This window comes from Chelonia mydas, chromosome 6 (assembly GCF_015237465.2).
Source record: "Chelonia mydas isolate rCheMyd1 chromosome 6, rCheMyd1.pri.v2, whole genome shotgun sequence".
Taxonomy (NCBI): domain Eukaryota; kingdom Metazoa; phylum Chordata; order Testudines; family Cheloniidae; genus Chelonia; species Chelonia mydas.
The window spans coordinates 83,596,963-83,885,320 of record NC_051246.2 but is presented as its reverse complement, the minus strand read 5'-3'; the positions used below and the strand labels follow the sequence as shown (position 1 = coordinate 83,885,320).

Sequence of the window (288,358 nt, the reverse complement as noted above, 5' to 3'; positions counted from 1 at the left end):
TAACTTTAAGGTTTTGTCCAGCAGGGGATCCTCTATCTTTTGAATCTGAATACCCTGTAAAGTATTTTCCATCCTGATTTTACAGAGATGATTTTTTACCTTTTTTTAATAAAATCCTTCTTTTAAGAACCTGACTGATTTTTCCATTGTTCCAAGATCCAGGGGTTTGGATCTTTGATGATTTTGTAACAAATTGGTTAGGATATTATTCTCAATCCTCCCCAGGAAAGGGTGTGTGTAGGGCTTGGGAGGATATTTTGGGGGAAGATGTCTCCAAGTGGTTTCTTTCCCTGTTCTTTGTTTAAAACACTTGGTGGTGGCAGCATACTGTTCAAAGATAAGGCAAAGTTTGTACCTTGTAAGTTTTTAACCTAAGCTGGTAAGAATAAGCTTAGGGGGTCTTTCATGTGGGTCCCCACATCTGTACCCTAGAGTTCAGAGTGGGGAAGGAATCTTGACACAAGGTATACACGAATCCTTTAGATTTTGTATCTCCAAGTCTGCCTGTCACTAATTCATTTGACATGCTTTGTGCTTTCACCAGTAATTTTTGTGGCTATCTACTCATCCTAGAGCTGATGTCCCTTGCTAGAGTATTTTATGTGAAAGAGAATCACTGCTTCTATTCTCCTGACTTTGGCAATTACTGTAGCATCCTCCTAAAAACAACAACAAAACACTTTTTTGCTCAGTGTCCTGGAAAGAATGTTCTTGTTCGTTTTTTTATTTTCATAAATAAAATAAATATTTCATTCTATTCATTCATTCTTGACTTGTATATTAATTACTTGAAAATTCTTCGTTACTCAAAGAGCTCCCAGTCCTGACATCAATGAGAGTTTTGAGTGAGTAAAGTCTATAGGATGGGTCCCAAGGCTTTTCTGAGCAGGCAATAGGACTGTTTAATATAAATGGATTCATCTACATTTAACATCTGTAGGGCCCAATTTTCCTCTTTTTCAGTAGCCAGTGGCAGGCTCAGCAATCTTACATTTTCCCCATGGATTTGGATTTCTAAAGGCATTAGCCTTTATTAACAGTTGATCTCATTGTAATGATGTGACCCCAGCTACAGTTTTGTCAAATTTCTTCCCAGGAGTAATACTTCATGTTCAAATTTGCTGTTTATGTCACAGAATACTCCTGCAGAATCTGTGTGACCCACTCTTGATTTCTTGCAGGTGCCTCCTGCCAGGAAGACTTGTTATATTTTGTAAATACTCATTTCTTTCTGATCTTTATAAATGAAACCATTTTTAATAAAAGTTTAAGAACATTTGCACTGCACCACTTTGACCAGAAATAGGAATATTGTGGATAAGATAGAAGTTCACTGGTCAATAACAAAATGTATTCCAGGAAACCACAGTGTTAAAAGATCAAAACTGCTAAAGAATTTTTTTTTAATGCAAAAGTATAAACCTGTTAAAAAGATCATACTGAATGCAATTTCTTAAATGGCCATTATTGGGCTAGCGGTGCTACAGATTTTTTTTAGACAAAAGTCCCATTATAAACAATGAGAGCTGTACTCAAGTGAGGGCTGTAAAATCTGACGTAAGGTCAATGTTGACCAATACCAGGGGTCTGGTGGTAAGCTTTTGTAGAACTAAAGGCATCCATGAAATATTTTTTAAAATACCAGGGGAAGCTCTCTTTAAAAGACCACCGACAAATACATCGCAAACAAACATTCCCTTGTAACACAAATGTTGCAGCATTGTGCTAGTTAATAAGAACCAACAGGTAACTTATTTTTTTTAAATCCAGATTTCAAAATCAAAAGTATATTAATAACATAGCCAAGGGGATTCGGTTTTTAAAAATGTTTCTTTTTAACATGACAGTGTCACTTTAAATACAACCAAGATAGAGAGCATATTCCCCCAAGAAGCATTTAACCAAATGTGCTGTAAAAAGTTTGCTAGGCTAAACATACAAGTAGATTTAAGCTGCTACCAGTGAATATTGTATTACAGAATAAGGTTTTAATAATGCATTAGGGGCTTTGAAATGTATTCCAATGATATGAAAAACACACATTAGATCTCAAATATTAGTTTTAATAAATGAAGTGGTTATTAGGATTACAGACTCTGGCCCTTTTGCTTACTCACATTGAGTAGCATTAATGATGTGGGTCATCTCACCGCTTGTGTGAGCAAGTGCTACTCAGTGTGAGTAACGCTTGCAGGATCTGGCTCTAAATTAGGATGCATATTGCATCCTTGCCTCCAAAAGAGAAATGTCCTATTGATGCCAGCACTTATTGATAGGTCAGCACAGCTTAGAGACAGTGAATACTTGCTCTTGGAAATAACATAACGCTAAGTGAAGCAGCCCTTTGGCCAAGAGGGGATTGATTGCCATCACAGCTGGAATGTACAGAGCTATATCTAACTCTTGTTTTTCCTTCATTTTCCAGAGGAAAAAGTGCCTGATAGTGGGCAAAAAAACAAAACAAAAAAAGCAACCCCCAAAACACAACACCCCCCCCCCCCCCGTCACAGTAAACATTTATTGTGCTACAGCTGTCTCTTGTCCAGGGTTCCCTTTCCCCCTCAAGTATTAACCTTTTATTTCTCTATTGTTAAAGAATTTTTCATAGGGATCAAAATATGTATTCTAGTTTAAAACATTCCTCACTGTAGCTTTCAGACCCTATAGATCTCTTTTCTGACCTTGCTCATTCAAGGGCATTGGAGTTCAACGAATGACATGGGACTTTGCAAATGAGAGCAGGAGTGGCTAGGAACATGTGTAAGGTAAGGCTATGCAGAACAGTGGTTTTTTTTTCTTTAGGAAACACAAGTAACAGTGGCTGTGTCACAATATTTAGAACAGAATACCGTGTAGTGTCATTAACATAATAGGTATCCCAAAGTTTCAGAAGCAACAAGTAAACCCCCAGCGATCCCATGGCTGGGTAGGGAAACATGATAAGCTGTGATACACTCAAAAACAAATGCATATGCATGTGTTAACTGGGGGTTGGGCTCCTCAGGAAGGCCAGGGCTTTAAAAAGTCTGCTCCTAAGTGACCAGAGGAGCTAGGGAACAGGAGCAGCTAACGGGAGTTTTGCAAGGGAGTTTAGAGTGTGTGTGTGTTTGTGTGTGCGTTTATGTGTGCGGGGGGTCGGGGGGGCTAGATACACTTAACATTCTTTAAACTTAAAGCCAAAACCACCCCATGATAAAAACAAAACATCAACAAAGAAACCAGCTGCAGGAGTAAAAAGAGAATGCCGGCAGAAGCCCAGCAACAGAGTGGGGGCTATCCAGTTTATTGCCCCCAATGCAGCATGTCTGATTACCTGCCCTATGGGCAGGTGGCATATGTGTGCATTCGATGCAAGGAGCTCCTGGCCCTCAGAAACCCTGTAGGGGCTTTGGATACCAGAGTAGCTGAACTGGAGGAGCTTAGGGAGACACACAGATAAGACTTTCTGGGACACAGTAGAATGGTCCCACCCTGGTCTCACAGCTTCTGTGCTGTTGAGGAGGATGAAAGTCTCAGGGAAGAAGAACATTCAACTGTAGCAGAGGAAAATGATCTCATAGTTGGGACCCTCCTTCCAGATGATGGTGTGGTATCCTCTTACACTGAGGATACCTCTCCGGGGGAGGGAACCCCAGTTATCAGGAAGAGACAGGTACTAGTAATGGGCAATTCAATCATTAGAAACCTAGCTGGGTTTGCAATGACAGGGAGAACTGCATGGTGACTTGCCTGCCTGGCGCAAAGGTTGTGGATCTCTCGAGACGTCTAGATAGACTTGAGTAAGTGCTGGGGAGCAGTCAGTGGTCATGGTACATGTAGGTACCACTGACCTAGGGAAGGATAGGAGAGAGGTCCTGGAGGCCAAATTTAGGCTTCTCTGTAAGAGATTGAAGTGCAGTGAATGTGTATATGCCTGGTGGGGAGAAAGGGCCAGTTGGAATTGGGAGCACCAGAAAGGAGTGGCTTGGGGTAAATCAGGAAGGGACAGAAGGAGAAAAGAATAGATGGAAGAAGGAGGCAGAGTGTGAGGGAGCCAAGAAAGATGGCAGAGAGAGGAGGACAGAATGAGGGGATAATGTTTGGGTTTAAGACTGCTGCTAAGTCCTATGCCAAATAAGATTTCATCCTTTGAGGCCCCTGCCTTACTCTTCTCAAAAGTGTTACGGGATCCAGTGCTGTCCAGCCAGAAGTTACCAGCAGAGGTGGGCAGACAGAACCTCGGTTTCATTACTTAACTGATCATAGAATCATAGCAAAATGTCAGGACTGGGCATAATCCCAAATCCTGGTACAGGTAATGGTCAACAACATTTAAATCCAACGTGCCACATTCGAAGAGTATAAAGCGTTGCAAAATCCAGTAGCTAACATTGATACTTTTTCTGTGTGTGGAAGCTCCCACAGTAAAATCCTTGCTCTTTCAGCAGACACGCTGTCTGCATGGGGTGTTTGGCCAACAGCTGAAAAAAAAAGAAAAGAAAATATGTAGAATAGATCTCTTGCCTTTCAGCATTATGGTCACTCAACACATCCCTTCAGCGCAAGCTCTTTTGGGTGTGTATATATATGTTTTCTTTTATCTCAAATGTACTGACATTTCCTCTCTATAATTCACACTCTACTGTTGAGTGATACCATCCCTGGACACGTGGGCACTTGCACTGGCAGTCACTCAATTATTGACATTGGAACCAAGTACGTTTGGTATCATTATCTGGCATGTTTCAGAGTAACAGCCGTGTTAGTCTGTATTCGCAAAAAGAAAAGGAGTACTTGTGGCACCTTAGACTAACCAATTTATTTGAGCATAAGCTTTCGTGAGCTACAGCTCACTTCATCAGAACAGCATGTAAAGATTGGAAGAAATTGCTCCAATGAATGTCATCACTACCCAGTTGTCTTTGTGTTCAGAGTCTGCTGACTGCAGTCAGAAAAAACATAATGTAAACTGCTTTTTAATCATGTTAGTACTGCAGAGCCAACATAGGTATGGGAGAATGAGCTGTATTCTCGCGGTCTGATAGATCTTAAATAGAATAGTTAACTGTATTAAATTTTAACACAAGGGAGGGTGTTAGAATATAGATATTCAGGCCTGCCTGTAAAGGCCTATACTTTAAGAACTTAAGTGTATTTTTATCACTTAGCTAATTATAATGGTATAAAACAAAGAATCAAAATCACAGTCTGCCTGTATATGGGCCTTCTCTCACTAGGATAGTCTGAGGCCTTGTTCTTAGGCTAAGGCCTTTGGCTAAATAGCAGAGGCAGCCTTAAACTAGGAAGTGTATGGTCACATCTTCACATCCCAAACCAGCCACACTGAAATAAGGTAGTACTGGGCTGTTAGGAAGATGATCCTGTCCTGATAGTGCCCATGATCCCTCATTCTCACAGACCTCGGGAGACAGGCCAGTCCTCACTTACAGACAGCCCCCCAACCTGAAGCAAATACTCACCAGCAACTACACACCACGCCACAGAAACACTAACCCAGGAACCAATCCCTGTAGCAAACGTCGTTGCCTACTCTGTCCCCATATCTACTCTAGCAACACCATCAGCGGACCCAACCGCATCAGCCACACCATCAGAGGCTCATTCACCTGCATGTCTACTAATGTTATATATGCCATCATGTGCCAGCAATGCCCCTCTGCCATGTACATTGGCCAAACCGGACAGTCCCTACTTAAAAGAATAAATGGACACAAATGGGACATCAGGAATGGTAACACACACGAGCCAGTGGGAGAACACTTCAATCTCCCTGGACATTCTATAACGGATTTGAAAGTAGCTATACTTGAACAAAAAAACTTCAGAAACAGACTTCAAAGAGAGAGCAGAACTAAAACTCATTTGCAAATTTAACACCATTAATTTGGGCTTGAATAGGGACTGGGAGTGGCTGGCTCATTACAGAAGCAGCTTTGACTCTCCTGGAATTGACACCTCCTCATCTATTGTTGGGAGTGGACTACGTCCACCCTGGTCGTATTGGCCCTGTCAGCACTGGTTCTCCACTTGTGAGGTAACTCCCTTCTCTTCATGTGTCAGTATATTTATGTCTGCATCTGTAACTTTCACTCCATGCATCTGAAGAAGTGAGGTTTTTACCCATGAAAGCTTATGCTCAAATAAATCTGTTAGTCTTTAAGGTGCCACCAGACTCCTTGTTATATTGATAGACACCTATATACATAGTTCAATAATAGTTTTATTTTTTTCCCTGAAGCGCAAAGTTAACTTAGCACAAGGGAAATTCTCTGTGAAGAGCTCTGTTCACTTAGATCCAGTGTTTTATTTGTTTTTGTTTTTAAATTAACAAACCCAAACTGAATGGGCTTTGAAATAATTCTGCTCTTACGTTAAAAATCTCTGCCTCTCATCTCACTGAAGTATCACAAGACAGAGCATCTTTATAGTATTGGAATTGATGATCCTACTGCAATGTTTTCTCTCATCATATGTCACAGATATGCAGCTTGGGAACAGAAAGCTTGCAAGGGTATGTGAGGACATGAAACCCTAACGCACTCAGCTTACTATGGACGCACAAAATAACAAAACAATGCCCACCGCCCCAACCCTGGCTGTCTCAGAACAAAAGTGCAGCCAGAGAGATTTAGAAACTGAAGTATGAATACAAACTGTTAGACAAAAACACAAAACAGAAGCATAAGCATCTTATTTAAATGCACATATTAAACAAAGCCAGATTGCAATCTGTGTCCTTCTCTACTGACTCATTTAACCTGAAGTATTCAGGCAGACTAAATTACCATAAACAGAATACTGATTGCAAACATCTGTTACAAACATCTGTTATAAATGAAAAGCTGTAATAACTAACAATAGGGATTAAAAATTAGACTTGGTGCATAGTCCTAGTGCTGGCCTACTCCAGGGGGAATTTCACACCTTCTGAGCTCCTGTAGCTCCCACCACTGCAAGCAGAGTTGTGGGTACTTAGAATGTAGCTGAGAATGGTGCAAGCTAACAGAGTAGCTATATGTCTAACTACTGAGTTTACACGTGCAAATGATTGCACACGAAACCCAGCACAGGAAAGGCTGTTTTTGAAAATGTGGCCCTTACTGTGAAAACCTTAAGCATGCAGAATTCATGCGGGGTTAATGTGGGTGTCAAGACCACTTCAACAGAATTTCCATTGTAATTCAGCAGTTATTAATCAGATCGTTATTTTTTAGTGTTATCAAAAGTAAATAAAGACTAGCATTTCCAGTACTTTTAGTAAAGCTCTTATTTTATTTTTATGTATCCCAAATTAACTGTGTCCAATCCTCAGCTTGTGTAAATTGGGGTAGCTCCATTGACTTCAATGGCATTCTGCTGATCTACACCAGCTGAAGATCTGGCCTTGTGTGTTTAAATTCCTTTCTATATGGCTTGGGCTTTGTTCTGTTGGCATCCATGCTCAATGGGGTTGAAATCAATGGAACTACACCAGTGTAACTGAGGGTAGAATTTGGATTCTATCTCTAGTAAATATGGATTTTACAGAATATATTATAATCATAACTTGAGGATGCTTCCTCTGTGCAAAGCAATAACCAGATCCAGGGCTGAATAAACTTGGAGGCTGGAGGATGAGATACTTGTAATAAAGCGTGATTTGTAAAAGACTGATTTTTATTTCCTGGTCACTCATATGACAAGGGTTACAAAAGGTTATATTCCTGCCATTTGGCTACTATTACAGTATATATTGGAAGAAAATGCCAAGGCTGATGGCGAATACTTTTAATCCCACTTAATATAGTTAGTTTTTGAATCAACAGGAGGTACCCTCACATTATTTATATTTTACTGACATTTTTAGTATTGAAATTCAGCTGAATAGAGTGGGAAACTGAGGTGGCAACTGTGTCAAGCAGTGTCACAATTCTGAGTCGAGGACCCAATCGGAGCAGAGAAATTACAATAACCAGAGTGAATACAGGCACTTGTGCGTTCACTATATAGTTATTAAGAAGCAACTGAACAGTTATGCAAATACTTTTATTGGCCAGTCAAAATACTGGGAGTCATATACTCTGTACAATTACTGAGAATAACTATAGAAAGCTGATGCAAATCACAACCAGAGTGCAGGTAACTGAATAGCTGGTGTGTGTGTGTGTGTGTGTGTGTGAGAAACTGTATAGTCATGCATCCATAGCTGTATAATACACCTGCACTATGAAGCCTTGTCTACTCTGCTGATTTTCTGAAAACCTTCCACAGTCACTCGGGTGCAGCCCCACAAGTGCTACCAATGGAGTGACTTCTAGCCTAGATCTGCTGGTGTTTTTATTATAGGTCACTTAGACCTGCTCTAAGCAGTGTTAGCTGATTCTGTGGTAAAAACGCTGCTGACAGGTCTACCATAGCACAACTGTTATGTTCATGGCCTACATACAGAGAAGTTAGAGAAATACTCTTGCTGGAAGATTGCAATGTAACAATACTTTATTTCTTAGAATTCACAATGATAACACATAAGAATCCCAAAGCAGAGAGAGAGAAAGCAGGCTGCTTCATAAAAACAGAAAGGTCCAGTGCACCCTACCTTTCTCTAGGCTGGCTCAGATGACTCAGATCACACAAATTCCTCAGAGCTCCCTGCCACTTGCAAGCAGAACCAGAAAATCCTTCACACTTAACATGATCACTTGTCATTTTAAATACCATTTCGAATACACCACAGCACAGCTACAGCTGCTAGAGCAATGCTGGGGAATTTTTCTAATTTTTTTCAAGGCAAATGCAAGCTAACTGCTGAAATCCAATTGTTTTACCCAGGCTTTTAGGTAGAAAATAATAGAAACGTTTCAAATAATGTTTGAACAGAGGAAAAAGCCAGTGAAAAGTGGTGAGTTAAGAGAATTATCAGCATGATCAAAAAGAAATAGTTCTATGATATTGCCGTTATGACACAGCTGCAGTGCAAATTATCTCTGCAAAAATAATCTGTCAACACATATACAAAAATGAATAGCCAGCAACCACAGTTATAAAACACTGCAGCTTACAAACAGATATCTTTTAACAGTGTATTTTTCTGTTCAAACCAGCACCAGACACTGAGTCCAACTAAAATAGTCTGATTTCAACCTTGCAAATTACTTCGGAGAAACTCTGAACTTCAGAAAACCTTCCATAAAGAGCAAGTTTAATAACAGTATTTATTGTAAAAAGGGATCCCTATTATGTGGTATGGGAATAGCTTTTTTGCTACACTTAATTAGATCCTGTTTTTCTTCTTTTTTAAAAATTTGTCATAGATACATTTTAATTTGAGCCTTTATTTAGCTTTATTTACACTGATTTTAAAAATATGGGATTAAAGTGTCCTTTTCTTTATTTTTTTATACATCAGAAAAACACATGGGCAGCAGAAGCAGCATATATATATAAAAGCACTATTCTTAGGGGTAATATGAGTTCCCCTTTGGCAGAACATTTTTCTACCATATAAACAAAATCTCTCTTGTTTGCAGTTCACTGGGATTGAAAGGTTATGGTTACATCCCAGGGGTTGTGATATAGGCAACTTGTAGTAATCAAAAAGAGAGAAGATTTTGGATTTTTTTTAGACTAGAAGGCCCTTAATACCATGACAATTAAGCATATACAGTATACTGATGCTGTTCTCACTGCAGGGGACCTGATGACCACTCCCTCCATCCCCTTTCTCAGACATATGCTTTTCTGTTCAACCCTGCTTCTCCTCATTCCAATATATTTAATCTAGAAGCTTAATTATATAATGCTACAGCATAACTTCACAGAAGTCAATGGATATTTTGCCCTACACTTTTTTCTATCATTTGTCTTTCATTTCTCTCTAACGAGAGCTTGTTATATGAACTGCATTTTCTTGTCCCTCCTCCGAGGACTTCTGTAGTGGAATGTTGATAGCACATCTGGGTTCAGCAGTTGGTCTGCTGTTGAAAGAACAAGTCTCCACGGTAGCATTTGCTTTTGTTAAGGCTACATGTAGATTTCTTTCTGTCTCCTCCCTTGGCTTCATATATACTTATATCTATCTCAAAACATTCTCCTTTTGATTTGAAACTTTCTATATTTGAATGCTGGAAATCTGGAAGGATAATTTTTTTAAATGAATGAATGAAATTCATGTGGGTGTTTTAAAGTTATCCAGGTGTGAGATTAATATGGCTTTAAAAGCAGCTGAAGGTGCGCCCCTCCCCATTTGTACATAGATAGCCTAAACTATGAACTTTAAAAGATGGAAATATCTGCTGGTTCTCAATGAGAGAGGATCTCTTGCCTATTTAGGGAAAAAAATTGCCACTAAGAGTTATTGTTTAGTTAAAATATCACTGTTTTGCATGTGCAGTATGGAATTAAGTTTAGCTATAAAACACAATAGGATTGGCTATAAACATATAACATGCCCTGCTCAATAGTTTTACAAAATTTTAATTTATATTTCCTTTTAGATTTAAATTTTAATTTCTGTACCCTTATCATTACCTTATGGTTTGGGTTAGGGACTGGGAAACTGCCTGTTATCAGAGACGGCAAACAGCTAACCAGAGCAGTTTAGATGACACATTGTGTCCCAATAGCTGGGATGTCATGTCGGGTAAATCCAAAGTCATGCGAAGATCCTATCTACTTTCCCAAAGGGTCCATCTGCAGAGGGGGAACAACTCAGTAGGAGAGCCAAAACTGAAGGAGGGCCTCCAGGACCAAATCTGGGGTGGGTGTGGGGTATTCATAGATCAAAATACAGTGATACCAACCCTTTAGAACACTAGAAAGCCAGAAACTGGAAAAGTCGTCATCCTCTCATTAACTATTTATATTACAATTTTGTAGTTTAAAGTACACATTTAGGTCTTGATCACAATCCCATCAGGACTTCTATTAATAATCCAGTAAATTACATTGGCCTGATCCTGAGCGATTCTGTTCCCGGGGTCTTTCCCAGTTAAGACTGCTGCCAGAGTTTCTTACAACAATTTCAGCTCTGGCACAGTTTTGATTCACCCAGGACAGTGTGGAAGTTTTCTTAAGAGTAGTGTTTTGTATCTGTTACGGGATCCTCACTACTCTGAAACTCTGATCCTCTCTTTTCTAGAGATCATTACTGAATCTTGATGGTTGCATGCTGTTAAAAACATCAAGGAATTGTTCCGTTAAGTTGGTTAATATCACCCATCAATGTTCCCCTTTTCATTTCTGACCAGATCAAATGTTGGTTAAGGCATTATTGCAATTTGTAAATATAGCCAGAAATAGTCATTAAGGCTCTGATTCTACAAAGCCCGTAAGCACATGCCTAACTTTAAGCACAGGAGTAGTCCCATTGACTTCAATAGGACTATGCTCTGGCTTCAAGTTAGCATGTGCTTAAGCATTTTGCTAAATCACGGAGGAAAGGCAAGAAATGTGAGGTGAAGAACGAGGCTTAATGTAGTGACACATATCTAGCCTTCTGTGTGCATTTGCTGCAAAGTTTATTATGCAGGGGCCTGACAGTCTGGCCCATTAGCTTAGCATGTTGATTATAAGTTCCCCGCACTTCTTGTTTCATGTGTCTTAAAAACAGCAGTGTTAGATGTACAGGTCTAGGTTGGTGATCCATTTGACTGCTACAGGTGATGCGGAGTGGATGGCAGAGATTCCTCCAGGATATGATCATTTGGGACATTGATTGATGAGAAGTCCATTACTGAAGTTACACATAGGATTGTGTCTCAATCCCCATTTATGAAGTAGGGGCATCTACCATGTAAGGTGCGGATGTGGTTCAAAATGGACCATATTTTCCATGAGAGTGAAAAGTCATTGTGGTCTTCAGCGGGGTCTTTAAGGAGCTATTTATTCAGGACTTTGGCATCCTTCCACCTTGCTTGTCATTGATATTATGGGGGATATCCCAAGTCTGAGTACTTGTGCTGCAAGCCAGAAAGGTTTCCGGGATTTGAGTCCGAGTCTTGGTATGTTATTTAGGTCTTCATGTATTGGAAGATCCTTGTTCCCTTGAATACAATGGAACTCCCAAGGGATTTGCATGTTTTGAAGAGTTTGGGTGGCTGTGCACCAGTATGGTTGTGGGGTTGATTTTACTGTGTTTGTAATGATCTGCACACTGTTATTAAGTTGAGAAATGACAAGTGTTGTATGGGAGCTATGTGTCCAGACAGGTGATCCTGTAGTATTCTGAGGTGTATTCTGTAATAGAGTATACTGGGGCCACTGGAATAGGGGGAGACTAGGGGGCCATGGCCCCATCACTTTTTACTCGCCGTAAGGGCGAGTGACAACGGGGAGGGAGTGGAGAGGGGGGAGTGGGGCTTTGGGGAAAGATGTGGTGTGGGAGCAGGGCTTCGGGGGGAATGGGAGGTCTGAGGGCAGGACCTCGGGGAGAAGGGGCAGTGCAGAGGGGCAGGGCCACTGTTCAGTCCCCGGTGGGGGCCCCCCCCCCACTTTTAGGGGCTTCCACCACTCCTGGAGTATACAAGGGCCAGTGGAGAGGTCTGTAGAGTTTTTACAGCAGCTCCCCAAGTCATTCCTTTGAGTTTCTGAATGAGATTTACATGCATCTTTATTCTGTCATGGGTATTTTTCAGGTGATGGTGGTATGTGATGTAAAGTCACACCAAGATATTTCAGGGTGGGATCGTGTCTTAACTGCTGACCACAGAAATTCACATGCAGTTAGTCCTACTATGCTGACTTTACAGATGCTTACTTTCAACTTTAACTCCAGTTACTGAAGGTACATCCACATGCATGTAGCCATGCCACAAATAATTAGTACAGTCAAGCTAAAATCTACAGTACGTTTGAAAGCATGCACATAAATAGCTATGGGCGAGTTTCCCATACACTCGTCCTTGATATGTGGTACCTTAACTTCACAAGTGACCCCCACTGATTTCTAGTGATGTAAGGGACTATTCCTCCTGAGCAAGGGTATAAAAAAAATCTGGTTCTATATATAAACCAACCCTCTGCTAACCTGAACCCAGAAAGGTTCTGGGCAGTGAATAGGAAAATGTGTATTCAAGATTTCTGAATAAATATGTGAACGAATAGCACATTCATATATTACCATTGTTTTGTATTGGCCACAAAACTAAACTTCATAGATGAATCTTCTGAATAGCAGCACTCCTTCCTGTAGAAGCTTCCTTGAAATGACAGGGTATCCTACCTTTCTTTCACCAGTGTGTCCTTTGTACTCATCCATTAGCCCGCTCACTGTTATTGCTATTATTGTACACAAAACACAGTATAAGATGGGTGGCACCTGAAGACACAACAGTTACAGTGCAGCTGCTTGGTATTTTATGAATGAGCATAAAACAAAGCCTCCAGTACCGTTAGAATCGCCATTTCTCATGTTAGTATTTAACTCCAGTGACCATTAGATTCAAGTCACTCATTTTTGCTATGTCAGTCATGACTGTAGAGTGAGGGACTTGAAGGAGAGGGGTCATTTGCAAACAAGGAAAGGGAGAATGTTTCAAACATAAGGGGCAGCATGAAGGTACAACACCAAGACTGGAAGAAAGAGATGGTGTAAAAGGACTGGGAGGAATTAAGGGACTGAGAGAGGGAGAAAGCTCAGATGAGGGAGGGGGAATACTATTTAGCGCCTTGGAGGTAATGTTGAGGAGCTTGAATTGCATGCAGTAAATACGAATCCAGTAAGAGGTTTAAGAGCAAAGAATGAAGAAAATGATGTTAGTTTCAGTGTTTCGGATACACTGGAAGATGGAGAGGAAAAGGTGAGAGATGACCAAGAGCTTTAGCAGTGAAGATAGTGAGTAAAGGACAGATTCTGGTGATTTTAGAGAGGAAAAAGGGACTCATGAATATCCATGTCTTGCTTAAGATGTCACCAGAATGTGATAAGACCTACCCCAAGAAGGAGTCCTTGTGACCAGGAATGGTTACAAGCCAGGGACATGTTTTGCATTCAGTTGGAGTCTACTATAAAGATGCATTCAAAACACATGGAAATCTTGGTTCCTGTGAGCAGCTTAGAAGAAAGCTACACTGTAATGTAGGAATAGCTCAGCTGAGGGGTAGGCTTTCTGGTCACACAAGACAAACTTGTTGAAATGCCGTTCAAATATGAATAGTTGGTGGTTTGTTTTAAATGCTAATATGAGGCTTCTGAAAAGATTCTGCCTGTTTGTTTAAATAAGGTAATGCATAATTAACTAGGAAGAGGAAGAGCAGCTGGAAAGTGTTTACAGTTGGGTTGAGCTCTTCTTCTCCCAGCCTGTAAATGGAATAATTTTGTCTTTAAAACAGACTTTTTGTCTGATGAAAGAGTTCTTGTTCTCTTTAAAGAGATCTTACCTAATCACATTATATAATTTATTGATTTATATAGCATTAGTCGCATGCATTAAATACACTTTACAGTAATGCTGTTGGGTGCCCAAGAACTCAACTTTAAATTGTTTAAGCAGCTTTCTGAGTTCCTCGTAGACCAGCCTTTCAAAACAATATGGGGCAGAGACCTAAAGTTTACAGTCTCATACACTCTATGAACTGTTTGGTTTTACTATTAAAAGATCCCCCCCTGGACTTTATACAACAGAAAATACCATCTCCTTTGGCCTCCAACAAGAAAGTTTAAGACCATTAAAGACACCAGTGCCAGCTGTTACTGTCAGATTCCAGGAGACACACTGATGAATGTGCTGTGGAAATACTGCATACCTAAAGGATTTTGGGAAATGTTTTCTAGGATTTCCCTCATTTTCCAAGTGTCTCATTCACTCCACAGTTATTGATATGGTGGGCAACCCTCTAGATCTCAAGGACTATCAAGAACACTGGCTTCTCCATGCCTCCCTGGAGCCTACAGAGATGGAAGACTTCAATATCCCTACCCATAGTGTACTGGATGTGTGAATTTTGTGATTTGGCTTCCTTGGAAAGGAGTGCATCCTAAATATTTAACTGATTCTATTTGAAAGCAGATTTTCTTTATTCCTCACTATGGATGGTAATGATTCATTATATTGTAAACCCCAGCATCACACTTCAACCTTATGTGCTCTTCTGTCACTAAATCCTCTCGCCGACCTTTCGTCTTTGCATCTTCCTTTCTTTCCCCCTTCAGTTCATTTTTTGGAAGAGCTACATATGCGCTTCATTGGCTTGCTTATATAAAATCCAATAAAAACTTAAAATAAAAAAAATTACTTCAGTTTCTCAACTTCTTTGAAAATTTTTGCATCCTGTTTTCAATTAAAAAAAAATCCATGAGCACTTCTCCTCTGAGTCTTGATAAATGGAGACAGATTCATACACAGTTGCCCTCTCATTATTAATCTGACCTTTGTTTGCCAAAATGCCAGCGCTTCACCCTAGAGGGAAAGACTTGGCAGAGCAATGCTACATTTAAGTGAAATTCTCCCATCATGTTGCCTGGGACCTGGAAAGAAATAATGCTTGAAAGTTTGTAGTATGCTACTAAGAGGCTGTTCAACCACAGTATAGACATATTCTACTACAAAAATTAGACACAATTCGGAAAACATATCATGCAACATCAGCTGCCACATATGTGGTGGTTTGGTGATAGATACAACCAAGAGCTTAAATGATTGATTTGCCAGAATTGAAAAAGTCTGGGTTTCATCATATTCATATCACAACCAGGGCAAACGTTGATATTTATACAGAGGAGTGAGGAAGCTAAACTACACAACTGAGGCTCAGAATATCAGGGTTCTGTTTCCAGCTATGAAATTATACAAGAGATGAGCTGCAGCTGGTGGGGGTCTGCACAGAAGCTTCTCTAGGTTGCTTAGCAAGGACAGGGCAGATCCTCAGCTGCTGTAAATTGACTTCAGTGGCATGCAGAGTATTTTAACTTTTTGTTAATGTAGTGAATCCCAACACAAAGGGTTAATGTAGCTTTTTGCATGGAATATTCGTTTATACAAAACCTAATTTCTAGCAGTGGTTTAGAGCTCCGTGTGACCATTAGCTGGAAGCAGCAGCTGAGGAATGTATCATTCTCCCTGAAAGAAAAAAAGGCTGCATAATTTAGCTCAGGTTTCTCAGCAAGAACAAGTCCAAGGAATGGTGAAATGAAGCTGAATACAGATCATTGTTGGAAAGAGCGAGACACTGAAAATGGGCTCTTTCCACTTGTGGACAGGAGCCGTGGAAGGATCCAAGAAACAGTCCTATGTTATTCTGAAGATTAAAGGACTTTTATTAACTGGGACAATTCTGGAAAATCTACCTAGCACACAATCTGTGCCTTCCTTGTTAAGTTTCCCAGACCAGCAAAATTTATCTAAAGTTAGTGGAGAATTTCAAGTGTGTTTGGGGAGAGGTGAGGGGGGGAATTTAAGACAACAGTAAATAAATTAGGGCTAGATTATAGCCCCCTGTAACCAGCTGTGCAGTTAAGATGGGGCAGGAGAAAGGGAGGGAGCAAGGGGTATCCCACCCTTCTTGTGTGGCTCATATACTTGTGATCCAGAATTGCGGCGCCAGCACTCAAGTCAGCACAAGACCGACTACGCACAAGAAAGGGAGCAGGGAGAAGGCAGAGCCATGGCTACACCTCCATGCACTTTGATGAGTGTGTTGCATCTTTTAAAGCGATGTCATAGATTACCCTCCCCCCTCCCACTGCTCCAGGGAGATGTGGAGGGCGTTCTATCTCTCTGGACTATGATGCTTCCCAATACGGCAGTACAGCTCTGCACTACACCCAACACAGGTGCTGTGACTAAGAGGAACAATCTAGCCCTTCTTAGTTATACAACTAGTACTACAACTAGCCAAATTTTTTCAAACTGCCCAAAGCAAATGCTACTCATTATAGACAAGGGTTAGTCATTTTGTATGATTCCTACTCCCATGCCATTTAAAAATAAAAAGAACAATTCATTTGCTATGAAATAAATTCAGTTTACATCCTTTCACAATGAACATATAGCTGAAGAGATTTCACTGAGCCTTTCCAAAAATATTAACTTCTGAATAGAGATAAAGTGTAGGAAATTTCAGCCCGGTTGGTGAACTTTTCAGAAAGTTGGCAGTTTGAAACAGAAGGTGATAATGGAAGCTGATTTGCAACCTTAACTAATGTGATGCCTGTTGGCAACCATTGTAATAACCAGCCAGGCACACCAGGAAGTACAATTATTGCTGACAGGGCAAGAGCCCATAGATGGATTTTGTGATTAGGAGGATTGTGTCATCAAGGAGAGGTTTGAAGTATTGGGAATTTATTGTTGCTGGAGGGAACTGATAGGGATTTAATAACTTGAAAAGTGCCAGCTAGTATCACTGTCTGTACAGCTGAACCTGGTCACCCAAGCCACCTTTTATTGTACTCCAATGTATTAAACTTGTGATGAAGTACAGCTTGTTGCTAAAACTGACTTGGTTAGCAGGATGTGAGTGTGTGTGGGAGAGTGTATTAGAGGTGGTTGGTTTTTTATAAAGGGATTTGGAACAGGGGAAAATACTGGAAGCACAGGTGATAATGGTATAGTATACAGCTCCTTGGAAACCCTCTAAGTTTGACTTGAAGTTTTCTGGGGTTTATGTAGTTCCAAGGTCTCTGCTTTCTCTTCTGAAAAACCCCTGAGTGGACTGCCGATACCTAAACACTAATAAGGTGTGCGTCTATATTACTGAGTGACATCCCAGGCTGCTGTATACTCTTATGATCTGCCAAGAAAAGCAATAAAGAATTCAACATTTATTAAGATTTAGGAGCTGCTGGTTGGCTGAGCCTATTCAGAGTCAGCATGTACATATTTCAGGCAGGCCCCCCTGCTGATTCTTCTTTTTCCAGATTCAATGTCTGCACAAGTTAATCTAAAATAACTTTTAAAAATTATATTTTTATTCATTTTCTTCACCCTTGTTGTTGTTGTCCTGATTATTGTTGTCCATTTATGAAGTTAAATCAATCTGGAAAAGCCAGACTGAAGCAGCTACCAGGAACCAGGGGGAAGAGGACAGTGCTTTACCTGGTGATGCTGGAAGATAGTAGTAGCACAGTCTATTTGGAAAAAAAAAATGGGGAAATTCTGGATTATATTCTGCCCTCATTTATGTCCATGAAGCCACCTTGAAAGCAATGAAATTGCACTGGTCTAAGTCTGGACAGAATTTGGCCCTTAAAATTAACAACCTCACAAATAGCAAATGAAAAAAAGTTAGTATAACTTTCTTTAAATCTCACCTATCAGTCCGAGATCCTACAAACACTTATGCGTTAAGTAGTCCCATTGACTTCAGTAGTGCTGCTCGAGCAGGCAAAGTTAAGCATACAGGTAGGTGTTTGCTGGATCAGAAAAATGGTTACCTAGCTGTAACCATTGGTCTTCGAGATGTGATTGTAGAAGTGTATTATGTGTACACGCATGCAGTGCGCTGGAGCCAGAGAACTTTACCTAGCAGTACCCGTGGGGTGGCACTCACACCTTGCAGCCCTAGCCCTTCCCCTGCCCATATAAGGGCAGCACCACACTGAACCCCTCCCACCACAAATCAGAACTACAGACCTCACTGCAAAGGGGATGGAAGGTGGGTCCGGCATACACATCTGCATCACATCTCAAAGAACAGCAGTTAGAGGTAGGCAACCGTTTTTTCTTCTTCAGGTAGATGCAGCTGTGTATTCTACTGAGAGGACTCACAGACATTATTCAGAGGAGGTGGGATTTGGAGTCCATTTAAACAAAGACTGCAGATTGCCTTCCGAAAGTTTGCATCTGACCTGGATGCAGCAGTAATGGCACAGTGGTTTGTAAGGACCAAGTGGCAGCCCTGCAAATGTCCAATATAGGAATGTCACTTAGAAATGCCATCAGCATCACCTGGGCTCTCATGGAATTAGCTTGCACCCTTTGAGGAGGTGTAGCCAGGGCTACTTTATATGCTGTCATGATACAGATGCTATCCATCTGGAGACAGTTGGTGAAGAGACTGCGTGTCCCTTCATTTGGTCCGCATATGAAACAAACAAACAAGATGAGGAATGGAAAGGTTTGGTCCTATCCAGAATAAAACTAAACATCACCTGACATCCAACTTGTGAAGAGATTTACCCTCTAGGGTTGAATGCAGCAGATAGTTTGGTTCAAGAGAAACTGGGAAACCACTTTGGAGAAAAACCTAGAGTTTGGTGGCAAGGTTACTTTGTCTTTAGAAAATTGCATGTAAGTATCATTGCATCATTAAAGCCTGCAACTTATCCCTCTCCTTGCAGATGTTATTGCCTCAGGAAGGAAGTTTTCTGTCAGAGAAGCAAGAAAAAAGAAGTTGACAGAGGCCCTCAAAGAGCCACTAAGACACTATTAAGGTCCCCACAAAGGAATTGGCTCTTTAACTTTCTTGAAAGTGACTCCTTTCAAAAACCTCAGTGCTTCAGAGTTTGAAAACACTGGATGGACAGTTGAAATATCAAAATCGCTGCCAAGTGGACTCTCAATGAACTAAGTGCAAGACCAGAAGACTGAAGGTGTAACAGGTACTCCAAGATGTCTTGAATGAAAGCTAGTTTTGGTTGGACTCCCCAGGCTAATGACCATATCGCGAACCACTTCCACTTGGCTGTGAAAGACAGCATGGAGTCCAACGCAGTAAAAATCTTAAATGAATCAAACTACCATAGAATCTCTATGGATAGAAATTCCATCCTCAAATAATAAGAGTATAACAATAAGAATATACTACCTACCAGGATGGTGATGGTGGTTGTGAAATGCTCAAGGAGATTAGAGAGGCTACAAAAAAAGAAAACTCAATAATGGTGGATTTCAGCTATTCCCATATTGACTGGGTACATGTCACCTCAGGACAGGATGCAGAGATAAAATTTTTTGACACCATTAATGACTGCTTGTTGGAGTGGCCAGTCCCGGAACCCACAAGGGGAGAGGCAATTCTTGATTTAGTCCTAAGTGGCGCACAGAATCTGGTTCAAGAGGTGAATATAGCTGAACCACTCTGTAATAATGTAATTAAACTTAACATCCTTGTGCAAGGCTGGGGGAGGGGAAAAATCAAAGAAGCCCATCCCAATAGCATTCAACTTCAAAAAGGGGAACTACACAAAAATGAGGAAGCTAGTTAAATGGAAATTAAAAGGAACAGTCACAAGAATGAAATGCCTGCAGGCTGCATGGAAACTTTTAAAAAACACCATAGCAGAAGCTCAAATTAAATGTATGCCCCAAATAAAAAAACAGTAAGAGGACCAAAAAAAAAAAAAAGCCACCATGACTAAACAACAGAATTAAAGAGGTGGTTAGAGGCAAAAAGGTATAATTTAAAATTTGATGGCAAATCCTACCAAGAAAAATAGAAAGGAACACAAACTGGCAAATCAAGTGTAAAAGTATAATTAGGCAGGCCAAAAAAGAATTTGAAGAGCAATTAGCAAAAGACAAAAAAACTAAGGGAAACATTTTTTTAAAGAGGATCAGAAGCAGGATGTCTGCCAAGCAATCAGTGGGGCCACTGGATGATCGAGGTACTAAAGGAGCACTCAAGTAAGACAAGCCATTGTGTTGAAACTAAATAAATTCTTTGCATCAGTCTTTACTACAGAGGACATGAGGGAGATTCTCTCACCAGCGCCATTCTTTTTAGGTGACAATTCTGAGGAACTGTCTCTGCTTGAGGGTCTATAGAGGAGGTTTTGGAACAAATCAATAAAATTAAACAGTAATAAGTCACCAGGACCACATGGTAATCAACCAAGAGTTCTGAAGGAGCTCAGATATGAAATTGTAGATGAATAATTGTGGCATGTAACCTATCACTTAAATTAGTCTCTGTACCAGATGACTGGGGAGATACCTAATGTCAATTTAAAAAAAAAAAAAAAAGGCTCCAGACGCAATCAGGTAAGCTTAACTTCAATACTAGCAAACAGGTGCAGTGCTAACACTCAGAGCATCGCTGCCCCAGGGCTGACAGTTCTGGCTGTCATCCCCAGGGCGGCGGGCTCTGGCTGTCAGTGATCCACTTAAATCAGCGCAAGTGCTTCTGCTGAGAATGTGCACCGCCGACAGAAAGAGCCGAGTGTTGACAAAAAGAGCTGATTTAATTATTTTGGTGGTTGTAGATCGACTAACTTAAGTCAACTTAATTTTGTAGTGTAGACGTTGTCTGAGTAAATTCAAAGCAAAGTCTCTCTTACCACATGTTTCAGCAATCTTACTGGCTGAATTCCTTTCAGTCAGGAGCCCTCTCCCAGTCCAATACTTCCTTTGTTGGGTCTGTTCAGCTTGGGAAAGAGATGACTAAGGAGGGATATGATAGAGGTCACTTGAAAATTATTGGTCAATGAGCCCAGTCTATGATCCTAGCTGGCATTTCTTGTTATCTCTCATGGTGAACAGGTCAATCATCAGGATGCCTCAAAGACTGCAAAAATGATCTATAGGATGCTGGGTTTCACAGACCACTTGTGATTAATGGAGGAGTTTCTTCTGGGGTGATCCACCATGTGATTATGGATCCCAGGTAAGTTATCAGCCACAGGGATAATGTTTTCCCCAAAGCAAAACTGCCAGAGCCTGATTACGCCTGACACAGCAAGTTGGAATGTGCTCTCCATGGCATAGTCAGTGAGTATGAGAACTGCTGGTCCCTGATGTGCTCTTCAAAGGTCTGACAGGCATTGTAGATGTCAGGAAGCGCCAAGACATTGATATGCAGAAAAGCTTGCTGTTCTGATCACAGGTCTTGAGCTTTCATTGATCCCAGATGAGCTCCCCAAACCCATCGGTGACTATAGTCCCGGTCAGTGGGGATTGAGTGAAAGGAACTTCCTGGCACACATTGTCCTGAATTGTCTACCACCAGAATGCATCCAGAATTAGTGGGGGGAGTTGGCCAACCTGTCCTAAGGATGAATTGAACAATAGATTAACTTCAGCCACCTCTGAAGAAGACACAGGAGCAGCCTGGCATACTGGACTACCTGTGTGGATGCAGCCATATGGCCTCACAGCCTCAGGCTGTGGTTGAAAGTTGAAACCGCAGTTCCAGACAGAGGTGGCGAACCACCTGGAATTACTCGGTCAGCAGAAATGCTCTCAAACTTGCAGAGTTTAGCAGGACTCCAGTGAACTGAATTCTTTGAGTTGGAACCAACATTGACTTTCTGCTGTTTAGAATGAGACCTAGATGATTGAGTAGGTGTAGTGTGAAGCAAACATGAGAGAAGACTTCCTTTCTGGACTTGTCGCTCAATAACCAATCATCCAGATATGGTAAGATATCAATTCCCTTCTTCCTGAGGTACGCTGTTACCACAGTCATACACGTGGTAAAAAATTCAGGAAGTGGAAGACAGGCCAAAAGGTACGGGCCAGCTGCAACAAACCAGAGGAACCTCCTATGGTTCATAAAGATTGCTATCTGGACACAAGCATTCTGAAGGTTCAGGGCAGCAAAGCAGTCACTGTGACTTAAAGCAGGGAGGATGGTTGCTCTGGTGACCATAGAGAATCTCACATATCTGATGTATTTGTTGAGATCATGGAGGTCAAAGTTAGGTCTCATCCCTCCCTTAGGTTTGGGGATCAGGAAATACAGGGAGTAGAACCCCTGTCTTCAGTGCTTTGGTGGGGACCTTCTCTGTAGCCCATAGAGCCAGCGGAGATTCAACCCGCTCAGGGAGCAGTGTCTTGTGAGAGGGGTCCCTGGAGAGGGACGAGGTTGGGGGTTTGAAGATTAAGGTTCTAATTACTGTTTTATGCAAACTAACGTGTTCCAAGGCTGTCAACACTCTTTTTATGTCCAATTAAGAGAATTGTAATGTTACAATATTTAAACCTGTTCCAAGGTTTTTCTGAAGACTTCAGTCAGGATGCTGCTGGGTATCCTAGATAGAAGTACCACCTTAAACCTTAGTTCCTCCTGTACTGCTGACATATCAGGCACTGCAGGTCCTCCACTGAGCATGGTCACTCTGGTGGTACTTTCCAGTTGATGCCAGCACATTCAATGTTCTGTGTCGCTATCTTCTGCCAGGTCTTCCTTGGCCTGCCTCAATTTCTCTGTCCTCTCTTGGGTACCCAATTCAATGCCTGCTTCCATACAGTGTACATGTCCCAACTACCTGAGCAGTCTTTCTTTGATGATATTTTATAAAATATCCTGTTCTGTTAGATCCCTTACTCTCACATTTATTATTTAGCCTTTCTATGAAATATCGTCTATCACCATCTGTGGTGGGCAGCTTCCAGTCTTCGTTATCAACTGTCATTGGCCAAGTCGCTTCTCCAAACAGGAGTGTGCTCAGTACAATTGAGTGGTATAATCTGACCTTTATTTTGGCATGGAAACCTCTGTTTGATCAGATGTTGTACATCCTGCCAAAAGTGATGTTTGCTTTTCCTAAGCTTTAGCTTAGCCATCTTCAAATGTCATCACCCTCCCCAGATAGCTGAACTCTTCTGGCTGTTCAATTTCTTTTCCATCCATGTACATCTTTGCATCTGTTGTTCAGTTTCCAACCTTCATCATATTGGTGTTCTCTGCATTTACTTTCAATCCAGTATATCCCACTTCCTGTTCTACCTCTGATGTAAGGGCAGTCATTTCACACGTCATATTTAGTAAAAGAATGTCATTGACAAAGTCCAGGTTGCGTGACTTGTCTCCACTAACCCATTGTAAGCCACCCATAATGTATTTTTGTTGAGAGAGACCTGGTGGAATATTGCTATAAGCTACTTGATACCAGACAAGCTAATCAACGTAATTTTATATAATGGAAGTAGAAGCACAGTAAGATTAGAGATAGGCTTGTGTGAGTGGCTCAATATTGTGAGTGGAGTTAGAAAAAAGTGTGTGTTATCACTAATCCTCTTTTCATTAGCAATTGATTGCGTGATGGAGTGGGCAACAAAAGACACCAGGGATGGTGTAAAATGGGTTAACAGCGATGAGTTACAGTGTTGAAGTATGATGAATGCTCTAAAATAATATTTTAGAATGCTACTTTTAAAATATGCTTTTCTTTTTCTCCTCACTTTCTATGGTAAGATAGATGCTCATTTATCCAGAATTACAGGTGATTTTCACCCTTTACAGCTACCAAAACTAAAATATTTCATCTGATATTTCACCTTCTGCCAGGGCAGGCTTATTCTGGAAAATAGGCATCAAATTAAAAAACTCTTTTGGGAGAACTTAGAGCTCCAGAAAAAATGATGTGATCTCACTGCTTGAACATTTCCTAACTTTTTTGGCTCACCATAACTCCAAAACAGCCCTGCATAGAAGCTCCAAATTGATACATTGATTTATTCTGTTGGTCTTGGCAAGTACTGGTGATTTTGACTGGGCAATAGTTAAGCTGTTGGTGGAATTATTGAGTTGCTAAAAGCAGTTTCCATGTACTTATGGGCTATAAGAGCTCACAAACAAGGTCAGTATATCCATTGATTATATAGTGATGGCTCCCCAGATAAACCCACTTCGATTACCCATCCCACATAGCACTCTCCTTGTGATGAGAAAAGTGGGAGGTAAGGGGCCAGGGAAAGATCAGAGGGTCCACTTTGGGGATCAGGAAGGAGGTTATCTGGGGAGAGATACGATGAGCAGTTTAATGTATCCTTAAGCAGCCTTCAGGCTACAGAGTTTCCTGGCACTGCACTATACCTAAACATTTTTTTAAAATTGAATAAATTCCTGGGGGTCTGGGACAAAAGGCCCTTAGACAGTTACTTAAGGGGAAAAAAATCTTAAGAGCTCTATCTCTGTGGTTTTCTTTAAAACAGCAATTGTTAGAGAGACTGGCCATTCAAAGTTAAAGTTCCACTTAGAACTGGACAACCTAGTTTCAGTGAACAATTTTATTCAATGAATTTAGTCACTCGTTCTATTTGTGAATTAACCAGACACTGATTTATATGAATTTTTTTTATTCAAAATTCTTCTGCAATTTTTTTTTCTCTTTTCTACTACTATTGCTTCCAGTGGACTTGGTGCTTCCACTATTTGCAGTGGACTACTTATTGTGCCTCTTATCTCCTAACTATGTCATGTGCTCTTGTTTCTGCTTCCTGATTGGATGACTCGCAAACCCACAAAGAGCTTTTAAGCTAGCCATTGAACACTTCTGTCAGGAATGCAGTTGCAGATACAGCATGTCCTGAGTCTAAACATTTGTCAAAACTGAATAATAGGGGCTCACAGATGTCACAGAAGTGATGCTGATGTTTTTAATTTGAGCGTTTGTGAATAGTTATTTGTGATATTTGCCCTATTCTAGTTACACTTGGTGTACATCTGCACTACCAACTGTACAAGTGCTCATGTGTGATTTTTTTGCCATCACCCCTCCCCATTGTGCATACTGAGCCCTCCGAAGCATGGTCTCAAGGTGAATAGACAGCAAGCAAGCTAGCATGCCCGTGTGGGTAAGCACATATGGCAGTTTTGGCACAGCCCTGTATCCATGCCAGTGTGCAGCATGGACAGGGGCAAGGGGTGAGTACCAGGTCTCGAGTTTCAATAATCCTCTACCCCCAGTCCCTCAGTGCCCTGAACCCTTATCTTCCAGACCCTTACATAGTCTCTGAGGGTCTCCCTGCTTGCTGTTTTCACCGGTAGTAGCGTGCTACACTGAGCACAGCAGAGCAACTTTCAGCGGCACACTTGACAGATCAATACAGGTGACGATGGATCCAGTGCCGAGAGCAGATGCTGAGCCTGCTGAGTACACCTGGGTGCTGATCACTGACAGGGAGGTGAACATCAGCATTGTTCTATGCCAACGGGAGACCACAATAAAACTGCCTTCTTGAGTGGCAGAAGCTATGTCGGGGGGGGGGCGGGTGGGCGGGCGGGAAGAGGTTCTCCCACTGACCTAGTGCTGTGCACACAAGCGCTTATGTGGGTGTAACGTATGTTGCTCAGGGGTGTGTGGTTTATTCACACCCCGGAGTGACATAAGTTAGCCAACAGTCTGTAGTGAAAACATAGCCTAACAGTGTCTGTCCCTGGTCTCTGCCTTCTCCCCGCAGAGAGCCAGGAGGAGTAAACTGGGGGAGTGGGGAGAGAAGGAGGAAAAACTGTTTAGTGTCCCTCTCCAGTTGTGTTTAGCAAAGGCTTTTAGAGCTTTGCTTGGTTCCTGGGAACTTTCCAAAATTAGTGGTTGTCTCTGCTCTCTGGCCTATCCCCACAGAGAAACATGCTGCTAAAGTGGGGTGGGGGGAATGGGTCCAGTGCCAGTTGTAGAAAATGCAGTGCTGTGTCCCCTTCCAGTTGTCTGAGGCGAAGACTTGTGCTGAGCTGGACTTTCAGGACACCTAAGAAAGTTGTGGTGTAGCTCTCCTTCCCTGTCCATTTCACCATCATTAGGCAGGCACAGGGGCAGGATTTTCTGGTGGAGGTAAGAGGGGGGGAGTCATGGGTCAGATCTCCTTTTGCATGAAGCGTGCACATATGACATCCTTCATTTCCCTGGCCTGCTAGGACTTGTATTCATGTGTGGGAGATCTGGCTGGCTGTACAGCATTTCCAAACCAGACGTGTCCTGAGCCCACTTGGGATGGAAATACTTTCTTTTTTTTTCCCCTTCACCCTCACAAATGTTGTGCAGTGCACATCAGATGACAATCATATGAACTGCATTTGCCACCTTAGCATCAAGATGGGTGTGTATGTAGTACCAACAAGCCTTCAACCTATCAAACATGCATTCCACAACCATTCTGCAGCGACTTAGTTTTAAATTGAATGCCCTTTTCCCAGGACCATTGATGTTGGGGTATGGTTTTGTAAGCCAACGCAGGAGTGAGAATGCAGGATTCCCTAAAATAACAATTGTCACAGCTACATCATACCATGCAATATTGTTTCTGAGGAATAAGTCCCTTCTTCCCTCCCTTTAAGTACAGTTCTGATCTCCTCTGTATACTAGCATCATGAACCTTTCCAGTGCTCCCCACATTAGTATACCTGAATCTGCCTCTGTGGTTCAGTAAGCCTTGCAGAATGATGGAATGGTAATCTTTTTGTTTCACATACTCACTTGGCCCTTGTGGTGGGCAAACCATTGGGCCATGAGTGCCAGCAACAGCTCCTGCACAGTACAGAAACCCCAATCTCTAAAAGACTGCAATTATTTCTGGAACTTTTCATTTGCTAACCACCCATGAGTAAACCACAGTGTTGATTGCCTCAAACACCTGCACTGCCACAGATCTAAAGTGGTTTGTCCTGCACCTACAGCTTCCACAGGGCAATAGCAACCTGCTTCTGAATCAGTATGGCTTTTGTGAATCAAGTGTCCTGCCACTGGAGAGTTGGAGCAAGCGCCTCACATAGCTTCATGAAGGTCTGTTTCCTCATGCTAAAATTATGAACCCACTGTTGGTCAATCCAGATTTCCAAGCCAATGTGATCCCTCCACACTGTGCTGGTTCTCCTGCAACAGAAGTGACAGGCAACTAAAGGGCATACCACGTCAATGCCAGCATTCAACATTTGTGACATGAATGAATTCTCATTGATTTGCAAAGTCCAACATTTCTGATGTGTCAGAAAATGCTTAACACATTCCACCCAGCATCTTGTCAAGAGCCTACGCCACTGCATAAACATAAGTCCTGCAATAATGAGCAGCAGGATCAGATCATTATCCAGTTGAGCCATGTGTTTGACTGAATTTTGCAGGGAACAAAAGTGAGGGAGTGATGTGATCAGGAAGTGCCATTAGTAAATGCATGGTAGCCAGGGAACAGTATCAACACCACACAACAAAATGGTTCCTAGAGCGTCCCCCTTTATATGTTCTAAGGCATTTGAAAAGATGGCTGGCTGGCTGCCTGCTTGATTATAAATCCCAAATAAAGAATTTTACTAATCAATCAAATCTATAATATGAATGGTTAAGTATCTTAATACTGAAACCAAATTATTATTTAAGGTCTGGAGCACAACCTCAGAACAAAGTATAAAGCTTCCTTCTTAGATTTTAATTCTTATGTGATGGCTCTCTCCAGTCTTCCCCCAACAGAGATATTACAATGCAGACTTTAGTAGAACACTCTTGATACGCTGAAGTTTGACAATTCTTATTTACCAGGAATTGTAGATGACAATCTCTCAGGACTTTTAGACACAGAACCCACTTAATTAATATCTTTATGAAACAATATTTAAGGCTGTTTAAACCTCAGGAACATTTCTTTCTGGCACCTTCCGCATGACATGGACACACCACACTCTGGCACTCAGTAAAAAGGCTGGGGATACCTCCCAGTTAATAAAAAAAAACCTAAGACAAGAGAGGGGGAAAAGGAACAGTAAGGCTTTGGTTACACCGCAGAGCTTACAGCGGTGCAACTGAACTGATGCAACTGCGCCGCTGTAGCACTGTTAGTGCAGCCTCTTTAAGCCGGCGGGAGAGAGGTCTCCCATCAACTTCATTACTCCAGCCCCCACGAGTGGCAGGTAGCTATGTCCACAGCGACGCTTAAGTCTGTAATTTACGTCACTCGGGGGTGGCTTAGTCACACCTCTGAGCAAGATAAACTTAGACCGCCATAAGCTGTGGTGCGTACGTAGCCTAAGATACTTAAGAAAATGAGGGGTTTGCAACTCTTCAGCTCTCACAGTCTTCTGGATGCCTGTGGCGTAGGAACTGGAAGTGCAGTCAAGGAACCACAAAGTGATGTTCTGCGGGCACTGCGCTTCTTGTCGGTGGGCCTCCTTCAGGTGCAGGGAGAGACTGGTCAAAGGCTGGAGTGGCCCAGTTGTTGATGTTGTGACTTTCTGGCCCCAAGGTGATCTGTTTTGGAGCTTCTGGAATGTCGGTCTTCCCTCAGGTGGTTTGTTGACAAGAAAGGTAATATGTCTTGGCCTTACCCTTGGTTCTTATGGTTTATGAATTTCTCTTCCTCTGCCTTGCAGCACCTCCCTTCAAGGTCTTGGGATAAATCAGATGCTGCTAATTTGGAGCAACGCAGCTTGGTCCAATCAGATTTGAATTAGATTATCATTAAAGCCAGTCATATTTAAGCCAGCAATTTAAATAATAGTCTGTGTTTTGCATCTCAGAGCTCATTGGTCTGTGAACCCCCCATAATATCAAAATTCCACACACAACTTTGAAGACAATGGTGTGGTCTTATCTGGGTGAAAGGTTTGAAGATGATATTATGTCACCAATTTATGGAACATTTGATATAAAATCCCTATAGCAATAGCAACTAGGAAATACGATAGCACAACAAAACAAGTTTGGAACTGGACTAACAGGTCACAACTGTTTAACTTCTGAACTCTATATCTTGTGCAGTCCTCAATGGAGGAAATGTCAAAAAGACAACCACACTGTGTATGGAGGTGGTGTAGGGAGAGAACTACATGTGGAGAAGGCTGATCCAGGAGGCAATTATGTGAAAGGTCGGCAAGGGAACAAGCAGCTTGTGTGATCTGAACTGTTCACTTACCTGCATTCTAGTGTTTGGGTATATAAGTGTAACCTTAACTTTTAATTTTATGGCATTCTAATATTTGTCGGTTTTGAGAAAAGCAAAAAGCTCTCAGATATTCTCCCCTGAACTCCAGCTTCATTCAGGTTTTTTCTTTTTGGCTGTGAATCAGTGTATTTATTTTCCTACAAAAGTTGTGTTTTAAGCCCCCCCCCCCCCCCAATATTGGTAACAAAGCAGTTTGGTCTCCTATCACTCACAAACACCACACTTCATCCTGGAGATGTATGATTCAGGTGGTGGTCCCACATGTTCTAATTACAGTGGAGCCCATTTATATGTACAATACCAAGAGTGCATAAGTTTACCCAGTGAAATGTGCAGCCAACTCCTCTAATGTGGAGCAGAGACTCTTGGCTCCACAACAAATAAGATGATCTCTTTTCCAAACAACATTAAAAAACCCCAGATAAACAAAAGTGATCCTGTAATGTCTCAGACCAGTATAAAAGCCTTTATTTATGTATGTTTACACCATGTATTCAAAGGGTGAGAGCCTATTTTAAAAGGCTATTGCCACAACTGATAGTTTCTGTTTGTAAAGTTCATGTTATAAATTTTTTTTAAGATTCTTCTGATGGATCAAGTCAAAATATTCCCTGGTATGGCTGTTGATACTAGCATATTCTCCTGAAATCATTAGGGCAGAGTGGTGACTCATAACAAATGTATATTATTTTTTAAATAGACATTGCATTAGTTTTTTTAGGATTATTATTTTATTCTGCTTCTGCGTTTGTACTGTGATTTGAAGGAAACAAGATTTCCTCCTTGTTTTAAACTGTGGTGGATCCATTTTTGATGAATGCCGACTAAAGATTTGTAAATGAGAAATTAAATCTGTGAGGAAAAAAAAGTTAACTAGAGAACAAGCTGAGAGGGAAGGAATTAGGGCAGAAAATGAGATTGTGGTGGGGTGGCCTGCCTAGAGCAAATTCATAAGCAAAGGGTGGACACCCTCAGTACTAACAGAGGCTTTGTTTTAACCTGTTTTTTAAATTTAATTTCCTAGATGTCAGAAAATAAAGGTAACCAAATTAGGTGCAAAAGCTACAGCAGCAGCTTATTAGTAATAAGTGTATACATGGGGTCATAGTATTTTGTTTTGTTTTTTTAATTTTAAAGACACTAGATTCTCTCTGGGATTGAATTAGCTTCTTTTCCACCAGTGTGGTCTTCTACACATGTCCAATACGACCTGAAGGCCAACAGCAGACACTCTGTTACTGTGGGCTGGGATTTTCAAAGGGGCCTAAAAAATTTAGGCTTTCAACTTCCTTAGGCCCCTTTAAAAATCTTGCCTCAAAGGCATTATCTCTGTATAGAAGTTGCCCCTGTTTAACAAAATTGATTTCTAAACTGATGTAGTTAAACCAGTGCAAACCCTTACTGTGGACACTCAAATTGGTATACTTTGCCTGTGTGCTGGATGATGCATAATGGGATTTTGGGCCCCTTTATTCTGTGCTATTTCTTTTACTCAGCATAAAGGGGCCAGAGTGAGGGTCAACATCTCACCCTATGCACAGCTGTGCACCCACATTACATGAAGTGGGATTTTCAAAGGTGCTTAGTATTGGCTTATAGGCTTGTCTACATAGAGAGTTACAGCACAGCAAGCCAAGATGTGGATTGACAGCGCACCAGCTCGGTGTGCACTAATATCCTGTGTGGACACTACAACGGCTCACTGAGACTTACTGGGTACAGTTTAGCATACTATGCTTTCATGTACAGGATGCGAAGATACACTGTGGGACTTTCACTGAGCTGTAGCAGTGTCCACATGGATGTTACTGCTGGGCAAGCTGGCGGACTGTAGATTCACAGCCCAGTTTGCTGCATTGTAACTCACTGTATAACTATGGCCTAACTCTGCTCCCATTGAAATCAATTGTAAAACTCCACAGTTAGGATCTGAAAAATAATTGGCCATTCATCTACAGAACAAGGACATCCAGAGTAGTAAACGCTTAAAAAAAAGAAATTGTCGGGAGGGTTATAAAACCTTCATGCTTGAAGAATTAATCCCGCCTCTAACTATTGTGGATTAGCAGGCATTTTGTTTTAGGGGCAGGTTATCCTGTGAAATTTCTTATGCCTTCCTCCAAAGCATCATGTACTGGCTACTGGAGCCAGGCTACTGGACTAGATGAATCACTGGTCTGATTGAATATGGCAGTTCCTATTTCCTATGTTTCATTAACTTCAATGGGAGCAGAGGTGAGCCAATGGTGAGCATTTTTGAAAATTCCACCCATAGTATCCAGTGTATGCATAGATATACACTTTTTTTTATTAAAAACAACCAAGCCATCTGCAAATGCTTGGAGTTTTCCTTGCAAACATTTAGAACACTGTGAAACTGCATGACTAAGTGATGATGAAAAGAAATGCAAAACAGACATGAGATTTACATAGTTTTAAAGATGTTACATTATTAAGGTTAGTAGGCCAAAAATGTAACCTGCTTTGACAGCGGAACCATCTGTAAAGCCATCACTGTAGGTGTCAGTCTTTGAGTTAAAAAGAAAAGGAGGACTTGTGGCACCTTAAAGACTAACAAATTTATTTGAAAATAAGCTTTTGTGAGCTACAGCTCACTTCAGTGGATTTCCACTGAATGCATCCGATGAAGTGAGCTGTAGCTCACGAAAGCTTATGCTCAGATAAATTTGTTAGTCTCTAAGGTGCCACAAGTACTCCTTTTCTTTTTGCGAATACAGACTAACACAGCTGTTACTCTGAAACCAGTCTTTGAGTTGTTTTCATAATTATTCCCAATAGTACAAATATATACTTTTAGGCTCAAGATTTAAAAAAATTGGTGCACTTGTTAATATACTTTAAATGTTGCTAAAATTTGTAATTAGACGTGGAATGAAATGGCTTCCTAAAAGCAAGCGATCAGTTTATGGTGTATTTTATATTGACACACATGGTAAATATTATCAAAGTCAACATATATTCTGAAATTTTTATTTTCAGGATTTTTTGGCTAAATCTATTTGTCTAATTCATAATTTTCAGAACCTTTAAGTTTAGATTTTACTACACTTGAATTAAAGGAATAGTGTTCTTGTAGTCATTAACAAACCTACAGTATTGTGTTTAGGATTTCACACAAGAGGCTAAATGCCTTCACAAACACCCCTGTAAATTGAGGATAGGATTTTTCAGCAAGGTTCGGTATTTGGACATGTTTATCACTGTGACACAAATGGGTACTTTCACTCTCACACTGAAGAACTAGATCCACTGGGCCAACTGCAGGATAAGCTTGAAAGGGCTCTTTTACCAGGGACAAAAAAAACAAACAAACCTGCATCTCTACTCTTAAGCAATTTTTAGTAACTAGATACCTGCATTTTAAATATTATACAGAATATGCATTTGAATATTTATAAACCAACTGCTGCTTAGCCTGGGTTGAGATTCCAAATAAGTTTTTTGGTTTCACCCTGCAAAAACACTAGTTGTGTAGAAGCACTAGGGAGTAAAAATCCTCTTCCTCTCCCCTCATTTTGAGCTGTGATGAGTCACAAATCAGTAGAAACACTTCAGGTCTGCTCCATGGAGAGCAGGACAGGTTGTGGAAAAACCGCACATGAGGTCTTGGCAACACTGCAGTTAGGATGGCCTGGGGTCTCTGAACTGCATGGTGTTACTGTCCATGTGTAAGGTGTTGGGGGAGGAGGAAGAAGCTGCAGATACTTCTACAGACTATGGATTGTAGTAATGGCCACAAACTGGCCATACAAGTGCCCTATGGCCTGGAGCCAGATTGAGCAGACCCCATCTGTATTTCCCCCAGGCAAAGCCCATTTGTTCAGGTTTCACGTGGGAAAAGAGAGTTACCTTTTCCGTAACTGGTTTTCTTCAAGATGTGTTGCTCATGTCTAATTCACAATAGGTATGCGTGCTCGCCACGTGCACCGGTGCCGGAAGTTTTTCCCCTAGCAGTACCCCGGGGGGGAGCACCTCCCGCGACCCCTGGAGTGGCGCCTGCCTGGTGCGATATAAGGGGAGCTGAGCGCTCCCCCCACCCTCAGTTCCTTCTTGCCAGACAACTCCGACAGAGAGGAAGGAGGGCGGGACGTGGAATAGACATGAGCAACACATCTCGAAGAACACCAGTTACGGAAAAAAAGTAACTGTCTTTTCTTCTTCGAGTGATTGCTCATGTGTATTCCACAGTAGGTGATTCCAAGCTATATCTGTTGGAAGTGGGTAGGAGTTCACAAGTTCCCAGGACAAGGTACAGCCCTGCCAAACCCAGTGTCATCTGTGGTTTGGGGGACAATCGCATAGTGTGAGGTGAACATATGAACCAAAGACCATGTGGCGGCCCTACAAATGTCCTGAATGGGGATGTGGGCCACGAAGGCAGCCGATGAGGCCTGCGCCCAAGTCGAGTGTGCCCTCACAATGGGTAGCAGAGGGACACCTGCCAGCTCATAACAGGAGCAGATGCATGAAGCAATCCAATTGGAAAGCCGCTGAGTGGAAATCGGCTGGCCTCTCACGCGCTCAGCTGAGGTGATGAAAAGTTGCGAGGATTTTCTTAACGGCTTGGTCTGCTCGAGGTAGAAAGCCAGAGCCCGCCGCACATCAAGCGTGTGGAGATTGCGCTCCTCACTGGACATGTGAGGATTGGGGTAGAGGACAGGTAGAGAAATGTCCTGACCCATGTGGTAGGCGGAGATCACCTTCTGGAGGAACGCGGGGTGTGGGCGGAGCTGGACCTTGTTCTTATAGAATACTGTGTATGGCAGCTCAGAGGTCAGGGCCCTGAGCTCTGAGACTCACCTGGCTGATGTGATTGCAACCAGGAAGGCCAACTTCCATGAGAGGTGAGACCGGAACCACGTGGCCAGTGGTTCAAACAGGGGCCCCGTGAGACGAGCCAACACCAGGTTTAGGTCCCACTGCAGGACTCAGGGTCTAGAATATGGAAAAAGACGGTCCAAACGCTTAAAGAACTGGCCAGTCATAGCATGGGAAAATACCGTGTGCCTTTGCACTGGCGGATGGAAGGCCGATATGGCTGCCAGGTGTACCTTGACTGACGAGGGCGCCAGGCCCTGGTCCCTCAGGTGGAGGAGATAATCAAGGATAAGCTGGATTGGGGTGGCCACAGGAGAGACACCCTTGTCCACCTTCCACCGAGAGAACTGGGACCACTTCGCCAAATAAGCACGGCGAGTGGAGGGCTGTCTACTTTCGAGGAGGACACGCTGAACCTGTTCTGAGCACGTCCTTTCCTCTCCACCTAACCATTGAGCAGCCATGCCGTGAGGTGAAGAGCCACTAGGTTGGGATGGAGGAGGCGGTCCTGGTCCTGAGAGAGCAGGTCCAGGCAGAGCGGCAACAGTCATTGGCATAGCTACCGCCAGGCCCGTGAGGGTCCAGTACCAATGCTGCCTGGGCCATGCTGGGGCAATCAGGAGGACCAGAGCCTTGTCCGTCTTTATCTTCTCCAGGACCCTGCTGATTAGAGGGAACGGGGAAAAGGCGTAGAGAAGCCGGCCTGACCAGGACAGGAGAAAGGCACCGGAGATAGCGCAGCTCCCCAGGCCCCCCCGGAGCAGAACCGGGGGCATCGCCGGTTCTGCTGAGTCATGAATAGGTCCACCTGCGGAGTTCCCCACCTTCAGAAGAGCCAGTGGGCCACTTCTGGGTGGAGGGGCCACTCCTCTTGCGAGGAAAAGTCCCTACTCAAGCAATCCGCCCTCTTGTTCCGGGCACCCGGTAGGTGGAAGGCCTGCAGATGGATGTCATGGGCTAAACAGAAGTCCCACAGCCTGAGGGCTTCGTGGCAGAGGATTGGGCCCCACCTTGCCTGTTGATATAGAACATTGAGGCAGTGTTGTCCATGTGGATCCAGACTACCTTGCCCTCCAGGTGCAAGCGGAAGGCCATACATGCCAGCTGCACTGCCCTGAGCTCCTTGATGTTTATGTGTAGGGTCAGATCTTGAGCTGACCAGAGGCCTTGGGTCTAAAAGTTCCCCACATGGGCCCCCCAACCCAGGTCCGACGTACCGGACACCAGCTCCAGGGATGGGCCCTGTCCCTGAACGGGACTACTTGAAGCATGTTGTTTGGGGTGGACCACCACCATAGGGAGATGATCACAGAGTCTGGCACGGTGAGGACCTTGTCCATCCTGTCTGTGGCCTGGGAGAACTTTGAGGCCAACCAGAGCTGGAGGGGCCTCATCCTGACTCTGGCGTGACAGGCCACGTACGTGCATGCCTACATGTGACCCAAGAGCTGCAGGCAAACCCTGGCTGTTGTTACCGGGAACCTTGTGACCGAGTCAATGAGATCTTTCAGGGTCTCAAATCTGTCTGGTGGAAGAGAGGCCCTGGCCGATACTGCATCCAGGAGTGCCCCAATAAACTCTATGCGTTGGACCGGGACTAAGTGGACTTGGTGTTGTTTACCAACAGGCAGGAGGAGCAGGGTGGACAGGAGGAGCATCACATGATCCCTCACCTGCAACCGGGAGGTGCCCTTGACAAGCCACTTGTCTAGATAGGAAAATATCTGGACCCCCCGCTGTCTGAGGTAGGCTGCTACCACCGACATGCATTTTGTAAACACCCTGGGGGCAGTGGACAGACCAAACGGGAGGACCGTGAATTAGTAATGATGCTGTCCCACCACAAAACAGAGGAAGCGCCTGTGCCCCTCGAATATGTGGATGTGGAAGTACGCATCCTATAGATCAAGGGCAGTGTACCAGTCCCCAGAATCCAGGGAGGGGATGATGGAGGCCATGGAAACCATGCAGAACTTGAGTTTCACCGTGTACTGGTTCAGACCTCGCAGGTCCAAGATGGGCCTGAGCCTCACTTTGGCCTTCAGGATAAGGAAATAACGGGAGTAATACCCCTTGCCCATGAACTCCTCGGGCACTGCCTCTATAGCTCCTAGTCCTAGGAGCTGCTCCACCTCCTGCTCGAGCAGAGCTTTGTGCGAGGGGTCCCCCAAGAGGGATGGGGGCGGGGAGGAAGTAAACTGGAGGGTGTAACCACGGGAGATGGTGTCGAGGACCCATTGGTCCGAGGTTTGCTGAGACCATTCTGGGAGGAAAGCACACAATCAGTTGGAGAAAAGGAGATTTATTGGGGGTGGATCCCTGAGGACGACTAGCAGGGTCTCCCTGAGCGTCCCATCAAAAGCGCCTTTTCCCTGCCTGCTTGCCCTTGGAGGACCCAGGCTGGGGGGCAGGCAGAGACTGCCTCTGCGGGCGTCTCTTATAGTCCCGCTGCTTCTTATGGGTGGTTTCATATTTCAGGAGGGTGGCCTGGGTGGGAATCTGCTGTGAAAACCTAAGTTCAAGCCGCTGGCATCTCACCATCATGGGTGCACCCTTTGAGGCTGGGACATAGAGGCCCAGAGTCTGTAGGGTCATGCAGGAGTCTTTCATGCCGTGCAGCCTTGTATCTGTTTCCACCACAAACGGATCTCCTGTTTGACGGAAAAACTCTTGCATGGAAGACTGAGCCTCGCTGGACAGCCCAGAGAGCAGGAGCCATGACGCCTGTCTCATGGATACCGCGGAGGCCATGGATTGTGCGGCCATGTCCGCAGCATCCGAGGCTGCCTGCAGGGACTCCCTAGCGGCTGCTGCCCCTTCCTTCACTAGTGCCTTGAACTCCTTCCTATCGTGCTCCTGGAGGGAGTCCTCAAACTTGGGCAGGGAGCCCCACAGATTAAATTCGTACCGGCCCAGGAGAGCCTGATGGTTTGCCACTTGTAACTGGAAGCTCGAAAACGAATAAATTTTCCTTCCGAAAGAGTCCAGTCTCTGAGAGTCTTAATTCTTTGGGGTCGGGGCTGGCTGACCCTGCCGTTCCCTGTGCTGGACCACTAGGGAGTTGGGCGCCGGGTGGATATACAAGTACTCATGCCCTTTAGTGGGTACAAAGTACTTGTGTTCCGCCTTCTTAGAGACGGGGGCCAACAAGGCCTGTATTTGCCACAAGGCATTTGAACTCTTAACCACCCCTCCATGGAGGGGCAAGGCCACCCTACCCGGTGCCGATGGGAACAGCACGTTAAACAGGGAGTCTGAGGGCTCCTCCATCTCCTCTGCCTGGAGGTGGAGGCTTGCTGCCATCCTCTTTAAGAGTTCTTGATGGGCCCTGAAGTCCTACTGCGGGGCGGAGAGGGGCGGGGCCGCAATCACCTCCTCCGGGCGGGGCGAGGAGGCCGGTGCGGTGCACTGGATATTGGCCAGCACCGTAGGGTCCACCACCTGGTCGGACTCCGGGCACGGTGCCGAGGATGTATGGCCCACCGACTCCTTTCTCGGGGGTATGGAGAGGGAGGCTGACGGTGCCTCTGAAGCGTCAGCCACCAAGCGAGCTCCCACCAGGGGCTGTGCCAGAGGCCACAGTGCCCACTGGTACCATTAGGCTGGCCACGATGCTCAGTGCCGCTGCACCTTCTGTGGCATTGGCGGGGTCGGCTGTTCGGGTTGGCTGGCCTGGCCCATTGAAGGACAGCTACGAATGGAGGCCAGGCTGGAGTAAGATCTGCTGCTGTCTCTGGACCGGGAGGAGCGGCGTTGTCAGGATCTATATTGGCCATGGGACCGCGATCTCGACGTGGAGGACCTGTACTGACGGTAACAGCTGCTTTGTGAATGGCCTCGATGGGTGGACCTGAGATGGCGAGACACCGGTGATCGACGCCCGGGGCTGCGATGTCTTGGCGGAGACTTGGAGTGGGAGTTAGAGCGGGAATGGCGTCGACAACTGTGCTGTGACCGACTGCGGTACCCACTATGAGACAAGGACCGTTGGCGACGCCTGCCGCGGTCCCGTCAATATTCGCTCCTTGAGGACGAGCAGTGCCGAGAGAGGCCAGACAGTCTGGTCGGTGTTGAGGGTGATCCACATGGACTCTGCCCCCAGTGGTCACTGGGCAGTGAATGGCATCGGGAATGTTCCCTCGTCCGAGACTGGTACCAGGCCAGAGGCGACTGCGAAGATCCCAGAGGCAGCTTGCCTCTGGAGTGTGGGGCCAACATCGGTGGCGCTCCAGGCACCGGCATGGACATAACGTCCCAGGCCGCCTGGAGGGCTTCAGGTGTGGATGGCACCTGGACATCCAGAGAGGCCTGTTCCGAAGGGGCCGGGCTACTCCACTCAACATGAGTTGGAGGCTTGGGGCGCAGTGGGGATCGAGGACTGCCCAACATAGGCCTAGCCTCTGTCCCAGACTTCCCTCACTGCTGCTGCAAAGCGGGAGTCTTTCTGGCCCTCTTGGCATGCCCCATGGACAGGGAGTGGTGCCGATTGGTCGATAGCACCAGAGGGTGGCCGCGTACTGGCACCGCAGTGCTGGGTACCAGTTTGGAGCGGCGTGCTGGAGTCAGGGTCAGTACCAACTCCATCAGGATGGCCTGGGGCCTAATGTCCCTTTCTCTTTTGGTCGGAGGCTTAAATGACTTGCAAATCTTGCACCTTTCGCTGATATGGGTTTCTCCTGAACAGCGCAAATAGTCTGCATGCTGGTCACTTCTTGGCATAGAACGCCTACAAGAGCCGCGCAACTTAAATCCCGGGATGCGGGGCATGTCCTGGCCTGGGCTCACTGACTAACTAAACAGCTAACTAACTACAGGTACTAACACTGAACGAACCAATGGTTCTGGGGACAAGCAACAGCAAAGGTGGAGCAGAGTAGTTCCAACGCACCTTCACTGGCAGCAAGAAGGAACTGAGGGTGGTGGGAGCGTGGAGCTCCCCTTATACCGCGCCAGGCAGGCGCCACTCCAGGGGTCGCGTGGGGCACTTCCCCCCTACGGGTACTGCTAGAGGAAAAACTTCCGGCACCAGTGCACGTGGTGAGCATGCACTCCTATTGTGGAATACACATGAGCAATCACTCGAAGAAGAATTCAGTTAATCCAATGGCTTCATTTAACATACACAGATAAAGCAGATTTCCGCATTATGGACCATGCCACTGTGTTAGTACAGGCCTGTTTAAAATGAATTCTATCAAGAGGTCACCTACAGTTCACAACATCATCATTCATCTCATGAAAGCAAGTCCTACAGGAAGCCCATTCAGACACCTGATTGTTGCAAAAATATTTTCGTAAAGCAAAAGCTTTTATTCTGTGTCCTAGCAATGTTGGTTTTGAATTTAAGTGAAATACATTAGTTCGCTAAGGCTGCAGACCAATGTATGAAAAACAGATAAGGCTAGCACTCTTTGTTCAGTCTGTAGAAATGAAGCATGTTTTGCTTTCGGAGGTTACCTTGGTTTTCCTTAAACAAAAAAGTCTTCAGCTACATATTTTAAGATCTGAAGTATATTTAAAAAATGATAATTTAACCAGTGTAGCCAAAATAGCTCTGTTCTGAAACAATTCACAGCATGATCTTTAGAGCAGAACACCCAGCTACTAAGCTGTTCAATGTCATCTCAAAACATCTGCTGAAAAACAAGCGTATAGTAGATGCATTGTTCTAGGATGAGGGTATGTGTTTTTTTTTCTTCTTTTTTAAAAGGCTTGTTAAATAGCCTATACTTAATTCCAGGAGAATAGGGTCTTTTTCTCATTCCATAGGAGAAAGGTTCTCCCATGAAGGATATTGTAATTTTAGTGACTCATCAGTCATTTACTTGTTGTTTGTGCCAACAATGGCAAACTCTACTGTGGCTACACAACTAGATTATCTGTATGCAAAATGCTAGGGAAAAACCTCACTACAACAGAAATTCAAATAAATATGGGAATGCATTTCCTCAGCCATTATTTTTATTTCCTTCATCTGAAAATTCTAATAATCTCTATCCCAATTCTCACCCCTTCATTTCTGCCTGTGTCTAATATTGTCTCTTCTCCCTGGGAAAAAAAAGCATCTCCTTTTCTTTCTACAACCTGTTTGCCGTTGTCCATTCTCTTGCAGTTCCCCACGGTACACTCTGTCTGCACTTGTTTCCTCCCCACCTCCACTACTACTGCTTCTCTCTCTTCCCTTTGGCTCCCCCTGTAGCCTATCGTCCCCCCACAACCGTCGCCCATCTCTCTCACTAAGTAATAAAATAAGTGGTGCATTCCAAGCCAAATTGCCTCTCATACTAATGTGCTGCTCCCCCACCAGAGGGGCACAAATTGGCTGTACAGTAGCAGAGAAGGTAGCTCAATTAATTAGTCTGTGAAACTGCTCTCATGTTCTCCTCCAAATAAAATAATAATAATAATAAATAATCAGAGCGATCATGGCCCTTGTGTGTATCATGGACCCCAAAGGCCAAGGAAGGGATGCCTGCAACAGGTAGAGGTTTTTAGGAAAACTTAATGACAAACTTTCAACCCAAGCAGTTGGTTTACACTTTCAATATAAATTACTTTATCTTTGCAATGATAGGGCTCAAAGCTTACTTGTCCAAAAATGGAAACTGAGATTAGCTTTGACATATTTAAAATAGCAAGTAGGGGTGCATCAAGGATGGGGGGCAGAGGGCCCAACCTCCCCTCTTGGCCCCTGACTGGAGCTGGAAATTTGGCCCAGCTGCCCCTCCATCATGACGCTAAGTGGCATTACAACCCTGTGTTCCTGCTTGGCCCCCTACCTTTGCAGTCCTTCTGTCATCTATGGGCACCAGACACCGCCATTTCTAGGGAGAAGCAGAGCAGGGGCACCAGGGAACTGTAGTCCCCAGGAGGGTGGGAGGATAGGATCCAGGCTTTTGGTACTTCCTGGGAAAGTGGAAATGCAGGAAGAGGTGAGGGTCTGGGGCTTGCAAAACTACTTGGCCCATGGTAGTGATGGTGCTCTTCAGCCTGTCTGCCTCTTTGGGTAAGAGCTCAGGGCTGGGCGCAGGATGGGGAGACCACAGGGCTGGGTGAAGGGCGGAGAGCACAGGTCTGTGTGCAGAGGTGATGGAGGGAGGCATATGTGGGGTTGCATGCAGGGCCGTGGAAGGACAGCTCTGGGCCTCCTCCTTAGGAAAATTCTTGTTATTCACCAGGTAACAAAATACCTAAGATGGAATGTCCCTGACCAGTGAGGCTAGTAAAATATGCTTTATTCCACTGAAAATCTCCCTCTTGTGGAGTGGTACAAAGCGTGCATAGAGCCGTGGCAGTTTGGGAGATACTGGAACTGTCACTGGTCACCAGCATAGCTGGGCTTCTTTAGCACTAGTCTTAGGCCTTGTCTACACTACAGGGGGAGATCAATATAAATTATGCAACTTCAGCTATGTGAATAATGTAGCTGCAGTTGACGTACTTAGATCTACTTACCGCGGGGTCCACACTACGCAATGTCGACTGGAAATGCTCTCCCGTAGACTCCCTTTTTGCCTCTCATTCAGGTGGAGTACAAGAGTTGACGGGAGAGTGATCTGCGGTAAATTTAGCGGGTCTTCACTAGACCTGCTAAATCGACCATTGATGCATTGATCGCAGCGCGTTGAATCCCTGGTAAGTGTATACAAAGCCTTAGACTGTATACAATAAGAGCCTGGATTTTGGACCAGTATGTAATCAAGCCATATAGGGAAATAGAGTAAAATAGAAATAGAGTTGGGTCCATGTACAGGACGCATACATTGATATGCACAATTTGTCAGAAATAAACAAATACCTTCATTTTAGTAATGTGCTAATTTAATTTTAAAAAGAGAAAATAGGCAAAAACTAATCTCCATGAACCAATTCTAAGTGTTGCTATGCTTTTTATAGTCATTGGGAAATTGTACATGAGAACATTTGTAAACATCTGTGAAATATTAGCAGACTGATGAGGACAAGAGACAAAGGTTGTTTGCTGTGGCAATCTAATCTTCAGAGAAAAAAATAGTCCTTATTTCACCTTCTCCAGATCAAAATCAGCCAGATCCACTTTGTTTCCTTTGAATTGTTTTTACTCCAAAAGTGGTAAGTTGATTAGAAACAGGAGAACAAAATGCAGGGTTTGGATTGTCTCTGGGCACTGAATCCATGTCTAAGCCTGGTGTTTCAGCCTCAGGAACTTTGGACACAAACTCTCTCTGTGGTTTTAGGAGGATAGCTGCCTCATTTCTTTGATTGAACATCTGTACTGGCATTTGTAGGGCTGAATCCTTGTCTCGGTTGAGACACTGGAAAAGGTTTCTGACGTCCTTACGGAATTTAGAACTCATTCCCATGTAGATGAGTGGGTTGTAAAAACTGGCAGATTTGGCAAAAAGGCTGGCTAGGACATTGGTGAGCACTGGCACTTGAAACCCACATGCTGACCACATAGAGATTACTGCATAAGGAGACCATGCCAGGAAAAAGGCAAAACAAATTACAAATGACACCTGAGAAGGAAAAATAACATGAGATCATCAAAACTGTAAACACCACATTTCTAATGTCACGATTCTAGAACTACTTCAGCTTTTGGAAGAGCATCTGCATTTTGTAACTAAAAGAGCTACTCACCCAGAAGTCATTTTCACAAAGCTCTACCCATTATCTACCAAAATTAAAGGAAAATTCTTCCTCACTTTCTCGCAGCTAAATAGAATCAATTAAGAAGCTATGGAAGAGAGTCTGGGTCTCCTTCAAACACACTGGGACTATAATTTTGGTCATTCATTCATATTCTGATGGCTGGAAAATGGGTTTGGAAAAGGAGGACAATTTGAGCGTTAACTCCCGTGAATAAGGAAAAGCTTCCATCAGAATAATTTCCATCAGAATAATTTGCACTGTATTCATCAGTTAGATAGAACACCACTGACACTCTTATAAAGTACATTGATTTTGGTAGGCCAATGTGAATACTCAAATGTACAAGCTATTTCATTTAAATGTACTATATTTCATAATCAAAATGATTTATCCTACAGGACTGGAAATAGTAAAACAAAATTTTACAGTGGAGACCTTTTGTTGTTGCCAGTAATGTTGTACGGCCAGCAAATTTTGCTGTTATTTAAGGAATGTTTCAGGAGATACATGAACATGCAATATGGTGGTTATAAGAGGAGAGCAAATCTTTAATCAAGTACAAAAAACATTGAAAAGTCTAATGTAAACCAGAAATAACTCTGAATGACCAGAAGTCCCTGCTTTGGCTGCTTCTGCTCCTATCCATTGGAGTCTTTGGCTGGTTCCACTGCACTTTTTCCTCAAGGTCACCTGGAGTCAGGGAGGCACCAGCTGGATCCTGGTGCCCACAGAGCATGTGCGAGATCTCCCTTGAACAGTTCTGGGTCCAAGGTGGTGCTGGGAGAAGGGAGGACCCCCATTTTAATCCCTCCAACCAGTGCAACTATCCCTGCTTTGTCTTCTTCTATAGCTGCACCTACCTGCTGGACTATCTGGCTGGTTCCTATTTCCTATTTACTACTCTGTGTAGTATCTTAAGAAAAGAATAGATCATAGTTAAGGCTACATTTTACTCACGGGTATTTTTAGTAAAAATCATGGACAGGTCACAGGCAGTAAACAAAAATTCATGTGACCTGTCCACAACTTGTACTATACCCCTGACTAAATTGGCAGTGCTCATGGGGATTGGGTTGGGGGGACGACTGTGCATGTTTGGGGGATGGCCTGGGGGGTGCCCCAAGTGCTGGGGGGGTGCCCTAGGTGCACGGGGGTTACAGGCATTGCGGGGGTGGTCTGGGGGGCACCGCGAGTGTTCAAAGGGGTGGTCCTGGGGGCACTGCAGGTGCAAGCCATCCGGGACCCATGCTGGTGCTACGGGGGTGGGGGCAGGGGTTGGTAGGCTCCCTACCCGGCTTCTTGGAAGCAGTGACATGTCCCTCCCTAAGCTCCTCGCTCCGTGCCACGCACTGCCAGCCCTGCAACTCCCATTGGCCAGGAACAACGGCCAATGGGAGCAGTGGGGGGCAGTACCTGTGGGCAGAGGCAGCGTGTGGAGCTAGGAGCTGAGGAAAGGACATGTTGCCGCTTCCGGGGAGCCCCCTCAAGGTAAGCGCTGCCCCTCCCACACCCAACCTCCAGCCCCCCCACCCAAACTCCTCCTGCTGCTGGGGGAGAGGGGCGGTGATCTGAGACTGCCCCAGCAGTGGCAGGGTACGACTGGCCCAGGGAGCTGCCTGAACTGCTCAGGGAACCCCGGCACCAGCCACACCGGCTGTGACTTCCTTGACAAACTCGCAGCCTTAATTATGGTATAGATCAAAAGAAGAGATAATAGCTGTCCTTCATATGGGGAATCAGAGATTAGAGACACATTAAACCATCCAGTTTATCCTCATGCAGTTAAAGGATTGTTCCCTGCATTTCAGGGTATGGCTATGCTGACGTCCGAGATGGGAGTGCAGCATACGTAGCTGTACCCAAGCTAGCTTTGATCTAGCTAGCTCAAATAGCAGCAGTGAAACTGCAGAAGCACGGGCTGTATAGCCCCACCCAGGACTTTGGGGAGGTACTCAGTCATCTAGCCCATGTTGTTATCCATGCTGCCATGGCTTCACTGCTCCTGTCATTTGAGCAAGCTGGATCAAAGCTATCTTAGCTACGATACCCTTAATGTGCTTACTGTAGTTTGGTTAAAATTATGATTCAGGATAGAGGAGGGAGAGGAATATAATCATTTAAAAGTATTTGAAGAACATTAAGACCATGATAGCTCATGGTTCAAGGGGTTTACTATGGATAGGGTTGTTGAAGGGTCCAAACAAAAGGAATAATGGTATCACACTTTAGTGAAGGAAAATTTAGGCTGAATACAGTTAGGAAGTTTTTCCTAATGTCCAGCCTAAATCCCCTTGCTGCAATTTAAGCCCATCGCTTCTTGTTCTATCCTCAGAAGTTAAGAAGAACAATTTTTCTCCCTCCCACTTGTAACCACCTTTTATGTACTTGAAAACTGTTATGTCTCCTCTCAGTCTTCTCTTTTCCAGACTAAACAAACCCAGTTTTTTGTATCTTTCCTCATAGGTCTTGTTTCCTAAATCTTTAATAATTTTTGTTGCTCTTCTCCAGACTTTCTCCAATTTGTCCACATCTTTCCTGAAATGGGCACCCAGAACTAGACACAATACTCCAGTTGAGACCTAATCAGTGCGAAGTAGAGTGAAAGAATTACATCTCATGCCTTGCTTACAACACTCATGCTAATATGGCCCAGAATGATATTTGCTTTTTTTGCTTGTGATCTATTATGATCCCTAGAACCCTTTCTGCAGTACTCCTTCCTAGACAGTCATTTTCCATTTTGTATGTGTGCAACTGATTGTTCCTTCCTAAGTGGAGTACTTTGCATTTGTCCTTATTTAATTTCATCCTATTTACTTCAGACCATTTCTCCAGTTTCTCCAGATCATTCTGAATTTTAATCCTATCCTCCAAAGCACTTGCAACCCTTCCCAGCTTAGTATCGTCTGCAAACTTTATAAGTGTCCTCTCTATGCTATTACGTAAATCATTGATGAAGTTATTGAACAGAACTGGACCCAGGACCGATCTCTGACGTACCCCACTGGATATGCCCTTCCAGCTTGACTGGGAACTACTGATAACTACTCTTGGGAATGGTTTCCCAATCGTTATGTAGCCATCTTATAGTAGCTTCATCTAGGTTGTATTTCCATAGTTTATTTATGAGAAGGCCATGCGAGAGAGTATCAAAAGCCTTAGTAAAGTCAAAATATACCACATCTACTGCTTCCTCCCTATCCACAAGGCATATTACACTGTCAAAGAAAGCTATTAGGTTAATCTGAATGATTTGTTCTTGACAAATCCATGCTGTTACTTATATTATTATCTTCTAGGTGTTTGCAAATTGATTGCTTAATTATTTGCTCCATTATCTTTCCAGGTACTGAAGTTAAGCTGACTGGCCTATAATTCCCCAGGTTGTCCTTATTTCCCTCTTTATAGATTGGCACTATATTTGCCCTTTTCCAGTCTTCTGGAATGTCTCCCGTCTTACATGACTTTTCAAAGATAATTGCTAATGGTTCATATCTCCTCAATCAGCTCCTTGAGTATTTTAGGATGTATTTAATCAGGCCATAGTGACTTTAAGACATCTTTCTGGTCTAAGTAATTTTTAACTTGTTCTTTCCCTATTTTAGCTTCTGATCTTACCTCATTTTCACTGGCATTCCCTATGGTAAATGTCCAATTACTACTAACATTTTTGGTGAAAAACTGATATAAAAAAGTCATTTAGCACGTCTGCCATTTCCCTATTTTCTGTTATTGTTTCCCCCCCTTCATTTAGTAATGGGCCTACCTGTCCTTGGTCATCTTCTTGCTTCTAGTGTATTTGTAGAATGTTTTCTTGCTACCCTTTATATCTCTAGCTAGTTTAATCTCGTTTTGTGCTTTGGCCTTTCTAATTTTGACCCTACATACCTCTGTTATTTGTTTATATTCATCCTTTGTAATTTGACCTAGTTTCCACTTTTTGTAGGAAACTTTTTGAGTTTCAGATAATTGAAGATTTCCTGATTAAGCCAGAGTGGTCTCTTGCCATACTTCCTATCTTTCCTACGCAGTGGCATAGTCTGCTCTTGTGCCCCTAATAATGTCTTTGAAAAACTGCCAGCGCTCTTGAACTTTTTCCCCCTCTGACTTGTTTCCGATGGGATCTTACCTACCAACTCATTGAGTTTGCTTAAGTCTGCCTTATTGAAATCCATTATCTTTATTGTGCTGTTTTCTCTCCTGCCATTCCTTCGAATCATGAACCCTACCATTCCATGATCAGTTTCACCTAAGTTGCCTTGCACTTTTAAATTCTCAACCAGTTCCTCCCTATTTGTTAAAATCAAATCTAAAACAGCCTCTGCCCTAGTAGTTCCACCTTCTGAAATAAAATATTGTCTCCAATACAATCCAAGTACGTGTTGGATAATTTGTGCCTTGCTGTATTACTTCCCCAACAGACATATGGATAGTTGAAGTCCCCCATCACTGCCAAGTCCTGTGCTTGGGATGATTTTGTTTGTTGTTTTAAAAAAGCATCATCCACTTCTTCTTCCTGGTGAGGTGGACTGTAGTAGACCCCTACCATGACATCACCCTCGTTTTTTACCCCTTTTATCCTTACCCAGAGATTTTCAACAAATCTTTCTTCTATTTCCATCTCAAACTCAGTCCAAGTGTATTTATTTTTTAATATATAAGGTAAGGAAGACCCTATTTCATTTGTGTCATTTACAAACATTACAAATGTAAGGGATCAGATGGGTTAGCGGGTTTAGTAATAAGCCACCTTTCCTCTAGGTCACCAGTTCAAAACTGACCTGACTCAGTGGGGACCAGGGGTGTTCAATAGTCTAGATGAAATGAGGTGGTGGGTTTCAATTCAGGTCACAGACAGGACTCCACATCACAACTGGTGCTCATTAATATCCTTATTGGCAGGCTCAGGAGGATGGCTGAAGATGGAATGAGCAATGAGACCAAACTGTCCTCTCATCTCTAAAATGCTTAGGGTACGTTGGTAAGGAAACATGGGGGAAATTTTGCAATATTGGTGGTGTGCCTGTTCCAGGGATAACTAAAGGGATTTTCATTTTCTTTTCTCTCAAATCTAGCATTGTTCTAAGAATTAAATTACATATATGTATATAACCCGCTATATTGTAGGCAAAGAATTGTCCGTTACCTGTGTAATATTTCGTTTCATGAGCCGCTGCCTTTGGCTAATTTTTTTACCTCTTGTGGTCTTGTGACTTGATTTAACAGTCTTTATTATGGACACATAACAGAAAACCATGACGGAGACAGGAATAAAGAAGCCAAATATAAAGACTCCAATCACATAGGACTTATAGACAACAGAAAATGTTGCCTTGATCCAGTCTATTTCACATGTTCCATATTTGTGGTCTGGAAAAATTGAACAGATTAAGTATGAACAAATCCCTTATCCGAAATAGTTATGGATTATATTAACTGATGTGCACTTTACAAAGTCTTTAGAGAGGTTTATACAAGAAAAATCTGCATTTCTCATCACTTCTATAGTTATCACCTATTTAAAACAAAATTGATTCCCCATTTAAGATGTACAGAAAATGTTATTTTCTACAATTGACAAATTGTTTGTAAAACAAAATTCTCATTTACGTGAAGGCTGTATTTACTCCACTCTAGCAGTGTAACAAGGCCTTAAAGTGAGCATAAATTAAGTTTAAACTACCAGAGTGTTCTAGAGGGGACTTCTTGCAAATGAGATTCAGACACTTCTGTCTTTATGTATAGAATATTATGTACAGAAATGTATATTAATTCCTTGTTTTGCCATTCATCAATCGCATTACTCAACTATCAAAGGAATGTGGCATGCAGGAAATAAAATAACTATTGGTTTCAGTATTATCTAGGTTACTCACTCTCACACTGTCCAGTAATATTCTGCAGAATTGCACAATGATTATTACTGTTTTTAATGGACACAGATGCTGGAGAAGATTTTTCTCCATATAAGTAATTCTGTAGAAATGAACACTCACCTGTATAGCTACCCCACCCTAGAAGTGGTGCACTGGCCCAGAAAAGAGCAGTTGCCCATATCACAATCATGGTTAATGTAATATTTTTTCTATCAATTTTGTGAGCTGTAAGTAAAAGATAAAGATAACAAATTTGATCTCCAAAATAGATTAACAAGAAAGATTGTTTGCAGCTACACCTGAATTTTAGAAGAGAAAATGTTTAAAAAAAATTAATGTTGTAAGAAAATAGGTATATTAAATTGTACAATCTAACAAATGTTAAGAGCTGAAGGAAAAATTTCTTCACTTAATAGATTATATGAAAAAGAGCAGTTCCATTAATGAAATACTGTTACCGCCTTTTTTGTAAATACAATAGTTCAGATCAATGTTCCCTCTAATTTTTTACATCCATGTACAGAATGAGTTTTGTTATGTGCACCAATATGGAGGTGATGTGTGGCAGGAGTGGGGCCGAGGGGTTTGGAGTGTGGGAGGGGGCTCAGGGCGGGAGGGAAGAGGTTTGGGAGTGTGGGCTCTGGGGTGGGGCTGGGGATGAGGGGTTTGGGGTGCAGGCTGCCCCAAGGCTGCAGCAGGGAGAGAGGCCGCGACAGCTCCGGCAGGGCCGGGGAAGAGGCGCCTCTCCCCAACCATGGCAGTTCCGGCAAGGGCTGGGGTTGGGGGAGAGACACCTCTCCCCACTGTGCACTTGTGCGGCTCTTATATCCTGCTGCACGGCCACACGGCCGCTCAGTTTAGAGGGAATTTAGGTCCATATTCCCATTTACACTGAAGCCCCTCTACATTGCTTTGACAGTATAAAGAGGGCTTAATGTGGGGGTAAATTTACAATAAACACTTACAAATATTTGTTTCCTTTGCTTTACAAATAAGTAAGTAAAAAGGAATTTTCTGACTGAACTTGCAAAGATTTACTTCTAAATACTGTTGCCTGATCTGTAGAATATGTATTAATTATATTGATTACTTAAGAATCCCCAGTTATCACTTTGAAAGGGTTGCCAGGTTCTTCCCCCGAGATAGTTGGGAACCCTGATGTGCACAGTTGCAACACTCACACTATAGGAACTCTGTATTTACAAATGTAGTTTATTAATACATTTAGCACAAACACCCCAAGTCAGTAAGGTAGCTAGATATACTACAGAATATACATCCGCACACCCATATACTCCACCATCTCTTGTAGCACAACCTGAAATGTAGTCATCATCTTCCTCATCACCATCACCCATACCCATCATTCTGGCACCTCCCAAGGACTACATCTCTCTCTCCTACCGCCCCTGGGCTGGGATGCCGCTTTTATATGTTACACTAGCATTGCTATGTTTGATGCATATTCAAGAAGGGATTTTCTTCCTTTTCCTTATTTGTATGTCCTTACCTTACTAATGTTGGAGTGTCTTTTTCCTATAGGTTAGTATATCAATGATCTCAACTTATTAACGTATACGTCAGTTTGTTACCATGGCCCTTTTGTGATTAGGTATCACGTTTGTTATTTTTGTCCTAATTGGTTGTTTCGATTCTTTCCAAGTTCCAAGATGTGATGTACCTGTTAAGTTTAAAAGGGTATGCACTTAGGAAAGCCCCTATGCCAACCTGCTTTAATGCATCCTCTATGTTAAAGGTTGCAGCCACACATGGACCTTATGCTTTAGCTCATTACCATGTATCTAGGTGAAAGATCCCAAACATATGTATGCTAACTTTGCCTTAGCTCAACATACAGGATGTGGCCTGCAGGTCCCTTGTGTTACACCAAAATATACTCTAATGTAAACCTGTAAATCTATTATAATAAAACAAATAATCAAACCCATAAGAAAATAAGGAAGTTATAAGAAAAGATATATAGGGAAGTAAGCAGGCTACCCTTAGATGTATCTCATGTACCTGTGGTCAGAACTTCCCCTTAAACTCTGTTTTTGGCTCCCCAAATATCTGGGGTTTTTTGTTAGGCCGTTTATCTGTCCAAAGTTCATAGGCCTCAAGCCTTATGTTAACTTGCTGAAGTTAATGTTTTACAGGATACAGGCCTGTAAGTTTCTTGCATTACTGCTAAATATAATGCAAAACAGTAAATATAATAAAGGCAAGCTTGCCCACTGGCTACAGTAGCAGTGAATATGACAAAGGCAAATTAGCCCACTGGGCAACAGTACCTTTTGATATATTTAAATCTGGTATACTTGTTAGGTGGTGAGGTTGCCTGGTAGCAACCAGCGAATTTTAACTCATGCCAGCATAGCATTTAGGAGAAATTTTCTGGGAACTTGCTTGACAAAAGAGTGATTGGCTTCATTTCCAGGTGTTATCAGTATCACTGACTACTTGGGGACCCTTTTCTTTTGAAAATGAAGGACATACTGTCTTTGTCATATATTGAATAGGAACCTTCTTGTGGTGGTGATGAGGACGAACTCAGGCTCCTAACTCTGGCAGGAAAGTATCAGAAAACTGCTTGACTCTATTTGAAAGAATGAGTCCTCTTCTTCATTACTTCCTTTGGTAATGGATGATCATGTAATGTTCCTCCCTCACATCTTTCCCTAAAAACTTTACATCTTTCTCCTAGTTTTATGTCTCCATCTGTTCTCTTGTGTGCTTTCCATGGTTTCCTTCGTAACCCTGTGTGACAGAGAGGCACCTTGGCAATGGGTCCTCTGTTCTGTGTGAACAGGTCTCACCTCAGATCTGACAAACACATATCTTGCAGGGTATTTATCCATAAGGGATGTCATATGAGGTGTCTACAGAAAGCTCATTATTTGTCAAGACTCAAATCTTTTCAAGATGTGTGTAAGGCTAACATCGAAGGAATAATGGGTTTACGTTGAAAGTATGCTTTATGGACTTGGAGTAGAAATTCATGACCAGGAGTTAATGTGCCTAGGGTAAGGGTAGGCAAACTACAGCCTGCGGGCTGGATCCGGCCCGCCAGCCATTTTAATCCAACCCTGAGCTCCTGCTGGGGAGTGGGGTCTGGGGCTTGCCCCACTCTGGCACTCCTTCTGGAGAGCAGGGTCGGGGGCTACTCCACACAGCTCCCGGAAGCAGTGGCATGGCCCAGCTCCAGCAAGGGAGCAGCGCTGGGGGCAGCTCCATGCAGCTCCTGGAAGCAACAGCATGCACCCCACCCCCAGATCTTATGCATAGGGGCAGCCAGGAGACTCCGCTCTGCACTCTGCCTCCGTCCCAAGTGCCAACCCGCAGCTCCCATTGGCCAGGAACTGCAGCCAATGGGAGCTGCAGGAGTGGTGCCTGCAGATGGGGCAGTGTGCAGAGCCACTTGGCTGCGCTCCTGCATAGGAGTCAGAGAAGGGATATGCTACTGATTCCAGGAGCTGCTGGAGGTAAGCGCTGCCTGGAGCCTGCACCCCTGATCCTCCTCCTGCCCTCTGACCCCCTCAATCCCAACCCTGATCCTCCTCCTGCAGCCCAAAACCCTCATCCCCAGCGCCCGCAATCCCAGCCGAAGCCTGCACCCCTGCCCCAGCCCTGCTCCTGCTCCTGCCCTCTGAACCCCTCAGTCCCAATCTGGAGCACCCTCCTACATCCCAAACTCCTCATCTCCAGTTGCACCCCCAGCCGGCGCCCTTATCCCTGGGGTGCAGTCTGGGACTATGGCACTGCTGTGCCCCCATGAACTCTCTCCAGCCTGGGCTGTCTCTGACAATGCCTTGCTAGTGACCCCCCCCAGGTGCTGTTATCACTTAGCACAACCACGCGTGGAGCCCCATACCCAGCTATATTGCATGAATGCTCCCAGACCCACTCATGAATCACACAGGGAAAGGCATCAGCCAGATCCCCCCAGCTCCCAGCACTGTACCCCAGGAATATACCATCTTGCACTGCTCAAAATGAGCACTGCAAATTTATTAATTGGTTCACCACTTCGTCAATGGAAAGTGGACATACACAAGGCTTTGTAAACCTGAGCAGTTTTGCTACACACTTCATACAAACTCACTGGTAAAGATAAACAGTAAAACAAATGTATTGACTACAAAAAGATAGATTTTAAGTGATAGGCAAAAAGTCAGAGTTAGTTACCAAAATAAAATAAATTATAAGCATGCAGTCTAAACTCTCCACCCTATTAGACTGGGCAAGATCTAGCTGAAGCAGCTTTTCTCACCCCACTTGGTATTGCAGTTCATAGTATGCAGATTTCACCCTTGAAACCTGGGCCAGTCTCCTCTGCTTAAGTCTTCTAGTGACTTGTTGCTTGCAGCATGGGTGGGGGCAGGAGAAAGGTGAAGCATGGGCCTGCTCTGTTCTGTTTTATACCCCCAGTTTCATATGCTTGGGGAACACACAAGTCCAGGAATGCCTGGTAGGCATTAGAGAGTCTCTAGGCAAGGTGGAGCAATTCCCCTGGTGTGGCCTCATGCAGGTGAGTCATTGAATTATAGCTCCCTGGCTGGACAATGGCTCTTGATGAGTTGTTTGATACCCCGCCCGGGCATTGGTTACTTTCCTTGTTGCCTCTGCGGAGCTAATATCTGGCGGACTCCCCAACTTACAGCATATTTTAGTGACCACCATGCAGCACGATTCTCATAACTTCATATGCATTAACGATATACATATATGGATAGAAAAATCACTTTCAGCAGATCATAACCTTTTCCCTGATACCTCACACGGCCTGCTTTATATGCAAGATCACAATCATATATAAATGAGGAACATGGGGGTTACAGGGTGCTCCCCCAAAGTACAGAATGTCAGAGGGTGCACCTATTGTTAACCTGTAAGGCGAAGAAAGGGATGGTATTAGGCCAGAGGAGAATGCTTGAGTGGCAGAAGGGCTGGCAGCATCAGAGAGCGGAGACCCAGCTACCACAAGACAGACTCTCTTTTGCTAGAGGCAGGGAGTAACAAGGTGACTCTCAGTTCTGGGTACCCTGAGAACCATCACAGTCTCCAAATTAGCCTGTACACTCTCAGGAGCAGAGACTAGGGGTTCAGATTCTGATTTCACGCTGCTATAAACTGGACTGAAATCAATACAATTACTAACTCATAGCTTACACTAACGTCAATGGGATTAGAATCAAACTCCACATTGTATTCTGCATTTGTAAAACATCATGCACAGGTAGAGTGCAATATAATTACATACCCAAAAGCCCTATGTTTAAACTATGTTATGAAGGTAGTAATATTCTAACTTTACAATATTTGACTTTGCAACTCTAACAACATTCTTTCAATATACAAAAATATATATATATAATTTCCCAAGTTTTTAAAAGAACATTCTGTTATGCACTTGACATACTCTGTCATAGGATCTCTTCGTCGCAACCACAGATCAGCACAATTTGAACTCTGGACCTAGCAGCACTGCCGTTCAGACCTCTACCACTTGAGCTAAAAGACTACCTACAATAGATGGCAACATGAGTAGGCTGGTGTCCTATGTGGACAAGCCACTAGGAGGACAACACAACACACAATGGACTGAACGAGTAGCCCCATTTTACAGACACCAAGTATACTGCACCCTGTCTGATAAGCCATGCAGCAAACTTGATAAGACTTGTATATGATATATTAGAGACCTGGATTCTTTTTATTGACATCTTCTATAACCTTGCACTGGAGTAGGAGACCTTGCTCAATAAATAAGGATTCTGAAGGACACAGAATTAGTAACACTGGTCAGTAGAAGAGGTGAGTCAAGAACTCATGGAATGGTGACTCCCAGCTCAGGGTTGCAAGGGTTGGAGGAATATTCTGTGTCCAGCATCTGGAGTTTCAGCTCAGGGGAGCTGCTTCAGAATGATTCAGGGAGTCACTGGGGAGCATGCTCAGTACCACTGGGGAGGGGGGGGAAGTGTAGTGTAGGGAATGTTCAGTGATTTCAGCAGCAAGCCTACAATAAATTGTATTAATCTTAGGTAAATGAAGATTTTTAAACAGCTTATAACTTGGCCAAATTTGAACAGATTTTCATAGACACAGCAAGAAGTCTCTGACGCCAGAACTATCTCCCTGGCAAATTTCGGATTCCTGTTTCAAAACAGAGGCACAAGAGCTCTTAAAAGTGGTTTGAAATTTTTTTTTAATGGGAAGTGTTAGGCGACCTTAATATATCAGTTGCTACCATAGGTCCTATAAAAAGTGTTTTTTGGGAGTGGGACAAATATTTAGATTTTCGTAAAAGAACAAAGCTTAGTATTGTATTCACGAGTGCACCTCTAATTATACTGGAAACATGAGTTTTAGTAAAGTAAAAAAGACAATAGTTTGTATATTTTCAATCTAATTCTTAGGCTTGATTTTAAAGATTTCAAGTGTATAATATTGTCAACACATTTAATAAAATACCTTTGAGGTAGTGATTTGATGTTTGGCAAAGAAAGCAGACATACCTTGGTGAAGCTGGCATCCTTTAATGTATCTGATGACACTGATGGCTGTCAGAGTATTAATACTGATTAGACCAAAAAAGAGTATTATAAATCCATCCACCTGACAAGGAAAGAGTGGAGAGAAGAAGAAAAAAAATCCAAACTCTTGGTATAAAGAGCATATCTCAAAGGTAGAGAACACAGAAAAAACATGACATTTATTAATATTGAATATGTTTCTACTAAGTATTTTGAAAGAGTTCTCTTTAATATTTATTCACACTTTCAGTTCTAGGCTGTGTTTGATCTTGCATGCACAGAAACAACTTAAGGACAGCTATTGAAAACGATTACTTTTTTTTTTTGCAGGGGAAAAATCCAGGAGAAAGACTAAAACAAACCCAATGTCACAGGAATCTGTACATTCTCCTGTTACTAAGTTAGGGTCTAAGTATTCAGAAAAAAATTAAGAATCTGGAATTGTAAATAATGCAGTTACCTTGCATGTCCATACTGAAGTGATTAGAAAGCCATCATCTCTAAGAACATTAAACAGCTCTAGAATGCCCCTTGAATAGCCGAAGAGGGAAATGCCTGCATCTGAGACAGCAAGATTGAAGGTGAGATAGTCCTGAGGGTCCAGGGAATGTCGTTGGTTGTACATGATGAAGATCACCCCTCCGTTGCCAAGCCAAGAAAGCCAACCTATGCAATTAAAAGTCAGTGCTGTAGGACAACTGGAGAACAATTTGAAAGAAAAATACTAATTGGTATTTTGCACTTCCTCTTTTGCAAGACAAAATGGGTCATGCCATTGGCTCGCCACTTTCCATAAGTTGTGGCATTGACTGACACTGTCTTGGAGCCCCATCAATTTTGAACTACAGGATGATGGCTGTGACAGAAGAGGTTAGACAAATATATTGAGCAATAATGGGAGGAAATCTCAGAAGTCCGACAAGAGCACAGAGAGCCTCAGGTGGTTGCCATTATTAAAATTAAACTTTCATTGCAAATAATCTCCTAATTAATTCACAATTTGTGAGGAACATTCAAAAGACAAGTTGACTGAATATGGAGAGACTGGGATAATCTCCCTAAGACCGCTGTCCTGTCAGGATTTTCCAGTAGTGCACACATCTCACCAGTAATACATGTGACCATTGTACATAACATATTTTCATAAGAATATTTTTGAATGAAGCTGGAACAGATCTGAATAGTTTATATTACATTGGACATTTCACAAAAGCGCCTGTTTTTCAGGTTCACAAACAAAATAGCAGTTGATCAGACCTTGCCCAAGAATTAAGGAACAGAAAAAAATCAGAAAACTGCCATTGTATTTCTGATTTCTGCCGTTTTGGGGCAGAGAATTCACTGCTACTAAAACAGCTCTTTTGTAACAATGAAATACTCAGAGAGGAGTTTCCAGTACTTAATGGGCTTTCCATAACCTGGAACTACCTGGAGACTCAGCACTGCAAAATACCCCGAATGGGCTTTCCACATATCTAACCTCAATGAAAGAATCAAAGCCACTTTAATCAGTTTATGAGGAATCTAGAAACAGCACAAGAAGCCTTTCCATCAGGCTGAAACATCTAGAATGGACCGTCACTCTCCCAAAATACAAAGAGAAAAGGGTTTCTAGAAGTTTGACCAAAATGAATTGGGCTTTTGAATACACAGAACAGGTTTTTACACTCTGACCCACACCCAGAATTGCTATTGCACAACACCTGGAATGGACTTCCATGAGAATCTCAAAATATATTGCAACTTTGAGAGGTGGTTGTTTATATGAGAAAAGGGGGTCAACTTCTCAGCTCTTTGCAGTCCAGAAATAATGGGTAACCCCACATGATTTCTGGTGGCCCATTTCTGGAGGGTAGGGATAGGATACAGAGGGACCTAGACAAATTGGAGGATTGGGCCAAAAGAAATCTGATGAGGTTCAACAAGGACAAGTGCAGAGTTCTGCACTTAGGAAGGAAGAATCCAATGCACTGCTACAGACTAGGGACCGAATGGCTAGGCAGCAGTTCTGCAGAGAAGGACCTAGGGGTGACAGTGGACGAGAAGCTGGATATGAGTCAACAGTGTTTCCTTGTTGCCAAGAAGGCCAAAGGCATTTTGGGGTGTATAAGTAGGGGCATTGCCAGCAGATCGAGGGACGTGATCGTTCCCCTCTATTCGACACTGGTGAGGCCTCATCTGGAGTACTGTGTCCAGTTTTGGGCCCCACACTACAAGAAGGATGTGGATAAATTGGAGAGAGTCCAGCGAAGGGCAACAAAAATGATTAGGGGACTGGAACACATGAGTTATGAGGAGAGGCTAAGGGAACTGGGATTGTTTAGTCTATGGAAGAGAAGAATGAGGGGGGATTTGATAGCTGCTTTTAACTACCTGAAAGGTGGATCCAAAGAGGATGGATCTAGACTATTCTCAGTGATAGCAGATGACAGGACAAGGAGTAATGGTCTCAAGTTGCAGTGGGGGAGGTTTAGGTTGGATATTAGGAAAAACTTTTTCACTAGGAGGGTGGTGAAACACTGGAATGCGTTACCTAGGGAGGTGGTGGAATCCCCTTCCTTAGAAGTTTTTAAGGTCAGGCTTGACAAAGCCCTGGCTGGGATGATTTAGTTGGGATTGGTCCTGCTCTGGGCAGGGGGTTGGACTAGATGGCCTCCAGAGGTCCCTTCCAACTCTGTTATTCTATGATTCTATATACCATATTCTAGCAGTGTCTGAGACTGTTGGGATTTTAGGAAGGGTATATTTTTAGTCTTGCCTCATTATCATCTGGCAGTTAAATCCAAATCTTTAGGCATGTATTATGTATTTTTGCAGAAGATACTGGCTTCCATAAACTGGAAATTGTCTGTTTGCTGTTGCTTGCAAAGTGTATTAAAGAATAATGGCCAAAGTATGATTCTCCCAAACCCGATCAAGTGACTGTCAAAACTGTTCCAGTTTTGGACTTCAAAAATTAATTAACTTCTTTAGAGATCATGTCCCCAGCATGACTCTGTTTAAGGAAAACAGTGAAGCCATATTAATAGCCTCAACAAACCTTGGTCATGAAAACAGACTACAGTTAAAAAGTAAACATGGCTAGGCTAGGTAGAAGCAGCTCTAGGGAACATAAATTATAGGCATAGAGTCTCCAGAATCAAAACAGAGCTGGTCAAAGTTAATTAAGATTCTAAAAGGCCTTCTCAAGGTTATTTCGAGTCCAACTCAGTCATATTTGGCCCGGGAGAGGCATGATGGAAAAAATGGCTTCACACATATTCCAGATGTGAAAGTACTTTTTTCACGAGTTAGAAAATAATCCTACAATTCCAATTCACTATTATAGACCATGTGAAGTTAAAAAATAAAAGTAAACTAATTTGATAAAAAAATGTATGTCTAAAGACTATGAATAGATTTCTTCATTCAGTATATGAAGGAAGGAGACAGGGAGTTGTCCTGTGTATTATTCATAGTCTCAAAATCCTGTTAAATTTGCTGTGATTTTCACTCACTCCATGAATTAAAATAGGTTTGTGTTTGCTATTTTATGAAACCATTCATGCACATAGCTATCATTTATTATATATAATTGAAACAGAATGTAAAAACTACTTAATTCAGCTTTAGTAGTAGGGCTTTCAGTATCAAAAATATTTGATTCATATCTGTAACAATAAACAAAGATCTTTTTCCTATTAACAGCGTTGTAGGTTTGCGGTTTGTATTTTGGACAAAAAAGAGCAGATGTTTTTGATAATCTACTCAGATTGTTACAAATAATGTGGAACAATTCCTGGAGTTGACATCTTCTAATTCTAAGGGAAGGAAAGAAATGTTGATTGTATCGTTGTGAATTCCTTAGGATGGTGTAGTACTATGCTATGAAGGGCATGTATGTAGAGAACTGGTCTTCACTTTTCATTTCCCACCCTATCCCAATTCCAGTTTCCATTTTACATTATTCAATTCATGTTTTAAATCTAGACTCTTTCTGAAAGCTACCAATTTCTCATTTATTTTTAGATGGATTTTTATAATGATAAATTAACCCAAAATATCTTCAACAAAGCATAACAGCTGCAGCAGCAGCAAAAAAAAGTAAATAAACGATCAGTGTCAAACTGTGAATTAATCTTTGAATAACAAATATTCAAGCATTATGGTAAGTAAAGTCCATTTCCTTTGTTTTTAAGTAACTGCAATTTCTAAACATACATAAGATTCAACTTTACCCTGGAGAAGGCACAGGTATTCCGATTTTCCACACTCATGATGAGCCGACTGCACATCTCTCTTCAGAACAAAGAACAGAAAATAAAATTTGAAACACAGCCTGAATTTGCTTTTCACTTACCTAGCGTGAGCAAGTAAACCCCAATGATGGTTTCCCAATCCTCTGAGACAGCAAAACCAGACTTGTTACTGTGCAATAAGCTGGAGCTGTCCATCAGCACCACTCCCTCACCTTCTGGAAAGTTCTGATTCAGAAAACACAGTCGTAGATGCAACTATTTCTCTCGCTCTCTTTTAAATAAGTGTCTCACAGAACTTCTTTGACTCTTCTTTAGCAAGACTAGGATACTTACTTCTTTAGTACGACAGCAGCAGCAACTATGTGGGAAGTGCAAAAAAGGAAGCTGAGCAAGGAGGTAAGACAGTGCTCTACCATCTACTGAGTCTCAGCTGCCACTCAGCATCAGCATAATTAGCAGCATCAGAAGTGCTGGGATACTTGGTTTAAAGTCTCAGGGTCTGATCCACACATGGCCCAAATCTGTCTTTTACATAAAGAGCTTTGAGACTGTAAAGGACAAGGTCACTGGATGAAAACTGACTGACTTTGCCAAGGGGCTTGTGCTTTCTCTTAACCTCAATGGCCCCTAGAATGACAGAGGAGACAGTCCTGCTAAAGGTTTTCCTGCATGATCTCTTGCATTCCTTTTCTACTACTGATCTCTTTTGGAGAAGGGCCAATTAACAGGAACATGAAATATTCCAGTGATGGTAGAAAGGACCAGTGAATGCTGTAGAAATTTTCACAAAGAGATGCCCCAGTGAAATACAGTAGAATCTCAGTGTTATGAACACCAGTGTTACGAATTGACCGGTCCTTTGGAAGTGGAAGTACACAATCAGGCAGCAACAGTCATGAAAACAAACAAACAAAAAGCAAATACTGTACAGTACTGTGTTAAACATAAACTACTAAAAAATATAAAGGGAAAGTTTAAAAAAACTTAAAATTTAAAAACTAAAAAAGTTAAAAAAACAAGGTAAGGAAACTGTTTCTGTGCTTGTTTCATTTAAGTTAAGATGGTTAAAAGCTGCATTTTTCTTCTGTATAGTAAAGATTGAAAGCTGTATTAAGTCAATGTTCAGTTGTAAACTTTTGAAAGAACCATAACGTTTTGTTCAGTCATGAACATTTCAGAGTTATGAACGACCTCCATTCCTGACGTGTTTGTAATTCTGAGACTCTATTGTACTTTGTTTTGATGCTGACACAAAATATGAGGTATGGAATGTATCAAACATGAAAATCAAACTGTGTGTGTTGTGCGGGAGCTATACATTTATTTAGAAATATATTAAAGCTTTATTTAATAATAAAATATATGCACTGCTCAAGTAGCAAATGACAAAGTACATACAGCAAAGCTTTAAGGCGCCTCTAGATGCTTGGAAGATAGCAAATGAATTTTACTGAGTATTTGACAATTTAAAATTTAAACAATTTAAAAAGATTTAAACATTCTCCCTTTTTGAAATGTTTATTATTATTGTTTTTTTTTTTACAAGCGAGAGAAACAAGTTAAGGAGAGAACAAATGACACAATAAGATATCCCATATGGTTGATTTCTATTAATCCCAGTGAGCAACCAAAGCGAAATCAGAATTTATAAGGTTGCATAGAGATAAACAGGTATGAGAGCAGTGGATGTAACAAGTGGAAGCACAACTATCATGCTTTATACAGTACTAGTCACTGTACTGTGGAAAGGACTTTGCAAAAATTGAAGAGGTGTAGCAGAGGGTAACCAGACTCAATTTGGCCTGCAAAAAGGGGTGGTAATTATAAGGAATGGTAAATTTGGTTGTGAAAGCTTGGTTAACCTGGTTAACCCAAGTTAACCAGAAAAAAATGACAATGTGAATCACACATGAAGCAATACATAACTCCAGAACATGTGAAATGGAACTAAATCTGCCTAAACTGTGCTTTAAATATTGAACAAACTTTGAAATCAGTAAGAAAAGCCACCTGGCACATATTAAAATTGAAAACAGTCCTAACCAGATTCAAGCCCATACATTTGACACTGACCCCAAGCAAACAGCAGAGTTTGTGCTGCTTGACAATGGAAGGCATTTTGCAGTCACAGTGCAGTCTCTCTGAAGATACACACCCACAATTGGTCAGTTCAGTCCACAGTTTAGGAGTACTCCTGGATTCCTTGCTGATACTAAGCGCTCACATAACAGCATTCACGGATAATGCTCTTTGTCAGCCACATCACTCAGGCTCCATTATACACGTCCTGGCTTGAACACAACCACATCTACTTCTGCATGAAGCCCTCAGCTATCAGGACACTCCAATTACTGTTGGATGCAGAAGCACATAGCCTCAGCAATCTGGGCTACAGTGAGCCTGAGTTATCCTCTGCTCATTACACTGTCTTCCTATAGAACAGTGTGTCAATTCAAGATGTTGGTCCTTTTTTCCCCAAAGTGCTCAATGACTTGGGCCCAGGATATCTAAGAAATTGCCAAAAGATGAAATATGTGGTCAACAACATTGCTTCTCAAGCACTCAAGTATTCCACCAGAAGGGCGAAGCTCACCTGTGCAGGAAATGGAGCTTTCTTAAAGGCTGGCCCAAGATTTTGGAACAAACTCCCAAAGGAATTAAGAACTACCTCAGAACTCACTCCCTTCCATTCCAAGTGCCAGATGTACTACTTTGACCTCGTTTTCACTAATCTTCACTAGTATAAACACATAGCACAGCATAGATATAATTTATTAAAAACAGACGAACAAACAAAACCTGCATGTGCAATTTCCTCCCTGGATAGAGAATGAGAGCAAGGATGAGATACACATAACAGATGTTCCAGAGTAGCAGCCATGTTAGTCTGTATTCGCAAAAAGAAAAGGAGTACTTGTGGCACCTTAGAGACTAACCAATTTATTTGAGCATAAGCTTTCGTGAGCTACAGCTCACTTCATCGAGCTGTAGCTCACGAAAGCTTATGCTCAAATAAATTGATTAGTCTCTAAGGTGCCACAAGTACTCCTTTTCTTTTTATAACAGATGTTAGTCATGTTGCTCTATGCACTACTGGTGCTCATATACTATAGGCGCCTAAGCAGAATCATAGAATATCAGGGTTGGAAGGGACCTCAGGAGGTCATCTAGTCCAACCCCCTGCTCAAAGCAGGACCAATCCCCAATTTTTGCCCCAGATCCCTAAGTCGTCCCCTCAAGGATTGAACTCACAAGCCTGGGTTTAGCAGGCCAATGCTCAAACCACTGAGCTATCCCTCACTAGGGATGAGGTTAGTATAAGAATTGGAATGAAACAGAGTTTTTTTTTTAAGATGGGGAGTGCCAGTAGTTACCGGTACTAGACCAGAGGTGGGCAAACTACTGCTCGCGGGCCACATCTGGCCCGTGGGACCCTCCTGCCCGGCCCCTGAGCTCCTGGCCCAGGAGGCTAGCCCCTGGTCCCTCCCCCACTGTTCCTTCCCCCCCGCAGCCTCAGTGTGCCATGCTGCCAGTGTAGTGTACTAAACTGCTCCGCGTAGGAATGTGCTATGGGGGGGGTTGGATGGGGAAGTAGGCGGCAGTCAGGCGCAGGGGTTCCGGGGGCGGTCAGGGGACAGGGTGTGTGTGGATGGGGCAGGAGTCCTGGGGGAGCCTGTCAGGGGGGGCAGATAGGGGGTGGGGGCACAGCATCCCCTAACTGGCCCTCCATACAATTTCCAAAACCCGATGTGCCCTCAGGCCAAAAAGTTTGCCTGCCCCTATACTAGACAGACTGCTGAGTTGAGAAAATGAAAGAGTGCATATGTTGATTTTTATTTCCTATGGATAAAATGGCACTAAATGATGCATTTGTTTTCTTGTATTACTTTGTACTCATGTTTTAAGGAATAGATGAAATGCATTACTCGTGTGGGGATTTCTAAGAATTCACTGGTATCAGAAAAAGATTTCCCTTTGAACAAAATTAATGTTACAAAAGAAGGTAGTTGAAAAATTCAAAGGTTGTGGGAAGAATCACCCTGAAATATTCCAATCGTTAAAGCAATGAATCACAGAATCTCACAGTTCTTAAATAAAAATATTAAAATATGTATGTGTGCACACACAACACACACGTGAGATAGTTGCTTCCTTTCCCCCAAAGAATTTCACTTTTTCAGGAAGTTAGAACCTCCCTTTTGGTATGTTGTGTAATTATTTCATTTGAAGAAATTTCCTCCTCTCAAACTGTAGTGATTTGGTCAGAGAGCATTCATTTCTCTAAATAGGGCAGGCTGAGACTCTCCTCCTGTAGAGGTATACTATTTTGGGGAAGTGGCAATATTAATCCAGCCATTACAGGGCTGCTCTAATTAAGAAACTCCCCTGTGTACTCTATGGCTAAGTCCACCTGAGAAATTTGCATTAAAAAAAAAATCCCCTGAACCAGCATCCATCATAAAGTGCTATAATCATAATGTATTTCAATTTTAGACTTACAAAGCAGTAAGAGTTGTACTGTGATTTTGTTTTAGTGTTCATGAAGAAGTTACATTTGAAACAGTTCCTGCTACAATACCCAATAAAAACAGGTTTCAGAGTAACAGCCGTGTTAGTCTGTATTCGCAAAAAGAAAAGGAGTACTTGTGGCACCTTAGAGACTAACCAATTTATTTGAGCATGAGCTTTCGTGTGCTACAGCTCACTTCATCGGATGCAAGTGACTGTAGCTCACGAAAGCTTATGCTCAAATAAATTGGTTAGTCTCTAAGGTGCCACAAGTACTCCTTTTCTTTTTGCCAATAAAAACAGTTACACATTTAATGATCATGCAAAAAAGATAAATTGAGTTAAGAGGACCATGGATTCTGCCAGTTTCATGCTGAAATTTTGACTGGGCAGGCAGATGAATGGGCAGGTTAACAGCTGTAAAAATTTTCAGAATCTTAAACAGCCAAATGAACTGCAATGAAGGCTTCTGAAAAACTGATTAGCGAAGACCATGCACAGACACAAAGAGACTTGTGGCTGGGGCTACTTACAAACAAGGAAATACAGGACTACCTGGCAAAGCAAAAGATGGAACAAAGGCACACTATAAACCCTGAAGATATTTGTGGGAAAAATGAAATAAGCTTCTGCCTATAATGAAGGCTTCTGTAGATGGCAGATGGGAAGTAAGTAGGTACCCAAGAGGCCACGAATCTTATAAGAATGATTAGAAGCATGGGAAAGCGCCCATATGACAAGAGACTGAAAAGAGTGGGACTGCTTACCTTCCAGAAGGGACATCCTAAAATTATACAAAACAATGAATGGCCTAGAGACAGTAAATTGGTATTTTCCATTCATCCTCTCTCATAACACACGAAAAAGGGGACATTCAGTGAAACTGAAGGGTGTCGTTAAAAAATGATAAAATGAAACATTTTTACTAGGGTTGTCAAGCGATTAAAAAATTAATCTCGATTAATCACACGATTAAAAATTAATCTTGATTAATCACGCTGTTAAACAATAACAGAATACCATTTATTTAAATATTTTTGGATGTTTTCTACATTTTCAAATACTTTGATTTCAATTACAGCAGAATACAAAGTGTACAGTGCTCATTTTATATTACAAATATTTGCTTTGTAAAACACAAATGAAATAGTATTTTTCAATTCACCTATACAAGTACAGTAGTGCAATCTTTATCATGAAAGTTGAATTTAAAATGTACAAAATTATGTACAAAATGTAATTATGTACAAAAAATAACTGCATTCAAAAATAAAATGATGGAAAACTTTAGAGCCTACAATCCACTCAGTCCTACTTCTTGTTCAGCCAATCGCTCAAACAAGTTTGTTTACATTTACAGGAGATAATGCTGCTCGCTTCTTGTTTACAATGTCACCTGAAAGTGAGAACAGGCATTCACTTGGGACTGTTGTAGCGGTGTCAGAAGATATTTACGTGCCAGATTTGCTAAAGATTCATATGTCCCTTCATACTTCAACCACCATTCCAGAGTACATGTGTCCATGCTGATGATGGGTTTTGCTCAATAACAATCCAAAGCAGTGCGGACCAATGCATGTTCATTTTCATCATCTTAATCAGATGCCACCAGCAGAAGGTCCATTTTCATTTTTGGTGGTTCGGGTTCTGTAGTTTCCACATTGGAGTGTTGGTCCTTCAAGATTTCTGAAAGCATGCTCCACACCTCATCCTTCTCAGATTTTGGAAGGCACTTCAGACTCTTAAATCTTGGGTCGAGTGCTATAGCTATCTTTAGAAATCTCACATTGGTACCTTCTTTGCATTTTGTCAAATCTGCAGTGAAAGTGTTCTTAAAATGAACAACATATGCTGGGTCATCATCCGAGACTGTTATAATACGAAATAAACAGCAGACTGTGGGTAAAACAGAGCCAGAGACATACAATTCTCCCCCAAGGAGTGCAGTCACAAATTTAAATAACACATTTTCTTTTAATGAGCGTCATCAGCATGGAAGCATGTCCTCTGGAATGGTGGCCGAACTATGAGGGAAATATGAATGTTTAGCACATCTGGCAGGTAAATACCTTGCAAGTCTGGCTACAAAACTGCCACGCGAATGCCTGTTTTCATTTTCAGGTGACTTTGTAAATTTGAAGCGGGCAGCATTATCTCCTGTAAATCTAAACAAATTTGTTTGTCTTAGCGATTGGCTGAATAAGAAGTAGGACTGAGTGGACTTGTAGGTTCTAAAGTTTTACATTGTTTTGTTTCGGAGTGCAGTTACGTAACAAAAAAAAATTTATATTTGTAAATTGCACTTTCACAAAAGAGAGATTGCACTATAGTACTTGTATGAGGTGAATTGAAAAATACTCTGTTATAATTTTTACAGTGCAAATATTTGTAAGCAAATATAATAATATAAAATGAGCACTGTACACTTTGTATTCTGTGTTGTAACTGAAATCAATATATTTGAAAATGTAGAAAATTTTCCACAAATATTTAATAAATTTCAATTGGTACTCTATTGTTTAACAGTGCAACTAAAACTGATAAATCATGATTAATTTTTTTAACTGCCATTAATTTTTTTGAGTTAATCACATGAGTTAACTGCAATTATTCAACAGCCCTATTTTTTATACAAGGCACAATTAACCAGCAGAACCCTTTGGTACAAAATATCGAGTCTAAAATGAAAAAAAAGAACTGGGTATTTATATGGATGACAAGAATATCTGAAGTTATAAGAAGAAATATTACAGTTTTATAAATTCACATATTTCAGGGCACAAGCTGATCTCTATCACAGGTTAGGAACACAAACTTTGTGTAGGGTAGATTTATGCCATAACCATTTTCTGCAGAGTTTGTTGCACCTTCTTCTGAAATATCTGGTTCAGGCCACTGTAGGAGAGGGGACGGTAGTCCAGATGGACCACTGATCTGATTCACTATGGCAATTCTTATGGTCTTATGAAATGCTTAAAAACATTTAAAACAATTATCATTTATAACTGGTTCTGAAAAATTAATTTGGGTTCTACAAAACATATCCATGAGGTTCTTATGATTTTTGCTATTTACCAGTCTTGTGGCATTGTTACTGGAATTTTCTGCTGATAAGCATACAGGCCTAAAAATGCAGTTTTGCCTTCTTCCATTTTCTAAAAAGATAGTCTGGCTTTCAAGAGGAGAACATATTTCTATAAGTTAAGCAATTTTCTCTTAATTTTTGAATTTTTGTTTAAAATGGTTGCGTCAATTACTGTAACAAGAACTAAGGGATACATATGGTACCTAATAAATGCTATTATCTGCATGTAGGCCTTGCATATACTACACTTTCTACTGCACTGAAGTCCCAGACATACCACAATTACACACATTTGCAATCTAAAAATGTAAAATGTACCAACCACAGAAATGTAGCAGCAGACAGAATACAGATTAAGTTTTATTTTCTGAAATGTAATTTTGTTATTCATATACACTATGTTAAGTACAGGCCTTCCTTCAAAATTATCAGATTAATGGAACGGTTTAAGTTTTAATGTTATAACAAGGTTATAGATATGAAGGTGTCAGCTGATTGTTGTCATGATCTTTTTCTTCATACTTCCAAATTGCCAGATAGTTTCAAATAATGGTGTTTTTCAGTCCTATTTCTGCCCAAGTTGGGACAGCTAAATACAAAGAGAGACAAAAGAAAAAAAAATCACATTGCCAGTATTATTTTTTAGCCCAATAATTCAGTTTAAAGAGCAAATTTTTGGTTTTGTCACAATATTTGGTTGCTGTTTACAAAGAAAAGCATGCTAGTTAAGAGAAAAATGTAAGGTATAAAAAGCATTGGTTTATTTTGTCCTGAAAGTACAATAAAAATGAACAGCTCTGGAATGTCTACTAAAAAAACCAATCTTTCATAAAAAGAAAAATCTATAGTCATACAATTGAGTACAGAGCTGTCGGCTTAATAGTGTACACTAAGTACTCTCATCCCTATGCGGTAAGAATGTGCTTAGTTGTGCCAGATGTATTTAAATACCAATTGATTTGCTTTAACTACCATGAAATGACTAACAAAGGAAGAAATATAGATGATGGGAGGCACTGCAGTGCTAAGAAATGCTCAACAAAGTCAACTAGGCTGAGCAGTTGTACATCGTTGGAAAGGAGTGTGGAGAAATTGATATTAAGTCTCACTGTCATTTAAGGGCTTATTCCAAAAGGTATGGGGGACCTGCAACCCCCACTGCAGTTCACGGGTGTAGCACTCTCAAGGTCAGGCACACTGCTGCGATCGATGCAGCGGGAGTCAATTTAACAGGTCTAGTAAAGACCTGCTAAATCGACCGCAGAGCGCTCTCTGGTCAACTCTGGTACTCCACCGGAATGAGAAGAGTAAAGTAAGTTGACGGGAGAGCGTCTCCTGTCGACACAGCAAGGTATATACACCGCGGTAAATCGAACTAAGCTATGTTGACTCCAGTTACGTTATTCACGTAGCTGGAGTAGTGTAACTTAGGTCGACTTACCCTGGTATAGACAAGACCTAAATGTGCAAAGCTTAAGCCAAAGCTTTCAAAACAGTGTCAGATGAGGTGTTTACCCTCTTGGGGTATTTCAACAGATAATATGGATTGACATGCGAATTTAGAAGAGTTCTGTGAAATCAATCCCTCTTCTCCATAACAGTTTATGTTACTCAGAGACATTTAATTAAAGCATACTTAATTACAAACCTATTAATCTGTTATATGTGTACTTGCTAAATACGCATTTACAACTCAGGCTTCTTAAATTTTATTAGAAGTTTTTTTTACTTTTACCAGTTGACCTATATTTCAATTTGCGTTTAAGTGTTTAAAATAGTTCACTTTCTACAACTGAATCCAACAAAATCAGCAATGGGATATTAAGGCAATTAACTCAAAATACTGAAAATTTAAAATATTAGTGGTAACTTACTTGTTTTATAAACTCTGCAGCATTAAAAAGTTCACTGCAGCCATATAAGACATGTTTGCCTTGTTTGCCCTGTGCAAAGAAAAGATAAGAAGAGATCAGTTTTAATAAAACAACGTGGGTGATAAACTAGTTGTGTACAAAACAACAACTTTAGCAGTCGAAATCATTTGAGGAACTTGTTCTTCTAGTATAAAACATATGTTGCTGATCAAGGTAGGAAAAGTGAATGCCTCACAAGAAAATAAACAATGCTGATTAAGTGGAAGAAATGGGGAAATGATGGGACAAAGTCAGAAAGCAGTGAAAAATGAGGCATTCTTCACACACGTAAATCAACAGAGGGGCTGTCTACACTGGGAAATTAATTTGGGTTAAGGTAGGGTGTGAATTTAAAGCAGAAGAGATATTTTGGAATAACTTCCTGTCTAGATGATCTTATTCTGGAATAAGAGGGCCTTATTCTGAATTAGGTTTTATCTACCTGGGGACTAAAAGGTGTACATTTTAGAATTAAAGTTCTCCAAATTAAGGCCATTTTAATTCTGAATAAGAGCATAATTATGGGGGTTAATGCAGAGTAACTTTAAAAGTTAATTTTATTAATTTTCCTTAATGTTCCCATGTAGACAAGCCCTAAAATGAATCTAGTTCCAAAATGGACTAAGCAAAATTTCATAAAGCCTTCTTATTCTGGAATAAGAACATCCACACAGGGAATTAATCAGGACCAATTAATCAGGACCAGCCTCCCATACAGACGAGCTCAGAATCTAATTGCCACTCCTTTGTTACAACTTTTAAAAGGATATAAAATCTCCATCCGAAGGGCTTCCTCCCAAGCTCCCACAGAAAAAACATACATCCTTGTTTTATAATATTATAGGAATGGTAGCAATGCATTATTATTTGTATTACAGTACAGCCTAAACCCCCCAATCTACAGCCCATTGCATGACAGGGAAAAGTCTAATATCATAGTACATTAACGATAAAATCCTTTACCCAAAACCAGAGGCACCACACTTATGCCAATCTCCTACACGAGTCTTGCTCATTTAAATACAGTAACTTTGGATAAAAAATTTTCAGATTGCAGTGACTATAAATTGTTTTTGTTCCAGCAATATTTTCCTCATAGTTTCTAAGTCTGAAAAATCATCCTGATTTTTTCACCTCCAAAATGCAAATATAAAATATATACGAAATATAGAAACAATGAGAAAATATTTCCAGTATTAAACTGTTAACCAAATCCCTTCAAAAAGTAGACCCACAAGTGCAGATTTGAGATCCTCCAGTATTTTCAAATAACTGTGTTGATGTTATTTTGCTTTTTCTCACTTTATATCCTATTTACAGTGACGAGGAGGAGGGGTTCACCTCATAATATTGTTTGCCACCTACGAAAACATGTAGGTCTACACTGGCTGTCTGAAGAAAGAGTGGTGTGCCCAACCTTAGGGAGGAGGCAGCCTGGCACCTTGCTAAAACATTTTATGGTTTTTTTAAAGACAGGGAGATAACAAAATATGTTTTCCAGAGAGAGTTAACTAGTTAACGACACTGGGCATTCAATGTGTATTTGCATGTCTCTTCCTTTGGGGGTACTGCAAGTCTTATAGTAACGAATATAATGGAATGAAGAACCTATGTCATTAAACTATGTCATTAGCTGAAATATAGCTCACTAGTCTGATCACTGACATTGTCATCAAATTTATTGCTATTTGAAAGCAGTTTGGTGGCTTTTTTGAGATGAGTTTGGGTCTCAGCCCGGTTCCTTATAGACATATGCCCACATCATAAACATTTCCAAAAAGGGCATTCTTACCAGAGAATAAAAGATTAATAGCTCTGGAGAACTGATTACTCCAGATATAGTCTCTAAGAAGGAAGAGTTGTGGATCATTGGTGAAGCACTGCAAGGAAATTTGCACGGCTTCTACCCTGTGTTGTTTCCGTTCCATAGAGAACTACAATACCTGTGAGTTTAGTGCTTTTGATCTAGCTTTCAAATAAAACGGCTACTTGTTGTAACCGCGGTTCTTTGAGATGTGATGTAGACGTGTATTCCAAGTAGGAGTGTGCGTGCGCCAGAGTCTTTTGCCTAGCAGTACCCGTAGAAGGGTGGCACTCATGCCCGTAGCCCCTCCCTTGGCTATATGAGGCAGTGCCACGCTGACCCCCCCCTCAGTTCCTTTGCACTGAATGTCCAGAGTCCACCTAAGCAAGGATCGTAGGACTGCTCTTCTGATATTAGCGTCTGTTCTGGAAGAAGCAGTGATTGCATAATGGTCCATAAATGTGTGTACAGACAACCACGTGGCCACACTACAAATGTCCAATATGGAAATGCCATTAAGGAATGCCACTGATGTTGCTTGTGGTCTCGTCAAATGCATCCGTATCCGCTGAAGAGGCATAGCCAATGCCATCTCATATGTACACTTGATGCAAAATGTTGTCCATCTAGCGACGTTCTGCGCAGAGACCGCTTGTCCCTTTGTGCGGTCCGAATATGATATGAACAGACGAGGCATTAGGGGGAGATGGTTGGGAGATGTCCAGGTAATCTCCCCGCCAGAATTTAGCATTGAGAGGAAAGAAAATGAAGTAAGAGTAGATACAGCCATGGATAGGAGGAAGGGCAGTGTAGATACAAGTCTAATAGGTTATACTGGTAGTAAAATGACCGTGCCTAATAGGGTACAGAATGTGACTGAGGCCAAACAGCAAAAATTAAGATGTTTGTACACTAATGCGAGGAGCCTAGGTAACAAAATGGAGGAACTAGAGCTACTGGTGCAGGAAGTGAAACCAGATATTATAGGGATAACAGAAACATGGTGGAATAGTAGTCATGACTGGACTACAGGTATGGAAGGGTATGTGTTGTTTAGGAAAGACCGAAATAAAGGTAAAGGTGGTGGAGTAGCACTGTATCAATGATGAGATAGAATGTAAAGAAATAAGAAGCGATGAAATGGATATGACTGAGTCCGTCTGGGCAAAAATTAAATTGGGGAAGAAAACTATTAGAGCCTCCCTTGGGATAGTGCCTGGGGTGTGCTATAGACCGCTGGGATCTAATTTGGATATGGACAGAGCCCTTTCTAATGTTTTTAATAAAGTAAATACTAATGGAAACTGTGTGATCATGGGAGACTTTAACTTCCCAGATATAGACTGGAGGACGAGTGCTAGTAATAATAATAGGGCTCAGATTTTCCTAGATGCGATAGCTGATGGATTCCTTCAGCAAGTAGTTGCTGAACCGACTAGAGGGGATGCCATTTTAGATTTGGTTTTGGTGAGTAGTGAGGACCTCATAGAAGAAATGGTTGTAGGGGATAATTTTGGCTCAAGTGATCATGAGCTAGTTCAGTTCAAACTGAACAGAAGGATTAATAAAAATAAATCTGCAGCTAGGGTTTTTGATTTCAAAAGGGCTGACTTTCAAAAATTAAGGAAATTAGTTAGGGAAGTGGATTGGACTGAAGAATTTATGGATCTAAAGGTAGAGGAGGCCTGGGATTATTTTAAATTAAAGCTGCAGAAGCTATCGGAAGCCTACATCCCAAGTAAGGGGAAAAAATTCATAGGCAGGAGTTGTAGATCAAGCTGGATGAGCAAGCATCTCAGAGAGGTGATTAAGAAAAAGCAGAAAGCATATAGGGAGTGGAAGAAGGGAGGGATCAGCAAGGAAAGCTACCTTATTGAGGTCAGAACATGTAGGGATAAAGTGAGACAGGCTAAAAGTCAGGTAGAGTTGGACCTTGCAAAGGGAATTAAAACCAATAGTAAAAGGTTCTATAGTCATATAAATAAGAAGAAAACAAAGAAAGAAGAAGAAGTGGGACCGCTAAACACTGAGGATGGAGTGGAGGTCAAGGATAATCTAGGCATGGCCCAATATCCAAACAAATACTTTGCCTCAGTCTTTAATAAGACTAAAGAGGATCTTAGGGATAATGGTAGCATGATAAATGGGAATGAGGATATGGAGGTAGACATTACCATATTTGAGGTAGAAGCGAAACTCAAACAGCTTAATGGAACTAAATCGGGGGGCCCAGATAATCTTCATCCAAGAATATTAAAGGAATTGGCACAAGAAATTGCAAGCCCATTAGCAAGAATTTTTAATGAATCTGTAAACTCAGGGGTTGTACCGTATGATTGGAGAATTGCTAACATAGTTCCTATTTTTAAGAAAGGGAAAAAAGGTGATCCGGGTAATTACAGGCCTGTTAGTTTGACATCTGTAGTATGCAAGGTCTTGGAAAAAAATTTGAAGGAGAAGGTAGTTAAGGACATTGAAGTCAATGGTAAATGGGACAAAATACAACATGGTTTTACAAAAGGTAGATCGTGCCAAACCAACCTGATCTCCTTCTTTGAGAAAGTAACAGATTTTTTAGACAAAGGAAACGCAGTGGATCTAATTTACCTAGATTTATTAAGGCATTTGATACCGTGCCACATGGGGAATTATTAGTTAAATTGGATAAGATGGGGATCAATAGGAAAACTGAAAGGTGGATAAGGAATTGGTTAAAGGGGAGACTACAACGGGTCCTACTGAAAGGTGAACTGTCAGGCTTGAGGGAGGTTACCAGTGGAGTTCCTCAAGGACCGGTTTTGGGACCAATCTTATTTAACCTTTTTATTACTGACGTTGGCACAAAAAGTGGGAGTGTGCTAATAAAGTTTGCGGATGATACAAAGCTGGGAGGTATTGCCAATTTAGAGAAGGACAGGGATACCCTACAGGAGGATCTGGATGACCTTGTAAACTGGAGTAATAGTAATAGGATGCAATTTAATAGTGAGAAGTGTAAGGTCATGCATTTAAGGATTAATAACAACATTTTAGTTATAAGCTAGGGACGCATCAATTAGAAGTAACGGAGGAGGAAAAGGACCTTGGAGTATTGGTTGATCATAGGATGACTATGAGCTGCCAATGTGATATGGCTGTGAAAAAAGCTAATGCGGTCTTGGGATGCATCAGGAGAGGTATTTCCAGTAGGGATAAGGAGGTTTTAGTACCGTTATACAAGGCACTGGTGAGACCTCACCTGGAATACTGTGTGCAGTTCTGGGTCTCCCATGTTTAAGAAGGATGAATTCAAACTGGAACAGGTACAGAGAAGGGCTACTAGGATGATCCGAGGAATGGAAAACTTGTCTTATGAAAGGAGACTCAGGCTAAACAAGCCAAGCTCCCTAACTAAAAGAAGGTTGAGGGGAGATATGATTGCTCTCTATAAATATATCAGAGGGATAAATACCGGAGAGGGAGAGGAATTATTTAAGCTCAGTACCAATGTGGACACAAGAACAAATGGATATAAACTGGCCACTAGGAAATTTAGACTAGAAATTAGACGAAGGTTTTTAACCATCAGAGGAGTGAAGTTTTGGAATAGCCTTCCAAGGGAAGCAGTGGGGGCAAAAGATCTATCTGGCTTTAAGATTAAACTCGATAAGTTTATGGAGGAGATGGTATGATGGGATAACATGGTTTTGGTAATTAAATATTCATGGTAAATAGGCCCAATGGCCTGTGATGGGCTATTAGATGGGGTGAGATCTGAGTTACCCAGGAAAGAATTTTCTGTAGTATCTGGCTGATGAATCTTGCCCATATGCTCAGGGTTTAGCTGATCGCCATATTTGGGGTCGGGAAGGAATTTTCCTCCAGGGCAGATTGGAAGAGGCCCTGGAGGTTTTTCGCCTTCCTCTGTAGCATGGGGCATGGGTCACTTGCTGGAGGATTCTCTGCTCCTTGAAGTCTTTAAACTACGATTTGAGGACTTCAATAGCACAGATATAGGTGTGAGGTTTTTTTTTTGTAGGAGTAGTGGGTGAAATTCTGTGGCCTGCGTTGTGCAGGAGGTCAGACTAGATGATCATAATGGTCCCTTCTGACCTAAATATCTAAATAAATAAAAATATCTATGAGGCGAAACATGAAACTGTTCAGATGCAAGGATAGACAGTGTCTAACATCTAGCGTATGGAGGCCATTGGTGAGGCCTCATCTGGAGTACTGTGTCCAGTTTTGGGCCCCACACTACAAGAAGGATGTGGAAAAATTGGAAAGAGTCCAGCAGACGGCAACAAAAATGATTAGGGGACTGGAACACATGAGTTATGAGGAGAGGCTGAGGGAACTGGGAATGTTTAGACTACGGAAGAGAAGAATGAGGGGGGATTTGATAGCTGCTTTCAACTACCTGAAAGGGGGTTCCAAAGAGGATGGCTCTAGACTTTTCTCAGTGGTAGCGGATGACAGAACAAGGAGTAATGGTCTCAAGTTGCAGTGGGGGAGATTTAGGTTGGATATTAGGAAAAACTTTTTCACTAGGAGGGTGGTGAAACACTGGAATGCGTTACCTAGGGAGGTGGTGGAATCTCCTTCCTTAGAAGTTTTTAAGGTCAGGCTTGACAAAGCCCTGGCTGGGATGATTTAATTGGGGATCGGTCCTGCTTTGAGCAGGGGGTTGGACTAGATGACCTTCTGAGGTCCTTTCCAACCCTGATATTCTATGATTCTAAGCAAATTGGGGAAAAATACAGGTAAATACATCACTTGGTTCAGGTGAACTGAGATACCACCTTGGATACAAACTTTGGTGTGGCCGAAGCATCACCTTGTCCCTGGAGAACTGCCCGACCATCAGGACCTACAACTCTTATACCCTCCTGGCAGAGGTAATAGCTATCAAGAATGCAGTCTTCTGAGACAAGAGGGGCAGCAGGCAGGAAGCAAGGGGCTCAAATGGAGGCCCCATTATAGCTGCTAAAACCATGTTCAGGTCCCACAAAGGGGCCAGCTTTCTGACTGGAGTGAGCAGGCGGAGGAGACCTCTCAGGAATTTTGTCACCATGGCATTGGAGAAAACAGATTTCCCTTGGATACGGGGATGAAATGCCAATATTTGGCCCAATTCCTAAAGGTGCTACAGAATGTCCTGGATGGAAGTCTCCATTGGATGGGACTGATGGGCCAAGGACCATGCAGAAAATCTCTTCCACTTTGCCCTGTAGGTCATTCTATTGGAAGGTTTCCTGCTGTTTAGTAGGACCTGTTGGACAGCCTCCAAACAACACCCTTCCTCCTCTCTAAGCCATGCAGCAGCCATGCCACAAGGTGCAGAGAGCTGATCACTGGAGCAGGGTGCAGCCATGATCCTGTGTGAGGCTACAAATTTGTGAGGTTGTAGCAACAGCCTCACAGAGCTCCGACTATACCTGACAGGCGGTAAGAAGGAACTGAGTGGGGTCGAGGCAGCGCTGCCTCTTATAGGCAAGCTACAAGCATGAGGTGTGAGTGCCTCACCTCTGCGGGTCCTGCTGGACAAAAGGCTCCAGCGTGCAAACATCTACTTCGAATACACGTCTGCATCTAGCCAAAGAACCACCTCAAAACACATTTGTTTAAAATTACGGTTGTCATGTTGCCAGTGGTGCCACAGTCCTGGGTTTGGGACATCAACATTTCTTCCGTGCTGATGAGTTCTGATTCTATTAATATTGGATTGAAGTATCAATGAATGACTCAGACAGAAGAGTAGAAGAAGAAAGTCTTAGAGAATAATACTTCCATTTACAAAGACAATTTGGAATGACTGGAAAGAAATAAATGGTATTTATGCAGGATTTGAATAGGATTCTAAGAAATAAATGGTATTTATGCAGGATTTGAATAGCATTCTAACAAAATATTAGGGTCAAAATTTTCAAAACTGTAACAGCAAGTGTGACTATTTGAGGTCTAATTTGCATAGACACTAAACTGCTTGTGTAACTTCATTTGTTTTGCATTCAGAGAACCTTAAATAAGACATGTATACACATGGATAATTGTGCAAGTGCAATCTGGAAAATTTACTCCTAATTTTGTTCAACTATTGCTTGAGTCTGGCTGTAGTTCTTTAAACACACAATGTATTTAGCAATGCAACAGCTGTCTGAATGAACATACAGTAGAGCTGATCAGAATATTTTCAGCAAAATAAAGTTTTGTCGTACTGTATGCTGATCCATCAAAGCCGAAATTTTTCACACAGACATATCAGTTTTGATGAAGTTTTTGTTGGAAAGAATCATAGAATCATAGAATATCAGGGTTGGAAGGGACCTCAGGAGGTCATCTAGTCCAACCCCCTGCTCAAAGCAGGACCAATCCCCAATCAAATCAAAGGTAGAGATACAGAGGCCCATTCCATAGACTCATGTTTAGGGTACTAGCCTGGGATATGGGAGACCCTGTTCAAAGTCCCTGCTCTGCCTGATTAATCTAGGATGAAAAACCCTGAATCAGGCAGGTGCAAGGACTTAAACCTGAGTCTCCCACATCCCAAACCAGTGCCCTCAACACCAGACCTCATCCACACCTTACCAAGCAGCTCATATTTTGACTGGGAAATGGACATTTCAACAATTCTGCTTTTTCAAAAACAAACATAAGGCTTTGTTTTCATTCCAATGCAGAATGAAACATTTCAAAACCTCCAAAGTTGCCATGAAACAGAACTGTCATCCTTCAGTGGATCTAAATCTACACTGGATCTAAATCTCCTGTGATACAGCATACTATTTGACAGAGGTAAGGATTTCAACTTAGTGCCATTCAGTCTTGTAAACAGGGATACAGTACCTTAAAATGGCTTAAGACTAAGAGCTTTATTACTAATACCCAATGCACAAAATTTTGTCTTTTAAATAGATCATCAAGACTAGTGATCTGCAGAGCCTATGACCAGAAAGTTTTACAACAGAAAACACAAGTTGCCTTCTTATGGTGTTGAAAAAGATACTAGGGAAAATGCTGTGTTTATGCCTATTAACCTTATGCAACCTTTTCTTCCATTTCCATATATGCATCAGATTACTGTGATTCTCTTTAATCCCTGAGGGCTGATTTTAACCTTCTTTTGAAGCTTAGTAAATGCTGCTATAGGCAAATCAGAAGATGAGAGAGGCAAAGCTATCCTTTCCTCAGAGAGGAACAATCCTTGTCTGGCTATGCTGGAGGGAGGACAGGAGACACTGGATGTGGTTTAATTCAGGGGCTCTCAACCTTTCCAGACTACCGTACCACTTTCAGGAGTCTGATCTGTCTTGTGTACAACTGTTTGAGAACCTCTGGTTTAATTAGCCTGCAACTTTATTCCGACACGTCTGGGGGTACTCAACAGATAAATGTGTACAGTGCAGGTAATTCCAACATTGTCTTTTTTCTGGGGTGCAGGATCTGTGGATTGATATACCAGCTGTGTATCTCTAAGAATCTACTCTATCTTTCAAGACGCCTGATTGCTCTTTTACACATTTTCATTTGCTAATCATATAGAATAGTGTCTGAGAGCATTTGTGGTGATCTTCACTTGAGTTGTTTCCCCTTTAATGCTTTAAACTGAAGTGTCTAAATCTAAGTTTCTGCCAGCAGCCCAATCCTCTCACCAGACTAACTTAAGCATGGTTCCAAAGAAGCAACCTCTCAGGGAAGCAACTGCTCCCAAATCCTTCAAGTGATTGGCAGCAGTAGTTGGCCTGGCAGTTTTGGTATTAGCTGGGCTTCAGCAATCAGCTAAGAGGAAAATATACATAGTTCATTTTCTTTCGAAGCCTTCAGAGCAAAACCCCTATTTGTGGCACCTCCTCCCCTTGATTTGAGGTAAGTAGAAATGTATAGGAGAATCTCAGCTTTTATTTGAAAACTAGTTTCTAGCTTCTTTTTGAGAAGAAAGCCTTGAACACAGTGTTTTGGTAAACTAATCACTACTCTAGTTCTCTAATCAGTACTCTAGTTCTGCAGAAAGTGACTGGGCTGAGTCCTAAAGATCTGCTTTGCCAATTCAAGACATATTATGTAAAATGAGTCAGTTAAGTTTACATTATACCACAAAGAACCACCTTGCTAACCTTCTGAAGGAGTCCAGGCTCTTCACTGCAAAGATGAAGTATCCTCAAACAGCTTCATTTGCCATTTCTTATAATTATCGTTTACAGTATCCTGATATTCTTTTTAGTGTCTTCAAAATATTTCCTTTATTCACCTTATCTCCATTCACCACCAATTAGTTCACCAAAGATTAACTGTTTTTGGTGTTTCTCAACAACGTGTGGGACACGACATGTCCATTTGAGATGCACATTCAACAGCATTGCCTGTATTCCAGCAAGTCCAACATGAACCAGTACTTTTACTTTTTAAAAAATTTCTCTTTTCCAACCTCAAGCAACTGGAAGCTAGTTCATGTCTTTGCAGCATATAGTACAGATGGAAAGCACTCCTATACTATACAGTTTGTTCTTTGGCAAAGCCAAATGTCATGTTGCTTGCACACAATCATTCAAACAATCCAATAAAGCTTTCTAGGTAAATTACTTCAATACATTTTTTAGTGAAGACTCTTTCAAGGTGGGCTGTCACCACACTTACTGCTATACTGTTAATCCTCATGTGTATTCCAACAGCCTGTTTGGTGTTTGCAATATATTCAGCATTAGAAACTGTCACACCAAAATGAGGCTGTTGTAAAACAAGATCCCATTATCTGCAGACCCTGCTCTGAGTAGACTACAAGCGCAGAGCAGTTTGCTAATAAGAGCTTCTGATGCATGCAGATTAAAGTTACTGAAGAATATTCCTGAGTAGCACCTAATCTTTACTCACAGGTGGCTACAACTGCTTTATTTAACTACTACCAATCAAAATTTATCAAACAATGTTGTGAAATAGCATCAAATGCGATGGGGATTGGATATGTCCTATACAGAGTATTCCAACCATATTATATGACGATTTCATATAATTCAAGGTCTTTTACCTAGATCTTCATATTTCCTAGTGACTAGCAAAGCTGACAGTATCAAAGCTATTTGACAGGGCAATACAGTTATGTATAAAGATCTCTGTTCCCTAAATATTTCTGACAATTACTAGGCCTCAAATATTATTTTAGTAGTGATGTATTGCAAATGAAAACTACACTGTGACTCAAAGCATCCATGATGATGGTCAACAGTCAGTTGAGAAGAACTCTTGATAACATTGTCTGCAGTGTATATTTGAGTAATTCCTCTACAATTACAGTTACTCTTTGAGCCTTTTCAGCTGTAAAGAGTGATGAGGTCAACATTTTATCTAGAAAATACTTTTTCCTTGCTTCTGAACAGCAAAGAGAAATGAAGTTAATGATCAATTCATCTCATCTACATTTACAGATCTCAATTTCTCTATTATGTAAAACACTACTCTAAGGTGAAACAATGAGGAATGTAGAATGAGCTAATTCTCAGCTATACTGCAAGTTTAGTGGTAATAAAACTGCAGTCAGAGCTTATATGCATTCACCATTTCAAGACCAAAACCCAAATTTGCTATTGATATAATTTTTCTACATAATTTTTTTCACATCGTGTATAAACATAAGCATTCCAGGTGAACTTAATATAACAAACTCCTACAAGATTGAAAAGATAAGTTACATAGGCTAGAATTAATTATAATCAATTAATTACAGGATATAATTGGCAAAATGTACTTAACCTTTATGTAGTCAACAAGATTTTGATATTCAATGTAGTTGCCTCCTCCAACTACAAAAACAATTGCCTAAAACACAAACACATAGAAGAGGAGATAATTAGAATATGCAATCAAATTCCTATATAGTATATGGAGTTTAATAAAAAGATGAGACATAAATCAGATTTATTAAACAGCACCTTTTTTTTACATGGAGATTTCAAAAGCAAACAAACAATGAAGCAATAAATAATTTGGGCCGCTTGTTAATCTTACAAACCGAATTCTGCTTAAAGGATCTATTACTAAGGATATTACTTGAATTACCAATACTGCAATTACTATAATTTAGGGGACAGAAAACTACTGGCTTCGAACAGAAAACAGGGCTGTACAATTTTCCTTATCTAATTTAGCATTTCAGAAGCTTTTGACATTTCAAATAATTTCTTGATCGAAGAAAATGGAATACTCTGAGTCTATGAGTTACTAATTTTTACTGTTGGGCTGTTAGAAATACAATCCTGTCCTAATAATGCCTATCACCACCAGATAAAGATGGTTAAAGAAAACTTAGTTTAATAGCATCCTGTCTGGCAAGAAATCACTTCTCAATGGTTTTGTAGTTGTGAAACCCTCATTTCTGTATGTTTTATCTTTATGGCCCTCACTTTTCTATTGTTAATCTGTCTGGTTCTCTAATTGCTTCTGTCTGCTGTATAATTAATTTTGCTAGGTATAAGTTAATTAGGGTAGTGGGATATAATTGGTTAGAGACTTATGTTACAACATGTTAGGATTGGTTAGGTAAATTTCAGTAAAATGATTGGTTAAGGTATAGCTAAGAATATTACTATATAAATTAGGAACAAACAGGAAGTAAGTTGGGATTCGAAAATAAGGAAAAAGGAACTTGGATGTAAGCTTGCTGGAAGTTCATCCTGATAAACATCAAATTGTTTGCACTTTCGGACTTCAGGTATTGTTGCTCTCTGTTCATGCGAGAAGGACCAGGAAAGTGAGAGGGTAAAGGAATAAGCCTTCTAACAACAATGATTAAAAATACTTCCACTAATGGTTAAGAATTAATTTGATAAAGATGCTCTATCTTCTAACACTGCTGTTACTATTAAGATATTTTAACCATTTTTTATTTTCTTTTAGATTCTCATTTAATATTGGTAGGTATAATAATCTAAGAACCACCTAAGAATAGCAACATTTTCTGGGCTGTGTTCAAGAACACTGTAGAGGTGGATGAACTATGAGCCTCTTTTCCCCCACTATTCATGAATTATCCATGAACTGATTGATTTTTACTAATTTGTTCAATGTTCAAAATTATTTGAATACTTTCTGTGAACATATTTCAGTCTATAAGTTATTTGCAACATATTCACTTTGACTATTTGCTAGTTATGATGTATGGTCTCCAAGTGAATACAAACCAAAAGAGAAGGGAAACCAAAGACATTTCAAGATTGCTGTTCAAACATTTTCACCTCGAATCTTAGCATGAATGTGTTAAAATAAATAATCATGAGATTTTTTTTTTTTTTTTTTTTTAGCAAACATCACTGTGAAAATAAAACATCCCCACCACTTTCCACAAATGTTTGTGGAAAATGAATTAAAAAGGCAGCAAATGATTAAATACAATTTGAGTTGTTATTGGAACTATTGCTTACAAATACTGTTTTGCAGCATTCAGCTGTGTGTAAGGACTTATGGATGACTAAATTTAGAGAGGTAGTGTGTTCTAAAGGACTAAGTATAGGACTGGGAGTTTAAAACTGCTGTGGTCTAATTATGGCTCTATCATTAAATCACTAATAATTACCATGTAGGGGTATTGTAAGGAGTAGTTAATGCTTATACAACCCTTTGAAGATGAAAGGAGCTCTCCAGCATAACTGCTAAGTATAATTAATAATGAATATAATTAGACTAGTGATTTTGAAAACAGACTCTCCCATTTTCTGAAGTCATGACCATCAAATGACTGGAACTTTAAAAAATACTGATACTATAATACATAGACCCTGATCTGGAAAAAATATGATTTCTACATGACTTACCTCCTGGAATGGATTTTTGTTTCTTGGAACTGAGCTGTAATAAAAATGAATTGCATTATAAATGGAATCATTATGGTTTTAACTACTGATATAAATATAAAAATATTAAACGAGTATATGTATACGCACAAAATTTGCAGGGTACATTCTGATAGTTGGTGGTGTTTTGTTTTTTTACACATAGTTATAAAGACACTTTAAAAGTCATATTTCTCAAAAAAGATTTGATATAGAAATTTCATTCATTCAATTAGCTCAAATATATAAACCTTCTATTTCTTCAGTTTTGGAAGACAAGTGAATTTTGGATTTTTTTTTAGTAATGTGTGAACAGGTGAGAGCTCCATGGATTTTGTAAACTGTGATGCAGCTTGTGGAACTAATAAATTCTGTGACATAAATCACTAGTGTTCATGGAAATCAGTTAAATCTGTGACTGTTCCCCTCAGATGAACTGGGTTTCTGATTCACATTAGAATGGTTAACAGGTTTTCCAGTCCATCAAAGGAAGATTTATGGGATAAATTAGGCTGTCTCACACCAGAATAGCGGAAGATATTTCTGAATATTGAGAATAAGATACAATGTGACCTCTGTATCACTGTAGGTTGCTGCAAACTTGGATCACTGAGTCTCTGGAAATAAAGTCTAGATGTTGGTATCTCTGAAATGGGCAGGAGAACAGAGGAATAGAGTGTGGTTGAGTTGGTAGATCACACTTTTTGGGTAGTGGTTTCTGAAGATTTATATATAGAAAATATACTTGGGCAGAGGTTGGGTGAATATAAGCAGGCTAATCAGTGCACAAAGGAGAATGTAACAGATAAAGGGATGGATTTTAAAACAGAAGGCTGCAACTTTATTAGTTTTCTAAACTTTACTATGTGTGTGAGTGTGAGAGACCAACCAACCCTCAGGCTTTACTTCAGTCCCAGTGTGTATGTTAAATGGCCTCCATGCCAAATAACCAATGTTAATGGCTGGCCCCCTTCAGCCTAATTTCTAGGATTCAGCTCACCTCATAATATTCTTGCCCTCTCTCCATAAAAGGGGATGGGGGTAAATATAAAGGGTACCTCATTCTGCAAAGAATACATGGTCTGCCCTTATTCCTGCAGGCTAATAGGTCCTACAAGTTATTCCGAGTCTCTTGCTCAGGTTGATTTCTGGGAGTTGTCTCTTTGAGCCTCTTATCAACACCGGACACCAACTTTGCAAACTTATAAACTTCACTTATAAACTTACAACAATTCCTGTCCTTACTCTTTGTTAACCTGAAACCAGGCCTCCTGAATGCTGCAAGGAAGGCAAAAACAACTGCTAGGCGTCTCATGAATCTTGTCCTGGGGGAAAAAATTCACTCCTGATCCCTAAATCTGGTGATGTGGTCAGACTCTCAGCAAACTATATTTCCACTGCAGGACAGGGAAAGTAGGGCTGCTGCATGTCCAGAGAGGTTCAGGGACAGGGAAAGCACACAAAATAATCAACTAACTTCCCCAATTGCCTAGCCAATAGGCAGCTGGGAAAGTGAAGAAATCTCTTCCTTCCCTGAACCCCCTTCCCTGTACATTGCAAGGGAAGGTGGAGGGAGGAAAGAGATGGCTCTGGAGCAGCACAGCCTACCCTACCTTTCTTCACTGTTATGTCCCCAGAGTTTAATCAAACATCCCCCTTTCTGGCCCATAGATAGGTTGTGATACGGGGTCAGAGTTTATGGAATGTTGGCCATATATTCAGTAACTATAGGCTTCTAATAATGTTCTGTATAAATGTCCTTTTTTACAACTGTACAGTAACCCTCTGCCTTTTGGTCTGGAAATATGCAAACACCACAGAAAGGAACAAGAGCCCTAACCAAAAACAGTGGAATAACAAGCATGCAGATAATGTAGTTTTCAGAATCCACAGTTTGCAAGTTATAATGATTCCAAGAGAGGTTTGAGGAAAGAAATATATGACAAAGCAAGAACAAATTGGGATAAAAGAAGAAAAGAGTGAACTGATTTCTCACTCTCTTTTTTCTTCCCAAATTCTTCCCAAATCCCTCAAAATTGGTAGATAACAGTTCAATCCATATTGCCATTCCTCAGAAGACGCTTATTCTCCTATACACTGGAATCTATCTTTTATTACAGGTGGACTGACATTCTGGCATGAATGCAGTAGTAGCCTCTTCATTTACAACGATGCTAATATAGTTCTCCCTTATTTAAATATGATCTATAAATACATATATATTCAACTTCATCCTTTTGGACAAGTCTCACAAATACTGACAGAGGTATAACGTGGGAAGAAAAATTTAGCTTTGCTGTGACTGGATTAGGTTAACATAATTCCTATATACTTTTAAAAGTAATAAGTAGAAACTCCAACAGTCCACACAGCAAAAGGGTATGTTGGAATGAAATTAGTTTTGTGTTAAGGAATACCTCAAAGACAACTTAATAATGGCCTTTCAGTAATCATACTACTGAACATCAACATTTTAAAGTTGAGTTTTTGGCAACTAGCTGGACTAGTTTCTTGGATCATTTTCAGCTTCTATCCAGGACACACCACACGATCCACTGTCTATAGCCAAGCTCTAAGATACAACCGCATTTGCTCCAATCCCTCAGACAGAGACAAACATCTATAAGATCTCTATCAAGCATTCTTAAAACTACAATACCCACCTGCTGAAGTGAAAAAACAGATTGACAGAGCCAGAAGAGTACCCAGAAGTCACCTACTACAGGACAGGCCCAACAAAGAAAATAACAGAATGCCACTTGCTGTCACCTTCAGCCCCCAACTAAAACCTCTCCAGCGCATCATCAAAGATCTACAACCTACCCCTGAAAAATGATCCCTCACTCTCACAGATCTTGGAGACAGACCAGTCCTCGCTTACAGACAGCCCCCCAACCTGAAGGAAATACTCTCCAGCAACCACACACCACACAACAAACACTAACCCAGGAACCTATCCTTGAAACAAAGCCCGATGCCAACTCTGTCCACATATTTATTCAAGTGACATCATCATAGGACCTAATCACATTAGCCACGCCATCAGGGGCTCGTTCACCTGCACATCTACCAATGTGATATATACCATCATGTGCCAGCAATGCCCCTCTACCATGTACATTGGCCAAACTGGACAGTCTCTATGCAAAAGAATAAATGGACACAAATCTGACATCAGGAATCATAACATTCAAAAACCAGTAGGAAAACACTTCAACCTCTCTGGCCACTCAGTAAAAGACTTAAGTGTGGTAATTTTGCAACAAAAAAGCTTCAAAAACAGACTCCAACGAGAAACTGCTGAGCTTGAATTAATATGCAAACTAGAAACCATTAACTTGTGTTTGAATAGAGACTGGGAGTGGCTGGATCATTAAACATATTGAATCTATTTCCCCATGTTAAGTATCCTCACACCTTCCTGTCAACTGTCTAAATGGGCCATCTTGATTATCACTACAAAAGTTTTTTTCTCCTGCTGATAATAGCTCATCTTAATTAATTAGCCTCTTACAGTTTGTATGGCAATTTCCACCTTCTCTGTATGTGTATATATATCTATATCTATCTATCTATTTTCTTACTATATGTTCCATTCTATGCATCCGATGAAGTGTGCTGTAGCCCACGAAAGCTTATGCTCTAATAAATTTGTTAGTCTCTAAGGTGCCACAAGTACTCCTGTTCTTTTTGCAGGTACAGACTAACACGGCTGCTACTTGGAAAGAATATTGTTTGATCTGTGTAGTACTGTTCAGAAGATAAGGATGACTACAGACAAAAGCCTGTACAGCCATATTTATTCTGCTGTCTCCTTCATCAGACTTGGTTTAAAATGAGTTGGAACCTTTAGTCACTTAAGAGTAAAATTTGCAGCCCCCTCTAGTCATATGTACAACATGCTTAAGATTGTTCCTACATGTTTTATGGGAGGAAGAAAGAGACAAGAAGTGGTCTCCAAGAACTAATTTTTTCTGAATTATGTGCACACAACCTTGCATCTGCACTGCATGTTCCAGTATGATGATGCATGAGTATGATAACACATGAAAGCACATAACTTTACTAACAAATTGTAATATGAACACACAAACTGTGATACCTGTGGTAGCAAATTAGGTGCTAAAATCAATGTATATTTTTGTAAGAGAAAAAAAAAATCAAGTTTGGCTTGATTTTAATAAGTTAAACAATTTTCTGTTCTTAGACAAAACTGCACTAAAACCAGACGTTTCACAATAGCAGAATAAAACAGGCTGAAAGATGCTGCTATATTTAAAAAAGGAAAATATACAGCACTGCCAATTTTAACTTTGACAGCTTTCAGCACTCATTTTTAATCCCTAAAGCTACTTTTGAAAGTGCATGTGCAATGTATAAAACAGATATTTATACTCTGAAAATCATTTTTCATTATTGTAAATGTGCTCATCAGGAGTAAAGAACGCTGGAAAGGGGACAGCTGAAATTCTTATTGAATGTAAATGGCCAAGGACAGTGTTGGCCCTTCCTTCCCAACGATAAAGCCCACGAATCAAATGAACTTGCTGTTCTCCCAGAACTGAGTTGGATTTTATTAAAGCACATTAAAACCAAAGATCTTCTCTATTTCTAGAGAGTGCTATTGCTGAGATTATCAGCTACAGATATTATTCATAAAAGTAGCAGTTCAAGAAACAGTTTATGACATTTTTGCTGTAAGCACTACAATTTCTTCCTTTTTCTTTTTGCAAAATGTCTAGATAATTCTCCATTTCACACTCAACAAACAAGAAATCTATGTACCAATGTAGTTTACAGAACTACTGTACAATGACATCAAAATCTGAGGTTAAAAATGGATGAAAATATTTACCTCTTTAATAATAGGTAGGGAAGTTTAAGTACATTGTTAATGATCTATGACTTTAAGAAGTTAGAGTATGAAAAATTCTGAGATCAAACAGTATTTTTGTCAATGGTTCTAACACTCCAGAGTAAAAAAGTATCACGAGAAATCCTGCTGCTAAACATTAGGACCCAATCCTTTATCTGTGATGACTATCTGTAAGGTATTAGCAGCATTCTCAGTCAGTGGAATGAGTGCATCAAATGCAGTATTACAGAAATCCAGGGTGGATAAAAATCAATGATTAAATAAATAAATAAATAAAAAACCCAGAGGTTTTTAATTTAAATCAGATTCTTTTTATAAAATGCTTTTGAGGAAAAAACCTATCTAAAGATAGTTTTAATTAAGATACATTATAGCTCAAAGATATCTCATCATGGAATAGGGATTACAAATTCTAATTCTATAGTATGAGACAATATATTCCTGTAATGTTTAAGAAAAATTTGGAAAATGAGTTCATATAGCTCATGGATTAGGGACCCAATCTTATGGGGTTCCAAGGGCTTCTGTATAGATTTAGGTTAATCTTTCTATCTACCCAATGGTGCTCAGTCTAGAAGATACCATCAGAGATGCTTAGTTTTATAGTTCTCAAACTGTAGATTTGTGTCTCCAGAGATAACAGCAAAAATGTTTTTAAATAAATAAATACACAATATATAGAGGTGAGAAATAACAGACCTCAACCCTATTGTCCCTCTGCAAATTTTTGTACACAGAGTCAATCCCTTACCTCTCCGTAAAAGTGCAAAGTTTCGAAAGTTCAATTAATTGTTGGGGGCGGAATAGATCTGGACAAGGAGGAGAAGTCTGGAGATAAATGTGAGAAGGGAGGGACAGGCAGTAGAAACAAAAGTGAAACTGTTTGAGCAGCATATTCCAGAAGTCTTGAGGTCTTTCTGAGTATAGCCTTCATTGATTTGAGATCTACCATACCATTCTCTCACTAGCAAGGAAAACCTATAATGGCAGCAGGCCGTAAAAAGAGACCCAGTTTGGGAATATTTTAATGAAGTTCCTCTACCTGTGAGCAAGACAGGCATGCGTGCAAAATGCAAACAGTGCAACAAAGAAATGCAAGGCCTGCTTGCCTGAATGAAACATCATTGTGAGAAGTGTTCCTTCTCAGGAGGAAGCTGCACTGATGAGGATGAAAGGAACATGTCTGAACATGCAGGATCTTCAGGTTGGTAAACTTTTTTATTTCATACTTCTTTCTTAAGGACTGCCTGTCTTCCTTCTGGACTGTTCTTGAATTCTCATGTTTGAGCAAAAAATATAGTTGTTACTCTATGGTACTATCATTTAGATGCAGTTGCAATAAAAAATAAATAGTTGAAATAGGCAGATCTTCCTTTTACAATTTCACCTTTAAAGTAGTACTGTGTCAGTGAATGCAATGAGTGAGTAATACTAAATGAGCAGTGTGGTAATAATACTTAAATAACTGCATTGGCTTATTTTGTTTAGGAGAATCCATCCTCAACATACAGGATTCTGAAAACCATCCACCTTCAAGTCTCCATAATTTTCTATAGTTTCAGAGTTATCTGCCAGTGATAAGTGTTTCAGTCACATCATGTATGTCACATAGCCACAGTACATCACTTGTAGCAAAAAGAAAAAAAAAATCTCCATCATCCGGAAACAACCATAGATAAGTTTGTGATAAGAACCAGCAGATTACAAAAAGAGGTAATTGATGAAAAAATTGCCTGGTTTGTTTATGCAAGAAACTCTCCTTTCCGTATGATTGAGAACCCACACTTCATTAACATGGTTCAGTCATTAAGACCAGGATACAGTCCACCCAACAGAGCAGATGTCGCAGGCAAATTGCTGGATAAAGCGTATGGAAGAGAAATTGAGCAGTGTGCAAAAGGTCTAGAGGGTGAAATTGTTAACCTGAGTCTTGATGGATTGAGCAATGTCCACAATGATCCTGTTGTATGTGCTTATGAGACACAGAAGAAGGGAATGTCTTCCTTAAAGAAACAACTGATACATCAGGAAATGTACACACAGCAGAATACTTACAAGTAGCAGTAAAAACTATAACAAACTGTGAAAAAAAATTCAAATGTCTAGTATGCAGCTTGGTCACAGACAATGCTGCAAATGTATCCAAGATAAGAAGAAATTATTTAGAAGAGAATCCCAAGCTAATAACATACGGTTGAGGTGCTCATTTGAGGCACCTCCTAGCCAAAGACTTCAGTGTTCCAGAAGTAAAGGCTAATGTCAAAATTTCAAAATACTTCAGTAACAACGACTTTGCAGCAGCAGCTCTGAAAAAAGTGGGAGGAACCAAGCTAATGCTCCCACAAGACTTGCGATGGAACTCAGTAGTGGACTGTTTTGGGCACTATATCAAGAACTGGCCTAATCTGATGACAGTTTGTGAACAAAATTGTGAAAAAATAGATGGCACTGTCACAGCCAAAGTTCTCAACATTGGGCTTAAGAGAAATGTTGAACACATGCTGAGTACCCTGAAGCCTATTTCTGTAGCCTTGAACAAAATGCAGGGGAAGAGCTGTTTTACTGCTGGTGCTGTTGAAATTTGGAAGGAACTGAGTGAGATCTTAAAAAGAGAAATATGCAATGACAGAGTTAAATTACAAGCATTAAATAAACAAATGGGACAAGCACTATCTCCAGCTCATTTTCTTGCAAATGTTCTCAATACTCGGTACCAGGGTCAGACCTTAATTGCTGAAGAAGAGGAATTGGCTATGTCATGGACATCCAGCAATCACCCCTCCATAATGCCAAGTATAATAAACTTGAGAGCTAAGGGTGAACCATTCAAGAAATATATGTTTGCTGATGATGTTTTAAAGAAAGTCACACAAGTGCACTCGTGGAAGTCACTTAAGCACTTGGATTTAGAGACTGTTGAAGTGACAATCTCACTTTTAACAGCAGTAGCTTCTTCTGTTGGTATAGAAAGGTACCAACAAAAGAAGCTGTATTTTCTATTGTAGGTATTTTCTTCCTTTGGACTAATTCATTCCAAATTGAGAAATCGTTTGGGACCTGAAAAAGCAGGAAAGCTTGTTTTTCTTGTCCAGATTATGAACAAACAGGAAAATGAAAGTGAAGATGAGTGAGTTAGCTGCTGAAACCAATATTTTAAGTTTCTCAGGTTGACCTGACTTAGTCAATTTAATTTTTGATTTTTTTTAAAAATATTGCATTTAACTATTTTAGTTAAAAACAATTTTAACAAAAACAAACCTGATTTTAAAAAACGTGAATGTTTAACTAAATTCAAAAATTCACATGCTTGTTTTGTTAAAATACTACAGGTTTGCTGTTGAATAAAAAAAATCCAGAATACATAACGTTGTTGTTTTAGTTAAATAAAACAATTTAAATGTTTGTCTGGTGATGTTCTCCTCCTAATACAGCACGGCAAGAAAATCCTCCAAATATTAATGATTAACCTGTTGAATTGGAGATAGTTCACCTCCCAATAACTGCATAAATACCTGCTTCAGTTACCTTTGGTAAATGAAATAACCAAACCATCATTCATTTTCTGATATAGCTGTAAAACTAATCTGAAAAGTTTTCAAAATAAATCACTTTAAAATGTATAATGTGTACTTTCTAAAAATCAAACCTATATCTATCTCTGCGTTGCGAAGAATATGTATTAAGGTTATAACAACCAACAAGAATGCACTTTTATGTAGAAATCCATGATTAAATTGAGTCTTCCTGACTAGTGATTTAAATCAAATGCACCCTGCAGAAATCTCTCTGGTGAGTCCAGACTCCAGGGAATTGCTTTTGGCTACAAATTCCTCTAATATCAGCTGCCTGACTTAGAGGTTCTGACTATCATTTCAAAGCAATTAATAAGAAGGGAAAAGTTGAATTTAAAAGACAAAAAAAGTGTGCCAAACAATAAAACTTATGGTGAGCAAAACATCCCAAAATAGTTTTAAAATGCATGCTTTCCTTCTAAAAAAAAGTATACTTGTGATTTAAAGCACCATGTAAGTGCACAAAACTAGAGAAAGTAGCTGCAAAAGATTCTGCAGAAAGTACTCTTGTAAGAGAATATTTTCTATAAAATAATGGAACTAATGCAGTTATGTTATGATCCAAATTAAGTACAAAATTGTTACAGTAGCTGTTCCAATATATAGAAAGTAAAAAAGAAAAAAATCATGGTAAACTCACCTGTCACTGCCTCGCAACATCTTGGGGTCAAAATACCTGTAGTCATCTGTCTCCTATTAAAAAGAAGAATTGTTCAAATCAGTACATTTTAATCTTAAACACCGTAACTTTGTTTGTGATTTTTTTGGGTAAAATTTTTTATTAAGCCATTTTCAAATCAATGTATTTTTACATTTAGAAGCTATATTATATAAAGTAATAAAAATTATGGGACCCATGTATATTTGCAATGTTTGTATTTCATTGAAAAAGGACAGAGAAATACTCATTCTCCCACAGCAATAAAGATGCTATGAAGGGTGCTATTGAGCTCAGTTTTTGTTTTTGGTTCATTTGAAATTCATTGCAACCAAACTATCCAAAATACACTGGTTGCATAATATATCCCAACAGCAAAAGCAATATGCAAAAAGAAAAAGGAAGGTGTCACTAGCTTTAGAGGTAAATACTGTAGTTTGTTCCAGAAGTTAAAATTTTTCCAGGTCACAATAAGACTTACTATCTATTTATAACAAAAAAAACCTTGTGGCACTGAATACTAAAATAGAGCACAGATCAAATCATCAAGTTTCCATGATGAAACTTATACTTGTACAATTTCATGTCATGATTTATGGCTCCTATTAAAACAAAAAGTTTGGGTACAAATGAGAGGAGTTATACAAGGGCTTGAAAAGTTTTGACTGGTTGAAGTTATTATAGGAAAGGATTTTTTCTTCATTCAAAGCATTTCCAAGACATATCCAATATTTTCATTGGCAGTGAGCAAGACTTTTGTCAAATACCGCAGGGGAAAAAAGGAAAAAACGCAAAAATTCTACTTAACTGTTTCTGACAGTTAATTGGCCTTCAACAATTTCCACCCTAACTTTCATCCTCATACTGCAAGGCGTAACGTGTGGATGGATAACTGTGCCCAGGCAGGACCCCATTAAACTTCACTGAGATTACATGCAGATATAGCAGTCTACTCATGTGGTGGTACACATTGCAGGATTGGGGTCTCTGTGTCTTGTTGATTCACTATAGCATAGCAACTCCAGACCTTTACCCCCAATGATAACACAATATTTTATATACATATGCACAGAAGATATTTTAAAAATTTGCTTATTTTCTTTAAGGATCACAGAATAATTACATGAGCTTAAAAAACGGTATTTTACCCTAAAAATTAGGGCTCTCAAAACTCAATTTAGATCTAGTGTCACACTGAGCCTCTGTACAGAGGTTTAATATATTCTACTGGGAATTTCAGCAGCATGTGCGAGGTCTCGCAAGATTCATGATTTTGGCAGGCTCATATATGCAGGTGGTATACCAACTTCAAAGTAACAACATAGTCTAGTAATATCTGTCAATGCCAAACTCTAAAATTGAGAAGAATTTATGACACTTTAACCTTGACAAAGAATTTCAGGTTACCTGCTAATTGGAACTCATTACAGATTAATGCTAGGTAAAAAGCATACTTAAAAATCAATGCTATAAACAGTCCCAATGAGAATATTATTGTTGTATGTTCAGTGTAGCGTTCAAAGAGAAAATTTCTGATTCAAAGTCAAACATGAAAAGCAGATCAGTGGACTAGAAAACTGGCTGGCTAAACAGTTTAAATATTTTCTTGAATGATGCAGAAATCAGATCTTAGCCTGAGAAAAAGAGGTTACTCACCCTGTACACTAACTGATGTGATGTGTGTTCCTACAGGTGCTCCACTGTAGGTGCAGTAGTGCCCCCTGCACCTAGGATTGGAGATCTTCGGTAGTCGTGCCCATTGGGCCGCACATGTGCTCCTCCCCATCTCATGCTGTGACATCCAACCGACCTCAGTTCCTTCTCCACATTTGAACTCCAAAGCAGAGGGGAGGAGAGCAGGTAATGGAGCACCCATAGGGACACACATCTCAAAGAGCCTTAGTTACTGCAGAGGGTGAGTAACCTTCTCTTCTCCTTCGAGTAGTGTCCCTGTAGGTGACTGTACAGCAGTGCCTCTAGAGGGAAGGCTGGGGCTTCAGAGTGATGTGTACCAAGGACGATAGGACAGCATGTCCTAGTTGGGCACATGATGCCTCATCATGGGTAATGGCATAGTGTTGGCTAAAAGTGTCTGTGGATGCCTGGGTGGCCACTTTGCAAATATTAGTAATCAACACATTGTTTAGAAAGGCAACTGAATGGACAGCGAGTGAGTGGAATGTGTTCAACTTCCAGGTGGGGGTCACAATTTGTGTCATTAGTAGCAAAGGTGGACGCACTCTGAGATCCATTTGGAAGGTGCTGTTTGACTATGGCTGCTCCCTTTGATCTTTCAGCAATAGAGGAATAAGTGTGGTGAATGCCTGAAAGATTTAGTTCTGTCAAGGTAAAAGGCTAATGGTTGTCTGACATCCAAGATGTGTAATGTGTTGGTTGCCATGTGGCTTTGGGAAGAAGGAGGGAAGGTGGACGGGTTGGTTTTGATGGAAAGAGGAGGTCACCTTAGGTAGGAATTTCAGGTTTGGTCATAACGTGACCTTGTCTTTGTGGAAGATTGAGTATGGCGGTTATGCCAGAAGAGCACCCATTTCTCCTACCCATTGGGTGGATGTGATGGTGATGAGAGATGCTGTTTTCATGGATAGGTATATGTAGGAATACGTTGCCATGCTCAAACCGGGGGGCCAGTGAGACAGTGCAAAACTAGGTTGGGATCCCAAGGTGGGGTGAGGTCTTGTATTTGAGGATACAGGTTTTGAAGGCGCTTAAGGAATCTTTCTGTTACTGTGTGGATAAATATGGAATAACTTATCTTGGGGTGCAAAGCAGTGATGGCGGCCAGGTGTATGTGAACGGAGCTTGTGGAGAGTCCTGATCTTTTAAGTTCTACCGTGTAGTCTAGAATGAGAGGCAAAGGAGCACTCATTGCAGGGACATGTTTGGTGTCACACCAAGTTCAGAATCTTTTCCATTTATAGAGGTAAGTAAGGTGAGTTACTTACCTCTATAAAAGACAAGAGAACTATTAAACACTTTTGGTACAGTGAATACATTATATATTTATATATATATATATATTTAGCTCCTTTGGCAGCTGACTTTAAGTAAAGGAAGGAAATGGATAAGAAGGAATTAATGTTCATCCCCCTTGACCATGGGATACATGATTCAGACTTTAGTTATCTAATCAATTGGATAAGATATGAACGATTCACTATAAGATTTCTGCAAGATACGAAAACTTGATTTTGGATTTAAAGTCCAGGCTTCTCTGCAGAGCTTCAAAAGCACAGCTTTTAAAACTGTTAAAAATTCCCAGAAAAGCTAACTAAATACTCCCCTTCTCCCCCACTCCCAGTTACAAGATACTTCTAGAGGAGAGGTCCCATGAGTCATAAATACTGAATGAGTGCCAGTTGCCTACTAAAAGTAGGGCTGAATCCAACTTTGAGCAATTCAAAATACAAATTAAGATTTAAAAGTAAGAATATAAAACCCCAGTTTTCAAGATGTAAAAGTTTTAGTTTAACAGCACACATATTCTTCCATTCCAGATTTAAAAGATTTTTCTAGACAAGCGATTGTAAAAGCTAACATTACTAATTTGATAAAAATAAGCTCTCTGTTTTAAAAATAATTATTTTAATATACATAAGATAGATATGTATATGTCACAGAAGATGCATAATAAACCTGAAAGATATTATATTCATTGCAAGGGATAATATTTCTTCAAAGTCATATTCTTGAATACATCCCATTCAGGTATATCACTACTTTAAAAAGCCTTCATTTTAACTATGTGGGAAATCAGAAATGCAAATAAATACAGGTTGAACCTCTCTAGACCGGCACTCTCTGGTCCGGCATGATTTTAGTTAGCCAGATGTCCGCTTATCACGGGAAACTTATCACAAAGTTTTCCGTGGTCCGGCAAAGTCCCGCCAGTCCTGGCTCTCAATGTTCTGTGCTGTTATTTAGCTCTAATTTACCCCTTAATGTGTCTTCTAAGAGACCAGCAAGCAGTGGAAGTGTTGGTAATTCTGCTAAGCGTAAGCATGTGTCAATATCCATACAACAAAAAATGGAATTGCTGCAGAAATTGGAAAAGCTCACATCGGTACGTGCCTTGTGTGAGTTTTACAATGTAGGGTCATCTACAGTGTATGATTTGAAGAAGCAAAAGAATCAAAACCTTAAGTTTTCTGCTGAAAGTGACAGTAAAAAAGTATAAGTGTTCATAAGACATTGAAGGAGGGGAAAAGCAGCAATTTAGATAGTGCGTTTATACATTGGTTCAAGCTTCGTAGGAACGAAGGTGTTAGCATTTCAGGCGAGATGATGATGGCACAAGCAAAAATATTCCACAAAGAACTTAACCTGCAACATGAGCGTAACTATTTGCAAGGAGGGCTTCAGAAATTTAAAAACAGGAATGGCATTAGTCTACATCGTGTGTGCGGTGAAAAAAGAAGTGCAGATTCAGAAGCTGACACTAAGTACATTGAAGAATTTGCACAATTAGTTGCAAATGAGAAGTTATCCCCACAGCATGTATACAATGCCAATGAAACTGCTCTTTATTGGTTTGTATGCCTAAAAAACCATTGGCTACTGATGCAGAGTGGCCACCATCTAGTATGAAGGAGTCGCAGGAGAGGGTAACTGTCCTTGGTTGTAGCAACGCAGCAGGCACACACAAATGCAAGCTCATGGTTATTGGGAAAAGTGTGAACCCAAGGGCATTCAAAGGGGAGGAGGGTTAAGGGCTGAAAACTTTCTTCTCTTTGACAGTATAACATGTTATAACCATATTACCTTTTCTTAAGATGAATATTTTAACAAACTTTATAACATTGATTAAACTTGCAAACATTTAAGCAAGTTATCCCTAAACAACACAATTAATTTCTCCGCACTAAGATTTATGAGTTAATTATCAAGAATTCTCTTAAAAAACAAAATCCTGATGTTGTGACTTTTTATTTACACCAATATCTAGGACAGTGGTTTTCAAACTGCGGGTCGTGACCCATTACTGGGTCGCGGTGGCTCTGGTCAGCACCGCCGACCGGGACGTTAAAAGTCCTGTCGGCGGTACTGCCCGGCTAAGGCAGGCTAGTCCCTACCTGTTCTGACACCACACTGTGCCCCAGAAGCGTCCAGCAGAAGGTCTGGCTCCTAGGCGGGGAGGGGGGGCCACAGAGCTCCACGTGCTGCCCCCTCCCTGAGCACCAGCCCAGCCAATGGAAGCTGGGGGTGGGGGGGTGCGGTGCCTGTGGGTGAGAGCCTTGCGGATCTGCTGGCATGCCTCCACCTAGGAGCTGGACCTGCTGCTGGCTGCTTCCGGGGCGCAGCACGGTTTGCGGTGCCAGGACAGGCAGGAAGCCTGCCATAGCACCCCTGCTGCGCCACTGACCAGGAGTCGCCTGAGGTAAGCCTGCACCCCAACCCCAGGCCCCAATCCTCTGCCCCAGCCCTGAGCCCCCCGAAACCTGGAGCCCCTTCCTGCACCCGAGCCCCTCATCCCCGGCCCCAGAGCCTGCATCCCCAGCCCAGAGCCCTGACCCCTCCCACACCCCAACACCCTGCCCCAGCCAGAGCCCCCTCCCACTCTCTGAACCCCTCATTCCTGGCCTCACCTGGCAGCCCTCACCCCCGCACCCCAAGCCTCTGCCCCAGCCCTGAGCCCCTCCCACACCCCAAACCCCTCTGCCCCAGCTCTGTTGGGTCGTGGGCATCAACAAATTTTCTTCAACTGGGTCACCAGAAAAAAAGTTTGAAAACCGCTGATCTAGGAAATATATGGTAAGGCCCAAGACAACAGAACAGATCACTCTAAAGTCATCAACAAACGATGTTACTGAACTAATGTGTTAAAATATTCTAAGAAAAAAGTGCCATTTTGGTCAACCAACCCAGGCATAAGTTAAAAATATTAGAGGGTAGTGTTACTGCCCCTAAGAACTGCTCTTAAGTTCCTGTTTCCGTTGAAAGGATCAGAAACCATAGGTATGGGGCTCATTTCTCCTTCCTGGTAGCTGTCCCTTTGGGAGAGGACAATCAGCAGGGAAGAGAGTATTTGAGAAACACACAATACCACATTTTAGGCGGATTTAAGAGAACTCTATATCTGTTTTGCTCGGCAGAGTTCTGAAAGTCCACATGGCAAAAAAACACTGCACTCTGAAATGTATTCCAGAATAATTTAAAATTACAATTGACAAAGTAATATTTGTGGACACTGATAGTAGAAAAGCTTTTACATTTCACATTACTTTAATGTAGCATTTTATATTTAGCATGTGATTTGAATGTAGCTATATAATTCGCAATGATTAATGTATCATTTCTATGTAGATAGTATTTTATCTAGTTTCTATGCAAGACAGACATTTATATCTATATATGTTTCACACATCTACTACGGGACCTAGCAGGTAAGAGTCCAATGCATTAAATGGAGATTTCCTCAAGTTCTGTGGAAAAAGTCAGCTTTTCAGCTTTTGTTTCTGTATCTTATCTTTTGCCAGCAGGAAAAGTGGCTATTTTTGCCTGTTTTGGGGATGGGAAGGACCCTATGCATTAGAACATGAACAAAGGTCACACTAGTGTAATTCCATGTGTCATTAATTTTTCCTTCCAGATACAGTTTTACTTTTCTACAATTGATGCTCCTATTGCAAGCCCAGATATATGACATCCCCCAAAGGCTACTTCATGCTTCTCTTTTAATCAGCCCAAAAGGGAGTACTTGTTCAGCAAACTACTGGCAGCCTTTCACATAGAGGTTAAAAGAGTTGCTTTTTGGGGCTTGTCTGGTCTCCACTGGCTTGGAGAATGGGATTCCTGATTTTGGTCCGGAACCCTAGTCTCCAACATGGAAGCAGCTCATGTTGTAAATCTCCACGGGATTGAATCAATAGTCCCCATGTTTTAATATGATCTAGTGAAAAGGTCAACCTGAAATTATCTAAGTGATCTTTGCTATTCTCATGTCAGTACAATGTGAAAATACCAAGCCAGAAAAAATAAAGTATATGAAATGCAACCTTTTCCAGACCAGTTCTTAAACTTGTAGACTGAGGAAGCTGAATGCTTATTCAAAACTTTCCATTTTAACTCACTTGTCTGTGATTTCTTAATTTTGGTTCTCTACTTTAATGCTCTGAGTGACACCTACTGGTAGATTATAGAAATATTCTATGAAGCATCTTGCCTTTAGAAGTTACTACGAGGTCACCTATACCTTTCCTGAGACACAACCTCCTTTCTTGGCTTCTTTCATTGACTGTGTTAGCCAGAGAATTTGTTTTTATTGTTTGTGATTTAGCAGTCAATTACATTTACAACAGGCTAGTTTGTGTGTTCAATTATTTCTTGGCACTTGTTTTAGTTATTCCCTGCACATCCCCACATGACTGATATTTGGGTGTGGGGAAGGGCTTCAGAAAAGCAAAATGATGTTGTTTTCCTGGGTTTGCCCAGCTCACCACTCTGTGCAAGAGGTGGAGATGGAATGGTGGGTGAAAGTGGCCCAGTTGTGAGCATCCCCAAAAGTGTCAACTAACTAATAGAGGGGGATAAAGTTCCTGCAAAGGGTGTAGTAATATTCTACCTTGTATTTTTTAAAGCACACAGTTCTTTGGGGAATCTGATGGATTCAATTTACAAAAATTTGCTCAGATGATCCTTAGACAGGATGATTTAGCAACATCCAGAGGAGATGAAGTCTATCACAGGCAAGGAAATCCCCCTCATCTCCTCATCAGCTTGAACAATGGTTTTTGTGAGATATTACATTTGTATCTCTGGCTATTTCTCTTTTTCTGTATGAAATCCCACCTGGATTATAAACAGAAAAAGAAGTAGAAATACAAATAATTTTTGAAAACACTAGAATTTCCTAAAGTAGTTGCCTGTAAAAACATGTGGTATATATAGAACAGAATGGTGTGGTACAGAAGTTCAATTAACATTTGTGAGTAATATGGGGATATGTCAAACTCATGCTGACAAAACCTAGAAGTTGAATCATACAACACTATCACATGTTCGTTATATACAATAATGGCAGATTCCAGATTATAGAATTTTTTAAAACATATATTTCCTGTAGCGAGGGTCATTCTGGGAAGAGCAAGGCAAAGAGGTAAATCTTGCATTGCCCTTTGAACATTGTCATATATGGGTTTGTTCTAATTTTTTTCCAGTACAGAATGTGTTTGATGTTTTTCTCCTTCCCTTTCTTCCTTTCATTTTCGTTTGACTGTCAGCCTTGGTTTTTTTACCTCAGTCTCTCTCAGCATCTCTCTTACCACTCCATATTTACCTTTACTTTTCCACTCCTTCCTTCTATCACCTTTCCCTCCAGTCTATTGCATCATCATGTCATCTTTTCCCCAAACTCTCCAATTATCCCCACTGCCAATCAAGAAAAGGGTTGCTGGTGGCAAGAAGCTATGGTGGCCTGGACTGGATTCCAACAGGAAAGAGACAGTCCTAACCTGAACACTGTTCTTAGACTTGGAAAGGTCAGGAATTCCAATCCCCATCAGAGGAAAGGAATGAAATAGAACCACAGGAATATACTCTCTCTTTCAAGGATGAAGGGAGTTAGGTGGTGAACCATCTGGCTCTTTCCCTTTCCTCTTACACCTTGTTAAAATGTTGTCTCTCCCCTCCCCCCGCCCAGCGGGCCCCTGCATCTTCCTTTTCCCTGTAACAGTGTGTGTATTTGGGGAAGCTTTAGCCCCAGACACCTGTGCTACCAACGCAACATAGAAATCTGGACTTGCCAAATTCGTAGATATGGTTACAGTTAGATCGATGAATGGAAAAAAGTTTGTTATACTATTATATGCAAAAAAACTATGGTAAAGAACATTAAGGTTGCAAAAATCAAGCACTCAAAAGTTAGCAAATGCCAGAATTAAAGTTACCTGTGAAACCTTAATTTGGATCCCTTGTGAAGATGCATTGTAATACAGTCTTTAAATACATCATAAACTACTGAATGTGATCAAATTATTTTTGACTCGGGACCCCTATAGAAATAATACAATAACTGTGAAAACTGTTATAGTTTAAATCAAAATACAGGGAGACCAGAATTAATTGCTACTACATTAACAACAGTGTGGCAGCCACATTATGTGTACCACAATTGAAAAGATCTGGTTTCCATTTCTCTCTGCCTAAAATGAATATAATTATACTCACAGGATTTGACTTCATCTCCATAAGGTTGTCGAGGATACGTGTGACTGGCAGATTCTGTGGAAGAGAATTTGAAACTTGAGTTGCAAAAATGTTTACTAAGAAATACGCAGAAGCTGTTTTGCAGCCCAACTATATTATACGGACTGTTGAATTTTGTAATTTATAGCACACTCAAATTTGTTACTTTGAGCTGCTTTACTGTAATGTTCTGTAGGGAAAATAACTGTTCTAGGTTATTTTCTGTACAGAATAGTTAACAGGTCCAGAAATTTTAAAGTAACAAATAAAATACCAATGATTTTTTAAAAGGAGTAGGTAAAATTGCTTTTTAAATAGTAACCATATACTTGCCATATAAATGACTTATTTTAGATTAAAATAAAATGAAACAATGAAGAATTATACTAAAATCTCCATGGAAGCGCACAGTGCATCTCCTAGAGCAAGACTACATTTGAGAAACATGCTCCTTCCCTTTCTTTTGCTATTCTTCCCTGGTCAAATAAGCAGCTGCCTCCAGAAAACAACAGATTTAAATTTCAATGTATTTCACAACCCCCACCACCCAAATCATAACAATTACACAAGTACATGTACCACATGCTTGAAATTGTTTGCCATACCATAGGCCTAGTGAGGTTGGTCTTATTTAGCAGTTTTCAAGCAGTGCAAGGACATGCTTTAAAAACTTGATTTGTTTAAAAAATCTGCAGTTTGCTTCTCTAGACATACAGCAATTCTTTTTTCCAAAGATTGTGGCTGAATCCTTAGCTGCACTCAGTAAGCTGAGGCAGGAGACACAAAGGAGCCATTTACAACTTCTGGATAGTAGGGCCTGTTCTATCCACTGCACGGTTTAGGGCAATCCTAGCTTATTTTGGCTTGTAACAGTCCCTAGAGACTGATAAGAGGGTCGAGGATGGCAACAACCCCCCTCCAATCTGGTGCAACCAGAATTTTCCTGAGGAGGGGGCCCAGAGCTCTCCCTCTACTGCACCTGCACTCAGCCCTGAGCTCTCCCCTGCCACTTCCCCATTGCCCGGTCTGAACTCTCTCATGCTGCCTCTGCAAGCAAAACTGTGCTCTCCTCACTGCACCCAGCTCCCTCCTGCTGCCTCTCAGTCTTCCCCACACATTGCCCAGTACCCAGCCCCAAGCTCTTACCCAGATAGGTGGTCATGTTGAAGAGCACCCTACCCACTAGGGGTCAGGCAGTTCTGAGAGCCCCAGACCCTATACTCTTTCTAGATCTCTGTTGCCCCAGGAAGCACCAAAAGCCTGCATCCAGTCCTCCCACCCTCCTGGTGCCCCCTGGTCTGCTTCTCCTTGGGAGTGCCCAATGTCCATAGGTGCTGAAAGGAGTATAAGAGTGGGGGGTGGGAGGCACACCAAGCAGGTGCATGAGGTTGCAGTGACATTCAAATTTAGCCTGGTTCCCCCTCTGTCATGATAGAGGTGTGGCCAGGCAAAATTTGAACAAGTGGCTTTCAGACCTGGTGCAAAGGTTTTCAACACCACTCAAATTTGAACCGGCTGCCATTCCGTCATGCCAACAGGGATGCTATTACACCCCTCATCTCCAGTTGGCGTCTCCTTGCCTTCCTCCTCCCCTCCTCTGGTTGCATCCCTGCTCTATGGCGTTAAGGAGGCTGGGAGACAGTGGAACAGAGCATCTCCTCATGACAGACAAATCCTCATCTGCCACCTTAGGATAGCCATGGGACAAGGAAAAGGCCAAAATTTTCTGTTAGGAATTATAAAAGTTAACAAAATATACTATCAAGTTTATGAAAGACATTTATTTGTTAATATCAGGTTCTTTCATCATTCATGCCACAGATGTTCTCTGTATAAAGAGCAAACAGAAGTTCCATGTAAATTTGCAACACTGGCAGAAGATATAACAACCAAGTGAAGACAATGCTGATACAATAAATGGTTAACACTTTTATAGAATGCGTGCTGCTGTTGAGCTTCTCCTGTAGGCCAAACTAGTTGAATTTCAGGAAATGTGTTCAGCCAGCTGAAGGATCTGATATCCAAGTGTATTTACAAAGTTCTTTTCTAATGGCCAACACAAATATAAGCCTTGAGCAGAACTCAACTGAGTAGCTTTAATTTTATTTGCCTGGGATTAGCTAAGAAATAATTTAAATCGCATCCTGCAAAATAAGATCCCCCAAATTCTCTTGATAGACCATTATCTTTGGTCCTAATTCTATTTCAATATCAGTGCAATATATAATGAGCTGTGTGTGTTTATTCAAATATTAATTTTTTATCTAAGTCATTTGTTAAAAAGCAATCTACTGAACTTTTTACCATTACTCTGCTACTGCTTCATTGTCTTTACCGTATCAAGTGAAAAGCTCTCGGTGAAAGCCAGAGGGGTTTTTTTTGTTTTTTTTTTTTAATTATTATTATTACAGTACAATATACCCAAATGAAAAGCCAACTCAACAATGTAGGATGGGATTCTCAGTGAAATCTATGATCTTTATTCATTCAATATTAAATATGCCTTATAATTCAAGTTTTAGCTGTACCTACTTTTTGTACTCCTAATTTGCCATAAACACACCACCTACAGGTGGCAATATATATGTGCCATATAAAATGTACCACATGGTTCTGCACTTTATCATACAATTTTGATTGCCTCATCTGCATTCTGCTCACTAATCCATAAAACTGAAGTATAACAAATGAAACAGAAGAGGCAATGAGAAGGCCAGGAGCAAGTGACACAGGACAAAAGATTTTTTCTTTAAACTAAATAGAATGCAGTTTGAGACCATTCATCACTACAATGTTATAGCATTAGGAAAACAGTGAGTCTCAAGGTTAAAGATAGCAACAAGGTTCTTTCCAGATTGTTTTAACCCATTTTTTATCATGAACCTCAAAATTTGGAGAACCACTGATCTGAAGGCACGAAAAAGATGTGAACAAAGTGGTAAGATTTTAAGTAGGAGATAGGAAATCTGGAGATGCTAGATGCTTGCTCTGTAAATGAGCAACAACATAAAAAAGACAAACTAAGATTAAAAGGCTAGGAAAATGGTAAAACAAGCACAAAAAATGTAGCCTTGTACTGTTAAAGGGTGAAAAACCAAACTAAATGCATCCGAAGATATTGTGCTGGAAGAGAGGCAATAATTCCCCTTGGAGATTTGCTGAGAGAAGGAAGGTCAGAGAGGAAGGACAGTCCAATGGCTAGGGCACTAGCCTACGACTTTGAAAACCTGGATTCAAGTCCCTGCTCCACTAGAGACTCCTGTGTGATGCTGTGTGTCACTTAGCTTCTCTGTACCTCACTTCCTCATCCAGAAAATGGGGATAATAGCACTTCCCTACCCCACAGGGAAGTTGTGAAGATAAATACATTAGGTGCTTAATGACTTTGTTTCGGTTTACACCAAGAAGGTTGGTGGCGATTGGATGTCTAACATAGTAAATACCAGCGAAAATGAGGTAGGATCAGAGGCTAAAATAGGGAAAGAACAAGTTACAAATTACTTAAAAAAGTTAGATTTTTCAAGTCACCAGTGCCTGATGAAATGCATCCTAGAATACTCAAGGAGCTAACTGAGGAGATATCTGAGTCATTAGCGATTATCTTTGAAATGTCATGGAAGACGGGAGAGATTCCAGAAGACTGGAAAAGGGCAAATATAGTGCCAATCTATAAAAAGGGAAATAAGGACAACTTGGGGAATTACAGACTAGTCAGCTTAACTTCTGTACCCGGAAAATAATTAAGTAATCAATTTGCAAACATCTAGAAGATAGTAAGGTGATAAGTAACAGTCAGCATGGATTTGTCAAGAATAAATCATGTCAAACCAACCTGATAGCTTTCTTTGATAGGGTGACAAGCCTTGTGGATGGGGGAAGCGGTAGACGTGGTATATCTTGACTTTAGTAAAGCTTTTGATACTGTCTCACATGACCTTCTCATAAACAAACTAGGGAAATGCAACGTAGATGGAGCTACTATAGGGTGGGTGCATAACTGGAAAACCATTCCCAAAGAGCAGTTATTAGTGGTTCAAGGGCACAACGAGTAGCGTTCCACAGGGATCAGTTCTGGGTTCAGTTCTGTTCAACATCTTCATCAATGATTTAGATAATGGTATAGAAAGTAAACTTATAAAGTCTGCGAATGATACTAAGATGGGAGGGGTAGTAAGTGCTTTGGAGGATAGGATTATAATTCAAAATGATCTGGACAAACTGGTGAAATGGTCTGAAGTAAATAGGATGAAATACAATAAGCACAAATGCAAAGTACTCCATTTAGGAAGGAACAATCAGTTGCACGTGTACAAAATGGGAAATGGCTGCCTAGGAAGGAGTACTGCGGAAAGGGATGAGAGGATCATAGTGGATCTGAGGATCATGTGCTAAATAAGAGTCAACAGTGTAATACTGTTGCAAAAAAAACCAAACAAAAAACCAAACATCATTCTGGGATATATTAGTAGGAGTGTTGTAAGCAAGACACGAGAAGTAATTCTTCTACTCTACTCTGCGCTAATTAGGCCTCAACTGGAGTATTGTGTCTAGTTCTGGGCACTATATTTCAGGAAAGATGGGGAGAAATTGGAGAAAGTCCAGAGAAGAGCAACAAAAATTATTAGAGGTCGAGAAAACAAGACCTATGAGGGAAGATTGAAAAAATTGGGTTTGTTTAGTCTGCAAAAAAGAAGACTGAGAGGGAACATAACAGTTTTCAAGTACATAAAAAGTCATTACAAGGAGGAGGGAGAAAAATGGTTCTTCTTAACCTCTTAGGACAGGACAAGAATCAAGAGCTTAAACTGCAGCAAGGGAGGTTTAGGTTGGCTATTAGGAAAAACTTCCTGTCAGGGTGGTTAAGCACTGGAATAAATTGCCTAGGGAGACTGTGGAATCTCCATCACTGGAGATTTTTAAGAACAGGTTAGAGAAACACCTGTCAGGGATGGTCTAGATAATACTTAGTCCTGCCATGAGTGCAGGGGACTGAACTAGATGACCTCTCCAGTGCTATGATTCTATGATTAAAACTATGAGGGGGCCATATAAATAGCTGGATAGCTTCCCCACTAGAATGAGGAAGGAATGGTAGAAAAATGTTTGAGGGAGAAAGAAAAAGAGCCAACAGAGTTGGAATGGATTGATAAGGATCCTGATAGAAAACAAACATAAGGAGGTAAAAGACTTAAATTGAGTTTAGGGTGCTTTCTCTCTGCGAGGAGATGTATTCTGCATAACTCACATGAAAATGTTTGATTTTGATGTAACTTAAATAAGATCGTTTGACAACACTCAAATTCCTCAAACTCTGAGGGAAATGTTTGGGATTATAGGTGCTGGAACTAGGTTTCAAGTGGTTTCCATCATATACAGGGTTTACAGTTTTGTAAATGGCTATCAGCACCCCCACTATCAAAATTGTTCCAGCACCCTATGGTTGGGATAAAAGAATTCTAAAGTGGTTATAACAGGGGTCTTGATATCTGGGTTCTGTTCCCAGCTTTGCCACTGATTTTCTGCGCGTTTTTTTTGTTTTTGTTTTGCTTTTAGAACCTTACCAAATCTTTCTGTTCCTCTCTAACTATTTGTATAACCTTTTTTCATTTTCTTAATTTTAACCCTGGTTTGTTTTTATTATATATGCATCATTATGAGATTCAGATAAAAATATTTGAAGTTAAATTTTACATAAATATAAAACTAGTACCAAAAATGTAAAATTGACTATTAATTAGCAAGTTGAAATTTATATGGAAAAACTGCTTCTTTTCAAATTCCTTAATGGAGTAAAAATATATAATATCACCATCAACTAGAAGGCAACTGGTTAGCATTTACAGAGGTATTATTATTTTCTAGTTCTTCGGACACTTTTGTTTTAAAAAAGTATTAAAATTAAATAGGAAAAATACAATGATTAAACAAATAGAAAATAACCTAACTACACTAATATAACTTCAGTAAAAGTGAGTTTTTTTTAAAAGAATGGATATGAATGATGACAGGAACAAGCAAAATGTTAATTTTACTACCACCATATACTTTGATTTATGTTTTAAAAGCACACATCTAGAAAAGTGAAATGATTGGTAACATTTGTATGTCTTATTCGGTTATGAAATGAAAGGATATTATTTCTTATTTATATTATTTTCTATTATTCTTTGTTTTACATGAATTAGAAACATAACACAAGTATTAATTTTTATAAGTACCCAGTATAAAAGAAGTTTGAGAATAAAAGCTTTAATTATTCACTTTCCTTACATTAACCTTACATGAATTTTTTGTGTTATTTTAGCTGAATGTTATTTAACTGGCACTAAAGATGTTAACACTAAAGTTGTAATGAAATTTCTGCTTATGACACTAGCCAGCCTTCAAAGTTAACTGTAACTGTTAAGTGAGGTAATTTTATTAACTCATGTTTACATTTGATTACATTTACACTTGTTGTGCTTAAATTGTTTGTGAAGCTAATTTTTCACCACTGAATAGTACTGAGTAAATCTTGTATTTTACTTTTTAGCAGCCTTAACCCATAGTCTTATCTTGAACACCGTAAGTAAAAGTGGGCTTTTCGTTATTATTATTTAATATTTATAATCCAGTAGAATCCAGAAGTTGTGGTCAAAATCAAGTGCCAGTATTAGTGCAAATGAAGATAAAAGCAGGCCCTCATGTCTAAGAACTTGCAATCTAAGAAGGCAAGTAGCATATTAATCTTGGGATAAAGGGAGGCAAATATACACAATCTATGGCAGTTGCAGCCAGAGATTAAAAAACCCCCACTCATTTGTTATTTTACTTTTTTTTGTTTTACAATTATTTAAATATCAACCAACTGCCCCTGGTCCTATTCATTCCAAGTGGCTGATTTCTCGTATGTGTTGTGGCAAAAATAGGTTTCGAGTAGAGAACTGAGGGAAGAAAGGACAATAGCCTTACAGGTCAGTTCAAGGGTGATAATTATTAGTAAACATTTATATTATGTTTAATATAATTGTCCAATCCCCACTGCATTGGGAACTCTCTGGACACAAGTACGAGATCATGCCTGCCCTGGTGGGCCCTCAATCTAGAACACCCCAAAACACACATATATGTTGATGAATTGGCATAGCTTCGTTAGTTACGTTTTGTTGTTTTTATTTTACTTTTCAATTTTTTAAATTGGAAGTGGAGGTGGAGGGAATGGCAGGAAAGGGGAAGTTAATAGGAGTAAGGGAGCAGGAAAAGGAAGGAAAGGGAAGAGGGACAGTCACAGCTTATCACCTGCCTAGCTATAACTGGACATCACAGCAGAAATGAGGGATTTGAAAGAGTATATGGTAAGCAGCTGTATAGATTATATCATGGAGCTTTCCATGCAAAAGGGGCATATGGAAGTAAGTGTGGAGATGTTTATGGGAGGTGCAGACAGGGCTGGCACCACTAATGGAGCAAGAAGTTGGGGTATGAGAAAGAAGCATAATACAAAAACAGGAATGAAAAAGTATGGGGCAGAATTCAAGGGTGTGCAGATACTATTGTGATGATCAGGATATAAGACCCTAAATAGAATAGAATGCTTTGAAGGTTAGGACAAGAAGCATGAATTTGATTTGGTGGAAGAATGAAAGCCAGTGGTGGAATTCTAAAAGGGAAGCAATGTTGTCCAAGTCATAGACAAGGAAAATGATCTTAGCAACTTTGTTTGGGTAGACTGGAGGGTAGTGATGTGGTTGTAAGGGAGAAGCGGTTGCAGTAATCAGGATGAGGGCCTGAGCAAGAGTTACAATAAGCTTGAGGAGAATTTAGACAATGACTGAATTGACAATGTCTTGCTGAAAGAATATACATCAGAAAAGGAAATTCCAAAGTATAAGTTAGATACCAATTAAATTGAAAAAGATGTTGAGCAAAAAAGAACATAAATCCCTGCCTGAGTGCTGCCCCAGAAAAAAAAAGGCTAACATTAAAACAAATGCCCCCCCCCAACCCCCCAAAAAACTTGCAGTATGCTTAAAAATCATGCAAAAAGGCATCTTATTTGGCTATCCCAAGGAGTCTTAACATATACAATACTGGGCACAAGAGTTAAAAGCCAGATCAGAAACCTTATAAACCTGCATTTTACAGCTTCTCAATCAGTCAATGAATCTCCAAAACAAAAAAGTCAGACAGTAAGTTCTGTTTCAACTTGTTGTCAACTAAGCTATTAGGTTTTAAAGCCAGGTATGTGTAAAAGCTTTTGTAATTTCCCTCAACAAGAGTCAGTCACAGTGGGTCTCATATGAAATATCACTATTAGACATTGTTGCAAGAAATAAATGTTTTAAAGAGTTCTTTGGCAAACAATGTAAAAGCAGCACTTTTAAATTATTTTCTTAAATTATAAATATTTCATTATGTCTTACTGATCCTAACTGTATAATCTAATGCATAACCTCTATTCACAATCATATTCCTGTAGAATTAGCCTCACAAATTGCCTTATAAAAGCTATGGAAACCAGTTAAAAAGCTTTTTGTGACAGTTAATATTTTTGATGCACAAAAGATATTCTGATCATAAAGCAATAGAATGAAAAAAATACTTAAGATCAGAACAAAAATCAAATTGATTTTTTTTTCTTTTGGTTTTTGCTCAGCTACTAGATCAGCCTATACTAAGACCTTCTATTTGGAAAAAAAAAAGTTTTAATTTTATTTAGTTCTTAGGTTGCAGAACCAAGGCTATTTAAAACAAAAATAAATGAGAAATTCAATGTATTAAAATCTGTTTATTCCATTCATTCTTCTATGGCCCATCATTTTAATGGTATTACTGCAACATTTTCATCATAGGTTTCAGAGTAACAGCCGTGTTAATCTGTATTCGCAAAAAGAAAAGGAGTACTTGTGGCACCTTAGAGACTAACCACTTTATTTGAGCATAAGCTTTCGTGCGCTACATCCGATGAAGTGAGCTGTAGCTCACGAAAGCTTATGCGTAAATAAATTGGTTAGTCTCTAAGGTGCCACAAGTACTCCTTTTCTATTTTCATCATACAATGTTCAGGAAATTCAAATGAATATGTCCTATAACAATTTAGCCAATCTAAATCCCCCCAGGAGTTGACTTTTAATTTGTGATAACCATAACCTGAGTTTAAGATTTCAACCACAAGACTGAATTTACATATAAACTGTATAAAGGAGTGAGGATATTTTTGAGACAACTCATGATTGGCAGAGTTACAAGTGAGTTATACTATGAAATATTTTTCTTAAGTGAAGCTAAATGTTATAAGAGAAGGCAATGTGGCCTAGTTGATAGCACACTAGACTGGCACTGAGACAACCTGACTTCTATTTCCAGCTCTGCTGCTGGTCTGTTGGGTGACCATGGACAAATCATTTCATCTCTGTGTGACTCGGTTTCTCCACCTGTAAAATATGGATAATGATATTTGACCTCCTTTATAAAGTTCTTTGAGATCTACTGTTGAAAAGTGCTATATAAGACCTAGGTATTATTATTAGACTTGTTACTCTTTTCCATGCTACAGTTCTTCAAGGCTGAGGTTGTTTTATATTTTAGATGTGCTAAATTAGAAGTGCCTGATATGTGAATGAACAGAAGGATCAAAATAGTATTAGACTTTCAATAATTTTGGAATGGTTACTGACAAAATATGAGATAATCTAAGGAAAAACAGCACATGTCCACATATTCTGTGTTTATGAAGATTATGGGTATTTATTAAAAAATACCTAAAGATGCATATTTACTCCTTTCATGGTGTTGAAATTAGTTTGCAGAGGGAACTGGTGGACCTAAGACATTTATTACACTTTTTGGGAGCAAATGCCCCTTGAGCATAGGGCCTCACAGGGATAATTTAGGATATTATTCATGGACAATAAGCTTCTCAACAGTGAAAAATAATCTGTTTACAAATTAAAAGCTATAATCGAAATATAAAAAACAAATAATGTATTTATACTATATGCATAAGGAGTCTTAGAGAAGGTCTGTTATGCTTAATTTTGTATCCTTAGCACCATTCATTTTAATAAAATGTATTACATGGATAAACTATGGTCAAATATTTGTCTGAAATGTGCCATCAAAGCAGTCTAAAAATATCATTTATTGTTTTCCATTCTTAAACTCACTTGTTGTTTCAATACCAAATTCTTCACTCCTTCCATCACAAACTGTGAGCCCGTATTCATAACACGTGAAAACAGACTGAAAAACAAAGACAACACAATATATGAATTTGACAAGTCTGCAGAACTTTCATATAATTTTAACCTGCTACCCATTAAACAAAATGGTATGCTGTAGTAAAACTGTGCCCTCAACCATTATATTAAGTTTTTTTTTGTTGGCAGACTGAACAAAACCAGCAGTTTTTAATATTAACTTTGTGTTTTCTCAGATGCTACTCCATATGCACATCCCCAAAGCCACCTCTTTGTCCTTACAGCTCTCCTCTGCCAAGTGCTCTACAAAAAACTTGACAATAGTTAGACAGTCAGTGTGCTGCGACCATCGCTTTTCATGATGTTCATTTTGGTCTCATTGTTACCTTTTGCTCCACCTGTCTGCTGTATCTTGTCTTAGACTGTAAGCTCTTCAGAGCAGGGATCTTCTTTTTTGTTATGTATGTGAGCAGCATCTGGCACAGAGAGACCCTGATCCATGACAAAGCAATCTCTCTGTATCTGACCTATTAGTCGTTATCCTTAAAGGAAATCTGCACAAACACTTTCAAAAGATGAGCCTGGGAGCTTAAATTCATAAGTCTGCTAGACACTAAAAATCATGGACTGGCCATAAATCCAGTGTCTCCATTCAGTCCATGATTTTTAGTGTCTAGATGGTAGAGCTGAGTGGAGGACTGCTTCCCCAAAGGAAGCATCAGCAGAGGAGTCCTGCACCGAGGTATAATGTCTTACAGACATGTGAGCAAAGCTCCACATGACCGCTTTACAGGTATCAAGGAGAGGCACCTCCTGAAGTGATGCCATAGTTGTTGCTTGTGCTCTTGTGAAATGAGCTTTTACCCTCTGGGACAGCTGATAGCAGAGTAGAATGCAGCCAGAGATCCATTTGGAGACTCTCTGAGTGGCGTTGGCATGCCCCCTGATTCTTTCTGTTATAGTGACGAATAGTCTCAGGGACTTCCTGATTGGTTTTGTTCTTTACAGGTAAAAGACCAAGGCCCACCAAATATTGAGGGAATGGAGTCTTCATTCCTCTGAGGAAGCATGCAGTTTTGGGAAGAACATAGGTAAGTGAATCGATTGGGTGTGAATTTGGGGTATAGATGCAAAGAATCCTTATCCTTATGGAATATAGTATAAGGAGGATATGTCATCACCGATCCAAGCTCGCCAAACCTTCTAGCTGAGGTAATGGCTACGGGGAAAGTGACCTTCATGGAAAGGAAAGACATGGAGCAAGAAGCTAAAGATTCAAAGGGGGGCCTTGTAAGTACAGAGAGAACAAGGTTCAGGTTCCACTAGGGAGCAGGCTTCTGAACAGGCGCGAAGGTTCTGATTAGACATTTCCAGAATCTAGTGGTCACTGGATGTGTGAAGATCGAGTAGCCCTGAGAAAGTGGATGGTATGCACTGATCGCTGCCAAGTGGACTTGCAAGGAGCTAATGGACAGGCCTGATATCTTCAGAGAAAGGATATAATCCAAGATGAGAGGAATATCTGCAGTTTCTAGGAGAAGGCTATTTTGATGTGCCAAGAAGAAAAGCACCTCCATTTAGCAAGGTAACAACTTCTAGTAGAGTCCTTCCTACTATAAGAAAGGATGTCTCGCACAGCTGCGGAGCATGAACATCCTAAGGATGATGCCCAACCAAATATCAAGCCCTGAGAGGTGGAGCAAATGCGGACCGGGGTGCTTGATCCTGGTGTTCCACTGGGTCAGGAGCTCGGGAAACATTGGGAAGATGACTGGTAGTCGGGATGCCATTAATAGGAGGTTGGGACACCAAAACTGTCTGGGCCAGTAGGAGGTGATCAGGATGACCCAGGCCCTGTGCTGCCAGATTTGTGTAGAACTCATGGCAGGAGCTGTAGTGGAGGGAAGGCATAGTTAAAACAAGTCCGACCAGGGAAGCAGCAGAGCATCACCCTGGGAGTGGTGACCTTGCCCCTTCTGGAGCTATATGTTATGCATTTTCTCTTCATCTGAGTGGCAAAGAGATCCCTGGTTAGGGTTCCCCATAGAGCGAAAATATTGTGCAGGACTAAGTCGTGGTGCTCCCACCCATGGCTGACTGCAAAATGTCTGTGATGGAGCCTGGAAGCACATTTTGCTTCCCCGGAAGGTAGGCTGCTGATAGGTGATTCAACTGCTCATACACCAGCTCCACAAGCTGACTGCTGCTGTACACAGGGAGATGGATCTTGCTCCTCTCTGCTTGTTGATGTAGAAGACAGTCATAACATCTGACATTATAAGACACTGTGAATGGAAGATAGGCCTTGATATTGATGTGCATCCTGGACTTCGAGATGTCCAGGTACCTTGTGCTGTTCAGCCATTCATGTGGGATCCCCAACCAAATAGGGATGCATCTGTAATACTGGTCCTGTCCGGTGAGGAATGAAGAAAGGGGACGCCCACGCATACCTGATGAGGATTCATCCACTTTAGCAGGAAAGATACTATCATGGTGGGAATTGTTACCATGAGGTTCATGGAATGGCAGTTTGGAGAGTAAAACTACTGCAGCCACACTGAAGACAACGAAGATGGAGTTTTGTGAATGGTATGATGTAAGGGCATGAGGCCATATAATTTAAAAGAGACAGACATGTCTTGACTGGTACTCAAGGGCTGTCTGTGATCTGAGTTATGACACTGTTCATGGTCTGGAACCTGTTCTTGGGCAAGTTTGTTCTTGCAGAAATAGAATTCAAGGTGGTCCCAATGAAATCCAAAGATTGTGTGTGGGTGAGAACAGAATTTTCAACATTTACACTGATTCCCAGTGAAGAGAGGAGGTGCAACACCATCAAAGTTGATGCATAGGCTTCCTGGCAAGACCTGGTGACAAGCATCTGGTCACTGAGGCAGGGGAAGACAATGAGACTGCGACATCTGACGTGAGCTCTTACTACCAAGAATACCTTGGTAAAGGCTCTGGGGGCAGTTGGTATGCCAAAAAGGGGCACACTCTACTGAAAATGGCTCGAGTCCACCATAAATCTGAAGAAACAACTGTGAGCAGAATGAATGTCTACATGAAAGTCGGCGTCCTTCATCTTGAGAGCCATAAACTGCATGCCCTTTTTTTAAAGATGGGCTTATAGATGCCAACATGACCATGTGAAAACTGAGTTTGCGAATGAAGCAGTTGAGATGGTGGAGGTCAAGGATTGGCCTCCAACTGCCCTTCTTTTTGGGTACCAGGAAGCAAACATGCATGGTATTGAGGAGGAATGTGTTCTATTGCTCCTCGCTCTAATAAGGAGTCCACCTCATTTGAGAATACTTTCATGAGAGTGGTCCCCAAAGTGGGGTGGAGAGGTTTTGGTGGAGTTAGGGATGGAAATCATCATCATAGCCAGAGTGGATTACGTTCAGCACACACTTGTCTGTTGTTGTTGCACTCCAGGTGTTGAAAAAGAGTGCTAGATTCAACCCCCACACACCATTTGGGGGTTGAGAGGTGTTGGGCTTAGTGGTTCGTGACTCTCAAGCGCCCATCAAAAATAATGTTGAGCTGGGAGGATGAGATTCAGGTGGATAGCCTGTTGCAGAGGATGTGCAGATATGGATCTTTTGAACCCTCTGCCTGTTGTGTGGTGGTTCACAGGGCTTCTGGTGGAAAAAGAGCTGAGCCATATGTCTAGATCTAAATGATGGGCGGTGAAACTTCCTCTTAGAGGCAGGCATGTATATCCCCAGTGAGCAGAGGGTAACTCTTGAGTCCTTGAGGATATGGAGGAACTCTTGCCCGTCTTTTGGTTGAAGACCTGCAATTCATCGAAGGAGAGGTCCTTGATAGTATTCTGGACCTCCCTAGGGAACTTTGATTCATGGAGCCATGATTCCCTGTGCATAAAAATGGCAGCAGTCATAGCTCTAGAGGAGATATCAGTGGCATTGACTGTGGATTGGAGAGGAGTCTTGGCTATCAATTTGTCTTCATCTATCAGAGCTTGGAAATGTGCTCTGTCCTGTTGCAGAAGGCTGTCAATAAACTCCGCAAACTTAGTGTGCTTCAGGAAGTTGTATTTAGCCATTAGTGCCTGGTAATTGATTATCCTGAACTGGAAGCTAGATGATGAAAAGACCTTTCTCCCCAACAGATCCAGGTGATGGCGCTCTTTATCCATAAGAGGAGACCGGGGATGTTGCTGTCAGGGCCTTTCAGAAGCGGCCTGGACCAGTAAGTTGGGAGTGGGGTGAGAAAACAAAGATTCCACCAAGATTATGGCTGGCACATAATTCTTCTCTGCCCTCTTGGGGATGTGAGCACAGGTGGCAGGGGCATGCCAAACTGTCCTTGCTCACTCCAACATGGCTTCATTAATATGGAGAGCTATTCTGTTGGATCCAGATGAGTGGAGGGTGTCTAAGAGTTTGTGCTGGGAGTCGTGGGCCTCTTCAAGAGGAATCTGTAGTTCTCCAGCAACTCTGTGAAGGTGGTCCGGGAACTGGCTGAAGTCATCAAGGCAAGAAGGAGATGTAGGGGTCACCACTTTGTCTGGAGATAAGCATGGTAATCTTACTGGTTCTGGAAGAACTGCCTGATCTGGCAAGTAATTCTCCTCCTCCTCTGTAGGATCCAAGGACAGAACTGAGCATACCTTAGAGGGGAAGTAAGGGATGACTCCCCAGCAGACTGAACCAACTCTTCAGGGGGCAACTGATCCCAAGGCCCCCACTATAGCCAGTAGGACCGATCAGTAGGTGGTCATGGAGGCCCCCACTTCATGGTGTATCAATGACTTCAAGTTAAAGAGGTGGAGATTGGCCCCAAATAGGCGCAGGTCTTTTGGGCAGTGGAGGATACATAGGATGGGGGGTGGTGAAAGTTTACTGGGCGGTTCAAAATCTCCCAATGAAAAGAAGGCCAATTTCGGTTCCAGTGGTGGTACACCTCAATGCCATTGGAGGAGAGTTATATTCTGTGTATGGGACAGGTGACAAACTCCTTCCAGCAGTAGATTCTCTCAGTGGTGTTATCTCTCTGGAGATGGAGGGGCCCAATGAAGGAGGGAATTCCCGATCTGGGAAAGTGAAAATGTCCTGTGGATTTGCAACAGATTCAGATCTCCCTGGTGCGAAAGGGATTTTACTTGTTCAAGCCATTGGAGCTGGGGCAGACTGTGTAGCTACCAAGGCAGAAGGTGCTGTGGTTAGGTGAAACTGACGATGATTGGTCTTTGTTGGTGCTGGCAGATCCCGGGGTTTGGGAGGTACTGACAATGATGGTATTGACGGTTCATTACTGATGTAGCCCAATGCTTATGGGCTTTCTTGTCATGACTCTGGGACTTAGTACGTCCTAAGTTTTCAGGGCTCTGAGCTGATGGGCTTGCTCAGAGCCTAATAAGACTTCCTTGAAGTGGATTTAGAGGAAGAATTAGTCTCATGCTTATGAGAGTGTTTCCTGGATTCCTACCAAGATCCCCCCAGCGGGTCTGTGGGGGCAGGTTCTCCTGCACCAGAGTCAGACTTCACAGCAGAAGGCACACTCCTTGCTGAATCAGGCTGATGTATGAGGGGGGAGGCGTGTCCCTGGTTTGGGTCCAATTGAGGCCTCATGACCTTCTCCATGAGGTATTTCTGGAGACAAAGTTCCTGCTCTTCTCGGATATGGCTGGGGAACAATTGGCAGATACTGCATCTTGCTGTGATGTAGACTTCCCCAAAGCAGGACAGGCAATGCTGGTGGGCGTCGCTGACTGAGAAGGATATTGGGCAGGAAGCACAGTTTGAAGCACGGAGTCCTGGGCATAGGCTGGAACTTGAAGGGGGTATGGCGGGGAGGAGGGGTGTCCCCCGAAAAGACTAAATGTAAACTGTAAGAGGTCTATAAAATAACAAATTGCAATCTGTAAAAACTGTACAAGATGTTAAAACTATGTACAAAACTCAATCTCATTTTGTAAGATGAAGCGAAAGCTATGAAGAACTGGAAGTTCCAACCCAGACCATGCAGCAGTGAGAAGGAACTGGAGAGAAAGTCGTTTCGCCTAGCTCTTTATCCCCTCCGGCAGAGGTACAAAGTAAACCACGGCGCATGCGCAGACCAACAGACACTAATTTCAAATTCTTTGGCTTGGGGTACATGCGTAAACCCATGCAAAATACAATAGGAACCATCACTCAAAGGAGAACTAAAAGATTGAGCTCATTTTTTTTTTAAAACTACACATAGCTAAATTTATCTCAACTGTAGTTTCAGCTTTATTATGTGGAATCTAATAAAAAACAGTCATTTTAAAGGTTATTTATTACTGAATGCTCTCAGTGCTTATAAAATAAATTAATAAATAATACAAGATTTACTAGGAATTTTGGTAGATGAATTAAAAAACTTACCCCAATGGTTTAGCTGTAGCGTTTCCATAGCTGGTAGGAGCTGAAGCCATCTTGGCAAAAGCCCTATTAAAGAAATGTTATAATCAAGTGCTGAATTTGTTTTCACCATTATACTACTACATCTTCTCTTCCTGTGAAGACCATTGTGGAAGACCTCCTGGCCATCTGAGAATTGAAATGGCTCTGCCTCTAAAATCTGTCATTGGATAATTGAGCAAATTACAAACATCTCTCTCCTTTTATTAAAAACTGAATGCATCCCTTTCATAATATCCTAGCTTTTGCCATTCTAAAGCTTATAGCTATAATGAGATATAGTTAGAAACCCAAAGAAATTAGAGTATAGTACCTAGAATTCAGGATGAGGATGGATGAAAGATAGATTTCTCCTTTTATAAGATCTAATATTTCATACATAGATAAGCAGGACGGCCCACAAGACTGAATCAAGGATCAGAAAGCCAGGAATTCTGAATTTAAACTAGGCTCTGCTACTGAGTCACTCAGTTGCCTTCAGCAAATTACTCATTTGTGTCAAGAAAAACATATCAAGTGTATTGTTCAAAATCAAGTTTAATACCATTCTCACGTATGTTAGAGTTCGATTTAGAAGTGTTCACATGTATTGTAAAACAAGTGACAGCAAAATTATGTAAGAACCACAATTCATTAGACATTAAAAGTAATACACAATTTGCACAAATCCTGGCTGCAGTAGTTTATGTATCTGTTTTCAACTTCCCCACAATTATCTGCAGTTTTATGAAGAAGAAAAATTTAACTTACTTCCATTGTTTTATATAGTTCAAGGGAGTAAGATTACATCCTGCATCCGTCAATGCTTTTTTGTATTGCTCCAAATCAGCCTGAAATCATACATAGGAGAATTACAACTGCTTTCCACTATTCTAAATCAAACTGTCCTTGCAAAGACAGATGACAAAATATGTAGATATTTTTCTCCCCTAAACATGTTAAATAAGCAGTATAAATGCAACTTATTTTGCTTTTGAAAAGAAAATTTAAAAAATTCAAACTAACTTTAGGAACTGGCAAATAAAAACTACGTTTAAAGATAGTTAAGATTATGGCAGGACACATCCTTCAGGTTTTCACTTCCATCTCCAATGGACACCCAAAATCAATATGTACTCAACTTGCTTGAAATGCAAATCCTTCACAGTGAGTGACCTCATATGTTTTTCTATCAGTTAGATCAAGGAGCATCTGACTAACACATTCAATGCATTTGCGCCGTTATTTGGTGTCAGGTAACTATTACGGTTTTGAACTAGAGTGCAAGTTGTATGGGAATCTTATGCAACTACTGTACCATTTCCCCACACAGACCAGAACCCCCTAATCTTCATATCCCTAGCATAAGCCCTTACTATTTGAACAACAGGAGTAACTGCTAGCTCTTTTGTTAACCAGCCAGTGGAGGAAGATTAGCCACACGCTTTCCCAATGGGTTACACAACTGCTTGCCAGTATTCTATTCCTGACTCATAATCTTGGATTCTATCCCTGGATCGTGGAGAGGAGTGTAGTTTATAGCGGTTAGAGATAGGATAACCACAAGTAATTTAGTGACTGACAGGCAGTGTGGCATACTAGATAAGATAAGGGTTGGTAATGTTCGAGACCTGAGTTCTGCACGTTCAGTGACCTTGCAAAAGCTCTCTGTTAACTTATTTAAAAGATGGTGAGAGGAGACAGGGCTCAGCAGCTCTTCTATAACTGTCACTTAGATTAGGGTTCATGGCTGTGTGTCATAAATATAAAGGGAAGGGGTTAAGAAGCTCTGATACAGTACTATAAAATCCTCTTACCTGTAAAGGGTTAAGAAGCTCAAGTAACCTGGCTGGCACCTGACCAAAATGACCAATAAGGAGACAAGATACTTTCAAATGGGGGGGGGGAGAGGGTGAGGCTTTGTTTGTCTGTGTGATACTTCTATCCGGAGACAGATCAAAAAAGCAAGCAATCCAAATCCTGTAGAGTTAGTAAGTAATCTAGCTAGAAAATGCGTTAGATTTTATTTTATTTTTGGCTTGTGAAATTCGCTGTGCTGGAGGGAATGTGTGTTCCTGTTTTTGTGTCTTTTTGTAACTTAAGGTTTTGCCTAGAGGGATTCTCTATGTGTTGAATCTGACTGCCTGTGAGATCTTCCATTCTAATTTCAGAGAGGTGCTTCTTTTACCTTTTTTCTTTCTAATAAAGTTCTGTTTCTTTTAAGAGCCTAACTGATTTCTCTATGATCCTAAGACCCAGGGGTTTGGGTCTGTGATCACTTTGTAACCAATTGGTTAGGATATTATTCTCAAGCCTCCCCAGGAAACAGGGTGTAAGGCTTGGGGGAATAGGAACTCCAAGTGGTCCTTTCACAGATTCTTCGTTAGATCACTTGTTGGTGGCAGCATACCGTCCAAGGGCAAAAAGTTTGTGCCTTGGGGAAGTTTTACCCTAAGCTGGTAGAAATAAGCTTAGGGGGTCTTTCATGCGGGTCCCCACATCTGTACCCTAGAGTTCAGAGTGGGGAGGGAACCCTGACACTGTGGTTAATAAGCGCAGTAAATTGCATGTGAATTTAAAAAACACTTAGAGGTAAGACTTGAACTCCTGGTCTCTGCTTTCCCCCAGATTTCAGAGAAAAGTAAAGACCAGTGCAACTTTCACAGATTTTAAGGACAGAGGGGTGACCACTATGATCATCTAGTCTGACTTTCTGTATAGCAACAGGGCACAGAACTTCTCCAAAATAATTCCTAGAGCATATCTTTTAGAACATCATCCAATGTGACTTAAAAATGGTCAGTGATGGAGAATCCACCATGACCCTTGGTACATTGTTACAATGGTTAATATCTCCCACCCTTAAAAATTTCCCACCCTTATTTCCAGTCTGAATTTGTCTAGCTTCAACTGTTAGCCATTGGATCATGTTATAGCTTTCTCTGCTAAATTGAAAAGCCCATTAAATATTTGTTCCTCATGTAGATACTTGTAGACTGTAATCAAGTCACCCCTTAACCTTCTTTTTGTCAAGCTAGATGGACTGAGCTCCTTGAGTATCACTAAGGCAGGCTTTCTAATCCTTTAATCATCCTTGGGGCTCTTCTCTGTACCCTCTCTAATTTATCAACATTCTTGACACAGTCTTCCAGCAGCAGTTGCACCAGTGACAAATACAAAGGTAAAATAATGTCTCTACTCCTTCTCGAGATTCCTGTTTACGCATCTCAGGATTGCATCAGCTATTTTGGCCACTGCATCAAATTGGGAGCTCATGTTCAGCTGATTATCACCCCCACCCCTAAATCTATTTCAAAGTCACTGCTTCCCAGGACAGTCTCCCATCTGTAAGTATGGAGTACGTTCTTTGTTCCCAGATGTACACATTTAGCCTTAATTCAGCCCTCCTGGACATATATATGGTGGTCTTTAATTACATGATCATATACTAATTGGTCCAGAGGACCCCTGCCTCATTCAAAGCCACAGAAAAGACAATGCTCACTGAATGATCAGCTATTCAATATTTTGTTTTTTCCTCATTATTCCAGTTGTGGCCTATGCCTTATTTACTGCACACTATTCAAAACCTGCTCTGAAGACAGAATTATTAATTTCCTCATGGGCTTTTCTATGGTGCTCATCACTACAGCATCTAAGTGCTTCATAAACATTAATTTATGTTTATGACAACTATGTGAAATGAGGTATCATTATCACCCCCATTTTGCAGATGGGGAACTAATGCACTGAGAAGATTTGCCAGCCCCATCTGTAAAAACTGCCTCCAACTACTGTCTATCTCTTCACCCATTCTCTATAGCTAGAGTGGATTAATTCACCACTAGCCCACAGACTTCCTTAATCCCAAATGCTACTTTCTTCTACCATGAATCCTGGGGCTGAGGGGTAAAAATTGCAGGTAATTACACAGTAATTATCCTGGGCCTTGCTTTGTACATTCTTACCACACCTCCCACACAGCTAGGGGATTGAAATTGCACTTGGGGCTTTGTGTCTTGGGTAGGTGGCACAAAAAAATCTTAGACCTATCAGACCCCCAACATAAAGTGTAAATGAACTTATGAATATTTGAAAGCAAATAAAGTTAACAGACTGTTTTAGGTGAAATCTAAATCGAAATCCTCAGACTCTTGCACATCTGTCAAAGAAAAGCCAACTTCACACAATTACTCATGATCAGAATAGCCGGTAATAAAAGTAGCATATTTTATTGTGTTCATACTAAAACCAAAGCACATTCAGAAAATCAAAATCATATTTATTTTTCTTTTGTGCAGAATAAACTGATTCTTGTTATGTAAAAAAGAGCAACCAGACTTAAAACACTGGCAGAGAGTAGTTTCCATCAAGAATATAATTTATAGGATTACATTCTAAAAGTCACTGTATAACATTCAAGTGATGTTACTGAAATATAAATTACTTTCATAGTAGGTAAATATCTAGCGCGTGACAGCCTATTTGTCACTTGCAGGATTGGTGATAGGAGAAAGGAGAGGACAATCACCTTGTGCAGCAACTGGAGTTTTTCGAGATGTGTACCCCTATGGGTGCTCCATTTCAGGTGTGCATGCGCCTCATGTGCCTTTGATCAGAGATTTTCAGTAGCAGTGCCCATTTGGCCCACGCACAAGCTCCAAACATACTCGTGGCTCACACAGAGGATATACGTAGCTGCGTGGGTGAACCACCCTCCCTACCATAAAGTCCCACAAGATGAAATGCTGAAGCAGAAGGGAAGGGGTGTGTGTAACTGAACACCCATTGAGACACACATCTCAGAGAACTCCAGTAATTGCACAAAGTGACTAACCTCTCCTTCTTCGAGAAGTGTCCCTGTGGGTGCTCCACTTCAGGTGACTTCTGAGGATTAGCCACTAAAGGAAGAGGGGGCTTTGGAACTGGATCCAACACTAAAGAAAGGACTGCATACCAACAGCAGTGTCTGATCTATATGTGTATACCAGGATGTAGTGTTTGGAAAAAAGTGTGCAGTGATGCCCAAATTGCTGCTTTGCAAATAGCAGCAACTGAAACATTTTGTAATAGTGCCATGGAGGCTGCTTAAGATCTTGCAGAATGGGCTATTATTCCGTTTGGGAGGGAGGGTGGGGCCGAACATTAGCAGCCTGGTAACAAATAAGAATACAACTAGAAACCCACTTTGAAAGTCTTTGGATGGAGACTGTGGATCTGTTGGACCTGTTTGCAATTGGTATAAACGCTCTAGGAGACTTTCTAAATGGATTGGTTCTGTACCAATAGAAGGCTAATGCCTTTCTAATGTCCAAGATATGGAGAGCATCTTCCTGGTGTGGCTTTGGGAAAAAAAACACAGGAAGGCAAATAACTTGGTCAATGTGACAGGTTTCAGAGTAACAGCCGTGTTAGTCTGTATTCTCAAAAAGAAAAGGAGTACTTGTGGCACCTTAGGGACTAACCAATTTATTTGAGCATAAGCTTTCGTGAGCTACAGCTCACGGAGGTTACTTACCTATAACTGAAGGTTCTTCAAGATGTGTGGTCCCTATTTGTATTACAAACATGGGTGCACATATGCACAATACATCGGAAGATTTCTGTAGCAGTATCTGTTGACCCACACATATGTCATACGTAGCCTTGTGTTCCAGGAGAAGTTATGAGGGTGTGCGGGATGGCGCCCCCTCAGCCACCCTCTTAACATTGAGCAGCATGGTCCGCAGCAGAGGGGATGGAGGGTGGGTATCGGAATACAAATAGGGACCACACATCTCAAAGAATCTCAGTTACAGATAAGTAACCTCCTCCTCTTTGAGTGAGGGTCCCTATACGTACTCCAAATGCGGGTGAGTATTACGCAGTGATCAGTGCGGAGGGAGGGGTGAAAGGATGCAAGAGGTATTGCAGTCTGCGGGATGGCATGGCTCACAGCTGCAAATTATGCTGCCCTCTGGGTGATGGAGTAATGGGTGGTTAAGGTATGCATTGAATGCCATGTTGCTGCTTGGCAGATGTTGTGCCAGGGAGGCAGATGTGACCACTTGCCCCTGTGTAGAATGGTCCATAATCCTGCCAGGCAGTGGAGTGTTAGCCATGTATAGCACACTTGGATGCATGCAGAAACCCACTTTGAGATGCACTGAGAATATAGGGCTTAGCCCTGGGGTCTGTCCACAATGGCCATGAACAGGCATGAAAGGCCTGGGTTCTGTTGAGGAAGAATGCAAGCACATGGCAGACATCATAAGTACATATGAACGGCCATACTGGGTCAGACGAATGGTCCATCTAGCTTAGTATCCTCTCTTCTGAGAGTGGCCAAAGCCAGATGCCCCAGAAGGAATGAACAGAACAGGTAATCATCAAGTGATCCATCCCTCGTTGCCCATTCCCAGCTTCTGGCAAACAGAGGCTAGGGACACCATTCCTGCCCATCCTGGCTAATAGCCATAGATGGACCTATCCTCCATGAACTTATCTTGTTCTTTTTGGAACTCTGTTATAGTCTTGGCCTTCACAACATCCTCTGGCAAAGAGTTCCACAGGTTGACCGTGCGTTGTGTGAAAAAATACTTCCTTTTGTTTGTTTAAAACCTGCTAATAATTTCATTTGGGACCCCTAGTTCTTGTGTTATGAGAAGGAATAAATAACACTTCCTTATTTACTTTCTCCACACCAGTCATGATTTTATAGACCTCTATCATATCCCCTCTTAGTCGTCTCTTTTCCAAACTGAAAAATCCAAGTCTTATTAATCTCTCCTCACATGGAAGCTGTTCCATACCCCTAATAATTTCTGTTGCCCTTTTCTGTACCTCTTCCAATTCCAATATATCTTTTTTGAGATGGGGCAACCAGATCTGCACGCAGTATTCAAGATGAGGGCGTACCATTGTTTTGTATAAAGGCAATATATTTTCTGTCTTCTTATCTCTCTCTTTCTTAATGATTCCCAACATTCTGTTAGCTTTTTTGACTGCTGCTGCACATTGAGTGGATGTTTTCAGAGAACTATTCACAATGACTCCAAGATCTCTTTCTTGAGTGGTAATAGCTAGTTTAGACCCCGTCATTTAAAATGTAGAGTTGGGATTATGTTTTCCAGTGTGCATTAATTTGCATTTATTAACACTGAATTTCATCTGCCATTTTGTTGCCCAGTCACCCAGTTTTGTGAGGTCCTTTTGTAGCTCTTCACAGTCTGCTTTGTACTTAACTGAGTAGTTTTGTATCATCAGCAAATTTTGCCACCTATTTACTTCTTTTCCATATGATTTATAAATATGTTGAAAAGTACTGGTCCCAGTACAGACTCCTGGGGACACCACTATTTACCTCTATCCATTCTGAAAACTGACCATTTATTCCCGAGTGAGTGCAGGGACCTATCCACAAGAGTGGCAAGCGGCTTAAGACGGAAGACTGGGAAGTGAATCGATTTGTTGAGGTGGAACTCAGAGACCATCCTCAGGAGGAATTTGGGTTGAAGGGTGTAAGGAAATCTTGTCTTTATGAAAAACCACATGTGGGGGGCATGCACGGTTGGCCATCATAGCTGCCAATTTGCTGACTTGCCTAGCAGAAGTGATAGCCATGAGGAAGATGACCTTCATGGAGAAGTGGGAGAGGGAGCACGTGGTCAGATGCTCAAAGGGGGGGGCCCGGTGAGGGCGGAGACCACAAAATTGAGTTTTCTGGGTGGGGGGGAAAGGGGTTTGAGCACAGGCAGGAAGCTGTTCAGCACCTTTCAATGTGCCTTTCAAGAAGTGGGTGGTGGTGGGATGAGTAAATACCACGCACCAATCCACAGGTGGACCCGGACAGGCCTGAGAGGAAGGCCTGATGTCTTCAGTTCCAGGAGGTAGTCCAGGGCAGTAGGGATCGAGATGGTGTTGAGGTGATGGCACTGAGCCCAGGAAGTGAAACATTTCCATTTTGCCAACTGGAGACATTTTTCAGCTTCCAGTTCTAATGGTGGTACTATCGGAGCCAATGGAAGAGTGTAAAGCATCGGTGCGAAGGGTGAGGGAACCCTTATTGGAAGCAGTCTCTTGGTGAAGATATCATCACTGTAGAAGTGGACTGGCCTGATGGAGGGGGAGATTCTGGATCCAGGAAGGTCTGGGTCCAGCTACGGTTCCGGATCTCCCTGGTGAGAGGCACTCTCTTTCCCAGTTATTGGTATCAGCACTGTGATCTTTCCCGGTGAGAGACGGTCTTGTGTCTTGTGGGGTGCCAGAAATGGTGGTACCAACGCATCGGTGTCCAGAACCTTTGGGTTCTATTGTTTATGTGTTTTTCTCTCATGCCTGTGGGACTTAGAACGTTCTCTGTGTCCTTGGGCCAAGTGGGTGGAAGGAGAATCCATCTTCTTTGATTTGGACAAAGACTTATTCCCATGCTTATGGGAGTGCTTCCTTATCTCCCAACTAGAGATGAGGACACAGAGTTCTGATCCAGATCATGTGCGGTGTGAGAAGGAACTAAAGACTTGGTCAGTCTGCCCGACCCTTTATCGCCTTGGATGGAAGCATGGGACAAGCGAGGGCATATGAATGGACCAATGGATACTATTTTCAAATTTTCCAAATCTGGATGCATGGTGAACATGCGTAAACCTTGTGGAATACAATAGGGACCATCACTTGAAGAAGAATAAGAACTTATAAATGAAAACAAGTGACCATGATCACCACATGCCAGTGAAGAAGTCCTATTCACACTGAATTAACTTTTGTAAAGTGTTATATTACAATTATTACTACAAAAAGAAACAACAACATTCTAACACACTCTTCATGGTGACTTATTTTGTTCAGATATTTATTCTACTTTTCTCTATCTGAATTTATCAGAATTGTTTCAATAACAGCTTCTAGAATCACCTGATATATTGTAATGGATTTTAACACTGGGTTATTTTCAGTATTGAGAAAAATTATTTCTGTATATTCTACTTACCATATTAAAACATTAAGTGGAATTAGATATATAGTTTAAATAATATAACAGCAAAAAGTGAAGACAGATTTTAGAAAAATCTAGGCTGCTTCTGAGATAGCCAAATCTTTCTAAACTTTTCAAGCAGATGTTCAAGCAGTTACATTTATTTGAAAATTGTAAAACATGACAGTACAGAACACATCGCAGAACTATCTGTATTAAAATTTTTTCCCTGCAGCTGCTGGCATTGTTAAATGAGCTACTCTTTATGATAAGCTAATTATTTACGATATCAAGAAATCCCAAGCTACAGTTTTGGTAGGTAAGAAAATAAGGAAAATTATTTCCAACTATTATGATTTCTAACAATGCTTGAGAGCTTCACCTCCATTTGTTCCCTTCACTTCACATTAAAAGGCAAAAGCAGCATAAAGAGACCCTAAAAGCCCTGAATCTGGCTCGGGGAGATGTCTCCTGTAGCACACTCTGATGAACATAGCTGTAAACCTGCCTCCTAAAGATTCCTTTGCAAGCCCCAGTGAAGGATGTATGCTGGGAGCTGCAGCACTCAGCACTGCAGAGATTTGGGCAGTGCTATTGCCTGTCGGGTAACTCACACAGGGTTGTCTACGTTATGCTCGAGATCTGGTCAGTCCCTGGAGCAACCCAGGATCAGAAGGGCATAAGACTGCTTAAAACCACCATATGCCTCCACTCTCCCTGAGCTGTGAGTTCTGTGCTGAGCCTCTTAGCCACAACGTAAGAGCATAGGACTTAAAATGTCTTAAAAAATAGGTTGGGATTTTCAAAGAAGCTTAAGGGAGGCAGGCACTGAAATGGCAATGAACTTCAAGGTGCCTAACTACTGTAAGCTGTTTTGAAAAACCCCAACTTTAGTTATTACGTTATTTAATGTTGTAAATAATTCACACAATTAAAACATCACCAAAATATGATTTGTAATTCAGGCTGGATCTATTTTAAAACCTAGTTTACATTATACTGAAATTTGACACAGTAGAGTTTAATTAAATTTATTTAACAGGAGCCATATGGTTAAATCCTGTGCACTAAGAATTAGCGAATGTGTCAGATTAACATTTCATAATTACACAGCATGGTACAGCTTGTGTCTTGTGGGGTGCCAGAAATGGTGGTACCAACACATTGGTGTCCAGAACCTCTGGGTTCTATTGTTTATGTGTTTTTCTCTCATGCCTGTGGCACAAAAACAAACAATAATAATCTTACACAGATTAGTTTCAGAAGAAATATATGCAAAAAATGCTTTCTGGGTTACTAAGGGATCAAAGCGTTAGAAACCATTTTAGTGCACAGTCCCAAGAAATATATTTGTTGTTCAGTAAATGCAACTCTTTCTGGATAGTCATGGATAGAGTAAAAAGTGGAAAGTGTTTTGTAATGTCCATCTCAACTGAATAATGTACCCCAATAGCAGAAACTGTACCAAATTTTGCTGGTGTAAACTTGATTTAAATATTTTAAAAAGTGACATTCTTACTGTTTGAATCATAGCCACATTATCATGATCCAAGTGTTTAGCTATATTTTATAACTGTGCAGTAATATCCCTGGTGGTAATAAATACTTCTGTAAAACTTTGACTGTAAATAGATTCAATCCTACAAGACTGTACTATATTTTTCTTGAGAAGAAAAAATAGGTGTTTGGCATAGGCATTCATTTAATTCCTTATGAAATACCAATTTAGCACAGATTTTCCCAATTATTTTTGTTTTATTAAGATACAAAGAACGTACCTCTGACGGCGCCTGCACTGAGTTTATGTAATAGATAAGAAACAATCGCATCTTGTCTTCTGGAGTTCCAGCTATGGAAGAAAAACAAGGGTTTCTTTTTTTCAAATCAAGTTATAAACTATCTTACTATGTAGTGTACTATTCTGTATTACATATATTGAGCCCTTGGATCATAACAAAAATTGTAATGAGTTTAGAAAAGGTTATACAACAAAAAATGTTTATGTTGTCTATAAAGCGATAAATACCCACTCAACAACTTCACTGAAAAACTGCCTTAGAATAGCTCAAAAACTCTGAAGAGTAGTTATGTATAATAACTGGCTTGGCTTGGAGTAGTTCTGCTGGGGTAATCCATGATGTACCAAACTTCTGTAGTAGTAGAAGACAGAGCATATCATAATTACTTTTACTCTATGAGTTATTCAGTTTTGCTACAAAGACCTAAAGTTTGACTGAAATGAAATCTTTACCCTCATAAACTTCAGAAATTTACATGAGGCTTTGGCAATAAATAAATAAATAAATAAAAAATCTTAATATCTCCCACACGTTTATAGTGTTTTTTTCATTTCATTGCCCACGGGAATGTCATACCATCTGGATCCCAACAATATCTAGGATTTCATAATTTCCTCTGTCCTACTCATTGACTCTGTTCTTCACCTCTCTTATCCATGAGTCAAAATGTAAATACTCTGTCACTCCCATAAGTGTCTGTACACACACAAGTGCACAGGACAGAATATAAATGCATGAAACTTGGAAATGGAAATGCAACCAAAACAGACGTGCTTAGCAAAAACAAGGATGGCACACAAAGTTGTAAAACTCTTTCCTAAAATTGAACTGTGTGTTTTAGGATGGGGAAGGGAGGTGGAAGATACTAGTTCTGATTTCACTGATATCTCTAGAAAAAATAATACAAATTTCACATAGAATTACGGTGACCAGATGTCCCAATTTTATAGGGACAGTCCCGATATTTGGGGCTTTTTCTTATATAGGTGCCTATTACTCCCCACCTCCGTCCCGATTTTTCACACTTGCTATTTGGTGACCCTACATAGAATGGAAATGGTACCTGAAATATGACAGAGAGTCCTGCAGGTATCTGATACAAATAAACAATGCAAACGTCTGGCATATAGAAAACGACTGTCAACTCTTTAAAAAATAACGTATTGATGTTTTGCAAAAACAGAGTAAACATAAGTAAAGTATCAGTGGCACAAAGGAGAAAGTACAAAGTTAACACTTTAAACACTTAATTCCAGATATGTTTAGAAAAGCCCACCTACATATTTTATTGGACTAGAGTAACATTTTACTTTTCAGTTAAAATAAGACTACTGAACAAGAGACATTTGGTACTGCTGATCACTGTCTATTTGGAAATTTACTGAAGCAGGTGTCCTTGGCTAGACATTATTCAAGCCTCTCTACTTACGTCAAGCAAACGCTATAAATACAGCCATTTTGACCTTTTTCCACCACCACCCAAAAAAAAAAAAAAAAAAAAAAAAAGTCTCCAGCTCCTTTACTGCATATGTGGATATGCTAACAAAACAGACATTGTTAAATTGAAAAAAACATTGCAGAATCAGATGAAGTTACTCAGACTTCTTTCCAAATGCCATAATAGCTTTAATAAGCTAAGTCAACGTAATGAGCACTACAATATTCTTGTAAAATAGGAAGTAAGCTTAATATCATTTTTATGCACATTTGCATGAGGCTCAGACTATGGCACATTTTTTGAAATAAAACAATTTTTAACAATGTAACAAATTTGTTGGTAGGTTAGCTACCAATTATGTATAAGTATGTTCCAATTCTGAAGACCATTGCAGTTTTCGCTGAGGAAAATTATACAACATTTAGACTATGAAAGTTGATAATACAACATGTCTGGATAAAACCTTTATGGATAAGTTGTTACCAATTACACTCAAATGCAAGTCCTTCAGAGGGAAAATAAATGATATATGGCACAAACTCCTTCCCACTATCCTTGTCAGTCATCTGCACTTCATTTCAAGCTACCTGTAAGTCTGATGCACGTTGGAGTCAAGTCTTAGCATCAGCATCACCACTACATTCTTGTGCATCTATTCTCATTTAGAATCACACACCTAGCATTAATTAGCATAATTAAGTTATTTATGTGCAAAAATGTGATTATTTGTGTTGTGGTACTGCTTAGGAGTCCCCATCACTGACCAGGACCCCATTGTGCTAGACACTGTACAAACATGCAGCAAAAAGACAGTCCCTGCTGCTGTTGTAAGATGGTCTGGGGCCAAAATTGGGATATGTATGCCATCTATCACTCTGCCGCAGTTAGGGAATCCCATTGCTGCAAAGCCATCCACTATTTCACGCACTTTATTAAGAGTCACAGTCTTTCGTAGCAGGATGCAATTAATGGCTCTGCACACTTGCGTTAAGCGCAGCCCCAGTGGTGGACTTCCCGACTGCAAATTGATTTGTGACTGACTGGGTAGCAGTCTGGAGTTGCCAGCTTCCACACAGTGATTTCAATGTGCTTCTCCACCGAGAGAGCAGCTCTCATTTGGTGTCCTTGCACCGCAGTTCTGGGCGAGCTCCACACACAGTTCCTGGAAGGTGATTTTCCACATCCAAAAGTTCTGCAGCCACTGCTCGTCATCCCAGTCCTGCATAACGATGTGATCCCACTACTCAATGCTTGTTTTCTGAGCCCAAAAGCGATGGTCCACCGTGTGCAGCTGCTTTGTGAATGCCAAAAGTAATCTGGTGTTGTTTCTTTCCATAGCACACAGCCGGCAACTCTGATCCTGTTCAGATTGGGAGTTCATGATACACTGCATGACCATTCACAATGTGTTCATAACAGTGACCACAACAGGAGAGTGCAATGTGGGATCCATCTTTTCAGGCAGAGATGGCAGGTGCACAGTAAACAGGGGTTGTTGAAAAATGCCATGAAACGCAGTCGGAAGCCCATCGAATGATCAGACGGAAAAAACTGCATCATGGGACATTGAGCCTGCGCCCATGCTGCACTGTGATCCACTCCACCTTCCCACAACTCCTAGCTACAGAAGGTGGCGAGTAGCACAATTGAATAGCTACCCACAGTGCACTGCTGTCACTGTTGATGCTAGAGCACCAACCGCGGACATGCTCTGCCAACACGCACAAGTGACGTAATTATAGCAGTTTTTGATCGTTGGCGTACCTTGTTTTGACAAACCTGTGTAGTGTAGACAAGACCTCAGTCTCGCTATCTTTCTCTGACCCAATGACTATTCATTGACAATTCATAGTCAGTCATGATGACACTAAATAAGCTAATGGGCCAGGACAGATAGTGAGAATGTTTCTTTAGCCTTGTGTCTAGAGAATTCACCTTGGATTTGGGACATCCAGGTTCAAGTCCCTGCTCCAATGACTATTTGTACAAAATATAACAGCTCCAACAGGACAGACTGAGAAAGACCCACATCAGAATATCCCAGTGCCTAGGGCACGATCACAATGTGAGACACCACCTCCTCCTACTGATGTTTTCTGAACCTAGTTTCCTTCACATTGTTAAAATGCCTAAAATCTAAAGAAAAAATGCCAGGTTTAACTAAACATTTCATCCAACGTGCTTCAAAATGTTTTCCAACTTTTCAATTCGCCAAAAATTTCAAAAACATTTGTTTTCCATTAGACCCAAAACAAAACTTTTTAATTTTTTCAGAGTTGCCAGAGAACTGAAACATCCATTATTTGCAGAGTTTTACTTTACACTCCTTCTGCTCTGCCACTGATATAGTCAATCTCACTTTCACCTGCTGCTCCTTGCCCTCCTCAACAATCAATACTGTACACAAGTTTCATATCCCATAACTTCCACTTGCTTGCTGTCACTGAAACTTTACTGTCTACCTCTCACTGTTTCAGAAGCTGCACCGTGGGGGTTCTACTCTTTCTCATTCTCCTGTACTGTAAGCGGCAGTGGCCTTGTTTCGCTTTTCTTCTCATCTGCCATTTTCAGTACATCCCACTTCCTCCCTTCCCTGGAAGTCTATTCTAACAAAACTCTTCTCTCACCTCTCTCCTTGTCAGTATAATTAACAACTTTCTCCTGCTCTTGATTTCAATGTCAGGTTTAGCTCGTCCTCTGTATCACCATACTGTCTCCAACTTAATTATGGCTCCACCTGTCACTTATTCTTAATCAAGGACTGGATCTTCTACCTACTGAGGTGGAACTCATTTGACCAGTTCATGGTGAAGACATCCTCTACTACTTTCCCCCAACTCAGAGTTTCCTTTTGTCTAATCACCACCTTATCTCCCCCCCCATATTTTTAATTTTTCCAGTCACTTCCACCTTCTGGGACCACCAATTTTCTGATTTTCTCAGCTCTCATTAGTCTTCCTTCTTTCCCCTCTTAACCCATCATCTGGGTCAGGTCATCATACAAACTTCTGCCATCTTTGTCTGTTTGAGGTGGCACTAAGGTCCACCTGCTTACTATCTTTGATGCAATCCATTCATTGCTTCCTCGGCATTCCTCAGGCTCTCTTTCCTACCACCCTCTCCTGCCATGCTATCTTCCCCAAGTTCTCTTTATTCATCCACTTTATGTGCCTGAACCAGTGAAGTCATGCTTCCTGGATTTTGCCAGCCACATCATGAACTTTGATTTCCAACCAAATGCTTTCATTTCACGATCCGTCCCTTCGTGTACCTCTTTTCAAACACCTGTAGGCATTGAACCTGCCATTTCTTTACAGCCCAGGCTTCTGCACTATATAGTATAGAGGGGTAAAACTGTTTTATATAATTGGGATTTCAGTTTCAGTGGCATATGCTTGTCATACACAACATCTGAGATGTTATTCCTCACTCTTCCAGCATTCTCCAGTCTAGACTGTATCTCACATGCAAGCTCATTGTTTTCTGTTATCCAGCTTCTCAGGTGCTTGAACTGCTCAGCCAGGCTGAGTCATACTCCATTAATCTCTATATCCAGTTTCCCCGTGCACCTCTTCTGACCCAAATGACCTAAGTCTTAGTCATACTCATTTTTATTCCATGCCTACTTAGTTGTTCATACCACTGGTTTACTATTTTCTCTATATCTTCTTTTGAGGATGCCCTCATTATTTTGTCATCTCCATGTAGCAGCATCTCACCTTTTCTCATTGGAATCTTCCTGCTGATTAGGTCCATCAATAGGATAAACAGCAGCAGGTTTAGGGCCAACTCCTGGTGCAATTTGACTTTCACTTCAAAGGAGCTTTCTGTGTCAAAACATTTTTGTATCACTATATATATAGCATTCACTATAGTTATTAAATCTTCAGACACAATCGATTTTCTCAGCACCACTGTGAGCATCCTTCTGCCCACTTTATTGTATGCCTTTTCTAGGTCTGTAAAAGCCCAGAAGCTATCCTGCTGGTGCTCTAGCCACTTCTTTATCACTTGCCAGATTACAAACATGGAATCTGTGGTTCCTCGTTCTTTTCTAAAGTCAAACTGTTCTTGCTCAAGGAAGGGTTCCACCATCCACCTAATTTTAGCATCTAACATGTATTCCATAATCTTCAGCCCGTATGACAGTAACTTTATCCCTCAATAGTTTCTGCTTTCATGGATGCTTCCGTTCTTATGTATTAGGACCAAAATAGGCTTGTGATTGATCTTTGGGAATGCTTTTGTCTTTCCATAAGGCTTTAACCACTATGCTCATCCATTTTATTCTTCTCTTGCCCAGGACTTTCACCAGACCCACTGTCATGTCATCACATCCAGCTGCTGTAACTGTCTTTGTTATCTGGTCATCTTTTACAAATAGTGTTGCAATAGCACCGTCCTTCCCTTCACATCTCTTTGCAATGCTATCCATCTTTTTGCCAGTTACAGGTCATTTACAAGGTAGCTGCACAGGTTATCTAGAGCATTCTCTTTGACCTCCTTCACTTCTTGCTTGGCAGCTCACTTTGCTTCTTTGTATTCACTTTAATTTATGCTCCATGAATTTATTTATTTTTCTTTACGTGCCATTTTCTTGTTTTGGATTGTCACCTGCACTTCAGTCCACCATCATTCCTCTGTTTTCCCCATCCGTACTGTCCATGAGCCTCTTCCACAGCCACAAACCAGCTTTCCTCTTCAACAGATACCAAATTTATGTCCCAATATTTATCCTGTACTGCTTGCATGAGCTTCTTTGCTGGTCTTTTCCCTTAACAAGCCCTTCTATAATCTTTTTTCTTTCATGAACAGAAATTGGTCTCATGAAAGATTTCTCACCCACCTTGTCTCCCCAATATCCTGGGATGGATGAGGCTATAACAACACTACATACTTTAATCCTGTTTCTTTTGAGCTTAGTTCCTTCCTTACCAGGTGCTGAACTGCAGTCTTTGCCACAAGAGGCTTGTGCTGATTTCTCACTAGTTATCACTTTGCAGTCCATAACTCCACTCCGCTGAGATTTCCTCACTAACTTCTTATCGATCTGGCTTTTGTTTGCACCACTGATGTACAGAACCAAATGATTCGTTCCCTTTTGGAACGATGTATTGGTTATCATCCACTGGTTGGCAATATATAATATCTAGCAGCACTTTCCCTTCCTCATTCATAGTGCCTAAGTTGCATTTTCCTAAACATGTTTCGTTTTTTTGGCTGTGCAGGACACTGCTTTTCGCCTCACTCTGTTCTAACCACTGGTCTCCAACTCTTTAAAGGACAGTTCAGACGTCAGTTGCTCGGCTTGATGGAGGCAAACTTCTGGCAGAGGAGTGAGATGTCCTCCCACTGTTAGCAGTAGTGGCTGGCAGGCATACAGGCCAGACTCACCCCCACTCATCACCAGTATCGACTACTCCCCTTAGGCAACTTGCCAAAAAGAAAAAAAAACTGCTTGCACTGTCATAGTCACCTTGCACCAAACCTTTATAGTGTATCAGTTGGCACCCCTGACAGAGTGCAGTATAAAGCGGCCTTTTCCCAGTTGAACTTAGAGCTTGACTATGCTACAAAGTTAAGTCGACATAGGCAGCTTATATCGACCTAACTATGGAGGTGTACACAATGCAATACTCCTCCCACTGGTTTAACTCTCCTGCTACGCCAACATAATAAAACCACCTTGAGGAGGCATAGAGCTTAAGGTGATGTAGTTAGAAAGACACAGCATCAGTGTAAATGCTGCATTGCTTACGTCACCCTAAGTAGCCTCCAGGAGGTATCCCACAATGCCCACCGTGACCGCTCTGGTCACCGTTTTGAACTCTGTTGCCCTCCAGCCAGGTACCCAGGCATGCGCCCCTCCCCTTTTAAAGCCCCAGGAAGTTTTGAAATTGCTCTGTTCACTTGCTGTGGAGAGCTCACATAGCAATCGTCCAGCCGAGCATGCCAGCTCCATGCAGCTCCTGCCTGGAGTATATGGGAGGTGCTGGATCTCCTGGGTCTGTGGCTAGAAATCACAGTAGGGAGGCAGGGGGAGAGAATCACAAGGACTTCTCTACATCCCACCTCCCATTCCACGTATATTCCGGGGCCACAGAAGTACCCAAGGCACTCCACCCCGCAGAAGACTAAATATGACAGCCGCATGTGCACTCAGCTGTGAGAGCCTCGTTGGTGTACATGCTTGTGAATTCCCTGTTCCATCCCCTTTAAAGATACTCTCCCCTGCATGTATGAAGTTTACCTCAGCATTATATAGGTATGTTTGCATGGGTGTGGAATAAAAATCTACTTACAGAAACTGAATTTATCGTTATTATTCATCATCACATGGTGACTGCTGCTAACATTCAAGACAACAGTAATAGGTGTATGTGCATTGTTACAGTTGGGCACATACAGCAATCATTACAAGGTTCATAGCACGGTGCAAACAAGCAATGCCAGGCTCAGCACACTACTGTAAAACATATTACTGTGACTCATTGGTAACTTACTCCTTCAAGGCCTCCCTCAGCTCAATAGTTCCCCCGCTGGACTCCTCTTATAGCCTTGTGTTTATAAGGCACAGTACAATACTGAAGAGCAATTGAGGATCCATGCTTTCTGACAGAGATAGTTGGCTTGCAGGTTACCAGGGCAAGTTACCAGTTGAAAGGCATCTGGAAACCTAGTAGGATGCCCATGGAATGATGGGATGGAGCATCATGTGATGCTGAACCTGCTCCTATGAGGCACTGCAAACCCTTCCCAAAACATTCTCCTAACTTCTCTTTAACCAAGCTTATCTCTTAACCTCTCCATCCTTCACCCACTCCCAATATAGTGCCTTCTTTCATGCCCCAAATATGCTTTGAACAGGCTCCAAATTAAAGTACTACAAGCACAGTTTTAGTTACTTCAAAAGTTGTTTAAACACACCTATTTTGCAAAACATATTATTTTATGTTGTACTGCATTTTAGCAAGTAAGCTCTTTTGAGATTTTGTGGCACAGTTAGTTATCTCCAGTGCCATATATACTGAGAGTATAATGTAATCATAAATATTAATTGTGGGTAAAATTCAATGTCGAAATATTTACTTGACCCAATAAGCTTTGATCCACAGTAACTGTCTTTATGAGACTATTTTATAGATTATATATTGATAATTACTTACATTCACAGCTATCAATAGTGATATATTCATGTTCAGTCATGAATAAATTGTTACTATTTCCAGTCTTTACCCAGCATAATTTTCTGTAAAGCTTTTGCACAGACCTCTACCAGTCAGCTACTGACTTATTTTTCTTGCATGGCTTTCTGCCTTTTCTCTTAGTATTGTCACTTGACAAGCTCTTTTGGTGCGAGAGCCAGAAAAGGTTTTGTAGGAGTGGCAAAATTCCTGTCATGATTTTGGATTTAGTCTAAAGAGTGAATTCCCTAGCTGTTTTAAAAACCTCTTCTCATTACAAGTCTAGTATATTGTATATGCACTCCACTAATCTGACTGATCAAGTGAGATGGAAAATTACAGAGTCAGTCAATGGGCCCCTACTTGATTCTCCATCAAAAACAGAGAAAATTGGTTTATACCGAATTCAGATTTTCAGTACTTACCATCAGGGTCAGAAATCATGTCCAAGAGAGATTTATCGAGAGTGGACTTGCTCATTATTTTTTCCTCATACTCAAAATACACATCCAGTTTCCGTGCCTGTTCAAGAATAAATGTTAAAATTAAAATGATTACATCGTGAAAAAATACTTCCCTATTTTAACATGTAGATAGATTAGTTGATCACAGCTACTTTCAAATTATTCACTTTTCCTACTTACTGAAGGAAAAAAAAATAAATCACTCAGCATGAGAATCACTCAGTTTTTCATTATGATGTTAACACAAAAATACTTCTGTGCCTCCTTAGTACAGAAAGTCAATCAATCCTCCGAATAATTTTGTTCAATATCAGTAATGCTCCTTTGAATCAATATATTAGGGTGCCGCACAAAAAAATCTTAAAAATAAACAAATGACCAAAAACTTATGGGTTGGGGAAAAGCCAGACATAAACTGTGTTTTGAGCTGGACAACAGGCAGCATTATATGGTTACCTATGGTGCTGTATCACAATTGCCCAAGCAGCCCTATCAGAATGTTGGAATAAATGATTGTGAAAGCTTAGGTTAAATCTACAGCATATTTTAAATAATATCCAGATAAACATAGCAGGTCCCCAGACATAGGAAGACATGATTCCAGAGAAAAAGTCTGCAGTCTTCCATACAAATGATGAAGGCTAGCATTAAGATCACTATGTCATCTGACAGTATAGCAAGAATTCATTAATATTAAGGCAGAAGACTTTGGAATAAGGTCATTTGGCTTAAGTTGGAAAAGATGTCTCTCTATTTCAACACCAAGTTTTTACATAATCACTAGGCCAAATTCTGGAGACCCTTTCTTAGGGGAAACTGGGCATCCATCACTTGCACTGAGCAAGTGGATGTCCTGTGGATAAAATGGTATGTTATGTGATTATGTAATTAAAGACAGTATCATAATGCCTATGCACAAGAGGGCCAAGTTAAGGATGAATAGGCAACCATACAACCAGCATTTTCTATCTTTCAAGTGCTTGATTTTGTAACCTAAGTAAGGTAATCAGGAATCCCAAATCCAGTAGTAGTGGCTGGGTAGCTCTGACTACGTAAGTAGGATTAGAGCTGATCCCTACTTGGATAGGAAACCTATCTAGCTACTGCAAGAAGTGGTGATGACAGCTGCGTAAGATGAGCTTTTTTTCTTTTTTCTTTTCTTTTCTTTTTTGCCAGAAGGGCAACAGGGGATGAATCACTTGATGATGACCTGTTCTGTTCATTCCCTCTGGGATACCTGGCATTGGCCACTGTTGGAAGACAGGATACTGGGCTAGATGGACCTTTGGTCTGATCCAGTATGGCTATTCTTATGCTTTGAACGTAATTTTCGAATTATTTTAGGAAAGAAAAATGTAAAAAATTCTATTATGTGCAACTGAAACCCTCATCATGTGTCATTAAGGTTTACAACCTTTAGCTTTGCAACAGACTGCTACCACTTGAGTTACAAGACCAAATACATTGGCTGGCAACAGGAAAAAGCCGTTATTCCAGAGAAGGGATGGATTGCTGAGTCCAGATGCTGAGTTCTAGGGGTCGTTGGTGTTGCGGGAGCTCAGCCAGGTAGATCTAGTATGTGTGTACGCACGTGCACACATAAGAGAGACTTTATCACTCTCTTCACCCTCCTGCCTTGGGAGTTGGGGGAGCTCCTACCCCATAGATACCACATGGGACTGCAGAGCACTTATGGGGGAGGCTGGCCCAGTTTTTTCTTCACGTGGGTATGGGTCACTGGAATCATGTGCTGGCACCTTCAAAGCACTCCAAGTACAGTAACTGCTACTGCTGCTTTGGTGATGGCAGCATGAACCCAACCTTAGGAAGTCAGTGTTAACAAGTTTTGGCATACTGCCAAAACTTTCATGAAGACTGCAAGTGAAAGAAAGGAAAAGGTGACTTCTCGTAGTTTGTATCTCAGTGAAGCTGAACTAAACTTCATAGGACAAAAAGGCACTTCTCTAGTCCAAGGGCATTTCTCTTGCTGAATATCAAAGATTTGCTGCAAACAACAGGTACGAGAACTACCCAAAAGAAAAGGCAGCAAGAATCCTTTATAATGGAAAGTGTTAGGCAACCTAAATACAGACATTGTTACTAGCTCCCCCTATAATATAGAAGCACTAGCAATAATCCCCACTAGCTTCCACCAAACCTTCATTTATTTAGGGAAACAACTATTTCCAGAACAGCAAGCCCAATTAAAGTCCCTGTGCAGGTGAATTTCCACAGTTATTGGAAATACCCATTTCTGTAAAAATCAGTCTCTGACCATTGTTATGTCCAACTATATTCACTTGTTCTCAAGGCTCTAAGCTGTGGCCCTCAAGCGCAACTGTTCTAAAAAAAAAATAAAAAAAAAAAAAATGGGTATTTGACTACAAATTGAAAATGTATCTTCTGAGCCATGCTGTGTATTTTTAAAATAGAAGTGTTTGAATCAGACCTATCACTACAGAGAGGAGGAAGACTACACCATCTTCTGCCACTTTTCTCTGCAGCCTGGGGAGCAGTTCTGGTATGAACTGGGAGTTCTCTGAAGAGCAGCTGTGCCTTCCCTGATGAAGCTGCTCAGCAGCTCCCCTGCTGGCTGGCTGCTCCATTGCAAGGCAGGGAAGAGAAAGCAGCTCTGGTTTCTCCTTTGTCTGCTTTCCTGCGGAGCGGTAGGAACCTGAGGAAGAGTAGGACAGGTGCTCAACTAGCTTTGCCTGAGCCTACGGAAGCACCACCTAACAAAGGATGTCTCCCTTCCCTCCCACAGTCTCATACAGCAGCCCAGGAGAAGAGAAAAAAGAGAAGCTGAGAACCCAACAACCAGTTAAAGCTCCCAGACTCTCTACTCTCAGGTTAGGGGCTGCTTGAATTTGCACCAGATAGCAATGGTTTCTTAAGGAACTATATGACAACTAGGGCTAGCTAGAGTGCAACATGCTCCACCCACTCTCCCCCCCTCTGTATCCAGAGCAAAAAGGGCACAGGAGGAATATTTCTGTAAATTCATGCACATAAATCCTGAGGCAAATTTTGCCCTCAGTTATATCACTGTAAATCTGAGATAATTCCACTGAAGTTATTTGTCAATTACTCAGGATTAACTCTAGTGTAACAGAGCAGAATTTGACTGCTGGCTTTTAACCTCTTGATCCTTATTGCAGTTCCAACCTAATATCCTAAATGAAAAATGTGCTGAGTCAGAACACACAAATATAATTTAAGAAATCACAGAAATACAATTCTACATCATCCCATCACACTCCTTGATAGTCTCCCATGAAATCTTCCAATTTATGTGGAGACATGAAAAACAATTATCTTAGACATTTGCAGCTTTTCTAGTCTACCCTGTATGTTCACTTTGTCGCCATATGTTTGACTACATTTCTCTCTGCGGCATCTAAACTCCACACACCTTTAAAAATGCAATTTCCCCCCACTAACAGAAGGTGTCTGGTAAGCAGAAGAATTTTCAATAAGACATGAAACCTTTATCTAATTAAAAAAATGCTTTAGTGTTGAATTTGGCATCAAGAATAATGTGTTAGCTGGCATCCCAGCTGAGACTGATTTGTATCATTGTAGTATGTCAAAAATGAACAGAATAATCCATTAAGAGTATTTGGTTGATGCTCAACTTTACTTTTTTTTTAAATAAAATGATATTCATCGTTTCAAGGATCAGATGGCATATACAGGCACGCTTATCAATCATAAAAATATGGTCACAGTTCTCAACTCATTTTAAACTCACACTGAACACAAGTTCTTCTTTCAATCCATGAGTAGTTTTAAACTGTTTGGTAAGGTGACTGATCGAAATAGGTTACTACAATAAAGCAAACCCACTAGTAGCGACTTAAATATACCTTTTAGACTCCAAAAATGTAACATCAGCAGCAATGGTACAGGGACATATACTCCCTTCAAAAGCTTAAGCTAAGGATTTTTAAATGTGAAGTTGATGCTAATGAAAGAAGTCAGACTGAAACCCTGGTGAAGGAAGTTCTTGATTGATGCACACAACAGGTCTATAGCCTGAGTAGCAGCAGTGCAAACTTCCCTGCACTGCTAATGTGTCAACTTCCGGCCAATATGTCCCAACCTTGAACCTAGAAGGGGGTCAAAAATCTAGGGGTGAAAGAGTAGTTAAATCTCCATGCATACTCAACGGCTGGCCTGTCAAGACTGCCATTACAAGGGTGTCAAGTAGTGTAGTGTTTTTTGTGATGCTGATACTTGTTCACTTGAAACTGGAACGAAATCAAATTAAATTTCATAAACTTCTGGATAACTATAGATGCTACTAACCACCCTGTGACATATGTTGTAGATATGCCCTATCAATCCCTCAAGACATCCACTTCCCCATGAACTGACAGTTCTCAAAAGTGCTGATATAAAGCAGATAGTGCTTACTTCATTTAAGCATAACAGCTGCTCATTCGTTTGGATGCATGCAGACACACTAGAGGGCAGGAGTAATCTTCTGGACTCTGACAACAGGCAGAGACAAAGGAGAGATCCTGATGTGCAGTGGGACTAACAGTCAGGATGAGGCAAGAAATGACTGGCCAGGGCCCTCTGGTAACTTAAAATTATGTATTTCAGCTTTCTGATCTATTTAATTATTGTAATTTATACGCTATCATTGATAGGAATGCATCCGACGAAGTGAGCTGTAGCTCACGAAAGCTTATGCTCAAATAAATTGGTTAGTCTCTAAGGTGCCACTAGTACTCCTTTTCTTTTTGTCATTGATAACATAAATAATTTTAAATTTTGTTTTCCTTTTCTCTTCCTGGGAGAGGCCTGGACCCGCATCAGTATGGCAGAAGCTGTGCTACTTGAATATCACTCTGAGTTGCCATTTACACAGCGGTCTTTAAATTATGACTCCAGGGAACAACCAAAGATGACTTTGAGCAGTATTGCACCACCACTTGGTAAAACAAGACATTTTTCACTTTACATTCATCATCTTTGCATACAGCACTGTCTATACTTTTAGTGGAAACTTTCCCAGTGCATACTTAAGCTATTTTTTTATTTCCAATAGAAGGAGTTTAGATGTTATTCCAACAGCAAACTGTGGAATAACAAGTTTCACTTTTGTTACTTATTCATTCTTTAGGGTATATTGATAATGGTATTTGTGTTTTCAATTCATTATTTTTCCAGGTTCTTGTATAATCAAGAAGAAGAAAAAACACACCAGCAAGTCCTGACACAAATCACAGAGCAAGAGATTAGTTATATAGGAGAAGCACTGAAATAATCAAGTATCAGGGGGTAGCCGTGTTAGTCTGTACCCACAAAAACAACAAGGAGTCCGGTGGCACCTTAAAGACTAACATTTATTTGGACATAAGCTTTCGTGGGTAAAAAACCACTTCTTCAGATGCAATAACTGAAATAATGATACAAGTAACAAAGTGGGTGGTATATATTTTGTATGAATTCTGTACTGTTAAGGTGTTGCCATGCAGTTAAATATACTACATAGATGTCTTTTTGATGCTTATAATTTTCCTTAACTAAGTTTTCACAAATTATTTATTGCTGGAGCTACTTGTAGAAATTTTTCCACTATGAATTATAATGCTTGCTTTGAGAAATACTCAGTGATAAAGAAGGGCATAATACGGTACACAGTACATTGTATCAGAGACCAATAAAACCAGTACTGGTGCTAGATTATGTTGAAAATAAGAAAGCAGTGATGAGCAATTTGATTTCCAATAATGCTTATGTGGATAGTTCCAAAAAAGTTATTAACATCTCCACTTCCACCACATCATTACCAATAAAGGTTAGAATCAGCTATACGCAATATTTAGAGTAGTGGGTGTAAGTAACGCAGTGTTTACACAGACACTGCGTCACCCTAACTATACCGACATAAGCCTTATGCCTCTTGTGTAGGACGAGTTATTACGTTGGTGTAGTAGGGCACTTACATTGTGGGAGAAAGGCTGTAGCATGTAGCTGGGCAGAGACAGGCTCCACCTTACGAAGAGAGGGAAGAGGATCTTTGCCAGCAGGCTGGCTAACCTAGTGAGGAGGGCTTTAAACTAGGTTCACCGGGGGAAGGAGACCAAAGCCCTGAGGTAAGTGGGAAAGCGGGATACCGGGAGGAAGCACAGGCAGGAATGTCTGTGAGGGGAGGGCTCCTGCCTCATACTGGGAATGAGGGGCGATCAACAGGTTATCTCAAGTGCTTATATATGAATGCACAAAGCCTTGGAAACAAGCAGGGAGAACTGGAGGTCCTGGTGATGTCAAGGAACTATGACGTGATCGGAATAACAGAGACTTGGTGGGATAACTCACATGACTGGAGTACTGTCATGGATGGTTATAAACTGTTCAGGAAGGACAGGCAGGGCAGAAAAGGTGGGGGAGTAGCACTGTATGTAAGGGAGCTGTATGACTGCTCAGAGCTCCGGTACGAAACTGTAGAAAAACCTGAGTGTCTCTGGATTAAGTTTAGAAGTGTGTGCAACAAGAGTGATGTAGTGGTGGGAGTCTGCTATAGACCACCGGACCAGGGGGATGAGGTAGATGAGGCTTTCTTCCGGCAGCTCACGGAAGCTACTAGATCGCACGCCCTGATTCTCATGGGTGACTTTAATTTTCCTGATATCTGCTGGGAGAGCAATACAGCGGTGCATAGACAATCCAGGAAGTTTTTGGAAAGCGTAGGGGACAATTTCCTGGCGCAAATGCTAGAGGAGCCAACTAGGGGGGGCGCTTTTCTTGACCTGCTGCTCACAAACCGGGTAGAATTAGTGGGGGAAGCAAAAGTGGATGGGAATCTGGGAGGCAGTGACCATGAGTTGGTTGAGTTCAGGATCCTGACGCAGGGAAGAAAGGTAAGCAGCAGGATACGGACCCTGGACTTCAGGAAAGCAGACTTCGACTCCCTCAGGGAACGGATGGGTAGGATCCCCTGGGGGACTAACATGAAGGGGAAAGGAGTCCAGGAGAGCTGGCTGTATTTCAAGGAAGCCCTGTTGAGGTTACAGGGACAAACCATCCCGATGAGTCGAAAGAATAGTAAATATGGCAGGCGACCAGCTTGGCTTAACGATGAAATCCTAGCGGATCTTAAACATAAAAAAGAAGCTTACAAGAAGTGGAAGGTTGGACATATGACCAGGGAAGAGTACAAAAATATTGCTCAGGCATGTAGGAATGATATCAGGAGGGCCAAATCGCACCTGGAGCTGCAGCTAGCAAGAGATGTCAAGAGTAACAAGAAGGGTTTCTTCAGGTATGTTGGCAACAAGAAGAAAGCCAAGGAAAGTGTGGGCCCCTTACTGAATGAGGGAGGCAACCTAGTGACAGACGATGTGGAAAAAGCTAATGTACTCAATGCTTTTTTTGCCTCTGTCTTCACTAACAAGGTCAGCTCCCAGACTGCTGCGCTGGGCATCACAAAATGGGGAAGAGATGGCCAGCCCTTTGTAGAGATAGAGGTGGTTAGGGACTATTTAGAAAAGCTGGACGTGCACAAGTCCATGGGGCCGGACGAGTTGCATCCGAGAGTGCTGAAGGAATTGGCGGCTGTGATTGCAGAGCCATTGGCCATTATCTTTGAAAACTCGTGGCGAACGGGGGAAGTCCCAGATGACTGGAAAAAGGCTAATGTAGTGCCAATCTTTAAAAAAGGGAAGAAGGAGGATCCTGGGAACTACAGGCCAGTCAGCCTCACCTCAGTCCCTGGAAAAATCATGGAGCAGGTCCTCAAAGAATCAATCCTGAAGCACTTGCATGAGAGGAAAGTGATCAGGAACAGCCAGCATGGATTCACCAAGGGAAGGTCATGCCTGACTAATCTAATCGCCTTTTATGATGAGATTACTGGTTCTGTGGATGAAGGGAAAGCAGTGGGTGTATTGTTTCTTGACTTTAGCAAAGTTTTGACACTGTCTCCCACAGTATTCTTGTCAGCAAGTTAAGGAAGTATGGGCTGGATGAATGCACTATAAGGTGGGTAGAAAGTTGGCTAGATTGTCGGGCTCAACGGGTAGTGATCAATGGCTCCATGTCTAGTTGGCAGCCGGTGTCAAGTGGAGTGCCCCAGGGGTCGGTCCTGGGGCCGGTTTTGTTCAATATCTTCATAAATGATCTGGAGGATGGTGTGGATTGCACTCTCAGCAAATTTGCGGATGATACTAAACTGGGAGGAGTGGTAGATACGCTGTTGGGGAGGGATAGGATACAGAAGGACCTAGACAAATTGGAGGATTGGGCCAAAAGAAATCTGATGAGGTTCAATAAGGATAAGTGCAGGGTCCTGCACTTAGGACGGAAGAATCCAATGCACCGCTACAGACTAGGGACCGAATGGCTAGGCAGCAGTTCTGCGGAAAAGGACCTAGGGGTGACAGTGGACGAGAAGCTGGATATGAGTCAGCAGTGTGCCCTTGTTGCCAAGAAGGCCAATGGCATTTTGGGATGTATAAGTAGGGGCATAGCGAGCAGATCGAGGGACGTGATCGTTCCCCTCTATTCGACATTGGTGAGGCCTCATCTGGAGTACTGTGTCCAGTTTTGGGCCCCACACTACAAGAAGGATGTGGATAAATTGGAGAGAGTCCAGCGAAGGGCAACAAAAATGATTAGGGGTCTAGAACACATGACTTATGAGGAGAGGCTGAGGGAGCTGGGATTGTTTAGTCTACAGAAGAGAAGAATGAGGGGGGATTTGATAGCTGCTTTCAACTACCTGAAAGGGGGTTCCAAAGAGGATGGCTCTAGACTGTTCTCAATGGTAGCAGATGACAGAACGAGGAGTAATAGTCTCAAGTTGCAGTGGGGGAGGTTTAGATTGGATATTAGGAAAAACTTTTTCACTAAGAGGGTGGTGAAACACTGGAATGCGTTACCTAGGGAGGTGGTAGAATCTCCTTCCTTAGAGGTTTTTAAGGTCAGGCTTGACAAAGCCCTGGCTGGGATGATTTAACTGGGACTTGGTCCTGCTTCGAGCAGGGGGTTGGACTAGATGACCTTCTGAGGTCCCTTCCAACCCTGATATTCTATGATTCTATGATAGACAATGACATAATTAGATCGACATAAGCTGCCTTATGTTGACCTGTGTAGTGTAGACCAGCCCTAAGATTCTGTATCAAGGTATGAATCACCAGCAGAGGTGAAGAAGTCAGTTTTCTTTGAGACTACAGATATTTATTCACCTCTCTGTCAGATATAAATTAAGCATTGTAAGCTAACACAGTGAATGCCAATTTACATGCAAAGTCATCAAAGAGATGTGAAGTGAACAGGGAAGTAGTGCACAGGAAAAAATAAGCCACGGGTGTCTATCTTCAGTGATGGAGAATTCACACGACTCTCGGTAAAATTGTTCTAATGGTTAACTACTTTCACTATTAAAAATGTATGTCTTATTTCCAGTGTGAATTTGTTTTCTAGCTTCAACTTCCAGCCACTGCTAGGCTGGAAAACTCATTATTAATATTTGTTCCCACGTAGGTATTTATACTTAATTTACCTCTAGCACTAATCAATTTCTCATAAGTACAGTTTCTTCCTCTTCCTTTAGTTTAAATAAAATGTTGTTTCAAGATCTCCTATTGGAGTGGGTTTTTTTCTGTTCATAAGATGTTTTACTGTAAGTGATTTCTAAAGAAATAAGATAGTCCTTGGTCACACCCCTTAAGGTTTTCCACTGACTGCCCTGCAAAGTTTGGGGTAATTTGTGTTCAAAATATGAATGATGTTTATAACTTTCTACCCGTAACTTGTGTTCAAGTCTTAGATTTACTGATACTTGAATATTTACTGGAGTGTGGTCAGACCAAATTATAGGACCTAATTTAACTTATGGGACTGACGAAGAATTTGAGACTACTCTTTTGAGTAGAGATAATGGTAATGGAGTGTAAAATAAGAAGTACACTCTTTGGCGCTTGAGTAAATTTCTCCAAAGCATCCAAAGAGAAATTAACCTCCTCTAAAAAGAGGAGCATGAAGAGAGCAACTGAAATCTGTTTCGGGAAAGTTTTCCAGCAGGCTTAAACCCTTACCCCTAGAAGTGCGAGGAAAAGTTGGACAAGATCCCTATATAAGCATTAGTCATTTCAGGATTCTGGAGTCCAGCCAATGTTTACAAGTAAACCACTTAAACCATTCAGAAACATGCACAGAGCCAGTTGGGAGTGAGTTGTGGGGCATATTAATTGAAGAAAACTATTTTTTTAAATTTTTCATTAATTCCTTTCTCATAACAGAGAACAACTAAAACTATTAGTTACTTTTGTGGTGAAAGTTGTTGGATGGGATTGTTCACATGGTTTTTGTACATGAAGAAACCTTTAGCTTTTATAAATTTCATTCATTATAAGAGAAATTTTTCTTCATAGATTTACACGTGAACAAGCAGGTTACAATAAGGCATAGCAGACTTCATAGCTTAGTAGTTTACCGTCAGCTTCCCACAGAGGCTTCCATTTTCTAGGAAGAGAAATCCTGAAATAGGAGAGTTCTTTTCTCTCTTTGGAGGTGGGTTCCCCCCCACACCATGAAAGCTGAGGTACTTCAATAGGATTGGCTTGAGTCTGTCTCCCAGTCAGGACTCTCTCAGCCCTTATCCATTATCAGAGACGAAGAGAAGCTAAGGTTTCTTTAACATAACAAAATATATTGCACCTCATTTATTTACCTGTATGTATATCCAACAATACGCACACTGGAACAGTGGTAAAAATTCTCAAGATCATAAATTCTGTTTTGCAGTAACTTTTTTCTCTTCTCTCTCATGCAATAAAGTATTGATGCAGTTTAGACACAGCTTCTGGTTGTCAATTCAGATATTGGCTTTGTACTGAAATTATATCTGCACACTTTATGTTATTGTGCCTTTTTTATGTATTTAAAAATCTTGGAAATTTTAACAAATTATCTCTAAGAGTAGGCTGCCATGAGCTGGAACTACTTTTCTGTGACTGATATTGGGGGAAACTTTTGGTGCTCATGCAACCTATCCTACACTGCACTCCCGAACACCTGCAAAATTCCCTCAAGTGTGGAAGCTGGAGCAGGAGCCATTTGATTTTGCCAATGGGGCCACTCAATTCATTAAAAGGATTGGGATCTACCATTTGACTAGGGGAATTGCCAACTCTCTTCAAAAAACTTCCATGAAGAACCTCTCCCTTCTGGAGAAAGGGCACACTGGAGGAGAAAAGGAGAAAATTTTCAATGAGAAAAAGAAAACTAACTGGAATAAATTTCCCAGGGGAAAAAATTCCTTGCTAAAGACTAACAGAAAGCAATAGGAAACAACAGCTCCCTTCATGAAGTCAAAGATAGTGAAGAGCGGGTGGTCAGTTCTGCAAACATGCCCGCAGGAGGAATTTTTCTTGATGGAGGAGACAAACAGACAAAAGATTCTGCCTCTGTTCTCCTGAGTCATACAGAAAGATCCATGACTAATGATATATGTTAAGTACAGTGGATTAATCCCAAGAAAAGCTGTGATTTTAAGGAAGTAAATCAGTTGGGAATGGTCAATATCTTCTATATAGAAATAGCCAGTTATGATTACTAATAATTTTAAGGGGTTTTAGCGATTGTACTTTTTCGGCTGGTGAGGTAAAAATTTTTTTTTACTTGTCTTAGAATAGTGAAATAGCTTTATTGTGTATAGTGGAGTAAGAAAGGAGTTAGAATAGTTTTACAAGCTAAGGGCCACATTCTACTATCAACCCATAAAAAAACTCCCCCACTGAAGTTAACATATAGAAATTGATACTAAGATATGACCTCACATTAACACATTAGTAAAACGTCATAGGTGGGTACATTTTGTTTTCAAGTGGCAATTTAATACATTCTAGTATTCAGAATAAAAATACATTAATATTGTCAAACATAGGTATAAAATAAAGCTTTAAATAAAATTCCCAGAATAGTATGTAAGAGCAAATCCATAATTTTATTCTTAACGCTATTAACTTCAGGCTACATTTCTTAGGTCACCAGCCTCCTAAAAACAAAAACAATGTAAAACAAGTCTTCATTTGTTCAAAGCTTCAGCGATAAATATTTGCTAGTCTACTTTGTGAAGAACTGGTGCATTCTTTCCAACTTTACACTAAACAGATATACCAGAAAACTACCAGGACCCTACAGCTGGTGATTAATTTCTGGTTTCCTTTTGGTGTGTCTTAGAAAATGATCCAAGGCAATGGGGAAATCAGCTGTAACTGGACATCAAAATCATGAACACTGAAAATAAAAATTAAACTCCTGAAGTATACTAGCAAACAAAATGTGAGCTACACATTTCTGACAGTACAATAGTTACTAAGGAATTTTCACACTCATTTTCATAAGAAATAAAAACATTTAAATAAATATTTAGAGTAGATTGAAGCTGAAACAAACTCTAATGTACAAAATGGACAAATGTATCTATTTTTAAAATGTAAATATTCTTCTAGCTCATTTAAAAAGTGAATTTTCAGAACAAATTGAGTAGAGCACAGATGTATGTGCTCAATTGCCTAAATAACCTGGCTACAGGGTACATTCACCATTCTGCCCTGTTCTGAAATCTTTGGTACTTCCTGGTTTATTATTTTATTTATTATAATTTATACAGAGCCCATTACCACAGTATCTAGGTGCACTGGGAATTTTATTAAAGTCAAAACATTTCCAAGGGGGCTAATACCTTACCACTCCCACCTTTATGTACCATAACTTTAAAAGGACAGAGACTAGAAAGGCATTGTCCATAGAAAAATGATTGGGAAAAACAACTCGCAGTTACAGAAATGCCGTATATCAATCTTTATGTCACCAGACTTAGATTTAGGTGAATTCCAGAGACCAACCTCTATCACCTGCATCTTATTTTGACTGGGTTTAAGACAGTCAAACTTAACCCAGGCCTTTATCAATGCCAATTATTTGGAGAGCAAGGAAATGGCTCCTTCTGGATCTAACAAAAAGGACACACACAAAGAAGTGTCGTCAGCAGATTGATGATATTGCATGTCTTTTGTTTCATGATTTGCTCCAGCAGCTGCACATACACAATAAGGCGGTAAGAATACTGAGCTTCTTGAAACCCCACATCTGAGAACCATCTAAGAGGAAAATAAATCATCCATCATCAATCTCTAGGAACTTTCCAACAGGAGGAGAGAGGGGGACCAACCTAAGGTAATTCCTGCCACTCCTGATAAGTCACACAAGTGAGTCAATGGCACCTAATGGAAAATTAGCAAGAACATGTGACTTCTGTCCATTGCCATGAGGGGAAAGTCAACAGAGACTAATGTTACTTCCATTCTACATCCCCCTCTGAAAGCTGGCTTATGTCCAAAGAAGTAGAAGATGTAAGATGCTGCTGGAGCTGGCTTGCCACCACCTTCTCAATTATCTTTCCAAGAAAAGGGAGGTTACTGACAAGACTATCATATAAAAAGTCGACACTGCCAACTGTCATTTTCTATGAAACTACTGTACTGCCTTTCAATTACTGAGTGTGAAAGCTGGCATGCCCGACTCCATGCCAACTATTGCAAGAAAACATATTACAGGTCACCTGGTAGCTGAACCAAATTCAAAGAAACATTAACATTCAAAACAAAAATCAACATAGTGATAACTCATTCATAGACATGATGTTTAAAATAACTTGAATATCATCTTGCACTGAAGAGCTCAAAACACTTGACAAATGTTAGTGGAATTAAGCCTCAAAACATCCTACCCCTTGTGAGGCAGGTAAGTAGTATTGGGTAAAATTTTCTGAAGTGCTTAAGAAACTGCTGCATCCACATGGAACCTTACTGACTTCAGTCGGACTCCATGCAGACACAGGGTCTGCCCAGTCAGAAGTCATAGGATCAGGAACCAAGTGATTCATTCAGCAAGTCTTCGGCAGAAACAGGAATAAAACCAGTTTCCTGATGCCCTGGTTTACACCTTAACCACAAAAGACCATCCTTCCTTACCCCCTCCCTATGTGGTTTACCATATAGTCATGAACTTCTTTCATATCAGCACTTTCAGATGACTAATACAAGTCCATTATATAAACTGTTCTGAGAAAAACCATTAACTAATGACCTAATCTTAGCCTAACTAAAGCACAGCAAAAATATGCTTTAAAATATCATTGTAACGGGCTTCATCCCACATTAAAATTTTAACACTAGAATTTAGCCATCACAGATAAATGAACTAAATCTGTGAGCAATTTTGACCCAAGATTGTCATAATACATTTATTTCACCCTGTTGTGCATACACACTGAAATTAAAGTTCCTCCCACGGTTATATCTTGCAAGACCAAATGATGTCATACAATGTGTAACTCTTTCCAAGGTATTATTTTTGAAAAGACATGCGATTCTGATCTATTTCTCCAGTTTTAAGTAATGTCAACCGTATTGTAGTTTGACAGAGATAAGATGATTTATAAAGGAGTTCTATATTTTTTTAACAGACAGCAGGGATACCTTTATATGCTCCAAAACAGCAGTTGCAACATTTGTATGAAGATCGATGAGCCTTTTCTTTTCAAGTAGTTCTGGAAGAGAGCTGAAAAAATTAAATATAAAGTAAAACACTGAGTTTCACATTCTAGTGGAATTGTTCATTCACTATAATAAATCCATAAAATTATGAGAAGCAATGGTGAAGGTTACAAACTGAAAAACAAAGGAGTCAGGAAACACAAGAGTTAAGGTTCTCATAGAAACATTTACAGTATATTCAATGTGGGTAATTTAAGTATCTGTAGTTTAGTGATAGAAAACAACTAACGTATATACAGTATGGGGAAAGTAATGCACCTAAATGTAAATGTATACAACTAGGAACAAAGAATACAGACCATACTAATAAGATGGGGGGACACTAGTCCAAGAAGCAGTTACTCTGAAAAAGATTTTTGGGCACAGGATAATCAGCTGAACATGAGATTCCAGTGTGATGCTATGGCCAAAAGGGCTAAAGGCTTCCTCGGATGCATAACTAGGGGTATCCCAAGTAGGCGTAGAGAGATCATATAACCTCTGTATTTGGCACTGATGCAACCACTGCTAGAGTACTGTGTCTAGTTCTGGGGTATGCAATTCAAGAAGGATTGATCAGACACACTGTACTGGTGACTCATAGCCCCATAGGAGGTGCTCGGCACTGTGGCATCTGAATAATCACTTATTAGTGATTATCCTTGATCACAGGGATAACTAATAGAGGTCAGGACCCAATTTATCAATAGGAAGTGGGAAGAGTGTGCAGCCTAGGCACAGGCATAAATTTAGAGGCCTCCTGCAAGTCGAGTGAGCTGCCAACATAGGGAAAGTTTGGCTGCAAAGAGAGAAGGCCAAGGGATAACAATTAGAAAGGCACCAAGTCCCCAAGAAAAGTAACTGAAAGAAGAAACAGAAAAAAACCCAATACACCTAACAAACATACCCTAAATGTAGGCTATATAAAAAAAAAGCCACAAGAGTGAAAAAACAAAAAACAAAACAAAAAATACCACCATAGGTAGAAGATCAGCAGCAGAGTGGGGGCTACCCATTTTAGAGCACTTAGTGCAACATGTATGACTACCTGCCTTGGGAGCAGGTGGTGTATGTACACGTGCCGTGCGAGCAATTCACATCCATTAGAGACAGAGTATGGGCTCCTGAGGCCAGAGTGGCTGAACTGGAGGACAATGAGAGACGGTGGGGTACACAGAAGAGACTTTTAGAGACAAAGTAGGGTGGTCCCACCTCCTGTCCAACAGCCCCTATGCTGTTAAGGAGGATGAAAGTCTTGGGGCAGGAGAGCATCAAGCTGGAGTAGAAGGAAACAATCCCATAGTTGGGACCCACCTTCCAGATGATGTCATGATACCCTCTTGCACTGAGGATATCCCTCCGGGGGGCAGGGGCTTACTAGGAAGAGACAGGCAATAGTAGTGGGGATTTGATTACTAGAAACAGATTATGATAACCAGGAGAACTGCATGGTAAATTGCCAGCTGGATGTAAAGACAGCAGATCTCACGAGATATTAAGACGGCCCTGTAGGTAGTGCTGGGGAGCAACTGGTGGTTGTGCTACATGTAAGTATCAATGAATTGGGAAAGCTAGGAGAGAGGTACTGGAGGGCAAATTTAGGCTGCTAGGTAACAGATCAAAGTCCAGGACCACCATGGTGGCATTTTCTGAATTACTTCCATTTCCACATGTGGGGCCAGTAAGACAGGCAGGACTGCAAGGTCTCAATGCATGAATGAGATGATGGTACAAGGAGGAGGGATTTAGGTTTATTAAGAACTGGGGAACATTTGGGTAAGGAGTAGCCTATACAGGAGAGATTGGCTCCACATAAAAAAAACCGGAACCAGACTGCTGGCATGTAAAATTAAAAAGGCTGTAGTGGATTTTTTAAACCAAGGGCTGGGGGAAAGCTGACACGTGCATAGTAGTACACTGTTCAGGCAGACAGTGGAGTGGAGGAAGATCTAACTCTGGAAGGAGAAAGCAGTAAAGAAAGATTTTCTAGATGGGAGCCCAAAATGGCCAAGATTGCATGCTATAATAGTACAGGGCTGGAGGACATGGGGGTAGAAACCAAAAAGAATGTTTCCCACAGGAACCCTGACATGTCCTTGGAAAGATGATCCCTGGGCTCCCTATCAGATCATACAACTCCCAAGAGAACAAAGTATATGGGTGGCAGATATCTTCCGACTATGTTTTGAAGAGATGGAAGAAAATGAACACTCTAATAGCGAAGTCACACTATTCAGGTGTTTTAGGGCCCTTCCGAAATCCAGTCACAGTTTCAATTCCAGAACTCATCGGTCCAGAGGCAGAAGCACTTAAAATGGCAGATAAGGATAGCAGGGGTGACTCTAGCTGTGTCATCACCATAAGATGACTCAGTGCAGGAAACATCTTCAGTATTCAGAAAGTCTGCACCAGAGACATCTGAACCATGAAGGTCGGTGGCCGAGTCATGGGCTCAGAGATGATTGCTAGCAAGTGTTACAGTATTGACACTGGTACTGAGGAGTTATTACTGGGGAAAATATGGACCATCGGTACTCTGTGACCAGTTAACACATCACAGGGATCCAGTCAGGGCTGCAAACTGCTTTTCCATTGAGGGGCATGAGCCAACAGAGAGACATGGCTCATCTTACTAGGCACTAGGGAGGGTGACCTTTGTCTATGCTTACCCTGGGAACTCTGTTCCTTCCCACCCCTTCCTGACAACAACTGGGCGTAGACTCAGTGACCAAGGGGTTCAATGTCTTTGATGAAGAATGAACACAGAGACTTGGTGTACGGCTGCATCTCACCAGAACATTAGCCAAGAGCAAATGAGCCAGCTTGACAGGATTTTTAGCTTCAGACTCTGAAGAGGCCCTTTTTGATAGCTCCAGAAGAAAGCTTGAAAAGGGCTATCAGGCCTTTCTGCATTCTTTTGGAAAAGGAGAGACAGATTAAACATTTGTCAGAGATGTGTCCCTCACTGAGACAAAACAGACACCTGGAGTATTCATCATGGTGTAAGTACGGACCATAGTTTCAGGTGGTACCTGTGGGTACTTGGTGACCAGCCATTGCACCAGAGGGACACAATATGGGCCATAAGGCCATATACTAGCCTTGCAAGAGGGATACGTTTAAAATGTCAGGGTTTTGGCTCAGCCATACTGGGTCAGACCAATGGTCCATCTAGCCCACTATCCTGTCTTCCGACAGTGGCCAATGCCAGAAGTTTCAGAGGGAATGAAAAGAACAGGGCAATCACCAAGTGATCCATCCCCTGTTGTCCACTCCCAGCATCTGACAGTCAGAGGCTTAATGACAGCCAGAGCATGGGGTTGTATCCCTGACCATCTTGGCTAATAGTCATTGATGGACCTATCATCCCATGACCTTAACTAATTCTTTTATTAAACCAGTTATAGTTTGACCTTTACAACATCCCATTGCAATGAGTTCCATAGATTAGCTGTGCATTGTGTGGAAAAAGTACTTCCTCATGTTTGTATTAAACCTGCTGCCTATTAATTTCACTGGGTGACCCCTGGTTCTTACATGACATGAAGGAGTAAATAATCCCCTATTCACTTTCTTCACGCCATTCATGATTTCATAGACCTCTGTCATATCCCTCCTTAGTCATCTCGTTTCCAAACTGATTAGTGCTAGTCATTTTAATCTCTCTTCAGATGGAAGCTGTTCCCATACCCTTAATCATTTTTGTTGCACGTCTTGGTAACTTTTCCATTTCTAATATATATTTTTTGAGATGGGGTGACCCAATTTGGATACATACAAATTGCATACAGTATTCAAGGTGTGGACGTACCATGGATTTCTATAGTGGCATTATGATATTTACTGTCTTATCTATCCCTTTCCTAATGGCTCCTAAAATTGTTAGCTTTTTTGACTGCTGCTGCACACTGAGTGGATATTTTCAGAAAACTATCCACAAGGACTCCAATATCTCTTTCTTGAGTGGTAACAGATAATTTAGATCCCATAATTTTGTATGTATAGTTGGGATTATATTTACTTTGCATTTGTCAACATTCAATTTCAATTGCCATTTTGTTGCTCATTCAAGTAATTTTGTGAGCTCCCTTTGTATCTCTTTGTCTCAGCTTTGGACGTAACTATCTTGTGTACTTTTGTATTGTCTGCAAACTTTGCCACCTCACTGTTTAGCCCTTTTTCCAGATCATTTATGAATGTATTGAACAGCAATGGGCCCAGTACAGATCCGTGGGGGACAGAGCTATTTACCTCTCTCCCCTCTGAAAACTGGCCATTTATTCCTACCCTTAGTTTCTTGTCTTTTAACCAGTTACTGATCCATGACAGGACCATCCCTCTTATCCCATGACTGCTTACTTTGTTTAAGAGCCTTTGGTGAGGGACCTTGTCAAAGTTAGTATTTTTGCAATTTCGTATTTGAGTTCCTTCAAAACTCTTGGGTGAATACCATCTGGTTTTGGTGACTTATTACTGTTTAATATATCAATTTGTTCCCAAACTTCCTCTACAGACACCTCAATCTGGAATAGCCTCTCAGATCTGTCACCTAAAAAGAATGTCTCAGCTGTGGGAAACTACCTCACATCCTCTGCAGTGAAGACTGATTCATTTAAAAAGAATTAATTTAACTTCTCTGCAATGGCCTTGTCTTCCTTGAGTGCTCCTTTAGCATCTTGATTACCCATTGGCCCTACTGATTGTTTAGCGGGCTTCCTGTTTCTAATGTACTTAAAACATATTTTGCTGTTAGTTTTTGAGTCTTTTTCCTAGCTGCTCTTCAAATTCTTTTTTTGGCCTGCCTAATTATACTTTTACACTTGACTTACCAGAGTTTATTCTTCTTTCTGTTTTCCTCAGTAGGATTTGACTTCCAATTTTTATATGCCTTTTTGCCTCTAACTGCTTCTTTTACTCTGTTGTTGAGCCATGGTGCCATTTTTTGGGTCCTCTTATTATTCTTTTTAATTTGGGGTATACATTTAGTTTCAGCCTCTCTTATGGTGGTTTTTAAAAAGTTTCTATGCAGCTTGCAGGCATTTCACTCGTGACTGTTCCTTTTAATTCCTGTTTAACTATCTTCCTCACGTTTGTGTAGTTCCCCTTTCTGAAGTTAAATGCTACTATGGTAGGCTTTTTGGTTTTCTCCCTCAACCACAAGGATTTTAAAATTAATTATATCATGGTAGCTACCAAGAAGTTCAGCTATATTCATCTCCTGGACCAGATCCTGTGCACCACTTAGGATTAAATCAAAAATTGTCTCTCCCCTTGGGGGTTCCAGGTCTAGCTGCATCAACAAGCAGTCATTAATGGTATCTAAAATCCTTATTTCTGCATCCCTTCCCGAGGTGACATGTACACAGTCGATTTGGGGTAGTTGAAATCCCCCATTATTGTTGAGTCCTCTATTTTTATAGCCTCTCTAGTCTTCCTGAGTGTCTAAGTACCCGTTACATGGGGTAACTTCACACCTAAACGGAATTCCTAGTGATTAATCTTATCATTTTGCCAATGAGTGTTAAACTACAACAACTGTAAATTAATGCTAACTACACTAATTATTCAAGTATAATAAACTAGCCTAACAACTAGTCTCACAGTATGAAGAGTAAAGTGCGTGGTTCGGTGTCACCCCTATAGGTGGTAAAAAGGAAGTTAAGGAACTGAGGGGCAGTTGGGCCCACTCCACACCTTTAGTCCTTGGATGGGGGTGTGGCATGTGACGACATCTAGTCCCAATGGGTTCTGCTGGCCAGTAGAATCCAATCTCACACGAATGGACTGCATGTGCACCAGAAGCAGAATCCATGCAGACAATCACTGAAAGAACAATCTCCTCCAAAGTCTATTTTTTGAGGTTTTGCCATACTGGGCAACAAACATCTAAATTCTTGCTTAACATTCCAATTGATATTTTGAAAGTTGGTAAAATCATCAGGAGATATTAAAATCAGAACAGCGGAAAATATACCTAATGGAAAGCTATTTTATCTACACTACTAGTGCTTTATTAATTACTTACCTAACAGCTGAAGTTAGCTTAGCTGTATTATCAGAAAGCATACTTATTGCTCCTTCATCCTCCCCTTCAATTCCCTGTGGAAAGAGTTTCATTAAGGTACATCCATGTATACTGGAGACACAAAACCATATTTGTAAATATGGTTAATTTATTTCTTCTCTATTTTCTCACACTGACAGTGTCGGGAGAATAATACTTCTACTACGCACATCCATAAAGAACTTATTGGCCAAAAAATTTTAATTAAAATTATAAATGAAAAAGTCTAGGAGTTAGAAAAACCACATTGTACAGATGTCATTCGAAACAAAGAGGAAGGTGTTTGGATTTTAGATAATAATTTGAAGAATTTCACAGCTCATGGAGAAGTCCCTCACCACTTTGGATATGGTGGTACAGAAAGAACATTAGCAAGGTGTTTGGATCAAGACCAAAGTCTATTACCACCTTACAACTAATTTAGGAGGGGCTATTTTCAACATGTTTGTCTTCAAACCCGACTCAGACAGATTAAAATTGCTGTGCATTTTTGGAGTGGCTGTTAACATATGAACCTGGTTACCCCACATTACAATATTTTTCAAATACTTAAATAATTAAGTCTCTTATACATATTAAGAGATCAGTGTTGTTAAACTGATTATTTACAACAGCAGTCCTGTAACTCTGTGAGTCACTGAATACTTTTATGAACATATCCTTCTGAGTCTCATTTGGAAATGCTGCATTATCATCACAATAAATTCAGGCACATAATCATGTTTATGTATTTACAATAGTGCATTCACTTCAGAGGATGAAGTGATATTTCACAATGGCCTGAAGTCTTCCACATGCATTATCTTCTTTTATTAATTTAAGTTTTCTAAAAACCTGGTTTTAAAGTATACCTTATCTGGCTGCATGTTAAAATGTTCATTTTCCCTCAAATTCATGACACCCTTTGCCCTATCATCATTTTACATCCAAAGTGCTTCCCTTCCCAGAATGTGACAGTCAAGATAGTGAGAACTGGCATAAGCTAAAGGAGAGGGGGTTACTTACTATAATTGGAAGTTCTTCAGAATGCGTGGTCCCTATGTGGATTCCAGCGTGGGTGCGCATGTGTGCCATGTGCTGAAGCCAGAATTGTTCATAGTAGCATCCATTGAGCTGCGCGTGCATAGTGCATTGCCGTGTGGTGTGTCAGAGGCTTTAGGAGGCTGTGTGGGTTGATGCAGAGAAGCCCGGAGCAGAGGGGAAGGAGGGCAGGATTGGAATCCAGATAGACCACACATCTCAAAGAACCTTCAGTTACAGTAAGTAACCTCTTCTTCTTCGAGTGATGGTCCCTATGTGGATTTCAAGCATCGGAGAGTAGCGAGCAGCGCTCAGGTGGGAGGCCGGCGCAAGTGCTCGAAGAAGTGCGGAGAACAGCATGGCCCACTGCAGCATCCATTGATGTGGTAGAGGCAATGGCATAATGGGTGGTAAAGGTGTCGACCGAGGCCCATGTGGTTGCTCTGCAGATGTCATGCCATGGGACATCTGCCAGGAAGACGGATATAGCAATGTGAGCCCACATGGAGTACAGGAGAGCATGTAGCAGTCCGTGATGCAATAAGAGAGGCGTTGCGACGAAAGGGCGCAGCCACGGCAACGCTCCGCAATGGCAATAAAAAGCCAGGGGAAGGCCCGGAAGTCATGGGTGTGCTGGAAGTAAAAGGCCAACGCTCAGTGAACATCTAGGATGTGAAAAGCACATTCCTGGGAGAGGCATGTGACTTAAGGTAGAAGATAAGGAGGTGCATACACTGATTGAGGTGAAATGGTGAGGGGATTTCGGGGAGGAATTTGGGATGGAGATGTAGGAAGACTGTGTCCTGGTGAAAGACTGTAAAGGGGGGCTCCGCCATCATGGCCACCAGTTCACTAACTCGTCTTGCAGAGGTGAAGGCCACCAAAAAGATCACCTTCATGGAAAGATGGGCAAGGGAGCAGGTTGCGAGTGGCTCAAATGGCAGTTTGGTGAGGGTTGGAGGACGAGGTTACAGTCCCAGGAAGTAGTAGGCTTCCAGATGGTGGGAAAGGCACTGAGAAAGCCGTGAAGGAAACGGGAGGTAATCGGGTGAGTGAAGATGGAGAAACCATCCACAGGAGGAAGGAAAGCACTGAGCACTGCCAGGTGGATGTGGACAGAGGAGTGGGCAAGACCTGACTGCCAAAGATGGAGGAGGTAATCCAGAATGGTGGGAATGGAAACAGAGTCCAACTAGAGCTGGTGGTGCTGTACCCAGGCAGTAAAATGGTGCCATCTCGCTTGATAGATGGACTAGATACAGACCCTAGTAGATGGACGATGACTATGCGTAAGGATGCCACGAATAGGAGAGGAGCATGTGTTGTCTGTGCGTGAGCCCCATCCAAATACCAGGCCATGAGATGGAGAGGACTCCGGATGGGATGATGCAGATGGCCGTGCGCTTGTGTGAGGAGATCTGGAATGTCTGGGAGATGGATTAGAGGACGAACAGAGAGATGGAGGAGATCCGTGTACCAATACTGGTCAGGACAGAAGGGGGCTATAAGAAGATGATTCGCGTGATCGTGCTGCACTTTGCGGAGGACTTGGGGAAGCAGAGGAATAGGCAGGAAGTCATAGTGTAGGCCAGGGATCCAGGGATTGAGGAGGGCATTGCCCTGGGAGCCGAGGCTGAGGGCTCCCCAGAGCAAAAGAGGGGAAGCTTGTGGTTCTCCGGTGTGGCGAAGAGGTCCCAACTTGGCGTGCCCCACAGGCGGAAGAGGGACCAAAGAGTGGGGTAGTGAAGTTCCCATTTGTGACTGGCATGGAAGGAGTGGCTGAGCACGTCAGCCAGGGAGTTGCTGCTGCTGGGGAGGTGAACAGGTCTTCAGCGTGATGTTGTGCCGAGGCACCAGTTCCACAGGAGGATGGCCTCTGTTGAAAGGACTGGGCTCCTCCTTGCTTGTTGATGTAAACAACTGCTGTCATGTTGTCTGACAAAAGTTGCACATGGCGAGATCAAAGGAGGGGCAAGAAAGCCCAGCAGGCAAAGTGGACGACCTGCAGTTGTAAGTTGCTGATATGTATCTGCACCTGCCTGGGTGACCAGAGGCCCTGAGCCATGTGGTTGGCCAGATGAGTGCCCCATCCAATGAGTGAGGCATCTGTCATGACGGTAAAGGGAACGGTGGCTAAGACTGTGGATGGGTTGCACCACCAGGTGAGAACGGGTGGGGGAATGAGGACCTGTTTGTTGAACTGCGGGTTGTAGACAGAGCGGAGCCACAGTTGGAGGCAGCGCAGATCGAGATGGGCGTAGTGTGAAAGAGGTGCAGGCCGCCATACTGTCCAGAAGGGAGAGGCCGTGACGGATGCATGTGTGAGGGCGGTGGCAGAACTGCGCGATAAGGGCGGGGAGACCAGTGAAGCAATCGGAGGGAAGGAAGGGACAGGCCACGACAGAGTCCAGGCGAGCACCTACAAAGGTGAGAGAGCGGTTAGGGGTGATGATCAACTTCTCCTCGTTGATAAAAATTCCTAGGGTGTCAAGGACGGCACACAGGATATGAAGAGTGGTAAGAAGATGGAATAGGAATGATGCTGCGAGGAGCCAATAGTCTAGGTACGGGAACACCGAGTGACCTAGGTGGCGCATGTAAGCTGCCATGACAGCAAAGACCTTTGTGAAGATGCGGGGGGCAGTAGCAATCCCGAAGAGTAGGACCCGGAACTGGTAGTGAGAACAGTTGACCGTGAAGCGGAGGAATTTGCAATGAGCAGGGTGATGTCAATACGGAAATTGTATCAAGAATACAATACGGAAATTGTATCAAGAGCTGTGAACCAGGCTCCATGGGAAAGGGAGGGGATAATGAAAGGGAGGGTGACCACCCGAAAATGGAACTTGCAAATAAATTTGTTCAGAGGTCCAAGATAGGGCAAAAGCCATCCCCTTTCTTTGACATGAGGAAATAGGAGGAATATAAGCCTTGGCCATGGCAGCACTGTAGAATGAGTTCTATAGTGCCCTTCTGGATGAGGGCATCCGCTTCCTCTCAGAGGAAGTGAGAGTGTGATAACATGGCAGGGTGCTCCTGAGGCGGGCAGCGAGGCGGGAAGGAGAGAAATTAGATGAGGTATCCCTGGTAGACAATGTCCAGCACCCAGCCGTTGGTGGTAATCTTGCCCCAGTTGCGAGTGATGAGGCCAAGGCGACCCCCGAAAACCACCCGTGGAGTAGCGAGAGGAGATGGGGGAGGTTCGTGGGTCTTGGAGAAGGAGGCAAAAGGGCTGCTTGAAGGAACCTTGAGGCAGCGTGGAAGTAGAAGGAGTAGCAGTAGTAGAGTAGCGAGGTAATTGGGAATATAGACGATGTTGAGAAGAATATGGTGGGTGCTGGTGGTACGGGCTGGTATGTGGCATAAGGTGGTACTAGAGTCCTTGAGGGAATGGAAGGACTCGTCAGTTTTGTTTCTGAACTTGTGGTTGTCGAAGGGGAGGTTCTCAAGGGTGGTTTGGACCTCTTTTGGGAAGCCACTAGATTGGAGCCAGGAGTCCTGGCAAAGTATGAGCCCAGATGCCAGAGAGCGGGATGCAGTATAGGCAGCATTGACCATGTCCTGGAGAGTGACCCTGGCCACTAACTTGCCTTCATCCAGTTGACATTGGAAGTCCTGCTACCTCTCTGGAGGGAGGAAGGCCTGGAAGTCCATGAGTTTGGAGTACGAAAAGAAGTCATATTTGGCCAGGATGGCCTGGTAGCTGGCAATGTGGAATTGGAGGCCAGCAGAAAAGTAGATCTGGTGTCCCATTCTTGGTGGCCTGACCAGAGGGCTTGGACCGTAGGTGTTGCTGGCAGGTGCGCTTGGTCACGGCTTGGACCACCAGGGAGTTGGGGGGCATGTGGGTGAAAGGAAAGTCTGTGCCCTTAGAGGGCATGAAGTACTGGTGTTCCGCCTGTTTCGGTGTTGGGGCACAGGAGGCTGGGGTGTGCCAGATGGTTTGGGCCGGTTGTAGAAGGGTGTTGTGAACAGGGAGTGCAGTACACGAGGGTCCAGAAGATTGTAAGATGTCTAGGAATTCGACAGGCAGACTGAGGGATGTGGCCATTCACCAAAGTAAGTCCTGGTACGGCATGAGGTTGGCAGGAGGTGAGAGGGAGGAGGGAATGATAGCATCGTCCCAGAGACGAGGAGGTGCCCATATGGACTGGTGCTGGCGAAGGTGCTTGCTGGTGCCGCCAGAGCGGAGACGGCTGAAGGGTCCTCGAAGACAAAGGGAGGGGCTGTGTGCATCAGGGACAGCCAGTGCCATGAGTGAGATGGCATTCCATGCTCATGATAGGGCTTCCAGGCAGCCCAGTAGGGCCAGGCATAGGGGTCACCAGGCAGCGGTGGTGACAAGGTGTAGGGGTACCACGGGTCGGCTGGTGGGGCGTATATTGGAGGGTACAGTTGGCACCAAGGGTCCAGACTGAAGGACCGCACGGGTGAGAACGTGGGGTCTGGGTAGGAGGACCATTTGGACTTGGAAGATGGGTCTGGTAGGGGCAGAGCCAGTGGGACTGTCGGTGCAGGAGGACAGTCCAGGAGCAATAGAGGCACCTGTGTGGAGGGGCCCAGAAGAGAAGGGCAGGGTGGAGCAAAGAAGGATGGAGCAGGAGCAACTTATCCACAGGGGATGGCAGGCGAAGCCCATGTAGGGTAGCATAAACTTAGCCACCAGTGTGTGTGTGTGGGGGTGTAGTGGGGTGGTCACCTGCTCCAGCCTTAAAGAGCTTAAAACAGCCCTGGAGAGGGCTGTGGCTGGGAGCAAGCAGTTCCCAGGCTGATTGGGGAAGTGGGCTCAGCTGCGGCCACACCCCAATCAGGGCTCAGCCGGCCCTTATAAGAGGGCATTGGGCCAGGAGCATACGTCTAGGGAGATGGGCCTGGCTGCTGGGGAACTTGAGAAGGTACCTGGAGTGGGGCAGGGCTGGGGAAGGCCAGAGGAGCTGGGAGGCTCCAGACTGGAAAAGCCCCAGGCTGCAGGCCTGGCAGACGGCCTAAGACAGGGTACTGGGGTTGCAACAGGGCAGCCCACGGGTAGGCCAAGGCAGCAGGTCCAAACCCCTCTTGCCTGTGATGATTGGCTTATACATTGCAGTCCACCCCACTGTGCGGGGGCTCAATGTTGACTGGCAGTAGCCAAAACCTGAGGCAAGGTGGGGATAGCAGGTGGGGGTTCCCCGGGGAGGGGAGACCCAGAGACTGTGGGGGTACTGCCAGAGGGCAGCACCCTGGGTAAAAGAGGTCCGGGAGGGACACGGGGCCAGCGGCAAGTGGGACACCGGCCTGCAGAGGGCGCTCCGGAGGCTGGAAGAGCTAATTCCCTGAGAGACCAGCAGGAGGCGCCGCAGGGGTGAGTCCTGCACCGTGACAGTGGGGGGACAAAAGTCCTGGCATGCACGGCACCAGGCAGGCAAGTCCAGACAGGGCCGGTGGAGTGGACGGAACTGGGGGCACCGGCGGTGAGCCAGTCACTGGGGCTGGCACCAGCACAGGTTGGACTTGTGCTCGGAGCGGGACTTCTTCAGCGCGAGAGTGTCCAAGTCGGCGCGCGACTTCTTACCCAATCTGGCATGGCTTGAGGAGGCAACACTGAGCTTGGGGGCTGTCCCTGTTGGGGAGCCACCCTTGTGCCCATGGATGCGCTTTATGTGCACACGGTGGGCTTTTGGTGGGTGCACTGGTGCTGGGTGGGAAGACCCCAGAGAGGTGCTCACGCCGGTGTTGAATGCCATTCCAGCGGATCCATGGGTCCTGGATATGGGCACGCACTTGGGCGCATTACCTCTTCCATGAGGTGTTTGCGGAGGCGGAGTTCTCTAGCCTCCCGGGTGCACGGTGGGAATAATTGGCAGATGGAGCAATGGGCAGCAATGTGAGCCTTGCCAAGGCAATAAAGACAAAATTGGTGCTCATTGCTCTCAGAGAAGGAGCATGGGCATGAGGCGCAGTATTTAAACCCGGCTTGCCAGAGTACAGTCCCCGAGCTGGGGCGGGGGGGCGGTCCCCAGAGAGGAGAAGTCCAACGGAAAGTAACCAGCCAATTAATTAATAATGAACAGACAACAACTAAACTAAAGAAAAACTATGTACAATGGACAAAAGCAGTTCTTTTATCAAGCTAAGAGCACCGAGGAAGAGAGATTCCAACTCTGGCCATGCGGTGGTAAAAGGGAACTGGAGCAGCGTTGACCTGCACAGCCTCTTAAAGCCTTGGACGTGCCACGTAGCTGATGCACGTGCGGATCAATGGATATTACTAGCAATAGTTCCGGCTCCGGCGCACGGCGTGCATGCACACCCATGCTTGGAATCCATGTAGGGACCATCACTCGAAGAACAACATTTGTTGATGCTGATGTTTTCAATGCATGGAACAAAGCCCTAAAGAAGTATTCTCATAATTTATATAAAAACAAAAAATATGTACATTAAACAAACGTTACCATAATACTTTTAAGCCTTTTGACCTCATCTTCTTGGGCTCTGTAGGATTCCAGCTCTTGCTGAACAGACTCTGCTACCTCTGGGAAAGGACTAAAGCAATATTACATATCAGGTTCTGTTAAACAGTCAAATTTAAGCAGAACCACCATATGGTTTGTATGATCAAAATAACGGTTGAAATGCCTTTCAGATATGTTTATGAAATACCAATTCACTACTATAATAATGAAGCATCAAACATACAGAAAATAACGAATATATGAAAGTAATCAAACATATGCTTAAGCTTTCAGTACAAATATCCATTACTTTTTATATGCTTTATTAAATCCACTTATAAAAATTAATACATAGGGATGGCACCATAGATGCATACTCTCTACATAATAAAAAAATCCCCCCAAAGCAGATGAATACAAAGAGGTAAAATTACTATCCCAGCAGATCCACTAACATCAGTGTTTCAAATTGCTGTAGATATTATATGTATTTCCACAAAACCCTAAAAGTAAAGCTACCGCAATAGGTAAGGATTAGTATAAAGCAATTCCTCAACTATTTTACCTGAAGGAATTAAATCTACTAGTCACGAGGTCTCTATCCTAAGTAATTTCATTTTCATCAACATTCGGAACAGTAAAGTACTGGGATATTCAAATGGATCAGAGTGACATCTTTCTTTAAATCTAATAATGTGACCAGACCACACTACACAGCAGAGTTTCAGTTTCCATTCTTTTATAGCTTTAGTCACATAAAACTCTTTCTTAGCATATCCAGTGCACTCTACTACCTTGTTTGTGAATCATAAGAATTAAGTGATTATGTTTAATTTAGCATTTTCCGTATTACCAAAGAACTCTACTTCTCCCTATAAATCCAATCTGATTTTCCCCCTGAATTGGGAACACATTTCAAAGCTTTTTCACAAATGAAATCTTACTCCACAGGTACATGAGAAACTGGGCTAACAGTACCTTTAGAATTAAATAGAAAGCATCTACTCAATTTGCAAACAGATTTGTCACTTGTACGCTTTATTCAAAGGAACTTTTTAAACATTCCTAAACTAAGTAAAACTGCTAGTGAATTCCTTAAAATGAGATTAATTCCTCTACACTATTTACATAGATTGCACTATACCAGACATACCTAATTTTATGAAATTACACAAAGTTCTTTGGGTAGAGTAATGTGGCTTATGACCCTCTATCACGCTTCCTCAAAGATATGGAAAAAATATTAGTATGTTAAGGGTAATTCTTCCTTAGAAGTTGACTAATTTAAATATAAAATCTGGAATTGTTCCGCTCACCTGCCTTTATGCTTTTGCCAAAATTTATCAGCTGGAGTTAAGTCATATGATTTTTTATTCTTTTTCTTTGGTCTAGCCCCTGCTGGAGAATTTTCCATTCCTGAAGATTCCTCTAGATTAACTCTGTTCAAATGGAAATCCTAGAAAAGAATAATCTTAATTAAACATCCACAATTTCAATCCAAAACTGAGAATCAAAAATATTCTTATCATGAATCAAAATAACTAGAAGACCTCTATATGTTTATTTTGATGAAATCCTATGATAGATCTTCCAAATGAAATGGACATTTCAAATTATTAGCAGGCTTATTCCTTCAACCACTTACTTCCCTGGTCCTTCTCGCATGAACAGAGAGCAACAACACCTGATGTCCAAAGGTGCAAACAATTTGATGTTTATTGGGGTGAACTTCCAGCAAGCATGATTCCAGTTTCCTTCCTTAGTGTCCCCCTTCCCAGCTCTGACACCACAGAGCCTTACACCTGTGTCCCTGTTCCCATTCCTGCCCTTAGCCAAACATGATTCCAATCTCCCCACCCCCATTCCCTGTTCCCATTTCCCCCCCACACCCACTCACTTCCTGACTGACTGCAGACTATATAGTAAAACTTGAGTTCTGCTTAGCTATACTTTAACCAATCGTTTTCCTGAAATTTAACTAACCAATCCTAACATATTGTAACATGATTATATCCCACCACCTTAATTAGTTTATACCCAGCAAAATTAATTATACAGCAGACAGAAACAATCTCAGAACCAGACAGAGATTATACAGACAAACAATAGGGAAATGGGGACTACAGTGACAGAAAACAAAGAAATGAGGATTTCACATCTCAGATATTGATAAGTGAGTTCTTGCCAGACAGGATGCTATCAAACTAAGTTTCCTTTTACATTTTCTAGGCACTTCCCTTTCTCTGGAGGTGACAGGCATTATCAGGACAGGAGTGTATTCCTAACAGCCCAATAGCACATTCTTTCAATGTGACTAGTTTGGAATGTGAGGATGTGACCAGTCGCTTCCCAGCTTATGGCTGCCTCTGTTGCTTAGCCGAAGATCTTAGCCTAAGAACAGGGCCTCAGACTGTCACAGTAAGAGAAGGACCTTACACTGGCAGACAGTGATTTTGATTCTTTCTTTTATACCTCTAACTAGCCAAGTGATAAGAATACACCTAAATTCTTAGAGTATAGGCCTTTAGAGACAGGCCTGAATATCTATATCCTAACACAAATCCTCTCTAAAAATCTCTAGGCTGTATGTATAATCTTTCTTCCTTAATGCTTTAAAATAGACTATTTTGCTACCATTGAGCAAATGTTTTATTTTACTATTTATTCTAGTGTAATCAAAAGCATCTATTTTTGTTAAATATCTGTGCACCAGCCAGAAGAAGTTTACTAACCAACCTAAGATAACATAAGCAGAGTTAGGAGCCTGGTATAGTTTATTCAAAGTCAAAGTAATTTAAAGCTATAATAGAAAAAGAATTTCCAGTGAGTGCAAGCGTATTTGTCCTGTCCTAATTCGCATTCAAGAGCACACACAGAGATTTCCTAAGTAGACATGATCACCTACTTTGCTTTCTGTATGTAAACTGGAGTTGTCTGACTTAAAATGATTCTATAAATTCACTCTAGAAGGTGCACAGGTTTTCATATGGGATTTGTACAGGCAATTCAGTAATTTAGAACATATTTGTACAGGGCTGCCATAGGTTTCCTCAGTGTTGTAGAGAAATGTTGTAGTCTAATGATGATGATCCAATTACACCAAAATTGTGGATGCAGTACTGAGAGACCAAGTTTTTCCCTGCTGCAAAAACCCGAACAAGATGGACCTGGTGGAGATCACTGAGAGGAAAATTCTATGGTTATACTCAGTATTTTCAACAGATGATTCTGTTTGAAGAATCCACATGGAAACAGGCGAGATTCTGACCCCAGAAACTACAGATCTCATTCAGAAGACATGGCTGTCTGAATGTTTCCAAAAAGCCTCTTGTAACCCTCTCCCCATTCCCTTGTCAGTATGGCATCTCTACATTGACTATAATGGTTGAATGGATTCCCCCTGGTTGTGTAAAGTAAAAAATGTAGGTGAGCAAATGAGTCACACTCACTCCCTACAAACAGATCTCCAATCCTCAACACCATCTGGAGATAGGGCTGCAGTGGTGACACTTCCCCACTCCACTCACCATGTATGGTGAATCCCTTCCTTAAAGAGTTTTGAGATTAATTCATTCATGCTGAATGGTTAATTATTCCTCTCTCCCCCCGCCCTCATTTTGAGTGATTGGGGAGGGGAAATAATTCTCTTTTAGACAAGATTTTAAATTCTACACATGTCCTCTGCTCAGCCTTCATAATTTTAGAGGAAAATGGGTCACCTTTGGGCTTCATAAGATTAAACAAACACCTTCTTTAAAAATATGAAAGGGGCTTGTAGGGTTGCCAGGTGTCTGGTTTTCGACCAGAAAGCCCAGTTGAAAAGGGACCCTCGGGCTCTGATGAGCACCACTGACTGGGCCGTTAAAAGTCCGGTCCGCTGTGCATCGGGGCTAAGGCAGGCTCCGTGCCTGCCGTGGCTCCGCGCGGCTCCCAGAAGCAGCAGCAAGTCCCCCCTCCAGCTCTTATGCCCTGGGCAGCCATGGGGCTCTGCGTGCTGCCCCATCTGCAGGTGCTGTCCTCGTAACTCCCACCGTCCAGGAACCGGGGCCAATGAGCTGTAGGGGCAGTGCCTGTGGATGGGGCAGTGTGCAGAGCTGCCTGGCCTTGTCTTCACGTAGGAGCAGGAAGGGGGACATGCCGTTGCTTCCGGGAGCTGCTTGAGGTAAGCCCCGTCCGGAGCCTGCCCCCCCCCCGCACCCAAACCCCTGCCCCAGCCCTGATTCCTCTCCCACCCTCCGAACGCCTTGATCCCAGCCCGGAGCCCCCTACTGCACCCCAAACACCTCATCCCCAGCCCCACTCCAGAGCCTGCACCCCCAGACAGAGCCCTCACACTCCCCCCGTGCCCCAACCCTGATCTCCCTCCCGCCCTCCAAACCCCTCTGTCCCAGCTTTGCACCCTCCTATACCCCAAATCCCTCATCCCCAACCCCACACCAGAGCCCGCTCCCCCAGTCGGAGCCCTCATCCCCTCCAGCACTCCGAACCCCTCGGCCCCAGCCCAGAGCTTCCTCCCGCATTCTGAACCCCTCAGCCCCAGCCCGGAGCTCCCTCCCACACTCCAAACCCCTCATTTCTGGTCCCACCCCAGAACCCATGCCCCCAGCTCAGAGCCCATACCCCCCCCCCAAGCCCTTGGCCTCAGCTCGGAGCCCCCTCCCGCACTCCGAACCCCTCGGCCCCAACCTGGAGGCCCCTCCCATACTCCGAACCCCTCGGCCCCAGCCTGGAGCCCCCTCCCGCATTCTGAACCTCTCGGTCCCAACCTGGAGGCCTCTCCCACACTCCAAACCCCTTGGCCCCAGCTTGTAGCCCCCTCCCACATTCCGAACCCCTTGGCCCCACTTCAGAATCCGCACCCCCTACCTCAGCCCGGAGCCCCCACCCATATTTCGAGCCCCTCAGTTCTACCTCCCAGCCCAGAGCACCCTCCTACACCCCAAACCTCTTATCCCTGGCCCCACCCCAGAGCCCGCACCCTCAGTCGGAGTCCTCACCCCCCTCCCGCATACCAATCCCCTGCCTAGTGAAAATGAGTGAATGAGTGAGAGTGGGGAGAGTGAACAACAGAGGGAGGGGTGGGTTATGACAGCTGGCAGTTTGGTGAAAGGTCCCACACTCACCTGCGGTGGGAAACGGAGCACTGCGGCTGGGAGCTGGCGGAGTGGAGCGGGCTGGGCTGCTCCGCTTCCGCCGCTGCTGGTGAATGCGGGGGGGAATCCTTTCCCCCAAACCACCTCCCCCGAGCGACACGGCTGGGGCTGGGGCCAGGGCAGCAGAGTGGGCTGCTCCCGGCCCCCTGCTAATCCCCCGGGCCACTCTGGGACTGTGGGGCCCCCAAAAGTGCCCCCACACAGCTCCTGCCTCCCAGACCTGGGGGGAAGGGGGAGCCCCTGACCACCCTGAGACCCTCTGCCCCTTATCCAACCCCTGGGCACCGGCCCGGCACTCTTAACACGCTGGTTGGAGCTTTACCACATTGTATGAGAACCAACGTTATATTGGGTCATGTTATATCAGGGTAGAGGTGTACTTATAAATGTCTGTAAATCTGGCCCTAGGTTTTTTGTTTTTTAAACTTTTTCAAAATACATGATGATTCTGAAACAGTGCAGGAATTGCAAACTTCACCCAAAAAGTACTAGAAATGGTTTTAACACAAGCCATATCTTTAAATCCTTTCATATTGGAACTTGGATTTTTCCTGGCTTAAAGGTGACTGCAGGCAATGGTGCCCCTAAGCCACAGGCCCCGTGGAGTTGAAGTTGGCAAGACATCAGATGTAAACAAATTACAACATGCAAAGAAATGGGAAATGGTGAAGATGCTTTCACATACATTTTCATAAAGGTTACTCCATTCAGGAAGAATATAAACAGATTATCTTAATGACATTGTGTACAAGATATTTGGAAACTAAATACTAGAAAATCTGATGACTTTTGCTGGAGAGGGAAAAATTCAGAAGCTACACTGAAAGATCACATGGGGTCAGAGGGACAGAAAAATGCAGTGTAGCTAAGGATAACCAGCCTCATGAAAAAAAGGTCATGCCTTATTATAATTTTGGATTATTTGTCGATACTATTGCCAGAACAGACAAGTGGTGGTAATGTAATTTAATTAACATAATATGGATAACGTAATTAGGTTTTCAAAAGTAACTGACAAAATTTCACATTAGAAATGAACAGCCAAATTGTGAAGAGTCATGAAACAGGAAAAGAGTTGACAGAAAATTAAGGGAGAATGCAAGTTTCTTAAAAGATGGAAAGAAAGATAGTGGAGTCACAAGGATCAGTTTTTGTAATCAAAGTTTATATTATTTAATAACAAATGTTATATGCAAGCTTACTATACTCGAAGCTTAAAAATGGACTAACCTGGGAAGTCCAAGAAACAACAATGAGAAACTTACCAGATGCAGGCCTTAGGTGGTAAACTGAAATTCACTATAGAACTAATAGCTTTTGAATAAATAACCAAAATAAGGAATGAATGGTTCTCGATAAGGAAGACCTGCATTCATATTATGGAGCCACAATTTTAATAACCATGTTTGCATCTCATTCTAGAGAAAGCCCAGTTTTCCACCTCTCTTCCTTCCCCAAACATACACACTTTCCACAAAAAGCAGGAAACTTTCTGTCTCCAATTTCTCGGTATGGTCTTCTATCAGAAATATTTTTTTTTTAATTGTTTAAACAGTGTGATACACTAGTGCTAACTTTTAGAAGTTAAATATCTTTGTATATGTATTTTAACTTTGTTTTGCTGTTTTGTCCCCAATGAGAACCAATGCCTTTGAATATTCTGCGGAAAGTTAGCCTATTAATTTTGGAGCAATTCACTATGAATATTTGAAGCCTTGAGAATACAGCTGGGCAAGCAACTTTCAGTTTGTTGGCAATTCTGAAAAAAATAGTTCACTGTAACAGTTCTTGGGGTATCCAGGTCTGCAAGTCACCTTGTTATCCCCTGCTTCCAGTAAGAGGGAGCCTTTCTTGTGGTAGCTGTATGTCAGCTCCTTAACACAACTAGCCTTTTGGCCACTCCGGCACTCCCCTCTGGGCTATGCCAGCTCTAACTTTGCCTTGCATATTAACAACAGGTGCATTCCAATCCTTGAGTCCCTTTGAATCATTCCCTTGTGATATCGAGCCCCTGACACTGGCTACTCTAAGAAATCCCAGATTCACTGCCCCCAATCACAGATCCACTGCAGTGTTTTACTTTAAATCACCAGTCCTGTATACCACACAGTGCTTGTGAGCACTTATGATAAAACAAAAATAGACTTATTTAAGAATAAAGATTTAACTAGAAATGAAACAAAGTGTCAGAAACATGTGGTACAATATTATAAAAAACATAAACCTGGATCTACATTTATCAATAATTATCTTTCCTTTCTAATATTATAGATTTCCCACCCTAAAGCTCAGTTTATTGCAGAGCCGGCTGGTTTCCCCTTGCAAGTTAGAGCGCATTAAAGTAGCCCCGGGCTCCCTAACTCCTGACGTGTCCACACTGGCAAGGCATGTAGAGCGCCCGGACTCCGTGGCTGGAGCACCCCTGGTAATCCACCTCCACGAGAAGCATAACACTTGCTGCGCCCCGGCTGGAGTGCCGCAGTGCCAGTGTGGACATTCTGGTCTATTAATGCGTTCTGATCAGCCTCCAGAAGTGTCCCACAATGCCTATTCTAGTCACTCTGGTCATCACTTTGAACTCTACTGCCCTGCCCTCAGGTGACCAACCATCAGACCCACCCTTTAAATTCTCTGGGAATTTTGAAATTCCCCTTCCTGTTTGCTCAGCCAGGCGTGGAGTACTCTCAGCGAATCTTTCCAGGTGACCATTCCTCCACGCACCAGGCGATCCCCAGTATGGAGCAATGGCGAGGTGCTGGACCTCATCAGTGTTTGGGGGCAGGAAGCTGTCCAGTCCCAGCTGCACTCCAGCCGTAGGAATTATGATACCTTCAGGCAGGTATCAAGGGACATGATGGAAAGGGGCCATGACTGGGAGGCACTGCAGTGCAGGGTTAAAGTGAAGAAGCTTCAGAATGCCTACCACAAAGCACGAGAGGCAAATCCGCACTCTGGTGCTGCCCCCACGACTTGCCGTTTCTACAAAGAGCTGAACGCAATACTTGGAGGCAACCCCACCTCCACTCCGAAGACCACAATGGACAGTTCAACAAGGCTGGAGGAGGAAAGCGAGAGCGAGGGTGCTGAGGAGGAGGGGGACAGACTGGCATCCCTAGATGCATGCAGCCAGGAGCTGTTTTTAAGCCAGGAGGAAGGTAGCCAGTCGCAGCAGATGGTGCTTGGGGAAGAACAAACAGCAGAGGAGGTGCCTGGTAAGTGGCTTTTATTTTGGGAAGGAAATTGTTCAGTGCGGGCTCTTGGAGTGAGGAGGGTTAGGGCTGCATGCATGCCTAAATGTGGAAGAGGGCATTGCTGTGCTCTCTCACATCATGGTAACCAGCCTCAATGATCTCTTCAAAGAGCTGGGCAATCCGTTTGCGCAGGTTCCATGGCAGAGCTAATGTGCTCCTTGTCCCAGTAAGGCTAAATGTCCGCACCACTGTGCTGTGACGGGCAGGGGGACCATTGCTGCACACAGGCAAGCTGCATTTGGGCCAGGGCAGAAGCCACTTTGTAGTTGAAGATCCTCCCTTGCTTCCCAGGTCACCCTCAGCAGTGAGATATCTTCCAGGACGAACTCACCCTGTGAAAATGTGGGGACAGTGTTCAGTATGGGGGCCCCCTGCAGCTGTTGGCTCTCCCCAAGGCACAGAACCCCAGAGGACAGTATGGCCGTTAAACAAGCCATCCCTCTTGCCCCTGTGCTTACTCACCATTTTGGGGCTCCTGTGGGTTATGTGCGCTCACTTCGGGACAGGCAATTTCTGATACTGTGTACACTGTACTTGTCTTTAAATACGGCCAAATCATTGCTCTGTCTGGTGTGAACAATGCTGCCTCTGTTAAGTGTTGCATTTTGGCTTTACAGATGCAATCTTGAGATTCCAGCTGTTCTTACTATCAACGGCCGAAAGACTCCAACGAATCAGGAAGTGTCTGCGAAGAAGCAAAGAGGACATGCTGCAAGAAGTCATGCAGCAGTCCCTTAATGAAAATCAAAAAGTGCAGGAGTGGCGGGAGAGTGAAAGGAGGGTCCTCCAGCAGAATGCGGATCGCCGGCACCAAAGCATGGAAGGGCTGCTAAGCGTCATGGAGTGTCAAGCGGACTCGATACAGGTGCTTGTAGCAATGCAGGTGGAGCACAGCAGCCCTTGTCCCCAAACTCTTTCCCTTGTGCCCCCATGTCACCTCCAACCCACTTTCCCCAACACCTGGGTTCTTATCGCCACCAGCTGCCTCCAACACCTGTAATTTCACCACCCAGCCCTGAAAACTACGACCCTTGCCCACTGCACTCAAACCCCATCACCACGCATTTTAGCCAGCCTGAAAGTGCAGCGCTCATTGCACGGCACTCCAGACAGGATGGCTGAGTATGATAACGACATATGCAAATCTCTGACTGTCCCGTTCCCCACCCCACCCCACCCCCTTCCCTCGTCCCACACAGCACAAAAAAGGAAGGCTTATAGATTCATAGATATTAAGGTCAGAAGGGACCATTATGATCATCTAGTCCGACCTCCTGCACAATGCAGGCCACAGAATCTCACCCACCCACTCCTGCGATAAACCTCTCACCTATGTCTGAGCTACTGAAGTCCTCAAATCATGGTTTAAAGACTTCAAGGAGCAGAGAATCCTCCAGCAAGTGTCCCATGCCCCATGCTACAGAGGAAGGCGAAAAACCTCCAGGGCCTCTTCCAATCTGTCCTGGAGGAAAATTCCTTCCCGACCCCAAATATGGCGATCAGCTGAATCCTGAGCATATGGGCAAGATTCAGAAGCCAGACACCCAGGAAAGAAGTCTTGGTAGTAACTCAGATCCCACCCCATCTAACATCCCATCACAGGCCATTGGGCCTATTTACCATGAATATTTAAAGATCAATTAATTGCCAAAATCATATTATCCCATCATATCATCTCCTCCATAAACTTATCGAGCTTAATCTTAAAGCCAGATAGGTCTTTTGCCCCCGCTGCTTCCCTTGGAAGGCTATTCCAAAACTTCACTCCTCTGACGGTTAGAAACGTTCGTCTAATTTCAAGTCTAAGCTTCCCAATGACCAGTTTATATCCATCTGTTCTTGTGTCCACATTGGTACTGAGCTTAAATAATTCCTCTTCCTCTCTGATATTTATCCCTCTGATATATTTATAGAGAGCAATCATATCTCCCCTCAACCTTCTTTTGGTTAGGCTAAACAAGCCAAGCTCCTTGAGTCTCCTTTCATAAGACAGGTTTTCCATTCCTCGGATCATCCTAGTAGCCCTTCTCTGTACCTGTTCCAGTTTGAATTCATCCTTCTTAAACATGGGAGACCAGAAACTGCACACAATATTCCAGGTGAGGTCTCACCAGTGCCTTGTATAACGGTACTAAAACCTCCTTATCTCTACTGGAAATACCTCGCCTAATGCATCCCAAGACCGCATTAGCTTTTTTCACGGCCATATCACATTGGCGGCTCATAGTCATCCTGTGATCAACCAATACTCCAAGGTCCTTCTCCTCCTCCGTTATTTCTAACTGATGCGTCCCCAGCTTATAACTAAAATTCTTGTTATTAATCCCTAAATGCATGACCGTACACTTCTCACTATTAAATTTCATCCTATTACTATTACTCCAGTTTACAAGGTCTTCCAGATCCTCCTGTATGATATCCTGGTCTCTCTCTAAATGGCAATACCTCCCAGCTTTGTATCATCCGCAAACTTTATTAGCACACTCCCACTTTTTGTGCTGAGGTCAGTAATAAAAAGATTAAAGAAGATTGGTCCCAAAACCGATCCCTGAAGAACTCCACTGGTAACCTCCCTCCAGCCTGACTGTTCACCTTTCAGTATGACCCGTTGTAGTCTCCCTGTTAACCAATTCCTTATCCACCTTTCAATGTTCATATTGATCCCCATCTTTTCCAAATTAACTAATAATTCCCCATGTGGCACAGTATCAAACGCCTTACTGAAATCTAGGTAAATTAAATCCACTGCGTTTCCTTTGTCTAAAAAAGCTGTTCCTTTCTCAAAGAAGGAGATCAGGTTGGTTTGGCAGGATCTACCTTTTGTAAAACCTTGTTGTATTTTGTCCCATTTACCATTGACCTCAATGTCCTTATCTACTTTTCCTTCAAAATTTTTTCCAAGACCTTTCATACTACAGATGTCAAACTAATAGGCCTGTAGTTACCTGGATCACTTTTTTTTCCTTTCTTAAAAATAGGAACTATGATAGCAATTCTCCAATCAAACGGTACAGTTTACAGATTCATTAAAAACTCTTGCTAATGGGCTTGCAATTTCATGTGCCAATTCCTTTAATATTCTTGGATGAAGATTATCTGGGTCCCCCGATTTAGTCCCATTAAGCTGTTTGAGTTTGGCTTCTACCTCGGATGTGGTAATATCTACCTCCATATCCATCCTCAGTGTTTAGATATTGGGCCATGCCTAGATTATCCTTAACCTCCACTCCATCCTCAGTGTTTAGCGGTCCCACTTCTTCTTTCTTTGTTTTCTTCTTATTTATATGGCTATAGAACCTTTTGCTATTGGTTTTAATTCCCTTTACAAGGTCCAACTCTACTTGACTTTTAGCCTGTCTCACTTTATCCCCACATGGTCTGATCTCAATAAGGTAGCTTTCCTTGCTGATCCCTCCCATCTTCCACTCCCTGTATGCTTTCTGCTTTTTCTTAGTCACCTCTTTGAGATGCTTGCTCATCCAGCTTGGTCTACAACTCCTGCCTACGAATTTTTTCCCCTTTCTTGGGATGCAGGCTTCCAATAGCTTCTGCAGCTTTGACTTAAAGTAATCCCAGGCCTCCTCTGCCTTTAGATCCATAAATTCTTCAGTCCAATCCACTTCCCTAACTAATTTCCTTAATTTTTGAAAGTCAGCCCTTTTGAAATCAAAAACCCTAGCTGCAGATTTATTTTTATTAATCCTTCCGTTCAGTTTGAACTGAAGTAGCTCATGATCACTTGAGCCAAAATTATCCCCTACAACCATTTCTTCTACGAGGTCCTCACTACTCACCAAAACCAAATCTAAAATGGCACCCCCTCTAGTCGGTTCAGCAACTACTTGGTGAAGGAATCCATCAGCTATCGCATCTAGGAAAATCTGAGCCCTATTGTTATTACTAGCACTCGTCCCGGCTGTCTATAGCACACCCCAAGCACAATCACAGGGGAGGCTCTAGTAGTTTTCTTCCCCAATGTGATTTTTGCCCAGACAGACTCTGTCTTATCCATTCCATCGCTTCTGATTTCTTTACATTCCACCTTATCACTGATATGCAATGCTACTCCACCATTTTTACCTTTATTTCTGTCTTTCCTAAACAGCACATACCCTTCAATACCTGGAGTGCAGTCATGACTACCATTCCACCATGTTTCTGTTATCCCTATAATATCTGGTTTCACTTCCTGCACCAGTAGCTCTAGTTCCTCCATTTTGTTACCTAGGCTCCTCGCATTGGTGTACAAGCTTCTTAATTTTTGCTGTTTGGCCTCTCTCACATTCTGTACCCGATTAGGCACGGTCATTCTACAGCCAGTATGACCTATTAGACTGGTATCCACACTGCCCTTCCGCCTTATATCCATTCTCCTACCCACGGCTGTATCCTTTCTTACTTTGTTTTCTTCCCTCTCAATGCTAAAATCCGGCGTGGAGATTACCTGGACATCTCCCAACCATCTTCCCCAAATTCCTAGTTTAAAGCTCTCAATCAGTTGTGCCAGCCTCCATCCTAGAAGTCTATTTCCTTCCCTACTCAGATGAAGTCCATCCCGAGAGAACTGTCCTCTGTCCATGAGCGCCTCCCAGTGGCCATACATCCCAAAGCCCTCCTTATAGCACCACTGCCTACGCCATCTATTGATGGTCATAATCTTGTCACACCTTTGTTGCCCTTCTCTAGAAACAGGCAGAATCCCACTAAAGATCACCTGAGCTTCGATTTCCTTAAGCGTCTTCCCCAGCCTAGCATAGTCTCCCTTGATACGTTCCAGCGAGAATCTACCGGTAGCATTTGTTCCCACATGAAGGATAATTAGGGGATTCTTTCCCACTCCCTTTAGGATCCTTTTTAACCTCAGGTCTACATCCCGTATCTTAGCATCTGGAAGACAGCACACCCTTATATTCTCCGGATCAGCTCTCGTCACAGGCCTATCTATTCTTCTCAGTAAAGAGTCCCCGATCACGTAGACCTGCCTATTCCTGGTGACTGTGCTATTCCAGTCTATCCCCTGTTCCCTCTGGCTGCAAGTTCTTTCTATTCCTATTCTCCCTTGTAATCCTCTTCAACCCATCCTGTATCCTCCTGGGACTCATATTTGGTGTAGTCTCCATTGACTCTTCCCCTTTTCCTATAGGACTAGGCTAATGTAGTGCCCATCTTTAAAAAAAGGGAAGAAGGAGGATCCTGGGAACTACAGGCCAGTCAGCCTCACCTCAGTCCCTGGAAAAATCACGGAGCAGGTCCTCAAGGAATCAATTCTGAAGCACTTAGAGAAGAGGAAAGTGATCAGGAACAGTCAGCATGGATTCACCAAGGGCAAGTCATGTCTGACTAATCTAATTGCCTTCTATGACGAGATAACTGGCTCTGTAGATGAGGGGAAAGCAGTGGACGTGTTGTTCCTTGACTTTAGCAAAGCTTTTGACACAGTCTCCCACAGTATTCTTGCCAGCAAGTTAAAGAAGTATGGGCTGGATGAATGGACTATAAGGTGGATAGAAAGCTGGCTAGATTGTTGGGCTCAACGGGTAGTGATCAATGGCTCCATGTCTAGGTGGCAGCTGGTATCAAGTGGAGTGACCCAAGGGTCGGTCCTGGGGCCGGTTTTGTTCAATATCTTCATAAATGATCTGGAGGATGGTGTGGATTGCACCCTCAGCAAGTTTGCAGATGACACTAAATTGGGAGGAGAGGTAGATACGCTGGAGGGTAGGGATAGGATACAGAAGGCCCTAAACAAATTAGAGGATTGGGCCAAAAGAAATCTGATGAGGTTCAACAAGGGCAAGTGCCGAGTCCTGCACTTAGGACGGAAGAATCCCATGCACCGCTACAGACTAAGGACCGAATGGCTAGGCAGCAGTTCTGCAGAAAAGGACCTAGGGGTTACAGTGGACGAGAAGCTGGATATGAGTCAACACTGTGCCCTTGTTGCCAAGAAGGCCAAAAGCATTTTGGGATGTATAAGTAGGGGCATTGCCAGCAGATCGAGGGACATGATTGTTCCCCTCTATTCGACACTGGTGAGGCCTCATCTGGAGTACTATGTCCGGTTTTGGGCTCCACACTACAAGAAGGATGTGGAAACATTGGAAAGAGTCCAGTGGAGGGCAACAAAAATGATTAGGGGACTGGAACACATGAGTTATGAGGAGAGGCTGAGGGAGCTGGGATTGTTTAGTCTGCGGAAGAGAAGAATGAGGGGGGATTTGATAGCTGCTTTCAACTACCTGAAAGGTGGATCCAAAGAGGATGGATCTAGACTGTTCTCAGTGGTAGAAGAGGACAGGACAAGGAGTAATGGTCTCAAGTTGCAGTGGGGGAGGTTTAGGTTGGATATTAGGAAAAACGTTTTCACTAGGAGGGTGGTAAAGCACTGGAATGCGTTACCTAGGGAGGTGGTGGAATTTCCTTCCTTAGAAGTTTTTAAGGTGAGTCTTGACAAAGCCCAGGCTGGGATGATTTAGTTGGGGCTTGGTCCTGCTTTGAGCAGGGGGTTGGACTCGAAACCCAAACAGTTGCGTTTCTTTTCAATAAATGCATTTTTTGGCTTTGAAAACATTCTTTATTATTGCATTAAGTAAAAGATATCATAGCCCAGGAAAGCAACAGGCACTGCAAGGCAGTGCATCATACGTAGCAAACACAGATTCTTACTAACACTGGAACCACTGCACTTCACTCCCGTACATGGCACCAAACATTACTGGTGGCTTTCAGCATCAAATTGCTCCCTCAAGGCATCCCTAATCCTTGCAGCCCCGCACTGGGCCCCTCTAATAGCCCTACTCTCTGGCTGTTCAAATTCAGCCTTCAGGTGTTGAACCTCCGAGGTCCATGCCTGAGTGAAGCTTTCACCCTTCCCTTCACAAATGTTATGGAGGGTACAGCACGCAGATATAACCAGGGAGATGTTGTCATCGGTCAGATCCAGCTTCCCATACAGACAACACCAGCAGCCCTTTAAATGGCCAAAAGCACACTCCGCAGTCATTCTGCACTCAGCCTGTTGTTGAACTGCTCCTTGCTGCCGTCAAGGCTCCCTGTGTAGGTTTTCATGAGCCATGGCATTAAAGGGTAAGCGAGGTCTCCAGGGATCACAATGGGCATTTTGACTTCCCCTACGGAGATCGTCTGGTCTGGGAAGAAAGTCCCGGCTTGCAGCTTCCTGAACAGGCCTGTGTTCCGAAAGATGCGTGCGTCATGCACCTTTCCGGATCAGCCAGTGTTAATGTCAATGAAATGCTCACGGTGATCCACAAGCGCCTGGAGAACCATAGAGAAATACCCCTTCCAATTTATGTACTCAGAGGCTATGTGGACTGGTGCCAGAATTGGAATATGCATCCCATCTATCGCTCCTCTGCAGTTAGGGAAACCCATTTGTGCAAAGTCAGCCACAATGTCACACATGTTACCCAGAGTCACGGTTCTTCTGAGCAGGATGAGATTAATGGCTCTGCAAACTTGCATCAACACGATTCCAACGGTCAACTTTCCCACTCCAAACTGGTTAGCGACCGATCGGTAGCTGTCTGGAGTTGCCAGCTTCCAGATTCAATAGCCACCCGCTTCTCCACTGGCAGTGCAGCTCTCAATCTCGTGTCCTTGTGTCGCAGGGCGCGGGTGAGCTCCTCACACAGTCCCATGAAAGTGGCTTTTCTCATCCTAAAGTTCTGCAGCCACTGCTCGTCATCCCAGACTTGCATGACTATGTGATCCCACCACTCAGTGCTTGTTTCCCGAGCCCAGAAGCCGCATTCCACTATGGTGAGCATGTCCGTGAATGCCACAAGCAATCTCGTGTTGTATGCATTATGCGAGTCAACATCATCGTCGGACTCCTCACTATCAGTGTGCAGCTTAAGAAGTAACTCAACTGCAATTCGTGAAGTGCTGGCGAGACCCACCAGCATATTCCTCAGCAGTTCGGGATCCATTCCCACACCCTGAAAGGGAAGACAGAGCGTGCAGTACAGAAAATGTTGAAAGATGGTGCCAAATGTGGAGGGAAGCACAGGGATTGCTGGGATGCGAAGCGATGCATCACAGGGCATTGGAACAGGACCCAGAATGCCCTGCAAACCCCACCCCCTTCCCACAAGCCACAGCGCCAGAATAGGAAGAGGTGCTCTGTGGGATAGCTGCCCATAATGCACCACTCCCAATGCCGCCGCAAGTGCCACAAATGTGGCCATGCCAGTGCGCTTGCAGCTGACAGTGTGAACACACTGCAGCGCTTTCCCTACTGCAGTCTCCGAGGGCTGGTTTAACTCACAGCGCTCTACATCTGCAAGTGTAGCCATGCCCTTAGTAACCAGCATCCAAAACTTCCATGAAAGCACCCTTACTCCCCAAGGGACTGAATGGATCCAGAGTGTCTTTCCCTATACTCTGTTATACTAAAACAGTCTTTTGCTCCTATTCACAGCCAGGGTGAAGCTCTGTCTGTTGTAATGTTCCTATTTCAATTCTAATGTGTTTCAATTGCTTGATGGTTCCTCTGATGGTTTTTCATTGATAGTTTTGGGAGAGGACAAGGGTGGTCAACTGAGCCTTGCACTACCTCACTGGCTGATTAGGGCAGAGTGACAACTCGCTCTTGCTTGAATGGGTCATCCCTGAGGCCCATTACTTCTTGGTGATTAACTTGGTGATTGCACATTTGTACTCTAAGGCCTGGTCAACACTGGGGAATTAGGTCAGTATAACTACAACGCTCAGATGTGGGAAAAATTCACTCTCCTGAACACCACAGTTAAACCGACCTAACCCCTGATGTAGGCAATGCTAGGTCAATGGGACCTAGCTATGGCATCTTGGGGAGGTGAATTACCTACACCAATGGGAGAAGCCCCACTGTTAACATAGATAATATCTTCACTGAAGTGCTGCAGCGGCACAGCTGCACCACTGCAGCGTTTTAAGTGTAGACAAGCCCTTAATCCATAAAGCTTACTTTCAGTATAAACATATTATTCCTTAAATATTACCCTTACATACATCTTGAAAGGAGTATGAGTTCTGACAAATTACAAGCTTTCTGTAGCACCTAACGATATCCCTTATGGATAAAAATCCTGCAAGATATGTGTTTGGTGAAATGAGTTTGACAGGTCCGAGGTGAGAGTTGTTTACAAAAAATGGGACCCTTTGTCAAGGGGTCTCTGTGTCACGTTCACCCCTAACAAATAGAAAATTCCAAAATATATCAGTGAATCAAAAGTGAACAAAAATCATTTGGGGTTGATCAAAATCTTTTGTTTGACCTAAATCAAAATGTTTCATTTGTGTGCACTTTTTAAAATAAAAGCAAAGGAAATGAATGGCAGCACCATCTCTCTAACCTTTAATACGGGGGAGTTCAAGCATTCACGTGGGTTCGATTTCCCTCTCTGCCTCATGTGGAGAAGGGACTTGAACTTGGGTTCCCCACACTACAGGATAGTGCCTTAACCTCTGAACTATGGGGTAGTTTAGTGCAGGTGTTTCCATCTCTCCTGTTGAAGTTATTCCACTGTAGCTAAATAATTAGTCATTAGAGCAGGGCCATGAACTTGAGCCTTCCACCTGCCAAGTGAGCACCCTGATGACTAGGCTATAAGGCAGTCCAGGTTGGGTGTCTCAGTCTTTCATGGTGAAGCTGTTCTACTTAGTATAAAATACTTGAATAGACATTGGGCCACAGCGAAGGACTCTGTAGTCTGGACTGTTAAGAGAAGACTAGTGATCTTTTGGAAGAGTAGTGTCAATTATACTGAAAAAGGTAACTCTCATGAACAGAGAGAATTAATCTTTGTGTTCTGGCATTTTATTTTGCATGGGGAAAAAAAACTCAGAATTTGAAGAGAAAAAGCATCACTTCTCTATCTCCAGCACCAGAGCAAATCTTTCCCTCTCCCTTCCTGCCTCATCTTCTGAGTCTCTGCATTCCCCTCCCACTCCATTTTTTTAATGTCACATTCGCTACCTCTTTGAGTTCCTTATTTTTTCAATCTTTCTCCTGTCACGTATTTTTGTGCCTCTTTGGAATAGAGGTCTTGAAGTAATTCTAAGCAGTTTGCCTCTGCAAGTTTTTCACATACTTGTTGCAAGAAGAAACTGACATGCAGCTGAACTGCAACGGAAAACAGAATGATTCTAAGTCATTCTGTCTTTACAGCAGGCATGAGACTATTTTGCAGAGGAAAACTGAATAGAGACAGTTTCCTTTTGCATTAACTATTATATATATATATGGAGCACCGCAGAAAAAACAAACAAATCCATGAACCTTCTCCTGGAACTCCACTTTTCCCGGTGGTCCTTCTGAAACAGACCAATCTATTTTATTAGCAAATTTCCCTATTTATGACTTTCTAGGTGACATTTACAAAGATAAATATATCCTCTGGGTTCTTCAAGAACAATCAAATCCTTGCTTTGAGCCAAAAAACAAAACAAAAACAAAACCACCAATCTCTTATCCAAATACTTTCCAAGGAATGAGTTAAAAGAAAAAGAACTGAAATAATTGAAACTTGGCATTAAGCATTCACTATATTCTCTATTCATCACACATTACTGGAACAAAGGAATAATTTTTTTCCTGGGTTACCATCTTATTTTACATTTGTTTTATGTAAATAGTAATTTTTATACTTGTTTCTTCAACATACGATGTAATAAATAGACTATTATATCTAATTTTCTCTTAAGAATACCTTATGTGACTTTTTAAAAAATAGACATTTTCCATTGTTATAGGGACCAGACTGATTGAACTACAACATCTTCATATTTTTTATATAAGTTACATTATACATTTACAGAAATTATACTATATAACTAGATATTCCTTTAGAAATTAATGTAAAATTAAGAAAAGCTGTGAAAAATTAACTTGAGAACAACGTGTCCTGGGTTTACTGATCAGATTTTGTAACTAATTACCAGATTTATTTTCCTCAGTTCTATAGTAAGATGGAAATACAAATAAGGCAGAAGTATATAGTAAATATAATGAAGGAGTTTTTAAGTAGTTGAAACCACCCTGAAAAACTATTTACATCTAATTTCACCTCATCTGGCCTCATTATCCATAATCCTTTTAAAAGTTTCTTTCCAATTTCTTTTTTTATAGACAATTCATTCTCAGAGCCCATTTTTACGGCTCATTTTCTTATCTTTTTATTCACTATGGTCCCATTCCTGCAACAAATGCCATCTGAATAGAATATATGTTGCATATCTATCTGCATGATTGGGATAATAGTGAGTAGAAAGTTAAGAAACTGTCATTAAGATGGACTTGTCAAGTTTAATTAGTCTATTCCATATTTTTTGACACACTGCGTTTTATGTGGAAGACTAAGATATATGTGTGTGTGTCCCAGTACTGTTCTTTTAAAAACAAACATGCATCAAGGGTATGAACTGAAGCACTCAAAAGTCAAGAAATGACAATATCAAAGTTGTCTGTTCAACCTTAATTCAGCCTGTGTGTTTACTGTACAATAATGTTTTTAGTTTAGTTTTTTAATGCAGGATTATTCATTGTCCACATGAGACAGTAAATGAGACAAGTAAATGAGACTGTTGTCCTTAGCACCCCTGCTTCACCATTGCCAGGGCCATAGAACGAATGAGTCAGATTCTGGAAGAGGGAAAAATGGTCTTGTTAAAGCACAGAACTGGGACATAGTAGATCTGAGTTTATTCCTGCCTGGACTTCCTGTATGACCATTGACAAAATCAAAATCTCTGTGTCTCAATGCTTCCTCTGTAAAATGGAGTTAATACTTCCCATGCTTCACAACAGGATGCGACAAGAACAAGTTTATGAATGTTTGTGAGGTGCTCCAAAACTACAGTGATGGGAGTCCTGTAAGTACCCACATCAACAGAAGACTGAACAAGCAACCTTTACTTCTACCTATCCTGACTTGAGCACTTAACTTAGAAACTCTAACATTTTTAATGGAGGTTTTTTGGTATATATTGTACATACAGTACATGGCATGAGAAGATATCTTTAATCTTCCACAACAACATAACTAAGATAACATATATTAAGATCTAAACTGAACATGTATCAAGATAACCGAGTCATTTAAATATAGCTAGAGTTCCAGACTGGCATCATCACAGTATAAACACACCTAAAGGAAAAAGACTTACAAAATATCATACGCTCCTATCTACTACTGACACAATCAGAGCAGAGTAATTGCTGACCTATCACATTGGTTTTGTCACTCCTATATGTTCTCATTGTCTTCCTCATAATCCATATCTACCTACTAATACCTAGTGATAATCTAAACAAGAAGAACTCTCTACTATGGTGTAGCTGCTTCCATCATTTCACACTGACTCAGACATACGTCTAGCCTTCAGAGTGATGTTTGGGTTTACTGTGTGTGCTTATTGTGTTTTTGTGTGTGGATTTGTGAGCATGGCTAATGAAGTGTGGGGGCTTTAGTGAGGAGCTTTGTCTTTGGGTTTATTATTCTCTCTTAACAGAGCAGCAGGGTTCAGAAGCAGCATGAGACAGCCTAGCTGTTCCACGTTCCCTTTACTTACTGGATTTTGTGATTGTGAGAAAGACAAGACTCTTTCAAATACCCGCATCAATGGGAAGACAAGATAGATAACACACGCCTCCAGAAACTCTTCAGTCAGGAGAGAAAGAAGCTCCCCCAAATATAAGTGGGCAAGATGATCAGAGAACCTCTCCCTCAAACACCTGTTGATATTTGGGGAGTGGGGAAGGACAGTAGTTGGTGGGCACAACACAGAAAAAGATACAGCTGCCCAGAAGGGGTGGGGGGTGATCTGGGAGAACTTTAGCCAAACTCTGTTCCCTCTGGCTGTAGGTATGGTTACCCATGCCTCTCCAGTTTTTTCAAAAGAAGAGGCTATGTATGCCCTCTCCTCTCTCTATCAAAGGCATGTTAGGTTTCCCCTTACTGCTGCCATTAAGGATATATTTTAGATGCTACAACACTGAGTGAGGCTTGTTCCTTTTTTAGGAAAAAGGCAACCTAAAACTCCCCAAAACTCCACTAAAAATATTTTTTAGTTACACTCATATTTGAGAATTACTGGCCTTCACTAGTTTTTCTGAAGAACTGAGGGTCAGAGAAAGTACAAGTCTTTCTTATCCATAGTTCATGTATTTTATTTGGCTGTTATCACATCAAAGAACAACAGCATGTGTTGAATTCTCAGATTGCTGGCACCAAGAACAAGCATTATGAGCTAAGAACAGATAAACTTTGTTTGGCCATAAGCATAACAGCCATTTCATTTTGGCACCTCCTCTGCAGCAATCTGCAGGCTGCCCATCTAAACCAAACTTTCATAAGCACCTGTATTCTATTGTGTTGGTTCTCAAGCTGCAGTCTGTGCCCCAATCTCTTGGAGAGGCCTTCTTAGTAATAGGAAGCATGAAAACTTAGAATCAAGCATGGGGATTCAGATGTTGGGAGTGGAGAGGCTTTGTGAGAGGATCTGTTTCTTATAAAGTGTCTACAAATTCGAGAACCACAACTCCAGTTAACATGTCATATCAACTTGTGAGTGGGCACAAATGTCCTAACGTATGGACATGAATGTAAACTGTCAAGCCCATTCTCGTGTAATTGCTTCGGTTGGGAAGGACAACATTAATGGTCAAGAATATTGACAAAGTAGTCCATGAAGTAGCATTCCACTCCTGTGAGTAATGGGAAATGCTATAGATCGTTCAGGTCAAAATTCCAAAAAAATCAAATAGCTTGCACACCAAAGAAAAGCATATGAATCCAACGGCTCTTCACCTTCTTATAAGGCCTTTGCTTATGGTTTCCACAAAAACAGATTTTGGTGGACAGCTTCATATGAGTGAATAAGTTAAAAAAAAAGGGGGAGAGAAAGATTACTTCATTAGCAGAAAATTCACATACCATTTCTGTTCAATGAGTCCCTCTCACAGATTACTTTAGCAGTTTGGCAATTATTCTAAAGCTTCCCACTCTGTTTAACATCGCACCTAGGTTGTTTACTCAATCAGAACTCTGTTCCTACAGACAAGTCAGCCTGATTTTATACATATATTTATTTTAAACACACACTACCTTCCTCCCACTCCCCCACTGGAATAGATTTTGATGAGAATAGGACTCTTCAGATGAGTCTATTTGTAGCAACAGTATCATTATTACCTAAACAGGCAAAGCACAGAGATTTGTGCTTATGCTGGCCTTTAGATCACCATCTCAGATTCCCTTGGCTCCTGTAGTTGAGAGCCAAATGAAAACTGATTTACGTGACAGTACAATTTATGTAATCATCACCTTGGTAACTATTTTCCTATTACAATTTAGAACCCTGTCAACAAAGTCATTCAAGCCATTTCATAAAATGTTGTGCTCATTCAGTGAAGAGCCTGGCATGATTTTTTTTTCAACTAGATACTGCACCTGCTTTTGAAATTAAATTTTTCCCCTTGATACTAAACTAGAGATCACTCATGTTTCCAAGGGGTGTACAAACTTTGCTAACAGGTTGAACTAGACATTTTAAGAACAAAACATGCACATTCAACAAATGTTGACTTTACAAACAATCTTACAGCCTCAAAAAGGCAGTGACTTTCCATCAGCTGAAAAGTGTAAATGCAAAATACACACCACATGCACAATTTGCTGTGCACAGCAGAATTCTATAAAACCCCACAAGAGACTAAAAAAATGTCACCTCAGTGATGCAACAATTTTCAGACAACTCTATGTGCCCGTACATAACTCATAGTAACTGGGCATGTAGGGATGTATATTGCACTTTTAGCATGAACTACAGACTGTGGATGTATATCACAACCTCAGCAACAAATACAAAACACTAACTCAGAGAAGTTACATTAATAGGTCACGTGACATTCATTTTAATATATGTTAAAGAGAACTAATATCCCTCCTGATTTTTTCTATGCAGTTAAATAAAAATTTTATTAGCATATTTTTATATTAGGTTTTCGTAGTTATGTATTTTATATATATATATATATATATATATATATAAATAAATAAATAAATAAATAAATAAATAAATTTCTCCAGTTAAGTAACAAGATTTCCTTCCATTAAAATAAATTTCCAATATAACATGCAGCTGAATTAGGAATTAGGTTGCATATCATTTTCACCATTAACAATGCAGCTCTAAGACATATTAGGTCAGCCAGACGTTTATAGAACTATGCAAAAAAAAAAAAAAAAGCCTTTAATTGCAAGTTGTTTTATAAAATCAGCTCTGGAAGATGTAAATGTTCTAAGCTCCATGCGACTTCCAAAACAAAATAAATATTTATGAAAGTTCTCTCAGCAAGTTCATTTACCAGTTGGTATTTCTCTATATAGAACATCTACACCATCTTGTGGAGACAAAAGGTAAAGTAAGAAATCTCTAAAAACTCAAACTGATACCAAGAGCTGCTTTAAAACTTACTAAAACTATACAAAATATTTACATTTCAGAATAGATAGAATTAAACCATTATAATCTGTACATTTCATAAAACATCCAAAAAGCAAGCTAACAGCAACCTCCCATCATGACAATTTAGTGTCATAAGCATTTGTCTTTGTAGATGGGGAATGAGAGAACACAAGATTTGTATAGGATACCTGCAGAACAAACCTCAAGTCTTCTTATCTTAGAAAATGACAAACATGAAAATCAGTGACAAAACTTAGATCTAACTGATTTAAGACACATTTTTGCATTAAGAGAAATAAAGCTAACACAAAAAGTATGATTACAAACTTCTGAAAAACAGCCCTGCATAACTGAATTACCAGTATCTTAATAACTACAGCAACATTTTAAATAGTAAATGTTTTAAAAAGGTACTGCAATGTCAAAACTCCCAACCCTTTACAATAAACCTTCCAGATTTGTTTTAGATGAAATAGCTTCCAAATAAATTCAATATATAAAATACGATTTTGATTAAGGGCTGTTACTATAAGGGCGATTACTATATTTAAGAGTAAACTGAAAACACAACTGTACTTTCAATAATAAAAATGAAGTTTATTCTCCTACCAGTACGTCATGCACTAAGGCCTGGTATGTCCAAGTATGGTGTAGAGGAGTTGCTAAATCTATGTTTCTGTCAACAAGGACTAACAAAGGCCTTTGGAAGCTGTAAATAAAAGACATTTTGTCAGTAACTCTTTATACATATTTGGAGGAGTCTCTCAGTCTCTTCAGAAATATCAGAGATATTCTTTGGAGTTTTTCTGTACTGCCAATCTCTTTAAAATAAGTGACCTCACACCTTAGTGATTCAGGGGCCAAATTAGCAATCAGCATTACCCAAAAGAGTAACAGTATTGTGAATTCATTGTTTCATTTACTATGGTACTACATATTCATATTTAAACAATATGACAGGGGAAATATTTTGTTTATATATATTATTCTCACAGCAAAATGACTGACCAAATATTATTTTATCAACTACAATTGGTTAATAACATAGTAAAAGCATCCTGATTGGTTAATAATTTAGACTGGTTAATAATTAAATCACAGTGTTTTAATACCATGTGCTGCAAAGAGCCGCAGGAGACACAATGAACAGCCACTTACAACTCGGGAGCCTGAGTCTGAGTATCACTGCTTTAAATATTATTCTGCAAATTGTATGTACTACCATGCTGAATTTACAACTTTAGGGAGTTTGGCTTGGGACATAATTAACTGAGAGAATTCACAAAGATAAGATTGAGACCAAGAAATCAGCAATATTAAAAAAAGACTGAAAGTTACATTAAATTCTCATCATCCATATAAAAGCCCAAAGACATATAAACCTTCATATTTCAGGGGAAAAGCCAAATCCTAATTGGCAGGTATTAGAAAGAAACTTCCTGTTTAGGTAGATTGTTCCATAATTTTCTGTTACAGAGTTTGTTTCACCTTCCTCTGAAGCATGCTGGAGCTGGCCACTGCCAAAAATGGGATACTGATTAGATAGACATGGGTCTGATGTGATAAGGCAACTCTCACGCTCTGTTATAACTAAAGAGCTACCACACACAATTTTAAATCCAAGTCAAATAACCAGCACCGACCAGCCTTCTTAGTTAATAGCTTAGTTACACAGATTCATGACTGATTATTGAATAGAGACTGTATTAGTATCGATGGGTGATAATTACCTTCTAGCAATGGACAATAATAAAATAATCAGGATGAATAGATTAGATTTGTCAGCAGCTTATGAAATTATTGACTCGTCCACGGAAAGTGGTGAGGTGGATGGATGAAATAGTTTGGGTGGGTTTGGTTCTTCTGAAAAAGATTCTAGGAGTAGTACTGAATCACTGCTTGTGCCCCATGCCCCAAAAGGAACCTCACATCTGCAGTCTCTCTCTCGGGGGCCCATCATGCCACCTCTCCTGTTTGATTTGTACGTGAAGCCACAAAGAGCTTATGGCTTACATTGTCATCAACATGCTGATACTCAACTCCGAGTAAAATTTTCAAAAGTGCCTAAGTAGATTAGGAAAAATCAGTGAGATTTAAACTCCTAAAAGGGTGTTTTTTCCTACTTCTGAAAAGGGGACTTCAGCACTTTTTGAACGTTTTATCCCATCTCCTTTTCAATGAACCCAAATACTATCATTTCATTACTCTCCAAGGGTCTGAAGACTAAGCTACAAACTCTGCCACGTCACTGTTTACTCTTTTCCCATCTCATTTATGAATATTTCTTCCATGTTAAAATAAATTACGTATTTGAGGGCCAGATCCTGCACAAATTTGTGTGCTGTATAAGCCAGCGCATAGTGGATTTGCAAGCCACATACAAGAGAACAGGCTTCTACAAGGGCATAGCCTATATCACAATGCACTCCAGCTTATCCCCTACATATCATGCCGTTGTTTCCCAGCACATAAAAAGATACAGTGTGTGCACTGTGACTAGATTAACATATCAGTAATTCACATCCTTGTCAATAAGGTAAGTGGTGTAACAACCATCATCAAACAAAAGCAGTTAATACAACTGCTGTATTAGGGACGGGAGAATGAGGAGCCAGGGCAGACAGGTCAGAGTAGACCAGTGGACCCAGAGCAATGTGCCACTACGAGCAATAAGCCTACCTAACTGAAAGACAGTTCTTGTTCTGTTAGTAAGAGGTATCTTATGTCTGTGAAAGGCAATGCAAGATGCTTTGTATCACCAGCCCAATGATACACACAGTATGAGGGCACCAAAAAGAAGCAGCCTCACCACACAGTCCCAGAAGGTCATAGGGATAAACAGACATGGAAAGTGGTGATCCTCACAGTCCCACAGGGGTAGGTAAAGAGTAGTGGAAGAGAACGGTAGTTGCCAAACCCCCTCCCCGCCCTCCAAAGAATGTAAATTCACTTTGTTGGTAATGATCTTTAAAGGCTTTAATAATCCTGGACTGGGATATTAGAGAGACCGTTTCACTCCATACCTGCCCTGTGGCAATTAGGATTAGCTGGAAAGAACTTGCTGTTTGTTTGAGAGGCTGAAATAACCAAGACCAATGGCAGGACTCTCTGAGAGAGTTAGTCTGCCTTTTTTATTACCGACTAAATAAAAGGAAGGTTATGAATATGTCTGAAAGCAACACACCATTCATTCTCATTCTGTAAGTTGATATGGTAGACATTTTTGCAGTATATTTGATCTTTCTGGGTCTACAGTTGAACAAAATGTTTGTCTTCTTTAATTATATGAAAGTTTTTAGCTCAGGATCTGAGGGCTACATTCTATCTACCCATAGTGTTTAATCTGATGGGGGTTTTGTTCTATTAATATGAACTGACATTTATTTTCCTTAATATTTCTGAAGACTTCATAAAAGCAAGTTACTCTCAGGCATGAACCACGTCTTTGCATGTGTCTGTACAATGTCTAGCTCAAGAGTCCCAAGCCAAATGGGGCCTTTTAGCGTTACTGCAACAAATATATAAAAATAATGCAAAATAACTGTAGCACACTACCTGAATTGTCCAGCCCCAAGTGCGTCACCTGTGAAAAGACTGTTTCTGGCATCTCTGAGGTTCTCTCGGAGTTTCTTATCTAGTTTCTAAAAAATACAAAGCATCTTTTTACACATCGGTGAGGTTAGCGATTCTCTCAACCAGTTTGTACAATGGACAAAGTTTAAGACAGATGAGCTTTTGCTGATGTCAAGACAACAATTTTCCAAATTTTAGTTTTTCTAATAGTCATGCTACTGCTTAAGTCACACTAACTTACTTTGGACACAGTTTCTCTGACTTGCCATATTGCTATCTTGACAGAGAGGCAAATTCCTGATTTTCCAGACAATCCAAGTCCATCTTTAGTGGAGTGTCTGTCTCTCTCTCTCTAAGTACATATTAGTTAGATTAAAAAAAAAAGTGAAGAGAATCATGCAAGTTTCAAAGTCAGGCACTTGAAAGATAGACAATGCTGGATTTATGGTTACTCATGCGAACTGAGTTCTGCCTCCTTTGTGTCCAGCTTGTGCACTGAATGAGGCAAGGGTCCGGTGGAAAAATGTGATTATGTAATTAAAGCCTGTATCATAATGCATATGCACAAGGGGAAGAATTAAGGCTGCACTGACAACTGTAAATATGGTATTTCCCAGCTTTCAAATGCCCGGTGTTCCCACTACAGTCTACTACATTGTTATTGTTTTGCATTCTGCCAAAAGTTTTCCTAAGGACTGGAAGCAAGAGAAGGGAAATGATGATTTTAAAAAGAAAAGGAGGACTTGTGGCACCTTAGAGACTAACAAATTTATTTGAGCATAAGCTTTCGTGAGCTACAGCTCACTTCATCGGATGCATTCAGTGGAAAAACTAGTTCAGTTACCATTAAATTTTATATTCTATGAAAAAAATCACATCTCTAATCTGATGTCATTAAAGAGGTAAAAAATTGCAACTGTAGTCTTGTGAAACATTTCAGATGTGCTATTGACTAAGTAACTAAAAACAACAGTGTTTTGTTTTGTTGTCTTTCCAGCAGTCTCTAAATTGGAGTCAGAAATTCTACGACACTCCCTTTGTTGTTTTGGGAGTTATTTGGATCTCTCCCTTTCCCCCTCCCTCCCCCCCCATTTGTTTTTGTTTTGTTTTTTTAAAAAGGAGGAGACAGATATAAGCAGTCAAGTAACCTAGGTTCCCATTCATAGACCTGAGGGGAAGACTGCTGCAGTGAGGCATTAGATATCTGGGGCCAGCTCCAGGAGGAGGCTTGCAGAGGTGGCTTCAGCTGTCAAGGAGGTAATGACGGAAAAGGTCTGGCCAAAGGAAAGGAGAGACTAAAAGATCCATTCATCTTCTCTATATGTACAGGGTATGGGAAGCCCAAAGAATTCAGCATAGGCCACTGCAGCTGCTTCATCACTCACTGTTGTCAAACTAAGGAAGAGTGAATCCTATAAGTTTGACAGCATACCATAACAATTCTCACTATGCCAGCATTTGCTGCCTTGGCACATTTGGGTGAGTCACATTTTAAGGTTGAAGCTGCTATTATTTCCATTCAAATGGGAAAGATTCCTATTGCCCTGTCTTAGCAGGATTTTGAAAGGCTGTTTTAGTCATTTATTCTCCATAGACTTTCATAGCCAAATGCAGATAAAATATTTTTTCTACATAATTTTAACATTATTTATAATAATGTGTCTAATTAGGTCATATAAGCCATATTTAGATATGGATAATTGTAGCTGAAATTAAAGTTATATCAGCTTAAAGGGACAAATCTTTCCCATTACTAAGCAATATTGCAGTAAGTGAAGGAGGCTTTCTCTAAACATTTATTAACAAAGCAATTATCTACTGTACTCATTCTCCAATTACCTTTGCTTACTATTAGCACATTCCCAATTTACATACAACAAAATATTTCGCTCTATGATCATTGCACAAATTCTGATGGGATCCAGAGATCCAAACAAGCACATAAAAACTACAACCATTAACTAAAAAGTATGACTACAATTATTTACACAAGCATTTTACACAATGCTAACTACCATGTGACAGAGCAGGCAGGGATACATTCCTAGGGTGCTATGTCTAGTGAAAAAGGAGAAGATGAGGGACATTTTGGGCTGGAGAGACATGTGCACCTCCACCCATTGGAGTCTGCTTTCTAAAGATTCTGTGTCTGTGTGACTAGTCACACAATTTCTACAATGAGGCTCTGTGGAAGCAATGTCAGGAAGGAGAACCGTGGCCATTTTCTTTCAGTTTTCCTCTCTGATGTTAAATGTTCAGGGTTGGAAAAAATAAAAATAAAATGCTATTAGGACATTTATTTGAAACAATCATATATTTAGTCTTACCACTGCCACCATTTCTGCTGCAGTTCCTCTTGAGCATCTGATTATAGGAATAGCTCCTATTAAAAGATACATTGACCTCTATTTACATTATAATTTCCAGGTCACAAATAATTATACTGCCAAGTTGTGATTTTTATTTTTTTAAAGCAAATGATTTGGGGTGCCAAATTTTCAAAACACGCTGTCTAAACTGTATATAAAGTATGGCTCTAGTAGTCACTATCCATGAGATCACAAAAAATGGTTTATATCAATACATTTAAACAAAGTATTATAAAAACATAGTAAGAATGATAAATACTTAAAATCATGTTATAAATATATGTTAGTAGTACATTGACAGTTACAGGAATTGCCAGCTAATATAGTCAAAAAACCCCGTTCTCTTACCTATCCCACATGCAAATATTAAAAGTTGGGCTGTCAAGCTATTAAAAATATTAATCACACGAGTAATCGCACTCTTAAAGAATAATAAAATACCATTTATTTAAATGTTTTTGGGTGTTTTATACATTTTCAAATATATTGATTTCAATTACCACACAGAATACAAAGTGTACAGTGTTCACTTTATATTATTTTTTATTACAAATATTTGCACAGTAAAAAACAAAAGAAATGGTATTTTTCAATTAACCTAATACAAATAATGTAGTGCAATCTCTTTAACATAAAAGTTGAACTTACAAATGTAGAATTATGTACAAAAATATAACTGCACTCAAAAATAACACATTGCAAAACTTTAGAGCCTACAAGTCCACTCAGTCCTAGTTCTTGTTCAGCCAATCACTCAGACAAATGAGTTTGTTTACATTTGCAGGAGATAATGCTGCTCGCTTCTTGTTTACAATGTCACTTGAAAGTGACAACAGGTGTTTGCATGGCACTGTTGTAGCCGGCGCCACAAGATATTTACATGCCAGATCCTTTAAAGATTCATACGTTCCTTCACGCTTCAACCACCCTTGCAGAGGACATGCGTCCATGCTGATGATGGGTTCTGCTCGATAGCGATCCAAAGCAGTGCGGACTGATGCATATTCATTTTCAACATCTGAGTCAGATGCCACCAACAGAAGGTTGATTTTCTTTTTTGGTGGTTCAGTTCTGTAGTTTCCGCATCGGAGTGTTGTTCTTTTAAGACTTCTGAAACATGCTCCATACCTCATCCCTCTCAGATTCTTAAATCTTGGGTTGAGTGCTGTAGCTATCTTTAGAAATCTCACATTGGTACCTTCTTTGAGTTTTGTCAAATCTGCAGTGAAAGTGTTCTTAAAACGAACAACATATGCTGGGTCATCGTCCAAGATTGCTATAACATGAAATATATTGCAGAATGTGGGTAAAACAGAGCAGAAGACATACAATTCTCTCCCAAGGAGTTCAGTCACAAATTTAATTAACATATTATTTTTTTAACGAGTGTCATCAGCATAGAAGCATGCCCTCTGGAATGGTGGCCAAAGCATAAAGGGGCATACAAATGTTTAGCGTATCTGGCACTTAAATACCTTGCAATGATGGCTACAAAACTGCCATGTGAACAGCTGTTCTCACTTTCAGGTGACATTGTAAATAAGAAGCGTAAATAAGAATTATGTCCTGTAAATGTAAACAGACATATTTGTCTTAGCGATTGGCTGAACAAGAACTAGGACTGAGTAGACTTGTAGGCGCTGAAGTTTTACATTGCACTCAAAAAACAAAACAGATACGTAACAAAAAAAAAATCTACATTTGTAAGTTGCACTTTCATGATAAAGAGATTGCACTACATTACTTGTATGAGGTGAATTGAAAAATACTATTTCTTTGCTTATCATTTTTACAGTGCAAATATTTGTAATAAAAATAATAATAATAATATGAAGTGAGAACTATACGCTTTGTATTCTGTGTTGTAATTGAAATCAACATATTTGAAAATGTAGAAAAACATCCAAAAATATAATAAACTTCAATTGGTATTAACAGTGCAATTAAAAGTGCGATTAATCGCAATTCTTTTAATCAGGATTGATTTTTTTGAGTTAATTGCATGAGTTAACTGCGATTAATCAACAGCCCTAATTCAAAGTTAAGAAATTTTAAAATATAATTTACATTATTTATGCTGTTTATTTACTTTTTCATTTCTCGCTGATTAGACAATCAAATAGATTAATCAAGTTTGCTTTTGCTTAGTTGTTTTTGCTTTTGATGCTCAGGGTCTCTTCCATTACTACAATACTGCAAGATCTGGGTTGCAACTCATTGCAGGGGAATATTTATTTATTAAAATAAATTTTTCATTGGAATTTCAGGCTTCACCTGTCATATACTGAATTTTTAAATACATGTAAGTTGAAACGCTGAAGATTCAAGGGGCTCTGTAAGATACATTTTACTTCTTGCCACAGAAACTAAGGCATTCAACAGGTTCTAAGGATCCTTCTAATTCTGAGTGCCCTGGGGGCTGCTAAACTCTCCTCCTCAAGAAGTTACAATTTTAGGCAGTGAAAAGGGAAGTAAATCTGAGAGCTGTCAATTAGCACTTCAGTGCTTATAATTTTAAGCATGTTAAATTTTACTCACTTAGTTGCTATTAAAATGGACATATACACTTTTCAATAACTTCTCTGACAGTTATCCAACCATTAATGACAAACATTGATAATATCTTGTATGCTATCTAACAAAAACTTGTTTATCAGCAAAAACTCTGACCATTTCTCAAAATCTCAGAATGAGAGAGATTTTATTTTGTTGGTTGTCATCAAGATTGGTTGTTTGTCATGCCAAAAAATGACAGCAATTTTATTGTAAGAAAAGGAGAAGTAATGGAACAACATATCCTTTATTTTACAATATGAATTATTTAAAATATTTAATATTTTCATAAAATTAAAAACACTCCATGACCAAGCTAGTTATGGTGTTACTGACCATGAACTTTTATGAAAAATATTAAGGGTGGGAATTTCAAAATTATTCAGCATTCGCTCAGCTCTGTTCCTAATTAAGCAGTTTTCAGCATGAAGCACTGAAGCAGGAGCATTTTTACCACTGACTTAAACAGCAGCAGATTTATGCCAACAATAAGCACTTTTGAAAAGCCCACCTTAAAAGTCATGGTTTGTGTTACAGATGTTATGACTGTGACAGAGAGGTTTAGAAACAGTTTTAAAAATCTACAGTAGACTATGAAATCCTCTTCTATCACCTTCACAATCACAAACTCTGTGTAGGACATGACTGAAATAATAAGGTAAAGGTTGTTGTGAACTATGAGTTTGAGTTAAAAGAATATCCAGTTTTCAGTGAAAAATATTAAACTAACACCTTGCACTTCCTATAGCACCTTTCATCCAAGGATCTCAAGACAAAATTTTTCAGACACTAAGACTCCACTCTTATAATGGGAATTACTGCCTATTCAACAGTGTTTTCAGAGCAAAACCCAGGTCTAGTGACTGGCCAAAACTTACATATCAAACAGAATCCAGGGGTCTTGCATTGACCCTACTTCCTCTCACAGACTGCATATGTGGAAGTTTAGAGACTTACAATATGTAATTAAAAATGCAGATCTCTTAGAAGGCACAGCGCATTGAGAAATATACCGGAACTTGTAAACTTACCAAGTGTAACAAAAAAGCAGAAGAGACTATCAACCACAGTGTCCATAATGGCCTCCATTTCAGTGTCCGTTATATCTGGTCTGTTAATGGCTAAAACATTGTAAAATAAAGAAAAAAAAGTGGAGTTACAGTCTAAAACTAATATAAAACACAGTGAGGAAATCTCCTACAGCAGCCAAGCAGTGACTCTCAGTCATCAACACTGAAGAAGTGACCAAAGTAAGAAAGCTGTGATGAAGGCCCCACTTAATGCTTCCACTCCTGTTCCCAATTAATTTTTTAAAGTCACGAATAATGGAAAAACATGAAGAAGAAATTAGTTTTTACTGGTTAGAGCAAAACCAACACTGTGCAATCTTCTTCCACATATCTTACAATACATGTCAACCCTGACCTTACCCTATTACTACCGCAGCTATGGGTGGAGATGGAGAATCAAGACAATGCGTGTGGTGATTTTGGACTAACATCCACTTGGAAACCAGCTTCCTGAGGTGGAACACACTGTGCTATCTAGAGAATAAAAGTTCTGTATCTGTACAGATATTACAATATGTTATTTTATATATTAAGAAAGTTCCAAACTCAACGATCTGTAACATATATAATAATTACTCCATTAATGGTTTAAAAATATTTTGCTATCAATGACAATCTGCATGCAAATCTTCTGATCCAGGGATAATCCCAAAGTATTTTATAATATAGATAGGGAGATACACAGAGTCTGTGTGTGTAAAACCTTCCCTATAGCTGCTCTACTGTAGCGTAATAAATTTTATCTTTAACTAATATTTCTGATTCTAATAAAACAGTATTAGACAAGCTTGGCTATCAACTTCTGTTTATTTAGGACATTGTGGTAACAATCACCATTTTACACAACAAACCTAAGTTGGTTACGTATACATTTTTTTTTTCTTTTTCGTGGGGCAGGAAAAGATTGTGAAGTTAGTTTACTCTAGGTTCATCATATCTTAATTGAAATCTACAGAATATTACAGTATTTGAATTTTGAAAAATGAATTTGTTTAGAAAGGAAGCAAAAAATTGGGTGGACCCATTCTAACAAGTTGATAGGAAAAAGTATTTAATGACTGGTTATTGCTTAGAAGACTGGTAATTACTGTCATAATTAGAAAACTATCCTCTCTCTGATCTCCCAGCCTCCTTAGTAGATCGCTGGTAAAATAAAAAAGGCAGGGATCAAATATCTGCACCTCAGATTTTTAGGTGCTTCTGTTCAAGAAGTTATGTTCTCCATGGCTAATACTTGAATAAATATGAATAAATAAAAATTAAGCATGCACCCATGTACAAAACTAATGAAGAGTGACTCTAAAAACTGACAGATTTCAGAGTAGCAGCCATGTTAGTCTGTATTCGCAAAAAGAAAAGGAGGACTTGTGGCACCTAGATTAACCAATTTATTTGAGCATAAGCTTTCGTGAGCTACAGCTCACTTCATCGGATGCATTCAGTGGAAAATACAGTGAAACTCATCACTTCATCGGATGCATGCTTATGCTCAAATAAATTTGTTAGTCTCTAAGGTGCCATAAGTACTCCTTTTCTTTCTAAAGACTGACTTGTTAGCCAATTTCTATGCTGGTTCCAACTCACTACATTCTGGAATAAGAACGTCTATACAAGGAGTTATTCAAGAATACCTGTTCCTGAATAACTCCATGTGTAAATAAGCCCTGTGAGTGTGTACAAACCTATAGTAGTACGTTTTTCTATTTGGAGCACTAATTTCAATTTTTTTTTTTTTTTTTTAGAACTGTACAATATTCTTAAAAATGTTTACGTTTAAGACAGTACTCTTCTGCCACTAAAAAAACATACACAGTAACTCCTCACTTAAAGTTGTTCCAGTTAATGTTGTTTCATTGCTGATCAATTAGAGAACATGCTCGTTTAAAGTTGCGCAATGCTCCCTTATAAGGTTGTTTGGCAGCCGCCTGCTTTATCCACTGCTTGCAGGAAGAGCAGCCCGTTGGAGCTACCTGGTGGGGGCTTGGAACCAGGGTGGATGGGCAGCCCTCCTATCAGCTCCCCCTCCCCTAAGTTCCCTGTACCGCAGCCGCCCAGCAGGCTATCAATGGCTGGGCAGCTCAGCTGTCCCTCCCCTCACTGCCGTGTGCTGCTCCTGCCCTCTGCCTTGGAGCTGCTCCCGGGAGCCTCCTGCTTGCTGTGTGGGGAGAGGAGAGGGTAAAGAGGGGTGCTAATGTCAGGGTGTTCCCTCCCTCCCCACTCCTTTACCCCATTTCCACAGAGCGGGGTTGGGTGGGGTGTCGACGGACACAGGACAGGGCTCAGGATGGAGGGAGCTTGCTGATCTACTTTAAAAGGCAATGTACTTAGAGTGGCGTCAACGTACTTAAAGAGGCAATGCGGGTCTCTCTCTCTCTCTCACACGGTGTGTGTCTCTGTCTCTCTCTGGCATGCTGTCTCTCCTCCCTCCATTCGCGCTGCCTTGTAGAATGTGAAGCTACATTAACAACGTGTTAACCTTTGAGGGCTCAGCCAAGTGCTAGTTCATAATTTAGCAGTAAGGCATTCCCTGGGAAATGTTCCACCTTCTGACTCCACCACCTCAACCAAGCTTCACAATCATCATTACTGTGTACAGTATTAAATTGTTTGTTCAGAACTTATACTGTATATGTGTGTGTGTAAATATATAAAATATAGTCTTTTGTCTGGTGAAAAAAATTTCCCTGGACCCGAACCCCCACTATTTACATTAATTCTTATAGGGAAATTGGATTCACTTAACATTGTTTCACTTAAAGTAGCATTTTTCAGGAACACAACTGCAACATTAAGCAAGGAGTTACTGTATTTTCACTCAAGATCAGAATAACCAAGTGGTTAAGGCATTGGATTTTAAGATCCTATTAACATGTATCTGCATGGTTTTGAACCCCATTTCTAGTAAATTCTTGTGAAGTCAGATTAACTCATCACAGAGACCTCTTCTGGCCTTAAAACAGAAAAAGATTTTAGATTTATATATCTGCTAAATTGGAAATCCTCAATTACAGAACAGAACTCATTTAAGATCATTATTAGATATTGTTTTGACTTCAGAGTAAGCTTACATTTTAGATATTCAATGGTAACAAATGTTATACAAATGAAATTTTACCTACCACGATATGAGATGAGCTCCTTATTTTGATTACACAATACAAACATATCATCTTCCAAAGTAATAAAATTGAGATACTGATCAAAGACCTACAAATTAAGGGACAAAAAAAGAATCAGTTTAGTTCCACCAATGGCTATTAGCCAAGATGGCCAGGGATGCAACCCTATGCTTGGGATGACCCTAAATCTTTGACAAGCAAGGGGAAGACAGAGGTGGATCACTCCAACTGCCTTGTTCTGTATACTCCTCTGAAGCTCTGGTACTGGCGACTATCGGAGACTGGATACTGGGCTAGATGGACCATTGGTCTGACCCAGAATGGCAGTTCTTATGACTAAGGCTGCGATTTAGCCACGGAGGTCATGGAATCTGTGACTTCCAAAAAGCGCCAACAGGGTCCCCTGTCACCTGCGGAGGCAGGGAGCTGCGGGGTAGCCCTGCTGCCCCAGGTGGCTGGAGGGACCCTCCACTGCTCCCACCCTCCCTGGGAGGGATCCCAGAGCTCCTGGCCATTGCTGGTGGCAGGGGGAACCCCCACAGCTCAGAGCCCTCAGCAGAGGGGGACCCTGGAGCTCTGAGATGCTACGGGTGACGGGGGCCCCTGAAGCTCCCAGCCATGCACAGCTGCCCAGGCTCCCCATTTTGTCACGGATAGTTTTAGTAAAAGTCAGGGACAGGTCACGGGCTTCCATGAATTTTTCATTATTGCCCGTGACCTGTCCGTGACTTTAACTAAAAATATCTGTGACAAAATCTTAGCCTTAAGGATGACAATCATTACAGTATGCTAAGAATAAAGCGTGAAACTGTCTTGTCTTAAACATATATTCATGACTTGTTAAGCTTTAATCTGAAACTGAACAATACCAGATATCTATCTATAGTAACTACAGCATAATTTATAAGGTCTGACATTCAAATAAAGAAACTGAATAAGATACAACTACAGCTGAAATATCTTAGAGAGTGCTGCTCAGAACTATTAAGAAGAAACAAATATTAAATGTTTCTAGGGCACTAATCTACTAATAAAAGCTAGAATATAAAAATTAGACTTTGCCTTTTGTTGAGGTGTTTAGCACTCAATCTGGCTGCGTTGAAAGATGTTCATCTTCACAAAACGATGAAATAATTTCAACACTATCATGAGTGTGCTGTATAACACCTTTTGTTATTCATATGTTCAGAAAAATAATAATGGAAAATACAAATATCTGGGTAATGCGTAAAAGGGAAGAAACAAATGTCTGAGCACTGAAGCCAATGTAGATATACCAATTTACACAAACTGAGGATGTGGCCATGAGAGTTTAATAGTAGTTCTTGTTTGAGCTGAATTAAAAATTTGGTAACCGCTCCTCTCTCCCCAATTGTAAACTATAAAAATGAGGAGCGAAAGTGAATAATGTGATCTGAAATATGAAGAGAGTTCTTCAGAAATATACATCTTTGATACGTCTGCTGCATGTCAATCTTTACTCTAAGTTTCCTCGTTTTTTAACAATTTAGCAGATAATTTTAAATATAATTTGTGCATGGATTGTCTGTCCATTCCAGTTGTACATTCTCAATTTCCAACAAAGATTGCAATCACAAATTATTTATGTCAGTTTGGGAGCAGAAAAATAAAGCTAAAAGGATATATGGCATTAGGTCAGCCCAAATGAAATGAACATTTATATTTCATTAATATTTTAATACTAAATGCTTTGTGAAACATTAAAAAATGCAGAGTTTTTAAAAGTGAAGGTCCTTTAATATCATAGCCTGCACAATTTCTTACCTTCGCTACTTGTGTTACTGCACTAGCCCCTAAAGCAGCATTTGCAATATCTTCCAGTTTACTTCTTGAAATGGCAGAAATAAAATTTAAATAATATGATTCATAAAGCTGATTTCGAAGATCCTGAAAGCAAAAATTAATAGCTTTTACTCTCAATAGGTACTACAGAGCAACTAGCTAAAAATGAAGATACTTCTTAAAAATTCAATAATCTTTATTACCTAGTGTTCTAGTTATCATTGAAATTAAATTATTCTGTTGTGCTCAGCTGACTGTTGATACATAAAAACACTGTATTGTATATTAACGGAGGTTGCTAGATGTAGGGATAGTTATGAAATTAAAGAAGTAAAGTTATCTTAAGTTTGGTTAAGAAAATAATATATTTGCGGGTATGTCAGAAAAGGCCCTAATCATCCAATAAAGGAAGCTGGTGAGAATAAGAAGTTATAAGACCAGAATGTAACGTGCAAAGAATGCATGGTTCAAAAAATAATTAATAAAATAAAAGGCTGCAGTAACAAAACAAAGAAATACGGTCTGAAAAGAAGCAAGCACAAACTTTCCCATTGTTCTGCAGGTAAGCAAGGAAAGGGAGGAGGAAGGACAGCACTAATGATAAACTGCTTCAAACTGGGTTTTTGCTCAAGCTAGCAAGTTAGCTGAAGCGTACAAAGGGCCATGAATCTGAAGGTTCTTTATCAGAACCATTCCAACCATGCTGAGACAAACAGGTTGAAAGGACTATTCTCTGGTCTGGTCTATCTGTGAGCATAATTGATCATATGCTTACAGATGTGTGTTACTGTATTGGGTATAGTACATTGCTTATTATTTACGGTTTTTTAGGCACATTTAAAGCAATTGCACAACTATCATCTGGCCTTTGGACTTAATAAAGGAATTTATGGAGTAATGTCTGGTGGTGCCCTGTCTTATTAATATTCATAAATAATAATTCCAACACTGGACACATAACATACCTAACACAAAACATCAAAAGCAAGGAAATGAAACTTCAGCTATTTAACAGTGCATATGTCTCTACTATTCCACCCAAATACAGACTACACCATGGAGCATAACCAGCAGGGATGCCTATGTTCAAATCACCCTCTTCCCACAACTACACAGCCCCTCCTGGCTATTGCTCTCTCTTAAAGTTCTGGGAAACATCAGCTTCACAAATTACAGTCTGGATACAGAAGTAGTTTTATAACAGAATTCCTTTTTGTGGCAAATACAGATTAATACATTCAGTATGTTAAAATTTGATAAAAGATGCACTCATAATCTCACATGAATTAGTTCTGGACTCCTATTTCAAACATTAAGTGTGCACATTAGTTACCTGGCACATTCTGTCAATATTTTCTTCTGTTGGCATTACAAAGTATACTGCTGGAACATCTGGAATAGGATCTCGATCAGAATGCAAAAGCCTAAGGGAAAATCAAAACTAAGTTACCTTTCCAATTACTGTTGTTTCTCTTCCTATTCATTCAACACCATGAACATCAGAAAATAAAATGTTTAGTTTTATGAGGATGATCCAATTTTGTAGAATTCCTCTTTATGTCTTATGAAGCTTGATTTCAGCAATATCACCACACATACAATGGTCAATTATTTCAAAAATTAAAAAAATATTACTTGCTAGACGAACACTAACCCTAAATTAACAGTTGAGAGCTCCAGGATAGCAGGCTGACATTGCTAAGTTCTGTCTCTGTTATGAAGGGTAAGAAGGAACGGAGAGGTGGCTGGGTCTATTCAGCCCTTTATGGGGCCCAGAAGGAAATGCAAGGGCACACAGGATGCACATACATCCTCAACATTTGCTTGACAAAAAAAATCCTCTCTCATGAACATGCAAACTCACAGTTGGATCAACGTGGATAAATACTTGAAGAAGAATACTGGGTTATTTTATTTTTATTTATTCATTTGAGAGGGAGTCCCTCATCTTCCACTGCGTAGGAAATGCTTCTGACTACTTTGATAACTTTACCCATCCTTTAGCCACAGTATTCCTACTGGATTTGGGCAGGGGTAAGAACAGAATCTTCAGTTAAATTTTTAAAAGCGCCTTTGGATTTTTTGTACTGATTCAATAGACTTTGTATGTGATTTTTTAAGAATATAATCAACTGGAGTCTTTGATACATGGTTTGAAGAATAAGTAAACAGATATAACTAACAAATGTACGCACAAAGTACTCACAGATGCAAGGTGATGCCCATGTCTCTCAGCTCTTTCACTGACAGCAACGGAGAGATGATATCTTGGCCAAATCTGTCATAAATGAGAACCTACAAAACATAGAATGAAAATGTTAAAATATTTATTAATATGAAAATTTTATTAAATTTTGTAAGTTCTTCCATTCCTATCATTACTGTTTACTAAGAGAAAATAAAGCAGAAAAAAAAAACAAATGAGCCACAAAAAAGAAAGATGGAGAAATCTTGCCAGAATCAGTGCTTCTTGTCAGAAACACTTGGTCTGATTCTGTCTTACGGTTGCCAGATTTTTACCTCCAATTGGTTAAAAACTGATAATCTAAACTTTTGGACATGCTGTAAGGTTGCCTTTTAGAGTAAGTCAAGTAGTTTCTCTTACCTTCCATACAGGTTCTCCTGTGCTGTTTTTAATAGGAGGAACATTAAAATTCAACATACGCTTCAAGGCCACTGAAAAATAGTGAGATCAAAACATCCAATTACTATTATGTTAGTTTTACTTTTTCCTTGATAACCGTTGAAACCAAATATGTTTCCAAGGACAAAAGATGCTTTTGTGAGTTAGTTCAGTACTGGTTTTTTCCAAAGGTCCAAAGCAAGAAGACAATTTTAAATTCCTTTTTTCCATAGACTTACAGACTTTAAGGTCATAAAGGACCATCATGATCATCTAGTATGACCTCCTGTACATTACAGGCCATAGAACCTCACCCACCCACTCCTGGCTGAGTTACTGAAGTCCTCAAATCATGATTTAAAAACTTCCACTTACAGAGAATCCACCATTTACACTAATTTAAACCTGGAAGTGACCCACACCCCTATGCTGCAGAGGAAGGCAAAAACAAAAAACAAACAAACAAACAGAAAACCCCCCAAGGGTATCTGCCAATCTGAGCTGGGGGAAAATTCCTTCCAAACCCCAGATATAGCAATCAGTTAGACCCTGAGCGCGCGGGCAAGACCTACCAGACAGACACCTGGGAAAGAATTCTCTGTAGTACCTCAGAGACCCCCCCCCATCAAGTGTCCCATCACCAGCCATATAATCTTTGAGATAAGTCAAGAACAATAGATCTCAACATGAATTTATGAAGTTCAACTAACTATTGCTGACAGAAAGGAAAAAGTCTTTAAACCTGAAGACAGAATCTCTTCTTCCTATCACTGGAAGAAATTGTAGCCAAATGAGAATTTTGTTAATAAGAACAGCTGCCAGAACAGGTCACACAACTCAGCTCAGCTCTGTCCATTAGAGCTATGACTTCCCCAATCTCTTAGCAAGTTTGAATCTTTTAACAAGGAAAGTTACCTTTCTAGCATTTCCTATAGCAGGAAGAACACAAAACATAATGGCCAAAAAGTTTCTTAAGACAATCAAGGCAGACTATAGTAACTCATAAACAGATGGTGGTTACTGACATATTGAAAAGTGCACATTCTAGTATGTGCACCTTTAAAGAAAAAGTAATAATGGTTAAGTTATGGGAGGTAAACTCAGAACTAATAAAAAGGAAATATTTCACAAAGCATGCAGTCTGGAATTCACGCTACAGGTGGTGAGCAAGTTAAATACTATGAATGGATTTTAGAAGATGGAAGATTAGATAGCCAAAGGAAAGAAAATAGTCACAAATTACTAAAGTTTAGAATTAAAATACATTTATGTATTGAAAAATGCTTAATTTTTGACTCAAGCAACAAATCACATTTTAATATATGATATGTCATTCCAACAAGTGTATGCTAAAGTAAATCTGAAAATACCAAAAGAATGCTGAAAATTATTTGGGCAGAGGCACTCCTTTTACCTTTTCTGGTGGAGCCATACAAACATGTGGACAGAAAAATAAAAAAAAATAAATATTACTTCCTCAGCAGCCCCAGAGCTTCCCGCAGCCACAGGTTGCTGGATATGGGTCTGATCTCCCCGCGAGAGTGGCCATGCAGGGGAAGAATAAGTCTGTCCCTCCCCACCCTGGCTAGGACTATCAGCCAGGAGCCCCCAGCTAGGCTCCCAGCAGCACAGGAGAAATAAGACCCACCTCCAGGAACCTCCTGTGGCTGCAGGAAGTTCCGAGGATGCTGCCTTCAGATCCCAGCTCTGAAAGCAGCGCAGAAGTGAGAGTGGTAATCCCGTGAGCCCCCCTACAACAGCTTTGTGACATCCCCCCCGTCCCACAACCTGCACACAACACCAAGAAATGGGTCAGAACCTGCACACAACACCAAGAAATTTCAGATGTAAACATCTGCAAACATGAAATTGACTAATTTTCAAATCCTATGGCCACGAAATTGACCAGAATGGACCCTGAATTTAATAGGGCCCTATTAATAAGTTACAGATAACTGCTCTGAGGAGTCTACAATCTAAATTAAGACTGACCACATTGTGAAATATCAAACAGTAGGAAGCAATACTGGGAGATGAACATTACATCAGTCAAAATTCATAAAGTGTACTCAGTACTCTGATGTATCTTTTTTAGTTGCTCTGGACTTTTAAAATAAGTTAGAGGATTCATGGATTGTGCCCAGAACAGAAGAAAAAGTGGAGTTTAGTGATAGCGACTGAAATAAATGAGTAATGACGAGAAATGTGGAAGGAGGAGGAGGTGGTTGTACAGAAGAAAGGATCAAGGATAACTAGATAAAGTGCAGCATCGAAGGATGGAATTGCTTGTAGTTTAAGGAAATTAAAGGAATATCAGACTGCACTATTATTGCAAAGACTAAGTACTGGTTGAAGAGATAAAATAGGAGAAGATGAGATTAAGACACAGAAAGGGAATAACAAGGACTGAAGGAGATACTGTAGTTTATACAGGAACTCAAGAAGTAGGTTGAGATGGTTAACACAGAAAACAAGGAAGATGATTTTAGAACAGAGGTGGGCAAACTACGGCCCGCGGGACCCTCCTGCCCAGCCCCTGAGCTCCTGGCCCAGGAGGCTAGCCCCCGGCCCCTCCCCCACTGTTCCTCCTCCCCCGCAGCCTCAGTGTGCCATGCTGCCGGTGTAGTGTATTAAACTGCTCCACGTAGGAATGTACTACTGATAGCAATTACAGAGAGCAATTTACTACACTACACCGGCGCAATGCTCTGGGCAGCCAGGCAACACTCTGGGCGATGTGGCTGTAGCACTGCCAGCCACTGGTGCTCTGTGTTGCGTGGTAAGGGGGCAGGGAGCGGGGGGGAGGGGGGGGGTTGGATAGTGGGCAGGGGAGTTTGGGGTGGTGGTCACGGGGTGGGGCTGTGGATGGGGTCAGGGCGGTCAGAGGGCAGGGAACGGGGGGGCTGAATGGGGACAGGGATCCCGGGGGGGCAGTCAGGAAGAAGGGGGGGTTGGATGGGGCGGTAGGGCGCAGTCAGGGGTAGGGTTCCGGGGGCAGTCAGGGGACAGGGAGCGGGGAGTGGATGTGGCAGGGGTCCTGGGGGAACGGGGGGGGGGGTTGGATGGGGCAGGAGTCCTGGGGGGGGGGCACCAGGAGATGAGAAGCAAGTGGGGGCAAATAGGCGGTGAGGGCGCAGCCTGGCACTGCCTCCCCTAACCGGCCCTCCATACAATTTCCAAAACCCGATGTGGCCCTCAGGTTAAAAAGTTTGCCCGCCCGTTTTAGAAACAATGTGTTGAATAAACTTGCAGGGCACAATGTGAGTCCAAGACGCCTGAAAAGCAATTATTGCAATAGTCAAGATAAGAGATGACCAGAAGATGAACCAAGGTTTTGGTGAAACCACAAGCAAGGAAAAGAAATAAACAGGATTATGACACAATATGCTTCCCATTCTAACAGTATGCTCCAACAGATGGCTCAAGGCTCCACAAAGCTGGATTACTCATTCAAGTTTCCCTCATTTATATATATGGCTAAATGACAACAGATGATTGAAACTTCAGTATTATTACTGCTGCTCAGTTTTGAAAAGTTACAGAATGAAAATTGACTAAAAAGTCTTGTCGATGAATTAAGACCAGAAAAAAGGAAAATGCACAAGGGCAAAGTGTAGAAGAGGCACATCTCAGAGACACTAATGTCTAAGGCTACGTCTTCACTACCCGCCGGATCAGCTGGTAGTGATCTATCCCTGAATCGATGCCTGTACTCCACCTCAGCAGGAGGAATAAGCGGAGCCAACAGGGAGTTGCTGCGGCTGACTCGCCGCTGTGAGGACGGCCAGGTAAATCGAACTAAGATACTTCGACTTTGCGTAGCTGAAGTTGCGTATCTTAGTTCGAACCCCTCCCCTAGTGTAGCCCAGGCCTAAGAAAAGGTTGATTAATCAGCCCTATTATCAATAGTAGTCCCCTCTAATGTTCACCCTAGTTTTAAGAGTCAAGTCCACCCTAGTTTCTACCTCCTTGACTCTCATGCCTCCTATGTCTTTTGTTTAATCCTAACAGCAAAGTCAAGTAAGAAAGATGTGTTCTTCTGTCTTCAAATCATATTTTATGTCTGCTCTGGTTAGGGTGACCAGATGTCCTGATTTTATAGGGACAGTCCCGATTTTTGAGTCTTTTTCTTATATAAGCTCCTATTACCACCCCCCCACACACACACACTCCCTGTCCCAATTTTTCACATTTGCTGTCTGGTCACCCTAGCTCCGGTCACATATAATCACAACAAAGAGAAATTGTTTCTAGAGACAGCAAACGTAACCTACTAATCACCTTCTTTCCCATAATTTGTGTCATCTCACTAGGGTGACCAGATGTCCCTATTTTATAGGGACAGTCTCGATATTTGGGGCTGTGTCTTATATGGGCGCCTATTACCCCAACCCAGATTTTTCACACTTGCTGTCTGGTCACCCGACATTGATCATGTAGGCAGCGATCGATCCAGTAGGGATCGATTTATCGGGTCTAGTATAGATGCGATAAATTGACCCCCAAGCGCTCTCCGATCGACTCCTGTACTCCAGTTCCACAAGAGGCGCAGGCGGAGTTGACAGGGGAGCAGCAGCACTCAACTCACTGTGGGTGAAGACACCACGGTAAGGGTACTTCTACACTACCCGCCGGATTGATAGTGATTGATCTATCGGGGATCGATGTATCGTGTCTAGTGTGGATGCAATAAATTTATCCCCGATAGATCGTTCTGCTGTCGACTCCTGTACTCCACCACCACCACCGAGAGAGGTAGAGTCGACATGGGAATTGAGGCAGTCAACCCCGCGCCATGAGGACCTGAAGTAAGTCGACCTAAGATATGTCGATTCAGCTACGCTATTCACGTAGTTGAAGTTGCATAACTTAGATCAATCCCCCCACCAGTGTAGACCAGGGCTTAGTCTGCAACAGCAAGACCAAAGCCTGGCAATTTTGGTGCCCGTGGCTCTATGCAGTTATGATTTTATTTATATTTCAGAAAAGTCTCTGCAATATAGTCTTCTTCTGTCACATTAACAGTCCAGGAAAGCTCATTCTCAACCATTTCCATCCGCCCTACTCGCTGGGAACTAACAGTACCACCGAGCTGGCAGAGTTGGGGCCACTCTTGGGACAGCGGATCTGGGAGAGGCCGAGCTCCGTGGTGCGCTGGGGTAACGGGAACTGAGCAGGCGGCGCACAGCAGAGGGGCGGTAGCGGGGACCCCTGGGCGAGGTCAGGCGAGAGACCTCCCCCCCGAAGCCAGCGTTACACAGCTGGCACGGCAGCGGCCCCCGGGGGGCGCCAGGCTTCACAGCCCCACCTAAAAACAACACACGCACCTGGGGGCGGGCCCCGCGCTGCCACCCCTTTGCCCGCGGGAGGGGTGTGTGAATCCCCCGCTCCCCCAGCCACGGCCACTGCCGGCCGCTCCACGCCTCCTTACAGCCACGGCTACCGGCCGGGCGGGGTCCACACGTCCCCTGCTCGCGCCGCCGGACGGGAAAGGCCACGGCCCTAGGCCGAGCCCCCGGGTGCCCGGCAGCGGCTAGAAGGGAAAGCGCCTCACCCGTCTGCTTCTCCCGAATACCGGCCGCCATCTTCACGGCCAGCCCCGCCCACCTCCGCGTACGCACCAGGCAAGCGACGTGGCGCGCCGCCGCACTCGGAAGCAGGTCGGGAGGGGGCGGAGCCTCAGTGACCTCCGCCTGGCCCCGCCCTCGCCGCCTGGCCACGCCCCTGAGCTCTGGTCAGGGCGGCGGGGTGGAGATGGGGAGCTGAGTCGGGGGAGGCGCTTGAGGGGGCCGACCCACAGCCCGCGTGCGGGGGATTTGTTTGTTTCACCTCCCAACCGCGGAGAGCTGCCCGCTATAAGCCGTCCTGGCTCCGAGCCCGGACCCGCCTATTCTAATGAAAAGAAATCGCGCCTGCTGCCCTCGGCATAGAGGGGAGAGCCTCGCATGCCAGCCTGCGCCTGTTGAGTAAAGACGGATAGTGTAGGAACCGGTGTGAAATGAAGTCATGAACAGAAATTACCAGTTCCAGGGTGCAGTACTCCATCCTGGTTAGCGGGGAGCAGTAAATCTGGGGACAATAGCATGTATAGGGAAACACAGCCTAGGATCGTGTAGGAAGAGGATAAGACACACCATGGGAACACATCTTAAGTACCACTTCTTCCTATCTTTGATTCTGCAACCAGAATGCTCATAGACTCATAGAATATCAGGGTTGGAAGGGACCTCAGGAGGTCATCGAGTCCAACCCCCTGCTCAAAGCAGGACCAATCCCCAACTAAATCATCCCAGCCAGGACTTTGTCATGCCTGACCTTAAAAACTTCTAAGGAAGGAGATTCCACCACCTCCCTAGGTAACGCATTCCAGTGTTTCACCACCCTCCTAGTGAAAAAGTTTTTCCTAATATCCGACCTAAACCTCCCCACTGCAGCTTGAGACCATTACTCCTTGTTCTGTCACCAGCTACCACTGAGAACAGTCTAGATCCATCCTCTTTGGAACCCCCTTTCAGGTAGTTGAAAGCAGCTATCAAATCCCCCCTCATTCTTCTCTTCCGCAGACTAAACAATCCCAGTTCCCTCAGCCTCTCCTCATAACTCACGTGTTCCAGCCCCCTAATCATTTTTGTTGCTCTCCACTGGACTCTTTCCAGTGTTTACACATCCTTCTTGTAGTGTGGGGCCCAAAACTGGACACAATACTCCAGATGAGGCCTCACCAGTGTCGAATAGAAGGGAATGATCACGTCCCTCGATCTGCTGGCAATGCCCCTACTTATACATCCCAAAATGCCATTGGCCTTCTTGGCAACAAGGGCACACTATTGACTCATATCCAGCTTCTCGTCCACTGTAACCCCAGGTCCTTTTCTGCAGAACTGCTGCCTAGCCATTCGGTCCCTAGTCTGTAGTGGTGCACGGGATTCTTCTGTCTTAAGTGCAGGACTCTGCACTTGTCCTTATTGAACCTCATCAGATTTCTTTTGGCCCAATCCTCTAATTTGTCTAGGTCCCTCTGTATTCTATCCCTACCCTCCAGCGTATCTACCTCTCCTCCCAGTTTAGTGTCATCTGCAAACTTGCTGAGGGTGCAATCCACACCATCCTCCAGATCATTTATGAAGATATTGAACAAAACCGGCCCCAGGACCGACCCTTGGGTCACTCCACTTGATACCAGCTGCCACCTAGACATGGAGCCATTGATCACTACCCGTTGAGCCCAACAATCTAGCCAGCTTTCTATCCACCTTATAGTCCATTCATCCAGCCCATACTTCTTTAACTTGCTGGCAAGAATACTGTGGGAGACTGTGTCAAAAGCTTTGCTAAAGTCAAGGAACAACATGTCCACTGCTTTCCCCTCATCTACAGAGCCAGTTATCTCGTCACAGAAGGCAATTAGATTAGTCAGGCATGACTTGCCCTTGGTGAATCCATGCTGACTGTTCCTGATCACTTTCCTCTTCTCTAAGTGCTTCAGAATTGATTCCTTGAGGACCTGCTCTGTGATTTTTCCAGGGACTGAGGTGAGGCTGACTGGCCTGTAGTTCCCAGGATCCTCCTTCTTCCCTTTTTTTAAAGATGGGCACTACATTAGCCTAGTCCTATAGGAAAAGGGGAAGAGTCAATGGAGACTACACCAAATATGAGTCCCAGGAGGATACAGGATGGGTTGAAGAGGATTACAAGGGAGAATAGGAATAGAAAGAACTTGCAGCCAGAGGGAACAGGGGATAGACTGGAGAATAGCACAGTCACCAGGAATAGGCAGGTCTACGTGATCGGGGACTCTTTACTGAGAAGAATAGACAGGCCTGTAACCAGAGTTGATCCGGAGAATATAAGGGTGTGCTGTCTTCCAGGTGTTAAGATACGGGATGTAGACCTGAGGTTGAAAAGGATCCTAAAGGGAGTGGGAAAGAATCCCCTAATTATCCTTCATGTGGGAACAAATGATACCAGTAGATTCTCGCTGGAACGTATCAAGGGAGACTATGCTAGGCTGGGGAAGACGCTTAAGGAAATCAAAGCTCAGGTGATCTTTAGTGGGATTCTGCCTGTTCCTAGAGAAGGGCAACAAAGGTGTGACAAGATTATGACCATCAATAGATGGTGTAGGCAGCGGTGCTATAAGGAGGGCTTTGGGATGTATGGCCACTGGGAGGCGCTCATGGACAGAGGACAGTTCTCTCGGGATGGACTTCATCTGAGTAGGGAAGGAAATAGACTTCTAGGATGGAGGCTGGCACAACTGATTGAGAGCTTTAAACTAGGAATTTGGGGAAGATGGTTGGGAGATGTCCAGGTAATCTCCACGCTGGATTTTAGCATTGAGAGGGAAGAAAACAAAGTAAGAAAGGATACAGCCGTGGGTAGGAGAATGGATATAAGGCGGAAGGGCAGTGTGGATACCAGTCTAATAGGTCATACTGGCTGTAGAATGACCGTGCCTAATCGGGTACAGAATGTGAGAGAGGCCAAACAACAAAAATTAAGATGTTTGTACACCAAAGCGAGGAGCCTAGGTAACAAAATGGAGGAACTAGAGCTACTGGCGCAGGAAGTGAAACCAGATATTATAGGGATAACAGAAACATGGTGGAATGGTAGTCATGACTGGACTACAGGTATTGAAGGGTATGTGCTGTTTAGGAAAGACAGAAATAAAGGTAAAGGTGGTGGAGTAGCACTGCATATCAGTGATAAGGTAGAATGTAAAGAAATCAGAAGCGATGGAATGGATAAGACAGAGTCTGTCTGGGCAAAAATCACATTGGGGAAGAAAACTACTAGAGCCTCCCCTGTGATAGTGCTTGGGGTGTGCTATAGACCGCCGGGATCTAATTTGGATATGGATAGAGCCCTCTTTAATGTTTTTAATGAAGTAAATACTAATGGAAACTGCTTCAGAATTGATTCCTTGAGGACCTGCTCTTTTAACATTTTACTTTTCACCCATAGCTACTGTCCGTAGTGCATGTAGGGTGGTACTCTCCAGTACGCAGCACCGGCAAGAGCTTTTTAGGGGGTACAGGGTACCAGAAAGACTTGGGGTAGAACAGGGTTAGGGAGGGCATTCATTCTTTATACAGTTTTAACAGCACAATGCATATGCTTTGTTTAAGTTTGTTAGCATATGTATGCGTTGTGCTACTAAATTGGTCAGGAGTCCTCAAAGGGGGAAGGGGGAAGAGAGACAGGACAGAAGGTGTTTAAACAATGGTTTTGATTCTGTTTCTTCCCATTGGTCTGAATTATCAATGACATTCATACTGCATCACATCAAGTCCAAATCATTAGAGGAATGCCTCTGCTTGCACTGACCAGACGATGTTTAGATTCTGATGTGAGCACAGTTCTGCAGCCTGACAGGTACCAGGTGTTGTCCCCAGTGTACAGAAAATTCTACTTTGCAGCCTGTCAGGGTTCCTTCCCCACTCTGAACTCTAGGGTACAGATGTGGGGACCTGCATGAAAGACCCCCTAAGCTTATTCTTACCAGCTTAGGTTAAAACTTCCCCAAGGTACAAACATTTACCTTTTGTCCTTGGACCTTATGCTGACACCACCAAGCATGTTAAACAAAGAACAGGGAAAGAGCCCACTTGGAGACATCTTCCCCTCAAAATATCCCAAGCCTTACACCCCCTTTCCTGGGGAAGGCTTGATAAAAATCCTCACCCATTTGCACAGGTGAACACAGACCCAAACTCTTGGATCTTAAGAACAATGAAAAAGCAATCAGGCTTCTTAAAAGAAGAATTTTAATTAAAGAAAAAGTAAAAGAATCACCTATGTAATCAGGATGGTGAATACCTTGCAGGGTAATTAGATTCAAAACATAGAGATTCCCTCTAGGCAAAACCTTAAGTTACAAAAAGACACAAAAACAGGAATATACATCCCATTCAGCACAGCTATTTTACCAGCCATTTAAACAAAACAGAAATCTAACGCATATCTAGCTAGATTACTTACTAAGTTCTAAGACTCCCTGCCTTTTTGGTTCCCAGCAAAAGCATCACACAGACAGACAGAGCCTTTGTCTCTCCCCCCCTCAGCTTTGAAAATAACTTGTTTCCTCATTGGTCATTTTGGTCAGGTGCCAGCGAGGTTATCCTAACTTCTTAACCCTTTACAGGTGAAAGGGTTCTGCCTCTGGCCAGGAGGAATTTTATAGTTCTATATACAGAAAGGTGGTTACCCTTCCCTTTATATTTATGACACAGCCAAATTAGTCTAACAGACTCCTGATACTCTTACTATTTGCATGTCTTATGCACCACTTTTGTGGTAAGAGTTTCAGGAGTCTGTTCTGTTCCTATAAAGGAAGTTGAATCTCCCATTGAAATACAATGTTTGGGTATAATTCCATAATGCAGTTTAGGATACTGTTCTACTTAAAAATTGTCTTTTAATGAGTCATACATATGCTGAAATGGCTCCTCACCCAACTCCCATATCCCTATAAACAGACTACATATTTTGGGGGAAAGTGAGTAGTTAAGTATGTTGATGTTTGTATATACAAATACCCATTTCATCACTGTACTGGAAAATATAGCTGAACTGAATTTTCAATGGAATTTTAAGAAAGTTTAACAGCCCCAATTGTTTTCTGTGTTAATAAGTGTGAACCTGAAAAAATTATATGCCTTCTAAGAGAAAAAAAATCAGTACACACTTACTGAAAAAAAAATTCCTTCCAACTGGTGCTCAGAAGAGTGCTACACGACACATATATAACCTCCTGAGCAAAGGGCGGAGAGGATACCCTCCCACGTTATGACCAGCAATAAATAAATAAAAATAAAATCTCAGAGGCAGATTTGCAAACTAAAAACCTGTGTTGTGCTTTAAACCACCTCAGCACATAACTTTTTAATGTTCATAAACCTGGTAACTGCAAAGAAACACTAAAGCCCATTAACCTGAATGTGTGCCAGCCAGTATGCCCTCAATGACTAACGGTGCAGTCACACCAGAACAACTAAAAATTAACCTTGCCCTTTTATGCTAAACGGAGTCATGTCACTGGCTCCATCTCTGTTGTTACATAACAGATAACAAAACTCCAGCGGGGCATGGTGCTGTCACATAGGGTCTCAGGTATGTGGTATGATTTTTCAGAATCGCTTTTGGGAATAGTCATGTAGGTGAAATAGCTGGTACTTATGATTATGCTATTTCTTTGCATGTTTTTTCATCTCGCTATCTGGAGTTATGAATATTAGCTATGTTTGCTCCTGTGGTAATGCCCACAAGGTATTTAGGCAGCACATGAAGGGACAAGTCAAACTGAAGGCCCATTAAGGAACACTTAGCTCACAATGGACCCTGGAAAATGCCTGTCTACACTTAATGGACTTTTTATGAATGTTCTAACTACAATATGGGTGGGGGTGATGGACATGTAACTTGCCCATGTGACTCCAAACGCCATCTTTCACAGTAAGTACAGATTTCCCTTTACTTGGCAGAAGCTAAAAAGTCCTGGCAGTTGTAAAATTTTAGATGGGAAAGGGGGGGTGTCACAGGGGATGGGAAGAGCGTGGGGGCTCCAGGCTGGGAGGAGTCACATGGAGGGTCATGTGCCCTCCCTTGTGTGCAGTACCAGCAAGAAATGATTTCTACTTGCACCACTGGCTACTGTGAAATTAGTAGTTAGCCTAGCTATATAAGGAAAGCAGTCTGCAAGACTCCTGTAGCTGCCCTCTTTTGTAAGAGTCATCTCAGTATCTCCAAATGCACAAAGTACAATTCTGCTTCATATTTATTAGAACATCACCTTGGTTAAGCAATAACTTTTCAGTCCTTTGGACAGTTGCTTAAGTCTATGTCTATTTAGGCTGACATACTTTATCAGCAGCTATAAAAACGCTATTAGCACTGGACACAACTGATAACCAACAAAGAAAGCTTCAAACACTCAAATACATGGTTCTGTCAAACCTATTTTTATGCAAATTAAGTCAGATGAGCAAGCATACCTTCCAGGTAGTGCATTTCTTGAATGGTTTGTCACCTTTCCTTTTGCTCTACTAATTAAACAGTACTTAATTTTTCAGTAGAGTGTATTCATGAAATTAAATGTATTCAAAGGCTCTTAGCCAGGATGGGCAGGGATGGTGTCACTTTATGATTACCAGTTCTATTCCATTACCTCTGGGTCACCTGGCATTGGCCGCTGTCAGAAGACAGTATACTGGGCTAGATGCACCTTTGGTCTGACCCAGTATGGCCGTTTTTATGTTCACTGAATATTTAAAATCAATGGCATGTTGGAGGAAAGGGGGAGAAAGTGAGTCTGAATGGCACAGGGATGTAACAAAGGAAGATATCCTGGTCAGGTCAGGGAATGTGGGTGGATATTAAAAAGCCTACGTGACTTAAGCACTGCCAGTTAATGGGACTTGTGCTCAATGGGAGTTAGGTGCCTACGTACCTTTGAACATCTAGGCCTTAGGCACTTTCAGAAATTCCACCCTGTGCCTATTAGTATGGTACTTATTATGTGATGGATGCTACATAAATGCCACATAAATGCCACAACCAAGACATTTTCAAAATGAAAAAATGAACTTAAACTGCTTTTGAAGAAAATACATATTTAATACAACTGCTTACTAACTGATTCATTAGTTACTTTATTGCACTTCAAACATTTTATACACGACAGTTGTCTCCCACAATTAATGTACTTACTTCATGGAGCAACACTGACATATTATAGCTGTTAAGTACGTTACTTGAAGCTGCAACAGATTTCAGGCACTGTATCCCACAGCTATGGCAAAAACCAAAGCCAAAAATATTTATAAAATTGCAAGTTCCATAATGCATATTATTATACATAACGGATGTTAGTTTTTCTAAACATTCGCTTTGTGTTACATAAAATGCTAAATACTACACTTTTTACCAGAGAACATTAATATTTCCACAATTCAGATATTTATTCATTTTTGTTAGCAAACCAAAATATATAACATGCTACTTTTCATAAACTAGTTTTTGATTCCCATTTTGCTATTATGGAATTGGCAACTCCCTTATGTTAAACCAACAACATAATACCACAACTTTAAATCATTTACTATATAGCTGATAGAGTGAAACAAAGCTACTCTAAAATAACATATATTTTGCAGCTTCTGGAGTTTATTTAATTTATCGCTTCCCTACTTGAGGAAAAAATACTAGTTTATATCAATTGGCACTTTAAAAAAAAGTATAAATCACAGAATTGGAGGAGGTGGATTAATGACTCTATTTAGGACAATTTTCCATTTTCTGCTGTGCATATTTTGAACACTCCTCTTTAAATACTAAACTCTGTGTATGTATATCCAAGTGTGAGGAAGCTATTTAATGAGGAACTGTAAACCTAGTTTGTTAAAGATTTGCATTGCATTTAATGCTGTAGAGCCTGAAGTAGAACATAAGGTTGGTTACTTCTCACTCTGAATATATTTAGCTAATAACAATAAAAAAAAGACACCAGACAGATTTTTTTGGCAAGACTTCCTCTCAGCCATCTTATTTAACTTTGACTATTCCTAGTTTCAAAAATGTAGATCCACAAACTTCAAAAGACTAATATTAGATTTTTAAAATATTGTAATCTAAGATTATTTGTAAAAAAGTTTCCAAGAAAAACAAATAATAAATTGTTTATAAAATATGGCAGACCTCAAACAGAAGTTATGAGCATGACACAGAAGTTACTGGGTGAGGTTCTATGGCCTGTGTATGAGGGTAAGACTAGATGACCATGATGGTCTCTCTTCTGACCTTAACCACGAATCTTATCAACGGTATGCTTATTATACAAATTGTGTAGTAAGTAGCCATTATATTGTATGTATAACAGATAACACACTGTTAATACTGGAGATTAAAATAAGCAGCTTTCCTAACTCCTAGTTTTGCTTCAATTGAATATTTATTTTTTGTAAAATGGCAAATTACCTGAGCATATTCAATTTTAATGTGTTATATAAATTAAAAATTTAATTCTAGCAGTTCCTTGACATAGTAACATAAGTTGCTCACCATTTCTACACCTCAACTTTCTAATGAAAGAGGTTTGTGCTTCAGGAAGATAACAAACACTACAAGAAAGGAGATATTCTTTACCAACTTTGCGAAGTCATAGTCCAGGAATGAGAACACAAACCACTATGAGACTTTCAAAACTAAAGAAGTTAAGATCTTTCAAAGCTATATTCAGGGCCCTGAGTATTCTAAAGTTGTAGAATTCTCTAAAGATTCCACCTTTTGCCACACAATTATGCAGCAGAATCTAAACTTAAACCATAATGAAAATGTCTTGCTTTTTTAGTTGTCACGATAGCCTTCTAAATGTTACCCAGAAATAAATAAATTAACTGTTGTCTTAAATCAGCAGAAAACTTGAAACAATAGCACCCAAAAAGATCAGATGTGTACCGTTTCCATTCATCTCAATTTGAGATCTATCCAAAATCTAACATTTAAATGCCAATATTGATTTTACACTTCCTGTGCCTTCTCAAGTGCCTAATGCCCAACAGTTGTTCTTTTGCCAAAACCACCAGCTCTCCCCCTCATTACATCCACAAGTTACATGCTTCTTGTCAAAAAAAATATGCAGCACACCACAAAATAAGTGAAACCTCAAATTAAGCGAAACCTCAAATTAAGCAACAACAAACAAGGAATATTGCACTAGCTGCTGCATTAATTTTCTTGTTTAGTTCAATGTTAAGTATGAGTCTGCTGCAGAATTCTGAGCAGTGGAGCACCACAGAAAACAGAAACCTTTGCCATGAAAGTTAGGTAAAACTTGCCAGAGCACATAGGCCTTCACTATAATGGTAGTAGACATTTCTGAAGTCAAGCAATAGTATAAAAAGTAGAGCTGAGATCCTCAGAATAATGGAGAGAAAGAACACATGGAACAGTTCCTTGAGAAAAAACAAGAATTAAAATCAAGAACATTGCGTGTACAATAGCAGAACAAATGGAATAACATTTTCTAATAACTAGTCAGTGGAACTCGGAGATACAATCAGTTTTGTTTCAAAAAGAGAGCCTACCAGACTTTTGGCCCACAACCAGAGTAAGATCCTGACCTACTTCAGTATGCTTTTTAAATGTTGAAGAAAGGGAGACTACTTTCAAAGTAATTAAAGAAATAATGGCATGGAAGAATACAAATAAATGTCTATACTTCAGACATTTTCAGAGATTCTAAGACGTAAAATTAAAAACTACACACCCTCCAGCCATTTCCTGACAAATAGGGTTTGTAGTTTTAACAATGGAAAAAAAACAATTCAGGGAGAAATGCTTGAAAAAAACAATGTAGTAGTTGCAAGAATCTGGAGAAAAGTTTTTTTTGGTTTAACAGATAAATTGTACCAGTCATTAAAATAGTTTTCAGCTATCTTAAATGTTTAAATAAGCCAATCTGAGCCTGAGTCTGAGAATTCTCCAAGTTTTTCATAATGTGCCAAAGTTTAACAGAGTGTCTCATGGACCACCTCAAATTCCATTCATACTTGTAGAACATTTCAGTGGCAGCTAGAATAGTTTACATGAACTAAATAAAGATAGTTAGAAAGTATTATACATTTTAATGTAGTTTAGTAGCTGAAAACAGAGAAAGCATGCAACTAATCTGCTCCCATTTAAAAAAAAAAAAAGTCTTCAGCCAGTCAGTTTGAAAAAACTGCATTAGCTGAGATTTCTTTAAAATGGATTCATACATTGCATCACTAACAGGATTTTCTTTCCCACAAAGAGTTCCTTTGGACTATATTGGTATTGGGTGCAGGATTTTTGGGGGGGGGAGGGAGGAAGGGGGTATTGGGTTTTATTTTGTTTGTTTTTAAACACAAAGTGGTGAATCTTGCCTGTAATCCATTAGTAAGCTTGCTTCTAAGTGAATTATATATATATATATATATATTAATCTTTCAAGGAATCTGAATAGTTAAGAGTCAATGTGGAATTATAAATAAGATGGCCTTTGTTTGAGATATAGAGTAGATAACCAGATTAATAGGAAAAAATGACGTCTAAGTAACAAAAAGCAATTGAATAAGAATAAGCTCAATCTACAATTGAATACTAAGAAAACAGCTTTTAAGAGAAATATCAAAAGTGTAAAACAATCAGCTAACAAAGTATACAATCTTATTTCTCTCCAACAGGAGATTTCTGTATAGATACATAATCAAGTTACTCATCTCCATCCCCCTCCTAATTAAAAAAATCTTTAAAATTAATAACATCAAAATGTTTCCTGTACTACTTTAATTATGAATGAGCAACAGTGCACCTCAATAAAAACTAAACATTAATTGATCCAGATATCCATGGCCACTGCAGTATCTTTGAGAAGAGAATGGTACCACAATTACTATAGAATTGCAAATATTAAGTTTGTTAAATGTACCTACTGTAGCTGATGCTGTTCAAAAGGCAGTAACAATTGAGAAAAAAAACAGTGTTTAGCATAAGGGCATAAAAAGGAAGTGCTGGACCTTGATTGCAACGGAATTTTGGGACAAGGATCAGGATAAATGATAATAAGCAATTATAGTGCAAGCTATTATCAAAATTACTCTCAATTCAGTGTAAGTAAAATGTGAACATCCCGTTCTAACTAGCATAGTGGGAATAAACTATAGAAATATCTGTAAGGCTAACAATTTCATGTTTAGTTTTTAAACACTTATTAGAGTCACACTTTCAGATCTTTTACTTCTGAATTTTATTTATTCCTTTGACTCTGTATAACAATTTATAGTGTAACACTGATATATAAAAATCCATGTGAAAATGACAAAGATTTGATTTAAATCCCGAAGAATCAAGAAATTTAGAGTAAAAGCAAATTTAGTTCTCAAACTTCATTATTTTCCTCGGTCTCCCCTGAACTGTGGTTGATTTCTCCAAGGACACAGTGTAATAGCCTTAAACTCCAAATTTTCTGTCTTTTGTGGATTGAACACATCATTAATATTTAAAAAGGAAAAAATATTTACTGAATGTCATTAAACTGAAAAAACACCCACAGAAGAACTGATGCAGTGCCCCATCACCGCTATTTCAAAGACATTATAAAAATCTAGAACTGATCACCCTTAAAATGTGCCTGCTTTGACTTTGACAAATCATGTTACCTCAATGTGTAGAGCATTACCTATACTTACTGATAGGGAACAGCATGCTGAAAATACTTATAACCTTGCATATTTATCTATAGCAAAATTGGCAGTTTTTAAGTGTGATGCTGACAGTTCCCCTTGAAATCAAGGGGAAAACTCTGACTTCAACAAGAACATGATTCAATAGATATTAAAAATATTACATACCCAATTTGAGCCTGAAAATATCTTTATATCAATTTTAATTTCTATAACTTGTAGTATAATCTTCAAAAGTTCAGCACCCAAGTACACTAACTACTGACTTTCCAAATTTAAATGTATTTTTAGCCTATTGGTCTAGTGACTTGTCCATTTATATTTTTCCACTTGAAAAAACTCCAAACAAGTTTGATTTGTGAGCATATGCATTAAACCAATATAACTTTTTAAAACAGCTTTGTAATTTAAAATGACTTATTACAAAAATCCTATTTGGGCTGAGACTATCTGGTAAAGTCCAAACCAGAGCAATATTATGGACAAACAACAAGAGCAATTTTTGTAAACCAGTGGGGGAAAACTGAGATGGGAAAAAAGGGTGTCAATGCTCGGAAATGTAATAGCAGCTCACAAGAAGGAACATCCCACAAACAGAAAAACTGAATTTGCAACATCGACTTTAGTAGCAAAAAAAATTTATTCTACTTCTAGTCTTAGTGCGTTGCTGATGGCAAAGTCCATTTTGTTTTTAAACTGCTCATATGTCTTTGTTATTGGAAGTTCTAAGCAGTTAAGTTGTCTGTTTCCAACAGGGTATTTTATATGCAGAAATTTAACTGAGGGGTCAGGCTCAAAACCAATGGGTGGGATAGAACTGGTACCAGTTGCGAAGACAAGAATATCTTCCAGTGTTGCTGCAGACTCACCACCTAAAAGAAAAAAGTTTAATGTTACACAGTTACTCATCAGTTATCCCGAATAGGCATTTCGGGGAAGAACACTGATTAACAGCCTTTTGCATATCCATAACCTGAGTATACTTGCAATAAGAAACAAAACTACATTAGAAAAAGTTTTCACTAAGATGCAAAGAAAAACGTTGGGTTAATTGAGGGAAATCTAAGGTGGTGATGCAGAGGAGGGATTGAACCAAAAAACCCACTCCTGTGGCTAACTGAACTAAGTAATGAGGAAAAACAGAGTTCACTCACCTTCCACATCTTGTAAATAACCCATCCAGAAATCAACACCTTTGACTTTGTTTACACCTGATAAACAGTGGATTGTAAAGAGATCACCAAGAATTCTTGCTGAAAGTCTCTCGGGTTTGTGACACAATATGCTAGAGAACGCATCAGGATGCATCTGTATTTTTTCCAGTACACCAAGAGTTTTCAAACCTTGCCTAAAGCTGGAATTATAAAAAGAGGTGGCATTAGAAAGTCACCAAAGAACTAATTTTGCCATAAAATGTTTCACAATACATTTTGTTTTATGAAAGCTGGTACATATAAGTTTTCTATAATTATGAGAGTCCTGCCTATGAGAAGTATTTCCCTACTTTACATTTACAGTATTCATTTAATTTTTTTTTAACCTATGTTACCAACACCAGTTTAGATTGTTAAAAATGTAACAGTTTTGAAAATCCAGTTACAAGTAGAGGGGTTTTTTGCATCTCTCTTGGTTTACACTATAAAAAACACAATTAAATCTGCCACTTTCAGGTTCCTTGACTGCCTGGGAATGTTTGTTTTTAAAAAATTTACTTTATTTTTTTCAAAAATTGAGGAGACATCTGTTAATATTAGGTTTTATAAAAAATATTTTTATAAAATTTATAATTTGGGTTTTTGTCCTTTTAGGACTAAACTATAAAATTCTTAAATATTGAACTTCCTTGATTTGCTCCATAGTGGTTTCTCTTGGCTTCTTTGTAGATACTAAAGGATATTAGAAGTTTATAAGGACTGGCAGGTTTACAGATCTGAATTCTCTACTATATGCTGACAGATTATGTGTTTCAAACTTTAGTTTTAACTAAATGTGATAGTTATATTAAAATCTAAAGTAAACTTAAAGGGAGGGGAGACAGGTGGGTAGGAATCCAACATAGTTTTAACCCTATTTGGCTATCCAAAACAACTTCAGAAAAATGTATAATGCAGTACAAGACCTGGTTTGTAGAATTCAGTGTGCATGATCCCATGCCCAAAAATGTACATGCAACTGTGTACAAAATTTGCATGCACAATTACTATAGCCTCTCCCACATTGAGTAGTACCTTATTCCACAATTAGTCGTAAGCAATTTCAATGCTTCTCAATATTTTAATATAAAAATGCACTTTAAAGTATTTACTTTAAACTTTCACAACCAAACAAACCTTTCAAAAGGTGAATGAACTCGCTTAATTACATGATAGATCAGTAAGTCGTTCACCAACATATCCTTATCACATAGAGTTGTCATAGGTCTTAAACATCCAGCAATAGTAAGATATTCATAGCAGTCACTTATTGTAGATTTTAAGCTGGCCAGAGTTCTTGATGATTTTATCTATAGCAGGAAATAAAACATTTACTAGGTATTTGTTTGCTTCATATATGTTCCATCAATAAATATAAAATTTAGAAGTCTGGAATCAGTAATCTCTTCCTAGCAAGTACTTCTACGACCCCCATAATCTTAGTGTCTGAGCAGCTTTGGCTGAGGCATATGTATTGCCAACAGGATGGGGAGTATGTTAAAAGGACAACAGTCATACATTGAATTTGATCCATCATATACTATTCCTCAATACTTGCCAGAAACATGCCTATCACAAAGTCTAATCTCAAATCTAGCATTTCAAGGCTCCAAAGCAAGAGAACACCATTGGGTGAGGCACTTTATTTACCATTTTTATTGTTTGTGCTACATCAAAATCTGCAACATCTTCCACTTTTGGTTTCACATTCTCTGGTCCATAAACAAGACAGTTAAACAGAGTTTTGGAAAAGAAACTGGGAGGTACACCAACATGAACCAAAGAAACTGCAATCATTTTGCCAGCTTCATAGTATAAATTCTCTTTTATAGCTGCAAATAAAGAAAGTATAGTTGAATTAATAATGAACTATGATCTGCAACAGTTATCACTACTCTCTCATATTAATATGCATACAAGACAAACTCTTAAGGCTGAGACAATAACACTGACAAAAGTTCATGGATATGACCAAGAGAAGGAGCAACTTGCTCTCTGCTCCATCCTTCCATCCCTCCTCAAGCCAAGCCAAGCCCAATCACAGTGGAGCTCCCCCCCTCTATCCTACACAGCACTCAGCTCTGAGGCATGGAAATAGCACTTCAAGCAGCTCTGGAGAAGTAATAAATACAGTGGAGTGGAGGAGACAGATAAGAAGAAATAGGGGGAAGAGAAAGTGAAAAGAAGAAAAGGTACCCTTTCGGAGAAAAGGTAAACTGAGTGTTTCCTGTTTCAACTTATTTAGGTCCAGAGATCAAGAGTTCCAAGTTTGATTGCAAGTCTACATCCATATAGTAATGTTACTATCAAGTATTCCAACCACACCAAATCAGTAGTAAAGAACTTAGACAACTTATTCATTGCCCAATTCTTACCCCAAAACTCACTTTTTAAAAATAGTAAAAGGAAAAATTAGTTTGGTACACATCTACTTCTATTTTGTGGGGCTCCCGGTCATTTTATCTTGTTATCAGAATTAACAGGGTTGTTCCCCCCCACCCCCAGGTGTCTATTATACTGAAAATTACTTTTGACAGACTGTTTACTATAAAATTTATGCTGTATTTACCTTGAGAATCAAGAGATAAGTTCTTTGAGGAAGAGCCCTCAAATAGTGATGAGTTCTGAAGATGAAGCATTAATAATCGGAAAAACTCATGCTTTGATCCATGAAAAGCATCTGTCTCTACTCTACCCTTGCAATTTGTGAACTTCACTTCCATAGTGTTTGCAGCATTGAAGTTTCGCCCTCTGAATCCTTTTAAGGCACTATTCCAGATATTGTCTCTGTTGATGTTCAGTCTTGTGGTTTTTGTATTAACCTGTAACTTTAATTCCCTCAGTATATTAGAAGCTTCTCTTTTTTGTATTTTTAGTTGCCTACAAGACACAAACGAGCACATTTCTGAATGAAACAGGATATATGGTTATTGAAAATTACAGTATAAGGAATCGTAGATCAACTTTTCTGAATCAGAAAGTCTATCCTTCTGTCACCCCATCTGTGGCTACTGAAATTTTAGCAAGTTCCTATCAGTTACTGCAAGCCAATGGGCAGACTCACCAGCTGGAATAGTCAAAATAAAGCCCAAACTTTCAAGTTCAGTGCCATGTCCATTTTCTCAGGGCTGGTTTTATTAATTAACACAAGATACAAGAGTCTCAAAATAACACAAGACACTGGGTAATGGAGGCTTGTCCCACTTCCCACCAAAAATGTAGTGAGAGGATACATCCTTCCCTCTTGGTAGTCTTTCCTGGCAATCCCCTAGGACTTCTCTCAAGGTATTCTCTCAACTCTTGTTCTCCTGAGAATAAGCCAAGAACTTTCCTTTAGATACTCTCCAGCAAGTAGTCACGTGATGCTTGACTGACTGACAGACCCCTTGCCATCACTTGCACTGCCTGGAGACAACAACTCCTTAACCTTAAAAGCTAGTGTTGCCCCCTCTGCAGTACAAAAAGAAGAAAAAAAGGGGGACAACATCTGAGATGAGCCTGAGCCCATAAAACTGGACAGCTTGCCAGGTGTACAGAGCACCCTTAGAAATTTCTCAAGTTACTTATCTCAAAAAAAGGATGATCCTGGGGAAAACCTAGACAAGTGGCAACCCTATAAAGGACCACAGACTGTAACAAGTACATTGGAACATACTGCCCTGATGGAGTTACATGAACATTCTGGACGCTAGTAAAGATAAACACTTAAAAGCCAAGTGTTTTGTAACTGTTTATCAACAGTTACAAAAGATAGGTAACCGTTTTTGATTCTTCGAGTGCTTGCTCATGTTGATTCCATTCTAGGTGGCTCACAAGCAGTATCTATGGAGGTGGGCTTGGAGTTCACCGCTTGGCGGCTTGCCGTAATGCACTACTGAAGCCAGCATCGTCCCAGGCCTGCTGGGTAAGCACATAGTGGGATGTGAAGGTATGGACCAATGACCAGGTGGCAGCCCTGAATAGACACTTGGGCCAAAAAGACTGCCGAAGAAGCCTGCACCCTGGTAGAGTGGGCAGTGATGATTGCTGGGAGGCCGTACCTTTGCTTGACAATAGTAGAAGCGAATGCAGGCTGTGATACAGGAGGAAATTCTCTGAGTGGAAACAGGGTGACTTTTCAGCCTGTCGGCCACAGAGACAAATAATTGCGTCGACTTACAGAATGGTTTGGTCCTGTCAATATAGAATTAGAGAGGCTAATATAGAGGCTGGAGCCCTCTGGAGGTCCAGGGCATGCAGCCTGCACTCTTCCTCAGACTTGCGGCTTTGGAAAAAAGACCAGTAAGTAAATGTTTTGGCTAAAATGAAACTGAGAAACTACCTTGGGAAGGAAGGTGTGGTCTTAGCTGGACCTTGTCCTTGTAGAAGACCATGTAAGATGGTTCTGAGGTGAGTGCCCAAATCTCAGATACCCGCAGGCCAACATCACCGCGACCAGAAACGTCACCTTCCAGGAGAGGAGAAGGAGAGCAGGAAGTCAGAGGCTCGAAGGGGGGACCTGTAAGCCGTGACAGACCAGATTCAAGTCCCACAGAGGAACAGGATCCCTGACATGCAGGTAGAGGTGCTCCAGGCCCTTAAGGAATCCAGCTGTGATATCCTGAGAGAAAACCGACCTGCCTTCAAGTGGTGGGTGGAAGGCTGAGATGGCTGCTAGATGGATTTTGACAGATGAGAGTGACAAGCCCTGGAACCTGAGGTGCAAGAGGTAGTCTAGAATGAGCTGCAACAGGGCTTGCTCAGGACAGACCCCCTTATTCGCCATCCAGCATGTGAATCGCTTCCATTTGGCCAGGTAGGTGGCCCTGGTGGAGAGCTTTCTACTGCCCAGCAGGACTCACTGGACCTCGGAAAAGCACTGCCATTCTTGCACATGAAGCGCCACCTGGTGCACGGGCAGGAGACTGCCGTGATTCTGGGACAACAGGTCTGCCCTGAGCGGCATCGGGAAGAGGATTGCCATCGAGAGATCCAGCAGGGCGCTGAACCAGTGTGGTGTGGCCACGCCGGCACTATGAGGATGACCTCTTCCGTGTCCTGTTTGATCTTCATGAGGACTTGGAGCAATGGCACGGGAGGGAAGGAGTACATCAGAGCCCCCAACCACAGGATGAGGAAGGCACCTGACAGTGATTCCCTATCCTTGCCCTGGAATGAGCAGCAGATGTGGCATTTTCTGTTCTGCCTGGACACAAATAGGTCCACCTGGGGAGTTCCCCACCTGTGGAAGATAGAGCTGACCACCTCCAGGTGAAGGGACCACTTGTGGCAAGACGAGAATGTCCTGCCGAGGCGGACCACCCAAGTGTTCCTGGCCCCTGGGAGGTGAGCAGCCACAAGATGGATGTTGTGCTGCAGACAGAAATCCTAGAGCCGAAGCGCTTCCTGGCAGAGGGCAGATGACCTGGCACCCCGTCTGTTGATATAGAAGATCATGGCTGTGTTGTTGTCCGTTAGGACCTGAACCGCCCAGCCTTGTATGTGAGTTCGAAAAGCTTCCCAGGCTAGGTGAACCGTCGAGTTCCCTGACGTCGATGTGCAGGGCCCAACTGAGAATGGACCACTGGCCCTGAATACTGAGATCGCCCAGGTGGGCTCCCCAAAGCGTGAGAGATGACCATCACCGACAAGACCGGGGCTGTGAATTGGACTCCCTCCAACACCGACACGGGATCTTGCCACCAGGTAAGGGACGACAACACACTATCTGGAATCCTGAGCACCCGGTCCATACTGTGCCGATTGGGTACATAGAACGAAACCAGCCACACCTGTAGGGACCTAAGGCAGAGTCGCGTATGCTGAACCATGTAAATGCATGCTGCCACGTGACCCAGCAGTCTCAGGCACATGTGGGTGGTGGTGAATGGATGGGCACGCAGAGACGAGATGAGGTCCACCATGGCTCAGAACCGAATCTTGGGGAAGAAGGCTTTGGCCTGAGTGGAATCGGGTACTGCCCCAATTTTATGCATTGCACTGGAGTGAGGGTTGACTTTTTGTTGTTGATTATTAGGCCCAGGTCACAACAGGTGGAATAGACCAGAGCGAGATGCCTCCACACTTGATCCGAGGATTGGCCCCTTATCAACCAGTTGTCGATGTTCGGGTAGATTTGGACCCCCCCAGACATCACAGGTAAGCAGTCACTGGTGCTATACACTTGGTGAACACTCTCGGAGCTGACGAGAAACCAAAGGGCATCGCCATGAACTGGAAATTGTGCTGGCCCAAGGTGAAATGGAGGAAACACCGGTGCCCCGGGAATATATGGAAATATGCGTCCTTTAAATCGAGGGTGGCGTACAAGTGTCCTGGATCCAGAGATGAGAGGATGGAGGCCAGGGAGACCATAAGAAACTTCAACATTTTGAGAGAGATGTTGAGGAGACGCAGGTCTAGAATAGGTCCGAGGCCCCCTTTTGCCTTCAAAATGAGGAAGTAGCGGGAGTAAAATCCTCTTCCTTCCATGCCTTGCAGAACCTCTTCCACTTCCCCTAGGCACAGGAGGTTTTCGACCTCGTGAATGAGGAGCTGTTCGTGAGAAGGGTCCCTGAAGAGGGATGGGGAAGGGGGATGGAAGGGTTGGTTGGCTACAAACTGCAGGGTATAGCCCAACAAGATAGTGTCGAGCACCGAGTGGTCCAAAGTGATATGGGACCAGGCCGACTGGAAAGGGCGGAGGGGGTTGAGGAAGATGGGGAACGGATCTGGTACAGTAACTGGGGCATCGTCCTCGTGCGCACCCTCAAAATGACTGCTTTTGGCTGCCTTGGTCCCTGGAAGGACCAGGCTCGGCAGGTGGAGGAGACAACGACTGGTGGAGTCGCTTAAAACACATCTTTGTCCTTCTTTTTGTAGGAGCCAGATCGAGGGGTACCCCAAGACCTTGATGACGGTGGAGGCGGAATGGCTTTCTGGCCTGCTGAGGAGTATGTAGACCCCAGAGATACCCCTGAGAGCCTCTGTTGCTGGCACAAGGCCTAACTGAGGTCCTCTTCCCGACCGTATGCGGTGCCTGCGATGGACTGCTTCTTTGGTACTGGCAAGGGGGAATGGTGCTGGGCAGAAGCCGGTGCCAGTGGAGCACTGTGTGCCAATGCCGAAGTACCAGACATGGAGTCTGAGTGTGAAGGCTCCGATGCCGGGCGCAGAGCAGCCTCCATGACGAGGACCCTTAATCAAATGTCCTGCTCTTTTTGAGTTTGGGGGTGAAAGATTTTGCAGATCTGGCACTTGTCTTTTCTATGGGACTCCCCCAGGCACTTCAGACATCTCTCGTGTGGGTTGTTGATGGGCATTGGCCAGCTGCACTCGGAACGTGTCTTGAAGCCTGGGGAGCAGGGCATGCCCGCTCCAGGACAAAGTCCCAGCCCAGGCTCTAACTACTAAACTACTACTAAAACACTTAACAGCTAGCTAATCACTGACTAAATAACAAAGGCGAACGACCTGAACAGTGAAGAACCGCTAATGCTCTTCCTAAGCGAGACCAGACGCTACAACGAACCGTCACGGGCGGTAAGAAGGAACGGAGAGGGTGTAGGGCCAGCGGTGCCTGATATATCGCAGCATGAGTGTGGCACTCCAGAGGGTGCCACAGACAGCCCTATGGATACTGCTAATGCAAAAGTCTCTGACAACTGTGAATGTGGGCACGCACACACCTAGAATGGAATCGAAGAACTTCATAAATCAGGATTTTCAGCAAGTTCTTAGGTTAAGCATTCTATTTTGCACTTTCTATATAGATAGATAGATATGGATATATATATATATCCATATCCATCCTGGAGGAAATACATTTCATTTTATACAATCTAGAGAAGACCCGGACTGCCAGATGCTTTTGAACAGAACACTTTTCATTTACTTATTATCACTGTTATTGCAGTGTGAAACACATTTCTCTGGAGTCTGGATCTTGACCAAGAAATTTGAGCCTTGATAAAAAAAAATAATTGACTACCCCGATCTAGAGAGCCTTGTTCGATATGAAAGAAATATTAACTTACATTCTTCTTACTGACAGATTCCTTGATGAAGAATTGATCAGCGGGGATATGGACATAACCATTTTATTAGACGCTGGAAGGTCTAATAATGTACAAGGAGTCAAGCTATTCTGGCACAACATCTTTGGTGACCTGGAAGGGGAAAAGCTATTACAAAATTAATTTCTCATTCTGAACTTTATGTAAACATTCATTTGAAAGTAATAGTAGATCTGTTTATCTCAAATGTGATTTAATGAACCCTACATTACTATAAAGCCATGGAATCAATCTGTTTCTTTACCACAATTTTCAACATATAATTGATTGCCCCAACGACTAGAAGACACTGAAGTAAATTTTGTCATCAATAATTTACCTTGCATTCCTCAGACCCAACTCTATTTTATATAATCTAATAGTTTCTGAACCACAGAAATGCTGACATTACCACCACCGTTCAGCACTAGAAAATGGAATAAATTCTGTCTTTGGAAATATTGTAACTTTCATTTTTTCAGTGCATAATTGTTCTATGGTTTTCTACAGTGTTATATCCCAGATAGGACACACTGAAATTTGAGAATCCTTGAGATCCATTAAGTAATGATAAAAAATGAAGTTATGTTACTCCAATAGGTAGACTGCATTGTATGATCCAGTGCTGGTATTAGTTGGCACCAGCTCAACACACACTACCGAAATAACTTGCTGCAATTTTTATCTCGCCTTTTAATTACTAAGTAATGTTGTAAGTTCCTGTTAAGTCTTCTAGAGTTACACATATTCTGATTTTGTTTAGCTCCAAAGATGGCAAAATTCCTATATTTACATGCAAAAAAAATTAAAGCAATGTTAAGGTTGCAAAATTAAGCACTCAAGAACTAGGAAAGAAAGAGGAATGCTGCATGTACAATTTCTGTGCACAACAGTCATCAGTTATTTGATCTCTTATATGCCCTAGAGGGAGAGTTAAACTTGCATGTACCCTCAAAAGAAAAATAAAATAAAATAAAAAAGTAAAGTTTCCTGGCATTTGAGTCCTTAGCACTGAAACTTTAACTTTCCAGAGCCTGCAGTTCAGAGGTGATAAATCGCACTGCCATCTCCCGCCACATACATGTGTGTTCTTGTATTGCGGAAACCAAGGGAAGGAATGCCAGCTGATTAGTACATATGGAATGAGGGCAGCAGTCTCACAGGAGCCTTCAAAAATGTAACTTAACCTTAACTACAGTAGGTGTGTTACTACACCATGATAAACAACGGTTACTTATCTTACAGTAACTCGGGTTCTTTGAGATATCAGTTTGGGTCCCACTGTAGGTGCACATGCACCTCAAGTGTGCAGTATCAGATTCTTTAAAATAGTGACAGGTTTCACTGTATTTTCCACTGAATGCATCCGATGAAGTGAGCTGTAGCTCACGAAAGCTTATGCTCAAATAAATTGGTTAGTCTCTAAGGTGCCACTAGTACTCCTTTTCTTTTTAAAATAGTGGTGTTTCTTTGGGCAGTGCATGCACTCTGTGCCTTATCATGCTCCTGGACTTGTTAGGGCATAAAGGGCAGAGCAACTGTGATCCTCCCTCAGTTCCCTCACGATTCAAAGCCATTAGGTGTGGCTCATAAACTGGGGATAGAGTGCAGGTTTTGAGAACCCACATTGACGACAACATCTGAAAAACCCCCCATAATTACTGTAGGGTATGTAACCATTCTCCCTTCTTCGTGTAAATGTCAGTGTGGATCCCACGGTAGGTAACTGGCAAGCGGTAACCCCTCTGGATAGTGGGATGAGACATATCAGCTGCATCAGTCAAACAAATTGTAGTACTGCTCTAATAAACATGGCATCTGCCCTGACAGCTAAGTCCAGTGTACACTGCTTCACAAAATGTAACGGGTGCCTTGTGAATCTCAAAAACTGGCTCATTTCTGAAGCTGGAAGAGAATGACACTTGAGTTCTTGTGTAGTAAGCATTCTTGTTCAGTGGAAGAGGTACATCACCCAACTGGTAACACAGCAAGATACACTGTGTTATCCACTTAGATATTCTTTGTGATGAGATGGCCTGGCCTTTGGAATGGCTGGGTACAGCCAGAAACAACCAGGGAGATGCCTGAACAGTTTGGTTCTGTCAGTGAGTAAAATAAGGCTTTGGAGATACCCCGCATAGGTAAATTCCCCCTGATGTAGCATTGGGCTTTGGGAATAGGTTGGTTCAGATGGAAATCTGAAACCACCTTGGGATGCACTTGGGGTAAGGTTTCACCACCACTTTGTCCTATGAAATGTTATGAAAGGAAGAAAGGTCAACCATAAATACTTGGAGCTCACTCATTTTCATACTAGTAAGAGCACAGAGAAAACAGTCTTCTCAGGCACATCACTAGACACTTTGTGAAGATTCTTAGTGCTGTGAAGAATCTGAATGGCGGTACCTTATACTGAGAGTTATTTGCTCCTCCCTCCTCACCATGAATCTCAAGTACTTCCTGCAGGCCAAGTGGATATCTAAATCAAGAGCCATGAACCCATCATGAGGACGGAGACGGTTGAAGCACGCGTTACTCAGATGGCATATGTATTTGTTCAGTCTCTTCAGGTCTAGGGTAGGATAAAGATACCCCCCTCTTCCCTTTCTTCTTTGGGATAAGGAAATATTGGGAGTAGAAGCCTCTCCCCTGTGCTCTTGAGGTATCTCCTCTATAGCTCCTAGACAAAACAACAAGACCACTTCTTTTTGTAATGGCCTCACAGGAGAAGGGTCCCTGAAGAGGAATGGGAAAGTAGTTTGTGTGTGGAAATGAGCATAGCAACTGTGGGAGATGACACCCAACACCCACTTGTCTGTTGTGATAGTAACCACGCCTGGTGGAAAGGGGCAAAGTGATCCCCAAAAACAGAGACAGGCTTTTCACACGGACACATACTCAAAGAAAAATAATTAGTCCTCCAGCCCATCTTTCTGATATTTATGAATGTTTTCATTAACTGTTTAGATGACAAGCAGACAAAGTATCATGAGATACTGCAGGCAAGAAATTCTTGGAATTGCCTCAAAAGCAAATGAAAGAACTTTATAAATACAAGAGTAATAAAGGCAGGCTCATATTTTTGAACTGCAAGCCCTTATAAATTAATATTTCAATTGCTATGAGAACCTTATCAGCTGCATTTGTTTTAATTTCAAAACTGAACTACAAAATATTAAAACTGCAGTTAAGATATACTTTATTACTAGAGAAAAGAAATTTGGTATACATTTTAAGAGCTAATTTTCCACTGCATCATTAAAATTAAGCTAAAAATGGCCTAACTTTAACTATTCAAGTTTCTTTCAATATTGCTTTTGTAAGGGGACTTAATTTAGTGCTCAACTGAAGGATTATTAATTCAATAGACTGGTTTACATATCAGTCTCTGGTTAGTGAGTTAAAACTAGAAGTTTATGCCCAACTCATGAAACATGTACCACAAGTGACTACTTCACTCATAAATATGGATGCCTGGGAGCCTAGTTCTGCAATTCAGTAAAGGAAGTATTTGCTGTAGGATGAAAATAAGTGTGGTGTTCTCACATTCTAAATTTCATAAAACAAATATTTTCTTCTATTTCATATAAATATTTCTTCTGTATTTTTTTCAAGCAGTTGCTTCCATCCCATGCAAAATTACACACCTGAGAAGAAAGCCATGCTGGGATCCAGGTGATTGTCTGGGACACTTGGGAGAGGGCTCTTCCAACAAATGACCAGTAACGTCTATTTTTTCTGAGGTAGCCAACGAGCGTTTTTTCTGATTTTGGTAATTCCCTGTACAATTAAATCCTGATTATTCTTCTGAAAAATATACTGGTGTCAAGTTAACCCAAAACAAACATAAAAAACACTAGGCCTGTTGATTAATTGCTATTAACTCACATGATTAACTCAAAAAATTTAACTGTGATTAAAAACAACAAAACACTAACTGAAATTTATTAAATACTTTTGGATGTTTTTCTACATTTTCAAATATACCGATTTCTATTACAGAATACAAAGTGTACAGTGCTCACTTTATATTATATTTTATTACAAATATTTGCACTGTAAAAATGATAAAGAAAAATAAATATTTTTCAATTCACCTCATACAACTACTGTAGTGCAATCTCTTTATTGTGAAAGTTTAACCTACAAATGTCGATTTTTTTTACCTAACTGCACTCAAAAACAAAACAATGTAAAACTTTAGAGCCTAAAACTCCATTCAGTCCTACTTCTTCTTCAGCCAATTGCTAAGACAAACAAGTTTGTTTACATTTACAGGAGATACTGCTAACTGCTTCTTATTTACAATGTCACCTGAAAGTGAGAACAGGCGTTCACATGGCACTTTTGTAGCTGGTGTTGCAAAGTATTTACGTGCTAGATATGCAAAACATTCATATGCCCCTTCATGCTTTGGCCACCATTCCAGAGGTCATGCTTCCATACTGATGAGGCTCGTTAAAAAAATAACACGTTAATTAAATTTGTGACTGAACTCCTTGGGGGAGAATTGTATGTCTCCTGTTCTGTTTTACCCACATTCTGCCATTAAAGCAGTCTCGGACGATGACCCACTACAGGTTCGTTTTAAGAACACTTTCACAGCAGATTTGACAAAACGCAAAGAAGGTACCGATGTGAGATTTCTAAGGATAGATACAGCACTCGACTCAAGGTTTAAGAATCTGAAGTGCCTTCCAAAATCTGAGAGGGATGAGGTGTGGAGAATGCTTTCAGATGTCTTAAAAGAGCAACACTCCGATGTGGAAACTTCAGAACCTGAACCACCAAAAAAGAAAATCAACCTTCTGCTGGTGGCCTCTGACTCAGATGATGAAAATGAACATCATGAACAAATAAGCGTCAGTCCGCTCTGCTTTGGATCGTTATTGAGCAGAACCCATCATCAGCATGGACGCATGTTTTCTGGAATAGTGGTTGAAGCATGAAGAGACATATGAATCTTTAGTGCATCTGGCATGTAAATATCTTGCGATGCCAGCTACAACAGTGCCTTGCAAACGCCTGTTCTCACTTTCAGTTGACATTGTAAACAAGATGTGGGCAGCATTATTCCCTGCAAATTGTAACCAAACTTGTTTGTCTGAGTGATTGGCTGAACTAGGACTGAGTGGACTTATAGGTTCTAAAGTTTTACATTGTTTTATTTTTGAATGCAGTTATTTTTTGTACATAATTCTACATTTGTAAGTTCAACTTTCATGATAAAGAGATTGTATTACAGTACTTGTATTAGGTGAATTGAAATATACTATTTCTTTTGGTTTTTACTGTGCAAATATTTGTAATCAAAAATAAATATAAAGTGAGCACTGTACACTTTGTATTCTGTGCTGTAATTGAAATCAATATATTTGAAAATGTAGAAAACACCCAAAAATATTTAAATAAATGGTATTCTATTGTTTAACAGTGCGATTAATCGCGACTAATTTTTTTAATTGCTTGACAGCCCTAAAAAAACCCAAACATCAAACTATGTCCCAGCATTTCATAATATTACCTGACTTAGCGAAGATACTTCTGCATTCTAGACATTCCCAGTTTTCCTCCCATGACTGTATTGGGGAACAGGCCAAATGAGTTCCACGGGAACCACAACACTGACAGCATTTGATTTCCCATTTACTAAAAGAAAAAAACACACTGTACTTAGAATTAACAGAGGAACGACAGAAGTCAAAACAAAGGCTGTTGGGCAGTAAATCCAATCCACCTACCCTTATAGGATAGCCACAAATCCCTTATTATTTACCAGACTCTAGTTAAATGATATATAGTTAGCCCCTTGGGTTGCACAGTATCCTCTTTCAAAGAGGGTGCACTCCCAATTCACACTAAGGGTATGTCTACACTAAAAACTCAAGTTAACCTATATTAGGTCATCTTACAGCTATCACAGGAGCACTTCCACTGACCTAAGAGGGGCAGTGTGGGGAGCTGTAAGCCGAGTCTCCCGGCTCTGCTGGCAGCTCCCTGCCAGGAGCCCAGCTGCCCCACAGAATCCTGGTGGACTGTGCTCCCCCTCCGTCTCCCTGTTAACCACTAGGAGCGGGGGAAGCCACGCAGGTCTTCTTGTCTCCACGTTCCCCACTGGTGGGCAGGAGGACAGAGCTGCCCAGGGCTTCTTGCCCCCAAGAAGCGAGGTTCAACTGCCCTGGCTTCTTGGCCCCCATCCTGCACCAGGAAGCCTTGTAAATTGACAAGACAGCCAACATTCCCAGGTGGTGGGTTGGGAGGGAGCCTCCCAGGCCTTCTCTCCTTCCCATTCCCCACCAGGAGTGGGGTCCAGCTGCCTGGGCTTCTTGCCCTGGCTGCGAGCCGAGAGTGGGATCCAGCCACGTGGACTTCTCACCCCAGCTCCCTGCCGAGAGCAGGATCTAGCCGCACACAGCTCCCTGCCTGGAGTGGGGTCCCGCTCTCCAGGGGCACCTGGGCTCTAGCTGCCCGGCTTTCTTGTCAATTTCACAGCTAACAGCTGACATAAGCAACACAGCCCATGCAAGTAACACAGTATCTACACATACGTGTAGCCCTAACTACACTGTCATAAGCCCTATGCCTCTCATGGAGGTGGAGTTATTATATCAGTGTAGTAGGGCACTTACACTAGCAGGACAAGGCTGTAGTGTAGACACTGACATAATTAGGTTGATGTAAGGCAGCTTACATTGACCTAATTGTGTAGTGTAGACCAGGCCTAAATCTGAATGCAATGATTAGAATGCTAGTCAGTTTTGAAGAATATCCAGTTTTAAAGAGGCTATGGAGCAGTTAGTGTACCCTTTTTAAGCCAACACATTTGCATAGCCAGTTACTTTCCCCTTCACTACTTTGTGGGATCCACAGCCCAACTTTTTCAAAGTGCCCTGGCTGTTTTTTCCAAATAGCATTTTGTATGATACAGTATTTGATAACCTCACCACTTTCCAAAAGCTGGGACTGTTCTGTAAGAGACATTTAAACTTTTTTTTTTAAAGTATTTGCCTAGATCTTTATATTATATATTTGTTTGCAGTCGTGCCCACAATGTGCTAGGTGCTTCCCATACAGAAAGCAAAAAGGCATGATCCCTGCTCAACGGAGCTCACAAACTAAGACAATTATGAGGCAGTGTACACATAATTAGAATGGGCCATCATGGTGTTTGGCCAAAACTTTATAATCTTGTCAATTTAAGCCAGCAAGATTTCCGATAGGCAGTACAACAGAAATGGTTTTCAAGAGGGACTTGTACATGGAGAGGTTAGGGGCCTTGTTGATGAGCTCAGGAAGCTCCACACTGATGGGAACTGTGGAAGAGAATACTGGGACATTTATGAAATAAGCCAACAAGGAGACAAAATAAGGCAAAGCAGAAGGGATGCGGTTGGTGATGAAAAAGTGCAGGAATTTGAAGGTGGTGACCAGAAGCTTGGATATTGTTGACAGTGATGGAGACAAAGTGAATTGGAGAGGACTTGGGAGGGAAGATATGGAGTTCAATTTTAGGGATGTTAAATTAGAACTGAAGATGAGACATCAAAGAGAAGATAAAAGTGAAAAGTGTAAAGCGAAGAGAATAAAGAAGAGGACAAATTCCTGGGGATATCCAGAGGGAAAGGAGAAGGAAAACCCATTGAAATAGATATTGAAAAAATGGTCAGAGAGGTAGGAAGAAAACTAGGAGAGACAGTATTTTGCAAACCTTGTGGAGGAAAAGATGTCAAGAAGGAAGATGATCAACGGTGCTGAAAAGAGCAGGCAGGTCAAGGAGGACGGACAAAATGAAGAGCCTGAGATCTGAGCTGGAAGAGGTCATTAGAGATCTTATTGTGATTGGTTTCAATAGACTGGAGAGGATTGAAGCTTGTTTGGAAATTGGAGGAGGATTAATAACAGCCATTGTAAATGACTATTCAATGAGTTTAGAGGTGAAGGGAAGGAAGGAAATGAGATCAAAGTAAGGTTTTGGGAAAGTTCAGAGCATACTTGTAAAGTGAGAGGAAGGAGTCAAAGGACAGTAAGAAGCATAGGTCCCCCCTATTTAATAAAAATCCCAGCAGCTGGGTGTTTCTCATAAACTTTCTAATCAGATAGCTGGATCAACTGGAACTAGTCAATTTTGCGATATATCCAATACTTTAGCCAGGTACTTTCAAAGATACCTATTTTAGATATTCTAACACACTTGATATTTTAGCAGCTAAGCATAAATAAAAAATAATTTGTCTTAGTAGTTTGCTACCTCTCTCTGATTTTTAAAGGATGCTGATGATGGTATTACCTCTTTTGCTGCTTTATTTGTGTTGGAGAAGGGATAGAATATGGAAGATAAATCCTGTTGTCTAATTCTCTTGGCTCTTATACTCTGGGTACACTAAGTCTTATTGGTCAATCACTTTTCAAAATAAGATGCATGTTGTAAAGTATTGATAAGATAAATATGTCCAGCTTGCGATAAATTATTTGAAAATGTCGTAGCTTTCATTATTTACTTTTTAAAAACCTCTTCAACATTCTATCTGCGACAGATGCCTATAACATACCATACCCATCCCATTATGTTAAACATATTGGTCTTCAAAATCTGTGTGTGTATATTAATACCTATCAGGTTTATTATAGTCTCTCCCATTCCTGCACAGACATCTTCTAGCGTCACAGTGTTGGTAACGCTGCAGAAGATCTTGATACGCATTCTCCTCGAGTTCCCAGGATGCATCTCTGTAAATATTGCAGACATGGATTAAAAAACATTTTAGTGCTATAATTTTAGCTTTATGTACTGAAATAACTTTATTTTCCTTTGCCACGCATTAAAATTGGAGCTCCCAGAGCATGTAAATATGATTGATAATAATGGCATAATTTGAGTTAATGCAACTATTTAGCAGTGTAATAACAATAAGATAACAGGAGAGAAAGGACCTATTTGGATAAACAGTCCATCTTTACTCAAGATTGTCCTCTGAACTAAATCCATAAGTGTTTTATATAGTTTGACAACTTTAGAGAAAATATCTGAATGTTTTCTTGATAAGATGTTGGAATAATCTATCAACCTTAAAGTTGGAATCTTTTGTTCCCAATGTCTGTATTTTCCTTTCTGGGTTTATGTGGAAGAAATTCAGATACTATAGCAATAAGCAGCAGTAAAAAATAATAAAATAGATTAATCCATATACCCTAGGAAATCATCCTTAGGCACTACAAATACTTTTTCTCAATTCTGGAAGTAGAACTGACAATGTTTGTAGTAGTACTCTTAAGGGTTAATTAAGGGAGGAAGGGAGGAAAAAAAAAAGATGAAGAGAGAAGTCCTCAGCAGATCCTAGAGAAAGAAATGAAGACAGCTAGGACTTGACTACAGTAGAAGCTCAGAGTTATGAGGTATGGGGGTTGTTCATAACTTCAGGAATGGGGGATGTTCATAACTCTGAAATGTTTTTAGCTCTGAACAATACGCTATAGTTGTTCTTTCAAGGTTTACAACTGAATATTGACTTAATACAGCTTTGAAACTTTACTATGCAGAAGAAAATGCTGATTTTAACCATCTTAATTTAAAAGAAATAAGCACAGAAATGGTTTCCTTACCTTGTCAAATCATTTTTTTTAAACTCTCCCCCGCCTTTTTTTTTTTTTTTTTTTTTTTTTTTTTTAGTAGTTCATGTTTAACACAGTACTGTACTGTATTTGGTTTGTTTTTGTTTTGGTCTCGGCCGCTGCCTGATTGTGTACTTCCAGTTCCAAATGTGGTGTATGGTTGACTGGTCCGTTCGTAACTTTGGTGTTCAGACCTCTGAGGTTCTACTGTATAAAGGGGGTGATAGCACACGTTGGCCAGACAAAGAAAGTGAAGAAAATACAGTGTGGAGAGGATGAGAGAGCAGTTGCTGGGAAATGCACCTGCTTTCCCATATTAAATTAAACTGTCCCTATTTTAAAAATACTCTGGCCATATTTAAAAATGAACTGCCCATATTTAAAAATACTAGAATTTTTAAAAATTCTAATACATTGCATTTATATATAGAGAATATTATCTCTAAAATGTAGATTAGTAGTAATATATCTCTATCCTACACTACACATTTGCAGCCTCTCTTAATTTAGTATTCTGCAAATCTGAGGAACATTCTGAAAAGAAGCAAATTGCACCTAAGACAAAAATAAACTGCTCTCATTGCTAGTAGATACCCAGGAAATCCCAATGATAATTCAATTTTTAGTTATATTGCATAAACAAGTACATGGTTTTGGATTTATCATCCTACTTAGTTAGAGTTGTATATAGAATATGGATTATTTGTGAAATTATTGTTAGTTACTTACTTTTCTGGAATGTGTATTCCCATTCTCAACATTTCATTCTGAAATTTGTCTTTATTATTGCACACTGTGCACCTAAAGAAAAATACCCCAGCACTCAGAGCTTGATACTGTATCAGAAAACAGAAAAGAAAATTAATTGAACTATTCACATTTACTCTGTTTCCATCCTTTTGTATCCAATAAGGTCATGGTACCCTGAAGATTGGGCATTACACTCATGGATTCTTTTCTGGCACTGACTTGTTCAGTGCAAGGATCATCTTAGATTTATCACTTAGAAACTAAAGGTGGCCTATTCTATCTTTTCACAAGGGAAATGGCTTACCCAGGGGCTGGGCTTGTAAGATCATCTCCAGGAGGAAAGCATGTGCTTTCCTTTCAATGACCTCCCGTCTCCCGCCCCCCAATTCACTCCGCATCTGAAGAGATTCCTACATCCATGTCGAGCCATGAGAATGAAGGAACAGAAGTAACTAAGGCCACATCACCCTTTTATGATATGGGCTCTAAATGTTCAGGGCTGCAAGAGGGCATTTATGAAGTCCCAACAGACTTTCTTTCTGTAGAAGCTTCCTGAAGACAATCTGAAGTGTGAAGATCTCAAAGAACATCTTTAAAAAGGAATCTTCCCAAACTTGCAGTCCCTAAGAGTGTATTTTAAAGTTGCTGGTCTGAGAACATGGACAAACCAGTTAGTTTTTTCCCAGACCTATAATCAACAGAATCGCTAGATGAAGAAGTTAGTTATAGTCTTATATTTTTGATGTGGCTTTATTACATTTATTGAATATTAAAATAAGAATGTAAACATTAATTTGTTCTATTATTCTAAGTACAAAACAAAATGTTGTGAGCATCACAGAATAAAAGGTTGTCTTACCTGCAAGCAGTCTCTATGAAACCAAGCATTTTTACAGCAAGGACTTTTCAGTATATTGTACATTGGAAAGTGCTCAACAAATTCCAAGCATATTGTGCACTGTGAAGAGCCTCTAGATTCATCAGATGGAAGTTTCTGAACTGGCCGGTGCTCCCAACAATATGACCTTAAAGAGAAAATTAAAGCTCTGCTTAATGACATTAAACTTCAAAAACAATTAAACTATTGTTTTTAATACTAAAGAGAGTAACACTATACCCTGTATCATAACTTCAGACTTTACTAATTTTAATTTTTCACACATGTAGTTTAGAAATAAATCATTTTAGAACAGGTTAAAAACCATATATTCAATATGCAAAAATGTTCACAAACAAATTAATATAAAATAGCAAGAAAACGGATTCTCTGATTCCCGATCCGTTGTTCAAAAAGATTACTAAAAACACCAAAGGTTTTGTATTGGTCCAGCAAAGCATTTCTGGTTCTTAAAACAAAAGTGTCGCCTAATTAAAATAATAATACATTACTTTGGTGTTATCAGATTTTAATTTTTAAAATCTCTCAATAATTCCACAAAGCCCACACAACAGCCAAAGAAATTAAGATTTAATTGAGAGTTTGAAAAAGCATGTGTTAGACTGAGAAAATATCAGTAATCTAAAGTGAAGTTCTACTCTAAAAATAAACTTTGGGTTTATATTTATTGTATCTCACTGGTTCCATATAAAACGTGTTCAGTTTACAAGTTAAATTATTCTTCATCCCCCATTGCCAACCCTGCAAACTCAACCTGGGATAAGAAGAATCAACTGTTCTTTTTATGCTCACACACTATCGGCAGGAGCCTAGATACAACTAAACAGTAGATGTAGTTCCGGTGCAACCAAGGGGACGGGGCTTTTTGTTGTTGGGGCTTTTTTTGTGATGCTGCATTGAAGGATAATTCAGCTTGACTTTCAGGTCCCAGGATGAATTTGAAGGACTGGCAGTTAGAAAAAGAATATTTTTCATTTGTAAATTGAGCAAATTTGATCTGAAGTCAAACAACAAAAATGGAATCATTATTATAATTACTTTTCAGAGTTTAAACCTGATACTTAAGCTGAAGTCCAACTTCGCAATTTTATGTAGAACATTAAAATGTGTGCTAATATTAAGAGTTAACATTTAGTTGCATCCTAAAAATACTGAAAAACTGTTTCACAAATATTATATGTATGCTGTAGTAATGGCATGGCTATCAGATGATCCATTCCCTGCTTCTTGGTTCAGACAGGAGCATTTCATCCCCCTCGGGCCCAAGTGAAAAATGTGAGGAAAATTTAACCAGAAGACAATATACCTCAAAATATGATTCTCTAAACTGTAAGAAAAATAGTAGATTTCTTTCTTCTATTAAATAGATAATTAGGAGGCCATTTATAATGCCCACTCCCGCTTCTTGTAGGAAAAAGAAGAGCAAGTGTATTTCAAAAAGGAGCACCTCTTATTCAGTAAGGAGTGTAATTATACCTGACAATAAAACACTTACCCAAAGTGTTCCATGAATTGGAAAATGCATTCCCTTTGAACCCCACAAGGGAAATGATAACTTCGTTTGCATTTGGGTGCTACACATCCAATCGAAGCACCTTTTTTCTTACAGATATTACATTTCTAAGAGAAAGTTTTAGAAATGAAAGCCCATTAAAACTTAAGTCCAATTAAAATTGCTGGAATTATAACATTAACAAAAGAAATCTGACATAAGGAGTATAGAAAAGGAAATGGCGCTATACTGAACTGTTCCAGAGGATAATCTAGCTAGATTGAATGCATCCGATGAAGTGAGCTGTAGCTCACGAAAGCTTATGCTCAAATAAATTTGTTAGTCTCTAAGGTGCCACAAGTACTCCTTTTCTTTTTGCGAATACAGACTAACACAGCTACTACTCTGAAACCTAGCTAGAATTGTAGCATTACTAATCTACTTCTGTTTTATGTACTTTTCAAAGACTTAAATAAACTCTGACAAATAAGTTGGCATTCCGTATTTTAATCATGGTATCCAAGGTTGCTGTACAAGTGCAGCCATTGTTAAAATATGTTAATTCTATCAACAAAAATATACAAACAGTTTGGGGCTCAACAGATGCTATAGAGGCAATCTGGATATTTTAGACAACTTGCTCTCTTAACTGGTTCCTGCTCAGCTATTCGAGTTAGACTTATCAAAAACATTAAATGTTTTTGTTTCATCCTGAAAATGTAAGGGTCTACCCACACCATCTGTTTTATCAGTCCTTTGTGTTTTGTCCCAAAGACTCTGATTAATTTGACACCCAATCTGCTGGACAGGTGAAAATGACATTTTCCTCATTGGGTTTTAATCACTGTCTCTTCTGTAACAAATATCAGCCAACTACCATTGTCAATATTTACTATATATGTGTATATTGTGTGTGTGTATACACACACACACACACATACATATATACACACACACACACACACACACTTGCCAATATACACAATCATTTAAAAATAAGAATTCAGACTCTTGAAAGTAGGATATACCTGCCCATAAAATGAATCAAATATGACACATAGTACAGTAAGTACTTATGAAAAATGCAACGGTCAATATTTCCCATTTGTAAAGAAAAATCATTCTTTAATTTAAAAAAAAATCTAAAGATTCATTACAAACCAGATTTGTTATTGAGTTTAAAGTGCAAAAATGATGAAACAAAGATTAACACAGTGGTAATACTGGAGCTTGATTCTTACCAGTTTTGCAGCTCTGTTTACTTCTTTCCTAATGTCTTTGATTAAAAACCCATAAACTCCTTCATCTTCTTCACCCCTCTGCCAAATTCCACTTGACATCAACTATAAATACAGTTAAAATTAGTAAGAAATTGCAATACACTAAACCATTTTTTAATCAACTTTAATGTCTAGGACTGCACTATAAGATCTGTTGGTATCAATATGGAAAACCCTAGTAGACTGATTTAACATGTTTAAGACAGTGATATTCTATTATGCAGAGGCATAATAGTCTTTCCCTTCCTCCCAGCATACTGCTGCTAAGAAACTGCAGGAATCTGTTTGACTAATTTCTAGGACCAAACTTAATATATTCTAGGGTCCAGGAGACAGTGGCTGCGGACGTTGCAGAACAAGCAACACTAATTTAGGAAAGTTTTAGAACACATGGATGTGCCCAGAATGAGAAAAGCAATCTTATCCTAGTCACTTTAAAAAAAAAAAAACAAAATCTTCAGCAATTGACTAGTCTAACTTCCACCTAAACAAGAAGAGCATTTTCACACACCGACTCACCAACCTAGCGAGGAGGGCTTTAAACTAGGTTCAAGGGATGCAGGTGACTAAAGCCCACAGGTAGACTAAAGCCCATATTTAAAAGGTGACCTAAACAGAAAGCTACATATTGGGGGGAGAGGAGTGGCAGGGAATGGAAAATTATAGCAGGGTCATGGGAACAACAACAACAAGAGGGAAAACAGAGGGGAAATTTGCCCTAGATGTCTGTACACAAATACAAGTAATATGGAAGAACAGGAAGAACTGGTAGTATTAGTCCATAAGCTAAATTATGACTTAATTCGCTTTATAGAGACTTGATTGGATAAATCTCATGACTGTAATATTGGTATAGAAGGATACAGTTTTTCAGGGAACATGGACAGGGGAAAAAGGTAGGAGGTGCTGCATTATACATCAAAAATATGTACACTTGTTCTGAGGTCCAGAAAAAGGCGAAAGGGAAGATAGTTGAAAGTCTCTGGGTAAATAAAAGGGGGTGGGGAGGGGGAGAGAGGACAGGGGTGATACACAATCGATCTTCTCACCAAATCAGGAGGAAGTTGTGAATGAGGCATTTCTAGAACAAACAACAGAAATATTCAAAACACAAGACCTGGTAGTAATGGGGGACTTTAACTATGCAGACATCTCTTGGAAGGGTAATGCAGCAACGCACAACAACTTCTTCAAATGTATTGATGACAATCTTTTGTTTCAGAAGTGGGAGGAAGTTACCAGGGCAGTCAGTCATTTTAGACTTGATTATAACAGGATTATGAATCTGAAAGTTGAAAGCAATTTGGGTGAAAGTGATCATGAAAAGCTAGGTTTCATTATTCTAAGGAAATGAAGGAGCATGAGTAGGGTGAGCAGATAGCATGTGTGAAAAATCAGGACAAGTGGGGGGAGGGAGAAATAGTTGCCTATATAAGACAAAGCCCCTAATATCGGGACATCTAGTCATTTTAAGCGTGAGCAAAAGAATAAGCACAATGGATTACAAAAAGGCAGACAAACTCAGAACTGGTAGTAAGGTCCCGTGGGAAGAAGAGCTAAGGGAAAAAGGAATTCAGGAGAGCTGGCAGTTTCTCAAAGAGACAATACTGAAGACACAACAAACTAACCTGATGAGAAGGAAAAATAGAAGAATAAGAGGCCAATATGGCTCTTTAATCACCTGAACATCAAAAAAGAATCAGACCAAAAGTAGAAACATGGACAAATTGCCAAGGATGAGTGCAAAAGATTAGCACAAGCATACAGGGACAGAATCAATAAGGGTAAGGCACAAAATGAATAACACCTAGCAGTGATCATAAAAGGCAATAAGAAGAGATTCTATGTAAACACATTAGAAGCAAAAGACAGACAAAGGAAGGAGAGGGTTACTCACATTCTGCAAAAAGAAAAGGAGTACTTGTGGCACCTTAGAGACAAACAAATTCATTTGAGCGTAAGCTACAGCTCACTTCATCGGATGCATTCTGCAGTAACTGAGATTCTTCAAGAATTGGAGATTTTTGGTAGCAGTGCCCATTTGGGCCGCACATGCAACCAAACTGCCCTCAGGTCCTTCTCTACTGCAGAGTCTATGTCTAAACTCTGAAGTAGAGGAGACAGGGCTGGTAGTGGAGCACCCAAAGGGACACACATCTTGAAGAACTTGTTACTGCACAAGGTGAGTAACCCTCTCTTCTTCTTCGAGAAGTATCCCTATGGGGGCTCCACTTTAGGTGGCTGCAAAGCAGTGCCCCGTGTTGGGCAGATGGGGCTTCAGAGTTGGATTCTTTATTGATGATAATACAGTTAGTCCCAATAGCGCATCAGATGCTGAGTCTTGAGTGACTGCATAATGTTCTGTAAACATGTGAGCAGACGCCCAGCTTGCAGCTCTACAAATGTCTGTGATGAGAACATTGTTGAAGAAAGCTAGAGGTCAAAAGCGATGTTGTAGAGTGTGTTCCAGTCCCTGGTGGGGGCTGAAAGTCTTGTTACTGACAGCAATAGTTAATACAATTGGAAATCCATTTTGAGAGTCTTTGTTTAGATATGGATAAGCATTTATATCTCTCCACAACTGAAAGGAATAGTCTAGGTGATTTTCTGAAGGGTTTTGTCCTTTCCAGGTAGTAGGCTCCTAATGTCTAGTGTGTGGAACATTGCCTCCCTTTTATTCCTGTGTGGTTTGGGGAAGAACGATGGAAGATGAATAGGCTGATTCAAGTGGAAGGATGAAGGTATTTTAGGTACAAAATTGGGTGTGGTCTCAAAGTAACTTTATCTTTGAAGAAAACTGTAAAGGGGTGGGGGCTATTCCAGGAAAGCTCCTATTTCCACCACTCTTTGTGTGGATGTGATGGCCATGAGAAAGGCAGTCTTCACAGAGAGATGTATGAGTGAGCAGGTCACCATGGGCTCAAGTGGGGCACCAGTGAGGCATCTTAGAACTAAGTTAAGGTCCCAAGGTGGTGTAGCATCTCAAATTTATGGGTAGAGGTTCCAAATACTTCTAAGAAAACTTTTTGTTGTGCGATGTGTGAACACCTGTTGATCTTATCGTGGAAGGCTGAAATTGCCATGGGATGTTCCCTCAGAGAACTTGATGATAGTCCTGATATTTTTAGTCCTAGGATATAGTCCAGCACCAACAGCAAGGGAGAGAATATAGCTGTGATGTATATATTGTCACACCAGATTCAGAATCTCTTTAATTTCTGAAGGTAAGTATAACGTATGGTGGTTTTTCTGCTATTTAACAGTATCTTTTTCACGTCTTCAGAACAATTCATTCGACATCTTGGAACCATCAAAGAGCCATGATTTCACATAGAGAACTTCTAAATTTGAGTGGCAAATCTGGCCTGCATCCTGACACAGGAAGTGTGGAATGGGATGAAGACTGATTGGTGGGCACATTGTCATTCATAAAAGGTAAGGGAATCATGTTTGTCTGGACCCACGTTGGGGATATCAAAATGATCATGGCCTTTTCTTCCTTTATTTTGTGTATTACTTTCGGTATTAATGGGAAAGAGGAAAGGCGTATAGAAGGAAAAGGCATCCCCCAGAAATTGACGATCCAGTCCTGCTTTTGAGCAGAATTGTGGGCACTTGCTGTTCCTGGCCATGGCAGAAAGATCTATGCTTGGGAATCCCCAACGCCTGAATATTTTGTGTAGGACCATGGTATCTAGTTCCCACTCATGTTCTTGTGAGAATTTCCTGCTGAGCGTGTCCTGCTGTCATGTTGGAGCAAGACGGGGAGAGCATGTGTGGACCAAATGGGCACTGCTATCAAAAATATCTGATCCTAGGCGCAGGGATGCAGACACACTCAAGTGGAGCACCCACAGGGGCACTACTCGAAGAAGACGTGTAGGTTCATACTTAGCAGGGAAGGAGAGCTAATAACAGATGATATCAAGAAGGCTGAGGTGTTTAATGCCCATTTTGCATCAGTCTTCACTAAAAAGGTTAACGGTGATGAGACTTAACCCAATTAATATTAACAACAACGAGGAAGGAACACAAGCCAGAATAGGAAAAGAAAAGGTTAAAGAATATTTAGAGAAGTTAGATGTAGCCAAGTTGGCTGGCCATGATGAAATGCACCCTAGGTACTTAAGGAACTAGCTGAAACAATCTTGGAACCATTAGCGATTATCTTGGAGAACTCATGGAGGATAGTTGAGGTCTCAGAGGACTTGAGAAAAGCAATCATAGTACCAATCTTTAAAAATGTGAACAGAGAGAACTTGGGGAATTCTAGACCAATCACAGCCTAACTTTGATACCTGGAATGATATTGGAACAAATTATTAAACAATCAATAGGTAAGCACCTAGAGGATAATAGGGTTAAAATGATTTGTCAAGAACAGATGATGCCAAACAAACCTAATTTTCTTCTTTGAGAGTGTTATTGGCCTAATGGATAGGGGAAGCAGTAGATGTGATATATATATATATATATATATATATATATATAATGATTTTATTAAAGCTTTTTACACAGTGCCACATGACAAATAAGCAAATTGGGGAAATATGGTCTGGATTAAGGTTCTGTTAGGTAAATGCATAACTGACTGAAAGACCATACTCAAAGGATAGTTATCAATGATTCGCTGTCAAACTGGGAAGATATATCTAATGGAGTCCCACGGGGTCTGCTCTAGATCTGGTACTATTCAATATTTTAATTAATGACTTGAAATAATGGAGAGGAGAGAATGCTTATAAATTCTGTGAATGACACCAAGCTGGAAGCAGCTGCTAGCACTTGAGGATAGGTTTAGAATTCAGAATGACCGTGACCAATTGAAGAATTGGTCTGAAATCAACAAATGAAATTCAATAGAGAAAAGTGCCAAGTACTACCCTTAGAAATTGAAAAAAAGTCAAATGCACAACTACAAAATGGGGAATAACTGAATGGATGGTAGTACTGTTGAAAAGGATTATGGGGTTACAGTGGATCACAAAATGAATGAGTCAATAGTGATGCAGTTGTGAAAAAGATAAATATTTTGAAGTGTATTAACAAGAGAGTTATATGTAAGACACAGGAGGAAACTGTTCTGCTCTGTTCGGTACTGGTGAGACCTCAGCTGGAGTACTGTGCCTAGTTTTGGTCACCACACTTTAAGAAAGATGTGGACAAATTGGAGAAAGTCCAGAGGAGAGCAACAAAAATTGGTCAGGTTTTCCAAACCTTTTATCATCAGGAAAGGTTAAACAAACTTGGCAAGTTTAGTCTCGAGAGAAGATTTAGATTTTGTTGAAGTTGACCCTCTGCAGGCACGGCCCCTGCAGCTCCCAGTGGCCACAGTTTGCTGTTCCAGGCCAATGGGAGCTGTGGGAAGCGGCGGCCAGCACGTCCCTGAGAACTGCAACCACTGGGAGCTGCGGGGGGCCGTGCCTGCGGACAGTCAATGTCAGCAAACGTCTCGCGGCCTGCAATCACATTACCCTGATGGACCGCATGCGGCCTGCGGGCCGCAGGTTGCCCACCATTGCACTAACACGACTCATGTGGATAATTCACTATGCAGCAACGATAGGCTATGTTTTATGTTGTTTCCTCAGAGGCACACAGAACTGAAGGTGCTCCCCAGAGCAAGAAGATGAATGGCCAAAATGGCCCCTGCAGTAAAGAAGCTGTAACTTACAGTAGCGTTACCCGACTGGCTTTGCAGCCCAGAATCTCTGAAGCACTTAGTGCTACAAGCATGCCCCTTCCCACTCTCCACACAGAGATCTGTGAAAGGGGACTGCACAGGGCCTCTTACATCAGCCCTATGCTGATTCTGCATCAGGAAATTCTCCCATAGCCTCCTTACATGGCCAAAGCAGTGTATAGGGGCTTCAGTGAGAGCCAGAATCTATCCCAATACCTTAAAAGTAATCTACAAAGAAAAACTATGGGCTTTCACCTTTTTGCATCTTCATAAGCTGTAATAGCAGCCTGCAACCATGTGCACACACACAAGTGTGTGTACATTTAGTAGTTTATTCCCCCCCAGATTTTTACATTGGAACTTCAGGTCTTGTCTGCCCAGGAAACCTGATGACAACTAAAGAATTAGTAAAACAATAATACCATAAGAAAGAGCAAAAGAAATTTTAGTGGGACTATTTAAAATTTTGTTTTTTTGTTTAACTTTGTAACTTCAATGACGATTAAATTTATTTTAGAAACAGGATATCTTTGTTAAAGGTTCAAAACCCAACCCATTCTATCAATGCAATTAACGGAGACATCTATGAGTTCCTCCAGCAAGAACAGGGAACACTAGACTTGATATTCCTGATACTTCTACATTAAAAAACAAACAGAAAAATAGATGTAAGACTTCAGGTTTTATTTATCCATAGAGAATAAACAGGGTACCCCACCAGCTTTTAAAAAACATTTGCAGATCATCTTTAAGCCTCGAGTTAAACAACCATCATGGTCCCTTCTGACCTTAAAGTCTATGAGTTTAATAAAGTCTAAATGAAATATTAATTCTGGAAAGTAACAATTGTAGCTGATGTTGTCACAGCGAAAAACATTAAACATCTAGTTAACTTGTATCCATAGCTGTTCTCAGTTTAAGTTTTATTATTAAAATGGCTGCATTACTGGACCTGTGACCTGATAAGACTCACACTTACTAAGCTGAAACAAGGACTATTTTTCTAGTGCAGAGGTTCTCAACCTTCATTGCACCGCGACCCCTTCTGACAATAAAAATTACTGCATGACCCCACTACCAAAGCCTGAGCCCACCCAAGACCCACTGCCCTGGGCGGGGGGAGGCAAAGCCCAAAGCCCCTGCACCCAGGGCTGAAGCCCTTGGGCTTCGGCCCCGGGCAGAGGGTCTCAGGCTTTGTCGGTGACGTTCAGGCTTCAAGCCAGCTGTACTGTAGTATCTGGACTTGATATTCCTGATATTTCTACATTAAAAAACAAACAGAAAAATAGATACAAGACTGTCAGGCTTTATTTATATAGAGAGAACAAACAGGGTACCCCACCAGCTAACGCCAGCCGTGGTGACTCCATTACAATGGGGTCCTGACCCACAGTTTGAGAACCGTTGCTAGTGCTATAATGAAGCCAGATAATGCAGAGTGCGGAACACCACATAGCAAACGAATAATTACATGTATGCTGCTAAAAACAGAATTATACTGAAAGGGGTACGGGAAATATTTTAATGAAGGCTTGAGTTCTTAGATCCTAAAATTCTGAAACTAAATCTTCATTTAAATGAAGAGTCAGATGGGATAAAATGGATCATTATCACCAATTTTTAAAAACGCTTTCAAATTTTTCAGAGTGGTAGCCGTGTTAGTCTGTATCAGCAAAAAGAACGAGGAGTACTTGTGGCACCTTAGAGACTAACAAATTTATTTGAGCATAAGCTTTCGTGGGCTAAATCTGATGAATTGGGCTTTAGCCCACGAAAGCTTATGCTCAAATAAATTTGTTAGTCTCTAAGTTGCCACAAGTACTCCTCGTTCTTTTTATCAAGTTTTTATGATTTGGGAATGTGCTAATTGCTAATGTGACTATTCAACAGTGAGTAACAACCTATTATGGTGTGTTTTCTTTTTGCTGCTGTATCTTTAAAATAACTGATAAATCTCCCTCAAAGCAAATAATTTGGAAATTAGAAGAGAGATCTTGGAATTTTGCAGACAAAGAGTTGCAGGTTCACTGCTGTTTAGTTTACCAATTCTCATCAGAAAAACAGGTAACTTCCTAGAATTCAGTTCAGGATCAATATGAAATACTTACCAAGCAGTAGTAATGAACAGTGAGACTGTATTCCTTGTAAGTTCTCTTTTCTCCATATTTTTCGGGACAGTCATCAGTTCGTTGACAGAGGACACAGGCTAAAATAGTAAAACACCATTTAGAAACACTTAATGGAAATGGTCCATTAACAGAAAATGCTGGTTTCTAACCCTTAAATAAATTAAGTATGAGGTAGGTTACTGGATAAGTGTAGTAAAGCCGGTACCACCCATCTGATATTCACCAGATGGAATTCAATGTTGTGTTTGTTTACCACACTCCACTTAAATTAAGTGGCTGATGTTTCTCTCCACTTTTTGTAGGTGCTTTCCACTTCCATCCCCTAGCCTTCCTTCTTTTTTCATGGGTAGGCTTGGAAGTGCAGAGCAGAAAGAGCAAGAGAGGAGAGATTGCAACTTGCGCCTTCCCTGGCTCCTGCTGGATCCTAGTGAACAAGGGATTTTGCTGACCCAGCAGGCGCCTCTCAGAACCTATCAGCAAGCCACACACCACCAGTTGAAATGCCCTGTTTTAAAGGCCAGCTAAGGTGGTATCTTTAATATTGTGTCAATTGAATGCCTAAACACTATGGTGAGCGGTACATTACAAATGTGTAGAGTAACTGGTATCTGAATATAAACAGATTGTACCCAACTTTTTTGTAGAAATATAATGGATATATTGATGATCTCAATAACATAATAAGATCAATGCAAAGAATCATTACTTACCTGTTAGTAACTGTGGTTCTTGGAGATATTCCGCACATGTAGATCCAACTTATTGTGTCCATGTGCCCCAGCAAAGGAGTTCAGAACATTTTCACTAGAAGTGTCCACAGGGATCATACATGCCCTGAGGGCATAAAGGGCACAGCAACCCCAACTGCCACTCAGTTCCTTCATCACCCAGAATCCTCATTTGTAGGACTCTGAACTGCCAGTATGGAGGGCAAGTCATGGGATCTTCATGTAAAGAACATCTCGAAGAACCCCGGTTACCCAGATTAAGTAACTGCTCTTGAAGGAGGTGGAAACTAGAAGTTATCTGTAAAGAGACTGCAAAATAGCTCTTCCAAAAATGGGCATCAGATCTTGAAACTGTGACTTAATAATGTTTTGTAAGCATATGAGCTGAAGACCAGGTAACTGCTCTACGTACTTCTGATACTGGAACCCAACTTCAGCATGCTATTGGGCTGTTTGCACTCTGGTGGAGTGAGTTTGCATGTTTGATGGAGGACTCTTATTAATATCATAAGTAGTTCTAATACCATCCATACCCATTCTAGCCATCCCTTTTGATTTGTTCTCATAAACAAAGAAAAGTCTTGGCATTTTACCAAAAGATCTAGTGCTAACTAGGTAATAGAACGGTGACCTCACATTTAATGTATGTAATTTTGAAGGTGAAGAATGAGGTTTTGGAGAAAAGCTGGAAAATTACTGCATCGGTAGATATGAAAATTTGAGTACGTCAGGAACAAAAAGATGGATGTGGTCTCACAGTTACTCTATCCATGTAAAAAACTGTATGGAAGATTTATCATTAGGGGTTGTAAATTTGGTTATTCTACATTTTGATGTAATTGCCACCAGGAATGCCACCTTCACTGACGGTAGCTGAATTGGACAATTTGATAGCGATTCAAGGAGCTCAGGTGCGAGTGGTCCACAAGTGAAGAAAGCACTAAATCTGAAGTCCCATGCTGGAGCAATCTTTCTCACAGGAGGAAAAATGTGTGGGAAAAAATTTCATAAATCTATTAATTGATTGATAAAGTTGCACCTCCCTCTTCTGGAGGATGAAATGCGGATATCATTACCAAATAGACTTTGATTGAAGAGATATATTTAAAGCACTTGGGACTATCTAAGAGGTAATCTATTATTGGAACAGAACTCTGACATGGAGCATAACATTAAGACTTTCCTCATAAAGAAAAGTATTTCCATTTGGCAGTATAAACAATCCGAGCAGATAATTATCTACTCTGAAGAGGAATACTCTGCTCCTCTGAAGAGCACTCTGTCTGTTGAGGACATCCAGATATCATCCAAGTCATGAGATGCAGAGAGGCTAGATTTGGGTGGAGAATCAGACTGTGCTATCAAGTCTTCATCAACTTACGCTCCAAGTTCAAGATCTGACAGTAGCATTAGATCTGAGAACCAAAACTGGCAAGGCCAAGCAGTAGTCACTGTATAATTCAAGCCTTTTCTTGCCTTATTTTCCATAACACTATTGGAATCAATGCAAATGGAGAGAAAGCACACATCAAACGGTAGGAGTAGATTTTCCAGCTTGTTTTGATTGTTCATTAGTTGCAACAACCACCAGTGACAATGGTGTTGAATGAGTATAAAAATACTCAAATCCTTTAGAAGGCACCTGACATTTATGATCAATAGCTGATCTTTCTGCAGTAGCTGAAATGGAAGCAGGAGTAGCCCAGAGATGTTCTGCCAGATCCAATATTCCTTCGTTAATAGGTAACGCAACCCTGCTCTGGGATGCTGGCTGTAGAATATCAAAAGGTTTATATATGCTTTTTCCTGAACTGTCTCCAAAGGAACTTCAATAATTCCTGAAAATTTTTTAAATCATCAGCTGAAAGAGGTGTAGCCGGAGACATGGTTCCATCAGGTAAGGAAGAAGAACCAAGTATAGCATCAGATGGATTGTCCTGATGGGCAGGTATTTCACCATTACTTAAAATTTGCTATTCCTCTGTATCTTGAACTCGATGAAGACAAGTGATCAGACTTATAAGAGTTTTCAGCAGGTGACTGTCTATTGTAGGAATATTGTTCCTGAAATTGCGGATATCGAGGCCATAAGAACCAATATGGCCACCTGGGAAAGGGACATTGTGGCCCTTTCAGAGGGAACCAAGGGGCATAGTGAGAATTAGCATCTCATAGACTTTAAAATCAGAAGGGAACATCATGATAACCTAGTCAGATCTCCTGTACATTGCAGGCCACAAAACCTTACTCACCCACTCCTGTAATAGACCCACTATGTCTGGCTGAGTTACTGAAGTCCTCAAATCATGATTTAAAGACTTCAAGTTACAGAGAATCCACAATTTACACTAATTTAAACCTGCAAGTGACCTGTGCCCCATGCTGCAGAGGAAGGCAACCCCCCCCATCCCCCAGAGTCTCTGGCAATCTGACCTGGGAGAAAATTCCTTCCTGACCCCCAAAACAGTGATCAGTTCGATTCTGAGCATGTGGTCAAGACCCACCAGCCAGACACCTGGGAAAGAATTCTCTGTAGTAACTCAGCCCTCCTCATCTAGTGTCCCATCAACAACCATTGGAGATAGTTGCTGCTAGTGGCTACATGCTTGTAAGGAGTCCCATCATACCATCCCCTCCATAAACTTATCAATTTTATCAAGCTCAGTCTTGAAGGCAGTTAGATATTTTGCCCCCTCTGCTCCCCTTGGAAAGCAGTTCCAGAACTTCACTCCTCTAATGGTTAGAAACCTTCACCTAATTTCAAGCCTAAAATTGTTGATGGCCAGTTTATACCCATTTGTCCTTGTGTCCACATTGGCGCTTAACTTAAATAACTCCTCTCCCTCCCTGGTATTTATCCCTCTGATATATTTACGGAGAGCAGTCATATCTCCTGTCAGCCTTCTTTTGGTTAGGCTAAACAAAACAAGTCTTTGAGTCTCCTCTCATAAGGTAGGTTTTCCATTTCTCAGATCATCCTAGTAGCCCTTCTCTGTATCTGTTCCAGTCTGAATTCATCTTTCTTAAACATGGGACAACAGAATTGCACACAGTATTCCATATGAGGTCTCACCCAGTGCCTTATATAATGGTACTAACACTTCCCTGTCTTTGCAGGAAATATCTCGTCTGATGCATCCTAAGACTGCATTAGCCTCTCTCACAGCTGCATCATATTAGTGGCTCATAGTCATCCTGTGATCAACCAAAACACCCAGATATTTCTCGTCCTCTGTCACTTCCAACTGTAAGTCCCCAGCTTGTAGCAAAAATTCTTGTTGTTAGTCCTTAAGTGCATGACCCTGCACTTTGCACTATTAAATTCATCCCATTTCTATTACTCCAGTTTTCAAGGTCCTCCAGATCTTCTTGCATGATATTCCGGTACTCCTCTGTATTGGCCTCCCAACTTCGTGTCATCCACAAATTTTATTAGCACACTCCCACTTTTTGTGCCATGGTCATTAATAAAAATGTTAAATAAGATTGACCATCCCTGAGAAACTCCACTAGTAACCTCCCTCCAGCCTGACAGTTCACTTTCAGTATGACCCCCTGTAGTCTCCCCTTTAACAATTTTCTTACCCACCTTTCAATTCTCATATTAATCCCTATCTTTTACAATTTAACTAATAATTTCCCATGTGGAACTGTATCAATAGCCTTCTTGAAATCCAGGTAGATTAGATGTACTGCGTTCCCTTTGTATAAAAAAAAATAAATAAAAAAAATCAGTTATCTTCTCAAAGATTGGCACCATCTTCCTTTTGTAAAACCATGTTGTATTTTAACCCAATTACTGTTTGCCTCTGTGTCCTTAACCATTTTCTATTTCAAAATTTGTTCCAAGACCTTGCATACAATTGAAAACAAACTAACAGGCATCTTTAGGTCTATTAGGAGGCTCTTGTCCATATGCCACCCTAAACTTATTTTCTTTCTGTCCGTGTGACTTTCTCTTTGGTGGAGGACTCCTGCTAGAGTCTATAGAGGAATGAGAAGCCATGACAGGAGACTGAAGGATTTGAGTGGGTGTTAAATCCTTGATTGTATTGACATACTGGTTCAAAGATATTTTCATTAGAGGCACCCTAGTTTTCTTTTTGAGGAGGGGCTCTGTCTGGTATTGAGATCAGGGAAAGCACCAGGACTGGTGACTCAGGTGCTGGAGTGACCCTAAGGTCTAGTGAAGACACAAAAGAAGCTTTTGGAGCTGCAAATTTAGTTGTAAAAGGTCCCTGCAAGGAGGATGCTATAGATGCCCCTCTGCTTTGAAGCTTCCTCCGCAGTTAAAACAATTGGGGCACAGCAGGCTTTGATCAAAGCTGCCAGTGCTGACAAGGAAAGCATTGCAGAAGACTGTCCTGGGCACTCTGAGAGTCAGTCACTCAGTCCTCGAACAGTAAGGGTCTCTGACTGCTCCAATGGACCCGAATCTTTTTAAATTGCTCCTGAATTAGGTGTCACGTTTCTGGTGACAGAAGCCTTGGAGAGATGAGCTGGGAAAACAGAAGCCTCTGTATCAGGTCTGTGCTGAGTCAGACATAACTCTCATGGACCTTTCCCTAAGATAAAGCTTCAGTTTGGACTACCACTCCTGGTGTGCGCATTTCTTGAAGGACTTGCAAACTTCACACTTAGCCATGACAGATTCCTCACCCAGACAGTAAAGGCATCTGTTGCGATCTCCCCACAGGAGGACATGGCTTGAAGCCTTGGCTCTGCCATAAGCTGCTGCCTTTTTTATTTTTAAACCTACTAAGAACATGCTAATTGAAACAGTAACAAGTAAATTAGCTACTAAGCATAAACAAATTATTAAGCAACAAGATTACTACAAAGGGACACTATGTTGTTCTGACTTTGCCTCATGGGAAGAAGAAACTTAGTGGTGGTTGCTGTACCCTTTAAGCCCTGGGGGAAGGGGACACAAGTCACAAAGGGCATTTGTGTGACCCCTATTGGCAATGGTAGAGTATGAAACATTTTCACCTGTGATTGGGCACATGGACACCAGAAATGGGATCTGCCTGTGCAGTAACTTGAAGAACTGTGTTACTACTTTTTAGTCCATTGCTTTTTCATATGTACGTGTGGCAACCATTTGGCAATACATGATTCAGTGAAGGGGTTCCATTGACTGCATTAAGTCACATATTAGAAATGCCCATACAATGTACAACAGTGTTTCAAAACAGATCCATTAGCAAATTCGAGAACACCTTGGATTTAACAAATTTAAAACACAAAAACAAACTATTAAGGTTACCAAGAAATTCAGAAAATGAACACAAACTAAAAGCTAGAAACAGACAAATTAATTTCAGATATCTTAATTCTGACCCGCAGTAGAAATGAATTAAAGTTTTTCTTCAATTTACTGATACTTCCATTAATCTAAAGGTACCATTAGCATTAAATGAAGATGGTTAACAGTCACAACAGAGAAAGAAAACAGTGCTATTTTAAACTCTTCTATTTTCAGAAAAGTGAATTCTCAACTTAATAGATATGTCTCACACACAGCTAAGTTTAACCCAGCAGTTGCACTTCCAAAGTGATCTTTTTAAAGCATTTATTTGCAAAACGATCAAAATATGTTTTAAGCATAAACATAATTACGGGAAGCCTTTAACAAAATTAGGAAAATAAGTCATCAAGAATATCATGCCACCTTGAACTCACCCTGAAGTGAATCATGTTTCAACACACAATTTTACTATTGAAATTTCACCCATTCTTTTAAACCATTGCATTACCAAGCCACATGCTGGAGCCATACTGTTGAATTTAAATTGAAATCCTACATTAAAATTATTGCCTTTGTATTGCAGCATCTACAAGTTCTGTAAACATTTAAATACAGTAAGTTAGCTAAATCAGTCTTTCTCAATCAGGGATACATGTACCCCTGGGGGGTACGCAGAGGTCTTCCAGGGGTAGGGCTACCAGACAGCAAGAGAAAAATTGGGACGGGGATGGGGAGTAATAGGAGCCTGTATAAGAAAGAGACTCAAAAATCGGGACTGTCCCTATAAAATCGGGATATCTGGTCACCCTATCCAGGGCATACCTCAACTCATCTAGATGTTTGCCTAGTTTTGCAACAGGCTACATAAAAAGCACTAGTAAAGTCAGTACAAACCAAAATTTCATACAGGGAATGACTTGTTTATACTGCTCTATATACTACACACAGAAATGTAAGTACAATATTTCTATTCCAATTGATTTATTTTATATTTACATGGTAAAAATGAGAAAGAAAGAAATTATTCAGTAATAGTGAGCTGTGACACTTTTGTATTTTTATGTTTGATTTTGTAAGCATGTAGTTTTTAAGTGAGGTGAAACTTGGGGGTACGCAAGACAAATCAGACCACTGAAATTGGTACAGTAGTCTGGAAAGGTTGAGAGCCACTGTGCTAAATCATTTAAATAGCCTTACTTACCTGGGCTTTGGAAGCGGCAGAGGGTATTTTCATTCATTCTAGTACCTTTCTTCTAGCTGTTTACTATGGAAATTAAAAACAAGATGTCAAAAGTATTCAGTTTGTTGAGGATGGTATGCTGCATTTTACTGTATTTAATTCAATTTTCTTTTAAACTCTAGTCTTAAAAGACTAAGTAACCTACTTCTACATTTTTCCTTTTACAATACTTCCCAGATGGCCTCAAAGTCCTAACAAATTAAAATTCAGCTTTCATTCTGAAAGGTAAAAGTTGAAAAGAATAAAGGCTGAAAAGGTGAAATCTGATCTCGCCTTTGAAATCTGATCTTTTCTGTACTTTTATGCTATACTATACAGCGTTTCTCAAACTGGGGATCCCAACTCAAAAGGGAGTCGCAAGGTTATTATAGGGGGGTTGCAGTATTGCCAACCTTACTTCTGTGTTGCCTTCAGAGCTGGGCAGCCAGAGAGCGGCGGCTGCTGGCCAGGCACCCAGCTCTGAAGGTAGCACCGCCAGCAGCAGCACAGAAGTCAGGGTGACATGGTATGGTACTGCCACCCTTACTTCTGTGCTGCTGATGGCAGTGGCACTTCCTTGAGAACTGGATGGCCAGAGGGTGGTGGCTGCTGGCTGAGCACCCAGCTCTGAAGCCACTGCCACCACCAGCAGCAGCATAGAAGTAAGTGTGGCATGGAATGTGGGGGCCGGGGGTTGTCACTTTTTGGCAGGGGGGTGTGGGAGGGGTCATCATAAACTTTACAAGTTTATATTTTGCCATTTTCAAATACATATTCATACTTTGTTACAACACCATGAAATTTAAGATTTAAATATCTGAAACCATGAAATTCAAGATTTTTAAAATGCTATGACCATTACATTTACGAAAATGGACTGTGAATTTGGTAGTGCTCTAACAATAAGCCTTTCATTAATGCAATTTGCCTCTGACTTCCGCAGCATTTGGGAACCAAATCATGAACAACAAATTTTATTTCCACTTTCCAAAAGATGCTTTTGCAAATACACTGGCAAAGAACTTGCAGTTTGCCTATCAAATTAGTAAACTATGCATTTAATTAAATGCAAATTTGTTCTCAATCAACTGACAAGATTTCAGTTTCTGCAAAAAAAATACCCCACGACACACTGGGCCACACTTTTCCCTGATATAATTCACTGGACTTTAGTTGAGTTACACCAGGAAGAAATCTGATCCATTTTGTTAATTGTTCTCCAGAACTTTTACCTATTATGCTTATGCAGAAAACTTGATCCAAGTATAACTGATGCAGTGGCGTTTCCCTGAAGTTGCAGACAGTGTAGATTAGATTTAAGGTATGAACTATCCCAATCATTTAAATGATTAAAACATGTGACAAAGTTGAGGAATATCATATTATGAAGATCTACAGAGAGTGACCGATTATTCTGGATAGACCTGTTCACATTTAACACCACAGTAGGGCTAAAGGTAGTTGACTTCATCTTCCTTACTAAGGGCTCAGCTTCCAAAAATATGGGAAACACTGCTTGACTAAACAAGAAACATGCAACAAATCTTAAAACTATAGCCACTCTTCAAGGAGCTGCTGGCAATACACATGGGAAGAAAACTGTAACATTTCTAGGAATCAGAAGACAGACATAGAAGAGACCTATTGGGTCATGTAATCCATCTGCTGGTGCAGGAATATCTATAGAAGTGAAGGCTTGTGATTGGAATAATCTGAAATCACTAGTTATACAATTTAATGCATCAACCTTTTTATTCAATCTCATTTTGTTTTAATACTTTTGGACAATTTTAACTTCAGGTTATATGCCTACATAATGTAGGTCACATTTGCCCTTACACTGCCAAACAAATCAGCTAATCAAGATGGTCATTTAATGCCATTTCTGCCAATTTAACTGAATCTGATAAGCTACAAAGAAGTTATTTTTCCCACCCTTCTTTAGTGAGGGAGTCAAGAACAGAGTTTAAAACAATATCTTACCTCTTTGGAACTCCCTTGAAAGATGTTTGTTTCCTCACTCAGCAATGGCCACTGGCACCCTCAAGGTCTTCAGTCTTCTAGGGCACTCGAACAGAGGGACCATCTGTATGGGTAAAGAGGATCCAAGACGTCAGTATCCTATGGCTTAATTAAATGGTGAAAAATCCTGATAGATAGGGGGAACTTAGGTTTGGTTGGCAATGAGAAGCACAAATGTCAGAACCTAACATTTCATTCTCTCTTTTGGGTTTTGGGGACAAGAAAGAGGAGGAACTGCTACTAAAAGCAGTGCGTTGCTCTCTTATCTCAGTGTGGTGTGCCCTGGAGTTTTTAATTCACAAATTAAGGATCTGTGAGAGCAAAACTTTGCTTGTGCACAAAGCCCCCAACTCCAGCGAGGTTCCATACAAATGCAAAGGTTGTCCTGCATGGATCCAGTTGCAGGATTGGGGCCTAAATCATTGCTCACTGGGTACAAAAGTGAGACAATAGTCAACTATTTTGCCTGAATTATTGTTTCCTCAAGTCTGCCACTAATTTTGAAATCAAGTATTTAGTCAACAGCTGAAGTCTATAAGAATTGGGAACTTGCAGGCAATAGGTAAGATGACTCCTAAGGACTATAGTACCTTTAATACAGAAACAAAAGTTGTTTTAAAAATGAAATTTGTTTACAATACCTTGCAATTGGAGTCTACTTCCTAGAGGACTATGTTTACTTGGGGGGAAAAACAGAGTAAACCTAAGGAAATGCTAGGCAAGTTAGTCCATAATAAGCGATTTAACTTGTTTTTGTGCTACTGACCTTCCAATATTTTAGTGTCATGCCTATTTACAATTAGTATATACCAAACCTCACAAACAATACATATGGTACCTCTCTAACGCTACTACATTGTTCTCCAGAATCTAAGCTATCAGTTTCAAAATAAAGGGCAAGCCCACATTACAAAATTAAGTTGACAGAAGTTAATAACTGCGACAGATGTACGTTTATGTAAGTTGCTTTTGCATGGCCACACTAAACTTGTGTCAGCAGTGAGTCCTCAGTAGCAGCGCTTGCACTGATGCAGAGCAGTTCACTGTGGGTAGCTATCACACTGTGCAACTCGCCATCATCTAATGCAGGGTGTTTTGGGAAAGGTTTCTGATGTCTCATGGAAGCAAACAAGTCACACAGGGGTGACTGGGAACATGGTTTCAACATCCCATGATGCAGTTTTCTCCATCTCATAATTTTATCTGTATCCCATAAAGTTCTGGCCTCTTTTCAAAAGCCCTGCAAACCCACATGTCAGCCATCTCTGTGAAAAGCATGGATCCTGAACAGCTCTGCACTACTGTGATGAGCATTGAGCGTACAACGTGCCTGATCCCGCACACGGAGTCACAGGCAACATGACAATTCCTTGGAGGCTAGCTTGCTGTGGGATATAGAAACAACTCAAGTTTTTGTTGGCATTCACAGAGCAGCTGCAGATGGAGGAGCACCAGTTCTGGGCCCGAGACTGGTGGGATCAAATCATTATGCAGGTATGGGATGATGAGCAGTGGCTGTAGAATTCTGGATGTGCAATGCCACATTCCTGAAGTGCGTGCAGAGCTCACCCCAGTCCTCTGGCAGTGACACCAAACTGAGAGCAGCCTGACAGTGGAGAAGTCAGTGGCAATCGCTGTGTGGAAGCTTGCAATGCCAGATTGGTATCAGTCAGGAATCAGTTTCGAGTTGGGAAATCCACCATGAAGGCTACTATGATGCAAGTGTGCAAGGCCATTAATTGCATCCTACTACGAAGGACTATGAATCTGGGCAATGTGCAGGACATAGTGGATGGTTTTGCAGCAGTGGGGTTCCCGAACTGCAGTGAGGCAACAGATGGCACACACATCCCTATTTTGGCACTAGACCATCTTGCCACAGAGTACATCAACAGAAACGGCTACTTTTCTATGGTATTGCACACTCTGTTGGATCACTGGGGGCATTTTATTGATATCAGCGTGGGATGGTCAGGGAGGGTGCATGATGCACACATCTTTAAGAACACAGGCTTCTACAGAAGGCTGCAAGCAGGGACTTTTCAAACCAGAATATTACCATTGAGGATGTTGAAATGCCAGTAGTGATCCTGGGAGACTCAGCCTACCCCGTTACTCGCATGGCTCATGAAGCCATACATCAGCCACCTCAACAGCAGCAAGGAGCGCTTCAACTAAAGGCTCTGCAGGTGCAGAATGACATTTTAATGTGGCTTTGGCCATCTGAAAGGCCAGTGGCGCTGTCTACTTATGAGATTAGACCTCAGTGAAAACAAAATATCCCAAAGGTTATAGCTGCCTGCTGTGTGCTTCATAATATTTGTGAAGCTAAGGGGAAAATTTTCTGCCGGGGTGGAGGTGGAAAAGCTGTCTGCTGAGTCTGAGCAGGCAGATACTAGGGCTATAAGAAGAGCTCAACATGGAGCTATATGGCTCAGGGAGGCTTTGAAAGACCATTTTAATAGTGCAAAATGTGCATTGCTGTAGTGTGCTCTGCCTGGCTTTGGTTTTTTGCACCCCAGTGTGAACCTTATAATGAGTGCAGTGTATGTAGTAATATCAATAGAGGCACCTGCAATGCTGTATTATCTGTGAATGTCAGCCCCAGCCAGCACATGTTGTGAATAAAGATTAATTAAATTTCCACAAATAGACTTTTATTCCAAACCCAGACAGACATATAATTTAATGAAACTTTATAAACACAGGGAAAAGAACCTTTGAAGGGGAAATAACAGCCATTTTCATTTCACAAACACATACACCAATCATCTCTCTCAGACGTCAGCATATGCATGGCTGTGATTGTCTGTACTCTCCCCAAGGGTGAAGTGGGAGGGGTCCTGCAGCAGCCGCAGGCGCCACATGGAATTTGGGGAGGGTGGGGTGTAGGGAGATGTGGGATTCAGTTGTCCATGGGCTGCAGAGAGAGGCAAGAACAGGTCTGTTGAACCTGAAGGTCAACAAGAGTCACCAGCATGTCTGTTTGCTGCTTGAGAAGCGCTAGCATCTCCTGCTGCACGTCTCTCTCTCCTTTTCCTGTACTTTTCTCCTCTCCACTTTATCCCCGTCCAGTCTGTCTGCGAGGGTGATCCTTTAAGTCCTGTCCTTGATAGGCCAAGCAACAGAGGCCTGCAGGATCCCTTGAAACATGTCATCACGCGTCCTCTTCCTTCTTCTTATCTGGCTGAGCTGCTCCGCTGGTGTGGCTGGAGAGCCCCTCAAGGCCACATTTCAAGCTGCAAAAGATACAATAGTACCTCTGTGCGTTGACTATATTCACAAGACAAATGGAAACTTGGTATACTGAACTTACTCCCCCGATCCACACAAGTTACAAGCACTACATTCTTACTTCTCCTTGGGATTCATAGAGCACGACAGCAGTCCCAGCCATGGTGAGTACGGCACGGGGATGAGTTGGGACAATGGGATTGGGGGGGCTAGCTCTGGGGTATGAATATATGCAGATAGGGCAAGTGAACATTAGCATGATTTTCCATAGGCAGTGGGGATTTTTGCTGATATCTCACTCCTGAGGGTAACAGAGGCTGAAAGGGAATAGTTCCTGCATGTGTGTGACTGCAGACCAGGGTTCCTATGCTGCTAGCCTGTGTGCTGCAATGGTGCCTGCTGAATTAATTCCTGAGTGGTGTTGGAAAGTGTCCTGCCACAGAAGAAATAAGACAGCCCTCCCTAGAATCCTAGAATCTCTTCTAGCATGATTAAAAAAGAGTAAATGAATAGATAGATGTGTTCCTGCAATATCAAAGCAAACTACATACTTACCAGAGGTTCCTTCCCCTGCATCAGGCTTGACTATGCTGGACTCTAGGGACTGGCTCAACTGCGTCACTGGATCCCCCGATGGCCTGTTCCCCATACTCCTCCTCCTCACTGTTCATTCCGGAGGCCTGTGACTCCTACTCCCTCGAAGTATCCCCCGGGCCCTTGGGGTGGTGGAGGGGTCTCTGCCGAGGATGGGATGCAGCTCTCTGTAAAAGTGGCTCTGCACCAGTGCAACTGTTAGACTCCCTTGCCTTCTGGTACGGCTGTCGCAGTTCCGTGACTCTCTCATAGCATCGTTGAGGGACCCTCTTGTAGCCCTTCTCCCCCATGCCCTGAGCAATCTTCCCATAGATATTGACGTTTCTTCAGCTGGAATGGAGCTGTGCCTGCACAGCCTCTTCTCCCCACAGACCCAGGAGAATCCACCACATCCTGTGTACTCCAGGCAGGAGCGCGTTTGCAGCATGGAGCTGGTTACTAAGTCAGCTCCCCAGGTAGTGCAAACAGGAAACGGAATTTCAAAAATTCACAGGGCTTTAAAAGCGGAGGGACGCTTTTACATGTATACCTGGCCGCCAAGTTCAAAACTGTGACCAGAGCAGTCACAGTGGGGCATAGCAGGACGCCTCCTGGAGGCCACTAAATTGATGAAAGTACTGCGTCACCCTAACTATGTCAACCTAAGCATTATACCTCTTGCACAGGTGGAGTTAAGTCAGTATAGCGGGCGAGTTACATCGGCAGGAGCAGCATTTTAGTGTAGATGCTTACAGAGTTAGGTTGATGCAAGGCAGCTTATGTGGACCTAACTCTGTAGTGTAGGTCAGTGGTTCTCAACAGGGGGTCCGAGAACTCTCTCAGGGGGGTTGCGGGTCCCCACGGCTAAAACCCAGAGCCCAATCCTCGGCGCCCCCCATGGGGCTTGAGTTGGGAACAGCAGGGCTGAATTCCAGAGCCCCGGTGCTCCCCAAGGGGCAGAAGCCCTGAGCCCATGGGCATAGATGGGGGAGACATGGGGGTGTTGCACTCCCCCCCTGCCCCGCCGAAACTACAGTGCAAGAGCAGGGCAGTCCCGGGGAAGCTCCATACACCCACTCCACCTCCTTCTCTCCCCGCTCCCTGGCCATGTCAGAGGTGGGGAGCCAGAACCAGGCAGTGAGGGACAGTTGCTGCTCTGGCTGGTGCCATGGACCAGGCGGCCACAGCGTTCCCTTGTTTTCTACTGTTGCAGGGGTTTGAAACTGCTCCTCAGCTCCCAGCCCCATTTGCTCACGAAGCCAATAAGAGCCGCCTGGGTGGGGGACCCAGCTTCATGGCTGGCAGAGCCCTCAAGGAACAGGGACTGCAGGGGAGCCCTCTGGGCACACAGTTATGAACCCCCCTCCCTGCACCCTGAGCTACACACCTGCCTGCACATACCCCTAGCTACCCTCTCCCTGCACCCTGAGCTACCCCATGTGTGCACATGGCCCCTAGCTACCCCTGCGTGCACCCTGACTTATTCCCCTGCCCGCACACAGCCCTTAGCTCAAAATGTTTGAAAACCGCTCAGAGAGAGGGGTAGCAAAGCCCCTCCCCCTTTGAGTTATCATTTTTGGTTGCCCCCCCGCCCCAAACCCGACAGGCTGGGTGGCCTACTGAGGTGAGTCAGGGAGTGTAGGTGGTGCTCCCTCCCCAGACCCTACCGTGCGGAGCTGGCTCAAGCCTCGCTGGCCCCTGCCCACCCAAAATAGAAGTCAAACTACACCTATGCCCGAGGGACCTCCCCCCAGCCCAGAATCCCTCCTCCCCCACTGGGCCCTGGAGTTTTTATAGCATGTTGTGGGGGGCTTCAGAAAGAAAAAAGTTGAGAACCCCTGGCATAGACATGGCAGGAGAGCCAACAAACAACAAGTACACTGCACGACTTTTAGCGGCACGGCTGTAGCAACACAGCCATATCGCTAAAAGCTGTGTAGTGTAGACATAGGCTGAATCAAGAAGGAGCCGAGCCCAAAGAGCCTAGTTTACCCACTGGCATATTCTAGCACCATATAACCTTATTTTCAATATTTGCACAGCCTATTGTGAGCAGCACCTCATGTTGACAATTCCAATGGGTAAACCTTAGTTTCTAAGAAGAGTCTGGAAGAATACGGCCACTTTGTGCCCTGCAAACTGTCCCCCCCCCGCCCCAGCATCTTACCCCTGCTTTTCACACAGCTGTATTATTGAAGTGACATCATATCTGTATTAAAAGCAGCTTCTGCTCAAGACACCTACTGCACCTACTCTTGGGGGGAAACACTCATTCAAAATAAGGCTAAATTGATCTTTTGCAAACTGGCAAAGTTTGTTCTTTAATGATTTTACAGTCTTTATGATTTTAAAGTAAAAGAAATGTCAATAAATGAACAAAGGGAAGATGCTTTCAGGTGCATGCTTTCCATGCTGTTCAAACAACAAAGTGCTATTTGGGGCTTTCACCGGTGCTATTTCAATTCACACTGTGCCCCCTTAATTTAAATATGAAAGGGTCTTAGGTTCACATTGTGGTGTGTGACAACATAATGACAGGTCCTGAAAGAAAGCCACTGGGCTATTTGTTCAGCAAATGATACTCAGACTTCAGCAGAAACGTCCATGGAGCATTTTGAAGATTAACAACAGCTCCTCTGACATCATTCAGTCCAATCTAACAGACCTCAAGATGCTTGAACCTAAAGAGCATCTTTTAAAAGTTTAACATAAAACAAAATCTTTACTCCATAGAGCATATTCCCTGCAAGGTTCAGTCCTCTCAGAGATGCTTCAGTTAGCTTACACAGGGAAAAGGGGGAATTACATCCACTGGGGGAGCATTATGCGTTTACAATCTCTCTCTCTCTCTCTCTTTGAGGGGCTCCGCTCTGCCTCTGGGGAGGAGAATGTTGGACTTCTCCCTTCTGGGAATGGGGATTTGGTTGTCTCTTCTGCCCCGTGTTCCCTATTGAGACAGGAGAGGGGGCTGGGGTCCTATTCTGCACGTTAAACCCCCTCCCCAGCCCATGAGACGAGGAAGATCTTGATCTGTATCAGCGTATGGGTGGCAGTGCCATGGGTCGGAGAACACGAGGTCGATGGGGCAACCCTCCCGGAATAGGGTCGGAAAAGGGGGGAGGTGTCGGAGGCAAAGCCGCACCCCGCGATAAAATCGGAGGAAGGAGGGTCCCGGAAGGAGACCTGCCCCCGCACCCCGGGGACAGGGTCAGAGGAGAAGGGGCCGGAGGGAGCGCGCCCCGGGGCTGCAGACGGAAGGCGGGAGAGGGAGAGGGAGAGGGGGGGGTCCCGGCGTGAAGCGGGGGGTCGGGGCAGGCCCAGCGGGAACCCTGTTCTCGTTGGCACCAGCCTGCGGGACACGCAGCGCAGGGGAAGGGGGCCCGTTACTCACACGGCAGCTCCGCAAGCAGCATCGCCAGCTCCGAGCCTCACGGCGAAGGCTCAGCAGTGTCATAACCGACACCCGATTCAAACCCCAACATCCGCTGGCGTCCCGGAAGCGAGGCGCCAAAGCCCGCCCCAAACCTGGCAGGCTGTCTCGGCCGTCGGCTATTTGCGCTTGGCTGGTGATCGGCGCTCGGCTGCTGCTGCCTAGCAGCTGAGCACTGTGGCGCGCGCTCCCCCGGGGCAGATTCCGAGGAGCCTGGCGCGGGGGCGTGTCGTGCTGCGGCCCTGGGGGCAGAGCCTGCGCTGCGGGGGCGAGGGGCGAGGCATGGCCTACGGAACCCCAGCAGAGGCAGGGTGAAGTGAGCTGCGGAGCGCCCTGTAGCACAGCTCCCCTGGCCCAGGCATGGGACTGGCCTGGGGCTGGGAGTTACCTACATCCTCCTTGGATAAGTGCACAGCCCCAACCGGTACTGATGGGACTGCGCTTGTGCAAACTGCAGAGCTCACATTGGTCATCACCAAGGCTAAGATTTTGTGGCACATATTTTTAGTAAAAGTCAGGGACAGGTCACGGGCAATAAAGACAAATTCACGGAAGCCCGTGGTGTATCTGGGACTTTTACTGAAAATATGCATGACAAAACAGGGAGCTGCAGGCTCCCCACCCCACCGGAGCCTAGCTCAGAGCTGCAGGGTTCCCCCACCGCCCGCACTGGCTCGGAGCTCCAGAGCACCCCAGCTGCCCACAGCAGCTCCATGCTCCGGGGCTCCCACGGCAGCCGGGAGCTGCGGAGCACTCCCGCCTCCCACGGTGGCCAGGAGCTCACAGGGGCCCTGCCACCCACGGGGGCCGGGAGCTCGAGGTCTCCCTGCTGTCCACAGTGGCCAGGAACTCGGGTTCTCACTCCTGCTGCCTTCTGCGGCTGGGAGCTTGGCCCCACAGTTCTCAGTCGCCAGCGGTGACAGGGGGACCCTACAGCTCCCAGGTGCTGGGGGCTCAAGTCATGGAGGTCTCCATCATGCTTGTGCCCCTGCACAGTAGTTGCTGTGGTCAACACAGGATCCGTACATTGGTATACCAGTAGCACAGTGCTTTGGACTGTGCAGAATGTCCATCTTATGTGATGTACATATCTGTCGGTTGTATGCAGTTTAGCTGTATCTGTCCCAGGATATTAGCAAGACATAGTGGGTGAGGTAATATCTCTCTATCGATGAGGTATCTGTTTACATTCTTGTTTTGTTTCAATGAGTGGTTTTGCCGTGCTCAAGGATCTGTATGTGCTGGGCAAGGGATGTGCCTTGTTACATACTCTGACACTGTCAATCAGGTGGAGAACCATCAGTCTCATCCTGAGTTGCTACCAGCTATACAGGGCTTGGAGATGCTATTGTGCCAAGCACTTTAGCATGAGCCTGAGGAGGAAAGGAGATTGAGTCTGTTGTTTCCATTAATTTATTAAATATTTTTACATTTCAGTTTTGTTTAATTTTCTGTCGATTTTTGGTGTGTTTTGTAGCTGAAAATCTATATATTTATCAATTAAATAAAAAAGAATATGCAAAATGTATTTTATAACCTTTGGGAATTATTGGTAAGGCTGTGCCTCACTTGCCTGGGCTGATGAGCCGCCCCTGGTAATACCACTTCCTTCCTCCTTGCTACTCCCTATTTTTATCTATCTATATGGGTCATATTAGTTTTTCTTAACCACAGCATCACACTTGGAGCTGATTTGGTTACCCATTGTGTATCCTAAATTCTTGTCAAGAGACACTGTTTTGCAGGATACAATGCCCCACCCTGTAAATATACAGTCTTTGTTCCCAGACATATGACTTTCATTTGGCTGTGTGAAAATGCATGTTGTTTGACTGCAATCGGTTTACCAAGTGATCCAGATTACTCTGTAAAACTGACCTGTCATTATTATTTAGTACTCCACCAACCTTTGTGTCATATTCAAACTTTACTAGCAATTATTTTATATTTTCTTCAAGATCATTAGTAAGGATATTGATTAGCATTGGACCAAGAATGAATTCCTTGTGGAACTCTATTAGAAAGAACCACATTTGAGGGGGATTCTTCATTAATAATTACATTTTGAGATCTATCAGTTAACCTGTTTAAAATCCATTTAAGGCTAAAACAAACCTCTTATGGCCAGATTTTTGAAGGTATTTAGGGATCTAGCTCCCATTAGGTCTCTGCTCCCTACCCCACTTTCTCTCCTTGCTACCTCCTTTCTTTATCACTGTGGACACCACCACCACCCTACCAGTCCCTCAGGTCTGTTACCTGGGCATTAACTTTGACTCAGACCTCTCTCTAGGTACTCAAATCCACGCTATGTCTAAATTTTGCAGACTCTTTCTGCATAATATATCTAAGATACGGTGTGATAGGGTGTTCAGAGGGCTGAGCAGCGTAGTGGTTAGCGCACACAACTTTCATCCTTTTGTCTCTCTGTCAGGGTGGTAGAGGTGCCTATCCTTAGCTGGGGATCTTCTGTTCTCCACTTACATCTGGGCCTCAGCCCATAAAGGGGTGGGTAGAGGGACTCGGGCCCACCCTTTCCACTGCACCCAGACCAGGGCCCTGCGGGAAACAACACCAGCAGGGTCCTCCCTGCAGCAAGTCTAAGTCCGTTGCCCTGGGCTACTTCCTACCTATCTGTCCCTTCAATTTGGGGCATGGCCCCTATAGTTCAAACAGTCACTCATTTAACACAAAGAGTCCCATGGTGAAGAGCCCTGAAAGACCTGCTGGTTCTCAAAGGGAAGGTTGGTGCCAGAAGGCACTGTCTGAGAGCCTTATCCACTCTGTGGTCCCCACTCAAGCTCAGCCCTTCATCTGACTTCCTGGAGAAAGATTCCTCTCTCCTGCAGCCTGTCCAACCCTCTTTGCCTGGGCTTCTGAGCTCTTTCTAACCCACTTCTGCAGTTGGAGCATTCTCGGCAGCTCTGGGGAGGGTGAGGTTATCTGGGCCCAGTATTGTCTTTTAACCCCTTCGGGCTCAATGTGGGGTTTGTATACCCCACCACATACAGCCTTTCCTGTCCATCCGCATAGCTAAAACTATCATCCAGACTCTTATCATCTCATGTCTCAATTACTGTAATGTCAGTGTCTGTGACCTCAACAAATGTGATCTCGCCCCACTGATACCTGGTTCAGATGGCTGATGCAAAGATCATTTTCCTAGCCCCTTGCTTGAACCATGTCATCTCTCTCTTTGCATCCCATTTCTCTATCACATCAAACATAAGCTTACTTGTCTTCACTTTCAAGGCCCTTCACCACCTATCCCCTCCATACCTATCATCTCTCATTCAATATCAAAAGATCAACTCACACCTCTGATTGGCTCATGATGCCAGCCTCCATCACCCCCTTGTTAATTTTTTAAAGGAGCAGTTTCATACTTTCTGCCATACTGTCCCTCATACTTGTGAGGAGCTCCCCATAAAAAGCTGCAAAACTAATGCTTTATCTTCCTTCAAAACGCTTCTTTACCATGATGGCTACAAAAAACTTGACAACGGTTAGGCTGATGATGTTCTGAGACCACTGCCTATCATACTGACCAGTATTGTCTCATTGCTTCCTTGTGCCCACCCATTGGTTTCTCTGTATTCATCTGTTGTCTCTTGTCTTATGCTTAGATTGTAAGCTCTTTGGGGCAGGGACTATCTTTTTGTTCTGTGTTTGTCTAGCAGTTAGCACAGTGTGGTCCTGGTCCATGACTGGGGCTTCTAGGTGCTACAATAATACATATTATTATTATTATTTTATATAACGTGCCACACTGATTTTGTAAAGTGCTAATTTTTTTAATTAGAATGTCATGCAATAATAAGTCAAATGCCATACAGAAATCCATGTGCATTGTATCAACACAGTTATCTTTATCAACCCAAATTGTAATCTCATAAAAAAATGATAGCAAGTTTGTTTGACAAGACCAGTTCTCCATACAACCACACTGATTGACGTTCATTATGTTACCATTATTTAATTCTGTATGGATTGAATCTCGTATCAGACGTTCGTGATTACTGAGGCAGTGCATGAACTGCTGTAGAAACTCCCAACGAAATACATGCATTGTGTGAGGTGCTTATGTGTGTGCCCATATATGTGTTTAGCCAGCCTTACTTTTTGTCCTTTGTGGGTTTGGGCTTTTCTGTAAAGCAGGTGAAACCCTACAGGAGACAACTGTGTTTTTTTTTTTAATAGTTTGTAAAATTTGAATGTTTAAAAAAAGTCTGTTTCTGTGTCCTCCTTTGCTGCTCTGGGGATTTGAAATTAGCCCTGTAGAAGGGACTGGGAAGACTAGTTGAGTATACTTTGGCTGTTCTTGGGCCTGTCCTGAATAGAGGGGGCTTAGGGGCTGAGCAGAGCAGTGACTAATCAAGAACCACCTTACCATCTCTCAGACCTGTATCCAAACAGCTTGTCAGGGGACATAGTTAGTTCACTGAGCAGTCAAAACTGCCATTGAAAGGGCAAGAGTATCATGGGATTGCAGCATAAGGAGTAATTGTTCTGTTGCCTCTGCTGTACTAGTGCTGGCTGTGGACAGTCACTACTACAATGCAGGTCGACACAATGGAGAATGACTAGTTAGGCTTTTTCAGAACACGTGCATTCCCAAAAGTGGTGTGAAGGCCTATACACCATTGGCAGAGGCTGTATGTGTGTTTGTAGATGTGCTGGGGGATTGTAGCAGCATTTGCAATATCAAAATCCGATTGAGGTAGCCCATTTCTATTACAAAATGTCAAACCTGTGCAGCTACAATGGTCACAGTTCACTCAGAGGAAGAAGAAGGTGCTACCTTTGGGTGCTGCTAAGTAGGACGCAGAGGGAAATAAAAGCCCCAACAAGACAGGTTAGAATCCCAACCTAAGGCTTAATAGACATTGCAATGAGCCCCATGAAGAGTTGTCAGCAGAGGCTGAAATTAGAACTTTCAGCACCAAAAGCACAGGTGTCTACTACTTGAACTAAAAGAAAAGGGGTCAAATTCCCTGCTTCTGTAAACTGAAGTCTGTGGAACTATACCAGTTTACAGTAGCAGAGAATTTTACCCTGTCTCTCTTAGCTGGTAGCATTAATAGGATCTTATCCTCTACATAAACAATCTACTACCTGGGAACATGAGACAGTGTTTTCCACTTATTTAAAGCAGAGCCGTGGTAGTTTTGTGAGAGAAATTCAGACAGACAATTTCACCCTTGATTATATTAAAAACTGTGACTAATAAATACTAATCTCCTCTATAGACCCTATGCACATCTTGCTGCAAAAAACTCCAAACTGTATACCATACTGCTTTACATTGGCTCAAACTAGGTTTTTCTGGACTCATCATAATAGTAGTGTATTACATCCACTCTGCACTGGTGTAAATGACTACAAGGCAGGGCAACAGTGAATCAGGCCTGTAGTCTTGATTTAACCTTTAAGAGGAAAGGTAGAAAGTTAGGTCAACTCACCCTTCCATCCTATTTACCACTAACTTTCACAGTTGCTAACTTTGTACACCACTCTTTGAAAAGTATCTGCTTGCTGTTTATCACAATACATAACTTTTTCTAATTCTCTTCCATTATCTCTTACATCTTTGTTTGAGTTTTTTTATCTAAAATTTCTCCTGACTGTGCTGGGCGACTTCTAAATTCAAACACACCACCTTCTTGGCAGTGGGAATTTCCTCACAAAATAGCAATATCAGGTCTCTTGTTACAGGTTGTTCAGATAATAAATAGATACGTGAGCAGCAGTGTTTGGGAATGATATTTCTCCTACTGTGTGACCGTGTGGTTTCACCAAGGAGAGTTCAGATGTTGCCTGAACGTTTGCGTTACTAGGTTCTCATGTGGGTCACAAGTATAATGTGTTTATATGAATGCAGCACCACTCTGCCACATTTCTAGGTCTTTCAAACAGGGCACAGGCTAAATTGCTTTTCATTTCTTCCTCCTTTGTTCCTAGATTTTAATGGTGCTTTTTCACTGGTACCTCTGAACATCATGAATTTTCAGATTGATCAGTAGCTCCATTAAATGCAAGCCAGTTGGTTCCAGTAGATACTTATATGCATCTGGAGCTGTGGGAAATAAATCACAATATTGATGCAAAAGTGGTTAGCGATAAAATATCATTTTTATAATTTCAGGTTATCATCATTCCTTTTGTCTTTACTAAATTTTAGGAGATATCTACAGTTACTTTCATACAGATGATACACAGAGAATACTTGCTCACATTTATGTTTCTGGTTGCTTATTTTATTTAATAAAATATTCATTCTAATTCAAGATATTCCTAGGAAATCTCTGCTTTCTTCCATTAAATGACAGGCCATGGAAAGTTTTCAAGAGAAAAACTAAGTTATAAATCTCTGTTTATCACTTCCAAGTCTGATTGTGCAGACTCTGGAATGCCCCTGTACAATTTCTATTTTGTTTTAATAGTCTCTAGAATTGATTTTGTGATACCTTGGGAAGATATGTCTAAATGTTAGTTTTTACTTTGCATGTAGTGTTTGGTAGGAGTCTAACTGCAAACTGTAGGTGAAGCTACTGTCGGTTGAAATCTTGTGAACTGTTGGTTAAGGAATGTGAAGATATTCTTATTCTGTGATCTCAAAGAGAATCGATTTGTAGTACCTGGTTTATCAGTTTCACAAAAGCTAAGCCAAGAGCCTCTCACCACTCCTTCTCCCTTTTTTTCCACAAAGGAGTAAATCTTAGTTTTAAATCTACATAAAGAATTCTGGAAGTTTTCTCATTAAAATGGATTTCTTTCATAAGCACTCTAATGTCTTCATTCATTTAACTTTAAGGAAAACACGTATAATGGGGAATAGTTTTGGCTAGTTGTGGCCCCATCTTTCCCCTTAAAGGTGAAAACCTTTGTTTCTTCCTTAAACCCTTAACATGGTTCTTTTGTGATGTTCATTTGCAAATGTTTTGTACCTACATGCAAACATCTAATATAATAATTGTGATACCATTATTACGTGAGAAGTAAGATGTTTTATCAAGCAATATGGAATAAAATTACCTTGGATAACTGGTTGATAATATAAGAAGCCATTGGAGTATAAAATATTTATATTAATTTGGGAAATATTTAGTTATCTGGCAATGCTTAAGCAACTCCCTTACCAAACTCAGAAAAACAAGAACCACCTCTCCAAAGGTTGTTAGGAAGAGAAGACAAGAAAAGAGAATTTCAACTTCAATTAAACCTTAGAATTAAAGGAATATCTCAGAAAATGAACTGAATAAAAGAATTAAAACTCTAAAAAATGTTCTGAGAATCTTCTCCTACACAAAGAACAAATAACCTTAACATTGCAGATTTAGAACCCTGCTGCATATGCATTAGCAGATTGCATGTTCATGAGCTGAAGATTCTACCAAGACCATCAGATAAAGGTGTTCAGCCAATGAAAAGATGACATTGTCTGATATTTGGATCCAGCCATGCTCGTGAAAGAGGTGTGTCTTCCACCTTCAGTAAGTCTATGGAAAGAGAAGAGTATAAATATCTCTGAAATGAGATAGCTACTCTCATAACTCAGCTCATCCTGTTCATCTCAGCTCATCCAAGCAAGCAAAGAAGACAACAAAGAAGCCACAATGCTTCATCAAGAAGAAGCAACTTTCCAATTCAGACATACTTCTGCAACATGATGTTATCACAAGATTTACAACATATTTTGTGAGATGATGTTTGTAAAAGTACTGCCAAGGGATTGCAAAAATAAAATCATTTTAATGGGATATGGAAATGCTACTATAATTTGAAGTATTAACAGTTTCTCCTGTTAAACACCAGATTATTTAGATTCTGTACTCCTGGAGACAAAGCATAAATGAATCATGGCCAACAGAGAGAAATATGGGATTTAATTTCAGTTTAAGATTCTTAATATTATTTGCCTGTGTTAAGGCTGTTTCTTAAGGTGAGTTGGTGGGTTTATAAGAAACGTTGCCATTTCAGTTGAGTAACTCTTGGATAGCTTCTTTTAAGAAACTGACAACCAGACCTTGACTGGTCTTAGAACTTTATTAAACACCTTTTTGTGGTATGAGGAGTGCATGAACGCCTCAAGGAGGCAGCAGGAGAGGAAGAAGATCTATGTTTCTCACTCAAAACCAGCTTCAGATCCATGCCACGGAGGGGTACTCCCTGTGGAGGAACATTCCACTCTCTCATGGTCAGGGTCAGGCTCTGGAGAAGTAGACATTGTGTTTTTGAGAAGATGAACTTTAAGGTGGAAATCCCTCTGGTTCTTCATCCTGATGGGGAACAAGATACAGATAGGATAGGGATGTCCCGTCCCTAAGAAAATTAGGCAATTTTTGTGTCTATCAGTTACAGGGATAACAGCCCTGCATGTGGCACATTGTTTAAATCCATAGGATTGCTGCATGGCAACTTCCTCCCATTCCAACCCCGCCCCCAGCTATTAACTAATTGTACTAAAGTGAACAATAACTATGTATAAAGGAGAAAATCTGTTTCTAATATATATAACTGAAGCTGAAGAGCATTGGGGAGCTCCAACTCTCATCATGGATGGCAGAAGGAACAATGAGAGGCAGCAGTCAAGCCCCTTTTAAGCCCTCAGCTCCACACACAAGGATGATAGGGACCTAGTGGTATTGCTTGCAAAACTCTGACTTGAGTGCAGTTGGGGTATACACATCTGCAGTGGAATGTATATGTTCACAATCACTTGATGGAGAACTTCTTTGTGACATGCCAGCATACAGTTCAGACCAGTGGGGGGCTGTTTCATCCTGGCTATGCAACCAGGGGTGCCTTACTGAAGTAGATCCCACCTGCGCCATTCACAAACAGCAAGCTACACCCTGAGTGTTTCCGTAAGTGCCGCTTGCCATTTATACCATGTCTCTCTCCAGCCTTGCTTATACTGCAGGGTCACCCCAACACACTCCCAGTCCCAGATTTTTCCCCGAACTGTATATCATGTACTACCCAGCCCTCTCCTGTGTAGTACAAATATTTTAAGTCTGTTATTCCTTTAAGGAAATAATATATCATCTTATTATCTTAAATAGATTTACTGAGACACTTCAACTTGGATTAGATAAAAGAATGAAACCAGTTGATTAACTACAAAGAGAGAAATTTTAAGTGAGTATAAGTAATGAGGCATAAAAGTTAGAAATGGTTACAAGAAAAATAAAGATAAAACAGTTACTAGTGACTAACTTAACAAATTATATTAGATTCAAACAAAATTCCTTACCACCTGCTTCCAGCAAGGTTACTGACCAAACTTTCAGGTCAGGACTCCTCCCCCCAGAGACTTATGGCTGTTTCCTGTTGTCTTCTCAGGTGTGGAGAATGAGGTGGGCAGGGAGAGAGAGGGGGTCCTTTGTGGTGTTTGTCCCTCTTTTTTATAACTCAGTCCCCCTCTTGAAAAACATTTCCAGCTGAGAACCAGGAGACAGAGTCTATGTGGAAGAATATTCCCTGCTGGATTTTGTCACCTGTTTGAACTTCCTTTGTTTTCCCTTCAGGCTTGATGACTTACTACTTAAACACACATTTCTTTGTTTTGGACAGACCTATTTTCTGATGTCTGCTTGGGCAGAGGTGTGGGGTTTGGAGCATGCGTTAATAACATCATACAGGGGAATCTTCTGATTTCTTATACAAAGTTGCCACACATTTTATCAGGACAACACTGACCAACGAAGTATGACTTTTCAAAGGCTACCTTACAAGACATAACTTGTCCAAAGATTATTACAATAGTGCATAGGGAGTGAATGCAGGGGTGTATTCCATCACATGTTTGAAACTAAACATAGAACATGTGAAGAATTTAGTAGGATTATGGTTCAGCAAGAAGTACATAAAAATCTATTAATGTACTATCAATGGTCTTCTCAATGTTTCAGATGCAGCAGAACTAACTCTCTCAAAAACAATCAAATTCTCTGTCTTCTCCAGTTATAAAATTAAGGTTACTAAATCCTGATTATTCCTGTTAGTAATAAGCCTTGTGTAGAAAATAATAGATTGCCAGTGAAGGAGACCAGGGAAGACATTAACCAATCTCTTTTTTTACATGACTTGAAAGAATTTCAAAAGATAAAGGAGTATGATTCTAAATTTTCTTTATATGCTACTGATGATCCCGTTTGTAACTACAGAGAAAGAAATTTTGGTCTTACTTTGCTATAATATTTTGTTGGAAACGTAAAGAGCCATACCGTAACATAAAATACTTATTGCTGCTGAAGCAGGAAGGTGGGGTTAAATTTCCATCTATCAAATGCCTAAACTGCCCCTTAAATCTTAAATGTATTAATGACTATGTTATATTGTAACCATAAGCTTAGCTGTTAATGGAGGGCCGACAGGCCCCAGTCATAGGTGGGCAGGATCGAACCTGGGAACCTCTGAAGCTAAATGCATGAGCCTCTACTGCATGAGCTAAAAGCCTATTGCCTCTTAGGTAAGACTGTAGAGCAGACTCATTACTCTCTCTTTAAGTGGTCTTGGTGCCACTAGATGGGATAGAACACCACATCCCGGAGTGTGGTTACAGAAACATTAAAGCAAGTATTTCACTGTCTAATTTTCCATTTCTTCTTTTATTATATTGGGGTCATGAAATAGACATAAGTAAATAGGATGGCTGAGATGTAATACCATTAAATGTTGGAGACAAATGATATAATTGCAAAGATTTAGATCAGAAGTTCACAAACCCAATTCATAGTCACCCACATCTTCTACACATTACAAATTACCTCACCACCAAAAATTGGATAGACAAGGGTTAAAAATAGCAGGAGATTTTTATTTTGGTTCTCAGGTACATTCTTTTGGATCACAGATGAGGGAATACTGCATTCATCCTTGTCAAACATTCAAATGCTTACCAATAAATCGCTTTGTATTTTAAGATATAGGCCATGTCTACACTAGAGACCTTACAGCGGCATAGCTGTACCAATGCAGCTGCACCACTGTAAGATCTCCCCTGTAGCTAGTCTATGCCAACTGGAGAGTGCTCTCCTTTCTACATAATTAAACTACCCCCAATGAGCTATGTAACTGTCCACAGCAGTGTTGCTGTCAGTGTAAACTTATGTTGCTCAGAGGGGTGTTTTCACACCCCTGAGCAACATAAATTATACAGACAAAAGTGCTAGTGTAGACAAAGGCTTATTTTATAACAAGCCTCAAAAATGCTACATATCAAAATGGCTCTTAAATAGTTTAGGCATTTTTCCCAAAGTTTTTCATTCTATGATCTCTGTTATATGAGTAGAACTGGAGAATGAGGATCAGATTTCAGGAGGGGGATATGTTATCGTGAGATTATAGGATCAGGAATACATGCCTCAGGGCTTGCTCTTGGTAGTGGCTTGAAAACAAACAGAAAAACTTCAACCTGTAATGCTGGCCTTTTTAGTGTGCAAAAACAAAACACTGTTTCTTACAACATTATCTGCATCACTTGTTGCAATGAAACAATCGCTCCTATTTTAGGTTCTGAATTTCATAGGTTTATAGTAATGCACATTAAAAATAAATGGTAAGCTGATCTACATATTAGTGATGACACTGGTCAAAGAAGATATATAGCTGAAGTACTTTCTCCTCTCAAAATGCAGAATATGTAGATTACAATACAAGTGGGTTTCTAGGCTGGATATGTAACTTTATATATCTGCAATAACGAATCCTCTTTTAGACTAGAGGATTAGTGTTTCAGTGGTCCTCCCTCTGAGACAGAGGGATTCTGTGAAATTCCAGAATACTTTGAGGGCATTTCCTACTCAGCTATTAAGTTACTCTCTCAGTGGTCTAGTGGAACATTTAACAAACTGGTATCCAGCCATTGATAATAGTGGCACTTAGATGCCTCCTCCCTCACATTGTGCTCACAGGCCACCATGGAAAAGATGACCTCAACAAATAAAGTGATATGGGAGGAAGACAGAATGCTAGTGGCAGAAGACTTTCTGCTAGTCCAGTAATTTTGTACTAGTGAACTTTATACATGCCTTACCTTGGGAAAAGCAAGGACAGTTTTGGGTGTCTAGGCTATTAGATCTGCAAAGTTTATGAGATAGTCCTGTGGCCTTCACAGCTGATTAAAACCTGGAGAGAGAAAATGAGCTCCTCACTGATGTGGACTGTCAATATCTTCCTTCAGGTTGGAAAGCTTCCAGCCACACAAACCCGCAGCAGGTTGGTCCTTGCTCAAAACACATCTCTGGACAGTAACAATCTGTCCAATTACCAGCCTGTCTCAAACCTCCAGTTTTTAGGTTAGGTAACAGAAGATAGTGAGTTCTTTGAGACAGAGACTTTTTGTTCAGCATCTAGCACAATGGAGCTGGGACTTTTCGGTGCTAATGCAATACAATAAATAATAAAGTGGTGATGAGCCAAATCAAGCTGGATTTGGTTTCCACAGATGTTTTGATCCCTATCAGCCTGATTTCAGCTAGTGATATTGATGACTCATCTCCTTCTAGCTCTGAACCAAGGTAAGGTGTTCATGCCAACTCTATTATAACTAAGAGCAGCTTTTCATACTGCTGATCACAGGGTATTATTGACATGACTCTAGGGTCTTGCAGAGGTGTATCAACTAGTGCTTTAGAGAGTTTGCTCCTTCCTCTCAGAGGTCCAGGAGGAGAGTACTGGGTACCACTGTTCCCTCTAAGCTGTGCATGCGTGCACACAGATCCTAAACCCCACGCACATGGCAAAACACCATGCATACAAAAATTTGCACAGAAGACATTTTTTGCACACACGGCCTGTCAAAAATTAGAGGGAACATTACTGGGTACGTGTGTGTCATCCCCAAGTTACTCCCCCCTCCATCTTCTCACCTTTCCTGTTCACTAACAAAAATGAGCTATCAGACTACTGAAAGTTATTAAAAACATTGTTAAAAAAAAAAACCCACCAAACTCCACATTATTAAAAACACTTTTGGTCTTTACTTTGCCTCATTCCTATCATCTTGGTTTCTCTCCCTTATTTTCTTCCTTCCTTGGGAAAACCTGCCTATTCACCCTTCAGTGCCTGTACAGCACCCCTGCACAGACAATTGACTGAGACAATTCCATGTCAGTATAATACTTCATGGACAGGAGGCATCCTCAAGTGAGCATGTCTGCATAAACCTGGATATAGCTCAAAATAGTTGTATGTGGATTTAATGCTTGAGAAAGGTGACAGACTTGAGTTCCCAGGGCTACAAATCCTCTCTTTTCTACAGGATAGATGGGGCCTGGGCAGTAGGAGTGCAAGTTTCTCTCTATGGCTCTGCCATTTTTACTCAATCCTATCCTAGAAGTGAGGGGATAGGTAGTTCAAGTTCTCTGGTCCACTCGGTGTTTGTGTTATCTTTTAAGACGGTCAACTATTATAGATATTTGTGACAGATGTGAGGGTGGTTTTTGTGATGAACTAGAGTCACCATTTCATTTCACACATTATGTTAAGGAGTTTCAGTTATACCATATTAGTCCGGATTTGAACTAATGACCCCAGCCCGAGGAGAAAGCCTCCATCTCCTTATTACCAGCTCCCTGATCAATTCAGTTATTTCTGAGATGTAGTCTATAGAAAATTAAAATTTAATAGTTAAAAGTAACCATATTTTTCATGCTATCAAAAAGGTATAAAACAGCTGTTCATATATCACTCCAGTTAATTGCTGTTATCCATTATTGTTTCCTCAAACGTAACAAATTAGAACCAAAGCCTGGAATATAGCTCATGAAGTAAGTGAAAATTATACATAATTACCACTAGATGGCACTAGTGATTTTCTAAATTATTCTAGATACATACATTATACAGAATTGCAAAATGATTATGATCACTGTTGCAGTTAAGTGGAATGTGATCATTTAAACAAATCACCTGTCTCCTGTATGATCACATCATCTATTCTTTTGATTTTAACAATTTTATTAAACTTTTTCCCCTCATAAAAATTACACAATTTAATAGAAACTATTAAAAATATTACAATAATGCCTAAGAACCAACCAAGAGTGGGGCCATATTGTGCTAGTCGCTGTACAAAACACAGAGTAGCTGACAATCTCTGCCCCAAAGAGTTTACAGCCTAAATTTACAAGACAAATCCCAGAGTGGGGGAAGGAATATATTACACAAACAGAGTGAACAATATGGTGGAAGCAAAGGGCAGGCGGGTAGTTAGAATGGGATAAGCTAAATGGAAAGAAAATTGAAGGGAGAAAGGACATTGAAGGACAGGAAGGTGAGGAGGACAGGGCAGATTTAGGTAAAAGGGGCAGGGCAGGTGTGGATTGAAGATATGAGAGAGAGAGAGAGAGAGAGAGACTGACTGTGAGGGATGAGTAGGTGGAGTGTTAGACCAAACACCCAATCAGCACAGGGCAGAGGAAGTCTGTCATTTCTACAGAATTTGTAAACACACCTATAAAATTCTATATCTGGGATATAATCCTCTATTCACTTCTATAGTGAATAGACAATTATATCTAAATTCTAAAAATGACAACTTCCTATTTTTAAATATAATGAAGAGTAGTTTCAATAGAATCCTATTGCTTTTATCCTTATTAAATTCTGAAGGATTTTTCCTTCAGGGAATTACAATGTGAAACATGAAAATAAAAATATAGCCACAATCATACATTTTTAAAGGGGTGTTATACACTGGTCTGAAAGCAACTTGTAATTATGGGGCTCCATGATTGCCAATAACTTTGAGATAGAATGTGGTCAGCATAGAAGTAAAAAGATGCCGTCAAGCCCTACAAACTTCATCTGAGATCTTAAAGTCAGGCTGCATCATTTTCAGCTAGCGCATCACGCTTAATAGAAGATTTTGCGCCTGAAACTTAGTTTTGTTGATGCACTAACCAGAAGAGAAGCCGGCTTGTTCTCCTAGGGCATTGTCTGAAGTAATAATGGGTATAAAAAAAAGCTTATTGCTGTCAAAAGCCATCATCCAATGTGATGTGTATCCTGACCTATGTCCTCTTCATGGGCAGTGTTCTCTAGCCCTCTGCTACCAGACCCAGCTCAGCAGCATGTATCTGGGATGCAGCCCCTGAACCCTTGTCATAGTGGTTGGAGTCGGACTCAGTATGCTGCAGATATATTATGGTTTCCTTTTGTGCATGAGCGGTAGAGGAAAGGAAGGAGCTCCCTTTACACACTCCCCCTATTAGCTCAGATTTAGTTTGGCTTAGGAGTTTGTAGGAGAAAACCAGTTCAGTTCTGAGTGAATGAATGAAATTGTACCAGGTGAAAGAGTTCCCTTTTCAACATGTTGCAAATGTCACAAATAGTGGACAAATCTATTGACAACACTGAATTTTTCTTAATTAGCTCTTCATCATGCTATTGTTTCATCTTCTCTAAGAATAATTAATAATAAAATCCAGTCATTCTTAATGTTCCTGTTTCCAGGCCAACGGTTAAGTTCTAAAAGTAGTAATTTTATACTGCAGTTTTGACCATTTTAATACAGCAGAACTCTAACATTACTCTTACTGTAAATTAAATAAAATGTAATTTTGGGATTGGTCTTATTTAAGATTTAATAAAAACTACAACACTCTTTGGAGCAATTAATAGCTTAAATAATACCAGAAAAATAAGATAAAGTTGAGGAAAATACAGCTTGAAAGTCTATTAGTGAACATGACAGAAATGTGTTTTTGTATTGCTATTGAACAAATACAATACCATAACATTTATCTTTAATTATCCCTAGTAAAAAACTGAATATAACTTTTCCTTTATTTAAATCTCTTTTTTTTTTTTTTTTTGCTTTTCTTCATCTTTTAGATCTGCAAAAAGAAATTTAACCAAAAAAATCAGCAAATAAAAGCAGAATAGAAACAGATTTTTCTTGAGTCAAAGAGCCTACACTTTATTATAGTCTAAAATCCTGGGTATATTATTCTTACAAAATAGTCTCATACATTCCAAATGTTCGTTTCAAACCTATTTATACCCAGTGAAGTGTATGATTTTTCTATTCAGGGTTGCTGAAAGCCACGTTGATAATTTATCTAAATTCAGCTAATTATGTTTGGTCAAGTATTGTCTTAGGCACAATTATTCTGCAGACTCTAAATTCATGTTCTTTTAAATAACTATTGCTGCAGGGCTTTAGGTTTAAAAATCCACTTTAATACACACTGATGTAGCTAAGACCATAATAGTTTGTGGTGTCTCTTCACATCTAAATAAATAGATGGGTTTATGCAACAATTCTATCCTAAAGAGGTAAAACATGAACAAAGTGGAACATTTCAGAATCAGTAACTTGTATGTCAGTGCAATTTTGTAATGTTTACAACTTTGTTTTTAAACCACAGGTAGGCTCTGATAGTTATATTGTGTATCATATGGGCTGCTTGGTTTCACCACCCAATTAATTTCTAAGTTATACCACATGGAATTGACATGTCCTCTTTATTCATTCATAGCTGTGATCAAGAGATTTAATGGCTCACTAATCCCCACCTGTGAAAAAAGCTCTCTTTGTAAAGCCAGGAGTATGTGGCAGAATAGAAGCAGGCAGAGTTTTCACACCTCCTCCTGTCAGTCTAGATGGTTCAGTAGGCAGGGTAGGCTGTGTGCCCTGTATCAATACAATTACATAATCAGTACCTGTAAGTTAAATCACTCCTCACACCCACTAGTACAAATATGACAGTAAAGCTATTCTCTTTATGATTTTTTTTACATTGAAAGTAATTATAGATAGTTTAAAAAACTATAGCTTCAAGCTTTATCTTTACCTAAAACTTTTTGTCCTCCAGAGGCAATACTCTGCAAAAAGAAAGCATGCATATATATATATATATATTCTTTTACAGGAATATAATGCAATAAAAAGCAGTAGGAAATTCTTTGTTTTTTTCTAGAATCCCTGCTGGAACTTACAGGACCATCAATTAATCAATCAATCTCTGATTGAGGGCTAGTTGCACAATTTAAACAAACATCAGTAAGGTAGCCATATAAAGATTCTTAAAGTGAAGCACTGGTGCACTTAAAGATACTTATTCTTATGGATAAGCTGCAAGACAGCATAATAATCAGATCTTTGAA

General features: G+C 41.3%; 3 protein-coding genes across 14 annotated transcripts; all 3 read right to left on the bottom strand.

Annotated features, from left to right (window-relative positions):
- Window positions 1-42,217: 42,217 nt before the first annotated feature.
- LOC102931618 (opsin-5-like) lies at window positions 42,218-57,339 on the bottom strand. Its single transcript, XM_007063695.3, has 5 exons — window positions 55,847-57,339; window positions 55,369-55,468; window positions 48,974-49,078; window positions 48,124-48,347; window positions 42,218-42,841 (listed from the first exon to the last, which is right to left on the bottom strand). Exons 1-5 carry the CDS (start codon window positions 56,009-56,011, stop codon window positions 42,386-42,388), a joined length of 1,050 nt encoding a protein of 349 aa, XP_007063757.3. The 5' UTR covers window positions 56,012-57,339; the 3' UTR covers window positions 42,218-42,385.
- Window positions 57,340-67,565: 10,226 nt separating this feature from the next.
- On the bottom strand, window positions 67,566-212,205 carry SCFD1 (sec1 family domain containing 1). 8 transcript variants are annotated; one of them, XM_037900535.2, is made up of 25 exons: window positions 212,067-212,201; window positions 206,495-206,565; window positions 206,096-206,184; window positions 205,223-205,313; window positions 203,872-203,994; window positions 202,087-202,174; window positions 198,929-199,018; window positions 195,303-195,358; window positions 192,958-193,043; window positions 190,012-190,111; window positions 166,844-166,983; window positions 165,528-165,618; window positions 158,035-158,108; window positions 151,953-152,034; window positions 137,413-137,509; window positions 128,345-128,415; window positions 118,385-118,464; window positions 117,599-117,661; window positions 111,186-111,261; window positions 101,023-101,076; window positions 91,822-91,874; window positions 82,716-82,749; window positions 80,659-80,724; window positions 69,093-69,161; window positions 67,566-67,807 (listed from the first exon to the last, which is right to left on the bottom strand). In XM_037900535.2, exons 1-25 carry the CDS (start codon window positions 212,095-212,097, stop codon window positions 67,784-67,786), a joined length of 1,899 nt encoding a protein of 632 aa, XP_037756463.1. In that variant the 5' UTR covers window positions 212,098-212,201; the 3' UTR covers window positions 67,566-67,783. The 8 variants fall into 8 exon arrangements, 5 of the variants coding, with proteins under 5 accessions (XP_037756463.1, XP_037756464.1, XP_043404002.1 ...); XM_037900536.2 differs by lacking the exon at window positions 212,067-212,201 and adding an exon at window positions 211,840-212,043; XM_043548067.1 differs by lacking the exon at window positions 117,599-117,661 and having other exon boundaries at window positions 212,067-212,203.
- Window positions 212,206-219,109: 6,904 nt separating this feature from the next.
- G2E3 (G2/M-phase specific E3 ubiquitin protein ligase) lies at window positions 219,110-271,362 on the bottom strand. Of its 5 annotated transcripts, none has more exons than XM_037900530.1 (17): window positions 271,202-271,352; window positions 263,965-264,067; window positions 261,964-262,026; window positions 254,763-254,860; window positions 246,933-247,034; window positions 245,695-245,819; window positions 244,161-244,326; window positions 243,281-243,387; window positions 241,553-241,669; window positions 238,467-238,591; window positions 236,590-236,722; window positions 232,925-233,071; window positions 227,479-227,789; window positions 226,560-226,741; window positions 226,047-226,219; window positions 224,871-225,070; window positions 219,110-224,588 (listed from the first exon to the last, which is right to left on the bottom strand). In XM_037900530.1, the coding sequence occupies exons 3-17, from the start codon at window positions 261,998-262,000 to the stop codon at window positions 224,356-224,358; spliced, it is 2,256 nt and encodes a 751-aa protein (XP_037756458.1). In that variant the 5' UTR covers window positions 262,001-262,026; window positions 263,965-264,067; window positions 271,202-271,352; the 3' UTR covers window positions 219,110-224,355. The 5 variants fall into 5 exon arrangements, with proteins under 5 accessions (XP_037756458.1, XP_037756460.1, XP_037756461.1 ...); XM_037900532.1 differs by having other exon boundaries at window positions 232,925-233,056; XM_037900533.2 differs by lacking the exon at window positions 246,933-247,034 and having other exon boundaries at window positions 271,202-271,358.
- Window positions 271,363-288,358: the final 16,996 nt, after the last annotated feature.

Coding starts and splice junctions, on each gene's coding strand:
- SCFD1 (XM_037900535.2), bottom strand. CDS start 212,097: ATGGCGGCCGGTATTCGGGAGAAGCAGACGG. Junction 195,359..198,928: donor CTGCTTTTTTGTTACACTTG/GTAAGTTTACAA, acceptor ATCTTTTAATAG/GAGCTATTCCTATAATCAGA. Junction 111,262..117,598: donor GCTACAGCTAAACCATTGGG/GTAAGTTTTTTA, acceptor TTTGTTTTTCAG/TCTGTTTTCACGTGTTATGA.
- G2E3 (XM_037900530.1), bottom strand. CDS start 262,000: ATGAATGAAAATACCCTCTGCCGCTTCCAAAGCCCAG. Junction 236,723..238,466: donor AAGTATCTTCGCTAAGTCAG/GTAATATTATGA, acceptor TTAATTGTACAG/GGAATTACCAAAATCAGAAA. Junction 233,072..236,589: donor CAGCATGGCTTTCTTCTCAG/GTGTGTAATTTT, acceptor ATTTTGTAATAG/CTTTTCCCCTTCCAGGTCAC.
- LOC102931618 (XM_007063695.3), bottom strand. CDS start 56,011: ATGTACAACCAACGACATTCCCTGGACCCTCAGGACTATCTCACCTTC. Junction 48,348..48,973: donor AGGGTGGGGTAGCTATACAG/GTGAGTGTTCAT, acceptor CAATTTTTCCAG/ACCACAAATATGGAACATGT. Junction 42,842..48,123: donor TGAAACGAAATATTACACAG/GTAACGGACAAT, acceptor TTTCCTTCTCAG/GTGTCATTTGTAATTTGTTT.